We start from the raw sequence: 238,223 nt of genomic DNA on the forward strand, positions 1-238,223 counted from the left end.
GTTCAAAACATAGAAATAAATATTGCTAAATAGTTTCCTATATTTCTTAATAGCATGGAAATTAGTCTACAAGCCCCTGGTCATCTGCTGCCCAGCACCTCACTAGCTTGAACTCCAAGAATGGATACGAAAACTCATCTCAGCTGGGACCTTTGGACATGTGAAGCATTTGAATTCTCCAGGCTTCCATGGGTATTTCCTCCACAGGTGTGACATACACTGATTTACAGCACCCCCAGCCAAGCAGCATGAAGCACACACATGGATCCCTAGCTCACTCCTGCCTCCATGGCAGGCAGCCTAAAAGCTCTGAAAAGCTTTCCACTGAGTAGCAGACCTCCAGGGAGTTATAAGAACCCACAGAGTACAGACATCAGTGAATACTACAGGTGACTAAAGGCAAGGTAGAATTACAAGAAACATATTCTCCAGATGAATTCTATGTAACTGGATGAAATATTTGTTACGTCAGTAAAGCATAATGTTAAAAAGCAGGAATGTACCATCTTGTTGTGCTTTCCTGCTTTAAAGTACTGAGACATTTGGATCTTCGATGGCACCATCTCTGCACACCGAGGAGGGGGGAGCATCGCTTTACAGAAGCAGGTTTGATTCAGTGTCTGAGTGACACGACGGCAGGCTGGGCAGCTGAATGCAGTTCTCCAAGGCACGCCTGCTCTTTGCATCCTTTCTTTGCATCCCTTCTGCGAAAAGGATGGTGTGACTTCTCGGAATGTGCCTGAGAATGATGCCAGCACTGCAACTCTAGGTAATCTTATTCAGTAGGCAATGAGTAACCTGTCTGCACACTGCTTCTAGGGGCAGAGCCCCTGCATAGTGAGCATCTTTTTTTTTCTTGATTTCTTAGAATACTGCCATATTTGTAACATTTATTGTATTGATGGTTAAGCAAAATTCTGATCAGGATGGGCCCCAATTTGAAAATAAACTGATAGATTCTAGCAATAATCACTGCAGACCTTCAGGAACAGCCCTGAACATGAGAACAAAATGTTCTTACATCCACAATGTAAACAATCTGCAGGGCATACAAATGGTAAGGAAATATTTCCACTGTTTGCTCCTCATTTTTAATTATTTGAAGTGGCAATGGCAACAAGGTAATTTTAGACAGCAATTAATATGAATGCAAGCAAATTACTTCTTCCCTTGTTTTCCACTTTTCTATATCCAAATTGTTTCTATTCAATGCTAAGCGGAGTGTTAAAATCGTGAAGATTCAGAGGATGAGAAGCGTCCTCTCCTATCATCTCCTCTGCCTCCCAAAACAGCCTCCCCTATCATCTGGGCCTTAACACAAGCACAAGACTGATGATCAGGGTCACCAGATTGAACTTAATTTATTTCCAGGCAAGGGTATAGGTATCTTCAACTAATCCCTGCAGGGTACAATCAGGGAAGAGATCTTAGCACAATCCAAAGGTGAATGTATGCAATTTAACACATCTTTCACACTGGAGTTGGCTAGAACTCTTCTGGGTTGGAACACGCATCAAGCTATCATAAATGTTCACTCAAAATGTTCATTTTGCCCAGTATCTACAAAGGAGTGAATTGGGAAGTTGACATTACAATAAGCTAAACAGATTCCATCAGTGCTAGTCATACTTCAGTAGACATCATTTCAGACCAATTCTTCAACTTTCTGATTGTGAAAATAAGTCCAGGCACAAGAGTTGCTACATGGGCATTGAGGCCTGCCTGATTAGAAACAACATGTGTGGCATAGAGGGCTCTAACTACAGAGCCTCCATACTTCCCAGATGGTACCTGATCTTAATAGTTAAAATCTAGGTCATTTCTTCAGTACACATTTATTTCTATTAATTTTCCATTTTTCACTTCTAGTAAAGTACAGTTTCTGCATTGGTGATACACTGAATTACATTCAGATAAACCTGTAAAACAGAAATCCCACTGTAGAGATCTTAATGGTAATTGTGCCACTGGTTTCTCTAAAGACTAAATTTTACTCTTGAAATACAGCATGAAATTTTATCCTGAAGATAACTTCAGGGCCTTTAGTAAATGCAGGTCAGATCCACTTTACTAAGAGACCAAGAATTTCATCTGCTTTGCAGATCTTTTACAACAGCACAACTGCCTTTTTTTCCTCCATGCTTTTTTTTTTTTTTTTTTTTTTGAGAAGTCTAGAATTAATGACATTTAAGGATATACTGAATCTCCTTTTAATCTCTCCTTTTAAGTTTACTTGTATAAAAGAGCATTAATGCCAAGGCCATTCTAATTTGAAATAGTTTAAAACAATCAAGTTCCTGAACAGTGAATACCATATATAGAATATTTGTTCAGTTGTGTAATCACTACTACAAAATTCATGCAGAATGCAAAAAATCTGCATGGCATGTAATAAATAATGATGCGTTCTTTGCCCCATGGGGGCAAACAGGGAATCCAATCTGCAACACTGCTGAGCAGTAGCTATTGTACTGTATTGTACTAATGTACTGTAGCTACTGAACTGCTCTTGCAACAGTCAGTGCCCACATACTTGTAACACCAAATTCATCTCAAGACACTCCTAAAGAACCTGTCTTGGGATGCCAAGAGACTTCAAAAAACTTGAATGAGCTCCTACAGCTCAACTTTGAAAAGCATCTATACCAATAGCAAACATCTTCTGAACCAAGAACTGCATACATCCCACACACACAGTATTTTACAGCCTCATTGCATTTACCTATCTGAGGGTTATGTATGTGATGCTTAAACAGGGAATAAAATTACAAACAGCTGGGACAGAAAGCTTGACTAGTTACTGCAAACATTTTCGAAGTATTAGTATTCCTTGCATAACATACTCAGATCAATTTATTTTTTTACTGGTAGCAGTGCCACTTCAGAGTGCCACTCACACCAGGTAAGTTTGCTATCCAACTGCAATGCACTACAACCAAAACATGTGGCCTATCAAATCACATGCATCATTGGTTTGCCACCCTGCTCAGGAAATGCTGATTGCAAGCAGCACTGATCAACTCCTGATCAAAGGTTCTGCTTGGTGCTGTACTCAGGCAGTGAGCAATTCCTAACCATCTGTCAGGGCAGATACAAGTACAAGCAAATGTTCTGAGTACATTTATATTTGATTAAAAATATGCAAATGCAAGTTGTTAAATATGTAATGCAAGCTGTAGGTGAGGCACCACCATTTTGGTACCCCTAATATGCACACTGCATATTATATGATGTCAGATATTTTAGTAATTAGTAACAAGGATCACGCAGGGTCACCTCTGTATTTGCAATCAAATGGGTTTTAGTCCATTTTGATTACTGAAACCAATATACATTGGAAAATTATTACTGGGAATTGCTCTGCTCGGGAAATCCTTGTAATTCTCCTTTTCCCCACTTCACTGTGAAGGAACAGGAGGAGATACTGGGGAGGATGAAAAGCTGTGGATTTCAGCTTCTGAAGTCAACACACTGAGAAGCCAACAGAAATGAAGGAAGTCTGAAGGAAGTTTATTGCAAGCATTCAGCAAACAATGAACATTTTCTGAAATTCTCCTGAATGCAAGGACACACATAAGGAGTTCTCCAACACGTTCACTTCACCGCTTAACAGCTGCGCTAACATTGCATGAAACCTCAGTGAGAAAATCATGCTCACTGCCACCTGACTCTCCAGTTGTCCACAAGTGGAGTTTCACACTCCTCCACCTGTAGATTAATCTTTGTTTTTTAAGTTATTAAGTAGAGCTTTTACAATCATGAGAACTCTAGGCACGTTCTAACAAGTAAATGCCAGGTGACTTCATAATCCCACACCAAATAATCCTACATTTATTACATCACTGTGCATTGGTTCTTTCAATGCCACTTTGTTTATTAAAAATACACAGACTTAAAACATCAAATGTTTTGTATTCAAGTTTTATAGCAGGTATAGCCATTCTGGTAAAGATACTGAGACTTAACCATCCACAAAAATTTCTGACAATATAATTTTTTTGTTGTTGTTATTCAGGAAGGTAGAAGTCCTCAAAGTCCTTCTCCAAATCACACATTTGCAAAGCAGCACAGAGCAGCTCACGCTGTCTTTCCCATGCAGTCAGCTGAAGTAAAGCAAGCAAGATTTTTGTGGGTTCCTCCAGTACATCTGGCTTTCTGGCAAGGGCAAAGAATCCCCTTACTGGCTTTGCCTAGAAATGTTTGCATAAATGAATTCAAGATTTTTTTTAATGATCCAGGCACCAATTCTATGGAAGAAAAAAGAGCAGTGCTTTACAGCATTGTTACATACCTTCTAATTTGTGTGCTCTGATATCAAACATACAGCTTCTTGGTCAAAACCAAAGCACCACTTTTTCACATTGCTATGCAAAGATACTGAATTCATAATACAAGAAGCAATTGACCTAATATCACAATAACACAGCAGTGCTACATGGTAGCATTCAGATATGTGGTTTTCCCTCTTATTCACATGAAGATCTCCAAAATATCAGTTGCTTTTCAGCATGCATGACAGCCATAAGCTGCAGCTGTGCTGCATTGAAAATTGACAATGCTGACATTAAACTGAAGGAGCTTTTTGAAGTAATAACAAAGGCACTGATTGCCTTCTTCCTAAATCAGAGGATTTTATGTTTTTTTAACATAAGAGAACAGAGCACAGTAACACAAGAGTGGGGTTGCCTAAAGTCCTGAGCCCAACCCTTGATTTATAATCAGCCTACACACCTCTCAAATCCTGCCCATCTCCCTTCCAGTTACTACCACCTACCTCTCTTTGAGAACACAAATTCACTTTCAAATTACCTATCATTTCCTCCACTAAATTTAACATTTCCATGAGGATTCTCCACAAATCAAGGATACTGATTGGCCATTCAGCCCTCAAGTTTGTGTTGTTGCATTCTAGTTGCTTGCAAGGCATTAAAAGCGAAGTAGACAAGCCATATCCAATTTTCACAAACTGCTGACCACAGCAGTGCTAGTAAAGACCTAATGGCATTGGATATACAAAGAATATTTGCCCTGCAATGAAGAAGAAAGTCAGTGATGGAAAAAAACATACTAGAGACTGCTTTCCTGAACTCTTAAACAATCTCTTATAACTGTGCCTTACACCAACTGAGCTTTGAAATATCCAAACAGTTGAATGTCATGAGACAAATTTCTAAAGGTATGCTTTTTAGAGCTGCATTCCATGCTTGTTTGTAGTAATTATCCAGCATTACTATTTTCACTCAGTGATGCATTATGCTTTCAGTTAAATAAAGACCTTTGAAATAGGTTGCAAGTTTTTAATGCATACATTTAAAGAAAAAAAGCTGCATTCACTAGGAAGGACAAAATATACCCCTGTATTCTGACCAAGATTACAGTTTATATATCTCATTCTCATTACACTGCACAGCATGAGTTCTTGCACCTGGGTGAAATCACTGAAGCTAAGTAGTGCCAAGCCCTTCACTTAAAGAGGTTAAAAGTGGCTCCTTCAGTAGAATGAGAATGCTGTTGCATGGGTTTAAAGAAGTAGCCCATTTGTACAGGCATCACACCCTTCACATGGGAAAGTTGTTCTCCCTACAGTTTTAAGAACCAAAAAAAAAAAAAATTTAAGTACCTTGAGTCTTGAATCTTTGATCGATTGCTAGTGTTTTTGAAAAGGAAAAAGGTCTTTGCTAACAACGACTCCTCTATGAATCTAGAATGTGAAGAGCTGTTGCTTACTTTGCAATAAGGCAATACTCCTATCACTTTTATCCCTTGAGGAAAATAAAGCTTCCTTCTAACCACATGGACACTGGACAATTACAAAACCAGATTCAGAATGGCCAGCACTTAAGTGCAATTATGACATTTTGCCATCCTAGTATTATGAGGAAGACTTATGAACAAGAAGAAAAAGCCATGCACAGGGACATGTTCCATATGCAAACCGGAGAGCATTTGAACTCAGAAGACTGAGCTTCTTGCTCATGGATGTATTTCTTTTTTCCTTCTACTCAGGAAAAGGAAATGGAGATTTCATTACCACCAGCATCATGCTAAGATGCTGTAAAATATTAAAGGTGTAGTGGGTTTGATAAGTAACCAGAGATGTTTGGAATTATTTCAGTTAATTCACCAGAAAATAGCAGCAAATGTTTTTAATTATTTAACAGCGCCTCTTACCAACAAGAAAAAAAATCCACATGCAAAATGTCTTTATTATAACCACAGTCAACATGTGAAGAACACAGAAACAGTCAAATATACTTCAGCTTCTACTTTAGCAATGGCTTGATTAATACTTCCCTAAAATAACATGCGATTTCATTATGCCTTGCAGGTACTCATTATTTCATTTTGTAAGTACAATTATTTTTTTCATTCTTATTAGCATGCCCATTCTTGAAAGAGAATTTTAAAAAACATGTACGTACCAGAATTTAAGTCCACGAGGACCGCTAAGTGCAACAATCAAAGGTGACTTTTGCCTGTAAAAGCCCTTTCCTGTGGTTATCTCAGTGCAGTTGGAAGGGATATTTCAGCACCATAAGAAACAGATTTGCAGTTAGGCTGAGATTTTTTCTTCAGTTAAAGTGCATTAAATCTTGTTGGCAAAATTGCCCAGATTGTAGAAATTCAGCATCACTGTAAGTCAGCATTACATTACAGATCTTCTTAACATACGATTAAAACGGCATGTAAAGTTTGGCTTTAAAAAAAAAAAATGCAAGAGAAGGACAGGTGCTTGCTTCTTTAAATCCACATTCAGAGAAGAGAGGGTATAGAAAATAGGAGGGCAGAAACAAAACCCTGCTTTGAGATCCAGCAGAGAAGGAACTGGATGATTTTTACCCACTTTATAACACAGAAGATTACAGCACCATCATATGCACTAAAACAGAGATTGCTAAGGTGCCTCATTTGAATATGTTCTGTGGAGACAAAAAGAAAGGAACATAAGGAGTGGAGAATATCCTATCCAAATGGCTTCTTGCTGCAGGAAAGACGCTCGCTCTCTCATTGCCACTTAGATACAGAAGGTCTGAAGCAGTCTAGCTTGTGGCATCGTCTCTCTTTCTCTCTCTCTCTCCCCCCCGTGACTACAGGCAGGCTTGCTCTCTCCAGCTGCCTCAGTCTGTTGGTGCTGCTGTTGATTAATCAGGGATTCTCAAACAAAGAGCAAGCCTACCTTCGGGTGCGAGCAGGACTGCGGGGCTCCGCGGCGGCTGCAATCCGGCTGCCGAGCCGCCCCGCGCAGCCGGCATGCTAGCACCTCGGACAGCTCCGCCGCGCCGGGCCCATCGCGGGGCCGCGGCCGGGCGCTCGGCGCTCCGCTGGGCAGCGGCCTTATCTCCGCCGCACTGGAGGCTGATTAGCAAGTAATCCGGTGGGAAAGAGATCTGCGTGAACAGCACTGTAGCGTTTAGTCTATAGGGAGGAAAGAATATGAAGCAACACCCCTCCCCCCCTCCTTCTCCCTTCCCAAAAAAAGAAATTCTTCTTCCACCAAGAATGTGTAGGTTAACCTTTAGCCCGTGATATGGCTCAAGGAAATGAGTGGCCACTTAAAAGGACCATCTAAGCCTCAGTTTGATACCTCTATTGATGTATCTTTTGCACTCACCCTCACTGAAAAGCAGTGCAAGGCGCACAATTACTGCTGACGCAGATTAGGCTGCTGCTTGGGGAAGGAGGGGAGGAGCTTCTTAACCTCACCAAAACAACCTCCCACCACCTGCTCCCATTGCACGGGAACAAAACTACGCTCCTCGGACAGAATGAGCGTGACATTTACACTGCTATACTTATACTGATAAAAGATGTACGCTCTGGAATGAAGCATTCTGTTTGAAAAGCATCCAGGATGAAACTACACTGCTCTATGCTCATCGAGAATTTGTAAGCACAGCGCTTTGGAGGAAAACATTTCTTTTTTTCTGGACTGGAAATCTGTGTTACAGCTCCTCCTTTCAGAATACGTGCAGTTTTGCTGCCTCTCCTCTAAACCTGCAGCATGCACACAAAGCAAAAGCATTCACGCCCTGCATAAAAGCCAGAAAAAAAGGGAGCTGTCTGGATGCGCACACCCTGTTTCATTTTGCTCTGCCTCCTTCTCAAGTTACAGGCATGTTTCTTTTGCATAAATCTTGATTTGAGCGAATTTATTTCTAAATTGAACAACTTTTATTCCATTATTAGAAATTAACCTCACAGAATAAAGTCTTTTCAACATAAATGCATATTCACATGAAAAGCAGCATTAAAAAAATACATAAGACCTCACCTACAGCAAAAGAACTTCCTGCAGATTTACTAGCCCCAAATTGTAATATCAATATTACATCCCATCCAGGAGAACTTAAGTTAGCCGCCTAAGTACAGCACAAAAGTTGGTCACCTCCTTCTTGCAGAATTGGTCAACACTAATATTGAACCATAGCCTGAGGAAAGTTAGCTCCAAGAGCTGTCTCTTCATAAGTATCTCCTACCATTTCCAGCACCCCTCTTTCAGGCCTGTGGAACACGGTGGGCACTGTATGTACATGTAACATGTCCAAGAAAACATTTCAAAAGGATGCTTTAAGAAGAGCTAAAAAGACAAAAGAACAGGGTCTGAAGTTTTAGAATGCTGTTCTTTTGGTCAGGAAAAAAAGATCTGGAAAGGAAGTACCTGCAACATAGAAGAACTGAAGGCAGTCCTGGGAGAAGAAAAATCCTTCCTAGCCCAGGGGCTAGCCAACAGCTCTGCTTCTGATTTTTTCTCCTTGAAGGATACTTTGAGAGGAAGATCTGTGGCTATGCTGTAATTGGGGAATTCCTTCATTTTTGTCAATTTGACATTTCCATCATGCAGTAGCCTTTTATTTCCCCATGTTCTCCAAACTTCAGACCTCCTCTATCTCTGCCCCAAGTCATGCACCAAAAGAAAAGAAACTGTCTAGTGCAATTTCTTTCTGTGTTACTTTAACAAAGATCTCTGTAAAATCATTACAGCTTCATAAGTAATTTGAAGAACTACAAATTTCAATCCATAAGCATGAAACACTCAGGTAATGGGCATCTCCATGAATAACTTCATGGGTAGCTCTAACAGCCACGAGGGGAGCAGAAATCGAAAGAATGGTTTCTGACACTGACCTGGAAATGCAGCTAGCAGCTTCTTTTCCAAAGTACCTTTGCTCTTGGCTGTGTCTTCCCTGCACGATTAATCCCAGTAATTGAACCCAGAAGTAATCATCTTCCAGACACATTATTGCACATTTTGGCAGTTTCCGTGTCTTATCATTCTTGCACCAGTGTTCACAGGGACCACAGTTTCATCAGCTCTAGAAGAAAACACCCAATTTTTCTTCCAGTAACACTGTGGGAATTGCACTGGAGAAATAAAATGATCAGTCCAGGAAAATAAAAAGCACCTATAGAATCAATCACAGGATTTTCTGCATGGATTTCTTTCTTACATAGAAAATAGATTATTTGATTTATGTACACACACACACACACACACACAAGTGAGGAGGAGATATCACTTGACCTCTGGCTGCATTTTCACACTGAGAAAAGAGGAAGAAAAGTCTGCTCAGACTTACAATAGTTGCAGGAACAATGAGGCCAGGAAGATGGCTGTGGCAAGTAGTTTGGAAACACAACTATGCACCAGGAAGGAGACAGACCTCTGTGGGAGACTTCCTGGTCTCAAGAGGATGACAAGCCTTTTCAGGCACAGAGATATATATGACCTCCAGGCCACAGATGAAGAGTTCCACGACTAGAGACTGCTTAACAGAATGAAAAAAAGTTAAATTGAAGAGGAGATTTCATAAAATAGAGGGCTTAAATCTCAACATTTCTAACATCTAGCTATAATATTTACTCAGATGTGTCATGAATTCTTGTCTCCAAACTCTGCATCCCAATAAATAAGAAGAGAGGATCAAGAACAAGACCTTCAGTGCAGTGATCAAGTGAGAGAGTTATATCAGCCACTCTCGCCAAGAACAAAATCTTACCAAACCAAATCCAGGATAGGTAAATCTAAGGATTGGCAGTTTACCCACACTTACAAATGATGCTGATTTTGACTGATTAGCATGTTCCTTGGACAAACTAAGTTAACTGTGTCATGCTTCTTTCTCCTTTACTCTTGCTCCTTGCCTTCTGCTACTTTTTCCTGTTTCTTGTGAGCTTACTGTTGGTTCTCAGTTTCTCATGCTGCCAGTCTGCTTTTCTATGCCCCCTGTAATATGGATTCCTCATCCTCCTAACTTCTGGGCACATCACATAACCTAAGCCTTGTCTTACTACTATCCTCAACCTTTGCAAGCTTTATGTTTGGCTTTTTTCAACTCCAACACCTAGTACCTGGTTCTAATCAGTCTAATCAGATAGGACTAATTTAACAGTCTTAATTTAACAGTGAGACAATGGTTTCTTCACAAAGACCATCATAAATCTTGCATACAAGAGGCAAGGGAAATCTTGCATCTTGCATCCTAAATCTTGGTTTAACAATCACGATAGCGAGCCTTTCACTGAACATGCACATGTGCTCACAATACCTAACAGCTTCAGCAATGCCACGACCACAGTTGAAGAGTCTGCAGTAAGGACAGCTGAAGTTACAGTTTGAGCCTGCAGGCAGGAGGACGCTTTTCAAATACAAAAATGAAAATAGACACTTCTGCATAGATCATGCAAAAAGGAAGTTATTGGTACAGGAAGAAGAGCTGCTTAGCTTTTCATCTGGATTTAAAATTTGCATTAAATATTTTTAAATGGCAGTAGTTTAAGTAGGGTAACACACAAAACCGAGCGTCTTGTTTACTACATCACCTTCCTCTTTATAATCATAGTAAGCCTAAGGTAACTCTGACTGAATGCAAGCATGGTGCCACATGAGGAAACAGAACTTCTACTCAGGGAGCATAAAGATCAAGCAAAGTCTTCATTTTTAGAAAGCTACACAACTACCAGAGTTCAAAAATCACACTGCTGCCACCACCACAACCACCTGCAGAACTACATTCATAAGTGAGCACAGTGCTCATCATAACTTTGACTTTAGATGACTGAGATTTGGATTGTTCATACTCTTTACATCTGACTGTGATCAGCCTAAAGAAAGTGGAAAGCTATCGTATCGATTGCTCTTTGTAATTAATTTTCAGCATGATATGCTGGAAGACTAAGCAGAGTCTTCTAGGCAGCCTTCCCAAATTCTTTCAACCCATCTGCCAGGTCAGCTTAAGGACTCAAATCTGTTCCCCTCATTATTAAGTGCATGGAACTTCTGTGGTTGCTCCTTCTCCCAGCCATGTTTGGCTCCTCTCACCCTGTCCTCCCTTTCATGCACACTGCGCTACCACAAGTGTAACAAAGAACACACAGTAAAGGAAGCTCTCATTGCTCTGTCTTGGATTTGGTTCAGCTACTTCACATCCCTCAACAGCACTCTTTTACTTCCATACAGCACAATGGCTTGTCCCTACCATGGACTGACTATTCACATCCATAACATACATTTCTCTTACTCTGGCAAGATATTTCCAGCATACTGAGGAGGCTTCATCTAAAGGTACAACAGCAGAGGGTTCCCCAGTCATGTAAAAAGCCAATTAAAGTTAAATGCTTAATTGCCATCTGTGCCTTTAAGAAAGATCTCTTAATTTTCCCCAGTGATCATTTTTTTTTTTTTCACTTGGGACCAATTTTTGCTGTTATTGCTTAGGCAAAATTCCCATTGAAGTCCACAGGGAACTTTGCCTGAATACAAAACGGGGAGCAAAACCCTCTGCTTATTTGCATAGACCACAAATCACAAAAATCATTTTCCAATGCAAGTGATTTATCCTACGTGACAGTTGGTGCAACTGGGCTATTTTTAACCATAATTTGCTGTAAAATATTTCATTATATTTACCATTCAAGAGAAAAAACTCAATTGATTTTTTTTTCCTTAAACTGGATTAGATTGAAAGATTCTGGCTGCTTTCCAAACCCATTAATTACTAAATGGTACATTTTCAACAGAAATGTTAAGCTATAAGTAGTTCCTTCTAGAGCCAGTTTGCTCCTAGCTAAAATCAATTAAAGCTGGTAAAGATACATTTCTATGGTCAGGTCTCAAGTACAGGCAGCTGTATTTATAGTACAGTGAATGCTGGCAAATCCTCCAGCATGGATGGAGTTGTACTAGCTAAATTGTTTTTCTGTGTAACTCATAGAGGGGCTAAGTAGGTGGTTTTATTATTCTGGGATAAATCCAGCTGTGTCAGTATGCTTGCACTCTCAATTCGCTGTTTCTGCTATCATAGCCTTGATTTCCTAGCCCCAAAAAACACTCTATCCCATGGAGTGTAAAGCAATGCAGTTTAAGCTTGCTCGTCACCACCACACCCTGCTGTTCATTCCCATTTGTGTGGCCTTGCAAGGAACTGGGTCATGGAAATGATCCAAACCAGAAATAATTTGGGGTGGGAATGATAGGAAATCCAAAAAACACAAAGACCAGCATGTTCTTTTCAACCAGATCACTTCCTTACACAACACAATGCAGAGGGCACTGCACAGCGTGAGAATGAGAACCCTGCCAAAGCAGTCGGTGACTTTTAAAGTGAGAAGTCCTCACACCACAGACACCAGTGTGCTTCAGCTTCTGGCTGAATGACTCCACTGCCCACACAGCACACGTGCCAGAATTGTTGCACAGTGACTCGGCCTCCTGAAGCCTACAGGAACAAAATATCCTGAAGTCAGCAGGGGTGCTGACAGGCACTCTTAATTGTCTAGAAACTCCAGAACAACTTCTCTGACAAGAACAAGCAACTCCCTTGGTTAGTTTAGAACTGGCAGAGAAAGGCAGGTACAGTACACAATGTGATTATAAATGTAAGGTGGAAAGTGCTTTCTCTACCAGAGCAGTTGACAGCCTCCAGGCATTCAGATTTGTGTAAGCCAGCACTGTGGCTACCAAAACACAATCAAGGATGCTGTTCTGCTGCCCTCCTACCCCCAGCTATTTCTCTGGCCTCATGTTGGCACAATTCCTGCTTGGCCATGTGGTGAAGCAGATTGGGAAGCTGATCAAGCTGAGAACTAGCCTGGGATTTTGGCAGCACGTGGATGTTATTACTTATGAGAGGACCACCCTGCCTATGGAACCAGCAGGCAGCAGAGAGCCAGAGCAGCCCAGCAGATGGAAGGCAGGCCAGGAGGGTCTCATTCAGGAGCAGCCAACTTCTTGCTTTCCAAGCTACTTGGAGACTCAGTTGTGAATAAGGAGCTCCAGTGAGACCCATGGCATTTCTGAACTCTGCAAATAAAGCGCCTGGAAGCTCACAGAGCACAAAACTTGCTAAAGCAGCCCATGATAAAGAGCAGTACAAGAGATCTGGGAATGAGAGCTGGGAGGCAACTTATTTTCTTGAAGCATGGAGTCTCCTATCTGTATTCATTAATATCATCTGCAATTTGTTTCCCCCAGCACTGCAGGTAAGTCCCATCTAGTTAGGAAATGGGCACAGATGGGGAAAGTCAGAGTTGCTCACTTCAATAAAACAGAATTGGAACCATTACATAAAGGCATGGTAGAAGCTGAAAGTCTTAGAAAAAACCCTGTGAAGAATTGCAGTAAGGACTGATAAAATAAGAGAATCCTCTATTAAATCTAGTTTTGCTATGTACATGAAGATGGCATCTAAAAGTAAGTTGTTGCTACTGGCTAAATTCATTAAAGCATTCATTTTATAAAGAAATTAAGAGGCTATATATCTGTTCAGAAAAATAAGCATTACAAACCACAAAACCAAATATTTGTCAGACGTGTTTGCTTTCAGCATTCAATAAAAATCCGCATGGAATATTTGTTGCAATGTACATCAGGACTGCAAATGAAGGAAAGTTTAGAAGAAAAACTGTTAGCCTCTAGAAAGAGCACACACACAACATGACAAAAACTAGGGAAAAAAAGGAAGTGCAATATAAAAAAAAAGGTAGTTTGTGAAAACATAGATGATGAAGCCAAAGAAGTGGCCACAGCAGAAGAGGGAGAAACTAAGGATATGGAACTTCTTTGTTATTCTTAATGAGACAAAGATTGTCTCATTAATTTCTAGTGCTGAAGAAGTAGTGACCTGTGTGGAGGAGAGCAGCTCCATACAGGGCATTTTGGGCGGAGAGGAAGGCTAATTCCCAAGTACCCCATTCACATAGGCAGTCACTGCATGAGATGCTGGGTCAGTCCTAGGCCTCCTCATGTATCTAAGGCAGCCAGCAGTAGACAATCACTACACCGTGGGTCTGGCTCCAAGCTTGGAGAGCAGTGGGCAGGCAAAAGAGGGTGGCTGCCAGCCAGGAGCCACCAGCAGCCACGAGGCTGCCCTCACTAGTGCATGCTCCTTATGACCCAGCACAGGGATGGCAGTAAGTCATAAAGCATGAGGGGAAGTGTTATTGACTGAACAGGATGGTGACAAGGGCAGGTGTAGACAGTCAGCACCAGCAGACCTCACCCTCTGGTCATGGCCTAGCCAAGCTCCAAGGCAACAAGGAGCAGAACCTCATGTTGTTCGCATGGTTATAGGGATACAGGCCTTATTTTAGGTGTCTGTGTCTAGACGTAGCACTCCCCTCACCTCCTCAGATAGAAGGGGAAGAGTAGTTGCTCTCTCCCATCCTCATCTCCACAGAGAAACAGGCTGAAGTCTGTAACAATGTGCAAGTCACAGTAAACAGTCAGCTGCTCTCCCCCCCATCTTCAGACATAGCAATTTAAAGAAAAAAATCAAATTCTTCTAATTACTATGGAAACAATTTCCTGCAGGCACTGCATACATACACTGTTAGGAAAACTAGTTTTCTCCACAGCCACAGCTGGCTAATCACTGTATGTCAGTTAACTTAGTTCTGAGCCTCCCCCCCTCCCAACCAGCTTATTTTCTCAGAGAAAATATTGTGATCCTTTATGTTCTCTCAGTATAATAGCCATTCCTATCAATGGAGGAGCTAAAATTGCTACCACTCAGAAAGAAAGGAATGTAAATGAGGAATACCAATTAACCTCTTTACAATTAAAAATCTCTATCTATTATAGCACCCATTAGTGATACTCTAGTTAATGGTCTGTCAACATTTCCATTAGACCTTTTCCCCCTGCTCCCACACAGAACTAAATCCTAGCTAATCACCTTGAATATACCTCTATAGATTTACACAATAGACACATACAGCTCAAATTAGGCAAAATACAGATTCTCCCTTATCTTAAGCCATTACATTCTCCTAAGTACCTGTTTTCTAATGTATCGTTCTAAATGCTCTGTACTCCAAATACACTAAGTTTTACAGGATGATTCTCTCACCCCACTCTCCAGTGTTACAACTACTTTATGTAGCTAAGAAAACCAAACTGCAAGGACTTGTCCTAAATATTCACTGTGAAAACAGTAAGGTGAAGCTGTGTTCACAGCAGATTCCTTTCATCCACTGCATGCAATATACTTTGCATTCTCTCTATATATGTATTAAAAAAAAAAAAACCACTAGATGTGAGACAGTGGGCAACATTTTGTGCAACATACTATAATACCTAGAAATGGCAGGGTGAACTAAGGACAAAGCATCAGCCTTTATAGCTTAAGATCCCTTGGCGTCCTTATGGCCAAACCACATTCTCCACAGTACTGTAATGTAGTTTTTTGTGTGTCAAATTCATTACAAATGTATCACATTCATATATATTGCATTTGATAGTCCTTCCAACTCTCAAATATACTTAAGCATTTTATAGTGCGCTCATCATCAGCTATCCTCAGTTCAAGTGCTGGTTTACCAGGGAGGGTAAGCACCACACAACCAAAAGGAGAGACGTCCAACACAAATCATAAACTACAGTTTAACCCTTATTTTCACCGGCAGATTTCTCAGCAAATTTGCAATGGTACTGCTGGTTACCTGTATGCAGCTTGGCACCATTTTGAGCACTGAGTTTCCACACAGCAGTTTGCATATGCTACATTTCCCTGGCTTATTTTTGATCTTAAAATAGAGGATCAACAGCTCTTATGCAAGCTAATTAAATACATGTACACAGACTACCCCTCAGAAACAAAAGCTGCGCTATGCTCAGGCTTTTATTTGGGATTGCTGTTTGCAAATGCTAATTAGAGCAACTGAAAATGACTCACATTTTATATATTAAAGCTGATAAAATACTAGTAGGAAAAAAGCTGGCTTTTTTGGCTTTTTTTTTTTTTTAATAGTCTTTAGGCATGCAAATCAATGCTACCATATGCATAAATGCTAGAAATACTGCTTTCTGGCAGCCCTGCAGAGATGTCCTTAGTTTTAGAGACTAGTTAAAAATCACCATTCCTTGAATTCCTGGGGCTACTCCAGCTTATATTTTATGACAGAAATATACAGAAGTTTTTGTGATATCAGGCCTTTAGTACATTTTAAATACCCAGTTTGCTCACTATATTTAAGAATTTCCTTATTTGTGGCATATCTTCAATGTTAGTGTTTCTATTAACTACACCAAGTACTTATTGAACTAATCCCATCCAGGGAAGAACGAACAGCAGTACAATGGAAGCTACTGCTCACATCTTCCAGCGTAAAAGCATAACTTGCAAGAGGATCCCTCTAGAAAATGTGTCTGGCACCAATACAGGCCAGCCACAGAATTACACCCTTGTGTAAAATAGTCAGTACAACAGCCCCAAAGTACTACCTACCATATTTTGGCCATACATACCAATAAGTGATTTTTCTCCTAAATACTCAGCATTAAACAATACCAAAAATTGCACACAGCACTGTTCATGAATCAGAACTCTAGATTTAATAATGAGCTTTATACTGGAATTCTTCTAAGAAACCACAGTGAATGGGAGAAAAGAAATAAAGTATCCTTTTCCATCCTGAGTTTACATATTAAAGGCCAGTTTTCATTTTATTTTCTGAAAATAATTCAAAGCAAAAACAAAACAAAACAAACAAAAAAAAAAACCATGACCAGCTAAAAAAGCAGGTAATTAAAATCTTAAACAATTTTGCTGAAGAGGCACAAATTTAAGTGAGGCCCAGGAAGCCAGGACAACCTTTTGAAAAGGATAAAAATCAGGTCCAAGGAACATCTTTCATCGTAAAGATGGTGGTTGTAGATAAATGGGCAGAATTTACAGGCATTTCTGGGCTTTTATTTTCAGGAAGTTTAGGCATTTTGGACCACTAAAAGATCAAAACCGATGATTTATCAGCACAGCCCAGAAATTCAAGAGCGATTTGTAGCCCTTTTATTATCTCGATTAAGCACTCAAAATCTTTTCAAAACAGACTTAATCATATGCCTCTAACTACAAATCTACATAGATCAGTTCTGATTCAACACTCACAGTATGCTTTTCTGCTATGAAATTTCCCCCTAACTTACACATTTTGAAGGAATGTTAATGGCAGCGTGTTTTTCCTCCATTATCAGGAGAATTTTATATTACTACTATTTCAAGGCTTTCCAGTGACCAAAGAGAAATTTAAACAAATTGATGTTTTCCCAGAATTTTCTTCTGGAAGAAAAAGAACAACAAAAGAAGAATCAACAAAAATACCACAAGAAGATACCAATTGCATTGCTCTCTTCCATTCAGATCCTTGAAACACCAGCTTCAGGGTTCGTGACAAATTATCAGGCACTCTCCCACACAACATAAGTGGCTATATCAAGGCTTCCACCTGTTCTATTACAAAGATCACCAGAAACCTTCTGGGCCTCTACACAGCCATAGGGGGTGAACTTGACACAAAGCACACCCTCAATCTCTTGGCATGTTCTAAAGAATAAGAATGCAACGCTAATCCCATTGCTAAAACTGGCAACAGAAGGACAAAATGGAGTTAGAAGGTTTGCACAGCATTCTGCACAACTGATTAGTGTTGTGTTACATCCTTCAGACGCCTTGAGAAACCTTTCAAGTGATTACATTCCACTCTATAGAAGACTACAGTGTTGTATTTGTTTTTTCGCATCTGATGTTTAACTTGATTTATCCCCCAAATTTTGCCAAATCTCCCTGCATTACCTCACTTGTCCATATCGATGTGAATTCAAATCTAATGCTGCCATGCTCTTCTCTCACTGGGGTCCAACACAGACTTGAGCAAACTTGTTGCTTCGATGCAATATGAGAAGTATCTAATGGGATTCTTACTTCCTGCTTGCTAAAGACAAAGCTATTTTGTGAGCCTTAGCTGCCAAACACCACAGGAGTCAAACTCCTCACAGCAGTGAGCAGTAGAGCAAACTCCACTGAAACACCCCTGTAAAACAAGCATATAGACAGGAAGGACAGGTCCACTGAGTTTTATATCGCTAACATGTTTCTCTCACACAGGAAAAGAGCTAAGAAAGCTGCACAGGGAATCTCCAGATCTGTGTGATTGCCTGCTCATTGTTTGCTGAGCTTTGTTGTTATATTTATTACAGACTTACAGTACACATGAATACAGAACTGTATCAAGCCAGCACCTAGGAAGAAATTAAAAGGAAGCTACTTATGATGTTGTCACAGCTGTATTCACACACTGCTCAAAATTGGCACATCCAAGAAAAATACGAGTCTGCCCCTCTCCCTCTTTCATCCCCACAAGTCTCTAAGTTAAAGTGCACTGGCAATCTCAAATAGATACTTCTTAATCTTCAGCAAAAAGAGCCTTGAAGTTTCTTATTTCCATAATTTAAGCAGAAATCTAAGGACTGTTCTTTAGCAGGATTTTTTCTTAATCATTCCTGTGAGTCATAAATAGGATATGAAATAATAAGAGGTGACACGAACTCTATTCCAGAACAGGCACTCCAGAATGAAAGTGGCATTACTGCTTATCTTTTGCTTCTCATTATTCATCTGTTTCATGCCTCTTCATTGCCAAGATAGTTTAACATTTCTGATGCTTCATATTTCACTGAGGTTTAATTGCAAATAGCTTCAAGAGTGGAAGAAAAAAAGTGATAAAGACATGGGCTAAGGGATTTTTGTTTAAACAGTAGATGCTGTTGCTATACAATTTAAAACACATTAACTCTGAGGGGGGGGATAATACAGGACTGGAAACAGACAAGGCTGCTTCTTGATCTCAAGCTGATGGAGGCCAGGGTGAGAAAGGTTAACAGAACTATGGCAGATTTTGCATCCATCTCCCAATTGTTACATTATGTTATAGAGATCTCATTAGAAATAAGGCGCACGTGAATTGAAATGGACTGATTTCCACACTGAGGACAGTCACAGAATACACCTCCTTCTGCTAAAATAGAAGGGTTTTTACAGACATAAATGCAAATCGGAGGATTCTTCAAAAATCGGTCTCAAGAAATGAAGATAGCAATTATGTCTCCATCTAGATTAAAGATGAGAAATGGAAATTAACTGCAAGTGAAATGATAGATTCATACAAAAATACGAGCAACCAACTCAGGAAAGCTTCCTTCAGTGGTATGATGTATTAAAGTATAATATTTACAAAACAGTATGTGCAATGATGTTTTGATGTTGGTGTTCGACATGGAGTTACCATCACATTCTGTTACAGAAGTAGAGTAAGCAGACTACTATGACTGTCCCAAATCAAAGGGTAGAGAGCAATGACTTACCTGAGGACTACAAAAATCCTTCCCTGCTATGGACTTCCCATTAAGTTTACTCCTCTCACATGCCTTCACACACATTTAGCAATTTTGCAAAAAATCTTAACAGATTTTTCACTCTCCCATTCTTCCTTTAGAAAGGACCCAAAGCAGCATCTGACATAGCTGTAATATATAACTGGTCTATAAATATATTGCTGTAGGCAGCAACAATGACAGTGAAGACCTGATGGAAAGCCACCAGTCCAGCCCCCGCCACAATTCATTTCTGATCACGCCTTCCTTGCTCTCTCCATCAACAGGAGCAAGGTACACAGAACTACACCCCCTCACAGCCTTCCTTAAATAGACACAGTGACTTGCCAAAATGGTATCTATACTGTCTCACATGTCACAGAAGTTCATAGCACCATTGAACAGATGGGCCAAAGATGAAGGCGGCAAGGAAACCTGAAAGAGATGTGCAGAGGGCCACGCAGCAGTAATCTACAGTTTTAATTTACACCGTATAATTTTCTTTCCACATTTTGTATCACAAGTATTATCCTTTCAGTCTTTTAAACTCACTTATTATTCTCAAGGCTGGAAGAAGTGAAGAATTTCTGACAGCAACAAAGTACATCTGCAAACAGGTCCAAGTGAAGAGCATACAAAAAATAGAGCTCATGATTTTAGTGATCAGGAAAAACAGAAGCGGGTCTGACTGGAATGAAATGTGATCTCTTCAGCTTTCCACTCAACTCACAGAAAAGCAGACCATGCATATATTCTTCCCTCCCATTTTCATTAAGGGCCTTCTGAACCAAGAAGGAGAAGGCAGGTTCTGTTTGGGTGCCATCTACAAAGTTGGATCTCTAACATAACCACATTTTTAGTAGCAGTGATTGATGCTGTCCTAGTCCTCAATCACTGCCTTCAAATGCCTATTGACTATAAAAACAAAATGACATGGGAAAAATTAAAATGAAATTTTTCCACCAGAACGAGTTTCACAATGCAGGAACAACACAGCGGTCGCCTTTTACACAGCATATGAGAAATGTTGGATACCTGCAGGGAGGTACGTAGTTTGCTCCAGGAGTTGGATGGCTTCTATAGAAGAACTGGGTTTTCATCCTGTCTTCACAATGCTCTGCAGTTGGCAGTGTTATATGCTTATTTACACATGTGCTTCCCTGAGCTGTTGCTCACTTTGTACAACATGGTACCAGGCAACAAGGAGTCCATACCAGCAGTTGAAGGATCTTCAGTATGAGCAGAACCATAGGCAACAGTAATATTATTATTAGGAAACGCTGCAACACACTGGAAAGATTACCGATATCCCTGTCTACATGCAAAGCTTAATCAAAAAAATAAATAGAAATTGACAGACTGAGGTACCAATGCAGAAAGCCTCATTTCTTCTCCTGTCCAAAGGTAACCCCTATCACTTCAGGGCGTGCCATCCAGCGAAAGGCTGACCTTGTGTCTTTGATTTGGGACTAGAAGCAATACGCACAAATATTTATTTAAGCACATTTTCACTCAACTTTGATCTACTAAAACATATGCAAAATAAGTTCAAAGTTACCAGTGCAAAAGCAATAGAGAAAAAAGTCTGGCTCATAAACAAAGGACTACAGCTAAGTGTATTTAAGGCACATATGTATGGCTGAATATTTTATTTCAGATGCCAATATTGAGCCATCTGGCTTTCCTTGAGGCATTTCTTTTTCTTCTCTTCTTTTTTAAGACTCTTCAATAGCAAGGCATTAAAAGGAAAAAAAAAAAAGACCAGGTTCTTTAGTTTGAACCACTGCAGGCTATCAACCACCACACCACTGTTAAATCCACATTAAACATAACATCAGGAAAGTTTCTATTTTCTAAAACAGTCCTTCATTGTCTAAAATATTCATCCCCCTTTATCCCACTAAACATTAGTCCTAATGGCCATATGGCTGGACATTTATAATTAACAGCTTTTATCAAAATAAATTCACTGCTTTGAATTTTTAATAGGTTTTTCCATTAACAGTCCTCAATGAAGAGTAAAAAAAAAGAAAAGCTCCTTCTAAAATAATAAGAGAGCAGTATGAAGTTGTGGAGGTGTGCAGGCAGGAAGCAGTAGGCTGTACGTGACCTTGGCCAATCACCCTGAACAAGCACTGCGTACCTGCGCAGAAACTTTAGCAAAAAGCAGATAAAATGATGGATGAATGGAAAAGAATCCCAGATTCCAAACCGTGGACCTACTGCTTGTACAGCACTAGGAATCTGCTAGTTTGAATCGGCCTTGGAGAAATCTGCCCCCAAATATTAGTTTGCTCTCAAACAAACAACACAGCATCAAAAGGCTTCAGCTTCTGTGTGACTTTACAATCTCACCTTGTCTATTAAGGGTACTTTTTATTTTTTCTTTGATGTGGAAGGCAGCCATTTCAGCAGCCTTCCAACACCGGCACAGCACTAGAAGTTCTCAGTGAGCCACTGCACATTAGCACTGCCTCATCATTGCAGGGGCTGTTTTCTCCATCCATACTGCCTCATTTTGTTCTGCACTAACAAGAATTCAGTTGTTAGCTTTCCACATCCACTCATTACTCCCTTTCCTTGTTTATATAAATTACCAGGGCTTGTTATTTGTCAGGATTCATATCTGTGAATTTAATGGAACTGCACTTCTCAAAATCACCCACACTGTCAACAGCTCTAATTTGTTTATGTCAAATCAGTCTTTTTTTTCCCCCCCATTTACCCTTCTGTTTCATACCATTTATATTAGCATGTCAGCTGGGATTTTATTTATTTATTTGCTTTGGAAGGTTTGCTTCTGTGCAACTCTGATTGCAGAAGAACTGCACAGCTCAAGGGACAAGAAATAAGATATAAATGCTCTCAGCACTAAGCTGCTACTTCCAATTTGGTCCTGGTCAGAAGCAAGAGAAGCTGCAGTCAGTTTTTGCATTTACTATAAAAACAGATATGGGCTGCTTTTTTTTTTTTATTATTTGTCGTCCTCCTCTTTGCAGACTGCTCTTACTATTTTACTAACCACCACCCTATGAAATGCTGAAGAAACATTAAGCTTTTTTCTGGAAATTCAGGCACAGACTGATTTTATAAAGTCCCCACCTCTACCAGTTATCTAAGCACTAGGACTGCATCTCTCTCTCTCTCTCTCTCTCTCAGAAAGGTATCAGGCAAGAAATACAAATATTCTTCTTGTATTTCCATACAGAACTTGGCCAAGAGGTTACAGAGAACTAAGATATAGAAGTAGTATGAATATATACTCAGAAGGAATGAAAACCATTGCTCATACACATGCCCAGTATTTGCTTTTTAGTGTCATGCAAGGTCATTGCTTGATGTTACACACATCCAAAGCAAAGAGAGCCACAGCTTTCATTGGTCATTCAGAAACAACTGATATAACCAAACGCAGTGCAGCAGATGCCACCCCGTGACAAGTTTGGTGAATACCTAAAAGATGGCATGTTGTCCAGAATCAGTGTGGGGTTCAGCACATATTGAAAGCAAACATTTAATAAACAATTTGGAAAGGATTACGAGGAAAGAGAAAGCATCCAGAAAAAGATGGCTTCCTGATTCTTAAAGATGAACTATTCACTGAGAAGGTGCTTCTGGTAATTTCGCAGCATTCTGTATTTCCTGAAATAAAGCAGCCCAACTCAAGCCATGTTTGTGAAGGCACCTTGGTCCATAATGCTTCCCCAGCTCTGCAGAGGCAGAAGCAGACACGCTCCTCTCAGACATTTGCCATTCCTATGCTGCAGACTCTCCCCCAGCACAGCCCTTGCAGCTGGGCTCTGCAGGCAGGCACAGAGCAGCTCCTGCTGCTCTCCACCCAGTTTTGTGCCACACCAATTTAATCAAGCAGCAAGCTCCTTCTGTCAGCACTCTTTGGCTGCAGCCTGGCATACCAGCTCATTTACTGGCCAACTTGCTTTTCAGACTGTTGACAATAGCTCAGCATTTCGAAGGCTTAACACATCATATATTCTATTGTGGCGCTTCTGCTTTCCAGTTCACTCTGGGTACTGATTTTTCCCAGTCATGGTGAGATTTGCATGCTGGCAAATCCTTAACAAAGTGATTAATGGGAAATAATTCTGGATATGATGGCAGGGTTGTGCTTAGAAAGAGAAAAGAGTCCTATATTTCAGTTGTCATGCTGAAGTCAACAAACCCTTATTACTGTTAAAATACTTACTGTAATTCGTGTATTTTTACTTTGTGTGACTTCACTCCTAAAAAGTCTTTACATTTCACAGCAGCAATATTAGTGCAATTATTGTGTCACCAGTACCAAAACAAGTTGCTATTTTAGGAGCTCATGGATCTTCCCTGCTGCTTGAAGAATAAAACAAGCCTTGTGCTAAACTTAGCTCATATGGTTTTAGCATTTGTGGGAAAAAAGCTGTGGTGTATCTTAAGTCAGTGTGAGCATTTCCTAGATTTCATCAGGCCAGGATTTATTCCATTCATATTCACTGAACTGAGGCAAAAAAAGCCCCGCATAATAATAAACACGTAGGATCAAATCTTTTTGCTCATTTATACAACAGGCTTTCAGCTGCACATAAGCATAGCCTGCACTAATTTTACAAACACTTACAAACTCTAATTTAAACCCTGAACAAGAAATATTCTGAGTACTTCCACAGTGAGTTGCAATCATCATTATTCTTCTTGCAGCACACTGAGATGGAACTGATCCCAGCTGCTCAGTCAATGAAGCCAGAAATCGAAGTTGAGATAATGCAAAATCTGGACTGATTTTCTGCTTGTGTCAAAAAGATCTATTCTTTGGGAAAAAACCCAGGATGCTTCTTAGTCCTGAAGCCTACCTGAATAAGATCATAGCTCAGATTTGAAAGCCTGCAAAAACAACTTAGCTAGACATCAAGATCACCACATTAAGAGTCTCCACATGCTACACGGTACAGAGAAAATAAGCCTAGAAACATCACATCATCAATTGCCCTGCTCCAGCTTGAGAGGGATCTACAGGTGCTTTTAACCTATCATTAAAGGCTTCCAAAGGCAGAAATCAGATCAGCTCCTTGTCTAAGCTGCTTCGGATTGAAAATACTCAAGCCTGCTCTCAGTGGGTGACAGAGAATAGCAGGTCACCTCTGTGTTTACAACCTCTCACATACTGAACATTAATTGCCTAAGCTTCTCAAAGCTCATACTGTCCAAAAGATACCAACAATAAAACATACATGGAATTTTTGTCTGCATCTTTCTGACAACATAGTTATTAAAAGAGAATTTCCCAAACTATACTAATGCTGCAGATAGGACCACCCTATTCATTTACCCAGGACGGATCAAGAAACAGCATGGTATCAAACTTTATATTCAGTTTGTGGTCCACAAACAAGGTCTAGAACATTTTTAGAAGTGCTGCTGCCTCATCTTCTGCTTGATCATTGAATTGGATTGCTTTATACTTAGATGCAGCGTCACATGGCTGGTGCTTGATGAACCAGCAGATGTGTCATCATTGCTCACTGGTTCCTTTTTTAACATTGGGTGGGAAATTACCATTGTAAATAGATCATATATACAAATCGGCTACTTTACATTAGAAACCAAATGGGCCAGACAATGGAGAGAACAGCAATAACAATTATCACAATAGCTTCTCTGCTTACTTACATCAGCTTTAGTAATGCATTTTCTGTCATTATTACTGTTCAATTAATATTAAGCACTAATTAGCATGAGTTCTCCACCAACAGAACCCTGAGCACACGGAGGACAAGTGAAGAGATGAGGTCAGCACTGGCTGTTCCACAAGTAATAGATCGTATTCTGGGCTAATCACAAAAAGAAAATACCACTTTTTTTTTTTTTTTTTTTTATAATTTCTACTCCTCAGAGAGAAGTTACACTGCTTAAATTGAGACAAGATTCCCCCAGAGTCAGTTAATTCATCTGGTTATCTACACAGATACAGCAAATCCAACAAAATGGCAGCTATTCAGAAACCCCAGACAAAAACTCTGATTTTTCTAGCAATCAAGAGCCAGCAAAAGCCTAAGATTTATGAGAGAACAAGCTTGGCTCATTTATACTGCCTAATCTCTTGACACCATTGCAGTGGAGACCTGAAGACCAAGAGCTGCACAGGGGTAAAAGCGTTATTACAGAACTACAAACTTGTAACAGTACAGTGTAATGGAGAATATAGCAATAATAGCAGGGTAGCAATGTCTGAAGCTAGCAAATGAGGACAAGACCAAATGCAGCAGCCATAGATACAGAAACAAAGGAATAAAACTCACCTTTGGAAGGCCTCAGGCAGACAGGAATCTCCAGTAAAATCCCATTGCCTCCACTGGCAACCCTTAAATGAGGTCTGGAAAGGGGTACATCCTGGCTCCACACCTTTCAATCACTCAGGTACATTGCACACACCTGAGCTCCCCTGGGTTGGCCCTTTCTTCCCACCAGGTGCTCAATCACTGCTTCACTGAGCATTTCCAATATACAAGCTTTAATCCCACACCAAAAAGCTTGTACTTTCAATCTGGTTACAAGCAGTCTTCCAAGACAGGAAAACATAAGTGACTGGGTATTGCGTTAGCAACATCACCCTCATGGCTTCTGCCCATCGCTTGCTTGCTTTAACCAAGCTAAGGCATAGTAGCTCTGCCGCTGGAGGACATCAGCATCTTTGGACCAAAGCTATAAAGCAGTGTTCCTCCTCCCTTCTCCACACAAATGAAAAAATAACTGTTCTGGAGTCATATTTAGATCTCAACTAAATCAATCCTGATCACTGATACAGGTGTTGAAATGTCAAAGTTTTTCCATTTAATAATAAATAATTTAAAAAAACAGCAAACCTGCACCTGGATTTGCTTACATGGGGACGTAAAGGGGAACATGGGCAAGGGCAGGAACTCAAATACATTCAGATCAGGAGATGTGATTTAGAACTAAATGAAGGGAATAGGAAGATTAATTCCACGTTTCACTGTAGCTGCTGAGTTATACATCCCTGCAGCATCATTACAGACTTTGAGAAGGCTCAGTCTATTACATATTGTTAGCATACATGGAGTCAAATAGGACCATAAAACAGGATGATCTGGCTCCTGACTGCAGCAATGACACAGCAGAGGTCCAAATATTTGCTTCGCTGCCTGTAATACAGCAGTTCAATAAATAGTCAAAGGTATGCAGCACAGTCAGCAGTGAGCATTTGTATCCAATACTGGTTACATATTCATGTATCAGTAGTAAAGGCTTGTACTGAATTTGGGGAGCAAGACTGATTGTTTCACAAGAAAAGATGTACAGCAATGCTATGAGAATAAAAGCCTGGTTACCTTGGTGCTTTCTGAACTTTTATACCTAGACCTGTGCTCGTGCTTTACATTCAATCATCCTCCACAATTATCTCCAGATTTTTGCCAGTTTGTGGGGGTAGGAGAACCAAGATGGGTGCATTTCAGATTATCCAGCAATCAAAGAAATCAGGGCAGAACAGCATTCAATAGTCCTCTTTTGAAAGTAAAGGAATTTGTAAACAGCAACTGCTTGTATACTTAGGCTTCGCCTAATGGATAAAGCACTCACTCCAAACATCCAAAATTTACATTTAATAAAGTGAAAGCAATAATCCCAGCTGGGACCAAAATGTATGCAATGAATTCCATTAGGGGATTGCTTGTCACTCGGTGTACAATCTGGGCTAATACAGGTTCCCTTGAAAACATTATATTTGATAACAATCGTAAGGATTGATTAAACTGCCTCAGATAAGACTATCTGATTCCATCAGGTTAGCTAGTTACACTAACACCATGTGGCAGCAGTTACAAAGCAGATGAACATGAAAATTTCTACAGAAGTTCTGAGGATATAATGGCAATCTCACTTTGATTTGTGAGATTAAAATGCTTTCCCCCCCCAAATTCTCAAAAACATAGATGTATAAACACATTAAAGCCAACAATTTAACTCCTCTTTTTATTTAAAACCTGCTTAATTAAGGCATTTATATTTTTGCAAATTACTGCAAAATAATTGACTTCTAGGTTGCTCTGAACCTTACACATGAAAGAATTTACACAAACTTCTTCTCAGCAGCTTTTGCCCAAATTCATTTGGCTTAAAATCTTTTCAAAGAGATCCTTTTGATCATTATCCCCAAATGAAACTTATTTACTTGGCCAGAACAGGAAAAGATTTGATTATCTCGACTTGTATTTGCTCCTTAAAACTGATTAACTCCTATATCATAACAGCTCTAAGCATTCTGTTGTCAACAGTGACTCCCAAATACAATTAATCAAGACTTATTTTAAAGCAAACAATTACAACTGCAGCACGTGTCAGATTTCATAATGTCATTATGTCATTTAAATTATTATTACCCATTAGGAACCATAAGAGCACAGCTGAAGCAGTTAGTAGAAATGAATACAAGCCATAGTTTTAATTGTAGCCTTAGAGCTGCATTCATCAGAGATGACCTAACCCCTTTGTAGGTGAAAGGCCTATGTACCTGGTTTCAAAAGTGATATGGAGCTGCACAGAAATGCCCTTTGCACCCCATCTTTATCTGACGAGAACAATAACGCTTCTCTCCCACTTACCAGTTGTGCAATGTAAGTTAGTACACAGCTTATTTTAAAAGTATTTCTTTAAACAAGGCTTTAGAATAAATGCAATTTAAAGTAAGCCACACATAGATACAAAATTATACTGACTTGCTATTCTTGCTTCTTCTGTAAGACACTGTCTATTGCCAGTTCCAGGTGTTTTTTTTTTTAACAAAACAAACTACATATGCCAAGCAAAAGCCTCCTAAAACCATCAGTGCTATCCCTTGCAAAAAGATTATGCTACTTCCTGCACTGGTAGATGTCAGCTATTGCACAAAGGTCATTTACATCTCTGGGGGAAAGCAATGCTTGTACAGCTCATAACACCACCCTATTTATGTCTGTTCACAGAACCTTCAAGGAGGCAACACTGCATACACTTCCTCAGAAGTCCCAATACAGAGTTCTGTTACACCAGCTGTTCACAGAGAAGCACAGCAAAAACCCTAGAAAGACTGTATGAGCTTGAGAAGAGGCCAGTAAAAAGGACCTGAGTGAATGAAGTGGAAAATACATACCTGGCTGTTATGAATAAGGATGTCAGTCCATTACATCTGTCTGAAAAGGAAAACGTTAAGCACACAAATCAAGTGGAGGAGAACGTGAGACCAGCACAGGGCAGAAATTCATTCTGTCCTTCTAATGGGTTCCTGAGTTTCATGTCACCACTGACATGCAGAAAAGCATAAGCATGTTCTTCTTAAGGTCAAGCATGTCACGTATGCAGAGAGCTACAAACATTCAAGAGAAAACATATATTCCACATGTACATAAGGTTATATTCATGAAACATGCTAAAAATGAAGCATTAAATAACCAAAATGAAAAAGTAATTAATCAGTGGAAGCCTTTTCTCCCCTGTTTTAAAATAATATATACACACACACACATCCTCTGAAAAAGGATTTCTGTTGCAAGATTTTTAATTTTCTACTGATAGACATGGCAAGATAGTTTATAAGGGTCAGTATGCTCTAGTGAATCCATATATTATCAATTACAGTACACTGCATTAGCTTGTCATTGACAGAAAGTACACATTAAGGTTAATATTATGTGGTTAGACATTTATTAAATAGAAAACAACGTTAAGTAGTTTTATTCCTTCATTCCAGAATGAACACTAGGTTTCCCATTTCAAAACCAGTACAAACATGAAAAGAAAACAGAGACTGCAAAAGAAGAGATACGCAACATATGCAAAAACGAGATCTGGCTGCATTTAAGTAATTTGCAGTTTACTGGAGATTTCATCCTATGAAAGAAATTCTCCTACTATTACAAGTGCTGTGACAGTTGCATTGCCTTCATCATTCCTACTTGTAGCCCCAACCTCAACGACCTTTAAAGGATAGTCTCTGAAGAAATGAAGACATTTTCAATCTTAACTCTATCTCTTCATTTATCCGTAACACATCTTGACGCAAACTCTAAACAGGAAAATTAAGGGAACAGTAACTGCACCACACTACAATGGCATTAAAAGACCTCAGCCCGACAGCCAAATGTTTGAATAGAAAGGCAAATTGTGTTGCAGCTTAGCAAGGAGCTACTGGAAATAATACAGTTGAACTCTGACTACCAAGAAAATCCTTGACAACCTGACTCGAATTTCCTAGCCTATTCTAACTTACCATCCTCATCTTTAAACCTCCAGTTTGGGTGCGCACTTTTTCTCCTTACAATTTATACAGCCAGATCATATTTTGCACTTGAGGCCTCACATACATCCCTGTCCTTCCTCATTTCCTGTTCACATTGCTTCCAAACCAGAAGAAAACCCACACACCTTAAACTACTCTGGATTATTTTCATCCAGTGGCGTAGACTGTACTTCAAGGACACCAAATCATACATACAATTAAATTTAGTATCATCAAAATCATACAACAACATTGCCTATCAGTCCCTTTCTTTACAAATACATATTGATGAACTGGACTGTTTTCTGTATTGGATGAATATCTAGATTTTTTTTTTCCCTGAGGCACTATTAACATTGACTGAGCAGCAACAAGAATTGAGAAGGTCCTCCTGCTTGGCTTCAGGAAGGATATCATAGATAGTAAACTCAAGCAGCAAAACATTGACTCTGTCTTCTCTACTAAGTCAGATCTCTTTTTCACTGCAAAATTTCAGTCCTGCTTGCTCTAAAGCATCTACTCCTGTTTAAAGAAACCATACAGACGTGTTCACAAACACAAACAAAACATCTGAAAACCTCACTGATTTTCTCTCCTTCTGCCTCTTTCAGACTTTCCCCACCCATTTCTGATGGTAGTGTTCCAAGACCAAGCATTTGGCCTTGACATGAAGTATCAGACACCAAGTCTATGACACAGCATGAAAAGCAATAACAGAAATTTCTAAACAGTGAAGTCAGAGAAAATGAGAAATAAAAGGAATTCACAGAATAACAATCTGCTCTCCAAGATGCTCCCTATCAGCTTCCATAGGGAGCTCTGCATACAGAGGGATGTGAGGATTGACCCCCTACTGCACTCTGAACAGCACATTGAGGCATTCCCCTCCTACTCCCACTGAAACGTAACATACAAATGCACGCTCACCAGCACATCACCCTCCAGATGGTACACTTCTGCTGTATCTTTTTGTACTGCAAAGTCAATTTCCTCATTAAACTTGTGTGCCCTGGAGCTGATGGGTTCGGTGTCTTACACCAGTCTAGATTTCTGGCCCCTTTTCATAATGGCGTACCTGATATTCCAGTCAGTAATCACTACCGCAGTCTTATAAAACGCAGTCACACATAGTAGCACAACCTTTAAGAAAGGCTGCTAAGAAGAGGGACAGGGCACCAAAGGAAAAAAAAATCAGAAAAATGACACAGTGAGTACGCAAGAGGCACACAGCACGATGTTCAGAATTACTGAAGAATTGCTGCGCAGAAAACTGGCAGTGAGTCACAAAGCATCTCCATAAAGGCCTCAGGTCAGTGCGATAAATATCAGATTAGAAACAGTTTGTTTAAACACTTAGCTGGATTAGAGCATAGGAATAGCTCTCCTGGATCCTGCCCAGCAAGTTACTGCCAGAGATGTAGACAGCACTGAAGCTCAGACTTCTAAGAGTCTTAAAAGATACATTCTCCTTTAGAGGACTTTACATAAGGAAATCACTTTAAACACAAGAAATAAGAGCGTTACAGTCTTTTGTTCTCTCAAAGAAAGCAGAATTCATAACCCCAGTCCTAATTCACTTAAAAGCTTGACTACCTGACTTCACTCCACAGGACGAAACAAATTCCCTTTTCAGTAAATAGGCAGCCATGTTCTTACCCATCAGAATCAGAGGCAACAAAAGAAAAAACAAGCAAGAACAAAATAGAACAGAATCCATCCCCTTTATAAGATGCATTATTTATTCCCTTATTGTTTATGAGGTATTGCCTCCTTCCTGGCTAACACAGAGATGAGTGTGTGAAAGACAAGAAAGAGAAGAACAAGAGACAGGAACAACAACATTGCAGACTACCTACTGCTTCTTGACATGCTGTAAAGAAAGGCACAAACATTGAGGGAGTCTGGACCTCCAGCAATTTGTAGCCTTACAAAGAAGGCTAACAAACTCCAAGACGTGGTTAAAACCACTGCAGACATTTGTTAACAAAAGCTGCTAATAACTCCAGCTGTCCCTACTTTAAGAGGGCTTCCTACAAAAGCATTCTAACATCTAGACTCAGTCTGTTGATCCTAAAAAACACCTAGAGCTTGGACAAGCAAAAGTACTTCCTGCAAGGTTATTATTGTTTGCCTTCCTATACAAGCAGATAATCTCTGTAGTCCAGGCACCAGTACAGTGCTGCTGCTCCGAGTGCACTGATGTAGAGACTTTCAGTGGTAGGCCTCTCATACAGCCCTCCCCCAGATTAACTTGCTTTCAAAATACAAAATACATTTAACAGCAGAGATTACATTAAGAGATACATACCAAGACAGCCATGCACCACACAGACCTTCCCAAGTCCTTACCTAAGGACATGAACCACCAAACAACAAGCCCAGCACCTGACTGGGATCCCCCTCATAGTACTCTGTGCCCAGGGCACTCAGTGCTTTATGAGGCAGCCAAGACCTTGGGAAAACAAGGGAGGGCTATACTTCAGATTTTGTCTTAAATCTTCATCATTAAGACAGTGCTGCTCACCTGTGTCCCACAGGTGATCCCTTTCTCATCATGCTTCAACAGATTTTAATCAGTCCAAGCCGCTCCTGCCAGCATCCCACTTCTAGCAGCATCATACACGAGCCTACCTGAATGCCCCAGGCAGCCCACTGCCAGCCTCCATCTTCCCTTCCAGAAGGGCTTTAATGGCCTGTAACATCTGTACAGCATGAGGAGAGCTGTGTGGCCTGGCTCCTGCCCTAGGGGTGCAGCTGCACCAGGCACTGAGGTAATCAGCTCGGCCTCGCCCATAACAGCCCCACCTGTGGGAGCAGGGCCTGAGCTGCTGCCCCTCAGCAAAGGGTGCTCTGTGGGCAGGCAGCAGTGGATTTTATCTGGCTCTATTTTGGTGGATCCTGCTGAGGGAAGGTCCAGGTAAGAAGCTGCTGCCTGCTGTGGGAGTGCTGGTGATGTGTGTGCTGAGCTCTGTTACAGCCTAGGCAGCCTCTTTTTTCGTCCTTGGTGTGGCATGCCTGCATAGGCATCCCAGGAGGGACCAACAGCTTGCTTGTGATATCCCCTTGTTCATTGCTGGAAATGGAGCTGCTTAATGAGCGCTATGTTCCTATAAGGCTTTTCTGCTTTGTTTCCTGGGACCATTTGAGGGTAATAATTGACAAATGAGTACAGGATGGGGCTGCCAATTGTTTTTGTGGGTCTCTCCTCCTGTGTTGCAGTAAATGTTCTTTTGTGTGTGTGTGAATTTTTTTTTTTTTTTTTTTTTTTTGGTAGCATAATGGATGATTCTGACCTCCTTTTGTTGAGAAGACAGTTACTGCTGCTTTTTTCACACAGGTGGAAGATTAGCTTTTTTTTCTGCTTCAGATGTAATGCTTTCTTGTGAGCAGCTGTGGGCTGGACTACAGTGTTGCTATGTCAGTGTATTTAAAAATGTAAGAGCTGAAATAGGTGCAATGGAAAAGGTTTGGTAATCATGAATGAAAGGGAGTGAGCCTCTTTGCCCTGCTTCTTCAGGGAAATCCAAATGCGGGCGTGAGTTTAAGTAAAAACATAAGGGCTTTTGGCTCTGTAGCATGTGATTTTGAGTAGCTGTTACAAATATTTAGGCATAAATGACAAATATGGCACTATAGAAACTGCAGTTAGTTTTTTTCTTTCTGCAAATTAAAAAATGCTGCGGGCAGCAGATACTAGTACTCATTCTGAGGGGTTTGGATAGCATGAGGTGCAGTGCTCGGGGCTCCTGGTCTGGGGTCTAACTCAAGGAGTCCTCTTTCTTTGTGCTGATACAGCACCAGTGCTTGTCAACAGTGCAAGCTTGCTGTCCTAGTGACAGGAACTATGTGCTTGTCAAAGTGCTTGGTGTGTAAGTTACCTAAGGATTCTACTTGTTCATGAAATCAATAACCTTTTACAAGTACTTGGTGGACGTTTCTGGAACACAAGTCTTATGAGGAGGTGATTCAAAGTGAGTCAGGCTAAAAAGGGGCTAAAGGCCCTACATCTAGCCTCCAAAAGGCTGCCATATGTGGAAAAAACTTCACAGAAGCCTTTTGAGTAGTGTGGCTTGAAGAAAACAGCATAGATTGACCAGCTCCAGTATGCAGTGATTTTTGCTGTGCTTCCCTCCGTATCTGTTTTCCTTACAATTAACAGTGATAATTTTCAGCCTTTGCCTTTTTGTTCTGGCTAGCAGTAGGGGAACTGTTTGTACATAGTATTCTTTGTTTTACTGCAAGCCTAGTGAAATACTCTCAGAAAGTCATTTTTGATTTCTCATTCTTTATTTTTATATAAAAGGGTGAAAATTCTATTGCATTGTTTTTGGTTGCTTTTTTGTTGTTTGTTTGTTGGTTTGTCTTTAACCATAACCATTGGTTTGTTTTTTAACCATACCACCTTGCATAATCTACACGTGCTGGTGAACTTATTCTTGCAAGTTTCCACAACATATAACATTTTCCACAATATTTTATAGTTCTATGCTTATGAATAGTATTTATTAACATAGAGTTTTTAATTTCTTAAAAGAAATGGAACTCCTTTTTATCACAAAGGGAATGTTTAATAGCTTCAGCTGTTTGCTGTTGTGTCCTGGTACTGTACTGGGAAACAGCACTAAAAAAAATGCTCTGTTGATAAGTGAGTGCCTAATAATTATTGGATTTTTTTTTCCTGTTTTATCTGTATCAGTTTTCATTTATACACAATGCAAGTCATCAGCAAACAGACTTCAGATTATCTTTTTTTATCTTTAGATATCTATTTATGCTACATACTTATGAAACAATATTGCTAAAAGAAACACCAATTTATTTTTAATTCACCCAAACTTACATGCCAATAATTCGAGTCTGATTTAAGAGCAATTCCTGTTCTTCTTTGCATTGCTCTGTGTTCTGAGTTTGGAGTTTTCTTTTTTTTCTCCATGACTGTGGGGGGTTGTTGCAGACTGAAGCACATTAAAGGTAGAAAAGATCTCTTGGGGCGTCCAGTAATGGAATTACTTTCTCAGTATATGTTTTCAAGAGTTTTTCAGTCTGCTTCAGTAAGACTGAAGTGATCGTTTTCAGCTGCTTCCCTAGGAACCATATTTATTGTTCTCAAAAACGTACTTTGTGTTTCACATGTTCTTGTTCTCAGACTACTTACATACAGATATTTTTTTTCCCATCGTGGTGTTTTGTAACTGCTTAGTATATTTACTGTACTCAGTTAATTTCTGATGTGAATCTTTTTTCACATTCCACTACAAATGAAATTGATTCTTCAATCACTTCTGTTGTTAATTTTGGGAAACCTTGCTCTATCTTGCTGTTGTGTTGATGAAGCAGTGGCTGTGCTGTGATATTGCTGGTCTTGTCAGATCTGGGTCATGTGGAAGAGGATTAATCTGTCTGCTTAGTAGCAGTGGGTTTGCATATGCCACCCAATCACACTTATCTTTGCTTGCGTGTGTATCGCTGCACATTGTTGATCAGCTCATTGTCTCTGTTTGCCCATAGGCTTTGTTCAGTTTTAGAATAGATCTATGTCCTAAATCCCTGTCCCTTATTCTTCTTGAGAAGGCAGTTTTAAAATTGCAAGAGAAGCCTTTTGTCCTGGTGGGTTCCATTTCTCTGCCTGCCTTATGCTTACTTTGTGCTCCATATATATTTTTCTTTCTCTTTACCCCACAGAGGCATGCTTTTCAGCTCTTCTGCATCCTCTAAGCACAACTTGCAGTTATCTTTTCTAAGTGTCTCTGTGACTGACCAAAAAGCACGGAACTACTTGCAGGTCTTTATTCCTGGCTGTTACTGCTGAACAGCAGTGTTGCAACGTGCAGGCTAGGATGTGCCATTTGCTTAGACGTTGCTGTGTAAGCCAAAGCAAAGAAGTGTGCTACAAACCATTTGCTATAACATGCCCCTTTGCTTGAACAGTGCTCAGCAAGGACCAAAACTTTTCCACAGTGAGTACCAGCTATTTTTTATTATATTCTGTAGCGGAAATGCTAAGTCATGGCCTGAAGCAGTGATTGAGCACCTGGTGGGAAGGAAGGGCCAACTTTTCAACCTGAGCAAGGGGAGCTCAGGTGTATGCAATGTACCTGAGTGATAGAAAGGGGAGGAGCCAGGATGCACCCCTTCCCAGACCTCATTTAAGGGTTGGCAATGGAGGCAAAGGGACCTTGCTGGAGATCCCTTTCTACCTAAGGCCTTCTAAGGGTAAGCAAGGTTTATTCCTTTGTTTCTGCATCATGGGCTGCTGCAGTTGGGTTTATCTTCACTTGCTGCAGCCTAGGACTTTGCCACCCTGCTGTTATTGCTGTGCTTTCCATCACATTATAGCGTTACTCTCTCCATGCGTTTTTGGCTCCTGGATTTTCTGTTTATGTTGTTTCTGTGCTTTTTTTCTTAAGATAAGCATTATGAGTTTACCAGTTAAACTACATAAAAATAGAAAAACCTCACACATAACAGCTCAATTGCAGATAAATAGGACAGTCCTCTCTGAGTATCACAATCTGCTCGTAGAATTACAAGAACTTGAAGCCAGTGATTTTTTGGAAAAGCCACCCTGGTTACAGAATAAAAGGAGCTGTATATTTCATGGAATTTTTTAGTTCAGTTATTTCCACTGCTTTGGTCTTTCCAGTAACTGGAGCATAAAGAATCACGCTCTACCTTAATGCATCTGAGGGAATACTTTTAATTTACCTTTAGTTTGTGGAGAGGCAGCAATGAAAAATGGAAAGCTGTGAATTTTTCTTCAGAATAAATCCTCAAAAAATACTGCAAAGAATTTTTTGTATTTTAACTGATCAAGATATTCTTGCATGCAGAGACTTTTGGTTTCCCTTGTGTATTTTTTTTTAGATCCTTACCCAGCCTGGACTCAAAGTTCTCATGATCACAAAATCTGTTTTCATACAACTGTGAATAAAGTGTCGCAGCTCCTCATGTTGTAGTAACAGCAAAATGTGATCAGTATTTTTTTTGTCTGTCCAGCTAGTGATGAGTAACACGTTCTTGAGTAATTACTTTGAGGGTTTTTTAAAACTGTACTTAGGTGGGGGGGTGAAAAGCAACAATCATAGAATCACTAAGTGATTTTTAGAGAGGCTTAAATTTCAGGGCAGAAATGCATTCTAATAAAACAAAAGCTTGGGACTTTCAAATCATTTGATCTTTGTTCTGTGGTTGTAGTATACACGCATTAGTCATAATTACTGCTGTCAAAGCACAGTTTCCTAGGAGCCATGGCAAAAAGACAATAAGAAATCCTTCTCCATTTACAATATCATCACAGCAATGCCCAGCATGGAAAATATTCATGTTGTGAGAATTTGGGATGTGCTCTTCCTAAGATTGCACTGCATCCTACTGGACATAAGCTTTAGAATACTTTTTAGATAATATGTTCTTGGTGAATGAAGGCTCCTGTCCAACAGAAATTCTGCATCAAAAGCAAGCCGCTGTGCAGTTTGTGCATGTCAAATGGAATGCTTTCACCTTTGCCTTTCAGCCCTCTGAGGCTGAAATGGACAGATTAGAATCAGTTGCTGTGTACTGTGGGGATAATCTTTATCACACTAACCTTTTCTTTCATAGGGCAGAGGAAAACTGGTGTGTCACGGGCTTTAGTATATTGGAAGCAATAGAATCAGCACAGTAACAGGGAGCAGCTCAGCAAGGATTTTCATGAAGTTTTATGGTCTCCCTGAACCTAAATATGTGGCGCTTATGTGGTACCAGTGACTTTATTGAAACACCAGTTGTCCAATGTTGAAACTTTACAAGCTAATTCAATGAAGAATAATAATAATACTTAATTTAAAGATAACTTTATTGGATCTCATTCAAGATGTATGATTTACAGAAATGGAAGACTGATTTTTTTTTTTTGTTGTTATCCTTCATCTTACAGTTCTTTAATTCTTTGTATTACAGCACAGACTGTGCATCCTACCTGTACCGCTGCTGCAGTAGAAAGCTGTAGTTCTATTGGCTCTCTGTAGATTTGTTTGAGTAGTTTAAAGTCATGCAGCATTAACTGGTAAAATCTGTGATTCCTTTGCTCCCTTTTTTTAGTTGTTTACAATTAATAAATAACACCGAGGTTCATGCAGCCCTGCATGCAGCTGCACTGCTTGCTCCATGCCTACTTGCGGTATCCTCCCTAAGACTCAAAGCAGCAGAGGAGGGGTAGGTAGGGCTAGCTCACTCTGCCCCTGGGAGTGGAAGCAGTTAATTTACTGAAAGCTGGGGAAGTAAAAAGCATGAGCTTTTTCTCTACCAGACCAGGAAAGGTGATTTCTTTCATTTCTCAGTGTGAAGATGTCCAGATAAAAACATACGTTTTCTGACTTCCCCACCATCTGTTCTAACCTTCATGTGTACTACTTCCGTCTGTAGGGAATAAAAGTGCTAACTTCCAATCTAGGTACCTAGCAGCTTTGCATATGGTGTCAAACTGGCACCTTTTAACTTGAACCCTGGTAATAGGAAGTGAGGAGCTTTGGTGACAAATGTTTTACTGTATTATAAGCAAAGTACTTTTGTTTTTGTGTCTGGGAAATTTTCCAGGCCTTCATCGTGAGGTTTTGGCCAAGCTGACCATTAGTAATTCTTACTGATTTCCTCCAGTAAACTGCTGAGGAAAAATAACATGTTTTTTTGAGGACTTGAAGGTATATAGCACTATAGTGTAACAGCTGGGACATCAGGCTGTGTTGTACAACAGTGACTAGATCCTGAAAGGCCTGAGGTGAGAGACCAAGCTTCCTGGCTTAGCAAAACTGGCACAAATGTGACAGTTATTTAAGGACAGAAAGAGTGTTCTGAATCCTTTTCAAGCTGCTTCTAGATTCTGTGACTGATGATAAAGCCCAGAGGGCTGGTGGTGTGGGGACAGTGAGTGAGTTGTAAGATACAGAAGTAACCTGGGGTCAGGGTGAAGTGCTTAGATGACTTAGGTGGTCTGAAGTCTAATCTAGTTCTGCTCTCTCAGGTAGAGCAGAGGACTTTTCCAGCTGGCTGGTTCACTGGCACTTGCAGGAGGTTACAAAGATTTCACATTTTTCTGGTAGAAGATGGAAAAATTCCTTTTTTAATCACAGGCATTGATTACTTTGAGTGGAATATGAGACATTGATTGATAGTGGTTTGAAAGTAACATTGTGGTCTCTGCCTCCACACTTATCAATAATCTGATCATTTGATCTCTTTAAACTGTGTCTAGGCACTTAGATTTTATCAATTGTTCTTACAAAGTGAGATTTTTTTTATTTACTCTGAAATTGTTCTTATTTCTGTAGCTCTACCATTGGAAAACTGAACCTATATGGTCAAAATCACTAAGTACTTTATAGAAATAAATTACTTGTAAATGAAACCATGACTATATCTCTCCTATGACATTTGAGTCATTTGCAGCTGTGCAAGATGAGAATCGACACTAAAAGCACACAATGATTTAAGAGAAATGACAGCTTCATTGACTTGCAATAGTAAAGAAGTGTGTATTTTAAGTTAGAGGGGGCACCTAGACATACACATAGCTGCACGCTTCTAATTTATCATGAGAAACTCATAGTCATCTATAGGAAGTCATGTGCATGACAGAACAGTACCTGAGAGTAGGTTTTTTGTATTTTGAATGTGAACAACGCTAATTACTGATCTCTGGATATTTCATATTCACTCATATTATCCACAAGAGCAGAGCAAACAAGTCTAACAAGAATGGAACTTGAGCCTAAGAGCACTGGTCATGCAGCAGCAGCTCACAGTGGTGGAAAGAAATTGATCTCTGAGCACTTGGAGATCTCAACAGATTCTTCTTGATATATGTAGCTTCAAAAATACTGCATTAGTAAGGAGCATTAGGACACATAGCTGTTTAGCATTAAACGTGGAGGTTGGTGGCCCTGCATGTGGCAGGGGGGTTGGAGATTCATGATCCTTGAGGTCCCTTCCAACCCCGGCCATTCTGTGATTCTGTTTAATAGACAAACAATTGGTTGAGATTGCTTAGCTCTGTAGTTTTTGCAGATAAAGCTTACCACTACGTGGTTATCTGGTGAATTCAGGAATTCCTTTGGGTTTTTCATACTTTGATCTTGTGTTATCCTATCAGTCTGGCTACGTTTCCTCAGCTGTAGACTCAAGGTTCAAGTGGAAGTCTAGCCTCACTGTTAGCTTTTTTCCCCTCTTCTTCCATACAAATACTACCTTTGCAATTTTTATGTACTAAAAGCTGCATAATCTGTGTTCCTCATCAGGTTGCTTAGATACCATACACCTGATCACCTCATATTTATTTGTTGGGGCTTGGCAGTATTAAAGGATCTGATTCTTTGCTGCATAAGTGTAAGTCTGGGGTAACTCCTGAAGACAGAGCTGTTCCCTGCTAAGAAAGGAGAGATGAATGTGCCCTGCTGCACTGATGACTCTCCTTTTGCTGCCCTGCCATTCACAGCCCAGCCACTGTCTGTGCAACTTGCTGCTGCCTGTAACCTTAGGCCTGACTATCTTAGAGCAAGCCACTGTGTGAACTCAATTCTGACTTCTTGCTTTATTCTCAAGTTGTCATTCATGCACTGTTTCTTGATTAAGATCTGACCTTGAGAAAATAGAGGAGGGACAGAAACAGGGAACTAGTCCAAAAAGACAGGCAAGAGAAAGCCTATCAATGTGATCACTACAACAGGACTTGGGAAAAGGACATCAAGGGAAAATCTGGTTTCTTAGGAGGCTCCTTTACAGCTCAAAAGAAATTTCAGTTTAAATTCAGTCTTTGAGTCTGAAAACAGAGAGGCTGAGGGTGGAGTCACTCTGTCTTTCCATATTGTTGAGGGTGAGAGTACCTAACCTGCAGCCTGTGGGCCAGAGTTGGCCATCAGCCCAATTAATCTAGTTGGACTTCTGGCACCCTCTTTCCCACACGTTTTGGACTTGAACATGATGTAAATCAGGCAGAATGTTTCAAGAGCTTGATTCCTGCATCCTTCTTTCTTGAGGCTTTTAGGGCTCGTCCTTTACTGTTTGACTGTGAGAACTCCTGGGATAACATTACTACTAATCTATAATTACTATATTAATCTATAATTCTTTTCCCAGGCCTGAGCTGACATATCTTTATGTGCGTACATTTTTGGAGTCTAACTTTTTCTTCCTTCATTTTTGATGCAGGTCACTACATTTTGACAAATGAATTGTATTATTGGAATTGCTATTTCTTATGTAAAGTTTATACCCTTATGTGGCATTTGTTTGAATTTTCATTTTGTTTCTGGTTATAATGCTCATCTTGCCTAATTAAATGCTATTTTTCTGCTGGAACATAACATTATCTCAACAAAATAATTAGATTGGCTGATGATCTGTGACATACAATTTCTTGGTTTTTGTATTTTTCACTTTCTTTGGGAGGGCACAACTTCCTTCCAGGTCTGACAGCAGACCAAAACTTGAGCATCATTAGTAGGAAACACAGTTTCTGCAGAAGATGAGCATGGCAGTTGCAGGGCTCTGGAGTTCCCAGTGGGACATGGCTTTGAAAAATGTTCAGCATCTATTGTGTGTTTGAGTTTACCTTTGTGACAGCTGTGAAAACAGCTGGTGTTTTGCTTCCCATATTTTTCTTTCCCCTTCAAAATGTGAATCAATCCCTAAATGTTTTATTTAATGAAATCTAATTACTCTGGCTGAATGCATATCCTTTATTTTATTGAAAATAAAAATAAAAAGTAATTGTGAGGAAAATGTGCTATCTCAAGAGTTGCTGTTTCTTTCAAAGCCTGGATGCACTTTCTACCATGTTTCTTTGCCCCAGTTCTTCTTTTTGTCTAAGCTGGATTTGAGATAGAGCTGAAGGTCTGCTGTGCTTTTCTAGTGGCACAGAACTTGATGTTGGCTGCCTTGTGCTGTGAGAAATGGCCTCTTCTGCCCAGCCTGGCAGCAAGGAGGTGCAGCAGGGAGCTGATTGATCCCAGTGCAGTTGAAGTGCTGAGCATGTGTGTCCTGCAAGGAAGGCAGTGCTGGCAGGACGGAAGGTGGGAGGCCTGTGCCCTCCCAAAAGACTTGCTGCAGGCCAAGTGTTGGTATTTCATTCTACCTTCTGCTTTCTCCACTAGCTGGCACCCACATCTTGCTATTCTTCGGGTGAGGCGCACTTCTCATATCAGGTAAAAGCTCCCGAGGTGCTGGGCAGGCTTTGTGTATGGTGAGACTCTCCTACTTCCTTTCTTTTTCTATTTGCAAGAGAGCAGGCTTGAAGAAAAGCAAGCTTTTCCTAACTGCATGTGTCTGCATAACATGTTTCATTTTTATACCATCTTAGTGTTCAATATTATCAATTCATGTTTTTACTACTCAAATTGCTTTTCCAACTAGGAAAAAAGTAGGAATTCTGCAGCAGCAAGGCATGGTTAATTGGGGCACACTGTGTGATTGGAGGTCCGTTCTGAGGGTGTTTGGGGCATCGCTTTCAGTATGCAAGCTTTTATTTCATGCTTTTAAGTGAGACTCTTTCATTTTAAAAATGAACATCTCATAAAAGCTTTCATGATGTTTTCAGTACCACTTTGTATTAAATTAATGTGACTTGATAATTTAGGTTATGTAGTAAATACTCTTCAGAAGGAAATTATTATGATATGTTTTTGGTGCTGGCACCAAAGTCTTAGAATGTGTACTTGTGACACCTGTGTTATAAGGTGTTCTCTCCCCAGCAGATACCTGGTGCTGCTCTGGAGTGCTGCTGTCTTACAGTCATTAAAGTTAATGAGTCTTTCACTGATTTTTTTTCTTTCTTTTTTTTTTTTTAAGAGGATTGAGATTAGATCCCAGCTTTTCTGGCTGCAGGTGTAATATGTTAACACAGGGGAAGGAGAAATCACTTTCCTGTCCATCAGTTTATCTCTTAGAAGAGAGAATGGATCAAAGGAGATGTCTAGGTTTAGTGCATGATGAACTGTCTTATACAGCTACATAATTTAAGTCCCTTATGTAATGTGGTATTGAGGGCTTGAAATTGGCAGGAAAAGAAATAACTTTGTGTTTGTTATGCACAGGCTATGCATATGGGAGTCAAACTGTGAATGTTTCAATATGTCACTCCTAAGGAGCCCAAATCTTTGTTGTAGTAAAGCTGAAATCTGCTTAATGGGATGCTGATCTGCGTTTGTATCCATCTCCTGCTGACTGCTAGGCAGGTACCTGGAGGACCGAGCTGTATGGCTGCAGGATCTGGGCTTGCCTTGTGCTGCTTTGGTGTTGGCTTGCTCTGAATTTGCCCTGAGCAAGCTGTGATGGGTTGTAAACAGCAGTGGTGCTGTACAACTTTCTGCTACATCCAGAAAAACTGAGAGATCACTCAGATCTTTTGTTTTAATATCTATACTGCATTCAATGGGTCTGGCTAGATTTAATGGAAATTCTTGTCATGCTTGTGCTAGCTTTCTCAATTATTTTAAGTAGCATGATCTGTTGTAAGCCTTAGAAAGATTTAAGAGTAAACTTTGCATTTGTTTCCCCACAGATCAGCCCTGTCACAGATCTTAGTATTTAACGAGAAACAGCTCTGGAGCCCCATGGCTCTGATGATAACATACGTAAATTTATACTGTGTTCTTATTTTAAAACTCTGGAATAATTTAAAATAATTTTTAATATAGTGGCTAACCTCACACAGCGCTTGTGAGAAGGCTGAACCTGCTTTGGTACAGAAAGAGATTTAAATTAAAAAACGTTTCCTTAGGAATCTCTTCCATTCTTTGGTAACATGTGGAGATGTAGCTCTATGATGTGTAAAACAGAGCCAAATAATAACAGGTAAGAACTCTAAGAACTTGCTTCTCTTTGCTAGTTACTGAGCCATAGGTAGGATAAAACTGCAGTGAATGAACCTGGAAGTGCAAGCTGGCAGAGTGGGGAGGCAAGAACAGGAACAACAGTAAGAAAACTGGACATCTTGATTCAGAAAATTGTAACTGAAATATTTTTCACATAGTTGAGAAGACAGACATCCAAGTTCCTGCGGACAGCTGCAGGCCTGTAGCCAGAATTATATGTTGGCTATAGAGCAGTCCATTTAATAACTGTGCTGGTCAGGCAAACTGAGTTCTGTGGGAATGTAGGTGTGCTGACCTCTTGCTCAGTGGGCAGCAGCCTCTTCCAAGCTGGCCTTTAGAGCATTGCCTGCGTCCAGTCCCTCCCAGTGCCCTGCTGTAGGGTGTGGGTGGGGAAGGGCAGTAAACAGCTGTGGGTGGTGGGGAAGAAGGCCAGAAGGGGCGTTCCACTGCAGCTGCTGCAGGGCAGGCTGGCATATGGAAGTATTTCCCCATTACTGCTCACTGTAGTAAATGAGTGCACTGGTGATAAACTATACAGGTTTATGTTCTTTCCTCATTATCTGCTCTGATTTCTGTCTAGAACATCCCCGAACTGCACAGTAGGCAAAAACCCCCGTTGTGTGCCAGGAACTCAGAGCTGCTAATGAATGCTGATGTGGGAGAAGTGCTTCAGTAATTTTTTTTCATGGAGATGAGATTGACAGTGGGTCAGTGACAAACATGAAAAGGAAGGCATATGTTTAAAGAGAATAAAATATCATACAAATTATCTCAGTAAATCATTCTTTTCATACACTTTTTTTTTTTTCTAAAAAAGCCTCTGAAAATGTAAATGAAAGGAAACTGCAGTAATTTGGGAAGCCACAAGACTGCACTGGAAGGTGGCATTTGAATCAATTAGATGGGTGGCACGTGAGGGCTATGCTGCTAGCTGAGTGTGTGTGTGAGGGCAACGCTTTCCTTCCCCTTTCCTTCCTTTACTCCTAATATATGAAAAGAAAAATAATGTTTAGGGTGTGTCATACTCATTTGTCTGCTGCAGTAAAGGAATCCATACCACGACCTCTGGGCACATCCTCAGCTGGTGCAGGTGGCTGAACCCTATGGACGTCATTGTACCAGGACACTTGCAGGAGTGGGCAGTTTTGTCCTGTATTGTGTGTGCTGGTGGGTAGGACAGGTGTATTCAGCCTTTGATTTGCTAACTGTAAGATGGTTAGTTTCTCAAATAGTTCTCTGCACTGTAGCCGTGCTCTATGGTGTGCAGCAACTGCAGGTACTCAGTCTAAAGCAACCCAAGGGTGGATCACAGTACAAAAGGAAGATTACTTAAGAAAAAACAGTTTTATAATGGAAGGTATTTATACCTGGAAAGGGGCGTGCTTAGATGCTACCTTTGTATCTAATATGATGCTGAAAATGGCAATTCTTGAGAAATTCTTCCCTAGTTTTATAGGAAGGAAATGCTGTTGCAGTACTAGTTTCTTCACCAGAATTTCCTGTTAGCATGTAAGCTATTCCAAACAAAGCCTGTGTATTTTAAGCATTAAAGTAGTCAAAGGTTTGTATTTAGTACTTCAAAATATAATACAAGTCTCCTTGAAAATGTGAAGGTGAGTGCTGTGATTATATGCATCTCTTGTATCTGCTGCATAATACAAAACTCAAAGTTGCTCTGATTAGAATTTTTAATTCTAAATCAGACAAGAATAATTGCCTTTAGATATCTTAATGTCCATGCTCAGCATCAATATGCAGCTGAACTAAGTATGCAACTCCCTCATGTTCTGAAGTGATTGAACTCTCAGTGTAGCAAGGCCTGCTCCTCAGAGCTGCAGAGTGCCCTTGCTTCCATTGCTGGCCATGCGACAGAGAAGCTGAGATCTCCTCAGGAGCTGCCCCTGAATCTCTCTGGATCAGGACTTGAAAACATTCAGCACAAGCCACAGAACAAAGCAATTTTACAACACGGTGTGCATGAGCCCTGCAGGGTCACTATGTTACAGATTCTATTAAATGGAATTAATAATTATAATTTTATTTATTATTTTATTATTTTATTATTTATTTTATAATTTATTTATTAATTATTACATTAATAATTTCAGCTGACAAAAAGCTGAAAGCAAATTAGTCTATAAACATTTTAAATTATGAATCTCAAAGAACTTGGCATTTCTCATATAAGAAAACTTACTCCTCTCTTCACAAGTTTCCTATTCTACACAATATTTCCAGATTTCAGTTCCTTTCTGTTCTAACCTGCCTCAGTTTCTGGGGAGAAGGTCCCAGGGGCAGATTGATCCCTTGTGATCACAGACAGCTCAGACCCTTGTCCATCCTATCTCCTGCTGACAAGTAGACCTGGATGGAGAAGTCAAGGCAGAGCTGAGACTAGAGGGCTCTTAGCTGTAGTTAGCTGTTGTGCAGCAGTTCCTAGGGCCACCAGTGAGCTCACCCAGCACACAGCTGAGCCTCAGGGTCCTGTCTCCAGCTCTGCACCTGGAGCTGTGCAGTCTCTCTTCTGGTTTCTGAAGTACAAGAGTTCTAACAGAAGGCAGGGTAAAATATGCAAAAGTAGTTAATAGGCTGAGTGGGAACTTACAGGGATATGCAAGACAAGTCCAGTTTTCCAGTTAAATTCAGAATGGAGTGTGAATTCTGATCTCTTAACTTCACCTGATTTTTTTAAAACAACAAAAACCTTTTCATTGTGCTACTATAAGTGTGTGCTGAAAAAATAGTTGCACTGACCACATAAGCGTGGGCTATGTCTGAACTTGGTTTGCTGAGTCTCAAAGTAGTTGGGAGAACTTTTCTGGGAATTATCCCAAAAAATTGTATGTATTTATTTGTTGTTCATATAACATTCCATTTTGGCTATTGACAAAGACAGGACTTTGATGTGGATGAACCATTATGGGCAGCTGTGTGCTCTTACAGTCTGAAGGTTCTGCGTTGGTCATTTATTGGGAGCATTCTGCACAATCTACTGGGGGAAGGCTATTTGAGATACTGATTAAAAAAAAAAAATATACAGTTCACAGTTGATGGCCCCTATATAGCATAAGCAGAATTCTCTAACCCCAGATGAGAAACAAAAGTGAAACCATAAACATCCTGAACTTGCAGAACTTGCAAGACCAGATTATTGTGCGCTGTGGCTGTGAACAGGGATGTGTTGATATAGATGATTCCTATTTTTGTAGATGCCAAGAATAGTTTAGACTTCATCCAGGTATGAAAGCATGCAAAAGTGAGTAATCTTTTGGACATAGTGAAGTTCATCCGCTTTCAGTTCTTAAACCTGCTGTGAATGCTCTCCTTTCTGAAAGAGTGAAAGTTTTCTCTATAATAAAGGCTGAAACAAATCTTTCTCTATGAACTCAAATTTTGCCTGAGCCATTCATGTTGGAAAAATACCCAGTTTGCTCTTTTGTAGAATAGGTTGTGCATTAAATATTTTTTGAAGAGATTGAGTGAAACCTGAGGAGTAATAAAGGAACCATATCAGCTCAAGACCAACTTCTTTTTAAACTTTCTTTTTAAAACTTTGTTATGTTTTGTCTTACAGTGACATAAACAGTTTTGTTGAGTTTTTGGTTTTATTTTCATCTTGCTTTCCTGAGTTGTTTTAACCAAGAACAGATGTACCTCGTTAGCTGTAAGTAATAGATTGTAACGTAGTTATGAAAAGCAACTTAAAATCAAACATGAAACTCCATACAGTTTCCTTCAAACTGCATAAACAGCTCAGTAATGTTGGGATTATAAACCAATTCTACATGTTATTTATTTCACAAATATGTTTTGTTGCAGCTCTTTCTGAGTGGGGACTCAGGGTCGCACAGGTTTTCAATGAAATGCTGTTGATTAAGAACTAGCTTGATCTGGTCACTTGGACCTGGGGGGGAAGGGGTTTTACTGCTGATATTCTATGAATAGGAAGCTTGATTAGAGTAATGAAATTATATCTCTTGACTCTTATAACTTAAATATTTTTGAAACTATGTTTTCTTTTAGCCTTAGAGATGCTTTCTAAGAAGCATCATTTTCACTCAGAGTGACAGGCTGCCCAAGGAGGCTGTGGATGCCCCATCCCTGCAGGCATTCAAGGCCAGGCTGGATGTGGCTCTGGGCAGCCTGGTCTGCTGCTTGGTGACCTGCACATCACAGGGAGGTTGAAACCAGATGATCATTGTGGTCTTTTTCAACCCAGGCCATTCTATGATTCTATGATCTTGCAGTTACCCACAGTAACTTTTTCAAATAGTATCAAAGTTCATGGCAACAAATGTGAAATTACTTTGAGAAAATTAGTTTCTTTTATTTAAAAAAAAAAAAAAGAAAAACTAACCCTGGAGGAGCGTGTGCCCAAGTGAATAAGAAAGTAGTGATAAATAATGGAGTTCTATCCATTATAATGAATGAAAGCTGGAACTAGACTGTATCTGTCTTATGCAGATGGGATGGCTTAGCCAGTTTTAATAAAAGTCAAAATGTGTGAATAACAAATATATGCAGAGACAATCTTGCAAAGGATATTGAAAATTCTTGTGAATGTTTCTGGCACACACACACAAAAAAAAACCTTCAAAAACCAACAAAAAGCTTTCAACCCAGGCAATAATGACAGTTTAAAGTAGTGGATATCTGAATGGAAGATCTGGTATTGTATTCATAGGAAGTGAATAGGAGAATGAGGTGGGTAGAAGGCAAATTATCTATTATTTCTTACAATGCTAAGGACAAATAAATTAACAATGATATAATTGGGTATCAGATTTAACTGCTAAAAGAAAAAATTACTTTCTATACACACCAAGTAATTAAATCTTGCAAATCATTGCCATAGAGAGAAGATCTAATGGGTTCCATAAATAAATAAATTAGCAATGGTAAACTTTAGTCCTTCCAAGGGAAGGATCAAGGTTCAGCAGCCCAGGATCTCTTAGACTGTTTTGGTGAGCTTCAAATACAAGAGCCTTTCACTTTCTGAAAGCTGAATCCATAATTGCCTTTACTGATGAAGTGTATGTAAACTGCTGATTTTATATTTTCAAAAGTGTTCTGTACCCTAACATTAAGCCATACTTGGGGTGAGTGTGTGTAACTGCTGCCTGCTGTCATTGCAAGAACACTGAGCTGCATCCACAGTGGGTGTTTGTGTTTACAGGTTTGAATGTGTATGTGTCTATGTTCAGCCAGTGTTTGTGTATATATGCTCATAGAAACTGTGGGTTTTGTCAGTGTGGTTTCAGCATGAAGGGCTTTACACTTTAAAGCAAAGTGAAATTTTGTGTTATCATAAACGCACAATATCTGTACTTTTATTTTGTTGCTACAAACCTACATCTATTATGTTCTTAATGGAAATCTTTTGAATCTTTTTAAGTGTTTGCATTGTCTATTTTAAGAGATAATAACGTAATCTTCACACTATATTAAACTTCCCTTGGATGTTCCTTCAGAAGAAGCTCTTATCTAAGGACTTTCAAGTTTTTAATTCATTTTCAGCTTCAGAAAAGTCGGACGCTTCAAAACAGCAATCAGGAGCTCCAAACTACATCTTATGAGTCATGTTCAAATCCTATTAGTTTCCCTAATATGACTCTAACTTACAGATAGAAAATCATACTGTTTCTGGCATTCTCCGTTTAATTGAGAATGATAGGAGATGCCATAACTTTTTAGTGAAGAAGCCAATAACTTCAAGCTACACTTGATGGAAAATATAGTCTACTCTCCTGCAAAATCTCATAGATTTGAGTACATCTCCACTATGGCAAATTGAATGCAGGAAGTCTGCTTAAATAACTTTTGAATATTAACAACACATTTTGTGTAAATTCTTTGGGGTGATAAGGTTTTGAGTTAAGCCAGTCTGGTAATAGTGAACAGCAAATATGGATATATTGATTTAAACTGTTGAGAGGAGATATCATGTGGGATTCAACATGTCCTTCTAAAGTGTAGGCAGAGTAAAACTTTACAATTCTCAGGTATCCTTTGCAGTGATAATGCTATAGCACTCTAAAAGAAGCTCTTGCCCCATGTCTCAGTGTACTGCCTACCCAATAGGTGTCCTGACTTTAAGTTGGGCCACAGAATCAAAGCAGATCTAAAAGGGGAATGCTTTTTAAAATGTTCAGCTTTGCTATGGAAGGTTGAATGGGTATGAGCAGGCAGGGGCAGAGAACTAGCCAAGGTAGCTTTTGGCTTCAGACCACATGCAGGTGGCATTCCAGCGGTCACACAAACACTGCTGTGGAGTTGAGGCCTATGCTAAAGTTTAACAGCTACCTTCAGAGCAACAGGGAATGCCGTTTCAGTTTTGAGATTCCAGTTTAATGAACTTAGGGGTTCAGTCCTCTGTGCCTGTATGCAGTTTTGTGCTTCAGGGCAATATGCACTTTTGCACTCAGAGTCTATATGATGTTTAGTGAACTTCATCTCAGTTGTTCTAGCTTTCAGATGACAAAAAAATAATTCTGCCATATGAAGTGACCATTGCATTATGTAAACTATGTATTTACAATGCCATAAATTTATGGTGACACCCCCACACCTTAAGGACACAAAACCCAAGAAGAAACATGTACATTGTGCAGTTGCACCATGTGGAAGATGGTAGTGCTGGTATTTGCAGTTGTAATTGCTTTAGCTCATTGTGAATGCTGCTTCTGTTCTTCTTGGTCTGGGTATATTTTGACATGGAGCAGTTACATATTTTATGTTGCTAGATTCTGCGTAATATTCCATTAGTATTTCTGCAGCACTTCATTATTTTAATGAAGTACAAACATGAACATATTTAACTTCATTCTGTTCTTTGCTGGTAGAGAATGTCAAATTGATTTATGATACCTTTTAGGAAGAAAAAGAGTACTGTAGCTATTACGATTATCTTCTTTAAACTGCTGTGTAACTTTTTGGTTTTGTAGGTATAGCATGACATTAAGAAATTCTTAGATTTCAGTTGATAGGCAATCCAGTGCATCCCTGGATAAGGGTATATTTGTCCTATCTGACTTAGGTCAAATGATGAAGATTAGCTTTTTTCTTCCAATTTTGAGCCACTTTTGTTATAAACATGTTCTAATTCCAAAGTTTACAAATGTAAAGCAAAACCTGAAAAAAAAACAACACAGAAACAAAGTCTTCTCCACCCATTTACTGAACGCTGTGTATTGTTTCAAATTAGAGTGAAATAACTCTCAATGCCAACATTTCTTTTTAATTCTGAATCATTGAATGGCAATATACATGACAGTGTTTGTAGTGTGACTTGGTGAAGATGAGATTTCCATGTTGATCTTATGACAGTTGGTCTGTACTTGAAACTGCAGAATATCCTTATGAAGTTATGGATAGATCAGCCATGTGGCATTGTGCAGAATCACAACTAATATTGCAAGCTTGAAGAAAACAGCTTTCTTCTTGTGAAGCAAATAGAGAGTGGAGAAATCAAGCAGCTGAATGAGGAACCATATGAAATCAGGCAAATCTCTATTTTGTTTCTGTTTTGTGGCAAAGCTTCTGCCTAGAACTTCAGTAACTCCTGACCTGTCTTAGCTTGCTCCCTACTGCTGGTACACTGCAGTGTGTATGCATTTCTTTCCATGTTTGTAATGAAATTCTCAGGGCCAGACCCAAAGAAGTTATTGGACTTAGTATTGCAAATAAATGTATGGCAAGAATTGGAAAGCAAGTCATGCTAGTTTACCAGAAGCAAGCAATAACTCACTTTTGGCCCTTATAAATTTTTCATCCATCTCTGAACAGCAAGCTGATGTAAGGAATTGGTGTACTTGCAAATCTGATGGCTGAATATAACAACAGCAAGACTCCTCGATGGCAAAGCAATCACCTTAAAGAGCTAGGGTCGCTTTTGAAAATCTTATCATCAAACAACCATTTGGAAAAGAAAAAAACAACAACAGCAAAACAGCAAACACAGAGAGAGCTGCTTGACTTGAAAGTCTCCAAACAGAAAATGTCAAAACAGCACGGTTGAAGTGTGCTTTAATGAATGTGAATGATACAAACCCCATTTCTGTAGAGAGTTTTCAGCTGAATAGTCTCCTCAGTCTACTGCATTTCATTTCGTTAGCTTATCACTGACATTTTAACCAATCTTTCCCAGGGTCCATCTGGTGGTCCATCTGTCTTCAGCATCTAGAGTTCACTGTGTGATGAATGACGTGGAGACTATTAAAGAATAACAATTAGTTACAGCATTAAACATAAAGGTTACATAAATTACATATTTCTGTTAACAAAGTGTCATTCTAAGGCAGGAGGAATTTGGCAAGTCAGACAGTAAAAGTGTATTTCATTATCACTGAGCAAAACATATTTAGGTCAAATTATTTCCTGTGGATTTTTTTTTTCCCCCACCCCTCAGGTCTTTTGAATAACAGATGTTGGCTGTATAGTACTTTGGTTGTGTACAATCTTTTTCAGTACAGCAGTCTTCAACATAAAGGTCATATTTACATGCAAAGGAAAATACTCGTATGATTCATCCACCAAATATTTGTCATTTGCTATGCATTACTTTAGGACAGTAACCTGATAGATAGAAAAAATGATAGGATCCTTTTCATTTAAACAGGCTTAACAAAATTCCTGTACAGCTGCAGTGAGGGCTTAACTGCTTCTTGTTCAAAATAATCTCATCTCGTACAGGCGAGTTTTGTGTGATTTAAGTCAAAGTTGCTTGATACTAAAAGAAAAAGGAGTAAACAACTGAGCTCAGGGATGATTCCTGAGTCTGCCTGCAAAGTATGAGTATGTATCTATACACAGTGAAAACAAGATGTGGACAAAAGCACTCCATGTATCAGACCAAGGGTGGAGAATCCATGTAGGGTTGGCTATCAGCAAAAGGTACAAGGGCTGTTCTGAAAGTAATGCCTCCTATTTTAATGCATTGGCCCCAATGTCAGAGGCAGATGGTGATATGGGAGTAGAGGTTGAACCTTCCTGCCACTATCCTGTTCCATTCTGTTGCAGTGTGACAGATGGCAGCAGAGGGGCAGTCTGACAGAATGGCATCTGACATGGAATTGTTTACAATGCAAAGATGTGGAATCAAACTCCTCCATGCAGGAGAAAATGGTACCAATTGACATTAATCAATGCTTGGTGGATGTTTGTGGAGACCAAACAGCAGATGTGAGCACAGTGCAATATGAGCAACGTTTTCCTAGCAACAGTGCCACCATAGCAGTTGTGAAACTGTAGGTCACCTCTGCTGGTGCAGATTTTTATGAGCATGGCATGCCGATTCTTGTTCATTGCTGGTGAAAATGTGTAAGTAATGGTGGTGACTGTATTGTGGAAGTGTTTTGTAGCTCACCTAGAAATGCCTCATCAAATTTTATTATACTCTGTATCTGTTGTTTCTGAGGAAAGAAATGAGGCATTATGTTTGAAGTGACCTATGAACTACAAGAAGACTGATATAAGGTTGAAAAAGATGAAAAACAGGGAAAGTGATAGAAGGAAATCATTCTCACAAGCAATCTCACATAAGTAAAGTTTAGTAACTCAGTGAGTCTTGGTTATTTTGTGCCAAAAAGTGGCATTCATTCAAATTCCTTGCATACTATCCATACGCTCTAGTAGGTGCAGCTTGCCCACCCATTGGTCCCTTTCAAAGGAATATTGAATGCTTAATAACTGCTTCTGAACTGGTAAAATATTTGCTGCTTTTTTTTTTTTTTTTTCCATTTAGGACCCTTAAAATAATGAGGTGTGGGAAGCAAAAAAAAATATATATCTATGTGGACTTGACATAAGAGTCTCTGTTCCCTTGAATGTCTCTGACATTCTGTCCTCTTCCTCCTTCTGCAGAGCCCTGGATTCAGTTGCTGTCCCTTCACTTGCCTTCCCCTCTTCTGTAGCTTACCTAATCACACCTTTAAGCCTCAGCTTGGCACTGAATGACTTGATGCGTATGGAGAATGCATGGAGCTACTTACATTTAAGTACTCTGTTCTTAAAATTCACATTTCTTGATAGGAAAGAAGAATGAATGTCTCCTACTCAGAACAGAGTTTTGAAACTGAGCTTTTAAAGATGGAGCTATTGTTATTATTGCTTATGTTCTTATTAAGGAGGCATATGTTTAAAGAAAATTCTTACCTGTTTCTGATTTATCCTTTCAGAAGTAATGGGCTTTTTCTGCTCTGTACTTCTTTCCCGCTCTGGATAAAGTGAAGAGTTGCACACAGTAATTCATTTGTTAGTGGCCAGTGGACTGTAGATTATTGGTGCCATGCAGTTTCTGACCTTCCATGTTTGGCAAACCACCCTAGATGATGTGATTATTGTTTAACCCTGCTTGTTGTGGTGGATTAATATGCCCTTAGGGAAGCACAGAAAAGACCAAGAGATATGGAGCATGTACGTTGTCTCAGAGTGATGTGTTGAGAAGCATGAAGGAGCAGTGACCTGAGGAGATTGGGTTATATATAGATATCAGATGGGTGTTAGGGATAAGGCTGAGAGGTACAGAAATAAGGAACAATGTGAGGGTGTAGGAATGGGGAGGGAGATTACAAGCTAATCACAGAACAGTTGTGTTCCTTTTCCTTTAGCTCAGACCAGAAAGGAAACAGGGAGAAGCCATAGACATGCTTCTCTTCTTACAAGGAAGTGGGGGAGGTGGACCCAGCACCTCCAATGCTGGCTGGAGATGGAACCCCAGAGGCAGGAAGCAATGGTGATGGCCCAGAGTGACAGCCAGAGCTGGCTGGGGAGTGCTGCTCTCACTGCCCTGCCCCTCTTCTACTTTGTGAAGCTTAACCCTTTTTCAGCTAATAATAATGTGAATGTCATATTGGTGAGTAAGATGGTAACTGTGAGGAAGCAGCCCCCTAAAGGCTGCAGGTGAAAGGCTCCAGGTGTTTGACTGTCATAAAAATCTGTTCCCTTCCAATTTCTTCATCAGCAATATCATGCTATCAGGCTCAGTTCACCTGGAGCTAGGATGTTTCAGTTCTATCAGGATGTGCAGAGCAGCAAGGATTATATACATTAGTCTTTGTTGTCAAAGCTCAAAAAATAGAAAGGAATGCACCCCTTGCATGCTGCTTGTTGGGATCAGCTTGTGTGCAGAAGGAGTTTATATCATGTCCATGCATCTGGAGTAAAATGCTGTGCATGCTGCAAGAATCACCCTCCTAATCCAATCCTGAACAATTCTGCTACGCCTCTGAGCTGCAATAAGGTGACAGGAGAGGAGTGGATTGCATTTGAAATTGAATGTGCAATTGAACACTGTTTCAACAGCCACCTGTGCAGACATTCAGGCTGTACCTGCATGGTACCAACCCCAGGCATGTCAGCAGAAGGCAACTTGGTGGCTGCTCACTTATGGGCAGAGCAGCAGATGCTGCTTGCTTTGTGGGCAGAGCTGTGGCTGAAAGCCCGGAAGTGGAAGAGGCAGCAGGAGGAGGTTGAGGTCCTTCTCTGGTGAGAAATAGTCGAGCAGTTCTCAACAAGAGCAGGATTAGCTGCAGGGGGGAGCTATGTGTGTGGAATAGCGCTTAATGCCTTCATTTGTAGTCAGGTAGAGAGGATGAGTGGAAGGATGATGAAATTTCCTAGTGTTGAGAGTTAATTTCCTAATAATTAAGTTAATTCAGAGTATGTACTGAGGGGAATTCAAAGAATGCAAATGGTACTGGCAGAGTGATGGAGAATGAGTAACAGTATGGATAGATAGGAAACTATGTGAATAGTTGGTAAAATGCATCATTCTCTTTCATAGTAGACTATGAAACATAGCTCTATGACATAGAATGTCCAACAGAAATGTGTTGTCCATGGCATACAAGTGGGAAGGAAACTGTGCTCCCTTAGTAAATGTTGCTAAGACAATATCCTAATAGTGGACTTTACTATATTTTCCCTTCTGCTTTCTTGTCCTACAATATTAGAAGGAAGAAAAACCAATACTCTTCATTGCGGATGTGGCCCCATTCTACTGGTGTGTGAAACTACCCCTGCCTTTATCTGCTTTGTGTCCGTGAAGTTTGTACACTCTGGAATCCTTCAGGATGCAAGGTATTCTTGAAATACATTATTACAGTCTACCAGACTGTAGCAAAAACAATAATTTCTAATAACTTGCAGCAGTAATAAGATTGCTATTGTCCTATTTTTAAGTTGCTAAACTGAACCATGAAAAAGGGCAGGTAATGTTTTTGAAAATGTGACCTTGGTAATTCCTACCTGCAACATGCAAAGTTAACTTCAGATTCCAATGTTAACTATTAAAAGCACAGTGAATCCCACGGCTGCGTAAGTACTGAAATATTTTACTCGTTCAGTTTCTGCAGTCAATAGTTGACATAACATTTGTTTTCCTTTTGTTGATTTTCTTAACAACCTAATGCAGAGTGCCTAAATGCTGCACTTAATTTATTTTTCTGCTTGAATGATGAATGCCGATTTGTCTCGAGGCAACAATTTCACTGCACTATCAGCTAATATTCCTCCCTGCAATAAATGCAAAACATTCTTGAAAGAAAATACACAATAGAATTAAAAACTACCACTTTTATTCTAAAAATTTTCTTGTACATCTTGGAAGTGTCAAAATTGCTACCGTAGCTTTTGTATGTATTTGAAAGAATTGTGCTCAAACCTTACAATTTATGAATGAGATTTTTTTAGATGATAATACTCCTCATGAGGTAATTCTGAAGATAGAGAATAAGCATGTATCCTCTAGAATGGTTATCAGCCTTCAGTAGTAAACCAAAACAGATCTATTCTTTATCTGTATTCCCTGCAATGGATCCTGTGCAGACAAGTGGCATAGCTGAACTCTAGGAGCTGAGGAACCAATGGCATTAAGGCCCTGAACCTGGCAGGACTTGCAGCAGGCTGCCTAGCAGCATGCAGGGTCTGCCCTGCTGACCCCTATGTCCCATCCCCTGGGGGCTCAGTGAGTGCCCACATGCCTGCTCTAAAAGGGGATGTGCCCTATCTGCACTGAGGTCCTTTAAGTCAAGGTCTGACTTACCCATGCCTACTCCAAGACCAGCCATTGAAGAAAGCTGTCTTCTCCAGCACAAAGCAGAATTCTGTCTGTGAGATGGGAGTGGAGCTCCTAACCTTGGCCTTCAGGAGGTGACAATATGCTGAAGGCTGTGATGTTTTTGGGTTGCAGTCATCCAGATGAGAGGGCTGCTTAAGGTGCTGAGTGCATCTGGCAGTGCAGTTACAGGCAGTCTGCTCTCCCTGAGATGGGCTGAGGTCCCTGCATGCAGCTTTGCAGCTGACAGAGCATCCTTGGGATATTCCGGTTACTGTAAATTTTTGTTTGTTTTCAATGGAAACAAAAGTCTCTTTTGTGTAGAGCAGTAATAGCCCTTTCTGAAAATTTGTTTGAGGAACAATGAAATACTCTGTACAAAGTTGAAATGTAAGGGAAATGTAAGGCAGAGTGCTTCAGTAGTGTTAGAATATGAAGTAGTAGAACTTTCCCAAATCTATGTATTATGGGAGAGGAACTGGAAGCACTCTTGGTTTGGGGAATGAGGCGTTGCCAGCACTTGACATAGAAAACACCTCAGCATTGGTGGTGTTCAGCAGGGTCAGTGCTTTGATGCTGGTAGGGGAGTCAAGACTACTAAAGCAGCAACTGTTCCTGGCCACTGCTGTTGTGAGGTGGTTTGGAACTGACAAAATAAAGATGAGATGCCATGGGCTGTCATCTTTGGCACTGCCCACTGCCAGGCAGGCTGAGTGCAGGGCAGCCTCTGCCTCTCGACTCTGTGTCGCTCTTCCTGCAGTGCTCTGTGCCTTCCTGGTGACACTGCATCCATCCCCCAGTTTGGGAGAACACTGATCTCCTTTAATGGCTTAGCACAGAATTCTGCAGCAGCTGGGTTAGTCCAGCTGTCAACACCATGAGCCCAGTGTTTCCCCATGTCTTATGTTACCTTCTGGTATGTAGTTTTTGAATAAATTCAGATATTTGCTGCAGGCTCGGTGCTCCATCCTCACAAAGCTTGTTGTCACGGAGCCTTCTTTCAGGCAGCTTTTATATGCTGGCATCAGGTGGAAATACTGACCATCCGCATGGCCTCAGGTAGCATGCAGTGGTGGGGTATGAGCAAATAAAGCAGATGTTCCTCTTTAAACAGACACAGTCCTCTCAGTGGAGGTCTCTGTAGCAGAGATATTTATATCAGCCTAGATACAAGTACTACTGTGTAAAACTGTCCTGAAGATAGAGTTAATTTATTTTATTACTAAATACTTCCCATCACTTGAAAGCTTTTCCCTTGATGTCAGTTGATCTTGCCACTTAGCCAATTTCAGGAATGCCTGAGACAGTTTTTCCTGGATCAGCACTGACAGCATGTCTGAGCAATTTTTGAAAGCAGCAATACGAAATAAATGGCGTGGGGCTTGGTTGTTCTTCCAGGCTCAGCTTTACCCACATCTCCTCTCTAATCACATCAGAAGGCTTCTAGGTGCCTCACTTTATAACATTTGAAATGGAAAGCTCCAAATGCAGCACGTGAACGGGAACCTCACCGTAGGGACATACGTGCTCTCACGTTTGGTAGGGCTGATTGAATGCAATGCACAGTCACTCGTGAACAGAGCCGCCAGGTCACATTATTTGCTTCCTTGAAGTATTCAGCATTATCCTGATGCTTGTGGAAATGTCCAGAAATGCCTTATGCTTCATAGACTGGAAATCCGTCATTGCCTTTTCCCTCTTTTTCTTCTGCTTTCAACATCCCTGCTGAATTTTCTCAGCTATGGGATCTGACCTTGAATTCCCAGAGCTGTGTTGTCACTGGGAGCACCTGTCAATATAAGAGGACAAACCCATGTTTGTCAGCTTGTTCTAAGCCTGGCAGCACGGCTGTGTAGCTACAAGGACCAGGCTCTCTGTAATGTGTTTACATAGATAGCAGTGGGTCCCCAGTGAGGGCTGCAGCTTCTGGGCCTCGTAGCAGATTGCGTGAGAAATAAGACTTGTGCGAATGGGGCACCAAACTGGAGCATGGTGGGTTTCTTTTCCCTTTTTAAAGGTGCTGGAAGGCTGGCTGTGCTAATTAGCTTATCTGGCTGCTGGCACAAAGAGCAAAGCAGATTTAGCTGGGGTTTGCTCACTGGTGTTTATGATGGAGGTGTTGTTCCCTGTGCCCTTTGGAAATGCTGAATAGGTACTATGCTATGTGTGTGTGGTATCATTGTATTTAGAAGTGAATTCAGAATAACCTTACTTTGCATGGGCTTCACAAATCTGCCCTGATGTTATTAGGAGTGCTGCTGTACTGACCGTGCCCTGCAAGGTGAATTTTTTACTGTGCAACTTCAGAGATGGCACTTAGCACAAAATCATAACTGGAAAAATATTCTGTTAGACTAATGTTTCATGCATGGCCTCTATTTAGATATAGAACAGACAGCATTGGTGAGGCCTTCTGGCTCTTTGAGACTTTCTGTCCTGGCAGAAGGGAAGGGTGCTTGAAGAGTCCAGGCTATGCCTGGGTGTGCTATGGGCTTTTCAGCTAAATGGTCTGCGACTGCTGCTTTCTTGCTGTGTATGTAACCTGAAGGAAGTCTTTTCATGCTCCTATGTGATAACTTATATGGTTAAAGTTCTTAAAGGGCTGAGATTTCCATACATGGGGAGAAACAAAACAACATCTTTCTGTGTTGTGATGAAACTTTCCATTAATCGATTTCCTGGAAATGAAAGCCCTCATCTGAAGGCACTAGGGGGACTGAAGCCAGTTGTCTGACTTTCCTTTGCAGCACAGAGTGCTGGCTGCTTGCCCGTTGGGTTAAGAGGGTGCTCAGGGCTCAGAAGGTGTTGATGAGAATGGTCCAGCCCATTTCTCAGGCCCTGGCACCTCTTGGCTTGTGAGAAACTGAGCTGATCAGACCAGGGGGTTCAGAGAGCCAACAGAACTGACTCAGTCCCTCCAAACTCTTCAATTTTGACAAATGTTCATTTTTTCTAAAGAATTGTTCCTTCAAGAAATATACAAATGCCACTGAGGGAAGGGAAAGGAAGAAGAGAGAAAAGATTTACTTTTTTTCCCCATTTCTGCTTTTAAAGCAGCAGGCCAGTCTTCAATTTGTGGCCAAAGAATGAATGCTTGCAACACGTGAATTCGATGTTCTACAGTGTTAACCACAGGAACTATAGGATTATAAAGACAAGATTATCAATGAAGCTGAAGCCAGCAGTAATTGATTACTGTGATGGTCAGGGTAATGCTGCCTCTGCAAAAGACTTGAAGTACAGGAGGTGTTCTGTGACACACAACAAATGCTTTGTCTTTTTGACTAAAATATTTGCAAACCTCTCTGTTACTTTTTTTTTTTTTTTTACTAAATTTTTCAGGAGCTTCAGGTTGCTGCAGATGCGTGGTAACGAACCAGGTTATAAACTAAGCATGGAATTAATCTGCAAAAGCATATGGTTAATATGGGGAGTAGTGGGTGTGAAGAGAAGGGAATTTCAGTCAGCATGTGTTTATCAGGCATTTCCACTGCCAGCCACTTGAAATTCATCTTTTGCCATTTGGAGATGTTAACGTTACAACTCTTAATTTTTTTTCCAGGCACAAAGAGCAAACAGATACTTTCTCTCTGAATTCCGTTTATTTGATTAAGAGAACAACAAACCAACCAAAAGTAAGTCCCCTTGGCAGACTGCTTTGGTGTGTTTTTCTTCTGATAATCTGCAGAGAGGTTTTCTGTGCTCCTTGAATAGAGAAACAGAAAGGTGCAGTGCAGGAAAAGGAGATCCTCTGCCCTGCGGATCTTGGGGCAGAGCGCAGAGTGGGTGAGGCTTGGTAGCAGGGTCTCCTGTCAGCACTGAGGATTAAACCAAGGATGTGTTGCCTGCAGTCAGTCTTCTGTGTAAATGTGTGAGTGGCAGCCCTGAGCAGGGGGCAGCAGGCAGTGAGAGAGTGGCAGTGCTGCTGAGCAGGGGGCTGGGGGCCCTGTGTGGCCAGTGGGCTCTGGCAGCAGCTCTCCCTACCAAGGCATGCTTTGATCCCCCAGTGAGCAGCTCAGTGGTGATGTGCAAAACCAGAGTGGGGTTTTGGGGCTCCTGGCACAGGTCAGGGGGATTCTGTGGCAATCAAATCAGCTTTCCAGATTTTCTTCATATCTTATTTTTGGGATTATTTGTTACAATAAGGAAATAAACAAACAAAAAAAAGTAATGTGGCAGAAGTGGAGTTCTGTATATCTGCATAACAAAATGCTCTTTTCATACTTCAGCTGAATGCATACCTTTGTTTTCCTATACCACACCTCAAATTAACACTATTTCCTCTACTGTTTGCATAGAAGCTTTCTCTGCAAAGAACATGGTATGATATTAATTATTATGCATAATAATTTCTAAAAGATTGCTGAGCTTTGTGCTTTGTTTTTTAAAAATCATGATTCCTTAAACTAAAAGATGCAGCCACTGGTGAGTTTCATTTCTTCAGGGTGAGCCACATGCTGTGCTTTCCAGGGCTGGCAGCATTCTCTAGCTATGGATCAAGCCAAAGGCTGAGCTGAGCAGAGTGGGAAGGGCACAGAGCAGATACCTGGGAGTTGCAGGCAGGGGCATGCAACTGTTCAGCCTTTGCAAAGGAAACAGGAGGGAGCTGCTCCTCGCTGAGCCACTTGCACTGGCATTGTGCGCCTGGCTCAAATTAAGATCCACATATCTTCATGTATGGGAAAAGGAAAAAAAAATATTCAGTGTCTGGTTGGTAATTTAGCAGAAAAACAGAAATGAGGTGGAAGGGGAATGTCTTATTTTAACATGCCCGTTAGTGGGACTTGGCATATTCCTACTCCTGTTTATCAAATTTGCATTCATTTACACATGTGTAGTTCGTTGTTATTTCATTGTTATTTTTTTTTAAAGACTCAAAACTTAAAATAGAAATGGCTTTGAAAGCAGAGGTCTGTGGAAGAAGCTCACTGACTTTCATCTATTTGAGTTTATTTTTAGATCTGTAAACTATTTCTTGCCTTTCTGTCTTGTCAGTGTCCGTGGGATGCACCAGCTCTGGTTCCTGTTAGTTACTAGCACTGAGGGTAGAGCTTTTGAAAGGGTTTGGGTTGTGGTGCTTTGATGTGCTGTCATTTGGGAAGTCTGAGGGAATCAGAGATCCTGCAAATAGGTCTCCTGTTGGAGTAAGCAACAAAGTAGTTTTCATATGCTAGGCATATTAATGCAGCACTAGTGCTACAAGAAAACTACATCTGAGACCACGTGTGCAACTTCTGAAGTGTCTGCAGGTTCTTGTTATGTCTTAGCAAAGCTAACAGAGTGTGCTCCGGATTTAGCTTGTACTAAAGCACACTGTGTTGCTTATTGCAAGCATAGTCTGTAGATGCTTTCTGAACTGAAATAGTAATTGTTTGACCAGATAGGAAAAAATGCAGCAATTTCTCTGTTCTGACAGAATCATATGCTGTGGGCCAACAACATCTGCAGCTCCTATGTACTGTAGTGATGGGTTCTTCAGAAACCCAGAGAAACAGGGTGAGATCAAAGCACATGCTTTGCCTTAGCTCTAGTTCAAAACAGAAAACAGCACACCAAGCTCACAGCCTACAGCATCAGAGTCTCTGATCTGTTTATCAGCCTCTACCTGGCAAATGGATGAATTGAGAAACAAATCCAAGTCCTGCTGCAGGCACAGGGGAAGATAGAAAGCAGAACCTCTTCCCCAGGCAAGCAGAAGGGTGGGACACTGCCAATGTACTGAGGGAATTTTTAAAAAAGGAATTGGTTTGAGAGCTGGGGATTCAGCAGGTCTTGGCTTCTAAGCGCTCGTTCCTGCAGTGTTGAGGATCCTGTTGGTGATCAGGTAGCAGTGTAGGAGCTCAGTGAGCTGTTAGGACAGCAGAGTTTGAGTCCCCAATGCAACCGGCGAGGTTTTTCTTTGTACAACATGATTCTTCTGGCTGAAAACCTCCTGTTGACATCCAGTTTCAAGTTTATTCAGGAAAAGCTCACGTACCTTTATTCCTTTGCCAGCATCTTCTATTTTCACACTGACATCTTCTTTCTTCCTGGCATTTATCCCTGTGGTGTATTTGTAGATGAAAATGAGCTTCTATCTGTTCTCAGCTCTCATTTGTTAGCAGAAGCAAATCAAGCTTCACCTGTACCCTTCATTTGAGTAAAATTATGGGCAGTGTTGTAGTCAGTGCTGCTCAGTGTCCTCTATGCTCCCCAGGCATTACCTGCATGCTTTTAATGAAGTAAACATTCCTTGGTTACATCCACAGGTGTCACTGTGGCAGCTTGTTGCCTTACATTTAGATAGCATGCCTGTGTTCTTCTATAGTTATTTCTATGCTGATGAACTTCCTTTCTATAGCATAAGTATTCTTAGTCTGTTACAACCTGATGTCGTAAGGTACTGAATTTCATTCATTTTCTATTACTCTAATTCTTTCTAACCCTCCAGTCATCTTCTCTGTTGCTGATACAAGCAAAATCTGTGTCACTGGCAAATTTCATTAGTATGCTTTTTATGGTAAGGTCACTGAAAATATTAAATAAAATTGGTTGGTGAAGCTCATTGTCATCTCCTATTTATCCATTTCCCTTACTCTCTTACAATTCATTTACTAGCCTTCACCTTTTTTATCAGAGCTAATGAACTTCCATGTGGCAATCTACTGAGCTCCAGACAGATGAGATCTTTCTTGGGTTAGAAAATCAGTTATGTTATCAAAGAAACCTAGATGTAGCCAAACTAATCTGATATGGCTCGACATTTCCTGTCCAATCTACTCAGAATCTGGAGCCAGAAACAACTTAATTCTGTTTTGTCTTTTCAAAGCAGTATGTTCATTCGAGCTTCATTTCTATGTAACTTCTGGTCACTTTTACATCCTAATTCTGAAGCCAGTTTGCTTTGGCTCCTATATTCTTTTCAGTTTGGGGCATGCTGTATTTTCTTTTTACTGTGATGTGTTTTCAATGAGCCAAATACCAAAGTCTTCCTGTGATAAGTGAGTTTAGTACTGCAGAATACACTTGATAATCTTCTGTTATTTTAGATATATGCATATAGTCCATGATGAGGCCTCTTCCCAGTCCCCACGCTGTGTGGATAACAGACAAAGTTATCCAAAGCTATGAACTCCCTGTCTCAGCCATGTTGAGAACAGGAGTCGACAGCAGGTCACTGCAAAAGCAGTTGTAAATCATTGAAGTGTATAGAGTTCTTAAATTTCACCAGAAGTTCAAAGGTTTAGCCATAGCCAAGTACCCTGTTAAAGGGCTGAAGATAGGAAGCACAGCTTGCTACACAATGTGCCAGGCACAGCAGCCCTCAGAATCCTCTGCCTCCCTGCTGGCCGAAGTCCTATCAGCTGTGGCCTTGGTCAGAGGCTTCAGTTGCTAAACCCTCAGCATAAGCAGTGGGCATTCTCAACAGGCAGACAATATTTGGAAACAGCATAAAGAAAAAAAATAATCTGGATCTTTTTTCTCTTCCTTCTCGAAAATTAGAGACTATAATACCAAAAAGGAAAGGTAGGGGATAATGGAAATAGATGCAAAGTTAGCTACGAACAGCGGGAGTCCACGGAGTTAAAAAGGAATGGAGAATTCAGGCTGTCGAGGTAATGCAATGCAGAGTGCCTGCTCTGTTTCTGCAGGTGCTGCTAATGGGACAAACACTGTTTCTAGGAAACCTGCCTGAGTTCTGGAAGGAGCCTTAAGTGCACCGGGGAGCACCAGTCCTGCAGCCCTGCAAACTCAGCGGTTTGCTGCACCTTCCAGAATTGCTCTCAATTGTGCTAACAGCTTTTTTGAGTCAATTTTCTTCACCTTTAATTTTTGTCTGTTAGGAGGAAGAGGATGCACTCGGCACTGTGGTTGTGATGTGCCGTGAGACCCTCCACAAACAGCAGCATGAAAGTGCAGCTATTAAAGGGATTGGTGTCCCAGCCCTGAATTCCTCAACAACTATGCGGTATTACTAAAGAAAGGATCTCAGTGAGTCTCCCACAAACACAAACTTGTAGGGAATGAGATTTTATCAGTTCTGCTTCTGGTGAAGTCTCCTGTCTCATTTGGAAAAAAGTTGACCCAAAGACTTTCAGTCTTTAAATTAAACAACCATGTCATTCATACCCTAATGGCCATCACAGTTCCAATTTAAAATTCCTGTTTTTTGGTGTTATCATTTGGCTGTAAATTGTTCCATATCGAAGCTTGGCGTAGAACTTAGCTAGAGACTGCATGTATTTGATTAATCTGGGGATCCTTCCTACTTCACAACTGCCAGATAACACAAAAAAAATATTTTAAGAAGCCTTTTTTTTGTTCGCTATATGAATTAACACCACTGGGCATTTAAAGTAAATGCATTTTCCTTATTAACAGGTTTACCACACAGAATGAAAACCTATTACATGTACTTCTTTCACAGAGCGTGAGACCCAAACGTTCTGGGCCCAGCTAAGTAGCATTAAGTCAGCTGTGCTTGGCTTTTGCAGTGAAAAGTTCTTGTGGGCTGCCATGAGCAGATCATTCTAACTGCTCCAGAGTCTTCAGATAGCAAGCACAGCAGGGAGCTTGCATGTTAACTTCAGAGCTTTACCATGTGGCTGGGCTTGGGTTCTGCGATGCCAACCTCACAGTTCTATAGAAACCTCTTGAGGCTGCAGGTTGGTGTCAGCCACTCTGTGCTGTCTCTCTGCTGCTGAGAAATGGCTGAAGCTGTCAGTGTGCAAAAATGGGCTAGAGCTGTCCTTCACTTTTTGCATCGTTTCCGGGTTTTATTTCATACATAGTAACAGGAGAAGAAACAACAGCTAGAGTGCAGAAAACTGAAAATCAGTAAAAGCAAGGTATGCTTGCTACAGAGGGCAGCAGGCAGGGCCTCAACGTGGCAGCTCTGCAGCAGCACCCCATGCTCAGGCTCCTGGAGCAAATGGTGAGCAGTGCTTGAACTGCCCCAGAGCCCAGCACAGCCCCGGGAGGGCGGCCTGTCTGTTTCTCTTTTTGTCCTTGGGTTAGTGCAGCATTACAGCAAAGGAGATATTCTGTCTGAATCTGTAGAGATGATTAGAAACCTAAACTATGTATGTTAATGCACACATATTTAAGTAACTGTTTATGAATATGGATTAGCCCAGTCGATGAATGGTAACAATGACAAATATCTTGTTTTTCAGTGTCATTTATCAACAAGTATTCCAAAATGCATTGCAGCTATAACCTTATGATTTATACAAACTCTTTGATGTGCACGGAAGTCACTCTCTAATTGCAGCAAAACAAAGCAGCAAATTAAGTGTAGCAATTAATGTATTCTAGCATAGTAAGAAGGTCATCTGAAAGTAACAGACTTCAGGGAGAGCAGTTGCCCATTAGAATTCAGTATCTCTGTCCTAACATTTTTGTAACAAGTCAGCAGAAAATAAGAAGTCTGAGGTTTTAACGGTTAAAAACAGCCCTACGCTGATTCCAATCTCATGGAAGAATTACCTTCCAACTCCAGAATCATCCATATGGCACTCAGATGTGAACTTGGCATCACCACTCTGCAAGAATTTGGTTTGCTTTGTGTGACTGGTGGTCTTTGTTTTGTACTTGTCTGCTGATTTGCGTGACCACATTTAACCTACTGAAGGCAACTGAGCTACAACAGGTATGCAAAAGACCGTAGTGCATCCCTCTGAAAATAAGTTGCCCACTGCTTTACTAGTGTAACTTTCACTTCTACTTCACTTGGAGGCCTCTGCCGCTCAAGTACAGCACCACTTCTCTTATGGACCCTGACAAGACTGTAGCTGGAGGTGCTATGGCTGTATTATGTATTTTTGTGCACTCTGCTATTTCAGGATGAAAATGAATGACTGTGAATCACTCAGGAAAATAAGATGAGGAAGATGCATTTTCTGCAACTAAAAAATATAAAATTATAATAAAAATAATAGGAAGATGTAAAGTTTTGTTCAACTCGGAGTCTTTGATACAATTTTATTAAATATAGTAATTATGGTTCTTTGAGAACTGCTACAATTACTCTGCTTTTTTGATAAACTTCTCAATTAGAAATACAGGATCACACAACAGAAGACATGCAAAGGTCAGGAGATGGACTCTGTTTGTTATAACAATGAACTCTATTCTTATTACTTTTAATTAATATTTCTCAAGCACAGATACATACTTAAACTGAAGATAAAGAGAGTCGGGATAAAGAGGTAAGAAATGAGGCATGAAACATAAGACCAGCAAGAACAAAAAAGTCAAACCAATTAAATGGAGCTGAAGAATGCATTCCATAGTTCCAGGATGGGGTTTGTCTCGTGTCTGGGTCAAAGAGGTCAAAGTCTGGGCTGTGCTAGTGGTGATCTCAAGAACAGAGACAGAAGGAAACATGGGGCAGCCATATGTAAAGGGAATAGCTGCAAGTCAGGCTGGCTCTGCATATGATTCATGTTCCTGCATAGACCTAGTAAGCCCTGCTGAGAGCTTATCCACGAAGCACTGCACCATACGGATGTGCTGGCTCTGGCCTCAGAACTTAGCTTTGGATTTTCTGAAGTACATTCTATTTTTCAGTGTAGGTGTGCCTTAAAATAACTTCCTGGCTAGCTCTTCCATCAGCTCTAAACAGTGAGGGATTGGAGGCAGCCATGTTGTGTCACATGGAGCATGTGGTGCTTAGTGTGGTATTATAGGAAACATGCAGCTTTGGGAGCATGATGGTTACAATTAGGGAAGAGAATATATGTAAGTGGGATTCTGGTTCTGATTTTTTTTTTTCTTTTTGTGTCTTGTTTTGTTTTCTACATTCAGGAAAAAAAAAGTGCAGATTTCTTAAGGAATATTGGTATTTTAAGAGTCAGATGGAAAACGTGCACTGCACATTAAATATAATGTGATTGTAGAGCTGAGACTAGAAGTCACTACAAAGTTCCACATAACAAGTCTGTATAAGAACAAATGAGGTTGTAAATTAGAGGCAACTGGTAGAATTCAGCTAATTAGAATTTATGATTGTATACAAGGTGCTTTCTGCTAAGAAGCATTAAGCTATCTTGTGTTAATTATAGACTGTTTATGTAATTGTAGTCCAGGATTTTGATCCTATACAAGTCTGCTGTGCTGTTACACATTTCTTTATATTCCTCTAGTTTCATCTGCTGCTATTCCACTATGTCACATTAAAAGAACATTGGCAGTAGTATGACGAAGTCTCTAGTTTCTCCCGTGCCTGTTCATTACACCGATGGGTTGATAATGCTATCACAGGGGAGGTGGAATTGCAAGCATTTGTACTCCAGTTCTGAGCACAGCCTTTGATATGAACAGAAACAGTTTGCTTCTTGTTCTTGTAAATGTTTGCATGGAACTGCCTGAAAGAAGAGATTTATTTACCGAGAGATATTCAAGGCTTCCTGCCCTCTCCCTTTCTTGTTAGGAAACATTGAAGGTGAAACACATTCCTCCTGTGAAACGCTTTAAAAAATCCTTCTGTATAGGAAATGGAAGCCTGTGCCAAATTCTGATTGGTTACAAACATCTGGGAACTTGCATCTTGCATCAATGTCTATTCCCTGATGCCAGCTCAATGCATTAGTTCTGTTCTAAGCAATTGTTGCTTATTTTTCTCATTCCTTTCATTCAGGTCCTGGTATTACAGCCTTTAGAGCCTTCTTTGCTGCACTGGGGGGTAAAGAAGAGGTTTAGCAATGGGGCTATGGTTTGGTTTTGTTTCAGAACTTTTTTTAATACTGTCACAACTGTCTTTTCTTTGCTGTTGTTCTCAGGATGACATAACTGGTGATGAAAACTCAAATACTAGAAAAATAGGAGATGTTTTACCTGACACAAGAAATTCGGGAAGTGTCTTGCAATTAAGGTCATTAGAGATCAGATGATTTTTAAGTAGACCCAAGCTGATGTATCTGGAGAAGTAATCAGTTGCAATAACGTACGTGACCTTTCTAGCAAAACAAATCTATGCTGGCTGCAGCCAAGGACTGTAGGATACTTCTGTGGAAAAATAGTTTTCTAAAGGCTTGGTTGTTTTTTTTTTTTTTCCCCTCACTCATTACATCCTTGGAGCTCTCCATGAACATTTGAATTTGCCTACCAATACCCAACAGATTATAACTGTTCTGTTTTCCACTTGATTTATAGAGTGTTGTCCTTTATGAATTTTGAAAGAATGCCATTTTTGAAAGTATTTTAGGGGCCATGGATTAATGCAGCCAATATGGAATTTGATCTACTGGAATTTTACTCCTTTCCTTCCTTACTTCTTTGCCAAGCTGAATATGTTCCTGGCAATTCCTGTCTGCTAGTTGATCCTCTTTGATTTGCTGAAGTCAGCTTGCAGGATTCTTTGACAAAGTATGACTTTGTGAGTTGACATCTTTCCTTGTCTACAAGGCGACGTTCTAGATAGAACATTTGCTTTTGAAGTGATTTTTTTTTTTTTTTTCCTTGTGTTTTTCCAGAGGGAAAGACTGTATCAGTGGTAGTCAAAATCTTTGAACTATAAAGGGAAGCTTACGCGTGTAGGGCCACCAAGGTTGTGTGGTCCCGATGCATTTGTGTGGGGCGTGGAGGTCTGAATACTGGATGGTCTTGTGTGAGGGCTGCTCCTACCCAGTCAGGACATGCATTCACTACTAGTCCCCCAGCACTGCTTTGGTTAGTGATTGAATTTTAAGTCAGAACTGACATAAGCACTGGCTGTCACTTAGTTTTGTGAAATTAATCTTGTTATGTATTCTTCAGATCCACTTCTAAGTGTCTTTTATGATTTCAGTAACTGAGCCAACCTTGTTAAAAGAATTTCCCACAGTCTGACTGCCCAGAAAATAAAACCTGGGATATTTTGTGGTGATGTGTTTCACCTGAGACTGTTCTCTCTAGCATTAAAAAAAAAAGTATATTTTTTCTGTCAAAGATTACCAGAAACCTGAAGCTGGGTGAGGACTGAAGCCTTTTGAAAACCTTCTGGCATCAGTTTATTGGATTCCTATGCTCAGCTGGTAGAGGTGGCATTTCACTTCAGTCTCTTATCCACCAAGGTTGGAGCATGAGCAGAGGAAATTTGGGATTATCTTTCTGAAACAGTGTGCACCAATGTTCAAAAACCCATCATAAATATCAAACTTTGTGTTGTGCATCTTCCCCCAGTCACTTACTATTTAAGAATTAAATTAGGGAACTTATTATCTCTATAACTGACTTACCAGAATAATGCACTGTGGGTTTTTTAATTTGGTGGTAGGAAGTAATTCTACAGTCAGCAAATCTGAAATGAAAGAAATGAAAATTGTGAAATGTGGTTTTCAAGTGAACTGGATGCTTTCCAGATTTCCTCAATACATCTGAAGTGAAAATTGTGCAGGGCACCACTATAAGTCTCTTAGTAAGACAATTCTAACAGAGCTTGGGATTGTGAGCTTTTCTGTTCAGGCATAACAGAATAACTTTTCAAAGGTTGTCAAGGGTGAAACTGGATTGGTGCTGCAAGAAACCAGGAAATATTCATTGAAACTGCCTAATGTTTAACTCTTGGAGATATAAAGGCATTAAAGGCCAGATGTCATGTATATAGTCACAGAGCACTGAGAAATCTTGTACAAAGTCTAGGAAAGAAAGAAGAAAATCTAGGTAACAACTAGATATCACTTGCAGCCTATATGTCACTTGAGGTCTTGAATGTGAATGGCACTGCAGTAAGAGCCGCAACAGTGAGAACAAAACCTCATATCCACGGATTTCATAAGATAAGACTATGCTAGGCAAATGAAAACCTGCAAGTATTCAGAAAGCTAATAATTCCACCATGACAGATAGACATCAAGTAAGTTAATACTGACCTGCAAGAGGATTTTTTGGCAGGAAAATAGAACACTGCTACAAATTTTGTGGAAGCAAAAAGGGTTTGTCTTGTCATTACAGATATATTCAAGAGTTTCTTAAAAAGGAAAAGGAACTAAATGGAAAGAGCAATACAGTCCAAATTTTCCCAACACTGAAAATTTCTCACTGTGAGAAATGTAACCACCAGATGCTTTCCTCCCACACGTCATCACATCCTTTTATAGATTTCATTAGCCCAGTGTCTCTTCTTTAATGCTGTCAGACTCCTTTTCTGTGCTAAAGAAATACAAATGAATATTAATACATGCTTCTATTGTTCTATTTTTCTAACTTAGAGCTTTAGCCAATGCAAATTTTGGGCATTATTCTTGTATTGAATTAGAAGGCAAAAAGCAACAGATTTTTTTGGGTAGAATTCAATAAAAACAATTTAGAAGCACAGAATAGCTGAGATAGATTTCTTAGTGTACATGTTGAGCAGCTCTGCAAATGTAAGGTGATCCTAAGAAAAAATTCCTTCCAAAATATGAACAGGTTTGTGATAATTTATACACAAGAAGTTAAATCTGCAAGGAACCGTCTTGATAGTTAACGGGATGGTACCTCAATCCCTTTCCCATACAGGAAACAAAAAGAAAACGCTTATACAGCACTATGTAATGCTATTCCTTTAGGTGTTTGTTTTGCATTTTGGCCACAGCAATATGCAAAATAGCTCAATGCTATGATTTTGCCTTAGTTGAGGAGGAAAAGACCATCAGATAGAGGGAAAGGGTCCCAGCAAGGGAAGCATCTTATTTTTCCTTATGTTTGGATTGTGCATTACACAGTTTTTGTTGTTGTTTTGTTGTTTTCATTTTATTTACAAGTGAAGGGATTTCTTTGTTTCTGTATGTAGCATTTAGGTATCAAAGAGCTTCAAATATATTATTTTGGTTTCAAATATACTTTTGTTTTAGCAGCAGTGGTAGGTATTATTTTAACTGGCCTTCTCAAGGGATCAGAGGAACAAGAGCTAGTAGTTCACTTCTGAAAGTGCAGAGACAAAGCTGTGGACACGGGAGATGAACATTCTGTGTTCTAGTTGAGTCAAGGAATACTGGATTAGCTAAACTCTGGTTCAGTTTTTGTCATATCTTGATGACAGAAGATAACATTACTGGGCTGAACTCATCCAACTCCCACCCCCTCAATCCTAGAGAGCACTTCTGCATGTTTTACTTCCATCAGGTTGGTGCCATGTTAATTTGGAGTTCCCTGCTTCTGTTCTATCTTTTCTGTTCCTGCTAGATAACTTTCTTTCCTGCCTGGCATAAGTAGATACTTCATTCTCTCACTTCAAACTTACCAGGGCTGTCCACAGTCTGATTTATTCCTTTAATGCTTATTCATTCTGTAGTAATGTATGTTTAGAAACTTAACTTGATAGTACCCACAGATGTAGAAAGCTTTTGTTAAGGTTAGTTCTCAGTTACTAGAAGTGATCTAGTATGTTTATACTGAAGACCTTTCAATTTAGGGCAGTTTTAAATAAGTAGTAGCTTTTTTTTTTTTTTTTACTTGAGATGTATAAATTTATGTCACAAGACAGTAGTACACTTTGTTGTTGAGATAACTTTCACTTTGATTAGGCTTAAATTAGGAACAGCATTAAGCTGAATGTTCAGTCCGCAGCTCTACCAGTGGATCAGAGCACATGAGCATTAATCCACTTCAAAGTGCTGAGGCTTATCTTAGGACCTATGCCCATCTCCTACAGGTTTTTTGTCACATATTATGTGTGTCCTGTGATTGGAATGAATGATCAGGGACAAATCATTTTGTCTTCACTGAGAAAATGAAGGTAGTTGGAAGAAGAATTTGTTTCAATTGCTCTATTTGCTCTTAAATCCAGCCTGTAGTTTGCACAAGTGGGTCAAAAGCAGAAGGCTTTTGTTTTGTCTTTTTCTGAACACATTCATGAGCTCCACAGAGTGCCTATTCAGTCTCATCTTTGGCAGCTACATGATCATGCTTGTTTAGGGAAGCTCTATTTTATGCTGTTAGATTATTTAAAAAACATTCTGCCAAGGAGGTATGTTGGAAGATCATTCAATTATTCTGACTAAAAGCATATTTGCAGATGTCATTTGGAAGTTGTATACAAAGCTATTTCTTTTGTTAGTTAGCATTTTTCTCTTCTCCGTATATGTCTGTTCTCAGAAAGCTGAAGATTTACAACCAGAACACGCTTTCCCAGTTGGGCTGAAGTCAGCTGAAGCCTTGCTGCAGGTCTAATGGTGAGCAGCAACCTGTGGATATGGACCACCTTTCAATTTTGCTTTGCATTTATATAGGTTAATTGTTGATTCCAGTACACAAGGCTATCATTTTGTGCACTCCTTTTTTCTTGTTTTTACCTGCTTATTTGAAAGTGTCAAGTCCTGAGAGGAAAGGGTTAACAAAGATACATCACTGTATACCAGGGACAGATGAACTTTTCTCTGGCATCATTGCACTAAGTGATGCTATAAATCATTCATTTTGCTAGGAGAGTTAGTACTTGCCTCCTTTGGTTCTGATTAAAGACTCAGATGAGGGAAGAATTTTTGAGAACCCTAAAGTAAATACTAAGTCAGCATTTTGGTTATTCAGGTATTGGGCTTTTGCCAGCACTCTGGTTTGTGGCAGACAGGAGTCCTGGTCTTAGTGTTTGCCTTCTATAAATAAAAATTTGAGGATGGCCAAGGTCCCTCAAAGCACACCTCATTTCTGGAAGTGTACAGCGCTTCTGAAGTATGAGCCAAGAATTAGCAGCAGTGGATTTTAGTGAGATAACTTATGTTGCTAATAGGGGAAATCTGTCTCTTGAAACAATGCAAACACATACAGAATGCACTGTCAATTCAGTGCCTGGTTTTTGAAAATGCAAGTTGTATTCAGAAAAATAATTTAGATGCAGTCCTACTGGTGTTATACTTTATACTTGTACCTGTAGGGGTTATTAATTATACCATCACGTCTGGAAAAAAAAAATCAGCTTTGCATAAAGTAGTCATCTTTTCTGCCTGAAATGTCTGTCAGGACACACCTCTGTATTGTATTTTGTACTCTAAAATGAATTTATTTAAGAAGTGAAACAGCACCGGATATACACTTTTCATTAAATGTCTAATTATATTCATAGCTGGAGCTGTAGTGATTACTCCCTGACCTTTAGTATAGAAGTTGCTCTCCCAGTAATTATAATTGCTTATTAAACTATCCTAATGGTGCAGTACCAGCCCATAAAGAGCTGTTTAAACCAGAGATTCAGGTAGCTCTTTCCTCCACTGGAAAGGCCAATTGAATCACAGGCGTTATTCCACTCTGAAAGACAGTGTTCTTGCTTTGCCACTCATACTAAATCTTGCTGGACTGCCATCTAACTGATTTGCAACAAATGCCACTAAACCTATGGGCTGAAATCATATGCCAAATAGCAGAAAATACTCTTAAATAGTATTATATTAAAATTTAGGAATATCAGTTCTGTCATCCAGTTGGCTAAAGGTGGAATCCCTGAGGGGAGTGGGTTCAGATCATAAGAAAAAACAGAGCATTTCAATGACAAGATTGCTGCACTGGAATAACAATTAATTTAGAAAGTAAAGTGAAACTGTAATGCCAGGGAGAAGTGCAAGCTGATTTAAAATTTTTAAATTTAAAAGCAAGTTCTTCCTGCTTTTTAGTTAGGCAGTGGTCAAGAGGACTGTGTAGAGCCTAACAGATGAGCTTCTCAATGGCTGATTAAATAGGGAATAAAAAAATACCTAAAAATAAAAAAAAATAGACTCTGAGTTGAATGAATTTGGGATAGTCTCTATGGTGTATTTTATGTATGAAGTTTTCTATTGAAATGAATACTTTCCCATTTTTTCCATTTTTTTTTTTTATTTTTTATTTTCATTTCTGAACACCTCTAAAAATTCAAATTTCCCATCATTTTGGCAGACCCAAATCTGTATCTTTCAGAAAGTTTTCTGTTAGGTCTTTCACTAACTCGAAGTTCAAGACAAAGCACAGCTTAAAGATTGCAGCCATACTTGTACTGAACTGAAAGTTAAGAGTAAGTTCATTGAGAAGCGGCTGAGCCTGCTTTATATTTGATGGTGAGCAAACTAGGGTAAGCAATTTAATAGTTCAGAATTTCTCAGCTGGCTTGCTCTACAAAGCTCTTGCTTCTTTACATGACCACCTCACATACCTGTAAAAAAGGGGAAGAAAAAAAAAAGAATACATCAGAAGCTGATGTTGCCTCAGGGAACGGTGAAATGAGCATCCCATTCGGGGAGGATGTGGTTTGCAGGTGGCGAAGAGGAACTGGAACTTTGCCAGCACGAATACCAGAATGCCACTCCATTCAACTCCATCAACTTCCCAGCCAACTCCAAGTAACACATGCTGCATGCTAATAAACATCATATGGCTTTCAATCTGCACTGAGAAGGGCCAAAGCCACAATTTCCTAGATAGATCGAGTATTGCTTTGCTATGAGTGATAAATTAATTAACAAGATTCATTGTAACAGCAGTGTATGGATCAACAATTGTTTCAGAATCACTTCAAGGTATTCATTGCAATGTCAGGAGATAAAAAGGTTTTTTGTGGGCAGGGAAATGTGGCTAGTAAGATGTTATTGAAAGAAAATTCAAGCTAATGGTACACAGAAGGGCCCTAAATGGTCCTCAATTAGAAACTGAGTCAGCACTGTACTGAAATGCAAGAAAATGTTTAAAAATATTTTGTCTGCAAGACACTTTGGAGGAAGGTTTATTGGATGGGATTGTTCTGTCATTTGTTACTGCAGTGCACAGCAGCCATCAAGCAACATAAGTTCCTTAAATCAGGTTATAGTTGATGTGATTGTGTGTGCTGTCATGTTTGTCAGCCCCACTTGGTGGTGTCTGAGAGGAGGCAGACAGGGAGATCCATGGCTGGAGGCTGTAATTTCTGAGGCTCTGTTCATCAGTAAATCGTTTTAATCTTAATGGTCTGATTAGAATGCTTTGTCTAGTATTAAGTATTAGCTAGGTGGTTGGAAAGTTTAAAATGTTTGCCAGAAGTGTCAACAAAGGCAATGAGACCTTACTGCAGTTGAAAAGGAGCCAAACAAGTGTTCAGTGTGCAACTATCACGAGTCTTTCAACCAATCTCTTTCATTACCAGTTTTTTAGCTTCCATTCTCTGTTTGCAAATAGTCTGGCACAATCAGGGAAAATTAAAGGGAAGTTAAAGGAGCTTACTATTGAAGGAAATATGTCAAAGTAGATTGTAAATGGCAGATACAAAACGCAAGGGGAGAACAGTAGGAAATGTATCGATCAGTCCTTCTGTAGGACTTCATCTGACAGCTCTTAGAGAAGGGAAACGTGGGTTGGAATCATAGGTAGCCTGAATTGAATTATCTAAATTATCATGAGCAGAATAAATTTATACCAGCTGAAATCTTGTCCCACAGGTTTGAAACTTCACATTTTATTTTACAACATGTCAGAAAAATCCCTGTTCTTTTTTTCTGAGAGAAAGGCTTGCTGATTATTTCTGCAGGAAGCTCAGCTTCTCTGGGATGAGGACTGCTTTTACCACTCTTTAAAAGGAAAAGAGTTTATAGCTGGCTATATCTGTATCTTCAGAGACACTCATTTAGAATGCAGTGTAATTACCTAGGATCCAGCAATGGTCCATGTCTATGGAACTAATCACCTTTAGCTGAGTTTAAGAAAAAGTATACGTGTTTTAGTTAGATGAGGGAAATGAGAATTCCACTTGCAAAACCATACCATATCTAGTACAGGAAGAGCGCTCAAGATTTAAGAAAGGAGGAAATGGAGTAATAGAAACTGTAAGATGATGAGATCATCCAAGTTCTGCTCAATGCACAGTCAGATGATGGCTGCATCAGTTCATATCCAAGTACCTTTGGTCAAGATGCTTGGAATAACCCAGTGTACATTCTTGAATAAAAGATACTTTCTTTCACCCGATTCCTCCTCTTGTACCTAACTTCCTAGCCCTTAGGTTTCATTAGTTATCCTGGAAGAGGGTAAATGTGTGGAAGCTGAAGCTTTATGCAGTTCCAGTTTGGAAGGGTTTAGTGTTAAAATCTTACAAAACCTTGTTTTCCACTAACTCTCTGAATGGCAGTGAAAACAAGCGAGCAACCCCTGCAGAGTCATTCTGTTCCAGCACATATGCCTTCTGTTTTTCTAGTAACTAATACAGTGAGGCATGTCAGTCCAGATAGAAAACTCAGCTCTCTGAAATAAGCCCATTTAGGTCAACGTGTCAAAGAAGTTAAATTATTTTAGGTTACAATTATTTTTGCTGAAGACCTGTTGGCAGTGAGAAAACTTCCAGTTCTCCGAGTTGAGCAGCGTGCTTGTTTAAATATGAGGTTCTGCTGTCATGGGAATATACTGTGGTTTGGTTTTTTTCCATTTTATTTGAAAATGAGACAACAATGTGAATGTTTAATTGAGGATATAAACACAACTGTAAAGAAACTTAACGTGTTGATTCCCACAGCAACTGTGGACAATATATTTATATTTTCCTTTAAAACTGAAAAGTCTGTAAAAGTCTGAGCAGTTACACATGCACAGGGAGAGTTGTATGTTTTTGAACAACCAGCATTACTGAATTCTGAGCTTGAATGAAAGAGTTTTTCATTTCTCATCTCTAATTTTCCACAAAGATGGGGTTTTGTGTCACTATTTCTATAGGATGTGGCAACAATTTGTTTTACAGGCACTTAGTTTTGTAGTATTTCAAATGTGAAGATCAACTGATTAATGGATTCCATTGCACTTCTGAAGTACTAAAGGGAACGCTCCTTAGTATGACTTCTGTAATCAAGTTTAATTAAAACAGTTTTTTGTACTGCATAAAATGAGATTCAGATATTTATTTGAATGTAACTATAGTCATTTAATTAAATCATTAGTAATCACAGAGATGACATTATTACTTCCAGCTCACTTAACATGCATTTTAGCTTGAGGCAAAGCCATGAGCTAAATCCAAGACAGGCTTCCCCCTCCCCCTCTTTTGTATCAAAATAAAATCTTGCAAAAGTAGCATATTATCATGGTTGTCTGAAGCATATGGAGCTCTAGCAAATTTTACCCAAGACTGGAATCCAGCATGCTGGACACGAGCTTCCTGTAAAAAGAGTGGCTGCCACACACAGTGAGCAGTGCCAGTGAAATGAAGAGTATGAAGGACAGAGGCAGGTACTGCTCCCAGCCCCACTGCTGCTCTCAACACATGTTTGGGCCATTGATGTGAGGCATGCAGCATGCTGTGCACTGGCCTCATGGCAGCTGGGTGCTTGCCCTCTCGACTGAGCCTTAGTAGCATCATAACACAGATTGTTTATGTGCCTTTATTTTGTTTCACTCAAATACTATTGATTGAAAAGTTTGAGTGAGCATCCTTCAGTGTAAATGTGTTGCTTTGTCAGCTTCCTTTTTTCTGTCTTTATGCAACAGATTTTTCCCCGTGACTACTGACGATTCCCTTGTTATTTCTGGTGCAATGGAACTTAAAAATCTGGTGGTAAACTGGGAGTAAGCAGTGCTTTTGATGAGCAGAAGAGAAAACTCTCAGTCAGAGCCATTCTGAAGCTATCACTTTTTGAACCTGTGTGCAGCAGAGCCTTCTGGAAGCACTGCTCGATGACCCTGGGCCAAATCCCCATCCCAGCCAAGGCCCCATGTTTCTAAAGTGCCACCAAAATCTGCACAGTGCAAAAAGAACCAAACAAATGGTTAATGAGAGATAGAGCTTCAAGAGGGGGTGCAATTTTTATATTGCCGCAGTCTGACCCTAATTAATGCTTGATGGTGCACTCTCTTTGAAGTGGGGGCTGCAAAGACATTTAAGAGACAAGGATGGGGAGGCGGAAGCCAAATTGCAAAGTCTTGGTGTGCTTATGTGGGAAGGATAACGAGAAGGTTCTCATGAAAGCTGAAAGGATCTGCAGGGAGTAGCAGGACACTTGGCTGTGGAAAACTTAGACACGAGTATAATATGCTAGCAGTTTGTTCCAATTTTCTCATTTGCAATTTATGAATAGATGAAAAGAGCAACTAAAAGCAAAATACAAATGCAATTGCCTTTTTCAGTCTTCGTTAGCATTCTCCTGTCAAACAGATGGGGCTTCATCAGATATTCTTGTTAGGTTTTTTTTTCTGTTCTGAACAATATTACATTGTTTAATTATTTGCTAGACTTAAATTTATTGACAGAATATCTGAACTGTCATGAGCAAAAAGGAAGATTTCATTTTTTACTTTATATCTGGGAGAAATGCTATCTTTCAATTTAATTCACCTGCATTTTTACTAGCTTCTGATTTTTCTTGTCAACTGGAAGCCAAAGCCATGTTCAGAAAAAGGTTCCCTGTGGTTTACAGACCGTATCTACTCCGAAACCATCTTTTCTGTCAAGTTTCATTACCTGATTAAAATTTCTCATGTTTACTGAAGTGGTTGCTGAGATTTACAGACATAAAACGTCTGCAATCTCTGCACCAGCTTTACCATCTTCAGGTGAGCATGTAGCTGTTCTTTGTATTTTGCTGTTTTATTGGTCTGGTGGCAGCAAAGCTCAAAGATTGAAATAGATCATCAGTAAATTTTAACTCCTTTTCTTGTTCTGTCTCCTTGCAGTTATTTCCTTTCAGGTGGTGTGACGTGGCTGGGGACAGACTGTTTGTGGTATTATAACTGGTGCAGAACTGTGTGGCTTTCAAGTAAATATTTATTTTTGGGAAAAAAAAATAATCTGGGAATCCAAAACTGTATGAGTCAAATTTTGCAAATATTTTCTTGAAGAAAATGAAGTGAAAATTTTGCGATTTTAGACTCTCTTTTCATGACATTCTGCAGCTGACAAAACATTTGTTTTTAACATTTGAGATGTCACGTGAAATGCGATTTGTTATCAGCAGGTTAATGAGGAGAACATAATTTTGAGTCAAACTGTTTTATCTCTTCATTTTATTGAGAACATCTAAAATGTTTAATATTGAATACTTTTAAAATTCAGACTATATTTTTCTTTCAGCTACCTAACAAAAGAATTGCTCTCTCATAGAGCAGATGTATGAGATAGCTATAGACTCTTTGCTGTTGGAAAGACAGAGTGAGAATGAGGCAGAAAGAAAAATGCATTTTCCTTTCTCATTTTTCTTGTTACATTTGACCTCTGTGCTTGCTGCAGCCCTGTCCTGTGGAGCAGATGGCTGTGCTGTCAGTTACTCCTAACATTAGCTTTCTTAGACAAAGTCCTGGTGCAATGAGCGTCCCTAATTCAAAATACATGCTAAAATAAAACAAACTATTCTAATGGTATAGCTGTACAAAGATGCTTCACTGAAACTGTCCAAAGCTGATGAAGAATCTGAAAGACAGGATTTGGGACAGGGTAATATTTGGTTGACGTTTTACTAGGGGATGTTTTCCTCTCCCTAGCAGGGAGAGAAGAGCTGGAAAGTGCTTTAGAAAGAAGACAAATCCTTTCTGGGTAGGGGCAGGCAGTGGGAAGGCAGCACGGGATCCCCATTAAGTGACGTTATGTGCAGTGCCAACGTAGGTGTGCTCATCAAGCCTCTCTCTGTTGCTGATACTTTCTCAGTTTCAGTTGCAGAGGCTAGTTTCATTGCTCTAGTTAAGCATGAACCTTCAAAGGGATCGGAAATGTGTAACTCCATAAAGAAATGCTGGTAGCAGCAACATCTCAGGCCCTTCTGGCCAGGCCATATGTGCAGAGCCACTGGGAGAGTGAGAGCAGGAGGAGAGGCGGCCCTGTGATGGAAGAACGCTGCTGCACTTCAGCTCTTGCTGGCCAAATACCTTTCTTGCTTCAGTTTTCATTCTTTACGATCTAACTTAACGTAGCACAAAGTTGGCTGTTTCCATGATCTGTCTCTCTTCTTTTCTTTTCTTCTGCTTCAGGCTTAATATTGCCCTTTTCTACCTTTGGCATCCTTTCACCATGCAGCTCATTTTTGTTGTTTTATTTTTGCTCACCTTTTTGCAACTAACTGAACACAGTCACTCGCTGCACCGCTCTCTGTTTGTTTTTTAGTATTTTTGAGGCTGAAGAGGGAGAGGAGGTGAAGAACTAGAAAAAAAAAATAGGACGATATAGCAAGCAGGTAGTTAAAAACACAAGTTGGAAAGCGGCAGACATCTTTTACTCAAGAAAAAAGTTGGCTGAAGTGAATTATGTGATCTTATCAGTATTTATTAAAATGGGCAGAAGAACAGATACGTGGGGCCAAAGCAAAATGAACCCATCCTGCTTCTCCTAAGATCCACGCAGGCGTTTAGCATCCGTAGCATTCTTCTCCTTTTGGACTGAATCAGGACCCTTGTGCCTTTCTTTTGCACCTCTTCTCTTTTCCACTCCTGTCTTTAAACATTTAAGAACCTGTTTCCCAGCCAGGTGGTGGGGCGATGACTTCGATGGTAGTCGGAAGAGCAGTTGGAAAGTCAGCTCTTACAACTTCCTAAATCCCTTTTTTTATCAGTCACACTGTCAGCACGTCTCCCTAGAGCGCTCAACAGAACAGCTCTCTAACAAACATGCACTTACCCCCTGCTGTTCTGAATCAGGTACTCCAGTGGATTTTGTATGAATTTGGTCCGATTTGGTTACAGTGTGATGTTTGTTTTATCAATTTTTTGAGAAATATTTGCATGCCAAGTTCCAATATATACCTGATATTCACGTAACTATCTAAAACAGCTTCTGTGGCTTTCAATTCCTGCATGTGTAATTTTCTAGACTTAAATTTTCTGTCTGCAGATGTCACTTTAATTGAAATCTGCAATTAGTAAGAGGAAATTCAGCACTTTCTACAGTACCAAAAGGTTTGTAATTCTGTTGTTTCTACAGAAACGTATTTCTCCATACATCTATCTTTATAGAGGCTTTTTGATTGTGTATAGAGCAGTATCTGACCTGTTGGTTGTGACTTATTTATTTTGCTTCTGTCTGAAGGTCCCATTGCAGTGAAGATCCCATTGGGAGAAACTCTGTGCTGGTATAGGGGAGAAGCTTCGTTACAGATGTAGCTACAACACTGTAGCATCTTCTTTGATTAAGTTTTGCTTACAGGCATTTATGATTTATTTCAGTGTTCCATGGTTCAAACTCTGTAATGTAGTATTTAAACCTTGTGCTGATTCTGGTATTGCTGTTGTTGGGAGCAAACTGCTAGGGTAGATTGCTCTCACCCCAAGTGGTTTCTGAAGCTCAGGGCAAGATGTGGTTCATTGGTTTTGCTGTTAATTTACTGTGTTCACATGAACACTGTAAATTCTTCTCGTCTGATATTTTAATGGCAAATATCTGTGTCATATTTCTGGAGCCTCCCTTCTGAGCTGTGCTGTTCTGGATCTGACTATATTTTCATTTCCCTGTCTGCCAGTGTGCAGGGTTTCTTCTTCAACTACAGCCGTGTCTCTTTTCTACGATGCTTGGGGCCAGCACAGGTTCCCAAACTTTGGCTTTGGTAGTCGTGTTCTTCGTTACATTTTTTATTAAATGTCACTGAGCTCACGTTCCTGAAAGGTGTTTGTGGGTACCAAGGAGACTTCTAAGAATAACTGCCGCCTCTATTGACCACAAATATGTTTTCAGTTTGAGGCTATGGTAGAATTGTTTTAATTCTGGATAGAAGGTCTTTTCTGTTGGAAATCTGGTATTGGCTGCCAACAAATAAGAGAGAAATTAGGAATTTCCAAACTGTTCCTACCATATTACAAATCTGGTTTCTCCAGCTATAGTCTTGGCATTCTTCCTCACCATACAAAGTGTGTGAACATCTTGTCATACTCACTAAAGTAAGACTTTAAGAAACATACTGGAATATTCATCAAGGGAAACCATGCAACTTGAAAATACACACATCTTGAATAAATCATTTATTTTTGAAAGAGACAGAGTAAGACTCTTTCATCTTTTCTAGTCACTTTATTAATATTGCTATTTTTTGCCCTTCATAATGAAATGGAGTGCTTTTCAGCTTTACACTACATTTAATTTACTCTGTTGATTGAGGACAACATTCCTAGTTTAAAATATAGTTTAGACAGCATTGAAAATAATATTATGTTAATAAGAGTAGCTTTATTATGAATCTATAAATATAAATTTAAAGGGGGGCAAGTTGATCTTTCTGTCTACTTTAAATCTAGAGATAGCACACATACTGCTGTGGCAACAAGAAGTGGGAACTTTACCAACAATAAGATATACTCCTCCTCCTCTTCTTTCTCTACTTTGTGGCTGTTGAAGTTCAAGTACAGGATGATTTCAGTGAGGGCCTTACAGCAAACTGAGTTTTTTAAATATTGTCATGATTCTGCATGAGAGTGAAACAGACTCCTTCGATGTGTTCTTTGAAAAGAGTTTTTTCTTCCCTGGCTTTCCACCTCTTCACAATCTTTTTTTGCAGCTCTTTTTGGCTCAGTGACTATTTTATTTTATTTTATCATCTATTCAAAATGAAACAGTTCCAGCAGGAGAGAAAGACTCTATAAAGCTCACTGTTAGCATTATAGCTTCCTTTTATAAAAATGCATTTTGGTTACATTCTGGTATCAAAGTGTGCTTGATCACAGGCTCGAATACCAATGGTGTGGTATTTCCTCATCTGCCAGTTCCCCATACCCTGTTCCCTGCTGCCTTTCACCAGCTGCAGTCCTCTTTGCAGAGGAAAGCAGGTTTTACTCCTGTTTCTGTATGGAAATGGACCATCTAATCTGTCTTTGATCTTAATGACGTTATGCTGCCATGTCATAGACACAAGAGCCTCCACCTGGTAAGGGAAATTGTGTGAGCTGCAGAGCAAATGCTGGGTTCTGGACCGCCTCAGGCCAGGCTGTGGCTCTTTGCCAGGCAAAGGCTGTGATGGGAGCTCCTCATGAGTGGTTGCAGTCGCAATGGGAGCAGCAGAGCGACAGCACACTCTGTGAGGGTGAGGAGAAGCTGAGGTCCCTTGGTTTGTTCAGGGCAGAGGAGCTGAGGGCAGCCCTCATGGCGGCTGCTGCTCCTCACAGGGAGCGGAGGGACAGCACTGAGCTCTGCTGTGTGACAGCAGCAGGGCCTGAGGGAACGGCATGGAGCTGTGTTGGGAGGGGCAGCTGGGGTCAGGGAGAGGTTCTGCAGCACAGGGCGGTGGGCACAGAGCAGATCCCATGGCAGTGGGTACAGCCCTGAGCTGCTGGAGGTCGAGGAGTGTGGGGACACCGCTCTCTGGAATTGGGTTTGGGTGGTCCTGTGTGGAATCATGGAATTGGACTTGAGGATCCTTGTGGCTCCCTTCTGACTTGGGATATTCTGTGTGCAAGATATGATCCAAACAGAGAGGAGTCTGAACCTTTCTTTTCTGTGTGGTTGTTCTCTTCACCAGGCTATTATTTAAGAGGAAAATTCTAGTTTTGGAGAGCTGGCGTTTTCTAAAGGAAAATGTTATATCAGATATTCCATATTATTTCTCTTAGCAGTTAGCATGGAAGGCCTAATGAAAGTATTCTCTGGGTTTAAAAGAGGTTAACAAGACATTTCCCTGAAGGTTTGTTTCTTTGGTGGGTTATTTTCATGAGTGGTTTTATATTTTTACTCGTGCTTTCAAATCAGCTGCTGATGTAAGCCTCTTTGGACTCTTTGGGGTTCACCTTTTTTCTATAAAAGTGTTGATCTTCACAGGGAAGTATGTTATTAGTTCTTTATATTCTCTGTTCTGTCTACTGAGGACTTTTTCCAACTCCCATTATGTACTATTGGAAAAACTCTTAAGTGGAGGATAGCATATCCAACTCCTACAGTCTAAGCTTATTTAAGGAGTTTGTCATGTTCCCCACGTTGCCTCAGCCTTTAACGGGCCCAGGGCAGGCTCTTGGCCAGCACTGTCCTTTGCAAGAAGCGTTACTGATATAGGAAACACACAAGTTTTGCATCTTAACTTCTAGACTCAATAATACAGCTTAAGCAATTTATGTTAGTCTGGGCAAATATCCCAAATATCTGGGCAAAAATCTGGCACTCTTGTTGTTCCTCAAGATGGTCTGTATTCAGCCCCAGAAAATACAGAAAGAAAATACCCAGCTTCATGATTGTTTTAGTGGTCCTCCACAAAACTTGGTTCATTTTATCAAAGTGTTTATCAGCAGAGACAGCTTTAATCAGCCAGCTGCAGGTAACCAGTCTAGCTAACTATGAGATGTCTACTCTGTATTCTGCAAAGTAAGCACGCCCTAACACTGTCATACAGTTGTTAGCAACAGATGTCCTGTATATGACAACTGCTCCCTGGAGTTGCTGGAAGAAGGAAGTTCAGCTATCAGCTCTTTGACCCCGTAGCACTCTATGGTCCCATGCTCTATTGGGAATAAAAGTGTTGGTAATGAATAGTTGTAATTCACTTGTACCTGATTTTCTGTGTTTGTCTGACTTCTAGGCAGGTGTCTGTACTATAACACTGTTGTGTAAACTCTTGGATAGTGCAGTTGCTCCAGATAACACTTTTTATTGTGCTGGGGGGTGTGCTCACTGTCTTCTGATCTAAATCTCTCCTCTTGTAGTTTAAAACTCTCCCACTTTGTCATATCATTATGTACCCATGTAAAAAATGTTTATAAGTTTTATAAGTAATCCTGTTTATAAGTTCCCTTCAAATACTAGAAAGATGTAGTGAGGTCTCCCCAAAGCCTTCCGTTCTCCAAGTTGAACAAGCCCAGCTCCCTCAGCGTATCTTCATAGCAGGTTCTTCCAGTCCTCTGAGCATCTCTGTGGGCCCCCATTGGACTGCTCCAACAGCTTCACGTCTTTCTCGTTCTGGGGACCCCAAGCCTGGATGCAGAGCAGATGGAGACAATCAGTTGCCACCCCTCTTCTGATGCGGTCCAGGATGCAGTTGGCAGCATGCTTGTTTTTTTCTTTTTTGTTTGTTCATTTTTAGGTAGTCTTCTGCTTGACTCAGTCTAGAAAGATCATTGAAATTGTTATCATCTGAAATTTCTTTGCATGAAGAAGCGTCTGTCTTCGAGCAGTTGCACTGCATCATTTCTTGCAATGCAATTTCTTTCAGTTTGCAAGAAGTCTGTGCTGCCCATTGAAGCATCAGACCTTGGAAAGGGAGTAATGTGATACTCTTAGAAGAAGAGTAACATTCTCCTCAGCACTGAGTATTCCCATTGTAGAATACAAATGAAGGTTTACAGCTGGTCATTCAGCAAAGCTTATTAGAGTGAGCTTCATTAGCTCTTTTGTATGATTTTGCTAAAGGCTAAGCAGTGTTCTTTGTTACTTCTTGCACATGCTTGTATGCAATCTAAATATAGGAACCTACACAGACGCAATTGGTTACAGAAGACACAGCTGTGGAGTTATTATTTACAATCACATTAGACAAGAAGAACAATTGAAGGAAACAGAGACCCCACTAATGACTGCGGGAGCTTTCATTGAAGAACTGTTTCTTTTTTTATATCCAAATGTATCATCAAGAGAGAAACAATTTCGTATGTTGGCTGTATTATTGGAGTACGAGATTATGTTGTTTCTCCATTGCCAAAATTTACTTTTATCTCTCTTGTTCACCATTTTACATAACTACTGTCTCAGATTAGTCTATTGCTTTCATTTTTTCTTGTTTTCTTTCTCTTGTAAATTGTTGGATTCCATTGTGGCACTCTAAGGAGGAAAGAATCCGAGCCCAACACCCCCCTTCCTTAATCAAGACCAAACTGCAGAGCTGGTACCACAGAAATTAAGGGAAACTTCATTTTACCAAATTAGTGATGGCATTCCATCATGGTACTGGCTGGGGAAGAGACTCTCAGACTGCAATTGGTGCCCTTTATCTCTTCCGAAGAAATAACATGCTCTAGGCGTACGCTGATTTTTTGAGACCACGTTCTTACTGTTCAGATCTGTTCAGCAAAATCCTCCCAGGTAGCTGTGCATCGCCGCGTTGACTTCCTGTGCACTGTGTCACAGCACTAGCCTGTAGTGCTCGTGTCCTTTAGCACCCGCGGTTCAGGTTGTATTTAACGCTCTGCTGCAACCTACTGATGCTCTGAAGAACTACATCCTAGGCGATCTCCTACCAAATGTCTTCTCACTCCAGCCCCGCCCAAGCACGAGGATTGAAAGAATTTAAACTCCCCCTTTTCAGCACTTGTGCAGTCATTGTTTGGAGGGGAGTACTCTTCTATTTTGGCATTTCTATATTTCAAAGTTTCCTATAATGCAAAGTCAGAATGAGTTGCTCTGAAAATGGCAGGAGAGCTTGATGAGCACAGCAAGATGAACAGATTGCAGTCCCTAACATGACCAATTTTTTTCATTCAATGTTATATTCTTTTCAGATGTTCAGGAAGTCCTCTGGATTTATGCAGAATGATTAATGAAATCAGCTTTGATAACACTTACTAAGCAGTCAAAGTTCAGGCACGTTTTGCTCGTTAAGCTACTGAGAAAGTCAGCATGTGCAGAAGGTAGCAGCTCTGTACTAGGAGGCCTCAATACCAGTGCTGGGAATTTCACTTTTTCTGGGATGTCAATTGCTGTGTGTCCCTGTTAGCACTGTCTCTTAAAAAAGCTGTGCAAAGATGAAGCCAGAATTCTCAAAGGCACACAGCTCTTATGTCTTATTAATTTTAGTACAGACTGGGGACCGAGTGCTGAGCTGGCCTGAGAGACAAGAGGACAAAAACCGATCTAGGGGTACGTCTGAAAAGATGGGTGCTGAGAAAATAACTGGTAGATTTTGGGATAAGGCAAGATGTCTGCGATCTATAAAAAGAGATATACATGGAAAAGAGAACTGTGGGTTTAGCAGTCTGGACCTGTGCCCACAGATAGTTGTACTTGATGGTGTGCTTCTGAATGACCAGGTGAACGGTCCTGTACACCTCGCTACATCCTGTGTGCACGTGGCCCCTGGCTGGAGTGCACCTCTGCATCAAGGCTCTCTTTTGCTGATGAGGTGGAAGCAGGCGATGAGAAGGTAAACTCTGAAGTGGTGGTTGTTCAACCAGGCCCCATAGCAGAAGCAAGGCCTGGCAGTAACTCGTGTCTTGTATTTCTGAAATTCTCTTTAAATGTCAGTCTGCAAGTCACCAAGCTGGTCCTCATCCTCACTGCTATTAGGGGCAATCACGGGTTCAGCCTAGCACATCAGGACATTCAAAATGAGATTGTTATTACTCAAAGGATATGAAGAGGCTCAGAGTCTCCCAGAAGTTCTCATGTGTACTTCTTTAGGATTTTTAACTTTTAAAACAAACCAAATAGTCTCAGTTGCCATGGCAAATTAATAAATGCATTTCAGAGGGGACTGTGCTTTCCAGTTCCCTGTACCTGAGCAGCAGCTGAGGGCACTGAGCAGGTATGTGGTGCTCCATGCTCCCATAGCAGCGCTCTGACTTCAGCAGCCCTCCAAGCCACTTCCAGGTTAAAGTTGATGGGAACAATCAGACCTCCAGAGGGAGCTCATAAGTATTTCAGTGATTTATTTATTTTACCGTTCACATTTGAACTAAAAAAAAATCCCTTGTTCTGGGAGCATTTCAGTAACCTAAGCTATGGGACTTTGTCCCATGTCTAAGTTTTACATGCCATATCTATCATAGCACTATTGGATAATGTCTTGCTTTGTGTGAAGGCCTTTGGAATACTAGAGCCATATCTGGAGCTGATTTATGTTCCTACATTCAGCACTAGTTGGAAACTGAGAATATGCTTCCATACTTTTTATAATAAACATCAAAAAAGAAACAGCGAAGAAATGTTTTGAGATTTAGCCTGAAAAGAGGCTTCAGCAATCTGCCTCTGTGCTGGAGAGAATGGAGAAGCACCACCCTCCCCTGCACTACTGTTCCCTGATTGTTTTGTCCATCAGAGGAAGGTGTTCAGCACTTCATGCAGGCCCAGCTGATCATCTCAAAACCCACTGCTCACACCCTAAGATAGGTTTGCTACTAATTTGTGTTTGGCTCAACCCATACACCAACCTCACTGAAGATGCACCACGTAACCTTACTCCTTCAAAGTAACTCAAGCCAGCACCTGTACCTGGCTGAGAAGTTATGGTAAGAAGTAGTTTCTTTCTGGCAGTAAGTTGCAAGGTAACATTAAGGAAGTGATTTGTGGACCATGTACTCAAAGAGGAAACCTCATGTGATGGCAGAATTGCTGTGGCAGCCCAGGGCAGAACAGGCTTGAAAAGTCTGCACCCTGCTGCTTCCATGTCCAACCTCAGGATATTCTGTATTAGCTTTGTACCAATAATGAGCCCAGAGTAAGGCATTTATTTTCCTGTTAGAACTTCTAAGTATCCATTCTACACAGAATAGTCTAGAGAATGAAAAGCTCCTGAAGAGCAATTATCTGGGAGCAGAAGTTCATTAGGCTATGGATGGCTTGGGTAAGGACAGCTAGGAGACAGAAGTATGAAATACTGTATTAGTTCAGGGCTATGGGAACCCATCCATGATACTCTCTGAAGGGAAGATGATGCTTTTATTTAACGCTGGCAGTGGAAGATGAATTATCTGAATACTTGGAGGAAATTGTGTGAGGAGGTGAGTTAAGAGCTATTAATCAACAGGGACTGCTAAATTGAAACAAATGCAATCCAATATACTTCAGACTGTCCTCGGCACCAAAACACTTACACAGATTGGGATCACGAGAAGATAATTTATGCTGGAGAAGTTTCAACTCAGGAGGAAATTATAAGCATGTGTTTTGGGGCAGCTGTAACCTAGAGCATTCTGGAATATGATTCTTACTAATTAATATTGCAAAAGTTAAGGCACCAGCATCTGCAGTGCTACCTCTAGTATATTAGCGAATTACTTTTAGTAACAAGAGCACTCCTAGATAACGGGAGGCTTTGAGTCTGATGTTAACAAATTAGTTATTGGATCAGAGAGTCCTGCTGATTAGACAAAATGGCTGAATAGCAATGGGATAGACAACATATTATGTAGATGGAAAATATAGTAAAGGAATGTAAAACATATGGAAAGCATTTTTAAGACTGTGAAGGAGGAAAATCACTGGATCAAACCATGGAATTTGAAGTAAGAAATGTACTCTGGGAAGCATGGAAATTTTGAAGCTAAAGAGTGCTTAAAATTAATGTTTTGTTCTTTTACTTATTCCTTTCTTCCTTTCTACATTACCTTATAAAATCACAGTGCCTCTGGGAATGCCCTGCTAACAATCAGGTATGGGTCATGGTCACAGGGGGCTCTGAAGGCAGTAGGGCTTCTCCTGCCCCTCTGTGGCAGCCCTGCACACAACCCAGATTGCCCAACCAGCACCATTTGCTAGCAAAATTATATGTTACTTTGCCTCCACCGAAGAGCTAAGAGAATTTAAGCTTGAGTATGGGTAGGAATTTTAGTCTGTGTAAGAAAAGAGTATCTGGAAATGGCATATAGAAGGCAGAGCTCATGGGTAAGCTGTTTGTAATGGCTTACACCTTCTGTAGGGATGTGCAGCTAATCTGGCACAGAAGATGGATGCATTTTCCTAGGCTACTGGCCCTAGACAAATGTTTCAATGTTTGCAATTCTGAAAAGGGTAGTCATGGCACTACAGACTGTGACTTCCTTTCTTTCCTCTTGAAAACAGTGTGCAAGGGATTTAAAGTCAGTAGCAGGTTTGAGCATTAGTAAGAGGTAACAGGAGCTGGCATCACCACAAAACCCAGGCTAGCTTTTCCAATGAGCTGATAGCCACCAGCCAGGTCTGATCACAGCAGGATTTTAAAGCTAGTTCCCAAAGAGGGATTTGCTAATCAGAATGCAAGCTGATGGCCTTCAGGTGACTGAAGTGGAAAACTGTGATCCTGAAAACCTTGCTGAACTGCTGGCATCTAATCCCTGTAGACACCCCTGTTTTACTTGACGAACACTCTGTTTCTCAGAGCTCACACAGGGCGCACTGAGAATTCCTTGTCCTAAAATGTCCTCCTTCAATTGTTCTGCCTTTTGGTATTTTGAAATTGGACTGTTTGCATAGAAAAGGGTAGGTCAGAAGTTTTCCCCCATCCTGAGAGATTTCAGACCCCCATTTCCCATTCCTTGGGCTATGCTGTACACAGCAGGAGCTCCCCAGTCCCTCAGTGAAGCCACACAACTGTTTGAAAATAATGCATTGGGTGTGAACCTGAGAAAACAAGTAATAGAACAGGTTACATTGCCATCAGTGAGATACTATCAACAGGGCTGATGTACCCCGTGATATGCTGAATTTAATGTGAAATAAAGAATTGCAGACTGTAACCAGTCTGATTTTTTTCTCTCAGGAGAGTAGTGAGGTGAAATTTAAAATTATATGATATTTTTATTTGCAAAGCATGAAGAGGGAAGTGCATTTAAGCTTCTGTTTATCTCTGGCTTATTATATATTACGTTACTCTCCAACGTTTGTGTTGCTTGTAGGCAAGAGATGTACAACTCTTGAATGTTAACATCCTGTACATACATAAAGACAGTGTCTGTGGAAGTGGTATACTTTTCAGCTCTGATTTAAAATTCTTTATTTTTCAGATCTCATATAAAGGAATAGCTAAATATTGCAGTACTGTAACATGTATAAGCTCTGGCATCTGCTGTGCCTCTGCACACTGGATGGAGCTCTATGGTAGGGTAACTGCACGGGTATAAAAACCTTATGGTGGAAAATCCACAGTCCAACACAGCACATTCTCATGGTGCTACAGTACAGGATCACTCCTGCTTTTAAGCATGTGGGAGTTTTGTATTTGGTATCTTTGCAGCGTGATTCAGAATTCTCTATTGTTAATAGAAGTTGGCTCAATCCAGATCTTTTGTTATCCTATTGCCATCATCTCTTAACAGAGCTCCTTTTTTTTTGTTGTTGTTGTTTTGTTTTTGTTTTGTTATTTTCATTAGGGAAATGTTCACGAGCGTAGTTAATTCCTCTGGTTTTCAGGTGTAGAAGCCTTGTATCTCTCCTACTCACTGCATTGTGAGCAACCGGCTGGCTGTAAGAAAGGGTACACAGTGCTCTCAGTAGGAGGCATGCTCAGATTTTCACTGTGAATCAGAAAGACTTTGACCTTAACAAGAAAATAACAAACCTGTATTATCTGTTCCTTGGTGCTACTCCTTAGAACAGTTCTACAAGAATTGTTTTGTCTATTGCTGTACCTCCTTTATTAACTACTAAGTCACTGATTGGAGCCTGTGCCTATCTCTCGTTGCCCTCCAGACCTCTGCTTCCACTCTGAACCTTTACCTGCACTGTGCTGGGAGGTGTATACATCTGATGTGGTTTTTTTAGCATCTTGTTTCGTCTCTTGGCTTACTGTGTGGCCCAGATTGCATAAGCAACTGTAGATTTGTCAAATAATATTTGCATTCAGACAAAGGAATTTTCTTCTGTGACAGGCTTTCTGTACTCCCAGAGCAGGGCCCAGGGCCATGCATAACTGATGTGAGTTGTGTTCCTAACATGCTACCATGTGACATTCTCATGAACAGACCTAGGCAGCATAGAGTGCTAAGAAGTCACTGCTAGCTGAGTCCACAACTGGTAGGAAACTGCCCAAAGCTTGGGCATGGATTGGTCTGCTACAACAGGAGGAAATGTATAGAGGGTTGTGTCTGGTCTAATTGTCATTAATGTTTTCACTAGTGACACAGTCTTTGTTTTACTCCTATGTATTAACATTTGTAGATGGTACTATGCTGTGAAGGGTTGCAATTGCTTTGATGCAGAAGATAATATTCAAAAATTTGAGAAATTATCTGAAGTTCACCACTTGAAAGAGAGGAATAAATAATGACAACTGAATTGGATTTTTAGTATTAATGAATTATTAATATTCTTTCTCTTTTAATCATCTAATTGTAGCTTAGCACTATAGGTGGGAGACCATTTATGGGAATGGAGCTCATCTCCCACCTGTGAGTAATCAGCTGGCAAAATATTAAGTGCCACCACCCCAAGTGAAATCTGGGTAAGGATAGAGCTTTGAAGAGGGACTTTACAGAGTGAGCACACAGAGAAGGCAGAAACTAATATCCATGCTTTTGTTTATGGCATCTGTTGTGCCTGATTTGCATGCATCGTTCTACTTTCATGTAAGTATAACATAATGAGAAGTTGGGCCTAGAAGCTTTAAGCTGTTGGGGTCCACATACAAATAACATTTACTGATATAGTCAAGGACTCCCTGCAAGTTAGACTAGGAATTCAGAGAACTATAATTATTACTGTGCTATCAGTGATAAACAATTGCTCAGTCGTAAGAGTAATCTTGGTATTAGCCTCTAGTGCCTTTGCTAATATATCTCAAAGAAGCTATTATGTGTCATAGATCTATGTTGTCTTGTAATTGAGTGAGGAGAAAATACCTTATTTTCCAAAGATGACTTGAAGAAATAGCCTTAAGGAAGACAGAGCAGCTGAAAAGCAGAGCACCAGGCTCACTGAGATGGGCCCAGGGCACAGCTGGGGCCACATGGGAGGCTCACCACACAGCCTGTAATACGCATGCTTTTAAACACTTCTGGTGTGTTTGTAGCATTGCACCTTTAACGTGCTATAGCTTTCCAGCTGTAGTTACTCTTTATGAATGACCGTTAATGAAAATGGCACCTTCTCAGTATCTAGGTCTGCTTTTACACTTAGGTGAGCTCTACTTGCTGATTGCATTTCCGAGACATTTTTAGTTTCCTAGTCCCACTAGCCCTCCAGATTTGGATAGAAGGGAAGCATCTGATTTGTATTTTCATTTCCACGATTCCCACCCCTGAGTCATTCCCAGCTGATTGCTGCCATATAAACCACTGAGAGAAAAGGATGCTGTAATGGAAACTTCTTTCGATCTGGTTGCTACAGGGATTTAATCTTCTGCGAGCATCCAACGCAGCTCATCATAAATGTTGTATTAAGAATATGGAAAAGAAAAAAACAAAAAAACAAAAAAACAAAAAAACAAGGCAGCTTATTATCATAGGTGCTGAGGGTAAAAGCTGGGCCAAAATCATTCTGCATGGCTGTTTTTGCTGTAGGAAGTAATAGGGAAAGCTGCCTTTGTTTTTCTGCACTCGGGGATACAAGAGAGGCACTCTATTCTCCACTGAACAGATGGTAAATTAAAAGGTAGTGTATAGACTAAAAGAGTCGGTAATTACTGTAGAACGCTTCCATAGGTTGAAGGAATTGGTGATTATTATAAAAAGCTTCTCTTAAATGGTACAGCTGCATCTTTCACACACATTAATTTAACTTCTGTAGGACTTGAATGAGAATACGCATGCATGTCTTGGGCAAAAGTTTGTCCCTCAGATTAGAAACATCTTCAAATTTTTGCTTATGCAGAGAATTCCAAAGTGCAATGGAAACAGTGGATTTAGTCCCATTAACTTTAATAAGATGTGATCAGTCTCAATAATGTGATGTGTCATTATTATCAACTAAAATCAGCAGCTCCCTAAGAATCTGATGGCAGTTTCAGTGTACTGTTGCAAGATAATTTTTTAACACTCTTCTCTAGTAACACTAAACAGATAGAGTTACCCTAAGCACACTATTTCTTATTCCATCTTCTTGAATGTCTTTAATTATGAGTAGAGGAAAAGGAGTGAGATGTTAGCATCTGCCACTGTCACAGTCTGTGGAACAGAACTGTTGTACTGACTGACGTTAGCAGAAGTTAAATTTCAGCTTTTAGTTGGTGTCTTTGGATTGCTTTCCCTGTTAGAAGGTATGCAGCTTTGTGGTTGTCCATGCTGTCTTTTTATAACAAATAATTTCTTAGCATTATCAGTGTGTTTCATACTGTTACATATGTTAGTACTTGGAGATATTATCGTGGACCCCCCAAAGATTCAAGAAATCCATCAGAAAGTAGATATTTTATTCTCCCATTTCTATCATAATAACCTGAGTTTGACCTCAGATTGTCTCTGTTGCTGGATAGATTAAAAAGATTTTTGTTCAAAATACAGTAATTCCATCTCATTTTTAATATCTAAATTTAAATCAAAAATCGTCATATTGCCTTTCTAGTGTTGCTGCTTGTAAATAGCAAGTGCTTGTTCAAAAATGTACAAACTTAAAATATTTGTATGATCCAAGCAAATCTGACATAGAGACAGGTTCTAAACTGACAACATTACACTAGACTCTAGATTTTACTTGTGTCAATCGGTAATAGCTGCTAGGCAGAGTTATAGTTCCTTTGTGACCTCTCAGTACAAGGAGTCTCAGTTCACTGCAGTTACTCCCATACTGCAGGGCTTCAGGGGAGCCATAGTGATGGCATGTCAGTGTTCAGTGAGGATCTTTTCCCCTCTTTCTCCTGTAAATGCGTTCTTGAGAGCTGCTGAGGTTCCTTGTGGGAAATGGGGTGGGCTCCAGAGTTCCTCAGTGAGATTTCATCAGCCAGGAAAAACCAGGTCTCTGGCTGCTTTGGAGGGCCAGCTTACATCCATTTGCTCTCCAGAACCATCCTGAGGGTTTGGCACAAACCAGTCCTCTTGGGTAGTGCTGAACTACAGCCAGCTTGGATTCCCCAAGGCCTGAGGGTGACACCTGAATCCCTTTGGTTTCAGTGGTAAAGGGAGAGGAGCCTTGGTCACCCAGCCGGTTGTTGGTGTTATGCACGCAGTGAAACCAACAGCGGTTTCAGTTTCACCTGCTGTGAGAAGCAGGAGGAGAAAGAGAGAACCACGTTTATCCCCAAAACCATACCATGTGGCCATATTTCCACTCCGAGGAGTGAGATTCATGAGCCAGCAGCTTGGCTTGGACTGGGCTGTGCATAGAACACAGAGGTGTGTGCTGCAGCTCAGCCATGGAGCGTGGGCTGGTGCAGTGTGCTGCAGCCACAACAGGGCACTATGAGGAAGTCCTCTTGGGGTAGCAAAGGAGAGGCCTTTGCTCATCCTAATGACAATTCCTCCAGCTGCATGGGATTTTTCAATGAGAGGGAGCGGGGAGGAAGTGGTGGTAAAGGAAAAGGCTGCTTGCTGCATTTCTGGCTGTACTTAAGTCTGAGCAAGATGGCGGGATGGGTTCCCCATTCACTTTCCTCCACAAATGGTGATATGGGGAGAGAGCCTGGGCTAGTTTTTCTATTTATTTTTATACTGTAGAACTTGTGGCCTGTTCTCTGCATTTTCGTAAAGAAAAATGAATTTGTGCAGCACCTGCTTGTAAAAAGGAGAAAGTGGCAAAGCATCCAGTGTTCACCTAGGAGGATTACACATTGACTTATGGTGGCCCTAGTTCACTTCCACTACAGCTTCTGATTCTTGAGATTTTGTACCTGCAAGGTAGCAGGCTGAGTGCACTCCAAAATAAAATTTAGAGGTCATGAGACACATCCTACAAATTATTTCAGGCAGAAATAAAATCAAGCAGGCTGTGTTTAGAAAAGAAAAAGAAGAAGCCTCCTGGAATGCAGTCCTCAGTGCCAAGTACACTTTGTATAGAGAACCATGGAAAAAAAGCATTTAAAAATGGAAAGGTCAGGATCTTGACCTGCTTGACTTCCACAAATGGTAAAATATGCTGACTGGGGAAGAAGAATGTATGCACGGAGGTATGGGGGACACAACTGAGAGTTAATATCCATGAAGACAATTAATCTTGCTTTTATTATTCTGTGTCAGTACAGTGAAAAATAGGCAGGTGGAGCTCTTCCTATGATTCTCCAGGTGTTCTGAATATTCCTAAATGAAGACTGATTGTATGGAATTACATTAGGCCTCTGTTATTTTAATTTTGCTGCCTGTTTTTACAACTACAGAGATAGTTGTAATGATGTGCACATCTCAACTGCTGTGTGAAGCAGGTGTAACTTCTGCTTTAAAGGGTAAAGCCTGTTTCACCTATGGCCTCATGTTTGTAAGTGTGCAATTTCAGTCGTGCTAAATATGACAAGGCTATGTACTTATCATAACAAGTGACGACTGATGCAATTAAAACATTAATTTTTATCATACCAACTGGAGTGTTTCAGCTGAATGTATTTAGTAGAAATGATGATAGTGGAGAAATATTTTAAAGCTGAGAACACATCAGTCGTCCACCAAATGAGACAGGCTTGAAATTGATTTCCCATGATTTTCCTTGCAGCTTCCATGTTACAATTTTGAGACTTTCTAAAATGAACTTCAGCAGACAGTGGAGGAAAGATGCAAAGAGTGAAACTCTGAGGGCCATCCTGCCCAGTGCTGCATGCCAGACAACTGGTAGGAGCCTCGCAGAGCGAAATGTGTCACCACCAGTCCTGTGTTTTCTGCACACTTATGAGCAACATTCTATATTTAAAGATGCCTGTAGCCTTGTGGGTGCCAGACAGCTTACAGGGCATGGGTAATGCTTCTCACATTTTACATCTTGTACACCAGGTGTAATTGGGAATAACATAAGTAAATGGAAGGATTTCCTTGTTTGTCTCCCACAGTAGTAAGACTTAACTCTTAAAACAGTTCCACCTGCCCCATAAGGCACTTACAGATAGACTTGGGGCAGTTGATCTGTTATGTCTGTAGCTTCAAGTAGCAAGTGATTTTGCTTGCTGTATTATTTCAAGTTTATGCAGTCCTCAGTAAAATAATTCGTTATGCTCCCAGGAGGATTGTTGCTCTTCATCCAACTGAGAGATCTTTTCTCTTGATTTTTGTGTACAATTTATGCCTCATTCCATTCACAATGCAAAGCCAGCTTACCCAAAAGCAACTGGCTTGGATGAATCAATATTTCTTCAAGAATAAAATTGGGTTTGGAGTGAGGGTATTTGTATCTCTGGCGTACAGGAGTGCAGATAAGATCTGATCCCTGTGATATCCTCATTTTCAGACCACTGATCTGATGGCACATTCTTATCAGAGATGCCATAAACACATAGGCATCTTTGTTCTCAATGAAGATATTCTGTACTTGGCTACTGTGGTGTCCTTTCAATGAAGCAGATTTTTTTTCTTTTCTCCTGTACCTCTTCTATTCAATACTACAAAGGTACAGTAATTATAACGCATGGATATAATTAAATAAGAGGTTAGATCTGGTATTTCATAATCAAGGGAAAATGTTCTGACCTCAGTGAGCCTCTAAAACAAGCACACAAGTTGTGTTCTACAAGCGGTGTTATTGCTAGTAATAATTCTTTATAAAAAGGATGCATGTTTGCCTGTGGTTTGAGGGTTACTGCAATGTGCCGTAAGTTGGATGGAGTGGCTATAACTAGATGGGAAGTGAACAGTGATGTCTTAAAAGTTTCTGAATTGTTGGACCAATTTAAAAGGCACTCGAGTTGAAAATCACATTAAAAGCATTAACTTTCTTGTGCTAGCAATAGTAATGGAGATTGCAAAACGTGGAATTTAGCTGCATCAGCAATCAGAGACTTCTTAGAATTAATGAATTAATGGCTCCAGGATGCCACTGAACAGGAGAATCCATTTCACCTCACGTGGACAGGAAGAAATTATAAGACCAGGTGAAACTCAGTGTGGATTATATAGTATGATTGCTTCTTTGCAGCTCTGATAGCGAAACCCACAGCGGCCAGATCCAGCCAGCTTTGCAGTCAGGAGGCTGACCAGGAGGCAGCACCAAGGCTGTAAACAGTGATGGGAGAGGCGGGAGGTGGAGAAAGGTGTTCTGTCAATGGAGAAAATGTCTGCGTTGGTGCCTGTGTACATCAAGCAGACCTAGGGAGTTTTGCTGTGTTTTTTGTTTTGCTCTGTGCCCACTGTAAATGAGCACGGGGGAGGGGATGGTTGTACTTGTGAGAAAGTGGAACTATTGTTCCATTTTAGCTCACATGCAGCTGTGAGGGAAAATTGTTTTCGTGCTGTTGCTAAAAGAGACAAAACTTCAGTAGTGTTACTGCTTAATGCAACTGCTCATTGAGGACTTGGCGTGCTATTAGTAATGGTTTTGAAATAAAATTGTTCCAAACATTCATCATCATTGAGGAAATGTTCAAGACCCAAAGTGGTTCTAAGTGGGAAACTCAATCCAAAAAAGTACAGCCAGCCATTATGTGTAATGCTGAAATTGTTCTCCATCAAGGATACAATTGCAGTCATTCAACTCTTAGGGTTGGTTGTAAGCAGTTGTAGGTGTTGGCTCCAACTTGTATTTTAAGAACACGTTTGTGTAGCTTCAGATCTCCAGCACAAGACTTTCTGCTCAGCCAGAGATGTGACTCTGCCCTTCTTGCTACTTTAATAATGCTAATTACATGTTTAGGAGCTGACAGGTTTCTCAGGGGGTGGTGATTAACAGGATGTGCAATAAATACTGCTGTGGCTTTTTCTTAGCAGTTTGTTTGTACATTTCTGGTAGTTGCCTCATTCTTGTGATCCTGTGCATATTCATATTTAAGCAACCAGGGCTGATGGCCCTGCCAGCACCATGCTAGGGGATGCCTGGAGTCAAGTGGAAAGGCTCCTGTGTAACAACTGATTGAAACCTGAGAATTAAAAAACTTCTGAATCACAGAGGAACTATGGGACAAAGCAGAAGAATTCATCTGGCATAATAAATAATTTGGTGAACAGTTAAATTCCTGCAAAATCCTGGGTACCTGTGCTTTGTGCTGTGCAGGACAGCTTCAGAAGCAGACTCAGCTCATCTATGACAAAGCTCCATACTGTCACAGAAAGTTTAAGGGGATGATAATCAAAGATATGTGTTGTGTTTAATCCAACTGCCTTTTTGCAGGGCTGACCACAGCGGAGCAGCAGCAAAGTGCTCTGCCTAAAGCCAAAACAGCTGCAAGCCCCTGGGCCTCCATTCTCATTTTCTTAAAATCATTTTCTAAGTGTGCATGCTGAATGAAAGCCATGGTTAACATTCACGATGATTCTTTTTCACACATGCAATGTGTCTTTCCTTTGCTGTCTGCAACAAATTGCAGTGAAGCGTGTTGCAAAGTTCATCTTTGTGTTGAGGCAGAATGCTTCCTTAGAGTCACCACGACTGCTCTTCTTTTTCTTCTTCTTTGCAACATCAGGCTGCAGCTTCCTGTACTGAGCCTGACCTGGACCATTTGCAAAGTGAATGAGTCTCCTTTCTTCATCTTTGAGTCACCCTTTGTGACAAATATTTCTCAATAGAACAAGAAAGAAAAATCCAATCCTATATTGCTTCCTTATGGAGCTGAACTTCAGCTTTCGAACAAGGATCATCTCTAAAATATTTGAAGGCAACACCAACAGTACGAACATCTAGACTGGTAGCTGTACTTGCTGTAAGCCATTACGGGGGCACTTGCTGCACTTCAGACGATTCCCCTCACTGGGGAAGCCCTGGCCTCAGCTGCAAATGCTATAGTGCCGTCCCTACTCTTCTGCATGGCTTCAGGACACAGGGATTGAGACAGGGTGGCCAATGGGCAGCACACTGCTGCATTTCTCTTGGCTTCACGTCAGCTAAGTTACAGATAGAAAGAGTGGAAAAAGGCAACACAGTTCCTGTTTGCTTTGCATTGTTTCAAAGAGAAGATGAGTAAAGTCTTAAGTCTTTCAAAACTCAGTGTTGTAACAACGGGAAGAAAGGTTTGTCACCAAGCAAAAACACAAAAGTCCTATGCTACAGGGCCACATCCTTCTGTGCTGTGCTGATGGGAGACCCGGTGCTAGCAGTGGTGTGCAGCCACAGCCCTGCTCCCACCTGAGCTCCATCAGTGCCTATTCAGGAATTATACCTGGGGTTACTCAGGGTCTGCGTCAGACCGGAAAGTGCGGACTGATGGACCCCCACGGGGTGGTCACTCTCCAGCGTCTCCTTGGCCGCTCTATCTAATAATTCTGCATCACGAGGAAAGCTGAAGCACCCAGTCAGAAGGAATTCCAGCGGGGCTCTCGGCACCACAACTGCGTGTCGAGGAGTCAGTCAGCCCGGCCGGGGCTCCGGGAGTCGCCGCCGCCCCTCACTGCTCCCGGGGGCCGTGCGGGGCCGCTCCGCGCGGAACACGCTGGCCGGGGAGGGCCGGGGGAGGCCGCCCCGTGGCGCTCGGGGGGAGCGCGCCTCGGGCGGGCGAGCGGGGAGGAGAGCTCGGGAGGGAGCGGGGCACCCCAGTTCCGCTTCCTGACGGCGCCTCGGCCCGGGCGGGGAGCGGCGGCAGCAGCGCGGGGTGCCGGCGCCCATGGCCGGCGAGCGGACGCGGCGCTTCACGCGGAGCCTGCTGCGGCCGGGACAGGCGGCGGAGCTGCGGCACAGCGCGGCCACGGCCGCCGCCACCGCCAGCGGCCGCCTTCAGCAGCGGGTGAGCGCGGGCGGCGGCCAGGTGCGAGGGGCGCGGCCGGGACGGGCAGGGCAGGACAGTCCCGGCGGGATGGGGAGGGGGCCTGGAGGGCGCCGGGATGGACCCCGGCACGGCCCCGCGGAAGTCCTCGCGGGCAGCGCTGCTCAGTAGGCAGCCTCGGCTCGTAGCCTCAGCCTGCAGCCCGCCGCTCGTTTGCGCGCTCTCTTCTCTTTTGAATGGATACTGGAAGCGAAACGCGAAAAGCTCTCTGCTAAAGTGAGCCTCGCGTGCAGCGGGGATAAGGGGAGCGAGAGCTCCCAGTCATTTGCTGTCACTCGCGTGGCTTCTGGGGACTCGCAGCCTGCAGCACGGCCGCCGAGCTGCGGTGGCTCCGGCTGGCACGCGGCGCTGCACGGCGCCCGGCCTCGTGCGGCCGCCCCGCTCTGCGCGAGGCTGCGGCTCCATTGGCGGAGCGGCACCGGCGGCCGCTGAGGTTCTCCGATGTTGGCTCTCGGAGCCCAGCTGGACGGTAAATCGCTCGGGTTCGCGGGTACGCGTGCTCAGCCTTTGTGAATTGTCAGCCGTTTGTTAGGCGTCTATCAGCCGTTCTTGTGTTAAGGTCCCTTTGGACTTTCTTAAAGAGACGTGTTCTTAGAGACCAGTCCCCAGATAATCAAGCACATCACGATGTCTGTGATTTGCGTAACTCAAATATTTTCCTTTTCTAATTTCTCAGGCCAGACAGCTCATTAAGTAGCCTAAAAGGTGGAAAGAGAGAAAGTTGTAAGTGAAATGTCATCACTCATCAAAGTTGCTGGCATGCAGTGCCTAAACACAAAGCTTTATATCTCCCTCTGCGAAAGTGAGAGCTGATTCCCTGTTCACGTAACTCAGCGGGTATTGCCCACTGCTCTACAGAGCTTTGCCAAAATTGTATGTCCCACATGTCTGTACACCAAGTTCAAGTTTTTTTTCTTTACATCACTGGGCCTGCAGTGCTTTTGCAGGCATCTCCGACTGTCTACGTAAGGCTTTTCCATGCTTCAGACTTGTGAAAACTTGGTAGGGGCTTACTGCTCTCTGACACAGTTTGATGTGCCATTAACTCATCAGTATCCCAAGGTGTTTGGGCAGTCATAGGGCACCTCAGGATTAGGATTCGGCCCCTGGTCAAATAAAACATCTAACGCTGATAAAGCACTGTGGAGGAACCGTCCCAATAGGGCTGGGCTCTGCCTAGGCACTGTGCTGAGTTGTCAACCTTGGAGCATGTGTTCGAATCCATGTTCCAGCTGAACTGCTGGGTTTTCTGGCTGCAGTTCGAGGGATTTGGGATGAAGTTCTGTTAGGAGTACTTTCTGTTCTGCCACATCTCTGCTGCAAGGATACGAGAAAATTGATGTAATGGGTGAAGCAGATCTGAATACAATGGTCTGAGTCCCTTGAGGAGAGGTTTGATATGGGTTCGTTGGTTTGTCTGTTTGTTTTTTGGGGGGACTCAGGGTACAAAGCTGTTATCTTCAGGGATAAGTCCCTTCTAGCTGCGTGAGCTCACTCAGGACCAGCAGAGTTGGCTACTGCACCTTCCTGACAGTGCTGGGCATGGGGATGCTGGGACAGATGCTGCTGCAGCAGTTGCTGTGTGGCTGTTGGAGCAAAGCTCCACAGGTCTTGGGTGTTCTGGCTGAACTTATACTGAATTCTTGCACCAGAAGTACTACTCCTGGTAGGAAAAAGCCTGGTGCACTGCACAAGGCATGTTGGTGCTCCCTGCTCCTTGCTCAGGGTGCAGCATTACCTCATGTACTCTGAACCTGGCTTGGAGCATCCTGATGGCAGGAGGCAGGGTGTGTGAATAAACGGCTGCTGGCAATTGGAGGAGGTGGGAAGGTGGGGGCAGGAGGCCTTCTGGCATGGCCCTTGTGCCTGTCCTGAGGGGACTGACAGCTGGGCCTCTGCCAGCAGGGTTTGCATCAGGGGCCAGGCGGGTTCCAGCAATCTGATGAGAGCTCAAATGCCTGCTGCATGCAGTGTCTCAGGGTAGAGCTGTGAGTTGCATCTTCTACCTTTTTACTGCCTTCAAAAGTATTGCTTTTTCTTCTGTGTGCTTTCCCTTCCTTTTATTTATTTATTTTATTTATGTATTTATTTTTTATAATATATTTATTTGCTTGGTGTGGAAAAAACAGTTGCAAGTATTCAGCTCAGAATTCTGTTTGTAGATAGGAAGAAGTGTCCAAGCAATCAGGGGAAGGAGGTGGGAGGAGAGAAGATGCCTTTATCACTTGGTGTTGTGGTGTGTAAGAGTGGAACTTCTTCAGTGCCCTGCAGAACATGGGAGCAGGGGCTGAGGGTGAACCTGGCCACGTGTACTGTTGGGTTTGGTTGTGCATCCTTTACTTGTTATGCAGCCAGGGTAGGACAGACTTCCATGTTCAGAATCAGGCTAACACATGAAATAGCCCTCACAGTAAGATCATGATTTGTTTAGAAGGTACAGTGTTAACTGAGCCGTTCCAAGGACAGAAGTACTTTGGGAACTGGGCTGTGAAAGGGCCCTTTCTTCTGAGGATAGTCTGATGTCTACTGTTTGTCCAGCACAAACTGAAGCAAGGCATTTATACAGGCAGTGAATGTACCGTGTTGTTACAGATAAAATAGGCCGTGTGTGTTTGTACATACGTGTACATGCCCAGTCCTCACAGGCCATCTATTGATCTATTTCTCTGTAGACTTCTTAATGTATTGACTTGTTCCTATTTTCCCTTTTTCCTTGGTTAATGCTGGGATGATAGCCTTGTGGAATAATCCTGGAAGCGCATGCATGGAGTGAGAGTTTCATGCCCATTTTGGTGCTTGAGGAGAGGGCTTATTCATTTCATGGGTGTAAGGAAATGTTATCTGCAATCTCCCTCCAGTGAAGGTTTTGCTTTTAGGTTTCTGTGCACTTGAGGTGTCAAGGTCTGCTCAGTGTGTGCAGCTTATCAGGTGTATTCAGAGTGTTTGCAGCCTTCCGTGAATGTAGTGCAACACTGAAGTTTTAAACAACTTGTTTAGAAACTTGCTTACACATCTGTATTCCAAAATTTATCTTTAATATCCTTTGCAGCATACTTTACTTCTTCAAAGACAAACCATTACTTATAAGTAGTTTCCTTTACTAGTATATATTTTTTTCAGTTTTGGAGTGCCCGATGACTAATTCTGTAGCTGCTCTCCAGCTGGGGTGTCCCAAGGACACTCGGAGCGGTGTGGAGCTGACAGGGATCTAATCCTTTTCAGCCGGCTCTGGAGCCCAGATGTAAGAGTGAGCCGAGCAAAGGGCACAGACAAGAATGCGCTGTTTGCACATTTTGCAGCTGCTGAACTCCCTCCTCTGCAGGCAGACAAAGAGGCCTGATTCTTCTGCGTAATTCTAGGAACTGCGTCTGAGGCTTGCAGTGAGGATCATGTTGATGCAGAAATGAGGAAAGGGAGATAAGGGAAGAAAGCCTTGGAGAGAGTGGGGAGAGAAGACGGAAGAAACTCGTCTAGAAAGAGTTTATCAAGTGTTCTTCTCACTGGAAAAAATGGGGGAAAAGAGGAAAGACTTTGTAGGGAAGGAGAGGCTGAAGAAGACAATCAAACGGAGGAAAGAAATGAAGAGAGCTGCAAGAAAGATCCATCAGGTTGGTGAATAACTTGTGCAAATAAACCCTGGTCATGGAATCCTCGGACAGTCATCAGAAGGTAGCAAAACCTGGGCACTGTGGTCTAAACCTACGTGTTTCACTGCTGTCTTGAAGCCGTCACTTGACTAACACGTTTTAGATTCATGGAAAGTGAGTCAGCTTGAGTAACTCTAAATGATCTCAGCTAATAGAAGCCACAGTATCTTCTTTTCTCTGCTTACATGCTCAGATAAGGGGTTTGGAGAGGGATGGCAGTAGGAAGGAGGAGAACCAGAGGAACAAAGCCTGGTGTTGCCTTGGGGGAAAGTGGCCATGTTTGGACTGTAGCTTCCAGCTGCCGTTCAGCAGTGCCTGTGTCACTTCCAGAAGTCAAAACATGTTTGTGACTTTCCTAGCACAAGGTCAGAAGGCTCTGAAGTAGTGACATGTGGTTATTACATAAACAACAAAGGCTTACTAACTGTCTGTAATGCTTTCCACTTTAGCATTGCCAGTTTCACAAAGGTTAGCAGTACTTTTCTGAAGTGAGATGAGTTTTTTTGATCTATTTTATACCAGCTGTGTATTCTTATGTTAGTGAGTGCTGACTTCATCCCTGTCTTGTTGATAAGGGAAGCAAACACAGAGATGAGTGCCCAGGCTCGCACAGTGAATGGGCAGTGAGCCTCTCCCAGCTGTCCTGGCACCCATTCCTGTGGTGGGCTCCCCAGCCAAGGGCTGCTCCTCAGCCTGCCCTCTGCTCTCATTGCTGTAGGGGCAGCTTTCCCTCTCCTCTGACCAGTAGGAAGCCAAGAGCTGCCTCCCTTTGTGAGCGTGTTCCTCTGGGAGCGGAGAGCAGTGCTGCAATAGGAGTGCTGAATGGTGACGTGTGCCAGTGAGGCCTTCCAGAGCCTGCCTCCTTCGGAGCTTCAGGCTGTTTATTTTTACCTCTCCACTCTCTTTAGTATTTTAGATTGGGCTCACAACACAAGGTTATTTTTCCCCCTCTGCCACTGATACATAATGACAAACTAAACACATGGCTTAAGTGCAGTTTAGTAGACTGCTTGTTACCTCTGGCACCTTTGTTTATTTATTTCTCTGCTGATGATACAAGCTGGCAAGAGTCACTTCTCTGCAGAAGGGCTCAGAAACTAGGAAGGAAAAAGAACAACACTATTGCATGTTGAATTACCAATTCGTTCACCGTTAATGAGCGCTTTACTCTATTTCCTTCCCACTGGGGCTGTTGTGCAGTTGGTTTATGTGCAGTACAGAATCTTAGTGAGCTGTCAACGAGACACCGACTTTCTTAATTCCAAGCATAGCTCTCCGCTTCTGCGCTTGTGTTGTGTGGAGGAAGAACAAGGAGATCCATTGCTGACTCTGAAATCAGCTTGCTTGCTCTTCAGTTGTGAGAGTAACTTCAGCTGACTTAAAGCAAACATGATTCTTGGTTACTTTGACATGTTGACCTAAATTAAATGATGTAGATATAATGAAATTTAATGGGTGCAGTGGGGCTGTGTACACCAGAGGAGAGAAAAAGCCTTTCCTTTTGTGCTATTACTTAGGAACAAGGATTGTACAGAAATGTCCGTCTCTGAAACTGGAATGACTAGACATGTTTAGCATAGGAAGAAATAACATGTTATTTTCAGTTCTGGTTAATATAATATTTTTTTTTTAATTGACATTTAAATGCATTGTTTACCCATGTATGTTTTCTGCTGGATGAACCTGCTTTTGTTGTTGAGTAAGCTGATGTCTGTCCACTGACTGATGAATGCTTGTGATCTATAGGCATAGATCTGAGTTAAAGGCTCACCATGTGGCAAGCAAAGTGGCAGAGGTGGGACGTTTCCTTGTTTATTTTATCTAAGTGATACCCAAAGCCCTTTCACTGTGTGTGAAACGTGTCTGCTTTTATACAAGTTCCTCCGTGAGCTTTACTTCTCTGTTTTTTGTTTGCTAGAACGTAAGCTACCCCCCAGTCTGGGTTAGTGGGCTGCTGTCCGTTATGTGCTGGGCACACATCCTTCACTACTTGCGCCCAGGCACTGTGTGGAGCATAGGAAGAGGTTAAGGGAGGGCAGGGGGACAGCCTTCCACTTCTCTGCCCTTTGGAAGCAAATGCAGCACTCCTCTGTGCGCTCTGAGCAGGCACAGGAGGAAGTATTCCCAGTTTGAGTCTTTCAGAGTGAAAGGGATAGGCTGAACTCTGCCTGGGGCGTGCTGATGGATCTAACAGCTTATCCCTTGAGTCTGTCATGGGGGAAAGCTTTCCACACTGCTGTGCGAGTGCCATGGCACGTGTTGGCCTTGGTGACTTTTGTTAGGAATGCCTCCATCCTGTTTTACAGGCCATACATAACACATGGTGTTTGTAGCAATATCTGTATAAACCTTCGTTTCTCTTTGTGCACATGTGTCTTTTTTTATCTGTTCTTATTTACGGAGTAGTCTCAGGTCTTAAAAGGGGTTTAGGGAACAGAGTTTGGCCATCCTTAGGAAGGAGCTGTTTCTTGCCTTCAAAATTCTAAGCCGTGCTCAGCAGATACAGGAAGGTGCCACAGAGCAGAGCCATGCTGACAGTCGAGGAACTTGGGAAAACAGTCCTGGGTCCCACCCCTAGCATGGTGATTCCACGCGCAGGGAGAAAGGCAGTTATGAGTAACTATTAAAGCTAGTAATGAGCAGACTTTGACATTTATTCCAGAATATGATGTGGTCTGTATCTTTTGTATTCACATACTATGCAGTGCATACTAAGATGTGCTGAGCTATCGTGCCTCCGTTGTCAGTATATAGGCACACTTTTTTTCTTCCATTCACGTGTACTTCCACTAGCAATTGCAATAACAAAGCAAAGTGAAATATCAAAACAGTTATTATTTGAAAATAAGTTACTAAAATGCATCCACCTGTTTCAAAGCTCACAGCTCATCTTAGGCATTGGTTGCTTTTTACATGAGTGTAGCGGGAATGCAAAGTCACAGCTTGAAGCAGTGATTGAGCACCTGGTGGGCAGGCAGGGCCAACCCAGGGGAGTTCAGGTGCATGGAATGTACCTGAGTGACTGGCAGGGGTAGGGCCAGGATCCACCCCTTCTCAGACCTCACGGAAGGGCTGACAGTGGAGACAGGGGGATCTTGCTGGAGATCCTTGCTTACCTGAGGCATTCCAGAGGTAAGCAAATGTTCTTACTTTGTTTCTGTATCCATTGCTGCAGCCAAAGGCTTTTGCCACCTTGCTATTATTGGTGTACTTTCCATCATGTTATAGCATTATAATGTTATAACATGTTTTTCTGTTTATGTCATTGTGTGGTGGTTCTGTTCTGCTGACACTGTGTCATCAGATGGCTTGTGTTAGGATCAGTACTTGATATTGTCATAAGCAGAGTTGCTGTGTGGATTTATCCTTGTAGCTCTCTCAGAGTTAATGAGAACTGTATTTGAGGTTAGTTAGGAGAATTCACTGAACTGAAAATAAAAAAATACGTGAGCAGAAACTTAGTTTATCCTCTTTCCTAGTCAAATAAGAAACTGATTTAACAGTAATGTTAGGAATTCCCTAATATATACAAAAAGTTGCAGTCTAGGTAGGTGGTAACTTTTCTACAGGTGTATCTCTCAGGAATTTCCTGCTACTTATTTCTGTGCCTGGCTGTTCAGGTGTTTCTGTACTCTTTGAAAATTATTTATTGCATTTTGCAAGTTCCAATTTCATGTTTCGAGCCTGCTCACTTTAGAACAGGAAAAAAAAATGGGCTGGTTTTTATGTAGGAACGCTACCCTGGCCTACTGTGTTGTACTCAGTCTCTGCCTCTCTCTTGATTTCCCCATTCTTGCATCTTCCCACTCCCTGCTTCTCTGCCCCCTCGCTCTTTCCAGCCCTTGGTGCTCACTGCTCTTTGTGCCTTTCTCCCACTTGTCTCTGTGCCTGCATGTGTGCCCCTCTGTATGCAGGGCACAGTGTGTCCTTGTCTGGCAGGCACCTATCTGTGCTCACCACCCGTGCCGTCTCAAAATCCGCTGCTTCCAGGAGCTCTGCTTGCAGGATCCAGCACAGCCACCTCCCTGTTTCTCTTCTCTGCACAGCTCTGTTAGTGTCAGCAATACTCCCTCACCTCCATACTGTCAATGTAATGTCTTTGGGTTTGGAAACATGCCTCCCTCCCAGCTTTAGTATAAGGCTTTACGTTAAACAAATGCTTTTGTGTAGATAATTGCTATTTGAATGCCTGTTCCTTAGATAAAAGATGATTCAAATAGTAGGTAGTGACTCCTCTTTCAAGAATACCTCTGCCATGTCTGCTCACTTAACATGTTTCTGTATCAGTGGCTCCCTGTTCATTGCACACGCAGTATATACAGATGATTACATATGTAGTGGCATACAGTGCAATGTCTTAACACATCTGTATCAAGCCTATTTTAAAGATACTTAAACCAATTAAGTAAATAGGTAGCTGCCATGGCTGCCTTCTGTTTCCATGGAGTGACATGACATGCAAGGATTTTGGAAGTATGAGCAGAGATATCTGTGCCAATGGATACTGCAGTGTGCTAGAACAGGCCTGCATGTTCCTGGAGCTCTGATGCTTGTGGGGTTTCTCTTTCCTACCACTATTTCCCAGTGTGTTTTTCAGAAGACCCCAGCTCCAGATACTAAAGAATCTGGCCAGGGATCCAGGTTGAAAAATGTGGGTTTCTGTAATGCTTGGGAAGCTGTGTAATTGGGGATGGGAGGTAGCAAAGGACTGTTGCAGCTGGAGTTGGAAAAGCTGGGCAACACAACCTCTGGGCCACTTTTGGATGCAGTGGCTCTCACTGCTGTGGCTGCAGGAATGGGAAGTGGGCTGTGTGTGGGCATGCAGGGCCTGCTGTTCTTGGGAGCATTGTGGTGGAAGTCAGCCCCTCTCTGGGCTCTCTTGTGCTGGCAGCATCGCTTCTGATAAGCTGTGCTTGTGCTGCCTGCAGTGGGAGTGGGGCAGCCACGGTGCTGGAGGGGACTGCAAGATGGTTTTCGTGGAAAAGCATAGCACTGGGGTTTGCCTGATCAAACAGCTGCAGCTGCACAAAGGGTCACGTATCAGCAGACTGTTGGTAGTCAAAAGGATGAAACTTGAAAGCAAGAAGTCCTTATGTGTGTGGTACAAGAATTACAGGAATTAAAACTGAAGAAATTAAAAGAACTTCAAATCTTCCCCCTCACATGTTTCCTTCCCTCTTCTTTTTTTTTTTTTTCCCTCCTTCTTCCTCTCTGTTTGCTTGGAGGCTTAATGGAAGTGGAAAAACAGCGGAACTTCAGATGTTTTCATGTAGTGCAGCAGTATTTAGGTAGACTAAATGGCTGTATTTAGGGTGAAGAAGGTCATCTCTTGTCTTTCAGTTGTGGCTTCTCAGGGTGAGCCTTCTGCTTACCAATATCTGTTGCTGGATGAAAATGTGCCTTTATGCCTTTTCTTGCTGTTCTTTGGGAGAGGGTGAGGGTGCATTTATTATGTTTTGGACTCCATGCACCTCCTCCTAAGAGAAGGGAATGTGCAAGGAACTGTCACCAAACTTAGCTTTCTGTATTTTTTCCCTTGTGAAATGCAAAGTTTTGTTAAACAATGTGGTGCTCTACATGGCTGTGCCTGTGAGGTCCCACACTGAGATCTGCTGGAAGCCTGACCAATTTGTACACTGTCCTCCTCTCACTCTTGGAGATGTGTTCCTTTCTTGAAGAAAAATACACGGAAGCACTGGGCAGCTTATTGTTGTGTTTAAGTAGCTGCAAAAAGAGGGTGGCAAAGTGGTGATGGGCGCCTGGTCTTTCCCTGTGACTGGTTGCTGGATGTGTCCTGCTGCCTATAACTACAGAGTACGTTTTACTGAAATGCTGTCCCGTGTCTTGAGGATGCAAAAATAGCAAAGTGAACCATGACTAGTGAGGAGTAAGGCTTTCTAGTTGCTACTATCGTGGCCTTATCTTAGCAGGTATTTTCCCTTTTTTTTTTTTTTTTTTTTTTAATCTGTAAGATAACTGTAATGAAAACTAATGAAGGGTAAGTGCTGATAGTACGACTATTTTTAGGCAGCTTGACAGGAAGTGTTTACTTCTTCCTGTTCTGTTTGATGTTCTGTTGACTTTCTCATAAATATTAACCCAGCTGGGGCATCGGTGTCTGTTGCTACAGTGGGATGGTGATGATAATAACAATAACAAAAGTCAATGTCAGTAGTAGCCGAATTGAAATATCTTCTGTTGCTTTAAATAGATCAAGTGGATTCTGGTTGAAAAAGCACAGAATTTCCTATCAATTCTTATGGTTGCACAGGAGTGTTTTCAGATTTCTAGCTGCGTAGTTGGGTTGGAAAGTGGGATTGGCTTTACCCATGAGGTACGGGCTCACACCAACTCTCTTCGGGATCAGATTAAGCTTCCAGCACTCCTGTCCATAGGTGGATGTTGGGTTTCTCTGCGGCCCCCAGTCCAGTGATATTTTGTGGTTAGATTATGTTCTTCCTGCATCCCCAACTAAATTCCCTTGTGGAATGGGATGCTGGATCCATTTTCTCCATTACGTTCTTGAGTGATTTATACTTTCATCTCCTGAAAGCCCCTGCAAGTGCTGCCAACAGCCCAGGGGCAGCAGCAATAGCAAGGCAGAGGTGAAACTCTGTAGTAAGCCTTTGCTTCTCGCCATGCCTGATTCCTATGGCTCACTGTCATGTGAACGCTGGCCCTGCAGGATGCTTAGGGCAGTACCTTCTGTCAGGGTGCAGCACGCTTCTAGTGATGATATCTGAGATTTGCGTTTCCCCTTCGAGTCAGATGCTGATGTGTGAGGTCTGAAAGGCAGGAGGTGCCGCTGTGCAGGGTGGGATGGCTCTCGCCAAGGACTTCTCACGAGGTGCTGTGGTTTCCCTTTCCTGGTGCTTCTGAACGCTGCAGAAAGCCTGCCCCAGTGCTCTCATCCTTACATCTCGTCTTTTATGATGAGTGATCTTTTTGCATTTAGCATTGCTATGTCCGTGGCAAGACTGAGTGACTGTCACCATCCCTGACCTTCTGCCTGGCAGCCTGTCTTCAGTTTTGCCTGCGTTCCTTTTAGACATAACTGTTCCCAACTCACTCAGCTGCTTGACAAAAGCAGGAATGACAGCAAGGTGAGAGCTGTTGTGTTGGCTGCCACTCTGTGTTGCCTTCAAGTCATCATCGCATTACATACAGAGTGATAAATGATAATTAATGTCTGACTAGAATCTAAGTAGAGTCCTAATTATATGTCGGGGTAAGTTTTGGCAGAAATGAACAATTGCTATCCCTGCATCTTAATTTCTGCCACGATTTCGAGTGAAAGCAGAGTCTGCAAAAAAGGAATATGTTTGAAGGAAATCTGTTTTTCCATACATTCACTTGGATGTCACCAGTTCTAGTGAAAGCTTTGGCAGCATAGACAACAAGAGTGTTTACTTCCTTAAAAAAATAACCAAAAAAATGTTAGGGTTAAAGCTCCAGCATATAGTCTGTAGCATTTAAATTATTTACAAATGCAGTTGCACTTTCCCAGCTGGAGGTACTTAAGAGCATAAGGCTCTATGGAATGCCTGGCTGCTGACAGAAAGAGTGGCTGGTCCAGGGAGCTGGTGATCTATTTTAAAGCACAATTGCATGTTCAGCACAATTAGAAAACTGATCGCTTCCCTAAAATAAATCAATATGTTTGCTAGCATAAATAATTAAGACTTCTTGAAAAGCAGCATTGGGTTGGTTTTGTTCTTTGTTTTCTATTTGGGTGGGGAAGTCTTGGAAGACTAAACAGAAGGCGTCAACGTTTGAGTACTACCTAAAATAATTAAGGATCCCTTGGTAGTTGGTTTGAGATGTGTCATAACAAAATAGAGAACAACATCGCTTCTATGCTAAATTGTTGTCTTTTTTTGTAATGTTCGGGAGATTTGTAAGGACAGGATTATTTTTTTTTAACATGAGTTAATAAAGAATATTAACAACAGATACGATTAAAACTTTAATAGTAACAGCAAATAATTTGCAACCAGACTTCTAATTCAGTAAGAAGGAAAACTGCTTGCACATATGTGTAGTTAGCTTGTAATTTCTGTTCATATTTTAATCTCCTTTGGAGTTCAGTATTAATCTTTCAAAACACACATGTTACTAATCAAAATATTACTCTTCTAAAGATTTTTGCCTGAAATACCCACCAGAAGATGTATGTTTTTTAGAGAATGTGTTACAGCTTAACAAATATAGACCAAACAACTCACATTTGGGCAAGTTTTGCTAATTTTTTATGTAGTTGAATGAAGAGCCTCATGGATGTGAATGTTAATTGATACCAGCAACACAGATTCATTAGCTTTGGTTTTTGTATGATTTTATTCTCTTCTGGAGTTCAAGTAAAAGAAAGGGAGTGAAACCCTGTCAGGAGATGTGAAATGAAAAACACATGTTGCACAGAAAAGCTGTCCAGGGTACGGAGCAGCACAGTGCAGCTCGTTAGATGCTAAAATAACTGCTACTTCATTTGATATTGTGAGCACATTCTTGTGCCGTGAAAGAACAAAGCAAGATCACTTCTGAAAAGTGCAGAATGTTTTCTGTTGGGGCTGTTTTTTCCGGCTGAGGTAATGGGAGGTGCAAGCCTCCCTGAGGTTCCAGGTCCACCAGCAGAGATCCTGGGGCTGACTGGCGCATGCTGTAAGGAAAAGGATGACTCCTGATGTATGGCAATAGTGAGCACTGTGTATCTACAGCTCCCATCCCTGGAGACTGCTGTTTGTGCAAGTGTGGATTTCTGGGAACAAATTCATCATTTGCCCCATGTCCTGAGCTGTAGACGTGTCACAGCTGGGACAAACGTGGCCTGATGAAAAGGGGAAGGGTTGCTTGGTTTGCCCTGCTTGGACCCACCAGGCTTGGGGCTTTTTGAGTGGTGTTAAATAAACAAATACATAACTCTTCCTTAATATTTACATCCTGCAGAAATTCCAGAGTCTTATGATTTGCAATCTCTTCATTTCAGGGGGAAAATTACCATTGGGTTTCTGGATTCAAGATAAAAAGGATTTTATGCCACTGCTAGTGGAAATAATTTGTATTCTTCTTGTGGGAACTTTGCTGTCAGAACAAATGACACGTCTGCAGCTGCTCAGTTTGGGGGTGTGAGATGATGGGGCATCAGCACATGAGACAACACCGGTATCGCAGGGCCCTTCGTGTACAAATTTCACTTTGCGTTTCCCTTTCTTCCTTTATCTGCATTTTGTGCCTCATTTACCAGCTGTAAAAGGTTATGCTCAGAAATTGAATGAGAATGTTCATTTTGGTTCCTTGCTCCTGGCTGAACTGTTTGCGTATGGAGACTGTCTCAAAGTGAAATTGCCTTGAAATAATAAGCAAGGATTGTACAGCTGACTTTGAGCTGAAAGAAGCCTGATTGGGAGCTTTTGCTCCTTCCCGTGTGAGACTGAAAACAGCCCTCTGCAAAGTGAAATTGTGTGCTCTGAATGGTCAGTTTTCAGCCACTTGTTCCTGCCTTTGTGTTAAGCATTGGCTTGAGCAGCTCTTCCGCTTCGCTGTCAGGGCACAAATCTGGGCTCAGTTTTGCTGGGCTGAATGAGCCACGTTCTGGCAGTCCTGGAATAATGCAGTTTGGAAAGGAACTTCTGGAGAGGATCCAATCCAGCTCGCAGCCCATCCAGCTAAATCAGGCTTCTGGGCCCTTGGCAGGACAAACACTGAGTCTGTGATGATAGGGAGCCCATGGGCCTATAGTGCCTCTGCCAGCTCTTGGCCACCTCGTGGGGAAGCATTCCTGTTATGCACCCCTGGGTCTCCCCTTGTCATGGCTTCTGTGTGGTGCAGCTCATCTCCTGGCCATTCTGCTGCGGCTTCTTTGTCCAACACTCACATCCTGTGTGTGAGCCCAGCCTTACTTGGTACTTCTGATGGAAGTTCTTTACAGAGTTTCTCTCCATACGTGTTTATTTGTAGTGCTGTCAGACACTGCACAGCTTCTGTATATTATACTTTTCATCACATGTCAGGGTGAAAGAGGAGAAAAGAAACCAATGATGAGGCACTAGCACATGCAGTGCCAGGCAGCATTCCTGTGGTCAGTGTGCCTCTGTCCTCCCAGCTGTGATGAGAAATGCCTGCTGCTCATCAGTAGTCGACAAGGCTTTACACACACGGTCATTTATTTCATCTGCCTCGCTCTTACTATGCAGCCAGAGAGCAAAGGTTCTGGTGGTGAATCTGTCTTTCGTGTGCTCTTCCCTAGAGGGTGCCATCGTCCCGCGCTCTGCAGCCAGTGCTTTGCAGCCAGGAAGTGTGCAGCCCTGCCAGGTGTCCTGCCAGCACCTGCTAACACCAGGAGGAACTGGGTGGCTGAGTGGGGTATGCCTCTCCTGTAGCCACAGACATATACTGCTCAGTGGGACGCTGTGCTCGCTCTGAATGCTGCATTGAGAACTGCTTGTGTCAGAGATAGTTTCAGCAGGAGGAAATGTGGTTTTGAGATGAGGTTGTATGTATATATTCAGAAACTGCACTGACCGTTTAGCAGAGTGAATGCTTCCTCCCCAGTTTGCTAAGCAGTCACTGGAGGATGAAAACTAAAGAAATGCAAAAGTCTGTGTCCTTCTGACCCTACATTGCCTTGGGAAGGCCACGTTCGAGGTTGCAGTGCTTCTGGCAGTTAACTGTTTTGAAGCAGCACTTTGAAACACAGTGTTTTTGAAATACGATGTTTTGAAATGGCTGTAAGCCCTCAGATAGAGGGCGTGCGAGGAAGAGAAGGCACTGATGTTATTCATGGCTTTAGCAATCAACAGTGCATCGATCCTTCCTCTGAAATGAGAGTATGATCCCTGTGTGTGTGCTAAAGCTCCTTTCCTCAGTGTGCTTCCAGGGGTTCAGACCAGCAAAGCATAGCATCCTGTCTGGGCTGGGGAAAGTGCTGGGATGTGGTGGTGTTGGAGGAGAGGACAGGGCAGCTCCTGAGGAGGGATCCATGCGCACTCCTGTCCTTCCCTTGCGGCCTGACAGCAGCTGGGGGCAGGGAAACAGTACTGGAAATAGTGCCGTGAGGTTCTGCTGCAGTGTGGTGTCTGTCTGCTGCAATCTCATGCTTGCTTTAGAGACGCGGTCACTGCAAAAAGCTTGAAAGCTTTCAGTTCATACTGTTCAGGCATAAAACCTGATTGGAAAGGAGACATGTTGATGAATTTATTTCATCGAGCAGGCTGCTGTGAAGACTGCATCTTGGTATACTTTGTAGGCTTGGGTGCTGATTCCTTGGGAGCTGGTGAGGATTCCGTGGTTGTTTTGAAGCAGCCAAGCATGAAGAGAGCCTTTCAGAGCTGTGTACATATTTTCCCTCTATTTTCCTTGCTAATGCCTCCAAGCCTCTAAGAAAACAAATACTGACTGCAGACAAGGACCTTTGATGTGTCTGAGGAAAATTCCCTTTGCTAAAAGATAATGTCAGCTCTTTTGTTTTGGGAGTGTGAGGTGGGTGATAAATTGTAAGGTGCTGAGAGGTGACAGTAGCTCACCAAAATTTCAGTGACCTTCATGTGCATCAAGGTAGAGTGATACTTTTGCTGTTGTAACTTGCTTGAAATGCTTGCCTGCTCCTGCTATGAACGAGGCCTTTCCTGCAATTTTTCTGTAACTGAGTCTCTGCTGTCTTTAGTTCTTAATGGCTTAGGACTCTGGGGAGGCAGGCTGCCGTCAGCACAATAGAGGCGTTCACCTAACACTGCTGTGTAGGGATCTTCAAGCTTCAAAGGCTTCTGCAGAACTTCTCAATGCACGTCATGTAGACATAGAGGGGCTGTTGTTTTCCAGAGAACTTAACTAAAATATGCATGCCGTCTTCATGGCTGATCAGCTACAGGCAGAGGGCTCTCTTTGCTGTGGAGAGAGTCAGTGTTTCCTTTGGGAAGGATCTCCTCCATGAGGTGTCTTCTAATTAAAGCTCTCATCTGATGGCCAGCGTACTGATAAGCTATCTCCTTTTCTTTCATTCAAATGACACAAATTCAAATTACATAAAAAGAGGGGAAAAAAAAAAAAATTAAAGGTTGTGGAAACGAAACAAATGTGGGGTGCTAAAGAGGTATGTAATAGAACTCTAAGGAAATATTTGATAGTATCTTTATAAAGTCTCTCTTCCCGCAGAAGCGGAAGAGCAGGAGCACTGCAGAAGAGAAAGAAGCCAGAGTTTGGAAGGTGAGGGGTTTATACCTTGCTGCAGGACTCTTGCCAAAGTCGGTGTACCTCTGGCATCTCTTCCACATGGAAGCTGAGGCTGGATGACGGATAGCTGCTAGCTCAAGAATGCAGATGCCTTTGGACTCTATTTTCTTATCACAGACTTAATGAGACATGGCAAGTGTGACCCACTTCTGCCACTGCACAGCTTTGCTGCTGCACAGACCTGGCTGTTGGAGCTGCCGAGGACTGGGTCACTGAAATCATCTGGGTTAAAAGAACTGTCTTGCCTCTGCATCTTTCAGCTACTTCTTTTTCAAATGGTGGTATCTTTAGTGGTCTGCTTCCCAGCCTCTTCTGTGGGCTGTCATAGAGGGGTTACTGCTGCTTGAGCATTGCCAGTGTGAGTGGTGGTGAAGAGTGGAGGGAGGATGGGCAGTGGGTGGCTTTGAATGGGGGTTTTCCTGAACTAGCATTGTTGCCGGAGTTTTCAGAATGGGGAACTGAGGCATTGCTTGCACAGATGAGGATTTTGCTTCCCAAAGGTTTTCGGTGAATTTAGCTTCTGGATTAAAGTGCTAATTATCACAAAACAGTGCTTGATGTTTCATTGTAAGAGTAACTAACACCGTTAATGGTGTGTAAACATAATGTATGTTAATGAGATCCCTACATCTAAAAAATAAATTTATGTGGGAGGCGGGCTCCAGGCATTTTTCATGGGCTGGGAAGTTTCCTTTCAAAAGGTAGGTCATGTTTCTGTGAGACTTCCTTCAGAAGTGTTTGGGTTTTTTGTTGCTTTAGTTCCTCAGAGGCTGGTGGGCTTTTGTTTGTTGTTGTTTTTCTGTGTGCTGTAGCTGTTTTTTCAGCTCATGAGTTTTGATGAGGCCTGGAAAGCGAGTTTTAGCTACCTTGGGCTTGTGCAGTTTACTTGGTTTTGGACTAAGCCTTGTTTTAATTTGGTACGAGATGCCATGCCAAGATTATGTCATTCCTACTTGTATCTAATAATATCTTAATCCACAAATAATTGTAAGGAAGTCACTTAGACCACTGTCAGAGAAGAATTTCAACCAAAGACAACTGAAATGAATGGGATTCTTTTCTGAGAGCAATGCAAAGCTTTGGGTCAAGGCCCATGGTGCTATCCCGTGTGTGTCATTTGTGCTATGGAAACCCAGTGTCATAGAAATCCCTGCCAGCCCTCCCAGCTGAGCACTGGGGAGTAAAGACGCCTTACAGGCGGACGTGAGATGTGCCCCAAGGTAGCAGAGCAGTTGCCATAACAGCCAGCAGCAGACATTATGCAGAAAGTTATCCAAGCCCGTATTGATGCTGCTGGAATTAGGGCAGGAATTTAGCTCTCCCAAGTTGCTGCCAAGTGTATCTTCTGTGTGGCCAAGGTGTCAGGCTCAGTTCTGGAGCAGTAGGGAACTGATGGCAGTGCAAACAATTGCAGCAGGCGGGCTGCTGGTTTGGTGCAGAACTTGTGCAGCTGTGCCACTGTGCTCATATAATCGCATTAGATGAGTCAAACTACCAAGCATGCCACACAGCCTGCTCTGTGAGGTACGCCTGTAGAGGTGGGCACATCAGTATGCATGTGAGGGCTGAGCTGGGCAGGTCTGAGGGCAGGCAAGCCCCATAGCTGGGTGGGTTGTGCTGCTAACTGTACTAATGCACTCAAAGCCATTAACTCTAAAGAAAGGCAAGAAATAATGGTAACGAGTGTATTACTTTTAAAGAATATATTTGGTTTTTTTCTGGCAAATGCTTTAATTACAATTATGTCTTTTGCCAGATTGCTAAGCCATTAAACTCTAATCAAACCCAGAAGAAAATACTTCCACAGAGTGCTTTCAGTGCACCTCCTGCCCAGGGTTGTAAGAAGGAGCATTACTTACAGGGAGCACAACACCACCACTATAAGGCTGCGTGGAAATTGATGACAAACCTTCATTAGGAGTCAGAGGCTTTCGATGTACAGCAAATACATTTTTGGATGCACTTATAATCAGGTTATACATATGAGCTTAAAAGCCACTTCTCTGGAAGCCCTATAGGAAATTGTTAGTTTTCAAAGCGTGTAGGAGAGATCCATTTCTGTATATGTATTTAGCGCTAACTTCCTCTCACGTGCTGTTACCTTACACTGCACACCATTAGCCTGTGCTGTTTCCAGGTTGGTCATGTGGTTTCTAAGCATCCCTGGCTGCTTTCTGAGCAACTTGTCGAGCAGAGGCTGCTCCTGCTGCTGCCTGCAGCTGCCTGCATCCCCATGGATGGAGCACAAACACACTTTGCTTTTAGTGCTCCTGGAAGGTTGCTGGTGGTTCATTCACTGTGAGACCCTGTTAGCAGAGACCCTCCTCAACACAAGTCTCCTGTGTGGATGTAAAAATGTATTACTCTGCAGAACAAATGCATGTGTGGGAACACACAACAGCTACGCTGTTGAAAGGCATTTTGGAGCTGAACACTGCTGGCTCTCACACAGCCACGGCTATGTTAACATGAGCTGGATGAGCCAGTCCAGATTTTTTTTTTCCCCTTGTTACATTTACAACTCAAATGAGCTTGCTGTGCTTCGGAAAACTGCAAGAAGTGAAAAGATTACAGTCCAAATCCCTCAGTGAGCATTAGTATTTTCAGCGTTAAAACACCAAGTATTTTACAGACAGCATGCTGATAATGAGGGCTAATAACTTTCCAGATGTTTGCTGTTATTGTCCTACATATGACTCTTTTTTTTTCCTAAGGTATGCAGAGAGATCTTACCAGTTGTTGTTGGTGTGTGTGCAGCAAACAGCTGGTTTGTTTGAACTTGGAATTTTAATACTTTCAGTTCCATGAAAGTGGGATGGGAGGAGGCTCACTGTACAAGAGAGGGAGTGCATTTTCTCGTGTGAATTCAGAAGCAGTGAGAGGGAGGGAGAGGGTGGAAAGGATCATAATACTGCGTGTGCTTCAGTTTCAGTGGATCAAATCTTTCCTCTATCTGCATCCAAGCTATTCGGTTGTGATCAGATGATCAGAACTCAAGGAAGCGATTGGAGAGCAAACTGGCTGCAGCTGCACTGTAGGCTGTTTTCAGGGACAAGGAGCCACTGTTTTTCAAACACAGCGTAAACATAGAAGTTATATTGTAGGCTTCAGGATGCAGATATGGGTTGTGCTGCCAGCATTGTTCTGCTTCAAGCCTTTCGTTCTGTGGTACAGAGGAACTGTCCACATATTTGTAGACGACGACGGCGAGAGGAGTTGTCACATGAAATCCTGCCACTGGACAGTGATGAGGAAATGAGCAGACCCAGGACTCTCATCATCATGGTATAGTATACTTTGATCAGCAGAGAGAGTTTGCAGAATTATTATTACAGATGCTATCTGATTTGTTTTCTTTAACTGTGCAATTGGACAAAGCTTGACAGGCTATTTGCAGCTGTGGATCATTTTGCTGTGGGTTTGCTGTCTGTTCACAAGCACAGCTGAGTTTTTACTTTAATCTCAGACTGAAGCTGTGAGCTGCACATAGGCTGCATGTAAAGGTTGTGCCTGGTTAATTTGTGGATGCATTTTGTTGATGTTTGTAAGAAGAGCAGTGTTGGAGCCCATGGTTGTGTTTTATCTCAGACTTGAAAATCCGAACAACAGACGGCTTGGAAAACATTTGCTAAGTCTGCTCATCATTAAAAACAAAAGCAAAGTCAGAAAATAGGCAGAGAAAACTTTACTTTCCCCTAGGATGTGGCTGGAATTTACATCAAGTTGTTTGCAGATAAGCTCCCATATTTCTTTGCTGCAAACTGTTTTCAGCAGGATCATGTTTGCAGGCTCACCCCTTCCTGGTTGGGCGAGTTCCCTCAACTCAGTAAGGAGTCTTGCTGTCTTAGGGAGTTGTTTTCTCTTGTGATTGAATGGGTTCATTTTTATTTTGTGGTGGAAATATAAAGAGCGCTATAGCTTCATTAGGAGTAAGTGATGAGGTTGTTCTCATTACAAGTCATTATTTCACAATGGAGAATACATTGACCCCAGTTACTGCTCCTTGCTGAACACTGGTATAACGAGCATCACCAGGCCCTGAAGTGGCTGGGGTCTGACATGGCAGTGAGTTTGTGCTGCTTGGTTCTCACATGATGAAAACATTATGAAGATACCAGAGATAGTATTTGTCAGCTTACCAGAGCAATCGTGTACTATTTGAGCTTCTGAAATTGTTTGGATTTGGTTCTTTTTCTGTAAAGGATGTTATAATGAAGTCTGAATTACATCCTCTGACACCTCACTGTACTACACAGGGCAGTAACTTGAGTGGGTGGCGGTAACATCAGGGAGCTTAATAGCTGTCATGAGGTCTGGCAGTGGTTTGGGTAGAGCCTTGCTGCCTGTGGAGGTGAGTATTGCCGTCATGGCAACTATAGCAGCTAGAATCTGATCCAAGTGTGCTTTAACTATCAGCTGAGGGTATTGCCCAGTGCCCAGGTTGTAGCTACTGATCACATGGAGGGAGGCAGCAGGTTTTATCACTGTGAAGCTGATGTTCAACTGTCCTCTGCTTCAAAATCTAGTACCTATAAAACAAACATTATACTCCCCAACTTAATAGTGAAATAAGCAATCTCAACCACATTTAAACAAACAGTTGCCTCCCTCCCAGTGGTAAGCTCAAGAATAGTGAGTTCAGAAAGGTCTGGAAGAAACTGCAGCATGAATCATCTATGCAATTTGCTTCAGCCCTTGCAAGAAAAGGGCAGGTTGGGGTTCTGGCAGGAAGCAACACCCCAGTACCTGAATGTGGGCTGTCTGCAGCCTGAGGAGATCCCGTGTAAGTCCTTGGATGGGGGCTCTGAGCAGCCAGCCCTCACTGTGAGAAGGGACTCCCCACAGCCTGCAAGGCTGGGGGTACTCAAGGGTCTGCCACCCATTGCCTTTGCTCAGAGATACACCTGCCTGTTGTAATAATGGCACAAGGAAATGAGGGCTTCTGCAGCAATTGCTAATGCACTGGTGCTTGTTCTGCCCTTTCCCAGGAGGTCTGTGTGGGCTCCTTTCCTCCCCCAGCTCACCTGGAGAAGGGGAGGATGAGCAGCCCAGGCTGGCTGTGAGGCTGGTGCTGTCTGGGCCAGGTGTGTCAGGGAAGAGCTGCTGGCTTCAGAGCGCTTCTGCAGTAGGAATAAGTGGTCCCATTTCCACTATAATTCATGTGTGACTTGAAAGAGCAGCGTGATAAAGAGGACTGGGGGCTACTGCATCTTAATAAAGCATGTGTTACACTCCTAACCATTTTTCCCTTTGGTCTGTTGTAGATCATGGAAGTTTATGTCTGGAAAATACAGTGAGACAATTATGTAGGCAAGCAGAAGAGTATTTAGTTCAAAACGTCATTATTCACATTGTGCAGATGCCAGAACCTAAGCTGATCTTAAATGAGATTACTGAGTTTGCAGGTCTGAGGGAGTGAGTATGGCCTGAGAGGTGGAGGATCCCGGAGCGCAGTGCCTAAGGTGCCCTGAGGCACCCAGCTCTCTGTAGGCTCCTGGTGGTCCCCTGGAGCCAGGAGTTGGACTTGGTGGTCCTTGTGAGTCCCTTCCAACTTGGGATGTTCTGATTATATGAGGAGTTGGCACTTCTGCCTTTCCAGGCTTCAGACGAGATGGCCTGTCACTTAGTAGCTGGTGTGCCATGGGTGCGTGCCTTCCACTGTGTGTTAGTGTGTAGTTTCAATTTTGGATGATTAATGGTGTCCTGTTTAGGAACGGCATTTTTTAAGTCCACAGCTCTGCTGCAAGTTCTCATAAGTTTGCATGCCCTGTAAAACAAAAGGAAAACCCAAATGTTGCCTTGATACATAGAGCAATCCTGAGGAACAGAACAGCAGTTTAAGCTAAAATACTTGGAGTAAGTATGCCACACGGCAGCTACGATGGGTGACAAAAGGAGAAGCAAACAGATTTCAGCTATTGCTGGTCAACCACCCAGTAAGCACTGCCTGAAAGTTGCAGGCATCACAGCAGGTATTTCTAGAGTTCTAGTCCTTATTGAAAAGGGTGAATGATGTCTTTGTCCACCATTTTTTTTCTTTTGCAGTTTGTTAGTTTAGAAAACTGGTATTTCTTCTTGGCAAGATGGGTTGACAATGTTTTAAATCCTGACTGGATCCACAAAGCAGGGAAAAGCTGTAAAGAAGATAAAGATATCTGTAAGTCCTCTGTCACTGAGTATGGTGTGCCATCTTGGACAGAATCCTGGGAGATACTGGAGACACATAAAATAAGTATCCAAACAGCTGCTAACTAGATGTGTAAGTTGAATTGATATGTTCTACACTGAACAGACCGCCTTGTTATTTTCTGTACTGTTAAGAATATGTCTTTAAGAGCTGGTTTTCAAAATAAGACTGTGGGGTAGCGAGGCTTCAGATATTAAAAACTTGCGCAGACTGAATGCAAATGACTGTATATACTGTTTCTGAGAGGGGGAAGAGAAGGAGGAGGGGAAAGGAAGGGGCCTGAGGAAATAAAATACAGTGCTTAGGGCTTTGTGGTACTGTTTGCAAATAGAGTACTAACACTTAGTGTGACACTCTGCATTTGGAACTTGTGACTGGAAAAGAAGTCAAGCTTTATTTAGTAGGTCATTTATTGTTTTCTTTTCACATGATTTATTATGAACGTTGGCAGCTGAGATTTGTGTGGAAGATAAGAGCAAAACGTGAATTATCCCCTCCTCCCTTGGTACCCAGCTACGCAAACACATGGTAAAATGTTTTGCATTTTAAACAAGATGTTTTAACTTGAAGTGACATGTAGCTTGAATTCAGCAACAGCAAGGTGACGATATTACTCTTTGTATTCAGTTTTTCATTTCTGATGAGAGTCAACCTGCAGAGATTTACTCTCTTTGTTCCAGTAGTGGAAGCGTAAGAACTTCTCCTGTTGCACAAATGCAGGCTAGCTTCTCTGCTGTCAGAGCTCCTTCTCATGTCCCTTTGTAAATGGAAGGTTAGTCTTGCAGGCTAGCAATAGAAAAGATGAAAGTATGGCTTTGAGTTTTCTTTCTTGACAATTTAATAGTGACAGTTGTGCCATATACCTGCTGCTGTATGCCACCAATAAATGGCAACTCTATAAATCCTTTAGAGATTCCACTCACAGCTTATTGATTTCATAGGAGTTAGGCTGGTGTGCACCTAAATGGAGAGGTCAGTCTTAGGTTTACCTCTGTGAGGTGAAGGACCTTCTTTTACTCTGATGACTTAAAGGAGGAGTATCATTGGAGAGCCAAATCACTCAAGGCTGGAAGGCTGAAAAGAAATATTCAAAGTAATTCTACCTTCCAACTCAAGTCAGAAGCTTCAAAATGAAATAATGTTATTGTCATTTAAAAAGGTATTTTTCTTTATTTGATCTTAATCAACTTCCACTTTGACATTTGCCCTCAGTGGGAGCAAATAAAGACCTGCACTTGAATAATGTTAGTAAAGAGAGGAATAGCTAGAGTGATGCACAAAAAGCAGTTCTAGTTCAAAAATGTGTTTTTGCAACAGTTCTTGTTGTATTTGTGACTTCATTCTTGTGTCTAGTGCTATGCAGGCCTGCTGGTAAAGTCCATAGCCATGAACTCTCCCTTTCAGTGGGTGTACCCCAGTGGCAGTTGGTGGGGCTCAGTGCTATGGGGATGGTGTCTTCCTCACTTCTTCAGAGCAGTGTGTGTATTCCTGGGCTATAATGTTTGGTCCTGGCTTTTACCAGCTTAAGCAGCAGATGTAGCTCTGGGTATAGTTTCTTGAGTACAGACAGGAACGAGCCCAAAATGGGGATTTGTTTTCATTCTTGAGAGCAATGCAGTAACATTTAAAGTATCCAAATAATTGAAAAAGTGATGGCATAATACCAGCCTTTTTCCACTGAGCAAGTCTTCTCCATCTGACTTCAATACTGATTAGATCTCTGTCTTGAGGAACCATATATAAAATATTGTTCACCTCTTGTTAATGTTGCAGCGATGTGTTTAGCATTATAGTATGTGGGATTAAATATGAATCTATTAACTGTGTTCTTATGGCAGCTATGAAGTGTGTGGATTCAAAATAATAAAGCAGGTGATGAAAGCATTCTTTTACAGAAGAGGATATTTTTTTCCCTTTTTGCAAAAGAAGCAATTTATTTATTTGTAAGCAGTGCTTCCCAGAAAGAGAAGGGTAGGATACAACTTAAGTGTATATGGAAAAGTCTCTGCCAGTAGCACTCATTGGGAGTCCTTCATGAAGGCTTTGTGGCTTTATGAAGTTGAGATATGTGCTCAGAATGCTTCCTGGGAGAGAAGGTTACCTATGGGAAGGTGACTTGATGAAAGCCAAGAGAATAAAGAGGAGAAGAAAGAAAAAGGAAAAAATAAAAAACAACCCACAGCCTTTGGCTTTCAGCAGCCTCACTGCTTTGCACGTTAAGCACATTTATAAGCAAATCTGTGCATGTATGTCTGCTGCAGTTCTATCTGGGGGGTGCTGTATGTCATTCTGCCTGATTCTACTTCTGATGGGCTGTACCAAACACCAGCCTTATGTGTTTCCCTGACTGTTTCGCTCCTCCATTCTTTTTTTTTGGTTGAAGTATTCTCGTTTTACAAAGGAAAACAGAAGAGTTGAGAAGGAAATTCCAATGATCTTGTCTGGTCTGGGATTCTGGAATTGGGTGTCTCTGGTTGTAGAAACCTTAAAATGTTTATGGTGGTGTATATGAGAATATACCAAATCAGGTCTGTGTGCAAACGTTGCATTTGTTTGTCTGCTGGCTGGGCTGTGTGGGTGGTTTAGGATGACAATGTATAAAGAAGGACTGGGAGCACTGAAGCTGCCTGCTGCTGCATCTGCTGAGAAATAGTGTTATCCCATGCTGATCAAGCTCTGTTACAGGAGCAAGTCCCAGCTCGTGTGGCAGGTTGGGGCAGCACGAAAACCCACAGTTACCTGTAGGAAGCTGACTTGATGAAAGCCAAGAGAATAAAGAGGAGAAGAGGAGAAGAAAGAAAGGGAAAAAAAAAACTACCAACCTCTTACAGCCTTAGGCCATCAGCAGTTGAGATGTGTTTGTAAGCCAGCAGGACGTGGCAATAGCCCCATGGTGCTTCAAGCACACAGCCAGCATAGATCAGGGGTTTATATGGTGCTACCTGCAAGCATCTGCAGCTGGAGGGGCTGAGGTCTGGAGGTGAGCAGCAGCATGGGGCAGCAGGGCTTTTGTTTTCTGTGCGGTGCTGTCTTGGGACCAGGCTTTGGTGAGCTGGGTGCAATAAACTGCAGTTGATTCAAAAATAGATTAAGCTCCTACTTCCTGAAGCTGCATCAGTGTCCATCCTCGCTCTGTGTCTCCTGATGACATTAACCCACTGATGACTGTGGCACTGAGAGCTGCCTTGGCTTTATTTCTGCACAATCATGGAGACAGAATATCATGAGTACAGCTGATCTGGATCTGAATGCATATAGCTGTCCAGCATCTGTTTCCAGGCCTTTGGCTACAAATGTGGGGATATTGATCTACCTGGGAGCAGCTGTGCTGAGAGAGCAGGGCTGGTGCAGGGTGGCCCTGCTGAGGGACAGGCACGTAGCAGGGAAAGCTGTCATGGCAAAGCGTGTGTGTGAGGGGGAATGACTTGAAGATGAGAGAAAAGCCAAGCAGAAAACGCTGCTGCTCCCCACCTGAATTGAGTTAGGCATGTACTGTTGAACTTGGGTAAGATTTGATTTTTGAGGGCAAGTAACTACTGCAATATGTTGACATAGCAACTGCTCTCCTACTGACAGCCCTTTTCCCTCCCTGCTTGCTGTTTCCAAGAGTTTTGGTTTTGCTCTACAGTAAGTGTTAGTCCTTCTGGCGATGTTCATTCTCTCTCCCTTCCACCCACCCCTCCTCCCCCAGGCACTTCTCTCCCAAAGTGAGAGAAGTCTTCAGCTTTGACTTCTGGATAAACTCTATCCATTCACCTCCCTGTTAGTTGGGAAATCTGAATAGTGTTTGACAAACAATTCTTGATATTTTCCACTTCCATGGATTTTTTTAATTTTTTTTATTTTTTACAACAGTAATTTTAATGCCCTTGGTCTAAGCTTAATTTGAATAAATTAGAATTCCAGTTCAGGCCATTCAGATGCTCGCCTTAAGCAAAGTTTCATTGCTTGTGAGAGGGCGGCAGATATCTTTGAGTGTCTCCATGATTCATAGTCTTCTATATGTAAGAGTTGTTTGATTTTAATGCACGTAGCTTCTGTCGCTCTGTAGCCTCTCCAGCAACCTCTGAGCAGCAAGGTGGGGTGATGCAGTGCAGTCCAGCAGGAGCCACTGCACCTCCCTTTCCCCCAAAACAGCTGCTGAACCATCTCATTTCAAGCCTGTGTGGCTGCTGATAGTCCCAGGCTGCAACAGAAGGATAAACTGAGCAAGGTACTGCAAGTACATCCGTGCTTTAAAATGATGCGTGGGTTACTCTATGTGCTGTAACACCTCATGCAGATAGCCTCCGTGATCTTCTTTTCCATCACATCCCAGGAGAGTTATCACCTGACTTCTAAAGGCTCTCAAGAGATTCTGTCTTCTAGATTCCATTTCCCATATCACGCAAGATTCTAATGAAAGGCATGGCTGCTTTTTGACTGTTAGGCAACTACTGTCAGTCCATGGGTGCATGCCATTGAGCTCCAGGTTGCAGTATCTCCAGTAGCTTGGATAAGTGGACAAACATAGGTGATTTTAAGGTGCCTTAACCAAAGAAATATCTGTAAATGCAAAACCCAGGATTTCATTTCTAAGGCTAAGCAACCTTTCAGCACATTTGATCCTATCAGCTAGCACTACCTGGCAGCTCTGCTTTTGTCAGTGTGTGAAATGAGAAATTAACTCTGCTAAGGTTCTCAGGTAACTGAATTCTTGCATGCTGCAGTGCTGCTGTTTCAGGAACACAGAAATGATCACAGTGTCATTGCAGTGTCTGAACCTAAGGAAAGCAGATGGCCCAGGAAATGCAGGAACCATTCCTTGTCCTCTGGGTTTTGAATCACTTCCTGGAATAACCAAGTTTTATGGCCTGAAGTAGTGAGTGGAATGCCATGGGAAGGAAGGAATGGCATTCAGCATCAAAAGGCATGTCACTGTTTACTATTTGAGGATGTTCTGGGAGGCAAGGTTCTGACACTGTGGGGCACTATTCCATATCTGGTCCTTCATAAGCCAGCTCAGATGGTTGCCCAGCACCTCCTCCACTGAGCAAACTGTGCGTGTGGACGCATCCTCAGTCAGAAGGAAGCTTGGCACATCGATTCCATTGTTCTGCAGGCCACTTATTTTAGAGTCAGGAACCTATATAAATAAGTACATGTTATTAAAAAAAAAAAACAACCACACTGTACCTTTTTCTTCCTGTTAATTTGGTGCCTCTTCAGAACAAAATGTTATGCTCTGTCTGAATAGAAAGAATTTGCATGCAATATCTTGCTTTTACAGTTGCAGTCTGTTAATAATTATTGCCAATTTGTGGTTAGCTTAAAACGTAATAATGTCTGTGTGTGGTTTTCAATGAAAAATAGCCATTGTAATGTTTGTCAGACTTCTTTATGCCTAGGGCACTCTGAATGCAGTGTATAGAACCAATTGAATAGCACACTTCATGTCTTGGTGTTTGTTTTTGCTTACTTCTCATCTGTCAACTGCTGTGCTCATTTTCTTTTTATTACTGCTGATACTTGAAGATGAGACAGCCGAATTCACTTCTCAGTTTTACATGTGTAAATTCAGCAGGATACATTTCTGACTTAATGCAGTAAAACAGATTAACTCTGCTGCTTGCACGTTCCTCTTTTTATAAAGAAATCGTAAAATGGAAAATGTGTGTGGCCTTGCTGGGTCAATGAGTGATTAGCTATGAAACTGGGATGCTGGGAGTTAAACTTCTTGGCGTCATCACTGACAACTTTCCTTTGGCATTTCAACATGGTTTTGGTGCTACAATGGTGTTTTCAACAGGTGGCGAATTATCTGCTGAAATCAGATCCTTCAGAGGGGAAACCATAACAGTAAAGAGATGAGTTACTGAATCATGAATTCCTGGAACCAGATGCCCCTCCTCCTTTTGAGAGGCTCCTTCTATCAGTAAGCATTGTAGAAATGTGTACCTACAGCTCTTTCTGTAGCAAATCTGGTCTTAATTGGTTTATGAAGGAGGACTGTTACTTAAAAGAAACATTGCCTGAAATTGGGCCTCTGTTTTATCCAAACATCAATCTTTGTACCAGTTCCCAGTTTGTACCAGTACCAAGAATATACATAATATTTTTAAGCAGCCACAAGCTTTTGCACATGGAAAGTGCTTGTCAATTTTCCTTTTCAATACAAAATCAAGGGTAATTTTAAGTTACATGAGCCTGCAGGAAGAATCTGAATTGGGGGCTGAATATTGCTTTTTGTAAAATGCGTTCAAAAGACAACTGTATTTCTTGGAAATGTTCTCACAAAGGATTTGCTCCTAGAGCCAGACCATGTCTGCAGTGTTTTGAGCAGAACAAGGAACCAAGTGAGGAAGAGCTGCAGCAAACTCTGCTTTATTTCCCATCCACATCCTTTTCTGGCACTTATAATGCCTGGCTGTGCTGTGTATTTGTAGGGAGTCAGAAGTTAACCTCTTAGCTTCTGATTCTTCTGACCAAATCTTTTGTATCTAGCACAAGCAGTGCATGGAGTCGGGTTTTTCCAGATATTTTGATGGAAAGAGAGAAGTATTTGGACATTCCAGAATTTCCAAAATACAAAAAAGTCCCACAAACTTGATGCAGATGAGGTTGTCAGTAGTCAATGGAGGTCCTTCGTGGTTAGGCAAGAGTGAAGGTCTAAGGACTTGCACGTTGGACACAAAGAGCTAAGTGTGGGAGTGGAGAACAACATAAGAGAAGGAATACTGGCAGACGTTCATCCTGTTAGAGAAAACCATTCCGAGAAGGCAAAAGAGGAGGAATCGTTGTGATTCAACTCCCTGCCTTGCAGCAGCTGAGATCTCAAAGCCGAGAACAGCTTTGCTGTGTTAAAAATGATATAGTTCTGATTTTTTGCTCACTCAAAAAGCAATAGTTTTTTTTTTTTTTTATCTGTTCTTAGATAGAGGAGTTCTATATCAGCTTCCTGCAAGGGCTTTAATACCATGCACTATTCATAACACATGGACCAGAACTGGAAAATTACAGAGAAGAGAGGAGGGTCAGCAAAGGTAGACTGTGAGTGCATAGACATGGTTTGAACCTGAATGGACCTGAAAAATGACTATGAGGGGCCATGGTAGAAGTTGGGAAAAACAAGAATGGTGTCAGACAAGTCAACCTCACTTGTGGTTCCTTCTGCCAAGAATTCGGTGTCATAAACTGAAACTAGTGGAGAGCAAGTTTGGAGGGGAAAAAGAGAGTGGAGAGCAAAAAAAATTTGTTTGACAGAACGACTATTTGAGCTGTGTCTTACAAAATATTTAGCATCTGTAATGTCTGCATAGACGATGGATTGTTTTGGGTTGTTGTAGTTTGCTGCTGTGTGTGGGCCTCCCCCTGTGAGCCAGGTGATGCTGGCAGCTTGTCCATGCATCTGCGCCTTGAACATCCATTGGCTGCTGCTTGCTGTGAAGGTGGGCTAAGTGGGGGAGCAGAACTTAGTGGATTATATTTCTTTTTGCTGAGGTTGGGGCTATATTTAGTTTTGATTACACAGGCTTTCACAAACCACAATGCTTGTTCCGGGATTCCAACCACTGCCCCTTCTGTTTTTTTCCAGAATTTTTATTTTCTGATTTTGGTAGGGCTGAAGATTGCATGTTTGTTACAAGTATGTGTTAGGATTGGCAGTTCTTAGCTTAGAAACTAGAAACGGAAACTGAAAAGTGAATCACTTCTCTGGAAGTACAGAAAGTTGTGTCAGTGTGAGAAACACCTTCTCAGGTGTTGGCAGTGTTACAATTCACTGTTTTACTTTGTGTTGCAAGAGATTGGGTAAGACAAAGAGAATGTCAAAGGATGCAGGATGTCTCTTTCTCACTGCCAAACTAAACCAGTGCAGATGTGACTTGCAGGATTTTCTTGCATTCTTTTTTTTTTTCTGAAGTATCATGCTGATCATGAAATCATGCTGATCGGTTCTTTGAAATTTGTATGCCTTTTCTCTCTTCCAAAGTGCCATTATTGACTTTTCAACCATAGGACCCAAATGATGAATTAATATTTTTCTAGTTGCTTAAGATACCACTATAAGATAGGATAGCATACAGGAATTCATAATATTGAATTTATGCTACAAGTATGTAATGTCAAATACAATAATAGTTGTACTGTCAGCTTGCATACATACAGAAAGCAAAGTATTTTAGTATTTAGAGAAAACAATGAAGAGAAGCTAAGGATATTATATACAGTAAGTACGTGTATGTATGTATATATGCATGTATGTTTATGGCATTGCAGATGGTGATTCTGACCTTGACTAAATGAGTTTCCCGACCTCTTTTTGCTTCAGCTATCACAGCTGGAAAATTGGATGAAAATGTGGATTCTTTGTAAACCAGATGTTGTTGAAGCCAAGCTTTTCTTTGCAAATAGACTGAAAAAGAATTATCATTTCTGCAATGTAGCGTAAACAGAAATAGCAAATATTGGAGTTACAATCAGAAAAGAATGCAATGGAAGCCAAAAAACATGGCAGCGGCAACATGTCTGGGGATAGTAAATTTAGATGATTAAATTATTTAATGGTTTTTTATGACCCTTTATTGCTATGTGTTTTGTTATCAAGGGCTGATTGAAGTCCAAGCAGATGAAAACAAAAGAGTAACGCTTGTTTGGAATTTCCCAACGCATTGAGCTAAAGAAGAAATTAAAGTAATTGCGTATCTTATTTTTGTACGCATCAGCATTGCTGATTGCTAATGGAAGGTTTATTCTTCCATCCTGATTGCTGATGTAAAATGAAGCATTTTGTTTGCTGAAGTATTCTTACTAGCCCAATTCAACCTGAGCAAAGATAACTGGAGCAGAGGCCCACGGTTACAGCTCTCAGCTGTGCACGTACAGTTTGTGGCTCACTGTGCTCTAGGGACTCGGATTTGCAACAAGGGCAATTGGCAGCACTGTAGCACATGGCTCTGCTGGCTTTGCCAAGGACTGTTGTCTCAAGTGTGGAACAGGTGTGAAAGGAGTGGCATTGTCATAAAGTGGAAGGACTAAATATACACACATTGCCACAGAGTTTTTGGAGTTGTTTGTTGTTTTTTTTTTCCTAAATACAGAAGCTTAAAATCACAAGTTTGTTCTGTGTAAGGTGCACTGATATCTGGGCCATGAGGTGAAAGTAAAGGGCGCACAGAAGAATGCTGAGATCAGTGCTCTGTCAGCCCAGAAGGGCAGAAATGGATTGACATAGGTGCAGCTGCTGGCATTGGGGTCTGTTTGCTGGAAAGTTTTGTTAGCAGAGCTCTGACAAATAGAAGAGGCTTCTTCTCATGGATGTTTATGAAGGGATGCTGCCACCTTGCCTTGAGAGCTCACCTTCTGTGTTGATGTCATTTTTTCCGTGATAGATTCCCAGCCCTTTGTCTGCTAAGGGCTGTCTGTGTGGATGTGTAGGCAGAATGCAAGCATCAGCTGCTTCAACAACTTCACAAAGCTTGTTTTATATATGTGGAGGTTAATGTTTCAGCTTGTTGTTAGACTGTACCTGGAGTCAGATTTCTCAGAAATCAATGTAACTCTCTTCCAGCTGATTCAATACCAGAATGACTTGCAAGAAGGTTGCTTCATGTGTAATTTTACCATTATAAATTTGGGAGAAAAAGGAAGTCTGTCATAAAAACAAACAAAAAACAAAACAAAAAAAAAACACAACAACCACAAAAAACAACTTATTTCTGTTCCCACTGCCATGATCTACTTTACCTGTGCAATGTGAAGCTTTTGGGAAGTACAGTTTTTACATGCCTTCACAAATCCAAGCAGACTACATCCTGTCCTTGACTTCTGGAAGATGTGGATGAGATGAATGTGGAGTGTACAGTCACTGACACCAAATTTTCTGTTTTCTGATAGGGGCTGAGTGTCATCCTTTGGTTTTTCTTCAGTGATTTTTCTCATGTGGTTCTACCAGGAACTCTTGACGTGCTGGGATTTCCACAGCCATTCAATGGAGGTGGGCAGGGTCCTTCTGTGCACTCTGCTGAGCGACCAAGTGTTAATACTTGGTAAAAATTGGGTAGGCCAAGTATCTCATTAGGTCTGTATTGTGGAGACTGCCTGGGTGATAGTGTCACTGTCATTGCAGTGGCCTATGTTTATAAATGAAGCTAGTTTTGTTACAAGAGGTTTATCTTTCATTTAGAATCTAATTTCTGAGTAGGCATACTACACAGTGCTGTTTGAGGCTTGGGTGCAGCATGTTCCAACAGGAGTGTTCCTGCATGTTAAGCTGTCTTTTTCCAATCTGTTAAATAACTTTGACCCTGCTTCACCTGCAAATGCTAGCCTCCTAGTGCAGCTCTGCAAAGATGGATGAGCAGGTTTTAGCAAAATAAGCAAAAAGCAAATGGGCGAGACAGATAATTCTTTAGGCCGGTGGAGCAGATGTTAACTATTTGCAGTATATGTTGCTCGTATTTCTGTAGACTGGTTTATATATACTGCAGAGTTTATGCTGGCACAGATTTCTCTGTTGTTTTGAAACATACCAGAGTGCTTGCAGACTCGAGGCACAGAGTACCTATAGATAGCTGCTGTGGGGGTGGTGAAGTCTTTTCCTTCCATAATGGACCTTGATGCATGCTCGAGAGCACCTGAGGCTGCTCAAGCATGACCTCTTGTTGGTTAGTACCTGCTCTTCTGTATTTGTTTTCTTGCTTTCTCATTCTGAGCTCTCCTGTGCTTCTTTCTTGGAGGTTGTCCCATCTGATTTAATTCTCCATGTGTGCCTGTTTCAGTGATGTAATTGTAGTATTGACAAAACTCTGAGTCTGCAGTACTACCACGAAAGTGACTGTGGGTGTGCAGTTATTTATGTATACATGAGCATAAGTCAAGACTGTACTTTTGACTTGCACTGTGCGTGTCAGCATTCCTCCTGAATAGAACCCTGAGCCAAAGGGAACTATTCATTCCCTGAAACTTGCTATGAATTTGATCTTTGCATGAACTGATGCTTTATTTTGATCCTTCTTGGAGGGAGAAGATTATATTACTTAGGAGGGCAGTATTGTAAATTCAGTATTTACAATTGCAAGTAGAACATTCAGCAAATCAAATATTTTGCCTTTTTAGAAATGCTTTCTATGTTGAAGGTACATACTTTCAGAACTGAATTTTTGTATGCTTATAGGGCTGCTTGATAAGCTTCAGTTAATTCTGTTTTCCAGCAAGTGAATGGCATACTGTAGGAGTGGATTAGTTTGTCCAGCAGTACATTTCTACATATCACTGTGTATCGTAGATTCAAACTGAAGTCAATGAAGCATTCCAGTGCATAGATTTAAAAGAGAAATAAATTAAAGAGGGTGGAAGATACAGAAGCAATGTAGGAAAGCAGAAGAAAAGAATCATTAGAGAATTTGTGACCTCCTGTCAAAAAAACTGAATGCTAATGGCTATGCTGTTAAAATTTGCTTTGCACTTCTGCTACAGAACAAAGCATTATTAGATGGCTGGGGATGTTATTCCTGTTACGAGTGCAGAGGGATGTGCTTTCAAAACACATCTAAGAAAGTGATGCCTTTATTTGTAGTTGTTCACTGTTAATTCTGTTATATTGCTGTGTGAATACTATAGCTTATTTGTTATTTCATTGCTTCAACCTTTAAATGTCATGGTGTTGAGAAATTACTGTAAGCATGTAAATTTTGTCCTTGGCTGAACTGAGCATCAGTAGTTTGCAGGCCTTACGCAGGCTGCAGGAGCTGGCTGAGCAAGGAACCATCTTCCCCTTTGGGCAGCCTGGCACCGTGCTGCACAGTTTGGGGTTAAGGGACTATCTTTGCCAGGTTCCCTCGTCAGGAGGTGTCTGTTGTCCTGTGTGCAGGCAGTGCTGCAGGAAGCTGAGGGAAGGAGAGCTGGAGATTGTGATGTGTGCTCAAGTTACAGAAAAGAGTCGATATGCTGTGGAGCCTCTGAGAAGAGTTGATATCTGCTTAAAGTTAAGTCAGCAGGGCTGATGGATCCGGCACTAAATTTAACTTCTGGCAAGGACCTTTTATCTTGGCAGCTGCATTCACTATGTTAGATGAGAGGCACTTGGGACTTGGTAAAGATAGTGTGGTGGTTGGAAAGAAAACAAGGGTGATTCCAACTTGGTTAGTGTTGTGGTGCTATATTGGTAGCCACTTGAAATGTCTGCATACCTTGGCAAAAGACTTCGGCTGTCTTTTCTGTTTTCTAGTGCCAAACATGGATGCTTTTCACTGCTAAGTAAGAGTGCAGTGAAATCTGTCTTTACCAGCCTGCTATATGACTGCTGAAATTCAGCTTCAATGAGATGATGATCTCAAACACAGAGCTGAGAGATGAAGATACTGTTGGTATCGTTTTTTAATTCATGGAATTTGTGCACTGTACTTTAAGTTTAGAAGACAAAAGCAATCATGGGACGGATATGTTTATGTAGTGCTCGGGTTATATATGCTGTGCTCAGTATGTCTGGGTCCCTGGCATTCTGCCTGTGGAACAACCATGTGGAAATTTTGCAGAGGTCTGTTACCATGGATCAAATGTTACTAATGCTGAAAATGCCTGAAAGAGTTACTGGAATTCCCAATTATTTGCTCAAAGAGGAAAAAAATAAGCAACAACAACAACAAAAGACAGTACTCAGGGCAATGTTGCATGTCTCTGAGTACTTAACTAAAATTAGTTATGAAAAAGATGCTTATAGTTTAATATAGTTTAATATGCAAAGTATCTGGAATGAAAAAGTAGAAAAATGGATTATTGTCTTGGTTACACAGACTTAGATTAACTGAACGTAAGGCTAATGGACATCCCACAGAGATGGTCTGCAAAGGGAAATGCAGCTCTGCTGCCCAGCAGGCTGAACCCTCTGCTGAGCAAAGGAGAATAGAAGGGGCCGTGTGTGTGCATGCACATGTGTGGGCACTGAGGAGGTTTGTTTGGTTGTCTCAGACCTTGATGCCCTGTCAGCCTGCAGACAGCTGACCTTGAGCAGCCTCACCTCAGCAGCAGCAGGCAGGCTGCCCTGTTCCGTGCAGGGTAGGGGGGCACATAGCTGCCCTGAGCGACCTGCACTGATGGCTCCTGGGCACTGCAGTGTTGGTTCCACCAGGCAGACGCATGGCAGGTGACTACAAAACCAGGCTTTACAGGTCAAAATGTATTTTGAACTTCACCCCCTTTTTTTTTTTTTTTTTTTTTTTTTTTTCTTTTTTTCCATTTTGCAGCTGTCTGCGGATGCATAAGTTTGCAGGGTGCTTCCTCATACTGGTATTTGCACTGATTTGAAAGGGGAACTGTTACCTTGATACAAAGCAAGGCAGATCCCAGGCCTGACTGGCACCTACATGCTCTGCCAGGCCTGTTTTCAAGGCTGCTCACCTGCACTGCAGCAGACCACCATTTAATGAGGAGCTTCTTTGCTTGGAGACATACGTGTGCATGAAAGAAGAATGCAACCATTTTGACTTTCGAATCAGGGAGGAGAGAGGATGTAATGGTTTTTGAGGCAAAGGCAGACGTTCAGTTGCAAGCTTTTTTCCTACAACTTCCTATTTTGATCTGCATAAGAGCCAGGGGGGTGTGGGGGTGGTATATTTATGGCTTAATGAGACACCATTGCCGTAGTAGAACATTATTCACAGGAAGAAATGAGTTATTGCAGGCTTTCTTCTTTCTGTTCTGTTTCTGTGGATACAGTGTGTGAGTTTTAGCCATACTTCCCCATTGAGTGGTATCAGTACCTTTCATTTGTTGCACTGAAGCTGCTGAAGCAAAGAGGTTACAGGGGCGCAGTTTTTTAAGAGTGATTGTTTGCCGCTTGAATTCCTACTGATACAATGAGCTTTCGAGGACGAGTTTTCAGAAGGGAGCCCAGTGAGCTGCGGAAGAAGAGAAAGACCATTAGGCGAGTGAATCGAGGAGAAATGCAAAGGCTGAGCTGTGTGAGTATTCCTCCATCTTCCATCTCTACTACAAAATTGTTGTGAGATTAGAGGTGAAATATAAATAGGGGAGAGCAGGACTTATTCCTTGGTGAAGGAATACAGAGAATGACTGATTCTCATCAGACTGTAGGATAAGGTATGTGGTAGAATGACTTTTTTCTTATTTTTAAGACTGAAACATGCGAAGTTCAGGGAGTTTACATCAGGAAAACAAGGTAGCATCATGTTTTTCTTCTTGGAAAGAGTGTTGAGGCACTGGCACAGGGAGGTGGAAGGCTCACCGTCCCTGGAAGTGCTCAAGAACCACGGAGATGTGGTACTGAGGAACAGGGTTTAGTGGGCAATGCTGGCTGTAGGTTTGACTGTTGGACTAGATGATTTTAAGTCTTAGTCTAAGTCTTTTCCAACATAATGATCCTGTGTTGTTGATCAGGCAGATGCTGCCAGCAGTGTAGTGTGATGATGTCTCTATGCCTGGTAACAAACGCTTGGCAGTTCTGTGAAAATTCATAATGGTGTCTCTGGAGTAGAAAGTTCTTCTGTGTGATTTCAGGGTCATTTCACACTTTGTAGTCTGCTTTGTGTAACTTGTGCCTTTGGAGACCAGGAGCAGGAGAGAGCCACCATCCTTCTGCGGCGAGCAATAGGGGAAAGCTCCAGCGCCTTTGGTAGAAAGCTGCAGAAAGGTTCTGCCCCATCAAGGCAAACAGTGGCACGGAGCTGGGACTGCACATTCTGAAACTCAGAGTGTGGCACACATTAATTGTTTTGTGTCTGAACTTTCTCAACTGAAAGTGAAACTATCGGAAAGTTAGGTAAAACACAGAACTTTGCTGTGAAACAGCTTAAGCAAGCACTGTTTTTCAGAGTATTCTCTTAACTGGAGGCACTACTTCAGATTTAAAATGTTTATTACTTTCCCTGATGATGATTTGGAGACAGTGGATCCTTTTCTTTGTAAGAGCTGTTCAGTTTTCTTCTGTAGTTTTGTGTAGCAAATTAGATTGTGTTTCTATGCCTGCTGAGGGATTTTTGGAGGCTATTCTTCGTGCTAACGTAACAAAGAATCAGTGGTAGTACACCAAAGATGATTATTCTCATTAGCTTTCTTAGGAAGGAAAGTATATACGCAATTGTAGCATTTAGTAACAGATAAGGTGGGATGGTCTGTGGTTCATCCAGGAGTAAAGTATTTGTGTTTTGCTTGTGACCATCTGCCATTTTGGATTTGTATTTTACATGGAAGTGGATCTTTCAGACACAGCTGCTTCACAACGTAGCTCCCGCTGTCATATAGTTGGAGATGCCAAGGGCTAGGGAGGTTTTGAAGTTAACTCTCAAACACTGCTAGATTTTCAGAAGTTCAATAGTTCCCAAATAACTGTTGGGATTTTCCAAAGAGTGAAGTGTGTCAGTCTTCTGGACTGAAAACATTGCAGCTGAGTGGTTACCGCTGAAAACTTACCTTACAATTTCAAAGTGTCCGAGTCTGCTCTTGTTTCCTTGAAGCTGACTTCAGAGTTCGGTAGAATCAGGGTTACATACCTGAAAACCATAACATTCTTGAGAGTTAACGACAACAAAAAGCCCTCCTTTTGTACTTTGAAGGCATTTGATATTTTAGGAAGTTTCATGACTAAGCTTTTAAGGAGGCCTATTTTCCCTTGATAATAGTAATTACTTGCTTTTGATAAATTGATGTTAATGAATGTTAATGATAAATTGAGTTAAATCATGAGCTTTTTCATTGGTTAGTCCTTACCAGGCTACCTGTTTTGTTTTGTTCAATAAAAAAGAAAATTGTACTTCATAGTCTCAATCTCTGAGAATGAAGGCTGTTGCTGCTGGTGAGAGCATCTGACCCTGCAGCTCACAAGACTTGTTAGGACATAGGCAGTGTCACTTGACTTATACTGATAAATCCTGGTTGTTTTGTTGTTATTGTACAGATCCTGATTTTATGTGATTAGTGCTCCCTAGAAGTGATTGAAGGCTTGCAGGAAAGACGGTTAGAAATAAAACAAAGCCCAAATAGCAGCAATAAATCAGTAGCATGCCTGCAGGCAGTGCACTGCACTTCTGCAAAGTGTCTGGCTGTTATAATATGTGAGATATAAGTTGGGTTTTCAGGGGAATCTGTTTTTATTTCTTTTCAGACAGAAAATAGACTGAGATGGGGTCACTGTGTCATGCTATTCTGTGGATGGATTTCTCAATAGCATGTTTTGCCCCTGGGAAGCACAAGCATACTTGGCTTTACTCTTGTGGTTTGTGACCCGTGTCATTCTACCCAATATTTCATAATTGGAGCATGTTAAATTGTTGGCCTATGGGTACTCCTTGTTACCAAGCCAGGAGCTTTTCTCCCCTGTATTCATCAGCAGTTGTACCAGCAGTGCTGCAGGTCTCACAGTGCTGTTAACACCCGTGGCCTCTGGATGGGGGTCCTTATTCAATGACAGTGTTTCTTCCTACAGCATAGCTAAACCTGTGTTTTCTGTAGGTGGACTTGTGCTATTTGCTGAAAAAATTCTTTTGTAAGAATAATTATAATCTGATTAGTTTTAATTGATTATAGATTGCTGATGGAGCCTAATGTGTTTGAGCAGATTATGTTTTCATTTACGTTGTGCATGTGAGTGATTTGGTTGCTAATTGATTGGGAGGGTGGTTGATGTCAGTGAAATGATTACAAATTCATGTCAATGGGAGAGCTGAGTTTATGGTGACTGTGCATGAATGATACTGTTGTTTATGGATGAATCCTCAGTGGAAATGCAAACGTGATTATTTGAGCAGATAGGTAGCATGAAAATATCTATAACTCCTGAAGAGATAAATAACCATAGTGAAGTTAGACAAAAGGAGATATTTACTAACTATAAAGAAGCAGGGCAGCATATATGAGGTCTATCATACAGGATGTTGACTTACTGCAAAGTTCACTCTAGAAATCAAATGTTACTTTAAAAAATATTTGCATTGGCTCTAAATAAACTTTTCAAGATTTGTTTTTTTGACTGAGGGATTTCTGGAGTCTTTGAGCACCCTTCAAAAATGATGTTTGCTCAGTTTCCGAGTCTGGGACTTCATTGATCTAAATTTTAGTACTTAGGTGAAAATGGCCAATGTAGTTGACCACTCTGCACTGCCCTGCAATTTCATCATGCAGTTCACAGCAGTGATTAAAGCCTTTAGTGTCAGAGCATGTTCTCATGAACAGACATTAGAGTTTTCTTTTGGGTTCTAAATACTCACTGCAAAACAGAGCAACAACAACAACAAAGTCTTATGCACACCTTAAAAAGTCAACTAAAAAGAAACCTTCACTTTTGAAGTAAATAAAAATGATTCTAACAGGCAGCTCAGTGCTGTGCACTGTGTTCTGTAGCTTGCACAGCTGCTCCAGCATCAGGATTGTGCCAGATAAGGCTGGTGGAGGATAACCTTGCAGTGTCATTGCTTGCATCTTCCTTCCTGAACTTCCCCTGAACCTGTACACAGACAAGTAAGTACGTGTGTGTCACTGCATCTCCCTCACTTGTCCAGGTTGGACTGAAGGAAGGAACTGGTTTGGTGTGATTTTTTTTTTTGTTGTTGTTACTGTAACCAGTGCTCTTATTGCTGTGGCTGTCAGAGCTGGTTTTTCATGTTTACTATGAGGGTCATTACATTGGCACTGAAGTGCAAAAATTGAAGGCATCTTTTTTCCATATACATTTTCTATGGACTACAGTGTTTGAATGTCTTTCTTGGCGCACGTGTATTATTGCTTACATGAACTGCACTGGAAGATTGGAAGCTTTGCTCAAACCCATTATGCTGCAGAACAGTTTCTTTTATGTTCCTCTTTGCAATTGTGAGTCTGTTCAACTGAGATCATCCTAGAAAAAGCGAATGTGACTGGCAAGTGCTGTTTACAGAGCAGCATCCCCTTTGTGCTGCCCAAGCAGGACTGCTCACATCTCCTTCCCCATTCCATGTGCTCCAGCTCCTGGGGGGTCCCCCGCATCCCCTCCTGCTCCCATCCCACCTTCCCAAGCTCACTGCACAGCATCCTGCCCATTTGACGCCTTTGTCTTTCTTTAAGAATAGATTCAGCTTTGAAGCAAATCACTTGCTGCTCTAACTGTGCTGTTTTTCTGACTAAGGTCAGGTAAGGGGAATGAAGTGGCCGAGTAGTGCCAAGTTAAAGGGCTGCATAACTTAAATGTAAAAACAACTTTAAGGTGTTTTATGTGTTTCTTGTTTTTCCCCTGAGATGACCTGCAGACAAATATTTGGTCTAGGCTTTAGAAGTGCTTGCTATTTAGAAATGGTCATTTTTGACGTTTTTAAGAAATGCAGCAGTTAGTTTGGAGGCCGTGTTGTTAGTGGCATGGTAGTGATACTCTCCTTCTTACAAAAGGTTTTCAGCTGCTGCACAAGGACAGGAGGCAAGTCTGCTTCTTTCTTGTGACCTTAAACGTTTTGCAGACTATACTAGTAGCTTTATTTAACCTTTCAAATGCTAGTCATTGAAAATGCGCCCATGTATTTTGTATTGCCCGGATTCAGAAATTTCTGCAGCAAGCAAGCACTCATGGCTGAAAAACAGAATTCAGGAAATGCTTATAAGTGGAGCACCACATGAAGTGTCCCAGCCCCCACGGGTGCTTTGCTGCACTAACACTGCTGTGTGGCTTCCAGATTCGTATCGTAGCTCTAGTAGGCCTGATGCTCTCAGAATTCATAATGAAAGCAACAATTAATTGTAATTTGAGAAGTAACAGGCATTGCAAGAACTTGGTCACTGATGTGTCTGAGAAGCAGGTCCCTGTGGTTTGGGGTGCCTCTGCAGCAGGGCTCTCCAGTCAGCCCCTCAGAGCAGTTACCTGTGTGTGCCACTGAGGCCACAACTGGCTGCAGCAGTCAGAGCAGCCGTGGCCAGGCTTAGCTCTCAGCAGGGAAATTTCCATTTTCAAATGCACTCTGTGTTCTCTTACAGTAACTTTTATGGCTGGAAAACAGGCACAGTAGAGCCTTATAGATTTTGATCCATAAGTGATGATAATTTCTAAGGTAAGGGATTAGAATTCACCCCTTCCAAAGCTATACTTGAACAGGATAAGTCAGATTGAGTCAGGCAGATTCCCGTTGTCAGTCTGAATTTTCTCTGAATAAAGAGAAGTCAGTGAAAGAAAATCACTTTTCACTTTCTCTCTTCTCACCAACACCTCCTATAGGTTTCCCTGCTTTTGTGTTCCTGAAGGTAATAAATACTATTGCATTTAGGAAACTAACTTCTAAATTTCTAAGAATTTAGGGGAGTTGGATCTTTGTATTTCTTTGCAGTTTATTCTGTAGAAGAATTGTGTGGGAACTGGCAATTCCTTTAATGAAATTTACTGGCTTGTCAGCCTCACTGCTGCCACTGAAGACTATATCAGTTATACTGTGCAGCTCTGAAAAGCTGACTGGATTCCTTCCAAGTACAGTTCTCCAAATTTTAGTGAAAGACATTACAAATCAAACATTTTGGAGCTGACAAGTGAACTTCTTTGAGAGTAGGAGGGAAGAGTTGTCACTTAAGTTTGTCTTTGTAGAGCTGATCTTAACAAATTTGTTGACTGTGGATCACATCCTGAGCCAGTTGGAGCCATTGTGACATGACCAGAGAATTTGCTGACTGCAAGTAGTTGCATACTAGGCCAAACAACCGTAAAAATTGTGAGCTCTGCTATAAAAGGAAGGACTGTCTGTCTCTTAGTTTTGACTGAGCTTTCCTGGCATCTCCCTGCTTACCTTTTGCATACCCTGAATTTCTTCTCCCGTGCTTGAAATGTGGTACTTGTTTTCCGTAAAGGTTTAATAACTCCATAGCAAGGTGTGGGGTGAGCTGGGAGCAGAGCGAGGGCAGGTTCAGCTGGTGGGACCTGCCTGTCCTGCAGCTGAGCAGCCTGCAGGCACGGAGATGCCCATCCAGTGGGGAAGTGCATGCAGTGTGTCACCCATGGGTCACTGCTGTACTCTCCAGTGGCAGTTTGGTACAAACATTGCTCCAACAAAATCTATTTTTGGTGACTCCATAAAACATGTATGGAGTCATCTAGCCTCAACTGCAGCTCTGTGAATATTCAGGTATTTGTGGCTCACATTCATGAGAGCTTTTTTGTAGCCTGCATTGTCAGCAAGTCTGAAGACAGGGTTTGATTTAGCCCATAATCTGCACCTCCTCCAAAAGTCATGAAGTCCTGGCTCTTATTTAGCTTTGGTTCTAACAGCTTGGCCAAGAAATGTTGAATTTAAATTAGCCCACCCTGGTGGAATAAAATTAACTGCATATATATCAGCTACATAAAAAATTTAAGTTCTGTTCAGTGCCAGATATGGCATATAACTGGGTACAGGAAGGGAAGAACAAGAGTCTGAGAATCAGTTGACATTGATGCCATTTCAGAAATTAATTTAATTTACTGCTCTGAGATTTAGTAGGATTGGGCTTGGTTAACAACACCCTTGACAAATGTATTTAAAAAAAAAAAGGTGCTGTTCTTTCAGTACATGGCCCTTTGTCTTGTAAGCCTGTCCTTTTCAGCGTTTCAAAAGTACACTGAAGTGAACTGTGGTTTTAGACAACTATAACTTGGGTGAAATGCAAAATCAGTCCTGCCTGACCTTGGCCAATCTCGCCATCACGATTCTTCTGAATTTTTAAGAACACACAGACGATCCTCCTGTCATGAAGGTATATTTGTTCAGGTAACCAGAGCCCTTCAGCTTAAATTCTTTATCTTCTCTTTAGCTGTGTCTTTCATTTGCTTCTTTCTTTTGTGAGGACTTTAAGAGAAGAAATTTATTTAGACATCTGTAATAAATTCATAGTCTCTAGATACTCAGAATTTGGTGTCTGGGAAGCAGACACCAAATCTTAAAGCATTAGAAAAATCTTAGCATTTGGTCTAGTTTATTTTTAGAGTGGGGAAGTGCTTGGGTGACTATCCATCGACTGCTAGTCTCAATTGCATCATTTCCTCCTTTAATGAGTGTATGTATGTGTAGTATGTAGTGTAGTATGACTTCAGGAGGATGATACTTAAGTCATTTTATCCTATAATTATGATGAAAAGGTGTGCACTAGCATCAGCACGTAATGGCTTTGCAGCTGGAGGCAAGCCATGTGCTGTGTCTGTGTATGTGAAATAATATGTGGATATGTTGGATCATTATTGATGAGAAAATAGTTCTGTTGTATCTGGATCAGAAGATTATGATTTGGGCCTCGTTTGAGAAGGTAGATTTGTACAGTGCTGATCAAACACCGCATCACTGGTGCAAAGCGAAGTGGTGCCTAACTGGTGCTTGTTAGAGATGACCATTCTGAAGGATTTTAGAAAAGCTGGTTCAGCAATGCATGGAGGTATGCTCCATAGCTCTGCTGGTGTGTAAAGGAAATGGTTCTGTTGTGGCTGTTGGAGCAGGTGTGGAGTTGGAGAGTGCCTTTCACTGCATGTAGTCACAGTCATTTCAATACAGCAAAAAATAATTCATTACTTGCTTGAGATAGAGAATATAAAAAGCACTATAAAGATCCAAGCCAGCATAATTTGATCTTGGCACACAGATTGCTTCGTTGGTCTGTTTCCAAAAAGAGCAGACAAGTTAAATTGAGGAGAGACAGCGCTCCGGTTATTAAAGCTTTAAATCAGCCCTACTCATTTACAAATCTCTGCTAGCACTTGCAGGGAGAAATCTGCTAATCCCCACATCCCTGCTTCTGTCTGCCTGTGACAAGCAAACTGAACTGTTATTCCATGTCTTTGAGAGCAATTGCTAACTGGAACAGCTGCTGCTTCCCATCATAAGTGCAGTGCTGAGAGCTGTAGTGCCCAGCTCTGCCAAAGCCAAAGGATGTGCTCTACAAAGGACAGGGAGAGTGTGCACAGTGCTTAGTGTTAGGATCTATAGGAAGATGCAGGATTCCTGATATTTCAGTGAGTAGAAGCTTCTAAAGAGAGGTCTCATGTTTATGATGTCAGTGGTGGATGGACTAGGTAATCCCTGCAGTCAGTGCATTGAACAGATTGGGTTATTACTTGCATCTCTGACTTATGAGACTTGAAATAATAAAATATTGCCCTTTATGCAGGATTTTGCTGTAGAGTTGTGGAAGGAATAATGACATTTGTCACTGCATCAGCATCACCATAAATGCTGAAGCGCTTCACTGAAAAGTTTTGAACTAATTTGGATAATGTCATATCTACTTACTTTTAGTTGCATTCTGGGTGTGTAATCTTTCTCATAGGGCTTCTCTGTTAACTTCTGTTAAAATGTTTATAGCAGCTCGTGTGCTTTGCAGCACTGCGAGTAAGAGAATTAGTACTGAGGGAATAGTGATGTTTATATGCTCTGTTTCTCTGCCTCAGGGTTTTCTCGAGTTACATTCTCGCCTCGCACAGATGACCTTGCAACTGTCGAGGAGACATTTGGCCCTGGAGAGTTTCAGGCATCTATCAGGGGCAGCTTTCCGAGTGCCATGTGTTTCTAAGGAGAAAAGAGGGGCCAAGGCAGCATGGCTTGCCCTGCCCCCACCTGCATCTCGCTGTCAGCGTCACTGGGTCTTCAGAAGATGTAGCAGTACCCATCCTGGCCTTGCAGGGATTTCCAGGAGGAAGAAGAAATACCTCTTCATTGTCTCAGCCCCAGCAAAAAGGGTAGTTCCAATCTGTGTAGAGAACCTGCAAGTGCTGGGTGCCTTTTTATGGGAATCCCCCCATATTTGAAGAGAGTCCAAAGATCAGTGGGATTTCCCAGCTCTTTCTTAGTCTGTAACTTTAGTAGGAAGGTAGCTACTTATATTGTTTTTTTATTGCCTTGTGTGTTTTTAAAAGATTTCTGAAACGTACTGTTGATGAGGTTTCTCTAAAGTGCAAAACCTACATTAATTCTGTCTTACCACACCTATGTTTCTGGAGGGCGGGTGTTCATGGTTACAGTGGCATGCATGGCTTACTAAAACCCGAGATTGCTACAAAGCCATTACTACTGTGGTATCTGGTTTTGGAATGGTGGGTTCTAGGTGTAGTTAAAGTTGTGAACTTTCTGCAGAACATGTATGTGTTTTAGTGAAACCTCTACGCAGTAAACTAGCCTTCATGAAACACTTGTACCTCAAAAATGTCAGTGCATGTTTTTTCATTTTACTTTGGGTTTACTGGCAAGTGGTTGCTCTCAGGCTTCTTATTGAAGATAACAATAATTCTACAAATTTGCTTTTTTCAAAATACAGAGAAAATAAACTTTAGCTTTCAGGCCTGGGCATCATTAGCGGTGCACTCACCATTTGTCAGTGGTGTTTTCTCTTCATGTTTAACTCCTTGATAGTTAAGTCTCTTTTGCAATATTTAATATAGATATAGCTAGATTTAATGGAAGAGAGTCTAAAACTTGTGGCTAAAGGATGCTGCTGTGACTTAACTTGAAAGGAAGAGAGAAAGAGCTGACTGATAGCTTTGGACCATCACATGTATAACGGACCACATATATACACAATTGTATAAACAGTACATGGTGGATAATCATCAGATTGTCCATTGGAGAAACGGGTTTTATAGAGATGTGCAAGCTTTCTTTTTTGATACACCATGGTTTTGGTCTAGGTAAGAGGGAGGGGAAACTTTATAATATTCTGAACTTTATATTGTTCTAAGCTTTATATTATTCAGCACAGTGCAAGAACAACAGGTAAAATACGGCTTATTTAACAACTGTTAGTGTGTCAAGCAGAAGTGTTCCGTAGAATTGTTTCTGCATTTGCTTTCCTCTGGGATCCTCTATTCTCTCTGTCTTACCCATTTTTCATCCCTTCTCCTACTTCTCTTGCTCTTTCTCATTTACTCTTTCTGATGCTGCAGAATCTTTGAATTAAGCAAATGTTGCTACCCTAATACATCTCATTAATGTATTCTTGATGCTATGATTCTTGCATGTCCAACGGGCTTCCTTTTTTCTGTCTCTCTATTTCAAGATTGTGTGAATTTACTTTTGTCTTGCTATTCCTGTGGGAGTTTCTGACTTTCACTGTCTTCACCACTAATTGCACTATTGTAATTAAACTAGGTTCTGACAAGAGAAACCTTGGGAATGGATGCCAGGTAATTTATTCCAAGAGAGTAACTTAGGGTTATTACCAAGTAAAACACCATGATGACATAAACTATCAGCAGTTCAAGGGGTTGGGTCTGTGCGTGAGGATGAAGAAATTAGCTCACAGTAATGGAATCAAGTGCTGGTAGAGTAGGTTATTTATTCTACAGCACATTAACTCAAAGTAATATCTATATTCAGTTCAAACTGTGCCCATCTATTTGTCTGGATATATTTGCAGGGAATGAGAGGGTTTCTGAGGCTGACAGACAAGTTAATAGGTCAGTTTAGTTTCCGTAGTGAGCTGACAAATTGCCTTTGAATTAGCAGGTTGAAAATAACTACCACAACTGGCCCAGATGCTTCATTTCCACTTCTCTTAATCAGTTCTGTTGCAGCAAGCTAGGAAGTTGGAGGGAGGCAGGGGGAGAAATTGTTCATACTGACATGCAGAAAATGTAAAAAATGATGTCATTTTATGGAGGGGGGAAAGAAAGGAGAATTTGAGTAGAGATATTACCTGATCTTTTTTTTTTTTTTTCTCTACAGCAGGAAAAACCAAAACTCTTGGAACCTTTGGATTATGAAGCTGTTATCACAGAGATTGAGAAAAATATTGGAGATAGCCTGTTTAAAGATCTGATACTGTTCCCTGATGATGACTTTTCAGTAAGTGCAAAACAAATGTGTGTTGTTTTCTTCTCTTAAGTTTGTTTATTTTATCCTCACTGCTAACAGGAGGGGTGGAAATGTTTCTAGGGCTCTCTAAGACTTTTCTTGATTTATTCACAGCTCCTTATTCCTCTCCCACGAAGTTTCACTTGTGTGTGTGTGTGTGTGTGTGTGACATTTGCATATAAGTGAACTTGCAGTTCTGTAATAAGTACAAGGTGAAGCCTTGGTTTTTCCAGAATATATTTCAGGAACTCAACACAGGTTATTCCATAACATGTACTTGTTGGTTCACTCAACACAGTGGTTATTTAGCCTGTGTTGGAATTTCTCCCCACTTTTATAATCTAACATAATTGCACTTCAGAATGTTACTTACAATCTCTCTGATCCTATTCTGTTTGATGTATTTGACCAGCATGGCTCTTGACTTTCTGCTCTGTCAGACTTTTTAGATGGTAGCTATAACATGCATCTAAGCTGTGCCATATACCAGCATTAGTTTGCAAAAGAAGAGTACATCTGAATAGACTTGATTTTGTTTAGTTTGAGAGCTATCTCAATTGTGGATGGAGATCTGGCAAGCTGTCCCCAGGTGCTGGGGATGTAGTCTCCAGTGCCAAGGTAGCCCCTGTGGTAGGGTGCTAACAGGCTGTGGGTACTGGAGCCCACTGCCATGGGGCTGCCCAACCTCATTTGTGGTTTCCCAGTGTTGGGCCTGGCAAGCTGCAAAAAATTTAAGCGTCTGGAAGCCTGGGGCAGCTTGGGAGGGCAAGGGCTGCCTGCAAGGTGGTTTGGGAGGCATGCTGCCAGGCAAGTAAGCTAGCAGATTACCTGCACCTTACAGCAACTTCTTCAAAATCAATCAATCTTTGTAAAAGATTTAGGTTTTGATGAATAGGCATTCTCTAGTGGAAATACATTTCAATCTGTGATCGACTAACTGCTGTGTGAGAGCCTTTCCCATCAGCTCATGGCACTGCTTCTGTCCTGTGGGGCTGGGTTAATCTAATAGACTGCTTTGTTTTCCTAAATGGCTCTATTTCCTTGGTGGCATTAACAGAGTTAATGTGCTCGTGGGATTGAGGAAGAACTAAACAGAATACGTTTTGCCATCACTGTTAATTCCTTTATCCATTTTACACATTTGTGAATTTATGAAATTGAAAATTAGCATTATAAAACTGACTACACTTGCTTGTGTGCTGCCACAAGGCACTTGAGCCCCTGCATTTAGAATAACCGAGCCCAAATCAGTGGAGCAAAAACTGATTTTTCTCAGCAAAAGGAGAATCATATCCTACTGCTCAAGACCTCTGCCTATCAAACCATGTTTTCATATCCTTATTTTCATTACATTTTTAGCTGTTGCAGCGACTTCAATTTTGTTTTCTCTGTATTATTTTGCAATTGTACCTCATAGTGAACTGCTTGCGTACTAGAGATGACCTGTACTCACAAAAGAGCAGAGGCAGTGACACATGGGGTCTATAGCCTTGCAGTAAAATTCTTTTTTTTTTTTTTTTTTTTTGTTGTTGTTGTTGTTCAACTGCAGTAGCAAGAGCTTATGTCACCAGGCAGGGCTGCAGAGCTTCCCTAGCAGATGGGTTTTTCAGCTGCAGAGCATCTATTTATAGCTCTGCTCCTTCCTGCTGAAGCATCACCTGTACACAGCAGTCTGGGTCAGCCATTTGAGTAGAAAGAGATCCAGGTCTGACTGAATTAGGAGATGCTCAGGCTGGCTCTGATTGTTATTTAATGCGATGATGCCTCAGGAAATTGTGGGTCTTACTGTTACCATTAACCATTAGAGCTGCTTCAGACTTTGTGGCGGAGGGATGATGCAGCCCCACTTAGAGCCTGTGTTAGCACACTATGGGCAAAAGCATCTTCAGAGTGAAAGCCAACCGATGTGCTTGGTGAGGAAGTGAGCATAAAAGAAAATTCTGTTTTTAATGATGATTGGCCATTTCCGGATCTGTAATATTCACTGTGTGCATCATCTATGGGCCAATTATCTACATAGCTGCAGTACTGTCTGATCTTCTCTTTGATCTACAAATTCCTTTCTCTCTTTGAAAGTGATTCTAAGAGAAGACACGTTTTCTTACAAGACCTTTTTAGGTCATTTCTAGCACCTTGCCATAAGTCTACAGGACAGTAAAGAATTCCTGATATTAATCTGAGCCTGATACTCTTCTGTTTCCCTCTGTTTCAACAGAGGAATGCAAGGCATATATGTTACAAAGACACATTCTGTGTTTTAATTCCAGCTAGGAAAAATATGCTTCTTTTTTTGTGATTGTGCATGATAATTCTTTAAAAAGAAATAATAACCACTGATCCTTGTTTGCTAACTCTCCTCCTGCCTGCCCAAAGTCCAGTTTCCCTTTGAAAAAAAGTACGCAGCTTTGCTTCACTATTATCTGCTCTTGAATCCCATGAGCACATGGTCTCTCTGTCACTGTGCTATGAGCAATGGTTAGTGGAAATTTCTACTTCAAAATTTTGCATTTGCAGCAGCTATGTGGAGGAAGGATTGACACAGCTTCATAGGAGCTCCTTGTCAGGTGAACGTGAGCTCGGGTTGTACTTCATAGTAAGTGGGAGTTTATGTCCTTGTGGTTATAGAAGTGGATTATAATCCTCATTTCACCTTCTGTTCTCCCAGACTGGACCACATTCTTCCTTTGCAACTGGGCCATTGTCTGGCATTCCAATTTCTGACTTTCCTCCTATGTGTTTTCTGGAAAGGTGATTGTGAAATAAGTGTGACAGCTTCATTCAGATCTGTCTCCCTCTCAGTGGTGCCATCCCTTAGTGACAGCAGGCTCAGCATCACGCTAACATTGTGCTTGTGTTGAGGTTTAATGAGAATACATGTTACCTTTATTTGATTTATAAATGGTAATTATCATACAAAGGCAATTAAAAATATTTAATAGGTACTTTGATTTGATACAGTAGAAGATCATGTTAAACTGTGTCTCTTTATGTGAAACAGTGAACAAATGCTGGAGAAATAGCTGTAAATGAGGAAGGAGAGCCTTCTTGGAAATAGCCCAGAAAACCCCAGTATTGTTTCTGACATCAGAAGAGTTACTGTGGTGGATTACCAGGTTGTTTTCAATGGCACCTGGCTTATTCAACACTTTCCCATGTGGTAGGCAGTATCTTGTCATCGAAGAAGAACTGAAATTCGGTCCATTACTCATGACTAACATGATGCGAGATCTTTCACATGCAAGTTCACGTCAGCTGGAAATAGCAGATAGGCAAGGGGCAGCTAGACTGAGAAAGATATGTTTCACGTGTTAAAAAGAGAGGGCTAAAGCAGCAAACACTGTGTGGGCATGGCCCCTTACACTGAGCTTTGTCCTATGAGGAATGGGGCACACTGAAGCTGTCCCCTTAAACACCCACTGTGCTTGTGCTTGCTTTCCTGTCCCTGTGCCCCTGCGCTCACCTCTCTGTGGCAAGGCTAGGGCCAACAGCAGCCCACGGAGTTCCACCTTGGCCTTCCTTTGTGATCTGACAGATTAACCATTTTCACTAACGTTAAATAAACCTGTTGACTTAGATTCAGTCTTTCAAGCTGCTTGGACTCCTTTTCACCTTGGCATTAACACATACGAATGTTTCTGCTTGTGCGTGGTTAGCTCTCTTAGGAGGGCTGCCTTTCCCAGAAGTAAATGTAATCTTTTTTGGTGCATCCGTCTAAAAGTTTAACCGCTGGCCACATGCTTTCAGACTAAGAGCTGTTTGAACAGAGTGAGGATGTTTGAAATAGCGAACGGAGTTTAACTCCATTTTCAAGTCCTACACTTGCCATGTCAGTGGGAAGTAGATACTGTCTGAAAATATTATTCCTTATTGATCACTGATAAGGAATAACATTAGCCTGTGCTTTTCATTGTAGAAATAGTCTTCAGTGAATGTTGCAAAAGGGCACTTAACTGAATCACACCTTGTATCTAATCTGACACCTGAGGCCATCAGTTCCTGCAAATGAGACACTGCCTGAATGCCTGAAATCACTTTGGATATAGGGTATTTATATAAAATTGATATCCAGAAGTCTTTGTCGAATGTCAGGTTTTAGGTATGAATATAAATGTCTGTGCTCTTTGATTCTCAGAAGATGCTCTTTTGACCTTTGACTTAAGTATGCAGCTGCTACGAGAGCTTAAACAGAAAACTAGATTGCATTCAAAGCACAGCGACGTGCTGAATTCTGCCAGTGACAGCTTGCGATTTTTCAGCATGTATTCTGGTACTGAACTTTAGTTGTTTTTTGAAGTAAAAAAAGTTCTGGTTGAAAAATGCTGTAGCAGATCTACCTTAAAGGCCGTTGAGCTTTGGAAGTAATCAGCTCTGAACAGGAAGTGTTTTTGTGGCCAGACTTGTGCAGCGAAGTGGTTGATCATAACTAATTCTCAGAAGGGAAGTGCTTTGTAGTTTTTAAAGCCAAGGTTAAATATAACAATACACAAGATTTGTCATGTCCCAGTTCTATGTAAATAAACCTATGATATTTTTTGGCAAAGTCCACAAATGCAACCAGCCCCATGTTACCCAGTTTCTCAGTTTTGCAGGGCTCCGTTTTCTTCTTTCAAGTGCAGTCTTGTTGTGAAGAAGAGGTGGGGGTGATTGCTGAGTGTGCAGCATTGGGTTGGAGTTCCGTTTCTTCTTCTGCCACAGTCTTGTTGCTTCTCCCATAAACTCTGTGAGGGAAGGGAGGCATGACAACCCCCATGGGAAAACATTCGGCTGCCTCAGTCAGTGTGGTGCTGTCTTTGACAAGAAGCGTTGCATTAGGTGTAAATTATATATATATATATATATGTTTTAACTAAATAATGAAAGATGTCTTTTGCATTGTTTGAAAGGCAAATAAATGTTATTGTAGTCAAGCAGAAGAGGCTGTTGGTCTCTGCAGTTAAGTCACCATCTGCGCAATGTGAACACTCAGTGCAGAGTGCATCACACATGTCCTTTTTGTGCCTCTGCTCTGCCTTGCATCTGGAAATCTGGTCTCTGGCAGCAGTGACCTCATGGAAGGGCAGCCTACGTGTTTTGTGGCTTCTGCTGCTGGCCCCAGCCTGAAGAAGAGCTCCTGCAGTGTGATGTCTGGGGGTTTTCAGCTGTTCTCAGGGATGGCATCGTCTCAGGATTGCTTAAAATGTCATATATGTGTGAAATAATTAAGGAAACGTTTTCCAGACACTGTGAGTATTGCTGGAAAGTCCCTAAGCAACCGAGGATTCAATCATTTTCACTATTACTAAATGTGGTCTGAAAATCCATATTTCTCCATCTGTTGTTTCTCTTACTCATGGACTAAATGATTGTATACATCTTCTCTGCACGTAGGCTTTGGTAATACAAAAGAGGAGAGCCCTGGAATCCATGTTTATGAGGGGTCATTATTATTTGTTGGAGCCAAAGTATTTTTACTATGCTGTATCCTGAACTATCCAGAACAAAATGGGAAAAAGTCAGAAATCCCGTATAGTTTGCATCCACCTGTGTGGTGCATGCCTTTCCTTTAGAATTGCTCATATAAAAGGTCATAAGGAGAAGCAGTGTGTTAAATGTAGGCTGTAAAGAAAAATGCGGTCAATAATAGCCTGCTGATTGGCACATACAGCCTGGGTGCTTCAATTTGTGGAGAAAAAAGTTCACTGTTCAGTTGGAGACTGAGGATATGAAGCATCCTCATGGGCTACCAGCCATGGGTGCTGCAGGCTGCTTCACTGAAGAAAGTGGTGCTTTGTCGTACTAAACTGGTCAGATGCTGCAGGTCTTCCTGTGGAAATCATGTGCCATTCTGTAAGGGAAAAAGCAATAAGGTGTGAGATGACGTTTGTCTTGGTGTCGACCCTTGTTATCTTCAGTTGAGTTATTCCACTGTAACCAAGAGTAGTCTGATCTGCTGGAGTGTGGTGGTGGTTGGTTGCTTTGTGCAGAGAAAACGAGTGGGCCTGATCTCATAGAATCACAGAATGGCTTGGGTTTGAAGGGGCCTCGAAGACCATCTTGTTCCCATCCTCGTGCTGGTGACAGAGTTGCCAGTTGCTAAATCAGGCTGCCCAGGGCCCCTGGACATCTCCAGGGCGAGAGGATTGAATTAACCTGAGAACGAACATCTCTTGTGGGTTTTTGCTGGCTTGCCAGAGCTCTGCAGTGAGCACTGCTGGTTGGCCTGGCCTCTTGCTGGCCTGGTGCAAACTGGGGATGTCAGCCTGTTGGATCTTCTGGAGATCCACTTCTCTTCGTGGTTTGCTGCTCAGTCCTGACAAGCCAGCTCTGCCAGGAGCTGCTCTTTATTAAAAAACAAACAAACAAACAAACAAAAAAGAAACTTAATTGGTGCAGTGTCCAGTGATCTGAGAGGGGATTGCTGGATGCAAGCTTAGAACAAGCTTGTTCCCAGAAATCTGTTTGAATAGTACTTTGCATGTAATTAATGCTTTAGCTGATAGTAACGTATGAGGGAGGGAGTTGGGTTGCAGTTGTTCCTGTGCATGTGTATTGGCTGCACAAAATGAAAAACTGAGAAATGCAAGCACCAATAATCCTGTTCCTTTTGCCTTTGTGAGACAAAAGTGCTGCTTTTCATCATTCTGGCTAATTTTTTTTTCTTTCTTTTTACTGTCAGATAGATACAATTTCACTGGAAATCAGGACGCTGTATCCTTCTGTACCTGAAGATGCAGAACAAAAAGCGGAGAATCTGTTTGTTAAAGAGGTAAAGGTCTGAAATGTGTATCCTCTTTGTTTTAGTATTGTTGAAGTGATTTTTAAAGCAGGTTTGAATTTTGGATGAGGAAAGATTAATAACGTGGCTGTAGTTGCTCGTTCTGAGATAGCTGTATCTAGAAAAAATTGCAAAGGCACTGGATTCATTCCTCATTCTACTGTTCTCCAACTTCATTTCCTGTCACTACTAGTCCATTAGTATTAGTATTCTCACATGAATGTTACCACTGGTGCCCTGAATTGGTTAGAGCTTGAAAAATATTGATACCTTTTCAAAAATACAAATATTTGACATTATTTCAAACTTTTATTACAATGTATATATCTTATTTGAGGTGCTTATGTCACTATTTGAGGAAGTGTGAAGGGTGTCTAGAAGCTTGTATTTATTGTCAGTATACATAAGCTGTTCTACCTTTTCATTATAAACCCAAGCAAACTTCTTTCACAGCAGTTAGAAGCCCACTAGGTGCGATTACTTGCTATCGCTTTTTTACAAATGTAGTTATGTTGGTTCCGTACCTTGGCTCAGATCAAAAGAAAACATTCTGTTTGCTCTTTTGCTACCTCAGGGATATTTTGGATTGTCACTGATTTTGTTACTTTGAAGGACATGGAAGATATTGGTTGCACCGTTCAAAGGAATTTACTTCAGCCACTGCTTGCAACCTTCTCCTTATTTCACTATAAATGTGAAGTATAACCTGTCCTTTGTATTAGCAGAACAGATGTATAGAATCAAATTTTCAGCCCTTCTTCTATAAAGAGTTTAATTGCAAACACTTGATAATTAGCCAGTAATGTATGTGTTCTTTGCCTTTTTTCACAGGTGGGTTTTTGCATGCCTGGGATTCTACTTTGAATAAGTGTGGGCTATTTCATGTGTAGTATAGCTTGCAAGATAACTTACGGAGGAAAAGTCGGTAGGAGAGAAGCACAGCGGGTTAGGAAAAAGAATATTAGAAATATAGCTGTTGAATTCCATTCAACATGACATTTTACAGGCTCTATTTCTCCCCAGCAGCAGGTCTAGAAAGAGCAGTAACAACTTAATGCCAGCTCAAATAGCCCGAAGCTCATCATCTTTTTTTTTTATATAATGACAGGAGGGTTAAAAGATAACACAGCTTATGGAATTATATATCTTTCCTGAATTCTCTCTGCCCTTTCAACACTTTAGGGTCTGCTTTTTATTTTAAGGTTCTTCAAGTAGCAAGGCCAGCACTGTCCTCATTGCTTTACAGAGAAAGTGGTGTATCTAAAAATGGAACATTATTGCACAGAACCTGGGAATCATTACAGCTGAGTACTCCAAGGGGATGTTAATGACAGCCTGGTAAAATACATACTGAGGAGCTCCATTACCTTTCTCTGCAATATCAGTAAGCCAAACTTGAGGGCAGTAGTGGAAAAAACAGTAGTAAAGGGCTAAGACTGCATGGAAAATAGCAGGATAAGACCTTGCATAGAAGTAGAAATGTTTATGTTCCACTTTGTCACAAAGCCAAATGCAATACATAAAACAAATTAAGCTCCAGGCTTCCAGTCCAAAACTAAGTAAAACTGAGCATGGGGTGCCATGAAGATCTATGATTGTAGTCTGCCTCAGTGATTGCAGCAATCTGTACTGACCCAGCAGCATACTCTTCCACCTGGAACAGCAGCTCTGGGTAGCTGTGCAGGACTGGAGTTTGTGACCTTCACTTCTCTTCTTAGAGCTGTGAAAGAGCAAACTCTTTGCTTGGTGAAGGAAGTATCTCCTCCTTCAGATGTACTGTGGTCTCATGAAGCTGGAACTAAAGGGCTTATCCATCTGTAGCAGGAAGTTTTGCCGTGGTTTGGCTAGTTGGCTTGCTCTTAGTACTGGGTTTAAATCCCTTAGTAAAAACAAACAAAAACCAAAAAACCCTCTTGCATGGTAAATCATTTTGAGTGATAATAACTGTTGCGGTTATTCACAGCTGTGTCACTTCTGAGTTAATCTGCAGCATTGTGAGTTTACTTGGACTTTAAGTGCTTTTAAAATTCCTGTTGCAACAGTATTGTCATATCTCACCTGGAAAAGAGGCAGAAGTACATCAGACCTCCTGTAGGGCTTCATTTTAGAGGCAGTGGATACTCAGGTATCTGACTCACTGGAGATGTTGCAGGTCTGTGCAGGAGTGAGAAGGTCCTTGGGAGCTGCCCCAGGCGGTTCCTCGGGGCTCAGACCACTGCCGTGGGTTCGTTGCCTTCTGCTAGGCAGCAGTGCCCTGTTGCTGATGCTGTGTTGGCTGACAGTGGTGCACATAAACATATTTAAGGGTGTGGGTGTTCACATAAAGTGCTAAAACATTTTGTCTCTCCCATCCTTTTGCCAAGCTCCAAGGAAGCCCGTGCCAATTCTGCTATGTACAATTCTCATCAGGGAGAGAAAAAACTTGTAATAGATTTCAGTTACGGTAATGAGTGAGACATAAGGATGCACTGTAAATAAGTTGTGTTACATTCTCCTTTTTGCTGAAACTGCAATAGGAAGGTTTATCAAAACAAAACAAAAACAAAAAAAACAACTAATAACAATCTTTTGAGAACTAAATATTTTCTGTAGGATGCAAGGAGAATATTTCACATTTTGATGGATTAACATCTGGGTACCTTTATTTATTTACACTGCTTAGGTATATTCTAAAAAAAAATCCTTTAAGAATCTATTGTTCCTATAGCTGAAATGCTCTTAGGATTTTTTCCTTATGGCTTTTTCCACCTTTTGTAGGGAGGAGGAACTTGAGCAACTAAGGCTCCAGGAAAAGTTAAGTTTACAGAGTTCTTAAAGCCAGAATAAAATTGTCTTTAGTACTTGTTTTCTAAGTATTCTTAACTGCCCTGAATATTTTACTGTACCATTCTGTTTATTCCTGAATTTGTGATTTCCTCACTCCTTGCAGGATCTGTTACATGCGTTCATGCCAGCCAGCATTACCTGCATGGTCTACAATTTCATTCACTCCTTGAGAAATAATATAATTATTTTTCTTTATGAATGATGAGAATATGCCTAATATAGTCTTTCCAAACTTTTGTTTTCTTGGATATGTACCCCAGCACTGGCTGCTTCTCAGTTGTGGGTGTAATTGTAGCCCTCACGCTTCATCGTTGGAGCAGGGGGACAGTGCTGGCTGAAAAGCACAGCATCACAATGAAATAGTAGTGTAATAATACTGAAATTTCATTCCTGTGTAGATTTTCCTAGGTACAAAAGTTGGAGCTGTCAGTCGTGTGAAGTTTTTTAGCACCCCTGCTATTCACCTGGCAGCTCTTTTTATTCCAGATTTTGTGTTTTTTCTCCACAGGATTTGTAAGTCACTATTAAACATGAGGTTTATTAATCATAGTGTTAAAAGAGCCACAGCCTTCCGTGTACCTACTGGAAGTGGTGTGTGTCAGTGCAGTCGTTTTCTCAGGCTTTTAATTCAGTCTCGTGCCCATTGTGCTGATATGTTTCAAAGCCAAATTAACATGGAAGCTCCTGTTGGTAAATGTCACAAACAGTTTAATTGTCACTGGACAAAACACTGTCCCTCAGGTCACTGCAGCAGGGGCCACAGGAGGGGCAGTGGGGACAGCGCTGGGAGCATCACTGCATGTCACTGATCACGGGGTAGGGTGCAGAGTGTGCCCTGCAGCTTCCCTTTCCCTTTCAGCCTTGTGGCTGCTTCCAACTCTGGCGTCTTTCTGCTTTCAGTTTCCAAACCCTTCCTCTTTAACATCTCCTGCTTCTTGCTTCACTTTGCAGAGCGCGTGAGGAGGCAGAAGGGCACTTGGCATACAGTTTCTCTGCAGTTGTTCCCTAAACAGCTGTTGTCATACATGTGGCCGCACACCTAGAGCTTAGAGAGAATGTAAGCTGCAGAGGAAAGGCACTCCAGTTGCCTTCAAAAGTACCAAGATGCTTGCTTCAGTTGTATTTCTCTCACTTCCCTTTTTCTTTTTCAAAATGTTCATTGGCATTGTAGGGCAAGTCTTTATTAAGTTGCTCTTTCACTGTGGTGGCCATCACCAGAACCAGAGCTAAGAAGACACAGGTGAAAAAGGTTTGCAGGATGGTCAGTCTCTGTAAGGAAAAATTGGACTAGCTGGGCGAGGAGAAAACCAAAACGATAGAAAAGAAGTGAATTGGATAGGTCCCTTGGGAATGGGTTGGGCAGCCTGCCTGGTCAACAGCAGAATAGGAAAATTCATGCAGACATGTGCCAGCCCTCCCACATCCCAAAGCTTCCATTTCTCTGCCTGTATTTTTCCTCCCCCGCAGTCCCCTTGAGCTTGAGCCTATCAATACCTGAAGGGAACCTACACCCAGGAGGGGAGTAAAGTCTTCAAAAGGGCTGATAACAGCAGGACTAGGGGAAATGGATCCAAGTTGAAGGAGGGAAGATTTAGGTTGGATGTTAGGGGGAAGTTCTTTACAAGGAGAGTGGTTAGGCCCTGGAACGGGCTGCCCAGGGAGGTTGTGGATGCCCCGTCCTTGGACGTGTTTAAGGCCAGGTTGGACGGGGTCCTGGGCAACCTGATCTGAATGTGTATGTTTGGTGGCCCTGCTAGGCAGGGGGGTTGGAACTACATGATCCTTGAGGTCCCTTCCAACCCGGGTGATTCTGTGATTCTGTGAACAGCTGTACAGTGGTGCCTCTGCTGTTTGCCAAGAGCAGTGGGATCCTCAGTGAAATCTCTGCTTCCAGAAGGGTTTTTCTTGCTCCTCAAAGGTATTTTTCCTCACTGTTAAAATTAGATTTACAGTACTTTTCATATAAAAATACAATAAAAATCTTTAAAAGTCAATGCAGTCTGCAGAAGAACTTGATTTTTCAGTTGGGATACTCTGAATAGAAAATGCTGTGCTCTTGTATTAATATATTTCTTTTTTAAAACCTAGATTTGCTTTATAATGGCTAACCACAACAAGCAAGTTACAGAACCATGGTAGCTGTTGCACTGGATTGACTTGCCTTCTGTGAATTTTTTAAATGATACTTGAATGCATTTCTTGTCCCCTTTGATTTTTATCTTGATTAGCTTTTTCTTGAAGAGGCACAATAAGCCTTTATGGTTATAAGCTAAAACACTATGACCTGCTCTACATGGTATTCCCAACTATGTTTTGAGTACCTCAGCCTGTAATGTTTGTAGTAAAAGACTGTGGTGAGAATGCTCTGCGTGCATTAATTGCATTTGCTCAGTAGAATACTTAGTGCTGAAAGTACCGCAGGGAAAAAGATGCCCTTTCTGTAGAAGACTTGATTATTTCACGTTTACCAAGCAGAAAGAGGGTGAAGTGTGAGCTGAAGAGTCCGTGCTCCTCCTCACAAGGCTCAATGAATGAGTTTTTCACTGGCTCTTGTATAGCAGAGTGCATGCTGCCCTTGTAAGAGAATTCTTGTAACCCAGGTGAATAGCAAGTAGTTAAAATGAGAACTTCGGTCATGCAAACAGGAGACAAAGTTTTACAAAAGACAGGTGACAAAGGAATTTTGTGGAGAGTCATAAGAAGAAGTGTTTTTTTAATATTTAAAGCCTGAGCTGTGTAGGAACATGATTGTCGTGTGTAGGCTGTGGGCTTTGCTCTGTAAGGTGCACAGTCAGCTGATTACAGTACCGGAATAGTATGGTCATTGTTGGATAATCAGTAATTGTTTTTTTATTTTATACTGTTTAGTGGTCACACTTTATTTTGCATCTCATGTCTGAAAGACAATGAAGGCTTATGTCAGATCAAGGAGATCATAGTTTCAGATGGAATCCCTTTACTGCAGAATGCATGTGGCTGTGTTAAAATATTCTGTTCCATTTTAGTGCCAAGAGGACTCCCTACTACTGAGCATCCACTTCTTCATCTTCTTTTTCATATGCTAAAACAAACAAAGGTGCTGCAGAAGACTGTGATCACACCTGAGATCATTTCCTAAATTCATCTGTGACTACATATCTGTGTGCTTTACACAGGGCTTAAAAGGAGACTTGGCAAGCCAGCACTGAGTAATTAAAAGAACACAATTTTTAGGTTTTCAGCTCATCTCAGACTGCAGTAGCAGTCTCACAATCCCCTCTCTGTCCTTCCAGGGCAAAGACCACTGTGCAAGCAGTGACTCCCATGGGAACATCAGGAGAGACAGGCGAGAAAGAGGGAATACTCCCAGCTGGAGTGACCCATCTTGTCCCTTTATTGCCTCTTCTCCCACTTTTTCTGCTTAGCTTTTTGTGTTCTAGTCTCTTTGATTTATTCTTTACTCTTTTCCTCCTGCAGCCTCATCCTTCCCATGCCTTTTAGTGAGACTCTTTCCTGCTCTCACCTGAGATTCAATTATCTTTTATGTCACTGTTTCTTTCTCTACTGTAGATCCCCACAATTTTCATTCTTGACTTGTCTCTTCCCTGTCAACTTCAGCAATGCTTTCTGCTGATAGATTTTAGGCCACTTTTTTCCTTCTTGTCCATCTTACGTGTGCTGAGGCAAATGTTGAAGTGAAGTGCAGGAAGAAGATAATATGATGTTAGGGGAAATTCTTCAGCATATAGTGTGGTTACCTATTTTCATTTTATATTCTGCAGTGAGGATTGCTGGAAATTCTGACTTGGGGTTATTTTTCTTCTTATTGATGTGTATGTTATCAATAAACATATATTTCATGCATCTTGTTTCATCTAACTGTCGTGTTTAATTGCACTGATAAAAGTTCTGTACTGAGTAAATCACAGAGTTAATCTGATTTATTTGACAGCATAGCAAAACCCTTCACTATAGTCTTTGTGCAGGTCTGTTTTCCTTATTTAAGAAAGATTTGTATATCAAGAATGATTTCAGATGAGATGCAAAACCAGCTAAAACATTTTCTTAGAAAATAAAAGCTGCAGGGAGATGATGAGATGACTGAGCAAATCCAGTGTGATGGGGAAAATGAGACCCTGATGATAAATAATAATCCTGTTAATATATTCCTGAACATTAAGAGAATGAAGATCAGTCCCTAGGGGCAGAACAAGAAGTAGAGGGCTTGTGCTGCAACAGCAGGGAATAAAAAGAGTGAGGCAAATGCATTTACAAATGGAAGACTTAGACAGTGAAACAGGTACAGATGAATGTGTGATGTCCATGGAACAAGTCAGGCGTAAACTGCACGGTGTCTCTTGAGGGTCTGGGGATCTAAATTAATGATGCCTGCAGAATAGGTGATGAGAACTGGGAAAGCATGTTAGGTTGTTTTCAGCCTGTCCCCACTCCATCTTGTATGATTCAATGCATTTGACTTAAAAGAGAAATTGTGCTTCCAAATGTGGGAATGTGACAGTCACTTTCTTCCGAGAACTCTATGAAGGAGAGGAATAGGTTCTTCTTTTATCTCTTCTTTAGCCTTTTCTGAGCCTAAACAATTCTAGTAGAATTAGAGTCACAGATTACCTTGAGTTGGAGAAGACCTGTAAGAATAATTGAGTGCAACTCCTGGCTCCACAGTCATTAACTAATCATTAAGAATTTGACATTTTAAGGCAGTCTGAGGACAAGACAATATAAAAAGCCCCTTAACTGTCTGAATCTTGACTCTGTGTAGTTTAGATGTGAACGGATCACTCACTGTAAATATATGTCCATTTTCTATTTCTTTTGATTTGGGCTCTTTTGTGAGAACATGTTGTATTGATTTGCCAATGCAAGGGACTGTAGGGCTCTGACCAGTTCTGTTTCAGAGATATCAGTTTCTTAATTAATTCTTGTTATTGTTATTTTCTCTTTAGGCTTGTAAATATTACAGTTCTCAGTGGCATGTTGTGAACTACAAATATGAACAGTATTCAGAAGACTTTCGACACTTACCACAGTAAGATCTAGCATAAGTTCTTTATTTTTCCTGTTAGGTTTGTGTCATTTTGCTGAGTTGTGTCCTTATTTGTACTTTCCTTTATCTCGTATTCTGTACTTGTTTTACTGTATTTACAGAGGCTTGCATTTTTAAAAAGGGGAAGAAGAGGTCTTTTAGCAAAAGTTCAAGGCTCTGCAGAATCCAGTAGTATCGAGAAACTCTGTTAGTGCTGATTCAAACCTTTAGTGTGTATTTGCATATTCAAAGCACAGTTAATACAGAAAGCTAGATTCTGTTTTCCTTAATAATGCATAAATGTCATTCACCTTTAACTGGGATTAATTCTCCTTTTAGCTATCCTGTGTGCCAGAGGAGTAGGATTTCGCTTAGGGGTTTATAGCTGCACAGTGCAGAAGGTCTGTGTGCAGTGAGTGCGTGTGCTGGTACAGTGCATGGGACATGGCTGCAGAAATGTGCAGCTGTCTGGGTAAGCAAATGTCCTCTCCATGCTTGGATGTAGTACATTAAATCAGTGTAAAGGGAGTGGGAGGAACAATCTCCTTGATGGGAGTGGAAAGAAATTAGGAATTTGGTGTTCGTTCATTTCTGCATGTATTCCTACACATACTCCCACTTCTGGGAGGTTTATATCCTGTACACTGAGGGCTGTTTTACAGTGTAGTGAATGAACTCACTGAATGCCCAAGCAAGCAGCATTACCACCTACTTTCTTGTAATTTTGAGACATAAAAATACAGTAGTGGATGAAAAGAGTGGTTACATGCTTGTAACACTGACCACTGGAACAAGGGCTCTAGACTTGGCTTGCAGACTAGTCCGAACTAAACCTATGGAACAGCTTGTTCTAGATGCCCTCTCCAAGCAATTGGAAGACAAGAAGGTCATCAGGAATAGTCAGCATGGATTCATCAAGGAAAAATCATGTTTGACCAACCTTGTAGCCTTATATGATGGCATCACCGGCTGGGTAGATGGGGGGAGAGCTGTGGATGTCATCTACCTTGACTTCAGCAAGGCTTTTCATGTTGTCTCCCACGACATCCTGATGCAAAGCTGAGAAAGCATGGGATAGATGAGTGGACAGTGAGGTGGGTTGAGAACTGGCTGAGTGGTGCAGAGTCTGGTTGGAGATGTGTGACTGATGGTGTTACCCAGGGGTCAGTGCTGTGTCTGGTCTTGTTCAATATCTTCATTGACCACCTCAATAAGGGGATAGTGTGCACCCTCAGCAAGTGAGCTGATGATGCAAAGCTGGGAGGAGTGGCTGACACTGAAGGCTGTGCTGCCATTCAGCAAGACCTGGACGGACTTGGAGAGCTGGGCAGTAAGAAACCAGGTGAGGTTTAACAAAAGCAAGTGTAGAGTCTTGCACCTGGGAAGGAATAACTGTAAGTATCAGTATAGGTTAGGACATGACCTGCTGGAGAGGAGCTCTGCAGAGAAGGACCTTGGGGACAACAGGTTGTGCATGAGGCAGCACGGGAACAGGCTGCCCAGGAAGTTTGTGGATTCTCCTTTTCTGGAGGTATTCAAGACCTGCCCAGACATCCACATGTACAGCCTGCTGTAGAAGCCTTCTTAGCAGGGCAGTTGAACTTGATGATCCCTGAACATTCCTTCCAATCCCTCCTATTCTGTGATTCTATCGTGGAAGGAATCAACAAACTGACTCTGGTGGTCCCGTTAGATGTGTTTTTCAGAGTGTTTGTGCTGTAAGCCTTCTCACCGATCTGCTTTCTCTCTTGCACATTGGTGATTAGGGTAGTACAAAGAGCCAGGGAGAGCAGTTTTGCTAATTGATGTTATAAAAGTGCTTTTTCTTATGTATCCAATATAATGATTGTTTTATAAAATTAATGCATTTAGTGCTAAAGAAAAATGTTTGTTGGGCAGAAGTTTTCCATTTAACCTTAAGTACTTTCATTCTTATGAAATATGCATTTGACAGACGTGGTTGCATTATTCTGCTAAGCGGTACATTTTAGCTCTTTATGGACATCCTCTTTGAAGGATATTTTAATATGGTGATTAATGTCACTTGCCTGAGTTCATGCTCTAGGAATGTTATGATGTGTCAATGCTACTTCCCCCTCAATACTGTTGTTTTAATTCTTTTTATAGGAGATTGTTCTAATAGAGAAGGTTGGATGAATGATAAGCATTTTAGTTTTGCATCATGAGATGTGACACCAGATTTAGCTGTGGCTAAAGGACTCCCATTCACTACGGGTACTCTGGATCTTCTCATGGGGTTTTGCATTTGGGAACACAAAAATTGAGGACTCGGCAGCCTTCAGTAGTGCTTGAAGGAATTCCTAGTTTTTTGTGTGTGAGGACACTGTTCTATTTGATAGTCATAAGAGATGTCAATTAACGTCTTCATAGTGCAGCAGATTTTTGTCAGATACCAAAGTCCTTTCCCACCATTGATCCTTTTTGTTCAGGAAGTAGCCACAGTGTAGTGCAGATCATCTGGAGAAGGTGCAGTGTGTCCTGATGCAGTTTCAGTAAATTAGTGCTGTGACACTGGGTTAGAGCTGAACAGCATGGGGATGACACAAACAAAATTTTAGGTATTACTTTAGTTTTTCTCTGAGTGTGTTCCTCCTCTGAGGTTTTTTTTTTTCAGATCTCTTTACCTCTTAAATTCCTCTCTGTGAGCTCTCACTACCTCTTTTTAACACCATTTTTTATGCTTTGTTGTGTGTGTTTTTGCTTCTTAAGCAAATGGAGGGGTGGAGGAAAACCAGGACTTGCTTAGCGTGTGCACTGTGGTGACAGCATGTCTGGAAACAGAAAAAGCCATTAGCACACTTTTTGCTTATAAAGTGAAAAACCCCAGTGTTTGATAGGTATTTCAGTTCCACTGCCTTAGAAGTTTGCAAGTTTGAAGAGGCAGTAGGTGAAAAGAAAAAGAGAATCTGCAGACATGTTTTATCTGCCTGCCCTAGGGAGTTGAGCACTGTACCCGAGTAGGATCCCACGTAAGAAAAGGAAGAAAAAGCGGAGAATGAGAGGTCTGAGTGGATGAGTGTTTCTTGTGTAGTCAGTGAGGGAATACTTCTGCAGGACATTGTGTGATCTCATTGCAGACTAAGGTGTCTCTACAGCTGGGTTTTGCTGGTAGCTGTAAGGGGTAGCACGTTACGGATTACTGGACCTTTACCTGAGGCCTTGTATAGACAAAGAGAAAAATATAGTAATTTTTTCACTTTTTCAAAACCTGTTTTTACTGATGTAGTTTGCCTGTCCCAAACCACTGATATTGTCTTTGCTTCCACGGTATGCCTACTCTGACACCGGAAGCATTGGTTGTTCTTTTCTGTCTCTCATACAGCTCTTCTGGGAGGACAGAAGGGTTTCCTTTTTTCTCAGAAGCACACCGTGTGCTCAGGCTAGCAGAAGGTCTGTGGTTTAGTGGGGCAGGCTTGCCTTTTCATTGGGGTGACAAGAGCCAGGCAGAATTGCAGTGTTGCAGTGTCAGGGCACCCAACACCACAGCAATCCAGCTCCTCCTTCCCTGCGCCTTCTTCCCTTCCCTTGTAGCAGCAGTTTTTCTTTTGCTTTGTTTTGTTTTTCTCAGTAGCTCAGTGTCTTGCCCCACTACTACTTGTACAGGTCCTCAAGCGAAGGCTGTGGTGTTCCCCAGCAGTGCATGGGCTGGTGGCAGTGGGCAGTGCCACAAAAGCATGCTCTGTGAGAACTGCAGTGCATCCTTGGTTCTGAGTGATGAACAAGCCCAAGGGATTCAGAGTATTCACACTTCATAGATGTCAAAGATAGCAACAGATTGCAGAGGTTCCTTTTCTCCACAATATTAATCAGTTGTTTACATTAAACACTGAAAAAGGAATGAGCTAAAACAGAGAATAAAGTGTCTTGTGTCCTTTTGTATTCAATGTGCATTTCATTATCCTGGCTTTTCTGAGTACAATGGGATGCTGAAGGCATGATATCACTGGTTTTTGAAACAGAGAAAGCAAAGAGGAGATAGGTATTGCTTCTTACTCTAATCGTCCTAATCTATAACTTGTGTATGAATGAACAGAAAATGGAAAAGGAAAGGTAACTGGCTCTTTTTTTTTTTTTTATTACTGTAACACTGTGTGCTTATGTGGGTTAATGTTTGCTAACATCACAGAGGAAATTATCTTATGAGCACATGGTTCCTGAACTACTGTTTGCTCCCGTGTATGACAACATGGCATTTCTTTGTTCACCTGATAAGTCTGAGTAGATGAAACTCTATTCTGTGAAGATTAGTCTTCCTAACAAACAATGGCTTTTACCATGATAGCTTCTGTAGTTTTTTCACATCAGTAGTAAAGACTTTCGAGATGAGATTTTAATCTTCAAGAATTCAGCGTTAGGGCACAGAAAAAACTGTTTTTTTCTCAATTTAAAAATATCTTTTACCAAGTGCATTGTTTGGCTGTTACTTAAGGCTTAATTCTGCAATGTGCAAAGTACTTTGGGATGGTACAACTACCCATGTGCTTAAAAATAAGCATGTGCTTAAGTGCTTTGGTCTTTGATTCTCAGTTTTGTTTCACTGTCTATAGTGCGGAGCTCTTAAGTGGCACCACATCTAAAAGATCGCCTTTTTAAAAATTACCTGAAGCCTGTGCTCATCATATTGAATAGTAAGATACCTATCTTGAAATATTAAAGAAATATATAAGCTTTTAGCAAATGTTCTAATATTTTTATTGGTTAAAAAAAAGCTACAGAAGAGTTCATTCTGGTTCATTTGTCAGCCTTTAATGGGACCTCTCTCTGCAAATTGTTTAGTTTTTGTTGTCTGTTGTGGTGAAAGAGCAGGAAATAAAATAAGTAATGGTACTTTATCTTTTATATGGAGGAGCTGGTTCATACTGCTGGGGAAAAAAATGAAGGGAGCTTAAGAAAAAAAAGCATTATTTTGTAAGCGTACTGATTTTCAAAGGAATACAGAATCAGAGAAAAAGGAAGGTATTCTGTCGATGGGTACCCAGCATAATTGCCTCCCTGCAGTAGATGATACATTATAATTATTTATTTACTTAATACTATAAAAGATTTTTTCCTCTTCTCCCAGAAATGACTGTAGACCAGAGAAACTGCCATCACATTCCTTTGAAATTGATCACGAAGATGTAGATAAGGATGAAGTATGTATTCTGATTATTTTTTCCTCTTTTCTCTATCAATGGAGACTTATCTATTACTTTAATATTTTGGAAAAGGATAATGGAGAATCATTATCTCCTGTAAAATATTTGACATTTTAAGTAACTCTGAAGTTAGTGGAACAACATATACACAGCAGGCTTATTAATAAAGTCTTATATTAAGAGGAATGTAAGGATGATTATTTGTTGTCAACTAGATATTCATGCATTACAGTTGTCTTTTGCAATGCACTATTAATTACATCTTTCATCTAGGATACAACGTCCCACTCATCTTCAAAAGGTGGCGGTGGTGGAGGAGGAGGATTAGCAGCAGGAGTTTTCAAGTCTGGATGGCTTTACAAAGGGAATTTCAACAGCACTGTAAACAATAGCATCACTGTTCGGGTAAGGGGACCGGATTATTCTTTTTTCTGTTCCAATTTATATCTCCCACAGAGGCACACTTTTTTGCTGTTGTCATTTATCTGTTTATATCTCAGATTAGTCATGGTTACATTGCTTCAACAGATCCTAAAGTAATGTTGCAATTGTCTGCAGAATAGTGCAATTGAAATGTGGGTAGAAATTGCTTTTTATTTAAACCCTGTGAATCAGGTATCAGTGAAAGCAATTTGCAGCTCAACAACTGTCTTTTTTTCTTCACTTCAGTCATTCAAAAAGCGCTACTTCCAGCTGACACAGCTGTCAGATAACTCATATATTATGAATTTTTACAAAGATGAAAAAATATCTAAGGAGCCAAAGGGATGTATTTTCTTGGATTCCTGTACAGGAGTCATACAGGTAAGTCTGATTTTATTTCATTGACTGTTTTGGTGTCAGATAAGAGTTATTGGCAGCACACAGACGAATGTACATGGGTGGGTCTCATTATCAGTTGCATGGAAAGAAAATGCTGTTTGTTTTGCTCTTCAGATTGGTGCCAATGCTCAGACTGGCGGAATACAAGACATACTGTTGAAGTATGATAGGAGATGAGTATGCACTCTTTGCTGATGGCACACACGAGAGAAATATCTCAATTTATGTAAATGATTCAATAGGTTCCTTGAAGATCCTCTGTGGGGAATGGCAATTTACACTGTGTATCCCATAAAGTATTTCTTTTCCAAATAGCTGCAGGACAGGATAAGACTACATGGCAGGGCAGTGGTATCTGCTGCTGTCAGTCCATTGACTTGAAAGACCTGAGAGGTGGCCTGGAAGTGATGAAAGCCAGTGAGGAGATAGAACTATGGAACTGTTAAGGCTGGAACTTGCCCAGGAATCCTACTTAGAAATGCCTAACGTCTGCAACACGTTCTTGTGCTAGTCTGAGCTGTGTGTGTTTGAGATGGTGGTCAGCGTGAAGGAGACATGCTCTGTGCAGTTACAGGCACAATGGTACAGCCACAAGGGAGTTGCTCTCAGCTGAGCAGTTAGTTGTGACTAAGGGAGTATTTACTTAGCTTAAAGTAATGGTCATCCTGGATCCTGTGAGTTGGTATTGCTCAGTCATTTATAAGAAGGGAAAAAATGACTGCTTGCTCTTGCCTGCTGGTGGTGTGTGCTTTCTTTTAAGACAGGTCTCAGCCAGAACCCTCATTAAGACCTGAATGTCTCTGCAGTGTGGCTTTAGCTGTAAATTAAGTACTCACCCAGAGGGTGCCTGATCTTCAGTGTTGTTTCTGATGACACTCCTTGGTAGCAGAAATCTTTAGACTGCAAGATTTCTGGCCTTATTTGCTAACCTTTGGCAGAAAAAAAGCTTAGAAATGCTTGAAATCATTCTTCCAACTACTGACATCTGCCTTCTAAATCTATAGAATTCCTGCTAATTGTCCAGAACAGTTTGAACTGTAAGTTCACCTCTCACCACTAGACACTGATTTTCTTGATTATTTAATTGACATTTAGAATGGGATGAATGAATTTATGAGCTGTCTTCACTCAAAAGTGAGAGCCTTAGCCAAGGCAATAATAGTGCAAGTATCATCAGCACCAAAGACTCCAACTGCTATAAAAATGTGGTGAACTTAAAATCATAGGACTGAAAAACAAAATTTTTATTAGGGTTGCTATAGGCAGGGAAACCATAGAATCTGGAGAAAGTGCCGCATAAATCTGAAGGCTTAGAGGAACTATGATGTGAAATTTCTGATTTTATGAGCTGTGTGCTGCTAAGCACATTTAACTCAATATGAATGACTTTGAGCTCATTTGATAGAGTTTACTAGATTGCAGTAAACATCCTGGAAAAAAACATCTCCAGATTAAATGCAAAGCACCTTCAAAACAATTCTTTTATTTTGGAAGAATGACCCTGCAGGCATTAGACAGCCTTCTGTTTCATTTATAGCTCATCTGTAGTTTCTTTTTTATTCTTGTGTAATTTCCTTCTGAAAGAAAGTTCAAACTTGGAATTAAGTGTTGAAGATTACAAGTTAACCTCAAGGTCCACGTTCCATATAGATATGGAAGGACTTACAAAGAAGGAAACTGAGAAATGGAATTTGGGGTTTTAGATTTTTTTTGCTCTATTAACTGATCAGGAAAAATGTAGTTGGCTTTAGACGTGAAACAGAGCCTTTGCTGTAGATCTCATCTGCTTGCCAGAAGTCTGAAGTGCAGATGGAAAAGTGGATATTGAAGTTTTCCTGCCAGTGTTCTTAGGATTCAGCATGCAAGATGTATTGCTCTATTAGATAATGTCTAATAGTATTACAGGACCTTAGTTAAAGATCATGGCTGTGTCTGTAAAGGGAAGGGCACAATACAGACAAGTGCATTCTTTTTAGTGATCTTTATACTTTTTCTGAAGACAGATTGAAGCACAGTGCTTTTTCTTCATGGACTGTGCATAAATTTGTTTACACGATCCACTTAAATTATCTACCTTTAAAAGTTTTGAGTGGGCACTGGCTGAGGATTCTTGACATCGTTTTTTTCCACGTTTAGCTCTTGTTCAGGCCCTCATGATTTATTAGCTAACATAGATTTCAGTAAAATTTTAGTTATTATTTTACATTAATTTGAATGTATGCAGTAACTAGAGGATTACCTTGATTTCACTGTGATCAAGAATGTAACCAGACACCCAAGAATGAATTGCTACAAAACCCAACCATATTCTTCCCCTGTGTAGGGCAAATTAAAAGTTTTATATCTGAAAGATTATTCACCTCAATAAAGTATGTGAGAGAAAATGATTTCCTAACAAGAGAATTTTCAGTAGCAGAATTTAAAAGGTACACACAGAGATAGGCATGCATGCCTGAATCAGTTTTGAAAAACCTAAATTTGACTGATTCCATTGACCAAGTAGCTCCAGAAGTTGTTTAGTCTTGCTGATTCCTGAGCTGGGTCATGACATGCAGTATGAAGATTGGAGCAAGTGATTAACAACAGATTGGGTAGGAATCTTTTAAATCATCTCTGCTGCTGCAAAAACAAAATTGTTCATGGAATTTTTTCTCCATGTCCGGTGTTCTCTATCTCCTTCACTGCTAATAAGCCCCAGATTTTGCCTCTGTTTCTCATACACAAAAGATGATACCAGTGTGATTTGAACTGCTGGATTAGATGCTGTTCTGGGTAACTTGATATAGGGCTGCGGTTCTGTGTATTGAGAAATAATTCTGGTATGTAAAACTATAGGATACCACTGTCATTTTGTTTAAGACTGAATTAAGAAAAAGAGCATAACGACCAAGTGTGAGTTGGATGAGTTGGTTTTCATCTGTCAGTCCAAGGTTAGCTGTGTCAGCAATGCCCTAATAATTGCATGTGAGGGCAGTTTTCTGGAATATGGAATGTAAAATGGTGACACTGATGTCCATAGTCAGTAGTTGTAAAACTTATGTAGCAGAAGTAGGGAGCATTAATTTTCTTCCAGATTTAAACAAGGGAAAGAGACAATTGATGTGATTATTTCTGTAAGGCTAACAGTTGGAAGCCTCACTCATTTGATAAATTTGAGGAATGGAACATACTGCATTAGAAGATCATTCTACTCAGTTTTATTGAGCTGTTTCATTAACTAAGCAGCTGTTAATTCTTATAACAGAAACTGATGGATCAACTATCTACTGCAGGTACAATCTGGTGATACAGACCAAAAGCTAAGTCTATTGTCAGTATATTGGGTTTAGATTCCTATTCTGCACTTTAAAAGGCCAGAATGCAGTGACTGGGCAGCAGTATTTTCACCTTTGGTGTCCCGTGAGGAATTGTTGAAAATGCAATAGTCACTTGTAACACTTCAAAGTGCTCATAGTAATGTCTTCTCATGAAGGAATCTGTCCTGTTCACATCATCTGAAGTGGTTTATTGATTTCTATTCAAAATCTAACTGGTATTATGCAGAAGCTCTTTCAAAAACAAAAAAATGTATTCGCGAATGTCCTTATCCTAATAACAGTATTTCTAGCTTCATTACATGCTTCAAAAGTAGTCATTACCTTTACAAAGTTTGTTTGCAACTTCTGTAAATAGCTTGAAAAAGAAGGTTGCATGAATTGTTCAAATTTAGTTATTCATTTCCAACCACAGCAGTCAGAAGTGGAACAGTCTTTCACTATGTACTTCTTCACTTGCCTTCTAGATTTAATTTGTTGAACTAATTCCATCCTCTTTCCACAGCACAAATTTGAATGTTGGTTAGCACTGCTTGGTATCTTCTTGAGTGTCTGATGCAGGACTTATAGGAGATTTGGACCTTATTTTCTCTATTCAGCAATGACTCATGTAGCAGTGTTGTACTTTCCCCATAAGAGGTCTTTCATTATTTCACTTAGGAGATGTTCCCTACTGTAGTCTGAAGCGTTACTGGCCATAGTCTTAGATCTTCTACGGCTGAACAGATGTTAGATATACAGACACAACATAAATGGACGTAAATTCATTTTCTGTGATATTAAGAAAAAAAAAAATATTTAAAGTCAGTTAATTTCGTTTGAAATTTACCTATAAGGAATGGCTATGTAGAAGTCCATCTTATGGATGCCTTTTTAGGTATCTTTTTATAGTTGGTTCTGGTGTTTACTTTTTCCTTTCCTTTCATTCCAACAGAATAACAGGCTTAGGAAACATGCCTTTGAGCTGAAAATGAATGACCTCACATACTTTGTGCTGGCAGCTGAAAATGAACAGGATATGGATGACTGGATTTTCACTCTCAACAAAATCCTGCAAATAAATCCAGAGGGGACCATTCAGGAAAGGAAAAGTGCAGACCTCACTGATCTGAAACTTGGTAAGAGTGAATAATCTTGTATTGTTTTTAAATCAAATGCGCAAAAAAAAAAAGCCTTCAGCTACCAATGTCGAATCACTTTAACTGCCTGAGCCTGTAATGGATTCTGTATCTATTGATTTCTGATGGAGCAGCTCCAGCCTTTTGGCAGGCCTGAACAATGTCAGCTAACTACCCACAGATCATTTTCAAAAGGCTGTGAGAGGGAAGTAAAGCTGCTCGCCTTAAAGTCAGCAGGAACAGCATGGCTCTGCTTTGCTTATGCAGCTTTTTTTCAAGAGTAGTTCACCCTGTCAGTGATCTTGCTGGTACATTGTGTTTTACTGTCTTGGGTCTCAAGAAAGCTTTAAAGAATCTGCTCTTGGGGAAAGATTCTTTTTCCAGCATTTTGTTTTTCTTTAAACATCTGGAGTTAATGATTTAAAAAAAAAAAACCACCAGCTGTTGGTGTATTGCTCTTTCTCTGGAAGCTTACTGACTTTTCATTTCTTGCTTTTGTGACTTTGCATATTAATATGCCTTGACCGTGTAGGAAAGAATTAGATGCTTGGTTATACTGTACTCTTTATGAGACAACAATTCATCATTTTCACATAATAAATCCATGTTCAGTTTGATGAATCCTAGCTAAAACTGTATAACTGAAAACACTTGAAACTTTAGTAAAAATTATCACCACCACTTACATTATGAACTAAATCAAAGCTTTGAACCCCATGCATCTGAATCTCGAGGAAGTTCAGAGTTAACTGAAGGCTTTAACCTAGTGTTTATAATAAATTCTGATCTGGGGGGGGGTCAGAAAGCTCTTCATATAGCCAAAGATATGTTTTTATGATTGGGAGGCACGAGGGATTTGCACTTCAGAATCAGAGAAGTGCTTTTGAAAATTCCACCCATTAGGGTATTAAGTAACAGGAAGAGAAATGCATGTGAAGCATCAAAGACATAAGGTTAACAGAAAACAGTTTTTAGGGGTAAAAATGCCGATAGCATCATAGCACGTTCCTCTTGCTCGTTAGCTTGTCAAAAGGCATGATTCTTTCTTGGCAGAAGGGCCCTGAATGTCTGTAGTGACTTATTTCACGTTGGTCTGAAAGAAAGAGCCAAATAAAAGATTTGCTGTATAGTGCTGTTTTCTGGAAATGTAGATTTGCAGCTTTTGGAGTCCAGACTTTCTTCTCAAAGAGCAGATAGGGTCCTGTCTGCCTCACTGACTGCACTGAAAACTCATTTTACTGGGAGTCCAAAATCTTTGGGTTGGCATAAATTCTCAGGGTTGTCTTGGGAGGGACAGAGAGAGCAAAGGAAGATGTCTTTGTTGTGGACACGAATATTTGTCATGGATGGATGTGCCAGACACTTCAGCAAGTAGAGTCCAGCATCTTTGGAAGCTTAAATACAGTCTCTGTTATAGTAAACACTGCTGGGAGATGAGGTTGGGGTGAACAAAGGTCACATCAGTATCTCCTCTATTTTAGAGAGGGATTCTAAGAGAGAACAAAAAGGAATCGGATGGGGATTGATTTTTAAAACCCACTGGTAAGAGCAAGCATAACAAAAACATTGACCTATTTATTTATTTACTTGTTTCCCTTTTTCAAGACCCTGCAGAAGCTTCAGTGAATTATGATTGCTCTCAAGAAGAGGCTGATTCTTCAGAGAACACCTTGCATCCAGACTTTGCAAAAGTAATGGCTGTTACGTTTGTCCTTACACGCTGAGTGGAAAGTGCTGCCTAGGTCAAAATGCCTGCCAACAGATGATCATTACTGTTGTAAAAGGTTTAAAAATAGAATACACCCCATTTTGTGTGTTAGAGCCATGATAAATGATGGAAATAAAATTATTTCTGAGTTGATGGCTTTGTATAAATGAAAAGAATTCCACTGGGTGTAAAGAAAGTACATGCTTGCTTAAGTGCTTTGATTTATACCTGTGAAGTCAATAAGGATCTAACCCCTGCAGTTGTTTATAAAGTATTTACTTTTTTAACCTGCATTTCACAGACTTTGGCCCTTAGAGAGACAAGGTTTCCTATATGACTTGCAGCACTTAAAGGAAACAAGCTGCAAACTGTTCATCACCTTCGCTAAATTCATTGAAAGATGTCTGTGGAGATATTTTTTCTTCTAGATCTCTCAGACTGCACCATGCAAATGAGATAATTGTTGAAGGTGCTAAAATGAGGAGAAGCTGGGTTGGATGTATATCGTCACTGGTTTTCTTAGGTTAATGTATGATGTTTGTCACCTTCTGTCATGGAGCATCTATAGATGCTATCTACTTGTACGTCCATACAGCAAAATGCTGCCTGAGAATATTATTCCTACAGATTTGAATGAAAATGAGAACAGAATTTGGTTTACATTTTACTTTAGGTCATATTCATATTTATGAAATGCTCACACAATTAAAATAGCTACGACTAGAACAAAAGATAAATCACTGTGTTCATGTGGGAGGGCAACAATAGTTTTTGATCATTTTCTCAGTAGGCAAATGCTTTCTTTACTACAGATAGTTCAGTTAAAGCAAGTGCTTTCTTTACTGGTGGCCTGCAATGCTAAAATAAATGCTCTGCAAGTTGTTTTTTGCTTGTATTGCCCTTTATATAGTTAGTTCTTCTTTTTACCCCTTGCTTTGTATGCCTGGCTGCAGTAACCAGGGCCTGCCCCTCATCTCCTGATCCTGTATCTGCCTGAAACAAGGACAGAAAGATGGGTGGGGAGAGGACTCCCAAGCCTGACATTTGTGGGTGTTCTGCAGCCTGTGGGATTCTGCCTGTTTGAAAGGCAGGACAACACTTTCCCACTCTCCTCTCTGCATTCCCTGCAACAAAAATGGTTTTGTGGGAGTCTGTTTTTCCCTGGGGTTGTGAATCCCCAAAGTGTTTTCAGCGTGGTGAGCCACTATTCTGACATCTTAACAATGGACTTTTAGTAAAATATATGAACTTGAGTTACTTAATTGGTCTTCTTTTGGGTTCCTTTGAAGTATATTGCAGGCTGAAAATTCTTCTTCACGAAGGCATAACCTTCAAAGAATGTTTGAAAGCACCTTGGAATACCTGGTGCAGAAGTGAGGGCTGTTATTATAAGTGACACATTGGTCATTCATTTAAAGGTTTAACAACTCTATGGGTTTCTGTTCTTGTGCAGAAAATTAATTTATTGTCTGTCATTACAGTACACCACAGAAACAGAAGAAACAGTGAAAGCTTCTCGAAATACAGAGCGACTAAATCTTTTCTCCTTGGATCCTGATATAGCAGTAAGTAAAGTTACCTTTTCAAGTTCCTATAAGTTTTTAAATACAGATGCTGAGGTAACAGGGTTAGCTAAGCTACCTGTGTGGCTGGGAGTTCAGTGAGCTACTGAGAGTTCTGCCCTGTGCTAATCTCACTTGTGTGCACGGGACTGTTAGGCTGAAAATAAAATTAGAATGGAAATGGTGTTTCTTTTCAGCTTCAAAATGAGTAGGGGGAAAAATGCTGTCCCTGCTCTGCAGAGGTTTGTGTATAGACTGCCCTTACCTGATCGCAAAATGTTTGCAGTTGGGTGGGACCTCTGGAGGTTATCTTGTCTGGTGTAGCTGAACTTTGAGTCAGTAAAGCAGACTGAAAATACTACAGAAGCAGAACCTTTCATTGGACTAGGAATGTCACAGTAACAGATTTTTATTGTTATTCAGTGCACTGAATTTGACTGCAAAATGTGAATGGGTTTAAAAAGCGGGAGGTACAATTGGAGGCATACAAGTTTATGTATGTGAAAGAAGTTTAGCTGGAAATGGGAAGAAAGGTAGATTGCTTTTCTTCTTATCCTCAGCTTGTTTATTTAGTGTTAGACTTCATGATTAAAATAGCATTTCTGTTTGTGCTAAATGAATGCTTGTTGGCTGACTGAAGAAGGAATATGGAGATATCAGCAGTGATTTTGTGAGGATTTTCAGGTAATTCGGTGATAGTAAACACCTCTAGAAAGCTTTCTGAGTTTTGGATTATCGTGCTTTTTCCATATATAACTAACCACCTAACGTATTTCAGTCAGTGAATCCTCTGAAAAAGGAGTTTCCAGGGACAAACTCAGTGATCAAGCCATTTGAAGAAAAACCTGCTAAGCGGATCCTGATAACTTGTAAATCCCTCAGTTTGAATCTGCAGGCCTGCATTACTGAAAATGAAAATGATCCTTCAACTAATGTAAGCTTTCATTGTTTCCCTGTGTGCTTTTTCATTTTCTCCCCCATCAAAAAAAGACTTCCTCTGCACTTTCTACGCTTGGTAAGCTCCCCCTCAGCCTATCCCTTTGAAACGAGTAATGAGGCTGGGGAACCTTCCAGCACTTTGAGGCTGATTTAGATTGCAAACTTTTAGCTACAGTGGAATGGGGAATTGAAGACGTTAAGACTCTTGAGGATCCTTAACAGTTGCTATAAGAACAAGTTTAAACTGCAAAAGTTTATGTAAGGAGGCAATTGAATATCAGTTGGTGGTGGGTAAGAGGTATTCTTAGTTGTTTTTCTCAGAGAGTTAGGGGGCCAGACAGATTAAATTACAGATGAGAAGGCAAATAGAAAGGACTGGATGCTTCATCGAGTAAGAAAGCCCAGAGTTAGAAATAAATATATATATTTAGAAAAAAAAAAAAGGACAAAGCATAAAATTTTGTTTATGTTTACTTTAAGAAAAAAGTGCAGGGAAAGGGAAGTTGTCGTTATCAGTCCATAGCTTTAGGTTAATTCTCCTCAGAAGCAGGGAAGGTTTTGAGAAATGTGTCCTGGAAACTCAACTTTCATATATTCCATGAAGCATTGATTTTTATTTTGTTTGTGTATTTCCATATGACGATGACCTCTCCAGTGAGTGCATATTCTGCATAATGTGATCAATACTTTTTTGGCAGACTGGAATAGCTGTTTAAGGGAGCTCATGATAACTGAACCAAGGGCATGCACTTGTTCATTACTGAGCAAAAACAAAACAAAAACAAAAGCCTCAGTTTGTACCTGTTTGTACATTGCCCTTATCTCCTGAGTTTTAAGATTCTGATTTCCAAACAGCTCAGAACTTGTCATCACAAGTTCGTCTCTCTTATCCTGACTGATGTGTTTCATCAGAATAGTGAAGGCTCTATAGAGGTTACTTACAGTCATACAATTTAATTCCCTGGCACTATGGGATAGAACAAGTGGGTACTGTCAGAGCTGTTTGTATGTTCTTGGTTTCCTAGCAGAATAGAATGTGTGTTTCCCCCTGAATAACACACCCACGCGTTTGCGTTTGTACCAGTAAACGTTTTTCATCTCATTACATTTGTCATCATTTCTGGTCACATTTCTGATGATCCCTGGAAGGCTCACCCTCACTATCCATTCTTTTATAATGAGCACAAATTTGCATTAAAATTATTCTGTAGCATTTCTCTGAGGCCTGTTAATTTACTCTAATCATCAGCTGCAACAGAGACATTTCTGTATTCTTTCTGCAAGTTTCTGTGTTAGCTGCTGATTGCTATTCTGGCCCAGTGTCAATGAGCTACCTTTAAAAGCCCCTAAATGTTGGAATCTTTGTTGCTGGGTGAACATGTGTTTTCAATGAATCTCATAATTTGTAAACAGTCTTCGTTTACTTTCTTTTTTCTAGCTCTATGGTTCTAGTAAAAGATTTTAATCTCTCTCTTGGTTACTGCATTGTTTTGTTTCTGGTGTTTTCTCCAGGTGGAGCCTTTCTTTGTGAGCGTGGCCCTTTATGATGTCAGGGATGGCAGGAAGATGTCTGCTGATTTTCATGTGGATTTGAACCATGCTCTTGTCAGACAGATGATTTCAGGTTCTTCATTTTCATTAGAAAATGGCACTGTTGAAAATATAGACTCAAATGAAGTGGAAGAACCACAGGTCAGGGGGTTCCCAGAAGAATGGCTGAAGTACCCAAAGCAGGTATTCCATGTGTGTGGCTTATGTGACTTAGTGCTCTCATGACTAATTTTAGTTCAGTAGTATTAATTTTCATTGGAGACTTTTTCTACTACCATTGGTTCTTTTTTCATAACATGCTTTTTTCTAACAGTATATATCAATGGTACTTGGATATAGATGCATAATATTTACATTCCATTCACAATTCAAATAATTAATGTCTGCATTTAGAGAGACCAAACACATTTCCTGAATTCTTTGGGTTCATTCACTGATGTTCTTCAAACCAACCAATCAAAACTGAACTTAAAGCCTCATCTAAACACAGTTGATCTCCAAGTACTCCCATGTTCTTGCCCTGTGTTGCATTTCTTCTCAGTGCCATTCCCATGAGGTGTGGCTGCTATTAGTGTTGTCTCAGACAAATGGTTAGGTTAGGTGATTCTAGCGTTTCTTCACTTCAGTTAGTGTCTTTGCCAGGTGCTGAGGGCACAGTCTTACTGCAGAGCTAAAATGAAGATTTTAGTTTCCCTTTGACTGTCTTGAATGCATGGAGATATCCTTTGTAATGTCTTCTGAATTTGGTTTGATGGCATTTCCATAAGCAAAGAGCATTGGCAGTATTTCATTTCATCCGTATTGCCTTATACTTTTTTACTGTTCTCTTTTCTGTTCTCAGGCTCTTTTCTCCATAAGTAATCCTCATTCTGAGATCGTATTGGTAGCAAAAATAGAGAAGGTGCTCACAGGAAACATTGCCAGCAGTGCTGAGCCTTACATTAAGAATCCTGATTCTTATAAGGTAATGTAACATGAACAAGTTCCCTCTCTGTAAGTTTCCACCTATTGGAAGCTGAAGGCATTGGCAATTCTGCTTGCGAATCTCACCAGTCCTAAGAAAGCAAATGCCCAAACTCCACTAACTTTGTTAAGGTAAATTATTATGTGGTGACCAACTACAATCTTATAAATGTTTTAACCCAGGTATGCAAAATGAAAAAAAAAAAAGCCATTTTGACTGAAGCGTATGAATCCGTGCATGGTGCATTCCTATGCTAGTTATGTCCTAGCAAAGTGAAATTCTGTTTCAGTAATCTTTTATGAATTCTGAACTAGTGCACTTTGTATGCTCACATAACTGGGGTAGGCACCTACCCGTGTCTGAGAACAGGCAGAGCATTTGCCATAGATGTATGAAAGCAAACTGGAATGGTAATTTAACTGCTGTAGTTCTGGCTGAAAGGACACTGAAGAGGTTTAACGTGTCAGCAGTTCCATGATGCCTCTCCTGTCCATTGCAGAACCTTCTGTCATGGGCAGTATCAGATCCAATTGTTTTGGAGCCACTACAGCCTCTCCAGCAGAGTTTGTTATCCTGTGCTGTAGATATTACTGGCACATTGGTGACACAATTCATTGTTTTTTTGGTGTTCTTTTTTTGTTTTGTAGTGTGCGCAGAAAGTGTTAAAATCCAATAAACAATTCTGTAGCAAGCTGGGAAAATACCGCATGCCATTTGCTTGGTCAGTGAGGTATGTATTAATTCTTTTTATAATTTGTAGTAACATCTTATACACTATTCTACTCTTGAATTTGTATCATCTTATTGCTTTTCGCTTGTTCTGCCTAAAGCTAAGCAAAGTTTTCTGTGTGATGCAGACCCCAGAAGATCCTGCAGCTTTATTAGTTCATTGCCCTATTTCTCACATAGATGAGTATTGGTCAATTTCTCATTAAATGTTACTGTGTTGGAATCTTTTATTTAAGTAAGTAGTGAAGTTGCCAGAGAGTAACAGAGGTAACTGACAGATTATCTGGGTATCGTGAGCACCACTAGTGATCTGATGCTAAAAATTACTGAAAGGTTTTCAAAGTCACAGTTTTTACAATCATTTCCTACAAAGATAGTTACTGTCAGATACAAGGATGTAATGGCCACCTAAAGTACAGATTCAACAGTCTGAAATTCTGCTTGTTACATTTCAAGTTAGTATGACCAAGAACCTGGAGTAATAGTGATCCAAGTACAGTGCATTAGGCCATGGAAATGAGAATGCTTTAGGTACTTTTGCAGTTTTATTGGTTATTAGATGAAAGAGACCTGTTACATTCTTGTTTGCTCTAGCTCTGTGATAACAGATCTCTCTGACCAAGCTACTCTGTGTGTCCCTCTGGCAGCACTGTCTTTCTGCCATGCATGGAGCAGGGAATACAATATTTTATATTCTCTATGAAAAGGAAAGCTCATCCATCAGCAAGCACAAGCAATCCTCTTTTTCTGTTCTGACACAGCTGGCCTGCTGGAAGGCTGCCTGAAGCTGTAGAAAGGAAGAAGGAAAAAGCATTAGGTGAAAAAGTCATGTGTGGTGCTATCCATGACCATTAGGGATGGCTCTGTGGCTGTGTTCGTCTGGTGTGGAAGTAGGGGGTACCAGAATCACATGGTTTGTCCTTTGACATGTAGGTGAAAACTTGTGTTTTTAGTATACGGAGCTTGGATGGCAAAGGAGCAAATACAAAGATATGGCCATTTGAGGAATCATTTATTTTTCACTGACATTTTTTTTCCTCAGTATCCAGTGGGAACAGGAAAAGTGGGCATGTGCTCAGGAGAAGGGCAGAAAAATGTGCTCTGATCTGTCACAGCAAGCTCAAGGGTGTTCATTAATACAGTAGTACTGTATTAAAGCCAAAGGGCCATTCATCAGAATGATATTGATGGGTGTCTGTTTTTTTTATTGATGGGCTACTTTTAGCATGTAATAGATGGTATGGTGGCAAGAGGTGCAGGCTGGGCGACAGGCTGGCTTGAGGCTTTTTGTTAGCTCTGTCCTGGCTGACTGTTGCTGGTGGCTCTACCTTCAGTTATTGTCCTGTAATTCAGTCATTGCTTGTGTGTGTGCCTCAGTACAAATGGGGATTGGGTACTCAGGAGCCTGAGCCTTCCTCAGCCTTCCTCTGTTGGTGTTATTTTCCTCAGGAAAGTAAGACTGAAAAGACCTTCACATTGTGCTGTATCTTACACTTTCTGTAGGAGAGCATCAAATCATGCCTAAATATGTTTAACCAATATTCTAGCTATGATTTCCCACATAGAAATAGAAATATGTGCTTGTGTTAGCAGATGGAGAGCAAGCTCAACATTTCGTAGGCAGTTACAGTGTGTGCATTACACAGATGGCCTGCACGTGAGCAGAGGATGTACCTGGAGTTTATGGACATCCCTCAGTTCCAGCAGGCAGAAGTTTTGGATGTCATCCTACTTCAGTGGTTCACTACCCATAACATTAAGGAGCTTTCCTTCCATCTGTGTGATTAATTACTGAAAATACATTCGGGTGTATTTATCAGCTCTTAAAACTTTTCATTATTACTTATTTATGGGGATAACAGTGTAAAGATTGTTATCCAAATAAACCACATGTAGGATCTCGTTGGCATCAGTGGAGTTGCACAAGGAATTTATTTAGATCATTGTGTCAAATTTTGCCCTCATTTACATCTATTTGTGTTTTAACATTACTCAGAACACTCTTCAGTGAAAGCAAAGTATAATTTGGCTCTGTGCAAACTATTTCTATTTTCTCAGCTTGAAAATAGAAGTTTCCACTGGAGAGTATCATGTTACAGGGGGAAAAAAATGGTCTGACTGGGATAAATAGCAAAACCCTGCATTTGAAATAACTGGAAAACACATTTCCATTCTGGCATTAGCCTCACTCCTGTTTTTCTGCAGAAATATTTCCCCCTGCAAGCAATTGCAGATGACCACAATGTGATTTTTACATATATGTTTAGGGAGTCAAAGTCTGACAGTGAGTTTTATACAAGTGACTGAAACTTTAGTTATCTTATGTGGCATCCAGTTTTACCATCATGGAAAAGAATGACTAAGGGTTCCTTCCTGACTGATTTCTTGCTGTCACTGGTGTAATCTGGTGCCTATATGCTCTCACAGGTATACAGTTTATGTTAGAATTGCAATGTGTCAGAATCATTTTCTACTGAAAAGTGTGTTTCAGTGTGAAATTACTGACCTTGTGTAGATTTTCTGCATTTGAATAGTTGTTGTAATTGTAGGCTATCAGCTGATTATATCAGAACAGTTAAATAATTGAAACATTCAAAATACTGGAAAAGTATCATTTTCTATAGTGAAATCTGACAATTTCTTCAGGATTTTAGTTTTGTTTTTTTCTTTATAAGATCTTCTAATAAGTAAGTAGCAGGTAGTAAGGAATCATTAATATATTAGGTAAGTATTGGACTCCTGAGCTGTTGAAGTGCTTTGCTACATTTGCTTTTCCTTGACCTTGCCACTCATTGTTCTAAAATGCCTTTGGTATGTTCACGGTGATAAGGTGCTCCATCTGTGCCCAGGAACTGAATGGATCCAGCAAAACGTGGGAATGCAGTTGTTGAACTGCAGGTGTAAAACATGTAATACTGCTACTGTGACAGTTCTTCAACTTTAAAGAGCTGGGAGCATGAATATGTCCTTATAGTTTGACCAGCAGTAAGCAGTCAAACTCTGCTCTGAATGCAGGAAGTTTGCATTTGTGAGAATCAGCTTGCTTTCCATGGATGTCTGAATTGCGCCTGTAGTGGCAAGTGCTCTTGGAGTGAGCTACTTCCAACACAGATCTGGTTCTGTGCGCTATGAACAGCCCCAGCCTGGTTCACAAAGTGCCTCTTTAACCGAGTGTGCTGAGCACCAGGATGGGAATTATTCATAGGTTCCAACAGAAGCTGGGTTTGCTCAGCAACCCCAGTGCAGAGCCCAGTGGCACAGCTAAAATGCTTTCTCAATGTTCTGGTCCTCTCTGGTAGTCTGGAGAAGGAGGAAACAATGCTGAGCTCGTCATAATGTCACCGATACTGTAATAGTTATTTAATCTTATCTTTTGTCTTTTTTTCCATCAGTGGTTTAATAGGATTTGTAAAATAAGAGATGGCTGCCAGAAGTTGGGTCTGGTTTCTTCCTAGTAACTTAAAATATTTGATGCTGGTGTGGACTCTATTCCCTGTAAATCCTGAAAGCAAAAATCTGATAGAAGAGGGCCTATTATTCTTTACAGTTACAAGGAAATGAAATAGTAGTGTTTTTCTCAGTTAATTAATTAAAGCCAGGGTGCGTTTGTGCTCGTTCTTGGGATCTTCTTCCAAGGGTTTACTCCATTATTTTGCATCTGGCAGCGATTTGTGCTGGCATCAGTTACTCTTCTCCCTGGCAGTGAAACAGAGAAGTAAATTAAAGAAGAAAGATTGGCCAAATGATTCACAAAACAGCACTTAGTGTCAAGAACATTTTACTTTTGTTAAGCAATGTTTTAGCGTACAGCGGTTGAATCCAAAGTTCATTAATTTGGATAGCTGCTACATTATCCAGTCCAGCCAATGTGTGTGACCCTTGGGGCTGTACAAAGGGCATTGCAGTGTCTTAATTAAATCCTGCAAGTGTCAACGAGCAGGAATGGAAATATCTGAGCATGTTTTCCTGCGTGCACGATAGCTGATACTTATTGTTCCCAGTTATAAACCATATCCTTTCTTTCCATTTCACTTGGCACTTAGTAACTGGTTCACCAAAAATTTAGTTAGTGTTCCGCAAGCCTGTTTTTTGAAGGAAAGCTGAGGCACGGTGAGTTGATGTCTTGCTTCTGGAAGACACAGAACAGATTTAATGCATGAGAAAACTCTCTAGGGGTCTCTACCCTGGTTTTGCATAAGCGCATGCTTCTTTACGTGATGAGATGTAATGGCTGCAATTTGATGTTTTGCCATAATTTGTTTAATTAAAATGATCAATGGAGGGTGGAGTAGGAAGCGGGCTCTGGTGAAGTACACTTCAGCTTTCTCCGTTGAGACTTAACAAAACATAAAGGGAGGAAAAATGAGTGGATGCTGAGCTGGATGATGATTATCTGTTCTAGCACTAAAATGCAGGAACTCTAAGATGTCAACAGTCAGGCTACATCTGAGGTGACTTGGGACTGTTTGCATAGTGTAAGATCCTTAACTCTTTGCAGAGCTGGGGCAGTGTGTGTAAATACACTGGAACTGTCTCTGCTCCTGCAGAGGTACACCTCTGAAAAGCTTTCGTGTGTGAAGCTCTGCAGAAAGTTCTTAAATCTGTGGAAGAGTTCAGGTCATATCCTTATTAAAAGATGACGTGACAATTCCAAGCATTCAAATTGATGTGTTTGTAAACATGTTACTTTTCTTTCTTTATAGACCAGTGTTCAAAGATAATCAGGGAAACGTTGACAGAGACTCACGATTCTCACCTTTGTTCAGGCAAGAAAGTAATAAGATTTCCATGGAAGATTTGATTAAGCTAATAGCCGAATACAGAAGGTAAGGAGTGCTTTTTAATTCTATTTGAGAAGGTATAAAAGCTTTATAAAGCTGTGAAAATTATTTTTCACAGTTTTTTTTCATCGTTTAGCGCAATATGCCAAAGTAGCCATATTATGAATTGGTGTTTTTCACATTAGTCAGTGTCTGCCAAAGACTGCTTTAGATTTTCTAGTTTTCCTGGAAAGTCATTTGGCACATTAATAAATATTGCTGTAACCTAAAGATAGTAATTTTTAAAATTAGCTTCTGCCCTTCCATCAGAGGAGATGCAGGTAAAGGAACCAGCAGAGGATAGTATCATAAAAACAAAATCAAACACATAGAACTGTGAGAAAGTGTTCTTTAATAGTTTCTCTGTTCCTGGTTTGGTTTGTTTGAGTCTCCGTGTCAAGCTGCAGAGAGAACATTTGAAAGAAAAAGCTTTTCCAAGCTTAAACTTCTTCTTTACTCCAGAAGAAATAATAATATCATCTAGAAATATTATAATAAACTTTTCCTGTTCCATTTATGTGAGATCACAGAAAGATTGAGTATCTACTAGGGAAATTGGATCAATGTCTTAATCACTTGGATTACCTTACTGTTACTAATTGGTAAACTTTGTTGACATTCTTGGTATTTGAATAAGAATTCTCTGCTCTTCTTGTCTGTTTGATGCATATCCCAGATAAAAAGGAATTTAGTATCATGGTTTTGGCATATTTCAAGCTGCTTAGGCACAAGGAATATGTCTCAGTCCCTTTTCGGCATAGCATTTTTCAGAAGCCATGATTCTATGAGCTCCTCATGTCTCAGAGGTCACAGAATTACTCTTAAAAAAACATTTATTTCAAACAAAAAAAAAGAAAAAGTAAGTTAATTCTTGAAAGGATAATTGTTAGTTCAGCAGTTTCTTTCTCTTCCATAACCTGTGACCGCTTGCAAAGAGAAGGCATAGAGAAGGAGTGAAACCAAGAAAGACAAAATATTTCTTCCCTCCTGTTGCATTTCTTTTGAGTCTGGCCACCAACAGGTTTATTTTAAAGGTTTTTACTATATATTTATATCTTAAATCAAGGTCTGTTTTTCATTTAGGTTTAATTCCTATTTTGGGTCTTATGTCCCTTGTTCTAATTTTCTAAAATGTTCTCATTTCTGTAATTGCAGAGCAGAGAAGATTAGCAAAATACAGACCATACCTGGCAGTTTGGAGATTGCAGTTGATTGTGTTCCTTTGGAGCATCCAAGTACGATTCCACTTTATGATTAAATGTTATAATTAAATAGGACATTGTCATAGGCTTTCTGTCCTGAATTGTGGTAATGAGACCATTTTGGTAGAACTGTCCATCACTGTGTAGAAAAATGTATGCAATTGTTTGGGAAGAGAATATGCCTGATTTTGTTTTTTCTTTTCATTTGATTACACCATTCTTTTCCTCCTTCACCTGCACAAACATGCTTTCGTGATACAACATAACCTGCTGTCTCCATATGTGATGAAAGTGCAGGGGTCACTTTTTGATATCTAAGACTTTCAGCCAAAGAACTGGCTTGGGCTTCTGTTCAGCAAGATGTTAAGAGCTTGGCACTGTCAATGTTTCCTGTGATGCATGTATCTTCTGTGAATCAGCACATATGGGATGTGATTACCAGCAGGTTTTCAGAATGCAGATGAGATGAAGGACTTTGTTCAGAGGCAACGCTGGCAAAAGTGCAACTCCTAGTACAGATGCTTCTAATTTAATCCTGTTTTAGTTTTTGTTTCAAGCGACGCATTTCTGTCCCCCGCTGTTGCAAAAAGCTCAGGACCATCTCAGTTCCTCTGAATTAAGTGTAACTGTCACTGTTGTTCAGGTATCATTACATCTATGGTCCCTTTCATTTAGTTCAGAACAAGCAGAGCAACTGCTCAGTGTCAAGATGGAGATCAGATTGGGATGTGGACAAAATGTGGTCTGTGTGGTCACAATATCTATGTATGCGTATGTTAAGATATGTGATGGTCACACATTTCATACCATCTGTACGTGGCATTAGATTTAAGAAACTTTTACTAACATTTAAAAAGAGATTTTTGTATTTGGAATCAAAAAAAAAACCAAAACCAAAAAACTTACTAACAAAGTAAGCCAAATGTTCCAAAGCAGCTTGGATCTTTCATTATTACCTGGCTCAGTTCACTGTGGCCAAGTGAAGGTCGGATGCTAAAGGTATGCACTAGTGAGGTGCTCAGTACATGTGGAAAGTCAGTGAAAATTCCCTTGAACAGTAACAGCTTACACATTTCTTTGGCACAAAGAGAATGTCTTACTTTCAGTAAGGCTATAAAAAAAATTTAAAGCTGTAAGAGATTTTAATGTTTTAATTTTAAAATTTTAAGATTTTAAAAGAGAATTAAAATCTTGATGAAAATTTGACTTTAGTCAGCTCTGAAGGAAGCCCCTGTAGCAGCTGCGTCCAGTTCTGTTGTAACACCTCCTTCCACTAAAAATAAAGGTCTTGCTTTGTGTTAAAATCTTGGCAAAAAAGAGAAGAGCCAAAGCAAAGGAAGCTGGATGCAGATGTTGTCAAGAAACCGCTGGTACAATTGTGTCTCTGGGGATGGACACTGCTCTGCTTCGTATTAACATCAATTTGTATTAGACAATTGCAGTAGATCTTTGTTTTGGTAAGATGTTATTTGAGATAGTGACAATAAGAGCTAGAGATGGGGATATATCAAGAGATGTCTGCGTTTAAGCTTGTAAGAATCTGTTGCTTTTTTGCTGCAGAAGCGGGGGGGGGGAAGGTCAAAATCATTTAGTTTTAGGAAGGGGAAGGAAAGAAAACATCAATGATGCCTGGTCCGTGCCTGTTGACAGAACTCTGGAACTGTCAGGAGGGCAGCAGCCATGTCCCCTGCTTTCCCCCCCCCAAAATAACCTTAAAACCCAGAACTGGGAGGTTCCGTCTGTGCAAAGGACAATTATGGAGAGTGGCTGATGGCCTTGCAGCATGTTTTTATGGCAATATTTATATGCAAGGGATCACCAGCTTCTTTCAGTTTCCTCCCCACAGATTGATGGGATTTTCTAGTGGGTCGCTGTTGGGTTTAAGGAAAGAATTCTTACACAGAACCTTCAAATTGCTGTTCTCAAAAATAATTCAGGACACCCCTAAGTTGATGACCCAAATCTTCTCAAGTGCTTTTATGCAAACAGTCCTCGTGTTTTTCATGCTGAGATTGCATGTCTCACTGATTCAGTGGTACAGATATACAGAGTATCTCTCCCTGTTGTCTGGGTGACAGCTTTTGTTTTCATCTTCTGTTTCTTAATTGGATTTCAGTCATCCCAATTACACCATGTATTTAATCTAGTACTGTGCTGCTTGTTTCTTCATTTTGTTTACTGTGTTATTAGATGATAGAAAGGATTAAATGAGATATTGGACTGTAAAATTAATTAGAAACTGCATCAGATATTCCTCACTTATTTCATTGAAACTGTCAGTGTACCAATGGTTGTTATGCCATCAAACACCTTCAAATACTGTGAATGTCAAAAGTTTTTCAGTGCTGCACTGTTTAACTTCAGTGAGATAAAGTGCTTAAGATTGATGTATGTAATTCTGGATTTACGTGAATGCATGTTACAGAGAAATTTGACCCACTGCATCTCAATAGTGCTTATTCTTAGTAAGACTGTATAAAAAAGGTCATAAAGGGATGGTTTTCTTTTCTGTTCTTTTGAAGATTGTGTAACTTCATCTTTCATACCAATCAAGCCATTTAATGACATAAAGGAACATCAGCCCACAGTGGAAGTTGAGGAGTTTGTACAGGAATCAACAAAATATTCTCGACCTTACAGAGTTTACAAGAACCAAATATACATATACCCAAAACACCTCAAGTATGATAGCCAAAAACATTTCAATAAGGTACAGTATGTGATGACCAATGCAGGCCAATATTGAATAGGTATGTATTACACAAGCTCTGTTATTGGAATGATGCAGTACTTATTGAAAGGAGAGGGAAATGGTGATGCAAATCACTGACATTTTTGACCTTGGCGGTCATAAAACTTTGTTACAAATTTTAATGAAATAAATTTGTGTATTAGTTTTAAGTTTTATCACTAATTCATGGACTAGCGAGAAGGAGGTAATAGTTTTTTCACAGTCTTCAGAATGTACGTATTCTAATAAAATCATGTATGCAGATGCAGTGAATCTGGAATTTTCTTTTTTAAGTGAAACTTGAGTACTGATTGCTTTTGTGTGCTGGTCACTTTATAATCTGCTTCTCTGCATTTGATTGACAGCACTGGAGGGAAGGCAGGAAGGCATTTCAAATTTGCATGTTTTTCTTAGATTTTTGAAAAGAGCTGATTTCATTTTTATGGCCATCCCAGTCCTAATCTGAGCACTAATGCATTTCCTTTTCAGGCACGGAATATAACAGTATGCATTGAATTTAAAAGCTCTGATGAAGAAGGAGCAAAGCCACTGAAGGTGAGCCACCACAAAATATATTCAGAGAGCATTATTTCTGAGAGCATTACTTATAAAGCCCAGGAAAGGGAACTGTACTGATTTGGAACAATTTAGCTTACTGTTTTTACAGTGAAACTTGCTTGGTCTGAAATTCACTATTTACCTGAATTTTCTTCCTGAGCTTAAGATGCTTCATAAGAAAAAATGAGGGAAAAAATTAGAAAACTTTAAACTTAATTCTGAACTTTGCTATTGACCAAGCTCTATAACATAATATTGTTGTCGTGTGAATTCTGCATGAATAAGCTGTCATCAAGAACCTCTGGACTGATCTGTGCCAGCAAGGGGATTGTTAACAGAAGTCAGTAAAGGCTTTATATTGTGTATTGAACCTCATTAAGATGAAGTTGCTTTTGTAAAGCTTTTTGCAGAAGGCAAGTGGAATAATTAACAGCAAGGAAGAAGTGGAAGGAGTGCATTGCTTAGAAAATTCAGGGTAATTTTCGTGGATCAATGAACTATTACTGGAAGTTTGTTTAAAAATATTAAATTGTAAGCAATTATCAATCCTTCATGGTACTGCTTTTAATGCAGGTGTGTATTAGATATACTAAGAGTGCCATCGTCAGCACAATTTGACAATGTAATCAAAGTATGTTGCTTTTCTCAGCGCATTTATGGGAAACCAGGTGGACCATTATTTACAACAGCAGCCTACACCGCTGTGCTACATCATTCCCAGAATCCAGATTTCTATGATGAGGTCAGTCTGCTTTTTTACTCATAAAATGCTTGCTAACGAGACAGGAACAAGTGTAAAGAATACCTGTTACAATTTCTTTTGTACATGTATGCAACTTTCTTATGTCAATCTACATAACTGTTATATCTCAGTGAGTCTTTCCTCTTATAAGATGTTCTGAGTACGTTTAAGATGCTGTAGAGTTGATTAGGAACAGCCTACTCTCTAAAATGCTTGTCTGAACAGCAGAAAGGATTCAATGCATCTCTGAATGTGATGGAAACAATAAACGTTATGATGAAGAATGGAAAGAAATGTCAGAACAAATCCCTCTGACACTTAAGATCTGCACTGGGACATTTTTGTTTATCCAGTGATCCGAACGGAATGTACAGTGATGTGTAGTGGCTGCAGCAAGTAGCTTAGCTCACGCTTTGGAAGATGCAGCTCTAGAATGGTGGTTGTATGTTGGCCGTTGCCAAATGCTAGATGCCCATCTTTACCATGCATTTTTACATTTCACCAACACCAACTACGATTTCCACGCTTTCTGCAAGTGAATTTAAATTCACCCTTTCAGTCAGCAGTGTATTTGATGGTGTGATAGTGCCCTATGTGTTATCTGGATTTTTCCCTACTGTTTCTGTGTAGTGATAATGCTGGCCAACAGCCCCAGCAGAGTAGTTAACCAGTGTTTTTCAAACCACTTGATCTTGGAAAAACTTCCAAACACTAAAATAGAGGTAAGGTCAGCAACTATATATATAGGCATTAATTTAAAATTTGTGTTTAGGAGCTGGGGTGGAACTTTTGCATTTTTATAGAGTAATTTAGGTTGGAAAGGACCCTTAAGATCATCATCAGATCCTGCTATCAAACTGATTTTCAGTGGTTTTGAACTACGTTTATCCTACTCCTTTGCAAGCAGTGTCAAGGGTTATAACACATTTGACAATTTGCTTCTCTGTGATCTCAGTGAGCCATTTGCTTTGGGCAAATCACTTTCAGTGTAAATGAAGAACTGAACTCAGACCTTAATAGATGAAATGGCTGGAAGAGACACACACCTATTCTAAGCGTTACTTGTATTAGTCAGAAACGACAGCAAATGCAGTCTTGAAAATAGTGTAGAATGTTATCAAAAAACTTGTCTTAATCTCCACATCTGAATGCCCATTTTGTATCTATATTTATGGTATTAGATTCTTACCCATAAGCTGATTTAATGCTGCAAATATTTACTAACAATTTCTAAGCCTTACTTTAAGCATAGCATCAGCTTGGGTAACCATTATCACAGTTCAGAAGGGCAAAGTGTCTTTTTCATTAGTTCCTATGGTAACATGTTTTGATTACTTTGTATATTTATTCCAGTAGGTTAATAATATGTCAGTTCAAATCTGTAGGGATTTGTGGACGACATGACATGGGATTTAAGAAGGACCGGAAATCCTAAATAAAAGTTGATTTTCGTGTAAGCCATGACATTATGCTGAACAAAATTTCGTTTTAGTTTCCATTTAGACTGCCTTAAAAATAAGATAACAGTGATGGCTATTTACGACTGCACTTGTAAGCGGAGTCTATAACTCTTTAATTCTATGCTCTTTTGTCTTCTGTTCTCTCATCAAAAATGCAAATACTCATCCACAAGACAGAGAAGAAAAAGGCTGTTTAATTAAAAGTGATAGATAACTTTCCTTAGCAATTTCCATAGTCAAATATCTATTACAAAGGCAGCAACAGCACCACACAGATGAGCAATTGTCAGTAAAGGCAGACTGTACTTAGATCTTTGTGTAGAGAGATGTCATTCATTTAGACCATCTCTGATGCCTGGTTTAATCGATATTTAAACTAAAGTGAGGTGTAACGTTTTACATTTCAGGTGAAAATTGAACTTCCCACTCAACTCCATAAGAAACACCACATTCTGTTTTCATTTTATCATGTCACGTGTGACATAAATGCAAAAGCTAATGCCAAAAAGAAAGAGGCTCTGGAAACACCAGGTACCTGTAGCAGAATTACTTTTAATTATAAATATAAATGGTGTACATTCAAATAAGGATTTCAGAATTTCTGTCTAGATGTTATTGTCTTCCTTTAAATTTGAGCAGCTTGTTCTCCAAGGTGTCATATTAATTTGTTCTTGTGTGCAGTGGGATATGCATGGCTTCCGTTGTTGAAAGATGCTCAGCTTGCTTCCCAAGAACACAACGTGCCAGTAGCAAGCAGTTTGCCTCCTAATTACTTAAGCCTTCAAGAACCTACTAGTGGAAAGGTATTAATTCATACTTTCATATATTCAAGTAGCACAGAGTAGTAACTTGCAAGCGTTTTATGTGAGATCAAGTTTGCATTTACACTCATCTAAAAGTCATCCATTTTGGAATGCTCATGTGCATAGTATCATTGAGTATATAAATGAATGTGTGTAACAGTGGGCTGTGAGCCATATGATGCTGACTCAAGAGCATATATGGAATAAGTGCATTTTATAATTTTCTTCTACAATATTATACTTAACATCTCCAAAACTCCAGAAAGAACCTTTAATGACAAACTCAGGCCATATGACATTCATTCTCCAGTTGATCCACAATCATGATTCATTCTCCAGCTTCGCAGCGTGATATCACTCTTTCCCACTGATCCTGCCAGTTTGGGTTATTTGTGCCTTCTTGTTTGTTTTACTATCGTCATGAGGACAGGGTAGGGCAGTGATCTGGTCGCTTGAATTACAATGTTCATGGCCTCTTGCTGAAAAGTTGGCTTTTGTTGCACTAGTTCTCTATTTGTGAAAGCTATTTGGAAACAAATAGCTATCACAGTTTGTATGTGCTTATGTGCAAACCTACACAGTGAAAAAGAGGTGCTGACTTGAATGAATAGGAAATAGTGCAAAATATGTTTTTTGTTTTATTTTAATAGCAGATCGGCTGTGATGTAAAATGGGTAGATAGTGGGAAGCCACTTTTCAAAGTGTCTACTTTTGTTGTATCAACAGTAAATACTCAGGTAAGCTGAATTTCCTCTTAGCTCTGTTGTCTGTTTACAAGTAAAAAGCATCATGGAAAGTCTGAAAGATGCTTTCTCTCAAGTCTTGTATGATATGTTTCTCTAACGTTTAAAGGTTACTTGAGTATAGAATGGCAAGATGACAATGATGGAATTTTAATGAAAAATAAAAGTGACTTAATGTCATGCTACAATAAGAGTCATGAAATGTCAGTTTAACAAGAACAACAGAAATTGTGAGCACTAGGAAAATAATTCTGGCCATTGAAATCCCCTGGATTGTGAGAAGAAGACTAATTATTCACAACACAGAAAGAAAAGATTGGACAGAGGACCTAGAGATGTTTTGTATATAATAGGGTATATATAGTAGCCAGAGGATTAACCTAAATAACTTGATCTGTCTTCCAAGGAGTTACGTTTAAGGCATTAGGTACCAAGTGTTGTCTTCAGGAAATTTCTATAACCAGTTTATTGGGTTGAATTCTAATCCTTTCTATAGCATGAATTAACATGAACTTTTGTTTATCATTTAGGATCCATACCTGAATAATTTTTTCTATCAGTGCCAAGAAAGGGAGAAGGATTTCTCTCAGCCTCCTACCTCAAACTTCATAAGTTCTTGTAAGGTAAAGTAACCTGCAGCACAGAATTATGTTATAAAATGGTAATTAGGACTTCATCTCAACTGATCTACCACTGCACAGTTCTCAACATGGCATAGATTTGGCAGTAGGCAATGAGTCTATGACAACTCCAGTTAGGCTTCATTGGTGCAGCAACTGTATTGCTGGTCTGAAACATGTCTCCCATTCCCTTTCCAATTTAGAGCACAGGTGCATCTGTTTTATTCCCAGTTTTGATAATCCAGCCTATGCAGAGCCTCAGTTTCCTTTAAAAGATGGTTGAGTGTTGTTTTGTTCCTCTAGGGCTGTCCAAAATAAATGATCTGGGGCCTGTTGGCTTCTGGTATTCCCCCTAGTCCTCTGTTGCCTTAGATATACTGTGTTTTGTATTACCTCCTACTTGTCTCAAGATTTTTTTCTCAGCAAACTGCTAATTAAAAGGGCTTTTTTTGGAGGGGGAGGAGGGGAGGTTGTACTTTGCCTTTGTATAAATCAGGAGTACTAGTTACCTGCCAAGGTCTGAAATCAGTTAGAATCTATCCTTTCTGCGGAGATGAAATGAGCAAGTAATAGCATTTCACCTCAAGTACTGTGTTCAGTACTCACAGACCCCTCACAACAAGGAAGATATTGAGTCCCTGGAGCATTCCAGTGAAGGGCAAAGAAGCTGTGAAGGGTCCGGAGCTCAAGTCTTATAGTGAGCAGCTGAAGGAACTGGGATGTTCAGTCTAGAGAAAAGGAGGCTCAGGGCAGACCTTATAGCTCTCTACAACTCCCTGAAAGCAGATTGTGGTGAAGTGGAGGTCAGCCTCTGCTCCCAGGTAATAGCAACAGAAAACTGGGGAATGGCCTTAAGTTGTCCCAGGGGAGATTCAGGTTGGATATCAGGAAAAACTTCTCCAAAAGAGTGGTGAGGCATTGGAACAGGATACTCAGGGAGGTAGTGGTGTCACCATTGCTGGAGGTGCTCAAGAAACATGTAGATGTGCCACTGAGAGACATGTTTTGGTGGTAGGTATACGGTTGGACTAGATGATCTTAGAGGCTTTTCCCAATCTTAATGATTCAAATTCTATGATAAATGTGTCTGTATTTGGTAGAGGTCAAAAGCTGTGAGGTAGCAGAGGTATAGCAAGCAGTTTTAAAAGAGCATTGGGTAAATGTAGGACTGTAACACTTCCTTCATGAATTAGCACTCTGCAGTCTATTTAGTGAACTTTAAGACGAGGAGAAGACTGAAGGATGGCTATGACATTAGTTGCACCACTGTATTAGCTCTAAAACATTGTACGTGGCTGGTATTTATTATTTTTCCTTGTAGCAGGCTGTAAAATCTAATTGCTGTTTGGGGGTTTAGACATGACCATCGTGTATGTGCTTTTCCTGTTTCATTTGTCATTAATGTTTGAGCAGATTTTATAATGATATTCGAGAATTTTCTATAATAAGCAAACAAAATGTTCCAATAAATTACAGCCCCAGTTCTCTGAGCAAGGCCTTAAGGGTGATTTGAAAGGATTGCTTTGGTTTTAAATGCTGACAGTTTGTGCTAGTTAATTTAACAAAGTGATTAAGGAATGCTTTCAAAAATGAAAGCGTGAGTTAATTATAGATTATACCTCTACTGAATGAAGACCTTATTTGTGAATTTTTGAGTAAATGTTAAGCATATTGGACAAAGTTCAGGAATCCAAGCTTCATTACTTTCTAGCTATCTAAATAACCAGAATCTCAGTGGGTTTTGTTTGCTTGTAGCTTACCTTTTAAAATATTTCATTGATTTTATTAGGAAATAGAGATAATGTTGTCTGTAACAAGGGATTAATTATGCAATATAATTGAGGAGTAATGTTACACAAGATATTTTTATTTATAAATCATTAATAACTTTGAAGAAATTTAGGAAAGATTTAGAAATGACTGAAATGCAAAAATTGAAGGAATTTAAAGGATTTTATTTTATTTTTAAATTAAGAGCTCAATATCTTCCTTGATCAGAGAAGGTAATATAATGTCATTCTAATAAAGCCAGGATGTTAATATTTTTATCAGTGCGCTTTTTACATGATTAGTTTAGCCACAACAAGTACATTTCACCAGATTCAAACATAGAATGATTTTACCAAAAAATATTTGGAAGTGCATGTTGTAAAAATAGTTCATTCTTTCAGTGCTGTGGTTTTGGGCTCAGGTTTTTTGTTTCTTTGTATTTTAATCAGGATAGAGCAAAAGATTGGAATTCTGAGATGTGGACAATACCTGTAGTTTCATGGATTATTCAAAACAACTCATGTTTAAAACAAACTGCATCAGGAAATAGTCCTCCACTTTGCTGTCCATTTCCTATCACTGTAGCCATTCTGCCTTCCATGTGCTGAAACAGGAGAGGAAATAACTAGCTTTTGTTTTGGAAATCTCTTAATTTTCTTTCTCATGTCCGTTACAGAATTTGATGAGGATAGAGAAGATCCATGTAATTATGAACTTTCTTCCCATAGTCCTGAATCAACTCTTCTGGGTTTTGGTGCAAAACAGTGATGATGAAGTTGCAACAGCTGTGACCAGGTATCTGAGTAGGTTTCGTATAAAGGACATAACTGTACATGTTCGTCCAAAAATAGCTGCTCTCATGAAGGCTGACTACAGTGTTTACACTTCAGTAAGTGAGAATGCCTGCTTCCCCTTAACACAAGGTTCTGCAAGTAATTCATGGAAGAGCACATGGCATCATGTGGTTGGCTCTGGTACCAACAAAGAGACCACTGATCATGGTGAATGTGTCTCTGTACCCACAGGCAATGACAGTTAAAGGTCTCATTCTTGAGGAGCTAATTACTTCTTAATGAACCTGAATATCAATTTTAATTTATATTTGAATGTGAGGATGTGGAATTCAGCATAGAAAGAACTTAGCATCTTGCAACAGCCAGCAAAGAGTCAAGCATTCAAGTTATGCTTTTCTAGGGCATTTTCTAATTAGAAATATATATCAGCAATAATTGGAAAGCCATGGGCAGCATTTTCTGGTGAGCTAGCAAACAGCTGGAATGATTTTTCGAGCTTCTCACATAATGAGATTGCTTTTATTGATGCTGTTGATCAGTGCAGCAGGAAAAAAAAATACTGGAAAGATTATTATTCTTCTCTGCAGGAGGGCAGAAAGTGGCACTGCATTTTCTTTTGGCTATAGTGGTGTTTCTGGTGCACTTCTGCCAGGAGCTAAAAACTGTGACTATAGCTAGTAGGAAAAAATGACAACTCTCAGCCCTCAACAACCCTGTTATACTCAACTGCTGTCAGTACATTTTCTTTCTCCAATTATTTTCCAGGATTCATTTCTGAAGAAGGATTAACTAGGAAAACTTAAATGAGGAAGCTAAATTCCTCATCTTAGCCTTGGGAAAATAGAGTTTTAGTATACTTTATCAAAGGTTCATGGCATCTTGCAGAACAAAGTCCTGCCACATCTAGGTGCTAGGAAACATGCCTCGAAATTTGTGATTTCATGACTACATGCAGTTTTCAGAGGGAAAGAGACAATTGGCCTTTTGTCCTGGAATCCTTCACAGCCAGCAAATCTACTAGTGTTAAGACCAGTTAGGGAGAATGAAGAATCCTTACCTTGGCTAGAATTGAAGTATCAGTTGACCAACAGGAAAATTAATACATCAGAAGAAGCAGTTGTTTAAAAGTTAGACTTAATGATTAGATGGAAAATAGGAAGATGCTATTTTTTTTTTTTTCATGCATCAGAACTCACCTGGTTACAGAAAAAAGGAAGAATGCTCAGTTTTTTCTAGTTTGTGGTGGCTTTTGTGCTAATACTGTTGATGTCAACAAGAATTTGCTCATCTGCTGTGTGCGTTATTCATTGATGTGTCCTATATATACACACATTGTATTTTGTTCTGAATAGCTTGGAGCAGATTGTGTTGAACTTATTAAAAGCAACAACAACAGAATGAAAGCTTAGAATTGCTTATGTGCTGGGAGAAAACATTATGCCTTTCATACTCTCTCACGATTACTTACTTGTCCAGATGCCTAGACGTGGCATCATTTCTCTGTCTTATCTTTGCCAGAGCTTATTTCATTTTCAATTCAGAGTAAAGGCTGAAGGATCACAATGGACACAACTAACTTCATCATAGAATTTGTATCTTGCTGAAAGTTTTACTACTTCTACAAAAAGAAATTATATATATGTGAAAAATATGACCTTGAAAGAACTACAAAGCTTTTGATTGCAATAAGAATTACTTAGATCACCCATCTATTAGAAACAGCTGCTTGTATGTGGACCAGAGTCTGGCATGTATCTGTTGGTGTCTCTATGTATTAATAATCCATTTCAGTTGTGCTATCATTATGAGTGCCCTTGAATTTGAGATACTGTCTACCAAGTTTTTGTATTAATGTTCTTTTAACATAAAGCTAAGATTATGAAATTTCAGGATGTTTTCTATGTAAAATATCTTAGATTTGAAAAAAAAGAAAAATAAACAAAGTCCTAAATGAAGAAATGATATGGTTAAGTTGAAGGTAACTTCACGTGTTTTCTGAAACAAGATGGTGTCAGGCAAAATGGCTCACATAAACATTTAAGAGAAAACCTTCCTGAAACACTTGATCTCAAGTACTTCTACATCTGCTGTTAACAGAAGCACAGGCTTAAGTTTGGTGTTTGCATGACCTGAGGAATTCTCTTCCATGTTAATGATCACCAGGGTGTTTCACAGAAGCTCAAAGCAGCTTCAAATGCCATGAATGCCCACCCTCTCCCTGCTGCACAGAAATGAGAGCTCAGCCTGCTCAGACACTTGGGCTGTGGCTGAGTCCCAAGCAGTGCACAGAAACTGCAGGACTGTTTTAAATTGGGTCTTGATAACACAATAAAGTGATTTGTTAAATGACCCTTCTCTGCCTTGTGACACAAAACAGTTCAATTTGCATTTTTGGTTTTTGTTTATTTTCCAGGGTTCTTACTAATATTGTTGCTAAATGCCATGAAGAACAGCTAGACAACTGCATCAATTCCTATGTGACGGTATGAATGCTGCTAAACTTAAGTAATTTTATGTAGCTGTTTTGTCTTGATTTGTGTTTTTTTTTCTTCTCGTCTACCCTTAGTTGTACTTCTCTGTAGCTTTCTCTGTGTTAGCATTGCAGCTTTCTGCCACTGGCAGGCTAGGTGGCTCAGCAATGAGGAACTAAGACGAGACTTTGAGGAGGTCTTCGAAGAGTGAATTCCAGTCCTGTCCTAAGTTTTTTGTGCCACCTTGGACAAATTACCCTGCCCCTCCATGCCCTAAGTGCACCATATGCAGTAGGGACTCTCCATTCAGTGCTTCAATCTTGGTTTCAGTACTGAGAACTGTTAGTTGATGTCTCCAAGGTGTGGGTTTACTTTCATACTTCATGGAGGTGTGTTTTACGGGTGAAGCATCTGAGCACCTTAGTCAAATTCTAATCTCAGGTACCATAACTGAAACCCAGAGGAATTCTGTTGAAGTTCAGCAGAACAGTTGAGGCTGTGAAAGTAATAATGTATGTAACATATAAATATAGTTAATTCAGTGGGTATTAACATCTGCTTGATAACTTTTGAGATTTGCATTAGACACCTATTGTGATTAAATATCTTTGAAATTGCAGGTGATTAATCAGGCTATACCAAATGTCCATTTAGCTTGTTTCCCATTTCTAGCAGCAGCCAAAAGTTAATAACTGTTAATCTCTTTTATCTATCTGTAAGGAAATGAATAATACCTACTTTTATTTTGCAAATAAGTAAATTCAGAATTGTGAGTCACTCAGATACTGTAATAATGTGAAATTACTCTCACTTAACTAAGTGGACCCAGAAGTGTCAAATGGCATAGGGAGAAGCTTATTGCATCTGCTCAGGAAATAAAACTGAATAGTAATAAGATATTTTCAAGGGATAGTCCTTTCTTTTACATTCTTTCTGCTTGTACTGAAATAACGTTTCTTCCTAACTAAAGTGGTTGCAACACTCTTGTTTTTGGGAAGCCATAATTGATCACAGTACCAAATTATTAGCTGAATAAAATATTAAATAAACCTCAATAATAGATCTATTAGTTCTGGGCAGTTTATTAGGTAAATTCTTATCTTTAGGGCCTGATGGGGTTTAGTTTCCCTTCTATCAGTTCTAGTGGGTGCTTTACACATTTCAGGATGAAGAGTTGCTACTTAATCTAACAGTTGCCATTGGAAGAAAGGAGGAAGTGAAAGGTGGCCTTGCCTAGGTGGGTGAAAAACCCTCCTTTCTCCTTCTAATTGCCTATTCTTTGCTTCCCTGGTGGAATGGCTTGAAAGGCAGTTTAGTTATGAGGATCCTATGCCCTACTGGAGGAAAAAATATGTTGTGGCAATGATTTTTAGCACTGAGTTGAAATCAGTATCAAGTTCTGCTTAAAACTCAGACTTTGTAGGGGGTAGAGTTGTACTGTTACTGCTAGGGGAATTAAAGATTGTGTGAACATATTTTTCAGTCAAGATGTTTTAGAAGGCAAAAATTGTCAGCTGTTTATGGTCAATAATTTATCTTCACCTACTTTTTGTATTTGTTTCAGTACTATTTTGACTTTTTTGTTGTTCTTCAGTATGTGTTCAGAACCAAATCATTTGAGGAAAGGACTATTCATGAGGAGCTGGCCAAGAATATGACTGGTCTTCTGAAGTTAAATGACCAAGTAACCGTGAAACAGGTTTTAAAGGTGAATGATGCTGAATTAGCATTTGTAATTTTACAACTGCTTTTCAGCCTGAAGCTTTTCCCTTCTTTTTTTTTGTCTTCTTTTCCTGTATGAGCTTTGCATAAATTCAACCTGAACTGATTCAGCAGAACAGACTTGCAATACTTACAACTTCTTAAGATAATTCATTTCTCAGAGTCCATGGTTTGCATAAAAATGCCTCCTTTCTCTTACTAAGTCTGTATGGGAAACCTAATTGACTGCACAATATGACATTAGCACTTAGGATATTTTGGTTTAATCTTTATTTTAGAAGTTGTTGCACAGAGAATAATCATGTGTTAGTAGGACGTTTACATCTGATTTGAGCTGCTGTTTTTGGGTGGTTACCAAAATGAAAAGTATTGAGTTCCTCCCATAAGCAAGATCTAAGAAATTGATACATGTGTAAGCCCCGTTAATGAAGCTACAGTTACTAAAGTACACAGTACTCTTGCTCTTTCACTTATTTGTCATGGAGAATTTACCAATATGCTTTACTGAGAAATGCATTCCATCTCTAAAGAATGGAATTGGCCTCATAAAATATTTCTCAGATAATCTTATTTCCTAATCTCTTTTTTCCTTCTTTTAAACAGCACTCCTGGTTCTTCTTTGCAGTCATGTTAAAATCAATGGCACAGTACTTGGTTGATACAAAGAAAACAAAGGTAAGCATATATGTTGCTCATAATTAACAAGGTGATCAGGTTCTAAGGGAAAATATAAAATGCAGAATCATGTGAAATAAATGTATTTGGAGATTTCTTCTTGAGTGGACAAAAAACCAAAAAGTTGTTACACATTTTAAAATACTGTTTTTACCCACAAAAACTCTGACCTGCTGGGCTCAAACCTATTATTGCTTGTACAGAACTAGTCAGCCAAAATACAGTTGCATCATCTTTGTAACAGATGGATTAGAATGGAATGAGAATTCTATAGTTTTTCCTAGCAGAGGATAACTAGATGGCAGATAGGTGATCTTGAAACAAAATTTTGAGAAAACCTGTAATAGCTGGAGACAAGTTCATTTTTCTTCCTGGCCTCCTTTCTGCCTAGTTATCAAGGGTACTTTAAGCATACATGTGCTGGCATCTGAAGATAGCTTTTCCCACTTTTCTGTGGACAAGCTCCATGAAAATCTAGAAATACTTACATATTTTCTATTGAATTATCTGTGCTTTTCATTGTCTTTACTCTTGATCCAAACGTGATTTCAGGTTTAATATGCAGTGTTACATAGTCTCAAGTGATGATCTATTCACTGCTTAGGTTTCTCGAACTCAGAGGTTTCCAGAGTCATTTCAAACTGAGCTGGATACACTTGTGATGGTCATGGCAGACCATGTTGTTTGGAAGTACAAAGAAGCTCTTGAAGAAGCTAGGAATGCAAACTACAGCACTGCCAGGTTTCTCAAGGTATATATTCTGTCATTACACTTAATTGCCCATACTTAATGGAAGATTGAGGCTATTCTGCTCTAGTTGAAGGGAAAAAGCAATTTTGAGTGAGTGATGGTTCAATTTCCAAGTTTAGTATTGAATTATAGCTCAGTTTTTCTATTCCCTTGGGTCTTTGACAATGCAAAAGCTTTTTCTAATTCTGTTTTAAAACAGTTTTGATGGATTTATATCTATTCCCTAAGAGTCAAGTTTGTGAATTCTACAGATTCTTATGTTATATTTAAATTAATACAAAGTTTGGTAAAAATAAATAAATAAATAAATAAATGTATTTCCCACTGAACTGGTATTTTTTCCTTAAATACTGGAGCTCTGAATGACTGAGTGGATTAACTTTTCCTAATCACAACCACGGTAGGCAGCTTTTACAAATCAGAATAAGCAAAGTGCAAATATTGCATGGAATACTGTAACCTATCTCTTTATGTCCTTTTTCTTAATATCCCTTTGTTTACTAGATATAAACAAATTCATATGCGAGTTGGAGAAGTCATAAAGTGGGTTGTGTTTTTTTCTTTTTGTCCTAGTATTTCTCAGTCATATTTATTTCCCAACATCAAATTAGTTGTGAAGCATTGGAAAATTGTCATTCAGTAAGTGGTGTGTCCAGCTATTTATCTAAGTAGCATGTGAAGCTGCTTATCTGGTGATTTCCCCCCTAACTTTCTGTTGGAAGGAACTACCCTTCTCCTAGCATATGGAATGCTGTATTAGTATACACTGAAATCCAGGCCAAAATCTTTTATGACAGATTGAAGCTCAGCATTAGGAGGAAGCTGTATTCCAGCAGTAAATGCTCCTGTGAGGTTAGAAGGAAACCAACCACAAACTGAAGGTGGATTTCTCTACACTCGCACCTAAGTAAAATTAATAATAGAATTGAGAATAGATAGGAATTGCTATTACATTGGCTTCTGTTGCTTGTTTAATATGGATGTCCAAATAGCTGTATACACACTTATCTGCATATATAGCTGCATCTATTTGTGGCGGTATATCACTTGGAAGATGATGAAGTTTGAGGCAAAAGCATAGATGGAGAAGCTTAGTCAGTACTGTGAGGTGTTACACCTCTGTTGCTGCAGTTTTGTGTGTTATTTTTGTACTGTTCATCTGAACTGAGAAGATGATAGTGTTGTGTTATGCAATAAGGCATATGTTTCTGTTCTAATTTCTTTTCAAATCTGGTCTGCCAGAAACAATTACATAGGTACAGGGACAGTATGATCAACGCGTAATTATTTGCGAGGAGGAAGAGCTGATTTTCATCAGTTTCCCAGTGTTCTTTCCCCCGCTGTTACTGATTTCACCTGCCCAAATGATGCAGGTTTACAGATGATGCAAGACAAAAAGCGAGGTTGATGAAGTCAAGTACTGCTTTTTTAGCAATAAAATAATATTCTTTCCTCTTTTCTTAGCGCTGCTTTACATTTATGGATCGTGGATTTGTGTTCAAGATGGTCAACAACTATATAAGTATGTTTGGAACAGGAGATAGCAAGGTATAGTTTTGATGTTAGTTTCTAAGTGACTCACTAGTAGAGAATGATTTCATTTTAAAAGCATTCGTAATGCATTCCATTGCTTTGCCATCCTCAGAACTCAGTCGTTAAAACCTTAATTTTACAAGGGTTCTCCTACAGATGAACTCCTGGTCAAACATGAAAATTACTTATATGACCATTTCTGGAAATTCTTTAGATGCAAAAAAAAAAATCAACAGATGTGCATTTAAGTACACTTTTCCCTTACAGATGAAGTATTAACAAATATTTCATGTAAACCTTGGCTACATGTAAAGTATTGTTAGCAATTACCAGTCTGTGAATAATATTAACAAAAATAATGTGGGGCTTTTTTTGTTATGGTTGCTTTGGAGCCATCTATTCTCCTTCCTGAAAGTGAAGAGCTGTGTCCAAACAACTACTCACTGAGTGCTGCTAAAACATGTAAAACATGAAAGAGGCTGACCCATTCTTTGAATTTAAGCTTTGATTCTTGGGAGAATATGCTTGGGATTTGGTCCACAAATATTAGTAACATCTGAGAGTAATTTTATTTGAGGGCATTAAAGTAAGAGCATACGAACAAACTACCATTGTGTAAATTTGACTGTATGGGACCTTGCTTATAACACAAGTAAGCCAGTGAGCTCCAAATTACTTTGCACTTGCTATGAGGAAATTCCATGTAGTATGAATTTCTTCTATAACATCTATAATGCTCAGTGATGTAATTTGGATAGTAAATGTCAAACTACAGGAGGTCCCAAATTTTTCAGCTCGATTCCTTCATTTTTAATCCGTGAGAGAAGTCACGTATCTTTCTCCTATTCCAGCCATGTATGTGAACTATCTCACCACATTGTTAAGACAGTAGATAACAGGATGTATTCGGGATGCGCAATCTGTGTGACTCATCTCTCCCAGAAAGCTTACAAAACTTTTGTTCATTAACTTTTTGTAACTCTTCAGTGGTGATCTGGGTATTTTTAAGTAATGAATGAGAATTACTCCAATCTGTTTCACTTAGTAAATCAAAATATCGTGCTGTACACAGATTTCTCACATCATCTCTGGAGAAGATGGATGGTGTCTCTTGGTAGTAGTGTTGTAACCTGGAGCCTATAATTCTGTGAGCAATATTATGTAATCTGAAAATTACTTCCGTATTTCAAAATTCACTAAATCTAAATGCATTCAGCCTCCTTAACTGTGAATATGTACACATTGCCAGCCACCCAGCTTCTTTCCAAAGCCATCTGCTGGGACACATGAAGGAAAATCACTGTGAATTCGATGCAGATGTGCTGCTGGAACAGGCTTGCATCGCACACAAACAATAGCCATAAAGTAAAATCACAGGCCTTTCCCTGAGGTCAGAAATCTCTGTCTTGGATTGGCTTCATTTTCAGTCAGACACCTAAGCAGGAGTCAGGCGTTAAAATTTCCTGCAGGATTTGTTCCTATATGGCCTTTGCTTCTTCAACTGGATTGTTTATTTTACAAAAAGATTATACTATAATCTGGCCTCTCTTTTCAGGCAAAATAAATTCAGGCAAATTTAACAGCATTTGTTGCTGCCTGAATAAATAGTCTGTGCATGTATCAATATATAACACTGCAGTCTCCGTTTATTCTAATTGTGAATAAATACCTCCCTGGAACTCAATTCACTGTGGTATTCATTCAAAAAGACTCAGTTCTTCTTGGAAAACGTACTTCAAGTGCTTCCTTTCTTTAATTGCCATTAGACCTTGAATTCCATGGACAGCTGTATTCCTGATGTACTATAGTGCCATAAAATGTTTCAAGGAAAACCCTCTACTCAGTAGAGGATCAAGCTTTTATTTATCAGTACATCTTCAATGCAAAATCATATTTGAAGAATGCAGTAAGGATTGTTGGAGTGCAACAAGTTCCTTTGATAACAGAAGAAAACTAAATGTTATTCATGTAGCTTAACATAACCAGCCATAAGGTTTTATCATCGGATGTCAGTTAGAGATAAATAGAGCAGCTCTATCTTACTGTTTTCTTTCTTCTACTGTAATCTGAGCTATTACCTGTTATGATTTTCAGACTTTACATCAATTCAAATTTGACTTTCTCCAAGAAGTCTGTCACCATGAACACTTTATCCCTCTGTGCCTGCCCATACGATCTTCAAACATTCCTGGTAAGGTGCCCCCTAAAAGGATTTTGTAGAGTAGGGAATTACTGGGTGGTTCAGATAACTCTAACGTACTGTCTGTACATCAACCATGGAAGTTTGTCAGATGTGGTATTTTACTGTGATAAAATAATGTTGCTTCACTGTGTCTGTAAATAGAAGCAACCCTTGCATGCCCAGCTGGAAGGTGGGAGCTGACTCTCCTACTGGAAATGTGTTGAAATCTCTAAACCCTGAATTACTAAAGCCTCTGCACATGGAAGGAGTTAAACAGATACAGTAAAAAGGAGAAGACAGCAAGGCTGTGGTGATTAGAGAACTGTGAAACTAATTGCTGGGAAAAGCTTTCCTGCTGCAGTTGACTGTATGACTTGTCCATATGACAGTCCTTCCCTTGGGAGGAGGACATGAGGAATTCAGACACCTCCTTCTTATGGAAAAAGAGGCTGTTGGTACTTTAGCCTCTAGAGTATCTGTAGAGTATTTCTAGGTTGGCAGGAGGGTACCATGCAATAACTCTTTCCTTCCAAATGCATTCACTTTACATTGTCACCAAGTTCTGCTGTGTTTTGCCTGGAGCAGCATGGCAAGAACGGCTCATTTCAGAGTGCGTTAGTGCTGCCACCTGAGCTACTTCTGAAGGTGGGAAATACTGTGGATAACCTACATGAGAAGCAGATTTTGTTTAGACTTTGTTGCAGGAGCTAATTGACTCTGCTGATGCCCCAAGACAAGTAGCAGCCACGTTTTCCTGAGCTGACGGCCCAACCCCCCTGGCTACCAACCCTGTAGCTGGACAGTCTGCATGCACAGCAGGTTTCCTTCTACCTGGAGCAGGAGGCTGATTGATAGTGAGAGCAGAGCCCTGCGCTGCTCCTTTGTGCACACTGAAGCCTGTTGTTTAGGACCTAACTCTGTGGCCAATACCAGCTACGAAGTGCTTTTCTTCTTGGTTTCAAAGATGGTAGGATTTCAGCTCTAGGTACAGCTGCCAGTTCTGACAGTTTTCTGTGGGCTCGGGGATGTTCTGTTGGAATGTAGTCACTGAAGTTGCTGGGATCTGAGGGTACCTTTCAGGGATGGGAGAATTATCCTTCTGTACAGCATTTCTCAAGGGAAGTGTCTCTTTTCTTTTGCATTAGTTTGTGCCACAATAAAGAGAGTTCAGTTCTGGTGCTCATCACTGTTAGCAAGCTTTAGGGATTTTATGTTTTCCAAGCAGTACATTTTGGAGAAATATCAAATACTGGCTAACAATTCATTTTTAACCTGCTTGGGCAAAAGCTGTGCAACGTGTCACTGTTAAACCACTGTGAAGTTTATTACTTCTTTGTCATTGTGAAAAAATATATATTTTTAGAAACATTTGATGAAGACAATCATTTGGCCATTTTGTAGTGTTTTTTTGGTATAATTGAAAAGCTGAAACTTACTGTAGTGGTTTCTTGTGCGTAATGATGTAAACTGGTTATTCATCTTCTATTTCATACAAAGCAGTTGTACAAAGTTGAAATGAAAGCAGAGACCGGTAGAAGCTGCTTCATTCAAATATCAGTCAAATTATTTAAAAAGTTACGAAGTTCATGTATTTGATTGTTTATTTTTTAAAGCATTTTTTTTTCCTGTTATTGTTTTATATTTATGGTAAATGAAGACCCCATGACACCTTCAGAATCAACCCAGGAATATCGAACGTCAGGTATGAGCAAATTACTGTGTAAGAAGCAAGTAGAATTCTGCACTAAGAGCCTTAATAATGAACAACTGTTGTCACTGAATTGGACTAAATTAAACCAAATATTAGTCAGTATTTGTAAAAGTGAAGTTAGTCTACAATTTGGACTTGGTGCCTCAGAGGCACCAAGAGACACCAAGAGGCACCAGAGATCAGTCTTACTATGTACAAAACATTTGAGTTTGTCGTTTTGGAGTGTGTATATAGTCTGGATGAATGGGACAGACAGACCAGGAAATCAAGCTTTAACAGTGGACTAAATCACAGTTATTGAAAGTTCGGAAAACAGGAGACGGCTGTTTTTGTAGCATGCGTTAATTTAGGCTTTTTTGTCCTTTCTGTTCCAAGATATTCCAGAGTACACATTGACCAATGAATTTTGCCGTAAACATTTCTTAATTGGAGTACTGCTGCGGGAGGTTGGGTTTGCCTTGCAAGAAGACCAGGATATTAGGCACTTAGCTTTGGCTGTGCTCAAAAATTTAATGGCAAAGCATTCATTTGATGATCGATACGCAGAGCCGGTAAAGACACTTGTTTATTCTTTTTCCTTATTTGTTCATACAGTGGCTAAATACGTGAAACTTCCTTAGCTACCAGTATACAGTAATTAGTTTCTTCGGATTTATGTTATATCTTTTCTTCTTAGGCAAAACAAGCACAAATAGCAAACCTGTACATGCCACTCTATGGAATGCTTTTGGACAATATGCCAAGGATTTACATGAAGGATATGTTCCTTTTCAATATCAATACTTCCAATCAGGTAATTCTTGTGGCTTCAGAACACTGAGAGCAGTTCAACTGACCAAACTGAGGTCTGATTCCAAGGTCTGAGAAAATCCAATCTGGTGGGAAGAAATCCAAATTTATCCTTGTCAGAAATTAGCTAATGAAATACAGGTCTGATTTGCTTGCACACCCAGTAAGCAGAGTTAGACTTGATATATTCTTTTCAACTCCACTGACTGACATTGCAGATAGCTCTGGCATATTACAGTAAGCCTTGAGGGGTTTTTTTAGGCTGTCATGTCTCCACAGCTGAAAGTATGTTTTCAAGCTCCCTCTCTAAGAGGGACAACCTCTTAGAGGTTGTATGTGTGTATTACTGTATGTGTGTTGTCATTGTACAAGTTATGAGTGATATCATCTAGCAGTTTGTTCTGGTTATTTCAAAATACAGGGATCTAGGGATGATTTGAGCACAATTGGAGGATTTCAGAACCAGACAGCAATGAAACATGCAAACTCTGTGGATACTTCCTTTTCCAAAGATGTTCTGAACTCTATAGCAGGTATGTATGACAGATTGATCATCCACACAGGTGGATTTGTGTGTATCTCAATCCATTGTGCTTTCTGCTTAGTATTCATGGATGATATCATTAACCCATGTTATACAGTACTCAAGGAAACATGGTATCCAATGTTTCTCTTCCCTTGGGGTGTTTTTGGTTTGATTTTATTTCTCCTGTGAAGCTATTCTTCTTCCACTGCTTCACTTACTCTCCTGCTTTGGAATGATGCCAGGCTCTCACAGATCCCTGTGCCTGAGTTCATTCTTGCAGTCTGTTTGTCTTAAGAATAGTTCAAAGGTTTCTCCCGAGTACTCCTAAAGTCTCTTGGAGGAAAGTACTCTTAGTTTTCCCAGGCTTAACAGAAGGGTGAAAACAACTTACTTTGTACACATCGTCCAAACAATTCTGGGAAATTGAGGGACATCTTCCCAATGATTTTCATGGCTTTGGGTCAGGCGTTATGGAATGCAATGAGCCATTTTAATGACATTAATAATGGCAAACTGAATCATTTTTCTTCAACTTATTGCATGTTTTCTGTACCAAACATACTCATCAATATCTTTGGCATTGAAAGTTCAAAGCACTGGTATCAATCCAGCATGTGACACATTTTAAGTTCTCCATTTTTCTTGTTAGTTTTTGTATCCATAGATGTTTTGGTTTAGCATGTTTGCTATGACTTTCATTTACAGCCTTTTCATCAATAGCTATCTCTGCAGCAAACCATGCTGACTCAAGAGCTTCCTTAGCAAGTCTTGAATCTAACCCAAGTACCAATGAAAAAAACAGTGAGAGAACTGACACGTGTGAAAAGGTACATGTGAAAATATTGAAAATGATTACTAGATGTGAATACTTATCACTGAGCTCAACAAAGCCCTTTGCTGTCAATTCAACAGATCATGAGACCTTTGTCTTTGATTGGATCAACTCTTCGTTTTGACAAGCTGGATCAAGCTGAAACTAGAAGCCTTCTTATGTGTTTCCTTCACATTATGAAAACTATTTCAGAAGGTGAGAAAATGTGCACTGCCTGATTGAGGTTGTCGTAAAATAGTATGAATACCGAATCCAAACGAACATTAGAATAATTATCAGTGGCACACTTAATTCCTTGTAATAGATACGTAATATATTTTAATATCTCTCTTTAGATGCACTAATTTCCTACTGGCTGAGAGCACCGTTCTCAGAAATAACAGACTTTTTCAGCATTTTGGAGTAAGTTCATTTTTATAGTTATTTGATTAAACGATTATTTAAATGGCTGAATGATGATGTTCGAAAGCCAATGCTGTCAATTTTTGAGTTTGTCGTCTTCATGGTATAAGCTAAGAATAGCTATTGTATCTTCGATTATTTTAGCACACCCTTCCAAAGACATAGTGAGACATTAGTAACAGAACCCCTGTCTTCCAATATGTTGGCCATTTCTATGAACAGAGGCCTTAAAGCTTTGGGTTTTTCTCCCAGACATTTTAATAGTATAATTTCCTTGTATGGGATTGAGGTTCTTTTCTTCCATTTTGAAAATATTTAGCTCCTCAAACCTTAAGAAAAGGTATGTAACCAAGAACGTCTGTTTTTTCATCTCTGTAAGGTGGTCTACTCAGTCCAACCCATGCATGTCCATAGAATCTACACAGGTACCTATTTTCAGAATTCTCTTCCCACTTGATAAGTGAAATGCAGCTTAACTTCACCTGGTGAGGAAGCAATACTTTTACAGCCAAATCTTTGCCTTTGAGTTTGCCTCATGATCAAGCAGGAATCTTCAACCAGGGAGAAAGTGAAAATGGGTGAACAACGTGGTCCCCACACCTTCTACATACTTAGTCTGGAAACTTCTGCATCCTATTTTGCTTGCTAGTGAGCAGACACATTCAGCAGGTCTTCTCAAATCACTACAATTCAGCTGCTTCTTGTTGTCTTTTTAGTTAGGAAGCCATTAAAAGACATAAATGCTGCTTTATCTTTCAGGGTGTGTCTTCAAAATTTCAGATATCTAGGAAAACGCAATATTGTAAGGTAATTTTTGGTTATAACTATATTATAATATTTAAATATTACTGCAATATTATAGGCTGTATGTTAAAGTATTAAATTGTTGCTGATTACATTGCCTGAATGTTTCCTTTGTTTATCTTTGCCTGTGTTACCTTCTGAAAGCACCAAGCTGTTGTACACTGCATTTTTTTCTTCTATGCAGATATTCTTATCATAATGTTTTAGAGTGATGAGTACATGCCTGGTGTCAAAGATGAATTGCTTGTGATAGCCACTGTTGCATTTATAACCCATAGTTCTGAACCATTCTTCAACCTTACTTCAATGTATGTCATACAAAAGAAACCGAATGCTATTTTTCATCTATGTGATGGAACAAATGGCTTTAATGGGCATAGAAAAGTGTTCCACAGCAATCAAAAAAACAAAAAAAATCTTCTGTCTCTACCCACTTTCCTGAAAAAGCATGAGATCTTTTTCCAGCTGCATAATGTGAAACGCACACTTTGTCTTAGTTGCCGTTTCATTTTTAATTTAATGCTACTGCTGTAAACTTATCTATATGTCACACTGTGGAGAAATGAAAGGTCGCCAGATAAACCAGTACATGCTCTGTGGCAGGTTCTGTCAGGCCTTTGTTTATTCTTCAGAGGCATGACAAAATCAGTGTCCCATTCCTGACAGATTAACAGTTATTTTCTTTTAACAGGAAAATTGCTGCTGCTTTTAAATTTGTTCAGGGCACCCAGAATAATGGCACCCTTAAAGGTTCAAACTCCTCTGGCCAGGCGTCAGGTCTGCTCTCACAATGGTAATGACACACCTCATTATTAACCCCTGTAAAAGCACAGCTTTTGTCATCCTGCGGCCATCTTGCTCAACCACAGCATTAATTGTAAAGGAGCCGGCACAACCCGAAGCACATTTCAGAGCCCCCAGAGCTGTAAACTGTGAAAGAATTGAGTCTTCAGCTTCAGCTGGACTTAAAAGCTGCTTAAAACTTTATGTTCAAAAAATTCTTGCTGTCAATATACTGCTAAGTGATGCAGAAAGGGTAGCTGTTGTTTTCTGCTCAGATGCCTATTTGAAAGATACTTCACTGTTCTCCCCAACCTGAATGAATTCAAATGTTTGCATTCTTACTGCTTTATGGGTGAATTTCTTGGATGCATTTATAACAGCAGGAGATTACTTGTCTCTTGATAATCTTGGATTGTGAAATACAGAGTCAAACTTCAAAATAGGTGTGCTTGGTCCCTGTCTTTTTAATTCCACGTGGCTATGTGTAACATAATACTATAGCATTACCTCCATGTTGCCATTCCACAGCCTCTGTCTTTCACTGTCTTTTTTCCTTTCTCTTCCTAGTCTAATGACTGAAAGATTCAGTTGTTCTCATGGGTAGCATAGTAATGAACTGCAAGTGCAGTGCACCTTTAATAATCTTTTTGACCCTTTTATGGAATAGCAGAGCATTTTCATAGTTAATAATGTAAAACTCCAGAGAGAAAGTGAACTTTTGACTCTACCCTTGTGGCTGTATCTAAGGGCATGCTGAGAAAGTTCCTTGTATGTTTGGATCGTTGGCTTTTCTCATTTACGTGTAGCTAGAATTTGCATGCTACTAGAAGCATGTACTTTGGAGTAGAAAAGTTAGCACACAGGAGAGAAGATGGCTTCCCTCCCATGCTTCTTTCTTTGTTCCCATACCATGCAGTTTTCAAGAAATAGCACTGATTTCATTATTCTATCTGGGCCTGGCAAGCAGCCTTTAGGAAACTGCTGTTCTGCTTCACATTCACTGATGAACAAATGTGGTGGGATAGTCACGTAGATATACTGGTATATGTCTGTACATACATATATATATATATATATATATATATATATATATATATATATATGTACATGTATCTATCTATCTATATATATATATACATGTATCTATTACACAGTATCCAGCTGCATGTGCTGTGAAAGAGTCCTTGTGTGTATCTCACAGCTGAACGATGCTCAGGGTGCTGTGAAGCCCTTCAGAGACTTTCATCTTTCTGAATGTAGTTTTCAGGGCCACGTTTTTATTTTTTGCTGAGCGTTCTTCTCCTGACTGAAAACTTCTTTGACTTCGTCACAAACACTGGGGTCTGATTTTGTGGGTCATCTTGTTAATAGTCTTGTATTCTTATGCTAGCAATTTCTTAGGTTGCAAGTGTGATTTATTAGATTTGTGAGGGATCAAACTGCCCCTACATAGGGCACCCACCCTACATTTGTGCTGATTCCGGGGCCTTCACACACTACCCCCTCACAGATTTGTTATCCAAAAGGCTGTTTATGGCCTGATGTAATGCTGAGCATTCTTTGATGATGAGCTGAAAGATGAAGCATTGCTGATCAGTTCTAACTTGCATTGACATTTATGTATTCCAATTTGCTGAATGTCACCGTGGTCATGGAGAATCACCTTCCTACCGAAGGGGGGAAAAAAAAAAAGCCACAAAACACCTCAAGATCAAAATTCCAAATATCCAGTGCACTGGTTTGCCAAAACGTCCACCCAAATCCTTCCACTGTGACCCATCATGGAAAACTGTCATGTTGACTGGCAAATGTCTGGCCGTTAGTTTCATACCTGAGTGTCACGGATTTGACCAGATCAATCTATGTCCGTGACAGGGGCAACAGGCCTCTGCCCTCCCCCCCACCCCAGTCCCACAAAAAATGGGAAGGAAGGAAGGGAGGAAAAGAGCAGCGGCAACAATCTATGGAGGAAAACTTATTTTACTATAATACCGGAATACAAGATAACAGAATATAATACAATTTAATTGAAATTGAGATTAATAAATCAGACAAGATGAGAGAGAGAGTTCCCGGGACCGATTCAAACCTGAAAAGCTTGGAGCGGCTAGGAAAGCACCTCCAGCACCCACTGCCAGGCAGCAAGAGAGCGCCCCCCCCACCCGGAAGGGCCAGATCCTGTGACTGCTGTAATGTACAGGGATAGGTAGCTGGGATTGGGCAGTGACACTTCAATGCCCCGTACACTACATGATGTTTTGATGTGGAATACTGAAACCCAGAAACAAAAAAACATAGGACCATGACACTGAGTTGGAAACTTCCTTGTTAAATGTAGAATCTGGTTTTTTTTTTTTTGGTTGGTTGGTTGTTTTTTTAATAAACAACTAATGAAAGAGGATTTAGCGAGGTGCAGGAAGCAATTTTCTCCAAGAACATCTATAAATTACACCATTTTATGAAGCTACATTTAAAAATAATATTTGAATAAGTAACCTGAGCTTTGATTGATATTAAATCTTACTGGATTCTGTAGTGGTCACAAATTCAAAATTCTTTCACCAATTATGATAAACTTTTCATGATAATGAAATACTTTAGACTGTTTGACAGCATAAAAAGATTGAAAGAACAGGCATACAAACACACGTAGTTTCACTGTCACTGTCATTCTCATTCTTTTCCCCCTTGTAGAAGCTACTTAGCTGTATTTGTTCTTTCATGAGTGTGGTCTGTTTCTCCTGTGTTCTTTTTGTGACAGGACTAACTTTAATTTTTCTTCATCTAATGTCAGTGTTCTAAACACCAGCCAGCTATTTAAGCTGGTGCTTTTTGGAAAATACACAATGAGTTTCATCTCCTGTGGTCTCTAGAACATCTGTTCATCTGTTTTGTTTCGTTCACCTCTCTAATGTTCTCTTTGTTTCTTTGAAAAATTTCACATTGCTTGGTTTCACTTTAGCATTTGAGAAGTACCTCAGAAAATTCTGATGTGGAAAAGTTTTGTATAGGCATGATCAGTTTTTTCCTTATTTCTATTTTTAAATGATACCTTTGGATTTCAGGATGCATTCTACTTCTAGTCACGATGGCCACAAACATCACAGATCTCAGACGTTACCAATAATTCGTGGCAAAAATGCGCTTTCTAACCCCAAACTCTTGCAGATGATAGACAGCAGTACTGCATGTAAGTACCAAAAAAAATTGTATTTACTTCCCTCTAGACTTCTATGGGATTTGGATCAAGCTCTAGACAATTAAATCTGTTTTCATGCTTGTCTGTGAGAGAGCCTGAAGGGAATCGGAGCTACTGAGTTTACACTTGTTTTTTCAGATGCTAAGAAATCTAAGATTTGAAAGTTCATTTTAAAAAAATAAAAAATAAAAAATAAAAAAAAATCAAAGTAACCTGACATATTATAGTAGCCTTACTGATAAGTAATCCTCCCTACACCCAGCATCCCTTCCATCTGTGGTTATGTGGTTGCTCTGCAATCAGACGCATGCTGACTGAAGCATTACTTTTATTAAACTAAGCAATGAGAGTGACCTTTTCAGGACAGAAGGTTCTTTTCCCTTTGGACTGTCTCAGAATTTGGTAGTTTTTAGTCACCTTCAATAATGACAGCATATATTATGAAAAAATACACGGTCCCTTCCATCTTCCAGGAACATTTTTCTTTAAAATACCCTTTAATTTAAATGTGCAGTTAGGACACCATCTCTACTGCACAGGGATGCAAAATTTCGTTATCTTTAAGGATGCTCAGAAAATTGTCATTGCTTCATATGTTCTAGGCAGCTCGAACGAAACAGATATTATACAATACGTGGACACAGAGGCAAACATTGCTACAGAAGTTTCCCTCACAATTCTTGACCTGTTGTGTCTTTACACTCTGAACCACCAGGTATGTTTTGCTGTTTTGTTTTCTGCTTGAAGTGGTGCTGTGTGAGTTCTGCAGTGGGGGAAGGACCTTGGGGTCAGGGACACAGAAGACTCAAAATGCCTGAGACAGCAAGATCAGGAAATAAGATAACAGTCCTCAGTGAGGGTATTTCATGAACTTTCATGGTTTGACTCACAGTATGCAAATTGAATAGAAAGATGGGATGCAGAGCATCCTGCATATCCAAGGCTATATACAGCTGTGCTCTGCATGAAAGGTTTGCTCATCTACTGTCACCTCATCTTACGTATGTTCATCTGTATCTGCACAAGTTGGCAGGTGAATCCTCTGCACTTCAAGATCTATTTTGAGTTTTTAAGTTCACTTTTTAGTTCTATTAATGTCAGCACAGGTGACTTCTTGAAGATCTCATAGCTACAAAAAGAGCAAGCAGCTGTTTCAGATTTAGCGTGTCATTTCAGCACCCTTAAATCTGGTATATGTCAGCCAAAAGTAGGAGTACAGGGCAAGTGTTACCTTCAGAAAGCTGCAAGCAAAGCATGTCTGCAGCAAGCTGGTCTGCCTCATCCGCTGACACTTCAGGGCAGACACTGATAAAAAAAAAAAGCACCTCACTAGGAGCTATCAGTGCAAAGTCCAGCAGGTCATCACCTGTTCATTCCTTTAAATAACCAGCATGTTCTGTCTTCTGTGTGTGCTTTTCAGAGGCAGCTCCAGCAATCTGATTGCCAGAATGCACTGATGAAGAAGGTCTTTGACACACACATGCTCTTTTTGCAAATCAACCAGTCAGCAGCAGCTCTCAAGCATGTCTTTGCTGCCCTCCGGCTGTTTGTAGGCAAGGTAACCATGGTTTTCTTCTGTTAATTTGAACTATTAATGTTACAGCAAGTGCAGCTTGAGGATAGTAGAGTACTTCGACAGAATTTTCACTTGCACTGTATTGAATGCGCATTCCTGAAGATTTTCTGATTTATTGATGAAAAGCAGGAAACTCACAACTTCTGAAAAACTACATGTGTTGGAAAATGAAAATATTGAAATTCTTATGAAAGAAAAGTAAAATGTATAATTAAAATTCGTCTGGTGTCTGTCTATGTCACAGCCCTCTTGGCTTTCCTGTTTTTGCTGTTTGTGGAAGAAAGCATGAAATCCTAGAGGCCTGCAGTCCTTATGGCAGATGAGTTGCAGAATCCAGCTGTCCCCAGAGGAGCTAGCAGGAGATTATTTCGTAGGCTTTCCCAGCAGGTCACCTGAAGTATTACATTTTTACAAACGTCATTTTCAACATAGAATAAATTTTGGACAAAAACGTGCTCATCAAACTCTCTTTATGTGCATGCATTGCACATGTATTAGTAACCGTGAGCAATTAGACGTTTTGTACCAACTGCAAAGGCTGTTCAATTTCCAAGTCATAGCCTTAGATAAGAGAGATCCTTTTAAAAATCACTGAAATGTACTGCGCAGATAAAAAATTGGTATGGGGAAGTGAGAATAAGCAATGGTAGCCTGGTCTCCCAGATGTTTCTGCAAAGCAGCACAGTGTAGATAAGTTTAAACCACATGGCCTCCTTCTCTGATGGTGGTTGTGTCAGGGAAGGAAACCATGCTTCTCCCAGTAACGTGCCTCGGGGATGGGCAAAATGTAATGTAGATCAGCCACAGACAGCTTTCAATTACATACCAGACAGTCAGGAACGGAGGGAGTATATGCAGTGGGGAAGATGGATAAATATCCAGGATTGGCCTTTTCATTCATTCCGTAGCTCTCAGGATTAATTTCTTCCTTTGTAGTTCAGTGGGAGCAGGGATCAGTTTTGGTTCCTGCAGCAAAATGTTCTGGGCAGAACTTGAGATCTGTGCCCAGAATGTACCACTTCCAGCTTTCATTGCTCTGTGTTCTGTTGTATTCACCCTGTATATAAATACTATGTATCACTTACAGAGCTGTCCTTCACCCTATTGTTCCAGCACTTGACTGCTGGAAGTTCAGTGACTGCAGCTCAGAGCATTTTCTTTCCCCTGAGCAGCTTTTATAGTAGAGCAGACCACCACCCCCCTCTTTTCCTGTTTAGCTGTTCTGCATTCTTTGCAGATAGGCTGCTCTGCATTTATGCTTGCTGTGTACCAGCTGCTGTCTGGACTTCTCAGAGGTCAGCCTGATTGATGCATTGCATATGGTGTTTGCATGAAAACCTGTGTGCTGTTTTTACTTGAACTTGATTTGCACATGGGATTATGTTTAGCCAATGGCTAATTTCTTCACTAAACCCTGGTGTCAGTGAGTATGTGAAAGACGGTTGTTTTTACTGGAAGCATGACAGGCAAACACTCTTGATTCAGAATAATTGTAACAAGGCCTGAGAGCTTATATCCACACTTTTTTTTTTCCCCGATAGTTCCCATCAGCATTCTTCCAAGGACAAGCAGATCTCTGTGGCTCACTTTGCTATGAAATCCTGAAGTGCTGTAACCACAGGTCACGTTCAACTCAGACGGAGGCGTCTGCTCTACTTTATTTTTTCATGAGGAAGAACTTTGAATTTAATAAGCAGAAATCAATAGTCAGATCCCATCTTCAGGTGAGTCAAGTGTAAGATCATGAGTATTTACTTGATGTGCATTGTTCTGTCGTTATTGCTATTATTATTATGCATTGCAGCACAGCAGTTCATTTGAATTCCCCAGACAGTTCTCTGTGGCAGTTTGATTTTTCTGCCAAGTTTGAAGACATTGGGATGAATTCTCTGTTCTTGGCCTATTCGGCTCCATTCCAAAGAGAGACAGCTGTGAACCCAGCCACATGGCCGAATAAATCAGATATAAGGGTGTTCTTGAATTGTGTGCATTGCTTACAGCACTGAGAGTATAGCTGATGAAGTAGCTAAACAGAATCCAATAATATATTAACAGAAACGTATTGCCCAGTAACAATGCACTTATATTGCAAAAATGAAAAGCTTGCTTACAATCCCTGCATTCAGAGAATGTAATGATAGGGCAAGGCATAGTGGCTTTAAATTAAGAGGGTGAATTTCCATCAGAAATTCTTTGCTCTGAGGGTGGCTATGCACCGGAAAGGTTACTCACAGAAGTTGTAGATGTGCCATCCCTGGAAGTGTTCCAGGGCAGGGTGACTGGGGCCCTGGGCAGCCTGATTCAGTGGGAGGTGTCCCAGCCCATAGCAGGGGGTTGGAACTAGATGATCTTCTAGGTCCCTTAAACACAAACAGTTCTATGATCTTCTTAAAATAGGTCTAAAAGAGCATTTCTGCTTGACTAGAACATTAAGTTGCATTAAAGCAGGCATTAAAAAAAGTTTAGAATCCTTGATTTTCATTGCTAATTGCACCCTATTCTTTTTTCTTTTTTTTTTTTTTTCCCATTTGTTGGACTTTGTTGCTACTCTCTACTTGTACAGCTCATCAAAGCAGTGAGCCAGCTGATAGCAGATGCAGGGATTGGTGGATCCCGGTTTCAACATTCACTTGCAATTATAAATAATTTTGCTAATGGAGACAAGCAAATGAAAGTAAGAAACTTTTTATTTTATCAATCACTACCTCTTTCAAAATATCAACAACTTCAGAGGAGCAAGTGTTTCTGTGAATAAAATTGCTGACTTGGGTTACACAGTGACTTGTGCATACGTAGTATGCTTTCTGGGGCAACCAGACATCGATGAATTCACGAATCACGAAATTAATAATTTAGATCAAGAGATTTCAGATTGAAATGTATTTGCTACTTGCTGCTTAATTTGTTCTCAGAAGACATTTTGGCTACCTGATATCAGAGAAGATGCTGTGCATTGTGACTGATGAAGCGCTACCACAATTAGCGGTCTTTAAGTCTACAAACTGTCCCTAATCTGTTCGGTAGATGTGCACCAAAAACAAGCGTAACAGTGTAAATTGTGTGTATACTGCTGAAGTGTAAATCTGTTTTCAACCAAATGAACTACGGGGATAGGGTGTTGTTCCACAAGCAGAATGGGAGCTCAATCAGGGGTGCTGCATGTGGTTCTTTGGATGGTTACAGTGATGTATCACTTATCTTTCCCAAAGAACGTTAATTTCCCAGCAGAGGTGAAGGATCTGACCAAACGCATCAGAACAGTTTTGATGGCCACAGCTCAGATGAAGGAACATGAGAAAGACCCTGAGATGCTTGTGGACCTGCAGTACAGCCTAGCAAATTCCTATGCCAGCACACCTGAATTACGCAGGACCTGGCTTGAAAGCATGGCCAAGATTCACGCAAGAAATGGAGATTTATCAGAGGTAATTTATAAACAGATGAGTAGGAAATGCATTTGTCATTAGGCTGAGATGAAAAGGGCCATGAAAACAGATAACAGCAGTGATTTAAGAGATGTATACGATCTCTGGAAGACAGGTTTGAGCAATGCCTAGAGATGTGATGTGCTTATTTCATCAGTTTGCTTAAGCGTGACAGTGCCTGACGTGTGCTTGAGCAAGACTTAAAAGCTTCTGATGGGGAAGATGTATCCAGCATCATATTAGCATCTCACCGGCTTCACTCTTAACAGGCATGTTAGTGTAAGTGAGGTTTTAAACAGCGCTTTGTTTACATGCAGGTTTTTATGTAATTCTTTTTTTTCCCCACCTTAAACAGTGTAGGAGAGAAGTCGCATATTTATAACATAACCTTTTCAACAAAAACTGAATGACTGATGTGAACCTCTAGTACTTAGCCCAGCATTATTGTGTTTATTAACTGATCTTATGTTGTTCTGTTGAGCAAATTTCCTGGTGTCCTCATTTACTGCTTAGTCTGTGCTTTTATCTGATGCATTTTGTGAAATGCAGAGAGGTTTCATCATTTAATCCTTTAGGTTTCATCGTTCAGTCTTTTATTTGCTCAAAATGTTACATGAATTTTGTTTTCCCTCTTCTGCGGTGTGACTTGTCAGTAATGAAAGTACATGCCCATTCCTTTTCACACACATGCTAAGTCAGCGTGCTTCATATACACGAATCTTGGTCTCTCATTGCAGGCTGCTATGTGCTACATTCACATCGCTGCTCTCATTGCGGAGTACCTAAAAAGAAAGGGTAAGACCAATATGTTCAAAATCAACCCTATGTATTTATAAATCATATCGTTGAAAATAATTTTTGATTGTTCTACTTTCCTTACCTTTAAATAAAGTATTCTTAAAACTGCTCAACTTCTACTAAATACTTCATTTTCAATACATTGTAAGTACTAGTCTCAGCACTAGGACAGTGACAGTATGTGTTTTGTGTGGAGGGTTAATTAAATGTTTAGTAGAGTAGCGCTAAAAGAGAATGCTTCACTTGTTAATGTGCTGTTATTAAATATGCATGTATTAACACATACCAGTAGCAGTGTACTAATACCATCTTACGCTATCATAGGTTACTGGAAAATGGAAAAGATTTGTACCTCACGTATGCTCCTGGAGGATGGTCAAGGCTCTGATAGTAATGTGTTACTAACAACTCACACTGGAGGAAGTGAGTGCTCTAACCGTGCCTGTTCATGGGTCAGATAACGTGGCTAGAGAATGAATGTTCTTCAACTGATCTGGAAAAATATCTACCAAACTGAAAATATTTATAGTGCATGTTGATGGCTGTAACAGCAAGCAAGTAATGTCAGAAGCATTGTGTTACTTTCCTGATGCTCTTTGACTGGTTTGATGAAATGCACAGAACAGCTCTGGCTAAGGGTTCTTCTGGGGACAGAGCAGTCTGCTCTTCATTAGCAATCTTCTCAGGTCAATTGGTGTTTAGCACACAAATCCATATTCAGTTTCCTCGACTATCCAAAGCTGGGGGACAAGGGCAGAATTAATATCAGATTATCCATATGTAACTTTGTATAGATAAAGATTTTTTTAATCTGTAATGCTAATTAGAGAAATAAAGTGCAGGCTTATGTCTTTGAAATGCTTCCACGCGTTATTTAGTTCATGAAATGTGTGTTTTGAAGGAATTTTCAGCTTGAGATATTTTAGTAGCATTCATAAAAAGCAATTTCCAGGGACAAAAGCTGGGAAAAGAAAACTTAGTTTTGGAAAGACCATGGTTCTCTGATATCTTGCAAGTGTCTGTGGATGAGATGAAAGGGGCTTTTGTACACAGCAGTATTTCAGGGATATCTCACTTTTATACTTTGTATAAATAACAGATCACAGTAAACAAAGTGAAGAACTTTTGGGTAATTTTAAACCTATGCATCAGTAAAAAGATAAGTTGCTCAAAACTCTTCCGAAACTTGGCAGAAGGAGGGCTTCCCTCAGCAACCACTCTGAGCTGTCTACAAGAGCTCCTCGAGCAGCACGGTGGTCACGCTGCTTTCCCAGGGCAGGATAAGGAGCACAGCTGTCGGGACATCCTTGAGCCCAGCAGAGGCACAGCTTATTCTGGAGTGGCCACCTCTGCATTAGCTGATATGAGCCTGTGGCAACTGTGCCTCTCTGTTAGGAGGTGGGATGGGTGGAATGACTGCAAGTCCCAGCATTTAGTGTTGTGCCTTTATTGGTTTCATTAGTATAAATTGTCACCCCTCTACCTGCAATGGTAATTGCTTTGTAAAGGAGTGTGGCATGCATAGCACTGCACAGCTAAGGAACTGAAATGCCAAAGGGAAATAAGATTGCATCAGAAAAATGTTGCAGTTACCCTTTGCCTGAGCAAATTGATTTACTTCATAGAGGAATTGTATGATAGTCTCATAAACTCAGTCAGTTCCATTTGTATTTCTCATCACTTGAGCTGTGGGAAAGAAAAAGTAACAAATCTCATCAACAAAATCAGCTTTGTTTTAATAGCATCAACTAACTTTAAGGGTGTGGTGATTCGGTTATTAATTGATGTTGTTTTGACTTGCACTTCAAGGCTTATTTTCCATGGGATGGCCTGCTTTTCTGAGCATCACCCCCAACATTAAAGAAGAAGGTGCTATGAAGGAAGACTCTGGGATGCAAGATACTCCCTATAATGAGGTCAGTGGCATTAACTTTTATAGACTTGTTTTATACTTACAGTCAGCAGTATTTCTAACGGATGCCTATGCAACAAATTACAGTGAGAGTGCACTTCACCCAACTTTAAAAGGCACGCTGCTTTTGAGTGAAATACCGTAGCTGTTTTGCTAAATATCTGGGATAAGCATTCAGCTGAGCAGAACATTAAGTATCAGGGTTGGAGCCCACAGTGCCATCCTGTTCTACTGAATGAGCAGTCAAGTATTACCACAACTTCCAGTTCGTTGTCTAAAGAAGTGCTAGGTCACCAATAGCTGACTAAACATTGTGTGATTGGACTAAACTTTAGTACAGAAGATGCAGAATAAAAATAAAACAGTGGGTAGGTACTTCTCCTATGCACTTAATAACGAAGTGCTGTCAGCTCTTGACTGATACGATTCTTTGTGGAATTGCAGAACATCCTGGTGGAGCAGCTGGAGTTGTGTGTTGAGTACTTGTGGAAGTCTGAGAGATATGAACTTATTGCTGAGGTTAACAAGCCCATCATTGCTGTTTTTGAGAAGCAGAGGGACTTCAAAGTAAGTTCTTTTTTATTATGGAAATCAGTGTAAGCCAACAGTAAAGATCAATATTTTTAAACTAATGTGCCTTCTTTACAGGGAATATTTTGTTCTTCCTGTCTGTAATTTTTCCCTTTAGTGCTTCATGCTATGAGTAAATAAAAAAAAAAAAAACCTTGGTTTCTTTTCAGCATCAGTGCAACCATAAACAAACAAAAGCTTTTCAAACAAATCAACCTGTAGAGGTTATCAAAACCACAGCAACATCCTGCTAGCCATACTTCATTGAGATTCTTTTTGTTATGTCCCTCGTTACATGTCCCCATGGAGAAATCTATCTCAGTTAATCAATGTATGTTTTACGTATGTTTTTAAACCAAGATCACAAGTTCAGAAATAACTGATAAAGTGTGTGATGGCTTCGTGACACCAGGGTTTCTTCATTTCTTGTTTACTAGTGAAATTCAAAGCATAACGGATAACCTGATGATGATCATATACAGATTTTCTGGTTTAAAATTAGTAAAAAGGAAAAGGAGCAGGTATAAGCTGTATATTGAAGAAGGAAGTCCTCAGATTTAGACTCACTTGAACTCTTGGCTCTGTACACAAGACTGTCATTTGTGTTGGGAGCTGAGGGCAACATACCATGTGTGGAAGCTGACTGGGGTTGGTGGCACGTTGCCCTTCCCTGCACTGAGGACACTTGCTTCCTCTGACCACTTTGATAGTTCCTATCACTGCTTTTTCATGAGATGAAGTGTGACCCTGCACATGTGGACACTCTCTGCTATAAAACTGCATGCTTGGAAGACATCAAAAGCCTTGAAATAATTCTTTAATGTCAAGGTTTAACTACTCCCTTGACAAATGTAGCTATCTTTGCAAAGGTTTGGGTATCTAGTTAAGGCAAGCCATGCTTGTGCAGAGCTTCTCTGTCATTTCCTGGAGGACTTGCTCCTCCTCACCTTCCCTTTTGCTCTGTCTCTCCATGCAGAGGCTGTCTGATCTGTACTATGACATCCACCGCTCATACCTGAAGGTTGCAGAGGTGGTGAACTCTGAGAAGCGTCTGTTTGGGCGATACTACCGTGTTGCATTTTATGGGCAGGTAAGCTGACTCGTGTTCTTTTGTCTTCATGGATTCTTGGATTTCAGCCAGTACTTTCTAATCTGCTGTATTTCAGGGAAGCTAAAACAGGGAAACAGTCAGCAGGGAATCATGGAGTAAAAAGTGCATCATGGGTCAAACTCTCAGGAGGCCTTTACTCAGAGGGGAGATCACTCAGTTGCATCTGTGCAAACTCTACATTGGATTTAGAGGTGCAGTGGAGAACAAACATTTACATCAGATTTAGTTCTTGTTTTTTGTCAAGCAAAACTGAGACTGAGGCAGAGCAGATTTTTCTGAATAAAACTGAACTGAAACTGAATAAAACATCTTTCTTTTATATGGCCTTTTCTTCTCACAGTGCTTAAAGCAGAGTGGTATGCAGTAGGTTTATGTTCTATTTCTCCCTGGCTGACTTCTGCTTTCAGGCCACCTCTGATTCTGTGCAATATACTATAGAGTAGTTTTATTCCCTTTGTTGTGCTTCAGCATCCTCAAAGCATTATTTTGTGCCTTCTTCCACTACAAACCAGTGTAGAAATTCAGCATGCTTTTTTAAGACCTATTTTTGACAAGCATACAAGCAATACTTTAAAATAAGGTGTGTAAACAACAGATTGATGTGAATCATTCTGTTTGCTAATTAGATTTTAATACAGAAATTTGCTCTTTTCTCCTTTTGATCTTATTCAAGGCTGTGGTAAGTCTAGTTCTTTTGCATGTTTTGTTTAATTCTCCTCACACATCTTCCATCCTTCGCCATACTTAACATTAACTTTCCTGCACTCTCAATTCTTTGGTTTGTGGCAGAAAAAATAACGTTCCATTCGTTGTTGCATCCTGCAAACTAATTTTTGTTTGTTCAGTTACCCAAACTACAAAGCTGTATCTGTCACCATGTTGTATGTGCACTGTGGAGTTCAATGCTGTCACCTCATCTCAGTGACAGTTTCCCTCTCAGCTTCACTGGGTGCAGGATTGAACCCCTTCCTTCTGTGCTGAAAAACTCAGTGTCACACTAATGCTGTTTGAATGCAAGACTGCTTTCCTGGCCTGTGCAGCAGCTCCAGAGTGGAAGGCTGTTGTTCATCTGTGTTTGGTGGCAGGAGTAACTGAGCACCCTGGGCAAGGGGCAGCCACAAAGCCCCATGATCTCTTCTTAGGAGCATGCAAATTTGGGATTCAGAGGGCAGTGATGAGTTCTGGCTCTCCCTACAGATCAGCAAAGCTTAACTTGCCAAATGCAAGAGAGCAAACTGCTGTACCTGAGGAAGAGTAGAGTTTTAACTTATGCCCTTCCTCAAAATGGGGACAGTGAAGGGGAAAATAAGACTCTCTGCTTGCAACTTCTTGCTGGGGCTGCCCATGTGCTGTCCCCCCACCAAACAGCCAAGCTCATGGAGTAAAGCTACATCTAAGTGGGTAATTTAGCTGCAGCAGTTCTGCTCAACTGGGTTAAAATGTTTGTTACAGGGCGGTGGCTTTCAGCTGCTGGTGCCACGAGGGCAACTTCATTTAAACAACTTTAGTGCTTGAAAGCATATGACTTTTTCATAGCTGTGTGTTGCTCGGTTTATTCCCTGGTGCACATGGATACTGAGCTCTAAATGCAAACAAGCACAGCTTCTTTATTTCCTTTTGCAGATGAGATTTTATGTGGCAGAAATTGGAACTGCTCTGTACTGCTCCTTGCAGAGACATAGTGACTAAAGCGTATGGCACAGTGCAAATAATTGAAGGTAGATTATTCCCATCAACATTACTGGTGCCTCAATTACCAAGGATAATAGCACTCAGTGTTGCAAAACTGATTAAGGAAGGCATACCAACACACCAAGCACCACATGAGATGTAGGAATTACAGATAGGGATTGACCACATGAAGAATGGAGAGAGAACTGTGCGCGCCCACATCCTGCACATTTCTCCCCTGCAGAAGGTTTCTTGTCTGCGTTTCTATCAGCTCCTTTGTCCCTTGTGCCGTTTGCTTCCATGTTGGCTGTACAGGTGGAAAGGTGTGGAGCCTTTTGTTTCTTCTATTGTCAGAAATGCTTGCAGGCCTCTGTGCCTGTTATATCTTTACCGGAGAGTTTTATTCACCAGTTCAGAGAGCCAGATCTCAGGGCAGCTGCTGTTTTAGGCTGCAAATTCTGTTAAGGCCTTTGGTGACAGCATCTCATTGCACCACCAAGTGGCCACACTAGCAATGGGCCAGGGTTTATGATTTTATTCACAGTTGAATGTTTTGAGAGGTCAGGATCTTTATATATACATGAGAGCTGCTGGTTATGTTGAATAGCTCAAAACTTGTGCTTTTATAAGCAAAAACCATCCAAGACATGGTTCAGTGCAGTGAGCTAAGAGTAAAGTTGAGGTTTTGTTCTCCCATCTGTTCAATCAGCTCTGGTAGTTATTTGGAGGGCAGACTTTCTTAGCATAAGATATCTGCAGGTTTATGTCTGAAGATGACAGAATGATCTTTTCCACATTTGCTAGTAAAACAGCTGTAATAGCTTCTTATTGAGTTGTGCACAAGCCCACTTAGTACAGGAAGTGATGTTGGCACTGCACACTCGATACAGGCAGAGAAGATTCCTCTAAATAACAAATCTCAGCCTTTGCTGGCTATGGAAATGCTGTTCCATGCAAGAACATCTGAGTGAGTGCTAGGTTGTCTCTGGTGCTAAGGAAATGAGTTGTTGGGGTGCTTTCCTCTCTCTTTGCAGTGGGGATGTGCTTGCTGTAGTAAGGGATTGGAGCATTGGCCCACTTTAGCCCACATAAGCAGCAATCTCATTTCCCACCAGCATGCACTTGGCCTGTGCAAAGATCATCTTTAAAGCATAAGGCCTCATCTCATTCTGCCTGCTGTGGGAGCAGGGTGTGCTTTACCACCCAAGGGCAGGGAGGAAATGCACTGTGAGCTTTAAGGGCTGCACCTGTGGATATGCAAGGAGTAAAAAGGGCCCTTTCAGCACTCTCACACCAACATCTGGGGTCACAGCCCCACTCACAGCGTGGCAGAGTGCAGAGGAAGTCCATCACCATAGAGTGGTTCTCTCTTCACTTAGATTCAGCTGCTCCGTGTTAGTAATTTTCAGGTGTAAAGCTACACTGTTCTCGAAGGGCAAAAACAGTCAGCATGCAAATAGTCTGGGAATATGCTTTGATAGTGTGACCCTGGCTGCTTAACATTTTAGAATCCTTAAATTGGAGGATATTTGGCTCCTAAAAAATATTTAATCTCGCTTTCAATAGTCTTAGGCAGACATATAGCATATGGCAGACACGATTATTTATAGCTCACAATTAACTTCTGTCCACTGAAATACTGCAGGGAATTTGTTCATAAATGCTATCTCCCGCGTTAGAGAGGAGACAGAATTTGTTAGCTGTGTCTTTTATTTTAGAAGGGTTTGTGTTGCTTTTCACTGTTAATCTCAGGTTTTTTCCTGAGCAACACCGTTAGCAGAGGTAGCATCCTAGCAAGCCATGCAGCAGATTTGGTCCTTGCATATGAATGCTGTCCTGCAGCATGCAAACATATCCAGAACCAGCGTCTAAGATAAGAGGATAAGCGATGTTCTAGGTTGCTATGTGATTAATTTGGAAAAGGGCCTTTTTTTGTCTTAGTTTTGGTATTTGCTTTGTTGTTTGTTAAAAGCATTGAACAGTGACAGACAGCGGATGTTTTCTGACAGAAACAATCCTAGCAGCGTGATTGAGTACGGTTCTGTGAAACTAATGAGGCTTTCAGCTGTTTCCACATAAAGTGGTATTTCTGCAGTGGAAACAAGATCAGAAACCAGGCTGTGATCCTGCACATCCTTTCTCAGTGGCATCAATAGAAAGTGACAGCTCAGTAAATGTTAATAGGGTGCCAGCTTTTTGGGCTCTAGATTTGGTCTCTAATTACCTATGTAGCTCTTCCCAATGCCTGCAGTGATTAATTGATTAATATTGTTAAAAATGGCACAGTGTTAGAAGGTCATGGTGAGGCTAATTAAGATACTATCAGACAAGCTGCTGGTGCTATTAGTCATTTGTTTTAGTAATGCCCACAGTACTCTTGGCACTTGTCAGATGCGAACAGGTGTTTTCTTGTCCCTTGTCCTGACTGGAGGAGAAGCCACAGATATTTGTTAATCTCTGCTAAAACAAAGCTCAGAATTAACAGCTGATTTATCACAAGACTGTATGTTTTTGTAAAATTTGCCTGGTCTATTATTTTAGTGACCAAAGTTTGGAATATGCTTCAGCATGAAAGGGCTCAGGTGTTGTTTGTTTGTTTGTTTTATTGTTTTGTTTTTTTACATGAGTGCCTGCCACAGATTTTGGAGATTTCTCCTGACTTTGTTCAGTTGTGCTACTCTGTTTTTCAACAGATTGCAATTTGCCAGGGCATGTTGTAGAATTACCTGCCCAAGCTACATCATGTTTAGTTTAAAGGGCCTTGGGCCTGGCATTGATAATGCTGTCTTTCTTATAGTTATCCCTGCAGCTTCAGATATTTTCCACTGGGTCACTTTGCCTTGCAGTGAAAGGGGTACAGCTGCAGCATTTAACACTGCCAAATTTCATCAGCAGCATATGAAATGTTAGAGGGAAGGCTGGTGCTGCTCAGGGTGCTGGGATGAATCCAGTTGTTGAAGGGTCGGCTGCTGCTTTCTGCTCAGCTGGGATTGCTGCTCTCCACTGTTTGATATACATGCTCATAGAAGCTGTGTCTCACCTGTAGTGATGCAGTGCCACATTAATTTTCTGAGGCCAGTGATGCTTCTGAAGATGCCCCCAGAGTTACTCTTCAGCTGCCCTGGGCAGACAGGTCTGTTCACTGGGGCTCCCTGTGCCACAGCCTTGCCCATCGCTGCAGTGTTGGGGGCTGTGCCACATCCTAGCCAGGCTGTGCACCTAGCAGGCAGCTGCAGTACTTGTGGTCTAATACTGTACTGTTTCACAAGCGAGTAATTTAACCTATTACAAATGAAACCTTGTTAAAACTCCAAGTTTTATTTCCTTAGACTTTTTTCTTTTTACATACACACATCAGAATTCTAGAGAAGATGCTGTCACTGTTGAAACAACTAGATCTCTTATGGGAAAAAGTGTATGAGTTATTTACTGGGTAAGTTAGGAGACACCAAGCCAGTGTAAAAGCAGACATGAGGCAGTGTCTGTGAGGATGGAGGGTGTCAATCCTTTACTTAGGTGCTGAAAATGGCATATTGGAAGCACTGGTGGGTATACAGACATATCCTGGGTGCCTCCATTAGGCTTTGCCTTGCCCAGTGTGTTCACTGTATCCTATTTCTTTCCAACCAGGGTTTTTTTGAAGAAGAGGAAGGGAAAGAGTATATCTATAAGGAGCCCAAACTAACTGGCTTGTCTGAGATCTCTCAGAGGCTGCTGAAACTGTACGCAGACAAGTTTGGAATAGATAACGTGAAGATCATCCAGGATTCCAACAAGGTATGAAAGACAGGATTCCTGTACAAGAAAGAAAAGCGACTTCATGTTTTGTGAACAGTTTTTTGAACAGATGTGAACCGAGTGTAACCCAGTTTTGTAACCAAAGAAGCACCTAGCCTCATAGTATGGCAAGTGTGTATGGAAATGCCAGTGCTAGAGCAGTGTTTCACTGCTAGTGGGAAGAGAGCGTATGCCAGCATGTGCATGTGGACAGCATGTGAATGTTTCCTGTAAAGGAGAAGCAGCTCTCATTCACTTCTGGATTATCTTTGATCAAAAATCCCACTGTTTTTATGTGGGTGTCTAGTTAAAAATGTTTGTATTAATTTATGGTCTGAATACAACATTTGGAAGCCTCATTTTTGTTGATACTACCATGGTAGATAAAAGAAATAAATGCCTTGACGGTCTGTCACACTTAACAAAATGTTGTTTGTTTGCCACTGTTACACAGGTGAACCCCAAAGACCTGGATCCAAAGTATGCCTATATTCAGGTCACATATGTCACGCCTTTCTTTGAGGAGAAGGAAGCAGAAGATCGAAAGACTGACTTTGAAATGCATCACAACGTCAACCGGTTTGTGTTTGAAACACCTTTCACGCTCTCAGGAAAGAAGCACGGCGGTGTGGAAGAGCAGTGCAAGAGGCGCACCATCCTGACCAGTACGTCTGCTTGCCCCGCCAGCCTGCCTTGGGCAGCTAAGGCTCACAGTGCATTCGTGTGCCAGCCTTTCTGCAGATTGTAGGCACAGCACTTTATGTAAAGTGATAACTTCTCTCTTCCACGTGCCTATTTGCAAAGTATGTTTGTTTGTAGAATCCTGCTGACCCTCTTAGGTGAAGTTGTTTTCATTTGTGAAGTTGTCAGCTTTTTTTCCTTTATCTTTCCTTGTCAGCATCTTATAATGATGGGGTCTGGGAGGGGTTCTGCTGAAGGCAGCTTAGCACTCAGCTAACACACAGAAGTGTTCTTTTAATAATAAACAGAAGAAATTAAAAGCAAGGTAGGGTGCTTGTTCTGCTGTGAAGAGTAAGTCTTGGATAAGAACTTTTGTCCGCATGGAAGTAAGACACATTACATAGTATTTTTAATGTGAGAGGCAAGCTTTCACATTGGTGGTTACAATCACTGTTTTAAGGCAGGAATGTAGGGAGAACTGCGTGTCTATTCTTACTGAGTCATGTTAAACAGAAGACATTCAGTTCTTTATCGTGACTGAAATCTCTGTGAAACTACTACTGAAACCTGACCTGTCTGAATTTTGGCTGGGAGCATGAGGAGCTGCCTGAGATAGAAGCATTGCCCTCCTGAGCAACAGTAGGCAGGGAGGATGATGTTCACAGCAAAGGCTTCTCAGTGACAAAAATCCTGTTCTCCACCAACTTCAGCGTGTGTGCTTCCCCAAAGGGCAAAGTGAAGAAAGGTGCTTTCAATGTAGGCGTAGTCACCTCAATGTTTTGTTCTGGCAAGTCAGAAAAGAGGTATCTGTGTCTGGGGGCATCTTGTTACATGACACAGCTCTGTTTATGAGAAGAAGAAAGGAAGAACTGCTTGTGTGTGGTTTTTTGAAGTGCCTCAGCAGCACTTGGGAGTTTTGAGATCTGTACTGAAGCAGGCAGCTTCTCTGACTTGAAAGTGCAGCCATTGTGGTACATCTGGCAAAAACAGAGAAAGCTGTTGGTCCAGCAGAATAATTTCCTTTGGCTGTTACATGACACCATCAGCTGCCAGCAGTCTCAGCCTGGCTCCATCTTCAGCATCAGGGGGGAATTTGATGACCTCTCCCCTGCTTTCCCTCTGGCAACTGCCTCACCTTGGCACTCTTCTGTGAAGGAAACACTGTTTTCCTTTGGATCAAGTCAAATAGTTTTGCTTCCTTCCTATGCTAACGGAAGTGCTTTTATTTTGAGAAGAAAACAAAGCTTATTAGGACAGCTGGAGGACTAATGGCAGTTGTTTGTGCTCAGGCAAAGTTGCTGGATGGCTGCTTGGCATCCCTGCTCCAGAGTCCTGCCCTTGTATTGCACAGAGCATGAGGGTGGTCTGGCTGCAGCCTGGCTCTCTACCATGCCTGGTTGTTACTTGACCTTCCAGCTCTGCCAGTCCTTGGTTTCCTGCTGTCCAAGGAGTGACAGCCACCCTCTTATATGGAGCTCATTTAGCTCTGAGCTGCCTGGCACCATATGCTTGTTGGAGGAGGGCCTATTTGGTGTCTGCGAGGTCTTACAAAGTGTGTAGGGGATAATCAGGAGAAGGTTAAACAGCTCAGATCAGACAGTACCCCATGCTGTATCATTGCCAGGTTTCTTGAGATCCATGAAAATGGCTGTACTGGAAATAAGAGGCTTTACCAATTAATGATTCCCCTACCAGCTCCCATAGTAATTATTAGGTTGAATACTAAAACTGACTTCTTACTTTTTTTAAGCATGGCACTTTGATAATGATTCATCTATTAGCATGTAATAATCAATTCAGCTAAGCTAGAAGCTCCTGCCTCTGACGTGAAACTTGTTCAGTGGGATATTTGAGGTGTTTGAAGTTCATTACAGGTTTATCATTTGGTGCTTTAATTCAGAAGAAGGAATTAATACATTCTGAAGTCTGAGTGGTGAGAGTTTTCTGCCACGTGCATCTGGCAGAGCTCAGTAGCAAACGGTAGTGAATTCAAAAGGAAATGTTTTTCCAGTACCAGATCTGTCAAAAATTCAGTTTAGAACTGCTGAATTCTATTGCTTACTTAGTGATTAAAACTCTACTTGTGTAGACAGTGTCAAAGTTAATACGGTCTAAACCTTCAACTGACTTGTTTTGCTTTCTTAAATACTGTCTTGTTGCTAGCCAAGCCTCTCTAATGTATTTCTTGCATTTGAGCAGCCAGCCACTTGTTTCCATATGTGAAGAAGCGTATTCAAGTCATAAGCCAAACCAGCACAGAGCTGAACCCCATTGAAGTAGCCATTGATGAGATGTCCAAAAAGGTCTCGGAGCTCAATCAGCTTTGCACAATGGAAGAAGTGGACATGATCCGACTGCAGCTTAAACTTCAAGGAAGCGTCAGTGTCAAGGTAATGAAAATTAGACACACTGTTTTTGTTTTTCTTGGCTGTTGTGTTTTGGTTTGGGTTTTTTTCCCCTGTTCACCTGAATTTTTATTCTGGTTTTCATCCTTCTGGACATGTTTTGTCTGTTTTGTACTTCTGGTCGTATCTTGTTTTCCAGTGCAGTTGGAGCCTGCTCAAAAAACATATGGCAGTAGAAAGCTTTCCATTGATGTTGATGAGTGTTGGATTTATGTGCAAACATAACTAATTCTGTCAAATCTTCTCTAAATAAATGTTGAGACCTTTCTAGCAAGACCATCATGTATCCCTTGAGAATAGAGCTTGTCACACAGCCAAATATGCAAATACTTTAAAGTGAGGGTTTTTCAGGATTAATTTTTTCATTTTATTAGAACAGTTGATACTGGTGATACATGCATGCATTTTTGGTGTCCTAGTTGAAATTCTCTTCAAATGCACAGCTTTCTAGGTGGTTAACAAGCTAAGTTCCTCCAAAGGCCAGCAGAGATCTGCAGTTAGTGTGGGGCTGACTTAGCTCCTTTTTACTCAGTCAAACTCTTCAGATTTCATCCAAGTGGCAAGAGGAGTGATTCTGATATTCTGCACCAGCTTGGTTGCTCGAGGCCAATTCCCTTTGAGGCACAAGAAAAATGGACAGTAATCTACTTGTTTTATGCACCTAAGCTGTATATTTCTCCCCCAGGTAAATGCTGGACCAATGGCCTATGCTCGGGCTTTTCTGGAAGAAACAAATGCAAAGAGATATCCTGATAATCAAGTTAAGCTTCTGAAGGAAATCTTCAGGTAAACATTAAGCTTAGGTTTGCTATCTTCTAATATGAGGAGTGACATGACATGGAGTTATTCTGAATTGAAGCACGCTGGTTTACATCTGCATTTGCTGTATCCTACAAGTCATTCTCAGGAGAACATTTACTGAAGCTTCAACCTATCCCAGTAGGTTAGGGGCAGCCAGTCTTCTTAATTTGAGGATGATTTCTGAAATTAATTTCTAGCAAGTTATAATGTGCAAGGAGAGGAAGAGGTACAGTAGTGATATACGTATATGTGTGTGTGTATTTATTTATTTTCATTACTGCAATATTTGTATGGTTGTTCTATGTGGTTTTGTGTTTGTAGGCAATTTGCAGAAGCATGCGGGCATGCTCTTGATGTCAACGAACGCCTTATTAAGGAGGACCAATTTGAATATCAGGGAGAAATGAAGTCTCACTATAGAGATATGCTCAGCGAGCTCTCTGCAGTTATGAATGAGCAGGTTAGTTTGTCTGCTTTAACGATGTTCGAGGCCAAAGGAAAGCAGTTCATTGTTTCTTCTAGTGACAAACGAAGTTGTAAAGCAGAAATCTAGAAGTAAGATTGGGTAGTGCAGCATTCATTGAGAAAACATAGTTCCACTCTTTTTTTCTTCACTTCAGCTATATTACATACAGTGAACTTGCTTGCCTGACAGAGATTTGTCTTCTGCTCGTCTTGTTGGATATTGAAAACTTGAATGTTAATGGGACTGTAGACTGAGGTCCAAAGGCATGGAAAGAATCTCATTTAAACTACTGTTCTATGCCAGCCAACTTTGTCCTAAATATCTCCTGTGACATTTAATTAAAACAGTAAATTGCATTTAAGACCTAACTTACAACTGGAGAAGATATTTCAATAGTTTATGTTTGTGTTCGGCTTTCAGAGTAAGAGTGATTTTTTATTTATTTATTTTTTAAAGTATAATGTCAAAAAACTCCATTTTAGCTACTATCAACTTTAGGATTAGTATTCCTGGTTGCATTATATGCTGTGCCATAATACTGAACTGAAATTCACACTATGCTGTATCTATGCAGATACTTATTGCTTTATGTTTTAATGTAAATAATAATTAAGCTATTCTGCACACTACTTGCAAATTAAAGCATGCTTAATTGTACCTCTGTATGGTTGTGGGTAGGCCACCTTATGCTGTGCCCGAGAAGCATTTATTCTTTCCCAGCTGCTCTGTATGCCCAGTTGCCCGTAGTACAGATAGGTGCTACTTGTGTGCAGTTACTTTATTTCACCATTGGAATCAATGATGGCATCTCAATGATGGTGCCTGATTCCACCCCACTAGACCATGCCATGTTCTTCGTCTTCACATGTGAGGAGAATAATGATTTACAAGATTTTTTTGGCCCATTGCTGTTTTTACTGAGAAATGAAGCTGGCTTTTCCCAAAGTATAAACCTGCAAAACTGCTTTGAGGGCTTGGTGCATGCCAGAGGTCAGGCTCAGTGGTTGCTGTTGTGTGAGTTGTGCTCCCTTCCCAGTTAGATGCGTAGGGATTTGTGAACCTCGTGCATTTCAGTAACTTCATCCCAAATAATATTTATCACTGTTCTACTGAAGCTGTCTTTGGTTGCTCATTGCTCTCTGGTGGAAGTTACTTTGGCTGCTTAACGTTCAGAGATGGTACCGTACCATATGCCTTGTGTTCCCCACAAAAATGGAAGATGGTCAACTTAAATTAGTCATGAGCAGCCCATGAGTTTCAACATGCATAAAATATTCAGTGAACTCTATTAAATATTCACAGCTGTTTTTATTATCTGCATCAGCGTGCTTGGAGTTTTCCTCATGCAAGAGAAGAGGCAAAATAAAGCAGAATGCCCTGTACGTAATTGTGCTAATGTGTAACACTGAGTTGATCCAACAGAAGACAAAATCGACTTTTGCTTAAAAAAGCTTTAACCAAAATCAGCAGACTTTGAAAGTCTGTTCAGAAGCTAGTCTCCCACTTAATAACTGTGGGCACTTAGAAGTTTTCTGTGCAGTGTGGCTTTTTGGAAGCAATCCATTCCTCTGTGAGGAATGCACAAACCCCTGCTCCTGAGCAGAGCATTGCCTCCAGCAAATCACCTACTGTAAACTGTAGCCAAAATATTTATTTTGCAGTTGGAATGCTTAAGTCTGTATTATAACTGTGCTCTTTACGAAGACAGTAAGCGTTGTCATCTTTCTCATTGTCATGATCTAGAGAGTTTTTTGCTTGCTCACCCACTGATAGTGGCTCTTTCATCACCATATGTTTTTCTCTTTTTTGTTTTGTTTTGTTGTTCTTTTCTGACAGCTCTGTCATGGTCCTTGCTTATACAGCTTCTCTTCTTCCCTGTCTAACATTTCCCTCAATACTATAGCCAAAAGTGGTATGTTCGTTTTTCTTACATCTTTTTTTCTTTTAATGTCATGTACTCTCTCACTTGATGGTTTTTGTATGTGCTGTGTTCATTTAGTTTCAAGCCTAATGATTCCCTTAGGCTCAGGGAGGTGTTATTTTTTTCAAAGAAAAAACAAAAAGCTGCTGTGGTGTATTATTCCTGACATGTGTTGAGACACGTGTTGTTAGGATCCTAGCCGTAAACTTGGGTTGGTCAGTGAAGCAGCTCAGCAGGATCCTCCTGAGGCCAAGAAATGTGCTTGCCTGAGCAATAAATGTGGCATGGCTAAGCTGTGCTGTGACCAGCTGCCCAGGGTGTCTGAGGGTTGATGGCACCAAGAGGTTTCTTTGCCACCACTGATGGCTGCTTGGCCAAGGGAACGTGTATATTGAAACAGGGAAAATAGCTATGGCTAAGTAGAGCATTTTTAGGGAACAAAAAGAAGTCTTCTTTGCTAAAAGCTGCAGCTAAGGCAAGGTGGAGCAAGATTTGGCCACTGTTCTTCCCTGGGCATGCGGCTCAGCTCTTTCTCACCCCAGGATGTTGGCTCCAGGGCTGCTGTTGGACGTAGTCTTGCAGTTGATGTGTGTGAGAAGGTCTGGGGGGATCCTGCATGCCTTGAGTGACTGCGTGGGCCGAGCTGGGAGCAGTCCATACCATGCTGAGGAGATGCTAGTGAAGGTGTTTGCTGGTTCTGTAAGATGTTGTGACTAGGCTGGGATTGCGTGAGAGCTGCTAGAGAAACTTTGGTCAGGGAGCCCCATGAAGCACTGCTGGCAGAAGCCTGTGACTTGCACCCCAGGCCCATGTATCCCCCAGCTCAGGGGACCCGCTTGTTCTTACTGCAGCCTCTGGTCACTTCTGGCTCCTCAGCAGGGATCCTTTCTCTCCACCAGATTGTTGTTTAATGACCTAAAAACGAGAAATGACTGCTTAGATAATAAGTACTACAAAAACCAAGATATCCAGATCTCTCTCACCATTTTTTCTTCTTTTCTCTTTAATGACAAGATTGCATACAAGGAGGATTCAGCAAAACAGCAAGGAATGGAGCGCACGTATTCACGAATCATCAATAGAGCCAGCTCGTCTGCGCCAGCAGCAGCCACCCCATCCAACCCTGATGCTTGATGGAGGCATGAGTGGGGGAACATGCAGCCGTGGAAGGACTGGGATGATGACGTTTTGTTTTCGTTTCCTATTAGATTAATAGTACTGAAAAATAATTTGGTCACGGACAATGCCAGGAAAAAAAAAAAAAGACACATGTTATGATTTTAATTTATTGGAAGTTTTCACAGTGATGTTTTTTAAAAAACTGCAAGCTTGATTTTTTTTTTTTGCCTGCCCCAATATTTGCACATTCCCTGTCTTTTTTTTTTGTTGCTGTCAGTTTTTGGTTTTGAGCAGTCTTTATTAAGTCTTTATTAAGGCTGATCATACAATTTCCATTGAACAGGTAGCTACACAGCAAACCCTAAGTTTGCTATAAATGATAATATATCTAATACTAAGTCCTAGTATACATATATTTTAAAGGTCAGAGTGGATGTTTTATAACATTTAAGTATATTGCAATTGTAAATAGAAGATGTGTAAAATATGTCATTTTTACAAAATTTAAAAAATATGTTTTTAGTTAATTATGGCCGTACTAAGAATATGGATAACATTTCAGTTACTATTATATTAAAATATTTGTGTATGTGTTTAAAGCGTCCATAAAACTTCCTCTTTAAGGACCTGTGCATCGGTTCATTCCCGTATCGTTACATTGCAGAGCAGCAGAGATCAGGATGCCTCTTGCTTATGGCCTCTGTTATGGCCTCTGAGGAGGGAAGTTTATGACCATCTGCAGAATATGGCTTCAGATTGTAGGAATGGTCTTAAATTGAGGTCACCTTAAGAAATAAGGGTCACGTAGTCCTGCTTGAGGGCAAGGAAATCTCTGCTCTTCTTCCCTTGAAGTTTTCATTCCTAAGTTTTGCCCACAGCCTGTTGGGGAAACTACGTGCCTCAAGTGAGATGGTTCTGCATCACGCTGGGATGAAGTAGACCTACTCTGTCAGCTCTTCTGAGTTCCTTTCAACCTGTTCCCCCACAGTCCTTCTTGTTTATTCCTCTGCCAGGGCCCTGTGCTATCTGTGGTACATAGAGAATCCACTCCACTGTGACTGGTGTGTCACCAGCTCTGCATTCCCACGAACAATCCCAGGT

General features: G+C 40.7%; 1 protein-coding gene across 5 annotated transcripts; it reads left to right on the plus strand.

The window, feature by feature from the left end:
- The first annotated feature begins 119,809 nt into the window (after positions 1–119,809).
- On the plus strand, positions 119,810–237,292 carry DOCK10 (dedicator of cytokinesis 10). Of its 5 annotated transcripts, XM_042878266.1 has the most exons (57): positions 119,810–120,150; positions 147,670–147,789; positions 154,454–154,543; positions 162,322–162,404; positions 167,485–167,557; positions 167,834–167,965; positions 168,230–168,364; positions 172,631–172,814; positions 174,420–174,505; positions 176,004–176,087; positions 176,863–177,018; positions 178,536–178,757; positions 179,416–179,538; positions 180,186–180,268; positions 184,971–185,093; positions 186,243–186,322; positions 188,812–188,999; positions 189,510–189,575; positions 190,228–190,320; positions 192,188–192,311; positions 192,462–192,583; positions 193,234–193,320; positions 193,857–193,949; positions 196,393–196,511; positions 198,924–198,993; positions 200,576–200,689; positions 201,307–201,378; positions 201,983–202,129; positions 203,593–203,676; positions 205,756–205,852; positions 207,501–207,545; positions 207,930–208,105; positions 208,231–208,347; positions 208,765–208,876; positions 209,575–209,696; positions 209,782–209,896; positions 210,037–210,103; positions 210,863–210,910; positions 211,599–211,700; positions 214,756–214,880; positions 215,492–215,604; positions 216,310–216,447; positions 218,007–218,189; positions 219,029–219,139; positions 219,675–219,890; positions 220,628–220,685; positions 221,013–221,111; positions 222,498–222,604; positions 223,045–223,167; positions 224,147–224,260; positions 224,955–224,960; positions 229,583–229,729; positions 230,184–230,394; positions 232,610–232,800; positions 233,501–233,601; positions 233,938–234,076; positions 237,018–237,292. In XM_042878266.1, exons 1-57 carry the CDS (start codon positions 119,986–119,988, stop codon positions 237,135–237,137), a joined length of 6,621 nt encoding a protein of 2,206 aa, XP_042734200.1. In that variant the 5' UTR covers positions 119,810–119,985; the 3' UTR covers positions 237,138–237,292. The 5 variants fall into 5 exon arrangements, with proteins under 5 accessions (XP_042734200.1, XP_042734201.1, XP_042734202.1 ...); XM_042878267.1 differs by lacking the exon at positions 224,955–224,960; XM_042878268.1 differs by lacking the exon at positions 221,013–221,111.
- The last annotated feature ends 931 nt before the right edge of the window (positions 237,293–238,223 follow it).

This window comes from Lagopus leucura, unplaced genomic scaffold, assembly GCF_019238085.1.
Source record: "Lagopus leucura isolate 7727_CA_CO unplaced genomic scaffold, USGS_WTPT01 Super-Scaffold_100021, whole genome shotgun sequence".
Lineage (NCBI taxonomy): Eukaryota > Metazoa > Chordata > Aves > Galliformes > Phasianidae > Lagopus > Lagopus leucura.

Excerpts from the sequence above, each read along its gene's own strand:
- DOCK10 (XM_042878266.1), top strand. The coding sequence starts at position 119,986 with ATGGGTTGTGCTGCCAGCATTGTTCTGCTTCAAGCCTTTCGTTCTGTG. Across the intron at positions 193,321-193,856 it reads TATCAACAGTAAATACTCAG|GATCCATACCTGAATAATTT; the intron begins GTAAGCTGAATT and ends TTTATCATTTAG. Across the intron at positions 200,690-201,306 it reads CCGTGAAACAGGTTTTAAAG|CACTCCTGGTTCTTCTTTGC; the intron begins GTGAATGATGCT and ends TCTTTTAAACAG.